At 46.7% G+C, this 288,358-nt stretch overlaps 3 protein-coding genes and 1 pseudogene across 5 annotated transcripts; all 4 read right to left on the reverse strand.

Annotated features, from left to right (window-relative positions):
- Nucleotides 1–13,794: 13,794 nt before the first annotated feature.
- On the reverse strand, nucleotides 13,795–22,391 carry SELENOS (selenoprotein S). Its single transcript, XM_059180172.1, has 5 exons — nucleotides 22,238–22,391; nucleotides 21,477–21,611; nucleotides 19,429–19,535; nucleotides 16,403–16,571; nucleotides 13,795–14,384 (listed from the first exon to the last, which is right to left on the reverse strand). The coding sequence occupies exons 1-5, from the start codon at nucleotides 22,311–22,313 to the stop codon at nucleotides 14,305–14,307; spliced, it is 567 nt and encodes a 188-aa protein (XP_059036155.1). The 5' UTR covers nucleotides 22,314–22,391; the 3' UTR covers nucleotides 13,795–14,304.
- Nucleotides 22,392–27,964: 5,573 nt separating this feature from the next.
- Nucleotides 27,965–43,112, reverse strand: SNRPA1 (small nuclear ribonucleoprotein polypeptide A'). The gene is made up of 9 exons (XM_059180171.1): nucleotides 42,938–43,112; nucleotides 40,914–41,061; nucleotides 38,992–39,070; nucleotides 34,117–34,163; nucleotides 33,310–33,412; nucleotides 32,623–32,702; nucleotides 32,151–32,226; nucleotides 31,414–31,507; nucleotides 27,965–28,404 (listed from the first exon to the last, which is right to left on the reverse strand). Exons 1-9 carry the CDS (start codon nucleotides 43,017–43,019, stop codon nucleotides 28,346–28,348), a joined length of 768 nt encoding a protein of 255 aa, XP_059036154.1. The 5' UTR covers nucleotides 43,020–43,112; the 3' UTR covers nucleotides 27,965–28,345.
- Nucleotides 43,113–50,361: 7,249 nt separating this feature from the next.
- PCSK6 (proprotein convertase subtilisin/kexin type 6) lies at nucleotides 50,362–231,182 on the reverse strand. Of its 3 annotated transcripts, XM_059180173.1 has the most exons (22): nucleotides 230,845–231,181; nucleotides 183,746–183,850; nucleotides 169,876–169,986; nucleotides 169,187–169,330; nucleotides 167,796–167,872; nucleotides 165,543–165,631; nucleotides 135,795–135,967; nucleotides 130,791–131,003; nucleotides 126,964–127,064; nucleotides 122,139–122,242; nucleotides 120,331–120,448; nucleotides 109,762–109,950; nucleotides 105,834–105,970; nucleotides 75,931–76,110; nucleotides 75,723–75,761; nucleotides 70,030–70,132; nucleotides 68,888–69,084; nucleotides 67,285–67,372; nucleotides 63,666–63,769; nucleotides 58,492–58,621; nucleotides 53,177–53,289; nucleotides 50,362–51,770 (listed from the first exon to the last, which is right to left on the reverse strand). In XM_059180173.1, exons 1-22 carry the CDS (start codon nucleotides 231,136–231,138, stop codon nucleotides 51,673–51,675), a joined length of 2,907 nt encoding a protein of 968 aa, XP_059036156.1. In that variant the 5' UTR covers nucleotides 231,139–231,181; the 3' UTR covers nucleotides 50,362–51,672. The 3 variants fall into 3 exon arrangements, with proteins under 3 accessions (XP_059036156.1, XP_059036158.1, XP_059036157.1); XM_059180175.1 differs by lacking the exon at nucleotides 169,187–169,330 and having other exon boundaries at nucleotides 230,845–231,182; XM_059180174.1 differs by lacking the exon at nucleotides 75,723–75,761 and having other exon boundaries at nucleotides 230,845–231,179.
- Nucleotides 231,183–261,714: 30,532 nt separating this feature from the next.
- Nucleotides 261,715–262,268, reverse strand: LOC131835208 (large ribosomal subunit protein uL22-like; annotated as a pseudogene).
- Nucleotides 262,269–288,358: the final 26,090 nt, after the last annotated feature.

A 288,358-nucleotide genomic window follows, 5' to 3' on the forward strand; every position in this document is an offset into this window, starting at 1 on the left:
CCCAGGACTCCAATTGTGCATATTAATATAGCTGTTTGAATTTGCTCCAAGGCTCGATGTTCATTTTTCCAAAAGGAATTTTTTTTTTCCTTCTGGGTCTTATTTTGGATTGGTTTTATGGCCCTGCCTTCAAGTCCACTATCTTGTCTTCTGCAATGTCTAATTCCATTGTTAATTCCAGTGTTAATCCCATCCCATCTGTTTTCTCAGACATTGTAGTTTTTATCTCTAGAAGTTCTATTTGAATCATATATACATATAGGTATATCTGTATCTATATATATATAGATACATATATGTAAAATCTTCTATGTCTTTACTTTTTGAATATAGAAAACACAGTTATAACTGTTCTAATGTTCTTTCTTGTTAATCCTAACATCGCTGCCAATTATGGGTCATTTTCAACTATTTTTTCCTCATTATGGGTCATGTTTCCCTGCGTCTTTGCATGCCTGGTAATCTCTGGGTTCCAGAGATTATGAAATTTGCCTCCTTGGGTCCTGAATATTTTTTTATTCCTATAAATCTTGTCCTGGGAAGCAGTTGAAAGTCTTGGAAGCAATTTGATCCTTTTGAGTCTTGCTTTTATGGTTTGTTAGGCAGGTCTAGTCCAGACTAATTATTTTCTGCCACTGAAGCAAGACTTTCCTGAATACTTTATCCAGTGTCCTCTTAATTATTACATTTTCCACTCTGGCTGGTAGGAACAAGCTTTCTGTTAATATTTGATTCTTTGCAGATTTCAAGAGTTATCTTTCTTCCTGGTACTCTGTCATTGCAAACTCCAACTGCTTGGGTCTCCCCCAACTTTCAGTTCAGTCTATTCAACTCTGGGAGTCAGCGAGGTCCCACTTGGCTCATTCTTCTTTTTTTCTTTTCAAGATTCTATTTAAAGTAATCTCTATATCCAATGTGAAGCGAACACTTACAATCCTAAGATCAAATTTGCATGCTCTACTGACTGAGCCAGCCAGGCACCTCTTGGGCTCACTTCTATGTTGTATCTTGGAAACTCTCTGAAAGCAGTCACTGGAGCAGCCATATGACCACCTTGCCTGTTCTCATTTATCTAGGATCACTGTCTTTCATTACCCGATGACTAGTATGTTGAAACTGTTATTTATTTGATTTGGTTGTTTCAGGTGGGTGGGTAAAGCAGATAATGCTATGCCACCTTGGCGGGAGATGGAAATCCAAAAAGAAAGAACTTATTATAAAGACTTGTTAACTGGGCACAAAGTTGTTAACTTGTTAACCAAAGGGTGAGGGGAAACACTATGATATCATGGAAGTGGCAGCTATGGAAGGACCTACTATTCATAGGACTGAGGGAACATTGGGAGGAGGTTAGGATTCTTAAGACTTAGAATATTAGGGGCACCTGGGTGGCTCAGTGGGTTAAGCCTCTGCCTTCAGCTCAGGTCATGATCCCAGGGTCCTGGTATAGAGCCCCACAGGAAGCCTGCTTCCTCCTATTTGTGATCTCTGTCAAATAAATAAATAAAATCTTTAAAAAAAAAAAAAAAGACTTAGAATCTCAGAGGTGGGCACCACAGAGCTGAAACTCAGACATCTGGGGACAAGACCCTGGACAGTAAGTGTTGGTCTCTCCTGTGTCACAGGGAAAACTGAATCACATGAGCTGCTGCTATAGGAAGGCACTGCCTCAGCTGGGATGAAGAAGCATGGCTGGGGTAATGCTCATAGGAAAAAGAGGCAGACAGGAGAGAAAACTCCCTTCACCTCCCCCTACCCCCTTAGCCTTGCATCCTCCCTCTAGCAGTCTCACCATCGGCAGTAACTGACAAGGAGCTTCTGGGTAAGCAGAGATGTGTTTTGCCACGTCCCGATCCACACATCACAACCACCACCCACAGAAGAATGGGACTAAAGCTAAGAGAGAATTAATAACCAGCATGACAACCAAGGGAATAGTGACTAGACCTCTCAACTAAGTGGAGAATGCCAACCTTTCTGAATACTTGTTTAGTTTCCAGAGCATGAATCAGCCCTTAATGTTAGCATACTGCACTGCAGGCATTATCAGAATATGCCATCAAATTATCCATAAGCCATGGCTGGAAAAAGCTTGGCTAGATTTACTGTAAAGATATATCATGTCCTGATTATAACTGCAAGAAGTTGGAAACAACCTAAATATCTGATAATAGGGAAATGGTTAAATTATGCTATAGACAAACAATGGGAGAGTATATGATTTTGTAATGTATATTATGTTGTGATATATTATTTTTACAGTCATGAATTTGCTCACATTTTTACCTCTTTTGTTGTTCTTCATTCCATCCTGCTTTTCCAACTTCCAACCAGGATCATTTTCCTTTATATTGAAGAACAACTCAGAATTCCCTTGGTACAGGTTTGCTGATTATAAACTTCCCAGTTTTTGTTTAAAAAATGTCTTTATTTTACCTTAATCATTGAAAAATAGTTTTCTTGGATACAGAATTCTAGGATGGCAATTATTTCCCTTCAAGTCCCTGTAGATATCATTCCAATGCCTCCTGGCCTCCAGTAATTGTTCTGATGAGAGCCAGCTATCAGTCTAACTGATCATCAATGATAAGCTCCTATAAAGATGTCTTTTTCCTATGGCTGACTTTTAAGTTCTTTCTTTGTCTTTGGTTTTCAGTAGTTTTACTACACTATGTCTAAGAGTCTTCTTCATATTGATTCTGATAGGGATTCTGTTGGGTTTTTGAGTCTGTGGATTGATGTCTTTCAACAGGTGGGGGGGGTGGTATCTACCATTATTCCTTCAAATAACACTTCTGTCGGATTTTCTCTCTCCTCTTCTACTGTGATGACAATTCCAAATATGTTAGATCTTCTCTCTATATCTACTATGTATCAACTACAATCTATACCTTGTTTTTGTATTATTCAACAATTTTATTTCTCTTTGCTTCATTCCAGATTGTTATTTTGACCTATCATTCAACTAATTCTGTCTTTAGTGTTGACTAATCAGCTATTAAGCCTGTCCATGAACTATTATTTTTGGCTACAACTTGTTTTCAACCCTAAAATTTACTTAAAAAAAAAATCCTGTGTCATTTCTTAATGTTTTTTACTTCCTTGGCAAACATTTCAATCTTGATTTTTTAAAAAATCTCCTAATACAACATACACATCTCTGTTTACAGAATATTTTATGGTTGTTATACTGGGAGTGTTAATGTCTTGGATCCCTGAGAGTCCAATGCCTGTTGTTTTTCTGGTTCTCCCTTATATGGTCTTGTCCCCTCATGTGTCTAATTATCTTTGATTGTGTGTTGGCAAGTACTTAAAAATTATGTGTGGAAATAATTTGAAGTGTAAGATGGGCTTACCCTCCTTCAGAAAAGATTGTGATTGTTTCTTTTAGGCATCTAGAACAGTTACAGTTCATGGCTACCTTCATTCTGGTGTCAGGCTGAGATTTCTCCAAGCCACCAAGATGATAGGAAGTCAGGCTGCAAACTCTGCTCAGGCCCTTAAGTCAGGGTGAGGGATTTCCAAGGTTCTCACTCTTGGCAGGCTCCAGATTCAGACAATGTTTTCTCATTTTGAGAGGCCAGAAAAGAATGCAGCTCAGCCTCTCATATATCTCTATAGGCTGCCAAATGTCCCAGGACAAAAATGAATACTAGTGCTCTTTGTACATCTTTCTGTGTTACCACACCTTATTCCCAGATGTTGGCCTAATAATTGCATGATTAAAAAAAAAAAAAAAGTTAAACCAATCTTGTATAGGTTTTTAAAAGTTTCTTTTAGAAGGAAGCCTGGCCCGAATCACCCAGTCTATCATTGCAGGAATACATTCAAGAAAAGGGAGAGGGTGCTATTTTAAGTGTCTAGTCTATTCTTTGCTTGAGAGTCACAGTAACCAATGCCAATTCTGAGGCAAGTACAATTTAATTTTTTTTTTTTTTAAACTAAAGTGGCTCTGCCACTTATTAGCAAGTCACTTTGCTTTTCTGAATCTCAGTTTCTTCATGGATCTCAAATGACAGGAATAACCTATTTCACAGGTTTAGAGCAGATGATGGAGGTGACAAAGGAAAAAAAAAACAAATATTATCATTATTATTCTGGTGTTTTCCAAATGTAATTTTTTTTTAAAGATTTTATTTATTTACTTGAGAGAGAGAGCATGAGAGGGGAGCAGGTCAGAGGGAGAAGCAGACTCCCTGCTGAGCAGGTAGCCAGATGCAGGACTCAATCCTGGGAGTCCAGGATCATGACCTGAGTCGAAGGCAGTGACTTAACCAACTAAGCCACCCAGGTGTCCTTGAAATATATTTTTCAAATAAATAAAATATTTACTAATAATAGTCAAGCTCTTGAAGTTTGTGAATGGGTTATATCTATATTTAAAATAGTTTGGGATTCTTGGTTACTTGGGTGGGATCAGTTTCTAAAAACTTATTGAGCTATATATCCACAGTGTGCGCATTTTTATGTGTATGATTTTTTTCAATAAAATGTTTAAAAACCAAAAACTTATATCTTATTTGAATGGGCAATGTATGTATATGGGATAAAATTTAAAAGATAGAAAGGGGTAAAAATACTTTTTCTTTTCATCCTGATTGTTAACCTTTCGGTTTCACTCCTGAGCAACCACCACTGTTGGTTTCTTTTGAACCGCTCCAGAGATTACACGATGCATATCAAAGCACATGTGTATGTACAGGTGTGTATACATGCATGATCCCTCTTTTTAAATTCAATATCAGCATCCTGTACATGTTGTTCTGTGACCCACTTTTTTCACTTAATATAAATCATTCTGTAGTCCTACCTACAGATTCATTTACAGTTACAACTACTTAGTATTCTATTGCATGGATATTCCATAACTTGTGTACTAATATAAGATATACCACTCTTGTACTATGTACCTCAGAATATTATCTGCACACCATTGTGTGAATATATTTTAGGACCTCTTTCTAGAAAAGGAAATGCTGATTTAAATATTGTGTCCTATTGTGTGCCTTGGTGGTTCAGTTGGTTGAGTCCAACTCCTGATTTTGGCTCAGGTTGTGATCTCATGGGTTATGAGATCGATCCCTGCCTGGGGCTCCGTGCTCAGCAGGAAGTCTGCTTGAGATTCTCTCCCTCTACCCCTCCCTCCACTTGTGTTCTCTCACTCTCTCTCTGTCTCTCTAAAATAAATAAATAAATTTTTAAAAAGATACTGTGTTTATTTAAAATTTGGATATATCCAGATTGCTTTTTGTAGAGGTTGTACTAAAATACACCCCCATCAACAGTAAATGAGACTTGAGAGTGTCTGGTACCCCATACCCTTGCCAATATATTAAGCTTCTTTAAGTTACTAAGTTTCTTTCCATTTGCCAGTTAGATAGGAATAAAAAAAGGGAAACAAAGATACCTCCTTGCATTCCTTTTATAGGGATGAGGTTGAACATCTTTTCATTTATGTTTAGAAACAATTTTAATTTTCTATGAAGCTTACCATTTGTGTTCTTAGTGCATTCTTCTATTGATCTGTTAGCCTTCTTTTTATTGGTTTGGAGTTTGCAAATATTCTTTGCTAATTTGTTCTTTCACTTTGTGGTTGTTTTAGCCACAGCATGTTTTATTCTTATGTGGCTATATTTGTTAATCTTGCCCTTAGACATAAAGATTTCATAGTCTAAAGATGCTGATTTTCACAAAATTACTTTAAAAAGAAAAATATAAACCCAATAAAAATACCAATGAATCTTTCTTCTTCCTTCCTTCATTCCTTCCTATTCTGAAGTACTGGGGGTTATAACTCTAACATATCTTTTTGCAGAGGGGAAGGGAATGGACATAATTCAACCTATCATTTGAATGCATAAATAGATGTCCACAGAACAGACTGGAGACCAAAATAAACCTGAATATATTTAGGGATTTGGTATAGTATAAAAATGAAGGGAAGATGGAATTGTATAGCAATTTTGGGGGAAAAAAGTCAGATCACATTCTTCCTTTTTATATCAAAGTAAATTCCAAATAACAACCTTTGATCAAAGGTTTAAAAGAAGTACTGGGAGAATGAGGGAATCTTAGAGTAGAAAAAGCCTTTCTAAACATGACCTAAAACCCAGAATCTACAGGGTAACTTGTAAAACTGGAAATTAAAATAGGTATGACATTATCCCTACTGTGACAGCACTTCCACTCACTTCTGGTTTCTGGGGTGAGTACAAAAGGCATATAGTTACAGCTGCCCTGTTGGGGACTCTGGGTGATCCCTGGGCATGCTCATGGGTGCTGCAAGCAACCAATGCTGAGATGAAGGCAGTGAAAGACTGAAAATCTCTGATAGGAAAGGACAAGCTATCCATCACTCTGCTGGGTGTTGTAGATTCTAAGACCAAATATGACCAGTGGCCCATATCGACTTAGACCAAGGTTGGCAGATTTCCTCTACTCATACCTCCATTCCCTGCTTCCCTGCCTGTGGTAGCATCTAATCCATCACAGCCCTGGGAGCCAGGTGATTCTCAACACACCAAACTCTAGAGAGTAACTAACTACCAGTAACTGATGAAGCCTACTGGCCCTCCTGGGCTTGACCCATTATGAATATTGCCTCCACTGAATTATTCACGAATGCAATACCCTTAACTTTCCTGTTTGTCTTTTTAAGAAAGACAGCATTCCTGGTTTGTTTTTGAAAACCACATTTGAATTTACCATAAACCTGTTCTTAGGCACATTTATGATGTCTTCTAGCATTGATTTCTCTTCTGTTGCAGTCCGATGTTTGAAATTTATCTTACGCTTTAGTGCCAGGATCAACTCTCTTCCCCCAAAATGCCTGGCATCTTTTTTCTAGTAACAAGAAGCAAACAACTTATGGTTCCTTGTTGGCCTTGGTTACTGAGAAGCTCAGAACAAAATTAAAAGCTCAATAGCAGGAACTATATATGGTCCTTTTCCTCCTTTCTTTGTCTTCATTTTATATGGCTCCTTTACTCACCTCACTGTTCACATATGCTTTACTGTAAACTACCTGAGAGCCAGAGAGCATTTGCAGCACATGGCAGAGGCCACTGTCTGGTCCCCCTACTTCTGTGCAAGGCTCCAGCTCTGTACTCTCCTTGCTGCCTCAGGTGTGGTGGTGACGATGGAGTGTTGCCAGTGACCTCTGGGCCACTAAACCCTCCCTTCTTCATCCCAAACCCTGCCCATGCTTTTGTATGCAGTCCCTGTGTTGGGCTCTTCTTGATTGCCCAGTTCGTGCAGGCCATCTCTTTCTAGCCTAGACCCTGTCTGCTACCTACAATGATTGTCCTGAGAGTGGGTGTGGGAAGCAGACCCTCAAAATGGGACTGGGGACAATGCTGTATTGTTCATATGTTTAAGGAGTGAGCAACAGGGCACTGGTAAGCCAAGGCATGTAGTGGCATCTCAGGCATTCAAGGTGTCACTGGTGACGTCACAGGAGAGGAGAGCAAAGCAATAGGAGATCCAAGGGCTGAGAAACAGTCCTGGTGGTAAAAAAAAAAAAAAAAAAAAAAAAAATGGGACTGGGAAGACAGTGAGTGCACCTGGCCTCTTCTGATGGCTCCCAAGTGTACAGTGAGGACAGGGAGAAGGACAAACAGAAGGTAGTTACTTTTGGTCAATGCCAAACCCAAATGGGAAATCAGAAAGCCCTGATGGAATTCCTGCATTGTCTGGGTGCAGGAGAGAAATGGCTGTCCAGAGCCTGACTGCAAGGGTTACAGAGTTGCCAATTAAATGCTCAGCCCTGTCTGGTCTCTCATGCTAAGGGCACTGATGGGAAAGAGTGGGACCCTGAGCTCTGTGGTGACACAGAGGAAGCTGAATACTTTGACCTCTAAATCCCTTTGCCTCAGCCCCAGCCAGCCTCCCCCGCCACAGGAATATCTTTCCATGAACACGCCTGCGCCTGCGGCAGCTGCCTCTCCTGCCAATATCCATTATAGCCTCAGCCCGCATCCCTCCCCCTCCTCGGAGTCTCCAGGCCACAGGAAGAGTTTGATCCCAACATAGCCCAGATGGAAGTTACCAGGCCTGCAATGGGAGGGCAGAGCTATATATACACTGTAACGTGTGGCATGACATCGTCTATCTGTGCTGGCTGGAGTCTGGGGAGAATCCTAGTAACGGACTCCAAAGGTGTCAGAAGGACAATGAATTATAAAAGGATCACTGGAGCCAAACATCTCAAAATGGAATCCGGGGTTTAATGTGTTGGCTGGAGCCCCAGGGAATGGTGTTCAAATCGGCTAGACTCCTTATCTCAGTCTGCGGTCAAAGTGGCCTAGAATCAGCACCCCCAGGTAGCGGCATGAATGGACTGCTGCTGATGGCTCTCAGGAGCTCATACAGGTCAGATTCTTGTGGCAAGAATGGGGTGGACAGCGGGTATGGAGGGGTAAACAAATTACACAGCACTCTCATGATTTCTATCCTAGATACTGATCAACACGGATGCCTCCTTGTGAGCACTGTTTTTAACGTGTTGATGAAGGGCTGTCCTCAGGGCCACCTCTGGAGGCCATCTTTAAGGCCACTCTATTAGCTGCTTCCACTGGCTGCCCTAACAAATCCCTGCGAACTGGGTTTTATTCTCTTATAGTTCTAAAGGGCAGAGTCCAAACTGAAGTACGGGCATGGCCAGCCTCTCTCCAGTGCCCTGAGGGGAGGATCCTTCCTTGTCTGTCTCAGTCCTGGGAGCCCCAGGCGTTCCTTGGCTTGGAGCTGTTTCACTCCAATCTCTGTCTTCACATAGTGGTCTTCTGTGTGTCTCCTCTTACATGGAGATCAGTTTTATGAGAAGTCACCTGTTGGAGCTTTAACCTCCAGTACCTCAGAATATGACTGCATTTGGAGATAAGGTCTTTAAAGACATCATTACATTAAAATGAGGGCTTAAGGTAGGCCCTAATCCAACCCCTGACTGTTTTTTTTTTTTTTTTTAAGATTTTACTTATTTATTTGATAGACAGAGATGACAAGTAGTCAGAGAAGCAGGCAGAGAGAGAGGAGGAAGCAGGTTCCCTGCTGAGCAGAGAGCCTGATGTAGGGTTCGATCCCAGGACCCTGAGACCATGACCTGAGCCGAAGGCAGAGGCTTTAACCCACTGAGCCACCCAGGCACCCCATGACTGGTCTTTTTAAGAGAGGAGATTGGGGGGGCATCTAGGGGGCTCAGTGGGTTAAAGCCTCCGCCTTCGGCTTGGGTTGTAGTCCCAGGGTTTCAGGATCGAGTCTTGCTTTGGGCTCTTTCTCTGCTTGGCGGGGAGCCTGCTTCCTCTTCTCTCTCTCTCTCTGCCTGCCTCTCCCCCTGCTTGAGATCTCAGTCTATTTATTTATTTATTTATTTATTTATTTGATGAATTAAATAAATAAATAAAAGAGGAGATTGGGACACAGACAAAATCCTTTGTGCCCACCCACAAAGAGAAGACCCTGTGAAGAGGCAAGACAGGAGGAAAGCAAGCTTCTAGACACCCTTGACTTCAAGCCTCCAGAATCCTGAGAAGAAAGTTCTCTGAAGCTACCCAGTCTATGGGGCTTTGTTGGGGCCGCCCCAGCAGCTGGTAGGCAATCACACTGGATTCGGGCCCACCCTCATTCAGTAGGGCCTTGAATTAACTCATTTTCACTTTTTTTTTTTTTTTTTTTTTAAGATTTGGGAGAGGGGGAGAGAGAGAGAGCGCACGTGCACAAGAGAGAGCATGAGTTGGGGGAGAGGCAGGAGAGGGAGAGGCCAACTGCCTGTCAAGCAGGGACCCTGATGTAGGGCTCCATCCCAGGACTCCAGGATCATGACCTGAGCCCAAGGCAGACGCTTAACTGACTGAACCACCCAGATGCCCCAGACCTCCTTTTAACTTGATCACATCTGCAAAGACCCTATTTCCAAATGAGGTCACATACACAGGCCCTGGGGGTTAGGATTTCCAAAGTATCCTTTGGGGGATGTAGTTCAACCTGTAGCGACCACCAGGAGATCAGCTGACCAGTTTAGCTGCCATGTTTTCTGCAGGGATTCCAGGTTTCAGCTCAGTTCAGCTGGTGAAAGACCCTGGCAGAGACTGGTGGGTGGGAAAATGGGGTCAGAGGACTTATTCTGGTTTCTTCTCACTGGGAAGTGACACTTGGCTCAATCTATTGCAGGCCTGTCAGGTGGCTTTCTCCACACAGGCCCTCTCTAAGGGTCCAGGTAGCTGTTCTTTTTGTGCCTCTTCAGGCCTGTGTGGTGGGGAGAGGGCATCAATGGTTCCCCAGTGTTGCTAGCTGCCCCCAGTCTTGTACCCTCCCTCACTGGTTTCCCTAAAGCCCACTACACCTTTGCGGTTAGCTCCTTTGCTGACTCCTCAACCTGTCTGAGGGAGCCATGTGTCCTGCTGGCCCCTGCAGATTACCAGGCCATTTTGCAGGCTCCTTCTGGGATTGGGGAGTGGCAGATTTATCAGAGCTGGATTCTTCCCCTTTGCGGGGCATTTCTCTTGGTTGTAAATCTTGGGGATGGTCCTCAAGGATCAAGTGAGGGCAGCCTTGACCCAGACTGGGGATTTCACAGGCTGAAAGATGGATATTACAAGATCCAAGAAGATTTACAGTATTTCCACTGCAAAGAGCCAGATTCTTTCCCTTCTCTGCATCTTGTGCGTGGTTTTGGCTACCTCCTTTGAGAAGCAGTCTTCCTCTCCCCTTTGCATTGGGCCTGAACTTAGGAATTGCCTTGGCTGATGGGATGGTAGCAAATGTGATGCAAACAGACTAGGAAAGGTTAACACACCATTCTTAGAACTGAATCAGCCCGTGAACAAGCCCAGCTGGGCTGCTGGAGATGGAGAAACACAGGCCCAGTCACCTGCTAACCAGCTGAGCACTAGCCAACCAGTGAGTAAGGTGTTTGTACAGCTGCGGTTTCTGCAATGCCACTGACATTGGTTACCTTCTTGCCTCTTCTAACCTCCTCTAACTCCAGCATTCAGTGGTCAGTAAGTGCGAAAACAAAGCACCGAGGAGTGGCCAGAAAGGTAGGAGAAAACCAGTCACGTGTGGAGTTCTAGAAGTCAAGACAACAGTATTTTTCAAGGAGTGTTCAATTATCGCAGATAATGCTTGCTGAAGGGGAGTATCAAGAATGATCCATCAGACTGAATACCACAGGGGAACCTAAGAAGAGCGTTGGTGAGGAAGAGGAACAGGAGAGGGAATACAGAACACTTTGGCAGGGAGGGAACTGCCAAAGGGAGAGGTGTAGGCAGTTGGGGAGTAAACCCCAGTGTGGGGGTGCTACGGCAGACAAAGGAGGGTGGCAGGCAGGGGCCAAGTGCTACCAGGCCAGGTAAACTGTGACCAACAGTCCCACCAGTTTGAAATCCGATGACCCAGTGAGAGCCTGGTGTGAAGCAGAGGTTAGAGCAAGAGGCAGAGGACAGGAGGCGACAACTCAAACACTGCAGAGAAGGGCACCAGAGGGAGCCGGGGCTTGGTTTATTCAATATGGCCTTGTTCTGGTCTGAAGGCAAAGCATGTGAATATTGGGTGAAGAGCTAGCAGCGATGGCAGAGGGGAAGGGAGAGGAAGGAGAGGCAGGAGAGGCAGGAGTAGAGTCCATGAGGAGGGGATAAGACCCAAATGACTTTCTCCCCATGTATAGAGGCAGGTGTGTTGGCCAAGGACAGAACTCCAGCTACCAGAGTTTCAACTTAAGATTCACATGTATTTTGCCCAAGAATCTACTAATGTTGCCCCATGATCAGGAAGGACTGGGTCACACAGTCATCACTGAACACTTGTGCCTCCCGCGTCTAGCACACCAGTTCCAAGCTGCCATCCCAGCTGTAGCCCCTCACTGAGGCATGGGCAGCGTCCTACCCAGTTCGACATGGCTCCTCCATGGCCCTCTCCGTTCTTCCCCACAGGTCTTGGGTTCTAGTCCCACTTCCTCATCCTTTCAAGAGAGCAAGACTCAGGGTGCCTGGGTGGCTCAGTGGGTTGAGCCACTGCCTTCGGCTCAGGTCATGATCTCAGGGTCCTGGGATCGAGTCCCACATCGGGTGCTCTGCTCAGCAGGGAACCTGCTTCCTCCTATCTCTCTCTCTGCCTGCCTCTATGCCTACTTGTGATCTCTGTCAAATAAATAAATAAAATCTTGAAAAAAAAAAAAAAAAAAAAAAAAGAGAGCAAGACTCACTATCCCTGGCTTCCTCTGTCTACCCTTTTGGAATGCTTTCTGCCCTAGGCTTGCAGCACACGATTTTCACCCATTAATAATTATTAATTAACAACCAAATATTCATTATTAATAATACTATCCCATATAACTGTTTCATTAGCCAGATAGCTGCCCATGCTGGTTATCCACAGCCCTTGGTCATTAGGAACACAAGAGGGAAGTCGACCATGGTGATCAAGGCTCAGAGTTCAACCATCAATTCTTCCCATGTGCTCATGACTAATTTCTAGATTTATGGAAAAAATGAGGCTTGAGGGAGATGAGTCACATCTCAGAGTATATCAAAACATGCCCTTCTATTTCTAAAATGAAATAGAAAATACATGAAGGGAAGAATTATTAAGAAGTTCCTTTGGGAGCCTACAAGGGAATCTCTCAATGTAAACAATGAATCTGGATGAAATACTTTAATCCAAGTCTGAAACTTCCCATGCTGTAAACCTTCTACGCTGGTTAAAAGCCAATCTAGTTAAAAACTGGGAACTGGGCTGTTCTAAACCTTACAAGCCTCACCCTTGTCTTTACTGACCTTCTCATCTGGAGCCCCCGCTGTCCCCACCCAAAATTAAACTCAAATGTCTTCAGACTCGAATTCTTAGTCTGGACTATTCCAACCTATTTGTAAATGCACTGTTCTTCCAGTGTCCTGTCCTGTTTCTGTTCTCCCCAACCCTCCGCAAGAGACTGTGAGTTCCGCAGGACCAGACTATATTTGTTCCTTTGTATATATCAAGAAGACCTCAGAATCCTTCACACATACCAGATACTCAACAAATGTTGACTAATTTAGACATATGAGACCACTCTAGAATACTTTTCTGGCTAATTACCACTACTATGTAGGTTAATTTTGTTCCTTCTTATGATCTCAACTTGACAGCAGGATCAGTAAACTACAGCATATAGGCCATGAACTAAGAATCTTTGGTTTTGTTTTCAACATTCCTTAAGAAAAGTGTGGAAACCCTGGGTGATGGACATTAAGGAGGGCACATGATACCATGAGCACTGGGCATTATATAAGACAGATGAATAACTTACCTCTACCTCTGGAACTAATAATACATTTTATGTTAATTAACTGGATTTAAATTTAAATAATTTTTTTTTTTTTCTAAAAAAGTACACAAACCCAACACTATTATCCTGCCCAGCCTGAAATATATACTCCTTGGCCCTGTATAGTGTACTCCAGACAGAGCCTCTAGACAAGAACATAACAAATGAGTCATGGTGTGAGGGGAATAACCAAAAGGGGCCTTAGCAATCTGGTTGGCCCTTGAGACACTTCTAGACAAGATGTTTGTTTATCCTATTAATTTAGCAACTCAGCTCCGAGACCCAACTCTATGGACAAACCCTAAGGGACCTGCCAACTCTGGGGATCATTGTAGCTGACTGTCATTCACCTCGCTCACCACAGGAGAGAAACAGTGAGTAGGGAAAAGAAGTAGCAATAGGAGGTTATGGTGGAATGATAAAAAGCTGTTTAATGTTTGGCAGACAAATTTAAGTTCATAAAGAAATTTCCTTGAATTTAATAAAGATACTAAAAATGTTTTTTGCATTTTTTTTAATATATACAGTTTCTTTTTTACAAAGTTCTGTACATAAAAATAAATATACAGAAACAACCCCATCAACTGTCTGCATCAGTAATCCTCGCTGGTGGGCTCACCATTTACAAGGAAGACATCATTCAACGCAACCTGTCACAGAGACTGTCCGACCAGCAAGGACTTCTAACGTGAAGAACCATCACTAGGTCTCTTTTATCAAGACTGTTAATCACCTAGAGGGCTTTATCTACCAACTAGCAATTACCCATGAAATCAATGACTGCAGTCACTGGCTTAACTGAAGTGTGACCGACTGTCACTACCGCTAGTGGTGACATCTATATCCTATGCTGGCTTCAACTGTTAAAGACGCAGTGTAGTTAAGAGCAGAAATAAACCCCACTTCCCTTGGCTAGTCACTGTGAAAAGTGTGTGTAAGGCAATTGAATTCAGGGTTACTGATTTATCTTGCTAATGTCAAAAGCGACACTAGCAAGATTCTTAGCCTCATCCACCAGATGACGGGCCTCTGCGTCCGGGTCTCCAAGAGCACGTTCCTCCTCCTTCACCAGACAACGGGTTGTAACCTGGGATGAGAAAAAGGAAGCAAAACAGTACTGGGAACATTCTGTATAAAACATAAAATCATGAGCCTGACACACAAAGCACTACGAAGATATGGATGCTCTTCTCACAGACCTTTTCATAAAACTTTCAGCTACCATGTGAAAAAAATACTTTATTCTGTCATTACAGCTTGAACTGACTTTCTGGTGGGAATAAAAGAAGCCATCTAGCTTCCTGGTCTTAACTCTTCAGAAACATAAAAACTTCCCAAAATATCCAATAAATTTGTTCCCAAAACCTCTCAACATCACTGGATCTAGGCATATGAAGGCTTCTGTTGCAGTGCTTCATAAAATGTGTACATTCAAATAAGGACTGTGCAAGCTACAGAAAATAAATGTAAAAAAAAATCAAAACAGAATGGAACTTTGCCCTTCTATCGGTCAGACCTAAGTCATGCATGGGCCCTCGCCCTCACTCCTAACCCTGCCCACTCATTAGCTTCCCAAAGTTAATGGGAATATTATTAACATTATTAACCTAATGTGAATGGACATTAGGTGACCAGGCTGAGTGCTCAGGCTTTTGGCCAGTGAGACCTTAACTGAGGTTTTGCTGTGGGATCTTTGGGCATTAACTCCCCATGCCTCTGTACCCTTATTGATAAAACCAAGCTAGCCAGACAGCACCTAGCTCAGGATTGCTGGAAACAACGACAGAGACCAGACACAGAAGCAAGTCACCCATTACATTTCCGACAACACCCACTCCTCTCCTAAATATCACTGTTTGCTCCAAAAAATATCTTCTGGCTGATTTTTTTTTTTAAGATTTTATTTAGTTACTTGACAGAGATCACAAGTAGGCAAAGAGACAGGCAGAGAGAGAGGAGGAAGCAGGCTCCCTGCTGAGCAGAGAGCCGGATGTGGGACTCAATCCCCAGACCCTGGAATCATTACTTGATCCCACAACCCTGAGATCATGACTGAGCCGAAACCAAAGATGGGACGCCTAACCAACTGTACCACCCAGGCATCCCGAGAGAAAGTTTTAAAACAGCATTTTCTTTTCAGACACATCACTCCTCCAGCAAGCCAGCTCTGGGTGTCTGACATAAAGGGGATAGGGCTCAGCCTTTAAGCGTGGCCCAACTTGTGTCCACGCTGCCTCAGAGCCCACGTGCCAGTCTCCCCAGGATCCCATGATGCCAGCCTCTGCAGCACCTCTACAGACAGCCCCTCCTCCCACGGGGAATAGAAGCATTCAGCCTACAACTGGTTCCTCCACAAAGCGTTCCAGCGCCTTTGCCCCTCCTCCCTCAGGCTCCATGCGGAACTGCTAGCAGATCACAAACATGACTTATTTTCATTTCTGTGTGAGTCACATCTTCCCAAAAGGATGTGAAAGACCTCAAGAATGGGATGGAGACAGGGAGCGACCGCATCACCTAGAGCGCGGGAGGTGGGAGTTGCACACAGAAGAAAGCTCTGAATGAGCATCTGTCCGTGTCTCCTTGAGAAAGTTATTTGCAAGAAACAAGCTGGCCATGGCTGGGAGGACGAAAACCACAGTGTTCTAGCCCTGTGATGCTCCTCTGTGGGGGGCGGGGGGCAAGTTATCCCTCGCCCCTCTGCTTACCTCTCCCCTGCCAGGGCCACGTGGAACAAGGGTGAGAGGCATACAACCCAGGAGCCGTGACTGACCTCCCTTTTCAATTTCTTATTCAGTGTTTACTGTTTTTTCTTTTTATTTGCTGATTGGACACTGAGGCCCAGGAGGGTACAGGCCTCCTGGAAGCAGGACCTACACTCACATCCTTGTCCTGGGACACTGGGCAACAAGGGCACTGAGCTCACCAAGCTGGTGACCGCCAGCCATTAAGGAATGCTTTGCATGGGTTTCTTTTATTTATCTTCATAATCCCAAGCTTAGGAATTAGCTTCAATTTATAGATAATAAAAGGAAGAAACAGAATCTTGTTCTTACGAGGTAAACCTACCCTGTAATTGCTCAGAATCTTTTAGTGTCTGGTACTCACCACTTCCCCGCAGCGGCTTCCTGTCAGCTTTCCGTTTTGGCAGGACTGACGAAGTAGAAGGCCCAGGACCATCTTCTTCTGGAGGCTTTCTTGCATTTCCTTTGTAACTTTTCCCTTCTTGCATGCTGTCCCACATTTCAATCTTCTGTCTCCTTTTTTGTTCTTCAAGCTGAGAAAGAATTGCACAGCTAACAGTATGAATTCATAAGCTGCTATCTTTCCCCATAGAAAACAATGATTTTGGTGACTTTTTCATTTTAAAGTCCTTTAAACCAAACCTTCACCTGCGTTTTCTTTGGTTAATAACACTGCTGTCATCTAATGGTAGGAGTTTAACTCACAGAAACTTTTTTTTAAGATTTTATTTATTTGAGAGAGAGAGAGACGGAGAGAACGTGAGTCAGGAGTGGGGAGAGGGAGAAGCAGACTCACCACTAAGCAGGGAGCCAGACCTGGGGCTTGATCCCAGGACCCTAGGATCATGACCCAAGCCAAAGGCAGAGGCGGAGGGCACACATTAACGACTAAGCCACCCAGGCACTCGTGTTTTTATAAACTAGTAAAGAAAGCAAGAAGTGTCATGGAAAAAGAATACTGTTTCAGTTCTGAAACTTGCCCACAGTAGGACATTTTTATAACACGGAAGAACTCGCACTTGGAATGGGTGAGGGTGGCTGGCAGGCCTACTCTGGTGCCGCCTGGTGGAGGTACCTAAGGAAAGCCGCTCACTCCCTCTGCTTTTGCAGACTGTGAGGCTCCAGTGTGAACAGATAGGAAAGCACTCTGAAAAGTCAAGTACTACTGTAAACAAAGGAAAATTAGTTTCAGCAGAAAACTGTGTACAATGAGCACTTGAGAAAGCTTGTCAGCACACAGGAAGCAGACTCCCCAGGCGGGAGGGAAACCCAGTGCCCTGGACCTTCGCCTCTGCTTCCTCCTCCTTGTAAAGCAGCATGCCTGCCCAATAGCCAGGCACAGGACCGCAACCTGCCTGTGCACAAACCTCTGTGCCCTATACTCCTCACTTCCCAGGGAAGCCAGACGCGAACTCCTGTTCACTCTGTTCCAGTTAACTGTGACGTCATGGGGATATGTGATGCCTTAGGAAGCACATTTCCAGAAAATTTCTCCACGGCTTTCAGGGGCTGCTGCTGCTAACCCCCAATACCTGACCTCATGCTTCCACTGTTTGCAGGGACAAGAGGCCAAGGAAGAAATCATCTCTTGGCCTGAAGGCTAGTCTACACTCCTAGCTGATATGCAGAACCCCAGCATGGAACACAGCAGATGGGTCCTGAGACAGCAGGCAGGAGAGCTGATTCAGCTGTGGGTCAGACAGACTCATTCAGTTTATTATTACTACTCTGCCTGTAAGTACAGGAGACAGAACCCCATGTGCTATAACAATCTTAAAACCAAACACAGGCTTTTGTCCCTTTCCTAATTTTAAAAAGTCTTAATAATCTTTTAAAAAGATTATTTTCAGCTACATCAGCAAACTGCATAACTGATCAAGCTATTTTACTAACACACACAAAAAACTCAGATGCTGAAGTCATCAGTTCTGACACGAAGCAGGAACTCAACCTAGTCTACAGCTCTCGGAACAAAACAGTAATAATGGCTGGAGATCAACAAAAACTAAACTAGAATGGCTCAAAAATGACATCTATGTATACCATGCTGCCATTTCAATGAAAAATTTCCACAGGTGTTTATATTATAGATAAATATTTCTAGAAAAAACCCTAAAAATCAAACATGGAATGCTTGGGCAGCAGCAGATAGAGCAACAAGGAGATCAGAGACTTAATTTCCATGGTACAGATTTTTAAAACAATGACTTTTTTTTTTACTTTGTATGATTTAAAAATTAAGTAAGTAACAGTAATGTGCTAGTTCACTCTAGGTTAGTGATTGCGTTTAAGTTGAAAGGACGCAACTGAACAGTGAAGAAGGCTGCCAAGACTGGGTGACAAAGGAGGAAGAACCTGTGGAGGAGGTGTGGTCTTGTTCTGCCCTTTCCTCCTGGGTTCCGGCCACGCTGGCAAGACCAGCCATGTACTAGATGACCATGCAGAAACCACAAGAGCCATTAGCGGTGGCAGAAAGGCACAGGACCCTGGAAACACCAGAGACACAGGCAAAACCAACAGGAAGGCCAATTTCTCTGTTGCCTTAGAGCATGCAGACACTTTCTTCTGAGATGAAGAAGGGCCACAAACATCTGGATTGAAACTTCTTAGAAAGCAGGATCTATAACCTGGTTGTTTCAGTTACACAGACTGGGACAAATCTGGTGGGTGGCCTTGCTTCTGTGAAAGGTGGCACAACCCACCGGACTGCTCAGGTCACTTCCAACAGCTGTCCTTGGCTCTTCCAAGACAGCTAACCCCCAATACCTGACCTCATGCTTCCACTGTTTGCAGGGGATCAGTAGAAAGAATCCCCTCCTACTGATCCCCAACCGAACCACATGCCTTTAAAAACATCTTTCAAAACTCCACCTTCCTGCTCCCCATCTCACTCCTGGATTGGGCCCACTGCTGACCTCCCCCCGGCTCTCCCTCAGTCCACTGAATAGCCCCACCAAGTTAGATCGTGTGAGAGATGAGGCCTGAGACAGACAATGGAGTAAGAAGTGGAATGTGTACTTTGTGTGTCCAGTGGCATGGCAAAGGGACACACAATTTTGGGTGAGAATACTGTGAAGAGACCATTGAAAAGTAAAAAGGTAAATAAAGGAACACCTTTTTTAAAGAGTATTTACTCCATAAACGGTTAAGGTATTGCACAAAGAAAGGATGCTGACCAATACTGAGCTAAGTGGAATTGATTTTGCCATAATTAGTTGTTTCCAGTACCTCCCCTAAGGGGCAGGGGTGGGGAGGACATGCAGGCAAGTGTGCGTATACACACACACGCACGCACGCACGCGCGCGCGCGCTCTCGCTCTCTCTCTCTCTCACCCACGAAGCAGCAAAATATTTCTTAAAAGCACGTACTGAATTAAAACCAGCTCGTACCTGTCTTAGTTTTTCCTTATGCTTTTCAACTTGTGCATTTAATTCTTCTTGCATTTTCAAACGAGCAGCTGCTAAAGCCTCCTGTCGTTTAACAACAACATCAGGTTCTAAAATGTCAGGAAAAATTTTGAGAAAAAAAGAAACTCTTGAGGTCCGTATTATTACAAGCATACAGAAGTACTGATGTCAAGCAGTGTAAAAACATGTACTTTACATGAAAATTCTCCTGCTGTGCATAAATTTTGCTGCTTATGGGGGCAGAAGACTGTCCTACTGCCATGGATCTTAGCCCCCCGTTAAAGGTCCAGGGCTCCAGATATCCCTATGAGAAACATGTCTTCCAGGCTCCCTCAGCAATTCCCACTCAGAGAGTCTGGCATGGCCCATGACTGAAATCTAAGTGATCTGAGGGGCACCCCGAGATTCCATTCCACAACCTGGGCTTCTATCATGCAGTCTCCAACCTGACCAGAATTGGAAAAGGTAACAAGGGAAGATAGAATTTTCTGACCACTAGCCATCGCTTATTTAGCCCAGATCCATAGCACAAAGAGGTAAAGATCTTTGGGCATTTTACGCTTGTTTCTACAGAAAAGAAGAATCCTTCCAGTTAGTATTAATGGAAATGAGCTCCCCAGTTTTATCAATGTTTTCTCTGCTTTGTTTTATATAAATACACTGTCAAGCTCTCTACCTGCTCATGTATTCAAACAACCCTGTCCAGAACCACCTCAGGGCACACGCACAGCGGTGTGGCCATTTTTAAAGAAAAATAAGTAGAACTATGTGTTCACATCAGCACTCTCCAAAAGTATAAGCAACCATCAGTACCTACACAGTGGTGGAAAAAAGAGCACTTAATTGAATCCACATAAAATGGGCCAAAGTGTTGTGGTCCAGGTAGCAACGGATGTCTGTGCTTGCGTGGTGGGAGATATGACTAGAACTTTATCTTTAAAAACAAAACAAAATCATACTTCCACTTCACAGAAATGTAAATTTTGGTAACATTTCTAACTTTCAGGTCATTCTTAGAAGAAAATCGAGTGTGGATTTTTTTTTAACCATGTTCCCTACAAAATTGTACAAGAGCACAACATAACACTTTTGACTGCACGCCTACTTTCTGCAGTGCCTCACAGAAACAAATAAGCTTCTCTAAAAATGCCCAGAGTATTGTCATCTTATAAACCTGCTTTTCAGTTGTAAGAGCAGGTCTCACCCTGCGAGCACGACACTCGTAGAGATGGCTTCACCAGGCGACCGGCGCTGTTTCCTAACACCCCTGCAACCCTCTTGAAATCCCGCATTTATGCAAGGTGTACACCTGCAATATGTAGTTTGTTGTCAGAAGTACAGCCAACAATCAAAAAGACAGAGAGAATGGCAGGACCACAGAATTTCATGGGAGGAGAGGAGAGATATGTTTGAAAGAAGGACACTCCTAAGTCTTTCTGCTAGTGACTCCTTTTGTATTACGACATTTGCTTTTCTCCCCAAACTCTAACTGTGCTGAGTCAGAAGAATGATTTGTATTTCAGTGAGCTGCCATTCTCAAAAGTGCTTGACGTTTCTTTTAGATATGTCCTCAGAAACTAGCTTCTGCCTAGCGAAAAAGGCTACTGTTTTCCAAGGGAATATGTATTCGAAACAACCAACGGTTAATCTGAAATCGGATCTGATGAGGAAGTTGTGAAAATCAAAATGTGGTGGATATAAAGAACCACGGCTGCGTTTCCTGCACTCCCAATGGTTCTAGAGATTCAACAGGCAGACCCTCAAGTCTGGAGAAGCTGTGACGTTTTCATTTCAATCCACGCTAAAAATGAAAAACCATTTAACAGGATACGCAGTGAGTGCTCTACCCACCATCAAGCAGGTTTTCCATCTCATTAAAATCCCTGAAATTAGAAAAAAAAAAATAGGAAAGAAAAGCTACCGCACATTCCCCAAAATCAATTACAGAAGCATAAAATGGCTTTCCTTTCACACAGATTAGAATCGTGAACTTCTTGCTCTTCCTAACAGACTAACTTCTAAACACTAACCCACTGCGGCCGCGGCTCGGTCCAGCTGCCTCTGTCTCAAGGCCCTCAGCCGGGTGGAAAGCTTCTGAAACACCACGTAGAGAAGGATGCAGCTGAAGACGATGTACCAGCCATAGGTGGCTAGCAGGGAGCCCACTGAAAAGAAGTAAACAGTTTTCAAGAAACCGAAGGTCATTACCACACTACTACACTTTTTTCCATAAAATTCAACGAAGACGACGTAAGTGTAGCTCCTGCCCTCAAAACCCTCCGGGTCTAGCGGAGGAAATGGCCTCCTAAGCAGGCAGTCAGAATAGAAGCGAGCACAATTCAGGGGTCACCGAGAAGGGACTCCTCAACCAAGTGGGGATTTGAGGGGCAAGTCCGGAGGCTGGAGGGCACTGCAGAGTGGGTTTTGATGGGGAAAAGGAAGTTTATCCGGCTCGGGAGGGCAGAGGCCTTTCAGACCTCAGGAACTTATAGAAAAATGCCCAGGGCCGAGCGGCTCCAGTCACCGCAACCCGGAAGGGCTTGTCGCATTAAGTAAAGGATTCGCGTAAAAAGGAGCCCGACGGCCCCGCCCAGAGCACTGTGGCTCCGGGACTGCCTCCGCGCGCGCTCCAGGCCCTCCTCCCGGACCTGCGTGCGGTGTCTCCCGGCTGCCGGCCAGGCTTCCCCCGGCCTCCCCAGGCCCGGCTCGGCGCGCAGCAGAGGACGACCCACCGAACATGGCGGCGCCCGGGGGAGCCGGCGGTACGAGCCCGTGGCCGGCGGCGACTCACCGGTGACGTGCAGGTAGCGCAACCCCTCCGTCTCCAGGGCCGGCCGCGCGGACAGCTGCTGCCCGTCCCGCTCCATGGCCGCCACTCAGCCGCGCGGCCGGGCTGCGTCAGCTGGAGCCTGCGCCTTCCGGCCCGCCCCTATATACACGTGGCGCGCTCTCGAGCCTAGCGTCCCAGAGTTCCGGCCAATGGTGGCGCCACCCCGCCCTGAGGCTCAGCCAATCACAGCGAGGGCGTGGCCAACCAGGCGGGGCCGGAAGAGTAGGCGGGGCGGTGGCAGAAGGCCTCGGGCCTGCACCGCGCGGTGTGGCAGGGTTGCGTCGTTTCTCGCCCGAGTGAAGCCGCGTGACGGGTCTCCGGGCCGACACCGGCTGGCATGTTTACGTTTGTACTGATTGCACCCCGATGTCATGAGGTTAGGGGCCGCCTGGAAGCAGAATTTGCGCCCACGTCCTTGCCCCGGGCCCACTGGGCAACACAACTAGGCCGGCAGAAACCCGGCTGATGAGGGTTGCCGCCGAGATCCGCCCCCAAGGCGTGCAGGTGAACCCTGGCAGCCTCCTCCTTCAGCTGCCCCGGTTCCATTTCGGGCTAAGGAAGTCCCGTGGACCCTCACGGTTCTTCTCCCCTCCAGAGCCAAAACCTCCCGGGAAAGAATTAAAGCAGTAGCTCCAGCACGGATCCAGTCCAACACTACTAGGTGCCGCAGGGCGGGAGGAGGTGTTCAGAAGTTTCCTCGCCCTTTTTCCTGGCCTGCAAAGCCTTCTTCCACCGCCTTCCACTCCTCTCCCGTCACTACCGCTCCCAGGCCTACTTTGACCACCCTATCTGAAATTTAGGCTTGAGTGTTTTTGGAGAAGCTTTTGAGGTGAACACGCCTAGCTGTGTCTCGAAAGGAGGGTGGAGAATCCGGAATATAGTCGTGAAAAGACAGCGAAGAGGGGGCGACGTCAAAGCTCTTCTTCGCCTTGAAAACGGGCTCTTGAAATGGGGAAATTGAGGACTCTGGATTTTGTCAGTTAAGGCTGTGAAGACAGCCATTGATTTGATGAGTTTAGGAGGGCGACATTTTATTCTCTCCTTGATATTTTCCTCTCACTTGTAAACGGTGATGAACCATCACTCTTCGTTTTGAAGTGGTTTCTCCCTCCATCTGGGATCTTGCAGGAACCTAATATGCTAGAACTGAACTATTTCTTAGAATTATGACTGCAATACTTGATTTGGGATCAGTTTTAAATATAACTTGTGGGGGTGCCTGGGGGCTCAGTGGGTTAAAGCCTCTGCCTTCTGCTCAGGTCATGATCCCAGGGTCCTGGATCGAGCCCCGCATCTGGCTCTCTGCTCTGCGGGAAGCCTGCTTCCTCCTCTCTCTCTCTGCCTACTTGTGATCTCTGTCAAATAAATAAGTAAAATCTTAAAAAAAAAAAATAAAGAAATAAATATACCTTGGGTATAAATAGTGATAAACTAGTCAGGAGATGGGAGTTGCCCAGCTTGTTTGGTTATGCTCTGGACATAAGGTACCCAATACAATAGGAGTCACTGTTCATGGAAGCAGTTGATGAGGACCTCTCTTGTCTCTCAGAGCGTTAATATCTTGCAAAGGGATTGGGCACAATTTTCTATTAATGTTTGGTAAGTTGATTTTTTTCTTACAGTAACTTAGTGATTAAAATTGCTGCTGGTGTGGGTTGGCTAAGAAGGTTTTGTTTTTTGTTTTTTGTTTTGGCAGAGATTGAGAGATCACAAGATCCAAAGGCCGAGGCTTAACCCACTGAGCCACCCAGGTGCCTTGGCGAAGGTTTTTAACACTTCCCTATTTTGACAGAGGTGTCACATTAAGATGTGAAAGCTTCAAGAATGTTGTAGTGAACATCATTTCATAGCTCACAGTGTAGCTCAGGAATTATAATATTTGGAGTAGCTATGGAGGAAGATCCTACTTTGTAGAGATCCTATCTTACTGTTGCCAGCTTTCAAACCAAAGTCAACTTGCATATCATAAAAATGCCGAAATATTGTATATGGTTAAATGGGGGAGAAGAGTTTGCCTTTTTTGCCTTGTTTACCGACCCTGCCCTGCAGCGTCTGCAGGCATGAAAATGGAATAAATTTAACATTTAATCTCTGTCATTTAAACAAAAATACTGAATAATTCCTCTTACTCAGGACATTGTGATATAAAATAGAAACCAGCACAACAGTAATGAAAATAATGCACATTTTTAAACACGAAGAATAAAGTACCTTTGCATACTATTATAAACGAGTCTCTGTTTACATATGTATTCACAGTATTATGAATAGTATATTCAACTAAAATCTAATATATTTTGAATTATGAGGTTGCAAGGATAAAGGGGTTCTGCCTCAGTTCCTAGCACAATGCTGTTCTTAAATTCCCATTAATAGAAGTTATTCTTCCTACCCTGGCTTGTGCATTACCTTTGTCACTTTAATCAGGGTGTAGCATCTCCCCTAGCTTATCTAGAACCTTAGAGTTATTTTAACATACACTTTGTTCAGTATAACTGCTCAGGGGTTATTTGCAAAAACAGGACAAAGATATCCCAACTAGTTACAGACCATGGTAGACTAAATGACTGGCAATTCATCATTGTTTCTTGCAACATATCCTCGCAATAGCCTCAGGGTGGAAGGAGTATTATTTGCCCACCCTTTGACTTTGGACTTGACCAGGTGGCTTGCCGAGGTTAATGACAAGTAGGCAGACTCAGCAGTGAGTCAGTTTTCAGAGCAGGTCTTAAGAAGTCTCTATTGTTTCCTCCTTGTGCCATGGCCCAGTTAGCTTACTTGCCCAAGGACAATGAGATATGCAAAGCTGAGCCATCCTCTAGTTAACCCACAGACCTGCAAGGAAAAGCAAAGCCAGCTAAGAGAATAAATGGTGGTTGTCACTTAAAAACCCGAGTTTTGGAGTGGTTTGTTAGGCAGCATTATTGCGCCAATAGCTAACCGATAAACTGCCTAACGTCACCTCTTCACAAAAGTATAGGGAACAAGACAGGATTAAAGGTGTTGGTAGCTAAGGGGGATTACAGAGATGGCAATCAAACAATAATGTTTCTCAAACTTGCATGACCCTTTCAATGACATTCTTGTTGATTCCTACTGTAGTATTTAAAAGATTTTGAGAGAGACAGAGAGAGCACGACCTGTGTAGGAAAACCGGTGGGGGACATTCTGCTTGATCCCAAGACCCTGGGATCATGACCTGAGCTGAAAGCAGACGTTTAACCTACTGAGCCACCCAGGAGCCCCCTACTGTGGCACTTAAATTATGTTAAATATCTACACATGTAAAATTATGTATGTATATATATAACTACATACATTTCCTAAATGTATAGTTCTTAGAACCTCAAAACCTAATTACAAATGCTGTTACAGGATTTCCTTCTTCTTCAGTGCCCTGGTTCTTGGTTACGCCACTCCGAAGAATGAAGACGTAGACCAGATGAAGAGTGCTGGACCACAAAGACAGTAAAGTGACAGTACAAAGCTCCCAAAGAGGAAAGGGCTCCCAGACGGGTGCCATCCAGGTTTCTAAGTCTAGGGGTTTTTATGGGCTTTGTTGGAGTGCTGTTTTAATCTGATTTACCCTCCCTGCACCTGTTATCCAATCAGATTCTTGTCATCTATCAGGTGGGAAAGGTTGGAGGGCCCCTTCCAGGGTGGTGTAAAATCCTTCTAAGGGTGGTTTCCTCTTGAGGGAGGGCACCATGTCCCAGAGTGCCTTTCTTCCAACTATCCTTCACCAATACTACAAAATTAGTAATATTCAAATCAGCATCTCAATGTAGTTGCACAGAAATAATTATTTTGTGTGTTGCCATGACTATGCCACCGGAAAAATTTCCTACTATAAGATGACAGAAGTTATCTTTGAGTGAATCTCATGTTCTGCAAAATTGCACATTGAAACCATAGTGCTTCAGGGAAAAACTGCAGAGACAATCCCCATTTTTCTGGTCCTGAGATTAGTGGAGCTCTAAGCAAAGGAGCCCTCACATTCATCTTGTCAATTTCTGCAAAATCCTCACTTGGGACAACCATGTAAGTACTGTAACAAGACCTCCTTTTGTCTTAGCACCCTGCAAATCATTAACCAAAGGCCACTAAACTGGTGCCAAAACAATCCTGTTTAGTATAGATCCACTCAGGCAACAGCCTGAAAGCTGGGACCGGAAGTAAGCTAGAGGTAAGGAACGTGACTGGAGGGAAATGATCCGGAGGGAAATGATCCGCAACCAGTTCGTTATTACGGAGGGTAGTGACCAGAGGCCCATTCAGAGTCCCCTTGATAGGTAGCTCATAAATGGTGGGAGCAGGGAGCCTCCTGACTAGGATGGCAACAGCTTTCCCGAATCTTAAGCATGGAGGAAAAAACTGGACTCATTTTAGCTGTCCTGTCAGAAGCAGCCGTGTCAGGTCAATGTGCACTGACAGGCTCTGTGGAAGCAGAAAAGGCAGCTTCGTGGCTTCTGTCATGAAAGACATTGTAGAAGCTAAATTCTAAGCCAGCTCAGGAAGATCTCTTAAGACCACCTTCCCACCCTGGAGGTCTTCTGGTCTGATCGCATGTATACTTAGTAACGCTCTACTCCCAGAGGGCACCTTGGTGAGGGGAACAGCAGAGCATCAATTGCAGGATTATCTTGCTTTCAAATTAAATTAAATTAACTTCTGGTGGATAAATCCATCTACGTCTATTTGGGTTAGTTCCTGGGTACCTGAGTGCCCCAGGAGATCATTAAAAAACATCAGCCTTCTGGTCTGTCAAGGTGAGGGTACAAGAAGAGCAGAGCAATGCACTCTGGTTCTGGCCAACAATAAATGGGTCATACAGGACTGTTCTAGGAGCTGAATGGCATCAGGCAGATGTTAAGGAAGTAGTGAGAGGGGAGGCTGGAAATCGTCTGGGGAGTGTCATCCTCTAAGAGATAGCACCTGAGAACCTACTGGAAATGCAGCCGCAGTTCCCATGATCTTGCTTTTGAACACGGTGCCCTGACGTTCATAGCACATTGGAGCTGGTAAGCACTGGTTTAGGGCCATACTGAGGAAATCTGCAGGCCAAGTTCTCCTGATGCCCAAGTTCCATTTCCTTTCTGAATGCTCTGCCCTCTTCTTTTCTACTGCACACAGGTTTAGCCCCACTGTTGCCCTCAGTTCTGTCTTCCCAGCTAGGCTGTCAGCTCCATGAAGGCTGAGTTCCTTCATGGCTTATGCATCTTGTGAGCACTTTACAAAAGCGAATCTGGCCGCCAGCAATCACCCACGACTGTTCAGGGGTCTACTGACAAGAGTGTTTTTCACATTTCTCACCCAATCCAACACCCGCAGATGGAAATACTGCACAGATGGAAAGACAGATGGTGAAGGCACTCACCTCCACCACCTTGTTTTTACGATTAACCTAAACTGGCCACATCAGGGTGTGAAAATGGAACAAAGCATCTAGAAGCTGTGAATAAATTGCCGTAGCCTGTTCACTGGGCCAAGACTCCCCCTGTCCCCCAACCATGTCCCAAACACTGGAATGTGCTGCCTCTCTGCCTGGATTCCAACAAGCAGAAGTTGCATTCCCCTATAATTTTTCAGATCAGTAATTAAAGCCCAGCTGCATTTAATGAAGCTGTTATCCTTTGGGTGGGGAAGAAATGCACAAGAGATTAGTCTTATTAATAACAACTGGCAGCACACAGATAATCCTGAGTTTTATTAAGAATTTAAAAATCTAAACATTTTATAGAGGCCTGGGAAGCGTACTCAGAAACACCGCCCTCTGGCATTTCCAACATCCACATGTCCATATACCTCACTGCACTGCACCTCCCCACCAAGACAGGCAACTTGGCAGCACAGTGAACGTCGCTGTGTTTTTACTATTTGTAGAAAACTGGCATTTAGATTTCAAAATTAATAATATTACAAAATTACCAGCAGCAGTCTTAAGCATTTCAACAATGCTTATGAACTCCACTTTGCTGACCCAAACAAAGCTATTATTCCAAGTTCAACAAGCAGGACTTGTCCCAAGGAGGTGTAGTATACATCCTGCAGATACTCCGGCCACATTGCTCAGGACCCATTTGTGACTGTGTCTTCTTCCATCTCCTCTTCTCCATCATCAGTGGGGCCTGAAGAGAACACAAAACCATGGGTTGTATTGATTTCAGAACATGTGCTCGCTCCCAGTGCGAGTGGACATTCTGTGATGCTACTCCGTGTTAGTTCCGGGATTAGGTACAAAAACCTCAATCACAGCACCTGCCCTCAAGGAGCTTAGCATCCAGAGACTACCTGTCTTTGGAGGTATGGGACGGGATCGTCAATTCCTAGGGAAAGGGTCACAAAGGTATTTTATAAAAGTCAAACTCATTGTCTGACATTCTAATAACCCATTTTGGTTGAGCGGATAATTCATTTTTTGTGACAATAAAAAGCTTATACTTTGTGTTTCGTTCTTAACCACGACCATAGGCAAAGAAAATGGGAACCCTCAAAAAACAGCTGGATACTACTACATGCCCATTAATGGGAATACTCAGTGACTCTGCCATCTCTAAGTCAGACAAAGTATGGCCACAACCCAAAATCCTTCGTCTCTTCATCAATTTACAGCAGATATTTGGGTCAATGTATTCGGAAAAAGGAAATGTTTTAACTCTATCAGTGTTTGGGAAAATGACTCTTGTTTAAGGTTACTGCTTCTACAGTTAGCCCCAACTTCAGATTGGTAGATACAAAACTACCAAGACAAGAATGTCAGTCAAGTTTTAGTGTATTCAGAAGTCTAGGCCCACTGAAATCTACGGAGTACCCTGTATCTCCCTTCCTCCTCCCAGGGAACCTCCAGATCATACTGAAAATCCCGAGATTTTAAGGCCCGAATAAAACATTCTGGGGGAAACAAATCAGCTCAGTAATTCTGTCATAGCACAGTAACAATAAGTCACTGTGAACTGCCTCTTCCCCACCCGTCACCACTGAGCCTTGAAAACCTTTAACAGACTTCTAATGCTCTCAGACTTAAGACTGCACCCAACACTGTCTGCAGGGCTGTATGGCCTATGGCATGCTTCCTCTGCTGGCTTCACTTCACCACATTCTCCTTGTGCCTTGAACTTCACTCCCATTGGCCTCTTTCATTTCAACTGGGCAAGGCTCCCGTTTGCCACAGGTGCTTTGCCTGTGTAGCTCCCCCTCTCCGCCCCTAGAATGTCACTCTCCCTTTGTTTACTTCAGCAATTCGCACTTGGTTTAAGACCCAAAGAGCTTTTGTTTATGTACCTTTATAAATACCATATTAGATTCATCAACACTGTATTAGAATTTAAGATCAAGTATTTTAAAAATTGTAATTCATTAAAAAATGTCTTCATTAGAGCATCTGCCTTTAGGTCAGGTCACGATCCCAGAGTCCTGGGATCAAGTCCCATATAGGGCTCCCTTGCTCAGCAGGGAGACGCTTCTCCCTCTGCCTCTGTCTCTGATGAATAAATAAATCTTTAAAAGAAAAAAAAAAAAAAAGTCTTCATTACATGTTAATGTTTATTTTGTTTAAATATATATATTTAAATATATATTATAATATATATATAATATAATATATAATATATATTTATTTCCCAAAATAAAAATATTTAGTGAGAAGCTTGGCATTATTTTCTACTTTTGCCTCTCTCTGTCATGTCTGATGAAGAATTATCAGCTGGACCCCGGTACTGGCTTCATCAGTCCACCTGCTGCCACACATCGTTTTCACTGAAGAAGATGAAGAAAAATCAGCCTCACACAGACATGCAGCCAGGAAAGGAAGGTGTATTCTAACAGTCTAACTGTGTATTTAGACAGTTGTGGGTTTTCCTGTTTGGTGCTATTCTAGAACTTGACAAAAGTGATAGTTTCTTAAGGGTTAGTTTGCAAGTCAGTGAACTTTTCATACTCTCTTACTTGAAAATCCACAGATCTACCTCGTCTTCCTTGAAGTGACAAGTTCACTTCATATTCGAGAAGATGCTTGCCTCTCAATGAAAACAACTGCTCCAGTGCATGGAGACAACCATCCAACTTAGGCACGGGTTCGTGCAGACCCCATCCCGTCACCCAAGATATCAGAAGATGTGCACTAAAAAAGGTGATATTTAATAATATTCATCTCTTTGCTTCGTGAATGACATTCTGAAGTGAAACTGGTATATTCTACTAAGAGAGTGCAGAGCAGTATAGAATGAGGACTTTAGGCCATGGCCTTGACCTGTGCTGAGTCCCAGCAGTCTTAACTGCCATTACTCCTGCACCATCAGTGCAAATGTTAATAATGGTGGAAAAAGCAAGTAACACCTTAGTGTTATTATACAAAGTTTGGACCCCACAGATGCCCACAGGCTCAAGGGCTACACAGTGAGAACCGCCGGTCTAATCAAAGTCTTACTCATTTTTAGCTTCTGTTCAAACATGATTTGCCCTAGGGAACTTTCCCTGAGCTGCCAGTCTAGGTATCATATCAAAACTTGTAATACGAATTGTTTTGAATAGTTTTTACTTAACACCTCCGGTGCCTAACATACAGTTGGCATTCAAATATTAGAACAGCCAACACTTAGCAAAATATATGCTCATGTCAGACCTTATGCTAAGTGCTACCTACGAACTCTCTTACTTATCCTCCCAAAAACCTTTTGAAGTTGGTACTCTGTATTATCTCAAATTTAAAGATGAGGAAACACACTTGAGATTAAGTGAGGATGAAGAAATTCACCTAAAATCAGAGCTGGTGAGCATAAGATCTGAGCTTCATGCTGTTTGGCTCTGAGGCTTGTGTTTCCAACCAACTAAGGTATCTAACTTAACACACACCCACCCCTCCTACCCCCCACCCCACACATGGGTGAAAGTCCAATGGTGCCCTCTAGTGTTTGGTTTCACTGCATGGCTAGGAAATAACATAAGCTTTTACATCAAAAATCCTCAGAGTCCTATGCCAGAATATGCTACATCAAGTAACTTATCTTCAAAAAGCATATAAAGGGATTTTGCAAATATTAGATGCTAATGTTCTTGGGTCATGGCATCTGAACCATTCTGGAATCACTTCAAACATAATATTAACTGGGAAGTCTGCAGACAGACCACTATGTTCTGACCTGATCTGCGTTCCCTGCCAGGTATCTGCCCGGACTGCAGCAAGCCCTTCAGCCGCTCCACTTCAGCCAGGGTAGACGCATTCGCTATAGCGTTCTGGAGGACAGAAAACAATGGAGACAGACCATTAATTGCATCTGAGGATCAAACACACAGAAAACTCTACAGACATGGGAACTCTTATGAGTTGGAATATTAAATAGTTGTGTTGAGGCAAGAATTTTACTGTCATGTTGAAATCAACCCAAAACCCAATCATAAACTGCCCAAACTGGTAAACAGATGTGGACCCACTTTCAAGACAGCAAATAATCACTGCACATTCCTGAAATTTTAGTGAATTAAAGCACTTAATTGAAACTATGTTACTGGATAATTTAGGAAGCAGTATTATGAAACTGGGCTTTCCCACTGATCATCACACAGATCTTTCAGGCAGCAAATCTTTGAAAATAAAAACTAAGATAAATACTGAGACAGCATACTAAGTAACTGCTCAAAGAAAAAAAAAATCCTGGGAAAATGAGAACTAGAGCTGCCTCTGCTTTGACTTGATCATGTAAGTAATTCAAGTCAAAGTCCAGTAACTTTACGCTAGCTCCTTCCATACGTAAAATCCAGCAGGAATCTAAGCAGAGGGGAGACTACTCTACAATGTTTAGAACTTGGTCTATTACAAATTTCATGTCCTAAACCCATGGCAACTCTCTCCAGTCCAAGAGTCCTAACAACTTATTACCTTGATTGCTTCTACATCTCCTGGAGATGGCCCACCTTTCTTCTTGTCAGTTGGCAAACCAGCACCTGGGTTGAAACTTGGGAGGGGGAGGGAAGAACGCAACTGTTAAAATCCTGACCAATGGAAGTTGCTTCTCTTTTACTTTCAAAAAAGCTTTTGAAAGTAATTCAACCAGTGTAGTATCTTATCTTTGTTAACAAACTGATACAAGAAACTCTCTCCTTCAGAAACACCACCCAGTTCTCATCTTCCTCTAGCGAAAAAGCATACAAAAGTATACAATGTTGCATTAAGACTGAAGCGGAAGGATTTGCTAACCTGGTAGAAATCTCATATGATGTGTGGACCACTGACGGTCACGAGCTATCATCACACAAATTCAATACTGTATTTAATTCTGTAGGAGGCAAAAAGCCAGACAGATAGTGTTTCTGAAGGTGAAGTAGAGTGAAGTTGGATATCCGTATCTTACGTTTTGCTTCTCCTGGCAATATCCTTTGCAAGTTGTGCACCCCGTTTGCCCTTGAACATTTTCTCTGCTTCCTGACGCTCCTACAGCAACACCACACACAGAGTTAATGGAAATAGGAATACCACATGCATTTAGATGCATTCCTCAGAAAACACGGAAGAAAACTCTCCTGAAACACTCTGGGCTGGTAAAAATACCAAAAAGCCAACTTGAAATTAAAAGGAGACAAATGGCATTGCCTTCTCTGCTGAGGCTCCCTGAAGGAAGTTCCCCATCCTAGTTTCAAGGAGAAACCCTGGAGGAACTAAGATGGTTAAAAAAAAAAAAAAAAGCCCCAGAACTAAAAAACATTCCCAGTAAGGGGAGAATCACTCTAACAATTAAAGCTGCTGAAAAATGGCTTATATTAAGCCCTCCAGCAGGGAATGTAATCTAAACAGAGTCTGCCGTCCACAGTGCTCACAGCGGGTCTGAGACCGTGCTGCCCCTGAATGCGTCCACACGAGACTGTGCTAACCCAAGTCCTGCTATAAACTCTGCTATGAAAAATGAATGATTAACATTTTCTTTCCCACGTTTTTATCACAAACCAACAGTAAAACTCATTAGGCAACTGCAAATATCCATAAAAAAAGTATAAAAGAAAACACATGAATCTACAATGATTTACAACAGAACAATACTTACTTTTAGTTTCACCTTCTGGAAATCCAGTACTCTGACTTGTGGAACTTTATAAATTACATACAGTCTGTAATGCTTCTTATTTGTTACAGGATTTCTTAGAATACTACGAGAAAAGGAATAGCATAATGCCAATCTTGTTCGTAGCCCAGCACTCAAGAGATCCATTTTAATAGACTCAAATGAGTACATAAACTAAGGAAAAGTTCACATTTTTTTTTTCACATTTCAGTGTGATTAAGTTAACAGGGACATTTTAATAGAGCATTGGACATAAAGGAAGTATTTTCACTTTTTTTTTTCTTTTTTAAGATTTATTTATTTGACAGAGAGATCACAAGTTGGCAGACAGGCAAACAGAGAAGGGGGGGGGGGAAACAGGCTCCCTGTGGAGCAGAAAGCCCGATGGAGGGCTCAATCCCAGAACGCTGAGATCACAACTTTAGCAGGAGGCAGGGGCTTAACCCTCTGAGCCACCCAGACAACCTCACTTCTTGTTTTTAAAAGGTCCTTCTTACTAACTGCTTTAAGATCAAGGCCAGTGGGTGCCTGGGTGGCTCAGTGGGTTGGGCCGCTGCCTTCGGCTCGGGTCATGATCTCGGGGTCCTGGGATCGAGTCCCACATCGGGCTCTCTGCTCGGCGGGGAGCCTGCTTCCCTCTCTCTCTCTCTGCTTGCCTCTCTCTCCATCTACTTGTGATCTCTCTCTGTCAAATAAATAAATAAAATCTTAAAAAAAAAAAAAAAAAGATCAAGGCCAGTAATGTTTAATATAAAGGACTTCACTGTGACCACCAAATCATTTTCATACCTTAGGTAAGTCAGTGATTTGAGAGATGCCAAAGGGTCCAGATCACCCTGTAAAAGAAATAGCCACATGTAAGAACATGAAAACCAAAGGCTATTTTGAGGCTTTGAAATGGCAGATCACTTTGCTAGCAAGGGCTCCTCTTATATTTTTATTTTTTTACTGCCCTAGTGCCTAGCACAGCACTAGCACAGCACAAATGTGTAAGAAATTACTACTGACCAAATTGGAAAGTAGATTTGAACTTCTTACACTTACGATCTGAAGGCATAACAGTTTGTCTCAACAGCAGAAGAGACAAAAAAAAATTATTTTATTTCCTGTAGCAACCTCCAAAGGGCTAGAATTTAAACCAGTGATTTAGAAAAGAAAGACATGTCAAAGTTTATGTAACTTCAGAGGAAGTTATTCACACAGGGAAACTCAAACTGGAACCTGCGGTGAGGGGGTTTTTTCCCCAGTACCTGTATGTACCTGGTGACATGGGCATCGTGTCATTGGGGGCAGGCACCTTTATTCAAACCTCCCTCATATTGCTTTGGATAATTATTCAAGGACAAGGAGTATAGTTAAAAAAAAAAAAAGATTCAATTATGGGACAAGGGCAGGTTAGTTTTTTAATCTTCCCACATTACCCCATAAAATATAGTACAGCAAGGAGAGCAAAAGCAAAAGCCTACAGTCAATAGCTATGACTAACGGAGATGAAAAGGCATTCTGGCAAGAACCCTAAAATAGGAGCAGGTAGGGACAAAACACCGAGAGCTGCCAAGACCTCTTGCACGGGGCCAGCATTTGCACAGGAAGCAGCAGAAGGAAAGCAGGGAGGCATGTGACAAACCAGGGTACTCCGACACGACCAGTGGTCAGTCAGTTCGATGGCAGCCGCCAGCAGATCTACACATGCCAGCCAATAAGGAGGGAAGCAAGCCTGGGATAAATCCCGAAGGCGCTAGGCAACTTGGGCCCTCACTCTTAATACTAACCACCAGTATATCAATGGTTATATATACCAAAGGATATCAATGGTATCCAGGACAAAGCCCTACAATCAGGAGAAACTGCTAGGACCAGACTGCAACTGAGCAGGACAGGGGCATGAGGGACAAGGAGAAAAGAGTACAGATAAAAGCAAGAAGGGAAAGAGCCAGGAGGTTCAGAAAAGCAGCAGCCATTTTTTTTTAAAACTTTTTCCCTACTTTTTATTTTTTTTTTTTAAAGATTTATTTATTTATTTATTTGACAGAGAGAGAGAGAGAGAGATCACAAGTAGGCAGAGAGGCAGGCAGAGAGAGAGGAAGGGAAGCAGGCTCCCTGCTGAGCAGAGAGCCCGATGCGGGACTCAATCCCAGGACCCTGAGAATATGACCTGAGCAGAAGGCAGCGGCTTAACCCACTGAGCCACCCAGGCACCCAGCAGCAGCCATTTTTAAACGCTTCACAACCAACCATTGGAGGGAGCTCTAAAGCACCTAGTGGCATATCACCACTCAAAGAAATACACAGGATGACCTAAAAAGGGACAAGGACAAACATCACATGATCTCATTTGTATGTGGAATCTAAAGAAAAAAATAAAAAGACCAACTCACAGCAATACAGAGTTCAATGGTGGTTACCAGAGGTTGGGATGGGGGAGGGGGGAGGGAAATGAGCTGCTGATCAAAGAGTACAAACTTCCAGTTATTATGAGTTAAGTTCTGGAGATTTAACGTACAACATGATGACTACAGTTAATAGTAATGTACTACCGCATATCTTACTCTGCTGAGAACAGATCTCAAGTATTCTCACCATACAAAGATGTAAGGATGTGATGTGATAGATATGTTAGTTTGGTAACAGTGATCACTTCACGATGTATACGCCTATCAAAAATCACATTGTAGGGCGCCTGGGTGGCTCAGTGGGTTGAGCCGCTGCCTTTGGCTCAGGTCATGATCTCAGGGTCCTGGGATGGAGCCCCACGTCGGGCTCTCTGCTCAGCGGGGAGCCTGCTTCCCTCTCTCTGCCTGCCTCTCTGCCTACTTGTGATCTCTGTCTGTCAAATAAATAAATAAAATCTTTAAAAAAAAAATCACATTGTATATCTTAAATACTATACTATTTTTATCACTCATACTTAAATAAAGCTGCAAAAAAAAAAGGAACAACAAATGTGTCTATGTGTGAGTGTAACTTTCGTTACACTCACACATAGACACACACAAACTGTGTAGACCAATGATGATGTCTTGACTGGTTTCTTAAAGAGAATAAATAGTATGTTGGGAGGTATGAAATGTTTAAGGGCACTATTGTTTAAGAAACTAAAGGTACTTCGTTAACTGGAAATTTTAATATGTATTTTTAATTCCCAGAATACTAAGAATAGGAATAAGTAATTCCTACACTGTTAATAAGAAAAGAATAATGACAGAGAGAGAGAGAGAATATGAACACAGTAAACGAGAGCAAAAGAAATGCCGAGTGGGTCGATCAGTAACAAGCCCCAGAAAAGAGAAAAGAAAAATTCAAATAGACCAGTAATTAAGTTCAATGTAAACAGACCAAATACTTCCTTTAAAAGAAAGACTTCACATTATATTTAACAAAACAATCTTATCATATGCTGTTTTAATCTAAAATGTATGGTACAGGAGAGCTGGAATAAATTTTGGATGGAAAAAATTATCATACAAATACTAACTAAAAGAAAGCTTGTTCTGGCATATTAGAGCAGATAAAATAAACAAGGTATAAAACAGCACTAGGAGATAAAGAGGGTCACGACGCAGTAATAAAAAGGTTAGTTCACCAGGAAGGTATTAACAATTTAAAATTTGTGTGTATCAAGTAAAGGGATTTCAAAATATATAAAACTAAAATGGACAGAAGTCCAGGGAGACTATCTAATCCACTATCATGTGAGTTTATTTTCTTAAGATTTTTACTTATTTATTTGACAGAGACACAGTGAGAGAAGGAACACAGGCAGGAGTAGTAGGAAAGGGAGAAGCAGGCTCCCCACTGAGCAGGAAGCCCGATGATGACCACAACGATGACGGCAGCGGCGGCCATGACACAGGACTTGATCCCAAGACCCCAGGATCATGACCTGAGCTGAAGGGAGCCGCTTAATGACTGAGCCACCCAGGTGCCCCTTATTTGAGATTTTTAACACACTTACTTCAGTAACTGATAGCACAAACTCACCCTTCATCTTTACAAATAATTTTAAATATAATTACAACATACACAAAAATACAAACAGCTCTGGGCACCTGGGTGGCTCAGGCCATGATCCCAGGGTCCTGGGTTTGAATCCCATGTCCAGCTCCCTGCTCATTGGGGAGACTGCTTCTCCTTCTCCACACTGTAAGTGCTCTCTTCTTGCTCTCTCTCAAATAAATAAAATCTTAAAAAAAGAAAAAAAAAACAAAACAAAACAGTCTTTATCATGCCACCGATTTCCTATGAATGTGCATTTTGGGTAGAATACCTCATATATTTTAGAAAAGACATGGCCTCAGACCACTGTTTTCTTACTTCTAGAGTCAAGTACTCCTTTCTTTGAAAACCTGAAGGAAGCTCTGGACCCAGTCCACCAGGAAAGATTCATGGAAACAGGGAAGGGAGGCAAGGTCATAGTAAACATAAAATCAAGTTATATAATACACACTTAGACATCCAATGTTTAAGTGAAAAATTTCGGTTTCAAAATTAAAATTTAGGTCTTAATTTTGTTAAAAATTACACATACAGAGCAGAAACATTAGAAGAAATAGGTTACCATAATTACACCCAAACAGAGAAAATAAAGCATGCCGCTTAGCTCACAGGAAGACCAATTCCAAGTAGATCACTGGTCTCAATGTTAAGAGTAAAAAAACAGTTCCTAGAATGTAACTAACAAAATTTAACATGCTTCATATGTAACTGAATGCTTTCTAGTAGCCAATTAAAAGAAAAAAACAAATATAACTTATTTTAGTAGTATATTATTTAACCAATTATCCAAAATATTATCATTTCATTATCAATATAGAAAAACTGATAGCTGAGGTGCCTGGGTGGCTCAGTGGGTTAAGCCTGTCTTCAGCTCAGGTCATGATCTCGGGGTCCTGAGACTGAGCCCTGCATCGGGCTCTCTGCTCAGTGGGGAGCCTGCTTCCCCTTCTCTCTGCCCGCCTCTCTGCCTACTTGTGATCTTTGTCTGTCAAATAAATAAAATCTTTTAAAAAACAACAACAACAACAAAAACTGATAGTTTACATTCTTTGGGGTACTAAGTCTTCGAAACCTGTTACATATTTTACAGTTCTTAGGACACTGAAGTTCAGAGTAGCTGCTTGTGCCTAGTGGCTACCATATTGGACACCGCAATTCTAGAAAATAACTTATGTTTACTGAAAACAACTCTTTCTGTAGTGGAAGCCTGATAGACCATCAAAAGTACTAGCAACAACAACAAAAGACTGATAAATTGGATTATGCTTAAATTAGGAACTTTTCTATCAAGACACCCTAAGACTGTCAAAAGATGAGCTACAGAGTGGAAAAGGCTATTTAACCAAAAGAGGCACGGATCTTTTTTTTTTTTTTTTAAGATTATTTATTTATTTATTTGACAGAGAACGAAATCACAAGTAGGCAGAAGAAGGCAGAGAGCCTGATGTGGGTCTCGATCCCAGGACCCTGGGATCATGACCTGAGCCAAAGGCAGAGGTTTAAACCGCTGAGCCACCTAGCTGCCCCAAGAGGCCCAGATCTTGAATTACGAAAAAACACAAAGGATGAAGAGATAATTCTCTGGATTTTCTAAATTATCCACGAGAGGCATGCAGCACCTTTAACTCCTCCCCTCAAATACATTCCGCCCGACCCCATCTGACTTACCAGTTCCACAAGACTATTGTTGGTGAGAATGAGTTCTGTCAGACAGGGTAGAGCCTGATCAAGTCCCTCACCTATACGGCTAAAGTGAAGAAAGAAAAAAAAAGACTCTTTGTAAAAGTGAAAAAGTAGATAAGTGAACAATTTTATCTAAGTCCTTGTACAGAAGATCTGAGACTCCAAAGGTGGAAGAACTTTAGAGATCTTTCTTCCAACTCCCTAACTGGGAAAGGGAAACCTAACTGGGTTAGTTAGTGGCAGAAGTCGGATGATTTTCGAACCCATGCTTCCAGAGGGCTGCCTGAGCTTTTTTCCATTACCATTTTGTCTAGTGAAAACTGAGAGAAGAAATTCCTGCGTAGAACAAATTACTTAGCTAACTTCATGACTTTCGTGCAGGTAGCGCAGAAATACAAGTGATTCTGCATTCACAGCTCAGGTGTGAATTATAAGGGAATGGTTAACTACACCATAAGGGAATGGTTAACTCATGATAAATATGCTTATTTTAAAAAAGCAAATCACGGGCGCCTGGGTGGCTCAATGGGTTAAGCCACTGCCTTCGGCTCAGGTCATGATCTCAGGGTCCTGGGATCGAGGCCCGCATCGGGCTCTCTGCTCAGCGGGAGCCTGCTTCCCTCTCTCTCTCTCTCTGCCTGCCTCTCTGTCTACTTGTGATCTCTGTCAAATAAATAAAATCTTTAAAAAAAAAAAAAAAAAGCAAATCACTGGGGTGCTCAGTCAGCTGAGCATCTGACTTCTGATTTTGGGTCAAGCTGTGATCTGTGTCCTGGGGTAGAGCCCTGAGCCAGGTTCCAAGCACAGGGAGGAGTTTGCTTACGATTCTCTCTTCCTCTGCCCTCCCCACACTTGCATCTGAGTGCACATGTGCTCTCTAAAATAAGTAAGTATATTTAAAATAAAATAAAAAGAATTAAAAAGCAAGCCACCACCTAGTACTTCTTAAAGACATTGTCTATAGACCTTCAGTAACTTTTTTTTGATAAAATTTACTCAGAGGTGATGAAAGAGGGTTAAAGAAAACCCTAAATTTCAGTAAGTAATATTCTAAAAATCAGTTGTAAAGAAAGACAAATTGCAGAGAATGTGAGGTAGAGACACTTAGTCAAAAATATAAATGTTGGGGGCACCTGGGTGGCTCGGTGGGTTAAAGCCTCTGCCTTCCACTCGGGTCATGATCCCAGAGTCCTGGGATCGAGCCCCACGTTGGGCTTTCCGCTCCTTGGGGAGCCTGCTTTCTCTTCTCTCTCTCTGCCTGCCTCTCTGACTACTTGTGATCTCTGTCTGTCAAATAGATGAATAAAACTTAAAAAAAATATATATATATATATATGTATATATATAAATGTTGGGGATGCCTGGGTGGGCTTGGTCAGTTACACATCTGACTCCTGAGTTTGGCTCAGGTTATGGTCTCAGGGTCCTGGGACAGAGCCCTGTGTGGGGCTTCATACTCAGTGGGGAGTCTGCTTGAGGAGTTTTATCCATCTCTCTTTGTCCCTCCCCTGCTCTCATGTGCAGGCACACACTCACTCTCTCTAAAATAAATAAGTAAATCTTCAAACATACATACATATGTGTATACATAAATTGTTGAACTAGATTTTTAATATGGTCCCTCTGATAATTACAATTATTGTTTCAGAAGCCAAAATATGTACAAAACAGCATGCTTATAATTTAAATATCTATTATTATGAATATATAAGTATTTCTAAACAGATGTAAAGAAGACGAGACCAGTACCAGGTTAATCTCTGGACCTATATGGGAAAAGTGCAGCTTGTCTCTCATTTTAAGATCTATGTAGGCTCAACTGGCAGTTAAGTTCTATGGCTTCTTCAGGGAACACTGTGACATTCACTCTAGCGGAAAAAAATCACTTTCCACTAACAGTCACTTACCATATTCTATTGTTGTTTACTAATAATGTTTTCAGTCTTCTTAACAAAGGAAAACCATCCAGTTTCCTGATTTCATTGTCAGAAAAGTCAATAGCATCAAACTGGTCTAAGGTAGCACCTAGATTTTCAATGACAGGAATTTTATACCCTGTAAAATGGAAAGAAAAAAAATACACAAGTATTAATATGGTTAAAAGGTACATTAAAGCCGTAATGTACTACTTCATGGTAATTTGACTCAAAGCTTCCATTTATTCACAAAGTGTTTAGGAAGCACCTACACTGTGCCAGATATTATGCAAATAATGGGTACATAAAATGAGAAACAAGAGTCACATGGCCTAGCTGCCATGAAGCCTACAGTCTAGGGAGCGGACATGAAGAGAGTCATGACAACAAGGATAAGAGCTATTGTAATGAGAACACTTATTAATAGTAATATAGGTAGCTAACGTTCCTAAGAGTACTTACAAGGTGCCTCACACTGTTCTAACCGAAGCCCCAGAAATAGTTAAATGGCATAAGAATTTACACTGTAAGCTGCTTACTGCCAGTGTCCAATTCTTGTTTATACATTGTGGACAACACTTCTTAACCTCTTTTGCATTCCCACAGACCACATTCATAGTAACAGTACCAGGATATCCTCCTGATACCATGACAGTTCCCCTTACCACACCTCCCCCAGCTCCAATGCAGAGTTCAAGGTCAACGGTTTATACAAAATAATAAACCATCCTATGAACAATTCGATACTCATGTATTTGTTAAAATGGGTCTAACTACTGTGCTAGGCGCTGGCATAAGAAAGAAATGAACACAAGCCATGGTTAGAGTACGCAATAAAAAAAAAAAAAATCGTAATTCAGAGCTGCAAAGGTTACATCAAAGTAAGTACTACACCAAAACAAGTATCCTCAACACTTGATGCACCTGGGACACTTCAAACTTAGAGATACGAAACTTAGAGAACAGTGTGCGCCAAGAGCAAAAGTGGTTAGTTACGTCTGAATGGAACTTTTCTCTAAACTTAATTTGAACCAAATAAAAGTACTGGGCTTTGTCAGCAAGAAATCCAAACTGAAATCAGAGCCCGAAGTAGTGCCGCACCTCAGCCAGTGTTGTCCCTGTGGAGCCAAATCTCAGGCCCAAATTGTATTGTCTTGCCCCCAGAGAAACTGCTCTGCACACCCTTCGTAAAGAGTCACTTTCTTTAAATACTAATTAGACAGCGGCACTCCCCATTTCTTAACAAGCCTTTCTAAGGTTCAAATGACATGAATTTGAACAGTTCAGAGCTTCCACCACCTTACACGGGGCACTCGTAGTGTAAGCCTCTCTGAAAGATTTTATTTATTTGAGAGCGCGCGCAAGCAAGGGAGAGCGGCACGCAGAGAGGAAGCAGCAGACTTCCCGCGGCGAAGGGAGACCGATTTGGAGCTCAACCTCTGGACCCGGCATCACGACCTAAGCCGAAGGCAGGCGCTTAACCTACTGAAACACTCAGGTGCTCCTAAGATGTTTCGATAAAAGGGGCATACAAGGCAACTGAAGCTAGTAAGAAAGAAATCTTGCGGAAACACGCGCGTTTGTTCTCAGACTTCATATCCTCCCTCGCAAATTAGAAGTAATGAACATGTATCCTATCTATACTCCCACAATAACAGTCCAACGTATTTCCTGAGAATCAACGAGCCGCTGAGCACTAGGACCACGACTATTAACACTGTTCCAGCTCTCAAACAGTTCAGACTGCAGAACGCCCCAAGCAAGGCCTAGTTGAGGCCCACGGGTGCGCACAGAAAGCGATTAATCAATCGGAGGGGCATGTGAGTAGGAGCGGGGTAAATGAAACCTCAGAAGGGCCTAGGGATGGGTTTGGGGCAGCAACCGCAAGACTCAGCCTCCCGCCCGGCTTGGCGCCCACAATGCAGGCCTGCTGGCCGAGTGCCGGCCCTCCGCGCACGCGGCGGGGCGCTCCCACCCGGCTGCGCGCGGAGGCCCGCCCAGTCCCCTAGACTCACCCCGGAGGTCCAGCTCGCGGTCCCGCACGGCGTTGGTGTACTGAGCCGCCTGCTCGATCAACTCTGCCGTCAGTTTCACCATCCTGCCGCCTCCCGCTGCCGGTACCACGGCCCGCCGGCTCTTCCCGCCGCCTCCCGCCCGCCAGACTTCCCGGCGTCCCTCGCGCCCCGCCGACAGGCAACACCAATCGCACGCGGCGTTTGCGCGCGCAGCTCGACGTCCAGGCCGAAGCAATCGAAGAGCCACGCCCCCGACCTCGTTCCCCTCGGAGGTTCAGGTGGTAGCCGAACTTGGGTTCTTCCTTGGGGCGTTCGTGGAGGACGGACCCTGAATCCAGGTGTTTGTGTCCGCAAGTTAAGCAAAATGTGAAGGCACCCGAGTGGAATTTTCTCCACGCAGGATGAACCTTGAGGTGGGAGGAGACGCTGTGTCTGTCCTCGCTCCACCCAGGAGGGGCGGGCATCTGTGGGATCCAGTGCAAGGCTAGGACTTCAGGTTCCCTTGCCAGCCAGGTGCTGTGGACCCGCAGGCTAGGGCAAGGTCAGTCACAGGGCTGCTTCGCTGCGATCGTCCTACCGCCTTGGACCCAGCTTCGCGCGCCGTGTTGTTTTCTGTTAGGCCTGTGATTTCCAGACATTTAAATATTTAATGGAAGCGTCGTATACAGAAAAGCGCACAAACCAGGAATTTGCAACGTGACGAATAGCTACAGGGTGAGAACACCTGCGTTGCTGCCTCCCGGTCCAGAAAATGAACAGTTTTCTGAAAGCCTCCCTTCCCAAGGCAACCAGAAATCAAACACCATAGATTAGTTGTCTTAAAAAAAAAAATTATTTATTTGAGAGAGAGAAAGCAGAGGTGGGGCGGGGGGTTTGGGGGGTAGAGGCAGAGAGAGAGGGAGAAGCCAACTCCCACAGAATAGGAAGCCCAACCAACAGGGGCTGAATCCCAGGACCCTGGAATCATGACCCCAGTGGAAGGCAGACCCTTAACCAACTGAGCCACCCAGGCTCCCCAACTTTTGCTGGTTTTGATACAAATAGAATCATGCAATGTGCTTTCCTGCCTGATTTCTTTGGCTTTGTATTACGACTGGAATCCATCCAGGTCGCATGCAGCAAGGGTTTGTTTGCTTTCGCTGCTGTGTAGAATTCCAGTGTATATCTTCCACCATAATTTAGCCATTCTGCTGTTGGTGGACATTAGGGTTGTTTCCCTTTGGGGTTATTCTGAATAATGCTGCTATGCATTTCCTTGTACATGGATCCAATGTACACATGCTTGAGCTTCTCCAGAAGTAGAACTTCTGGGACATAGGGTATGGTAATAGGTAATGCCTAACAGACCAAGAGGCTGAAATAATATACATACTCCAGCTGTGGGTAAGGGTTTCCATGCTTTCAACTTAAGCCTCATTAGTATTATCACTATAATTGTGATTCCAGGGAGCCTGGGCGGGCCAATCAGTCAAGCATGGGCTCAGATCAGGTCATGATCTCCAGGTAGAGGGATCTAGACCCTCTTTGGGCTCCACATGGAGCCTGCTTGGGATTCTCTCTCCCTCTGCTCCCCCATGTGCACATGCGCTCTCTTGTGCGCATGTGCGCGCAGCGTGCTTTGGAATGATGATAAAAAAAATATTTTTTAAAGACTTTATTTATTTATTTGACAGACAGAGGTCACAAGTAGGCAGAGAAGCAGGCAGAGAGAGAGAGGAAGGGAATCAGGCTCCCTGCTGAGCAGAGAGCCCGATGCGGGGCTCGATCCAGGGACCCTGACACCATGACCTGAGCTGAAGGCAGAGGCTTAACCCACTGAGCCACCCAGGCGCCCCATGAAAAAAATATTTTTTTTAAACTGTGGGAATTCTGGTAACTGTGTAGTGTTATTTCACTAATATTTTGATTAGCTTTTTTCTAATAAGTAATGAGGTTGAGGACATTCTCTTGTATGTTGTATATTTGGATATCTTTTGCAAAGTGCTCATTTAAGTCTCTGGTCCATTTGTTTCTTTTTTCTCCCTACTGGATTGTGTCCCTTTTTCTTATTGACTTACGGGATTGCTTTATATATTCTGGATGTGAGCACACTGTGGCTTGCCTTGGCATCATCATTATTATTATTATTATTATTTTGGTCTAAACTGCTTAAATACAAAAGAATTCACAGAGACCAGAAATACTGTACTCATAGAAGTCACCAATGCTGCAAAACACAAATTGTAATCCATTTTGTTCTGTTTAGGATAACATCCTATTCCCCAAATCACCAAGTTATAATCTGGGCTGCAATTCAAATCAAAAGGCTACGAGAGGGGCCTCCTCACTCATTTTACAATGGCAACAAGCTTTTTAGATGGTCTAATTCTAGAGGAGCCATCAGAGGAAGAATTAAGCTCAGGAAGCCCTACCCATTGACTGTCTTTTGTGGGGGTGTGGATTTCACTGTAGTCATGTAGGTCTGGGACAGGAAAAGTTTTTCTGCTTATTAGCCTTTCCACTGTCGGTAGTATTGTTTGATGACTAGAAGTTTCTAATTTTTATGTAATTCAATTCATCTTTTCCTTTCTGGTTAGAGGGTTGTGCCCCCAGATACTTTGTTGTTGTCATCTACTGGCAGCTTAATTGTTTTTCCTTTCACACATAGCTCTACAGTCCCCCTGGAATTGATTCTTTTTGAACTTTTTATTGAATTATGATATACTCACAACAGAACGCAACCCAGGCACACCCAAATAACTGGCATCCGGATCTAGAAGCTCCCTTCTTGTCCTTTCAGTCACATGCTTGCCCCAGTGGTAACCTCTTATATAGGTTAGTTTTGCTTACTTTTATATTTATGCAAATAAAATTATACCTTATGTGTCTCTTGCTTAACATTGTATTTGTGTGTAGATGTAGTTAACCAACGATCCTTGTTATATAGTATTTCATTATGTGAATATTCCAGTTTATTCATTCTGCTGTTGATGAACATTTGGGTAATTTCCAGTTTGAGGGGCGCCTGGGTGGCTCAGGGGGTTAAGCCTCTGCCTTTAGCTCAGGTCATGATCCCGGGGTCCTGGGATCAAGCCCTGCATTGGGCTCTCTGCTCAGCAGGGAGCCTGCTTCCCTTCCTCTCTCTCTGCCTGCCTCTCTCCCTACTTGTGATCTCTGTCTGTCAAATAAATAAATAAAGTCTTTTAAAAAAATCTAAAGAAGCATCAAAAGCTAAAAAAAAAAAAAAAAAAAAAAAAAACCCATGTCCTGATTATTAGTTTCTGCTACACTGAGATATAGTTGAAATACAATTTCAACAATTTCTAGTTGAAATATAATTAATACTAGCATTGTATCCAGCAGTCTTGCTAAATTCACTTATTAATTCTAATAGTTCATAACCATTCTTTTGGGTTTTCTACGTACATAACCGTGCCATTTGAGAATAATGACAATTAGATTTCTTTCTTTCCAATTCTTTTTTTTTTTTTTTAAGATTTTATTTATTTGACAGAGAGATCACTAGGAGGCAGAGAGGCAAGTAGAGAGAGAGATGGGGAAGCAGGTTCCCGCTGAGCAGAGAGCCCGATGCGGGGCTCAATCCCAGGACAGCTGAAGACAGGCTTTAACCACCTGAGCCGACCAAGGAACCCCTCTTTCTTTCCAATTCTTATACTAGTTCTTTATTTTTTGCCTTGTTTCACTGGCTGGGATCTTCAGCATGATGTCGTGGACAGTGCTAAAAGCAGACATCCTTTAGTAGGTGGGGGCGGGGGTTGGGATGGGGAAAACCCTAATCAAGTGATCAGTGTTGATTTATTCCACACCAATAATGGAATAAGTCAAAATCATTATTCACTTACTAGAATGCGATTAGAAGGACACAGCATCACTTCTGAGAGATTCCTGTCCAAGATGCATGACCTGAATGGAAATGGGAGAAAACCTCAGATAAATACAAACTGAGGGACAGCCTACAAATAACGGGCCTGTAGTCTTTAAAAGGTTCAAGGGCATGAAAGTCAGGGAACTGATGAATTGTTGTAGATTGAAGGAGATTGAAAAGACATAATGACTAAATGCAAAGAGTGACCTAAAGAGGATCCTTTTGCTAAGGGCATTTATGGGGACAATTCACAAAACTTGAATCCAGTCAGAGGATTAGATGGTAATACATCAGTATGAACTTCCAGATCCTGATGGCTGTGTAGAAAGTCCTTGTTGATAGGAAAAGGCTCTAAAGTATTTTGGAGGTAATAGGGTATCATATCAATAATTTACTCTCAAATTGTTCAGAAAAACATTTCTCTGTACTCCACTTGCAACTTTTCTATAATTTTACTTTGAGATTGTCTCAAAATAAAAAAGTGAAATCAAATTAATCCAGAACACTTAATTCCAGAGAGGACCGCCAGGTGGAGTCCTTAGGCCAGAGAGCTAATTTTACTTGGCCCTTCCTTTTCTGGATAAAAAGGAGTTTCTTTACTTCGAAAAAGGAAAATTGCGTGGATTTCCATTGCTTCAGGACGTGAACAGAGACATAAACTCTAGGTGATTTTATTTATTGTACGACATCCCTATGAAGGTGAGATTACCTTTTTAAAATTTCTTTTGGGTAAGGTTTCTCAACCTCAGCACTGTTGACATTTCTGGGGCTAGATAATTCTTTATTGTGGGGCTGTCCTGTGCACTGCAGGATGTTTAACAGTGTCCTTGGCTTCTGCTCACAAGATGTCAGTACATACCTCCCGTTATGACAACCATAAATGTTTCCAGACATTGACAAATACCCCCTAGGAGACAGAAATCACCAATAGGTTGAGAACCACTGTTTTTGGCAACAGCATGGTCTCTGCTCTGAGCACTTTGGTTCCTCTTGGTTAAAAGGGAGCCTAAAAGGTATCTGATCACTTCTAGTGTGGATGATACATTGTGCGGGTGGGGGGAGGGGGAACTTTGGGTGCTGGGAACTGAGCCCCAAGACCCTGGGTTCTGGTAGGTACTTGGTGCTGAAGTCCTCTTCTGTGCACAGACAAACCACAGAGCCTGGCCTTGGGCAACCAGCCAGGAAGGATAAGTCCAGGGTTGAAGGAAAGAAAGCAGAAGAAGAGACTGGGGTAGGACTCCTACCCCACAGACTCCTTTCCCAGAGTAGCCAGAACCCAGATGCCTCCCAGCATAATGGGCAGAACGTTAAGATGCTGGAGAATGGCCTTGGTTTCCATTATCCCTGTTTGTTTTCATTAACATGTCCTTTCTGCTTCACTTCTCCACCTCCTTCCCTTTCCATCCTTGGATCTGGACCTCCACCCCTCACCTGCTCTGAGGGGCCCCATTATACCTTAAACATTGAAGCATACAGCCCTCTTTAGCCATGTGATGGTGATTCAAATGCAGTGGAGGGCAGTCTCTCCAAATTCAAGTGCACTCTAGGCTGCCTCCATTTACACCACATTGCCTGATTCTTTAAAGTTCAATTCCTCCCCTTTCCATTATAGGTATATCTTCTGTAAAAAGTGCAGCTTGCCCCAACCCTTTCAAGAGTTACAAAGTATCATGTCTGCAGTGGCCTGGGAGGGGTGGAGATGAGCCCATGGGGACCATTGTGAGGTGCCAAAGAATTTGGGGACAAGGTCAGAAAACTATCATCTCCTGGAAATACAGCCAGGTTAAAACAAATGCATCATGGCTGGATTTGGCCAGCTGTAAAATTAATTCCCCCTCCTACAAAAAGCCAGCCTCCCTCCCTAGAGACGGGAAGGGAGGCACCTCGCCAGCGTGTGGCCCAAAGCAAGTCACTTTACCTCTATGAGCCTCAGTCCACGAAACAACAGATTTAGGGGAGATGATCTATGACTTTATCACATAAAACAAAATTCACTAATATGTCCCGTCCCCGCTGAGTCCAAGTATCCTTAAAGTTGGGCCATGTGTGAACAGGCATTTTCTGTGGTAGGTCTTTTTTAACAAGGTGGTGTTTTGTCCTGAGGACTCTGTGAACAGCTTCTCAGACTGCCACTATCCTCAGCAGCCCTAGGACCGGCTGGCCCAGCCACTACTAGGAGGGGACATGAGCTCTGAGGCTGCCTGGTTGGCTTCTCCTACTTAGTGTCCCTTGGGAATAAAAGGAAGTTATTCCTGATTTGGTCCCAAACATGTTCGACCCTAGCTCTCAGCAGGGGGAAAAAGCTCCAGGGGGCTAAAATAGTACCTTGCACCAGAAGTACTTAGCAATTGCTGGTTTTGATTCAATGCCTGTCACATGGGGGAAGTTGAACCCTTACCAATGTTCTGCCCTAGTCCTGGTTACTGTCTCCCGAACACACTCGCTCATTACTTTGTTGCCTCGCACTGACAACTCTGGTTGATTCATGCTCATCGTGGGCAGCTGTTGGGTTCTGTGGCTACCCCCGCCTTCTGAGAGCTACCCGGTGTTCCCCTCCTCTGGCTGGAAAGCTCCCTGCAGCCGTGTCCTGCTAGATCAGCTGTTCCTGTGGCCACAGCAGATGGGCCTGGATGAACACTTAAGCGAAGCAGGAGAATCGGGGCCAAGAAGCAGATTCAGAAAGCTTGCCTAGAAAACTTGATTTGTACCAGTTTTGCTTGGGAGATGTTGGTGGTCTTGTCATTTGTCCTATCATCTGGAGAGGCGAGGAGGACAGGCTACAGTTAATGCGTTCCAGGGGTCCCAAGGCCTAGCAGCACCATTCCTGAAACTCTGAGTCAACCCTGGATTTTTTTTTTAAATTATTATTTAATAGAGAGAGAGCACAAGCAGGGGGAATGGGAGAGGGAGAAGCAAGCTCCCTGCTGAGCAGGGAGCCCGATGTGGGACTCAATCCCAGGACGTTGGGATCATGACCTGAGCTGAAGGCAGATGCTTAACCGACTGAGCCGTCCAGGTGTCCCCAACCCTGGATCCCTAAAACAGGGCCCCTCACCCACTTTTGTTTTTCCATAAGTCAGTTCTAGTTGGTGTATTCCCTTTATGTGTAGCCATAAAGGCTGCAAATAGACACCAAAAATTTGTGGGATTCCCAGTAAGTACAAGCTTCTGAGCTCAAAGGGAGGCCATGGTAAAAATCCCATGTAGCGCAAAACCCGCGGGTACAGGGATTTCGGTCACTGTGCAAAAGACAAGCTGTGACCTAATTAAGTCCCACTTGACAGCTATAGATGAAGAAGCACGTGGTCCAGGCTGCGGAGGGCGCCCCCTTGACAGGCGGTGGGCATGGCTAAGTTCAGCCCCTAGAACCCAACCAGGGTTCTGTGGCCGGAAGAAGGTCATTTACCAAAGGACACCCTGGGCCTGGAATTTGCTCAAGCCGGAAGACTTTCTGCTTAGTGACATCAAAGAGGTCCCAGACCATAAATAAAGCAGTTTCACAAATCAGTCAACCCCCACGTTTCATTCTTGTGCTTGGAAAGAAATACGGACTTCGTGGTCATGGGATGTTAACTCTTTTATTAATTTAAGGTTAACACTGTATTTGCTTTGTGGATTTCTCTTTTGAAGTTGTGGATTCAATAAACAACAGCTGGGTTCCCCCAGCTCCTAGGGGACAAGGCAAATGCATTACAGTCCAAGAGGGGAGCAGGACCAAATGGAGAACGAGCTTGAAAAAATTTAAGGCAAATGTCACTCCCATATTAAAGGGAATTGATCAAGCAGATATGCATTTCAATGAAAATATATGAAATATTTGTCAAAATAATTAACTCGGTAAAAATTAGAACATGTAGCTTATAAAATGCCTACACAGGTTTGGCAGAAATAAATCCAACCGTGTCATTAGGCTCATAGTACACACAGACACAGGAGCGACCGCCTTCAGAACAAGTCTCCCGGCAAGCAGAGGCCAAGTGTATTTCAAAAAAGCAATTCCACGAAATGGGCAGTGATAAGATTAACGACTCATGGGCTGGGTTTCCATTTTGGTAAGAGGAATTGCGTGAGTCACTGGGGCTCCTTGTGGCTGGCCCCCAGGATGCCTCCCGGGAACCGTCCTCAGGAGGCTCTGTGTCAGGGAGAGGTGATCACTCGGAGTACGAGACTCCTGGAGACATGACAGGACGTGGTGACGAGGGGCACTCGGCTCACCTATAGGACAGTGCGGTGGAGAGAGGAAGGGTCTTCCCATCCAGATTTGGAATAGGACATTCGCGGCAGTTCCAGAAGTAGCTGACTATGGAGAAACAGATGCTCCATCCCCAGTGGTCATGTATTTCACGGCCCCGTGTCTATTCTATTTACAGTCTGACCGGACTGTCCCCAGACAGCTTTGTGGCAGGTGGGGGAGCAGGCACGTGCTCGGCTGGGCACCTCGCACAGGGAGACAGGCCCAGGGCCTGGCAGGCGAGATTCACTGAGGCTGCAGGGAGCACGGGGAGAAGAGTGATGGGTGAAGCCAAGCATCTTGCCTTTCTGCTTTGGTCTTGAAGTTTCAGTAAACTTATGGTCCCAGAAGCCGCTCCAAAGCTGGAGCTGTGGGTTTCCAGAATTCCTGCTGTTCCCGCTTGGGGTTTGCCAGAAGAACGGAGCCAGCAAGCAGAGTTGGAGAGGCACACCTCCTGGAGGCCCACCGCCCATGGGGGCCGGGTGCTCAGAGATGCTGCAGAAGGACCTTGCTCCTAGGGAGATAAAGCTGTTGGACGCGGGGCACCCCTGCAACAGGCCTGGGCTGACAGTGTGGAGAAAAGGCGGATGGACGGATGGACAAGAGAGGCCCCGCCCTCTGCGGTCGGCTGGGGTGCCCCTACCCAGCCAGGAGGCACGTGCGGCAGCAGAACTGAATGAACAGCTTCCGTTCGCAGAGCCGGTTGGACTTCACCATCTCACAGAACGTCTCATCGGCTGGGGTCCCACCAGGAAAGAGAAAGGGGGGACATGTCAGACTTCAGGGCCTGTTAAAATGGTTCCAACCATCCCCTTTCCCTGGCTCCATGATGGGCTGGGAGGGGACGGGGGTCACAGAGGAAGTGGGGGCAGCAGCCAGAGTGGTCCTCGCTGTCTTCCCGTGACATGTGTAGCCTGAATATGGCAGAGGGGGCACCTAGCTCACAGGGGTTCATGCGGGTATAGACAAATGGGGGGCTCGAGATTGCAAGGAAGGTGGATAGGGCTGCACCAGCTGGGCCTCAGGGTTCCTGTGCCTCTGTCTTTCCAGATTAAGTGCAGTGGTGGGAAGTTTAGTAGGAAGACTCTGGGGGTGGGATGGGGGTGGGGTAGGAGGACAGGCCTGGAAGGGACAGGCAGGGAAGCTCTCCCGTGTCCTGGGAGCACTCCAAACCAAATGAGATAGGAAGGAGAGAGCTGTCAAGGCTAATGGAAAGGAGAAGGGGAAGAGGGCGGGAAGCCAGCCCATTCCAGCTGGCTGCTCACTTTTGGAGTTGCCTGGTCACTGACAGGACCTGGAAGACCCTCCTATGACCACCTCACTTTCTCGGGTTGGAACTATAACCTGAATGGGTATCATCCTAAAGAGGGAGCTTCCTAGCCTTTGAAAGCCTACAATTCTGCAAACCAAAGAAATGACCAAACACCAAGGCAAGGAGGCCACATTGAGATCTGCAGGACATTCTGGGTCTGTGCTCAGCCAGGGCGGGGCCAGGGATGGCTCCATGGGACTGCTAGGTTCCTCTCTTGTAAGCCAGTTCATAGCGCCCAAAGCTGGCCCTCACTGTTCCTCCCGGTGACCAGCTGAGCATGGAATCTTCTCTGCCACACCACGTCTCCAGGCCAGAGTCCTCTGCCTGGAATCCCCAAACTGGACTCCGGGCTCCCCCAGAGTTTATGTCTTCATGGCCCTCCCTGGTCTCCAGGGGACCTCGAGAACCAGGGATCTCCCACAGCTCAGACGCAGGGCTTCCCTGTGGGATGTGCGGGCCTTGACACTGGGCTCTGAGGCTGAGACCCTCTGGGCCCCCTGGCTTGGAGCCCCGAGATCAGGCCTCTCCTAAGAGAACTCACCACACTCAGGCCACCGGGGCTCACCACACGAGAGTGGGAACGGTACAAGCACAAAATCAGTTTTAAGAGTTACCCAACAAACAGAGCAGCAGTAGCCTGTGGCCAGGATGCCTCATTGATCAATGACAGAGGCGTAAAGGGATGGGAGAATGAGAGGGGTCCCTGATGGTCACCCAAAGGGATGGCCCGCCCACCCTTCAGAAGGGCTGCGCCTGCATCTCCTTTTCCTTTCTCTTTTGGCCACAAGCCACGAGCTGGGCTCCCCCAAGGGCAACCCCGTGGGTGCTCACCGTTGCTGCATGTGTGGTTGGTGATGCACGTGCTGCCCAGCAGTGTGAAGCCTGTCTTACACCTGCTGCAGTTCCTGCTGGAGCCTTCGCAGCTCAGGCAGCTCTCATCACACCTGCAGGAGGAAACAGGTTCATTCTGCTGCGCGGGAAGGGGCCCAGGCGCTGCACGCACCCCTCCCGGAGTCCCCCTACCCTCTTGCCTGCCCTGCAACTGTGACGGCCTGAAACCCCAGACAAGCGTCTGCACATTCCTCCACCCACCTGATTGCACTATCGCCCTGAGGACGGGTGAAGACGGTCATGGCCAGTGGGCAGAAGCCTGCTGGGGGCTGATGGGCCCAGGCCCCAGTGGCTCACAGATTCCCTGTGGCTCACCTGGACACTTTCTTGGACACTGTGGCACCTGCCCCACAGCTGGCTCCTCAAGCAACATTAGCACACGCACCCCTGGGAGCTGCCCAGCTCTGAGCTATAGTGTTGGCACTCCAGGACGGGGATGTGGCAAACCCAATCCCAGAGCAGGCCTGGGGGACTGCTGCAGACCAGGAGGCTGAGCGGTCTTCATGGCGGGTGGGCAGGGTGTGGGTCTTGCAGTTCTTGCCCGAGATGGGACCCGGGGTTCTTTCTACTGCAGAGTACCTTGACCCCGTGAGCGGGGTGGCACACAGTAGCTCGCAGGCCATATCCAGCAGTTGTACTGGAACAGTCATTTGCTCATCTATAGATCACTGTGGCTGCTTCTGTGGGGTTAGAACTGAATAGCTGGGAAGGAGAGACCACAGGGCCTGTCAAGCCCGAACTACCCACCACCCGGCCCTCTAAAATAAGGAGAAAGAGCTCGCCATCCCCGCCCCAGGGCCACACCCACTGCCTTTTCTGAGTCCAGCTCCTGGTGCCCGGGTCTCACCAGGCTCCAGTCGCCCTCCTTCTCAGCGGATTCCCACCGCAAGTGGAACCGCCCTGGGCGGGGCATGCGGCGTTCAGGCGGAGTGGGCGGGGCATGTGGAGCGGGAGCCCAGCTCCAAGGACTCTGGCCTCTGCCCCGTGTGGGCAGTTCTTTGCTGAGGACTCATGCCACCTGCCCCGTCAACAGCTAGACGCCATCAACAACCTGGGGGCGGTTGATGGCCTCTCCCCGAAGCGGCCTTCCGCTGGACAACCAGGGGTGTAGGGCGGGGCCTGCTGCGTGGGACCCTGTTTCTATGCACTTGGGGAAGCCGCTAGGGTCTGGCCCCGGTCGTGCGCACCTTGGGGGTGGCTCAGCCACACACCCCGACACCACAGCCCAAGGGATGACTTCCCCCGGGGATCCCTGCTTCTTTTAGTTCTAGTCCTAAGGGCCCCCAACCAGCCCCTTAGGACCAAAACTAGGGCCTCTCCTCACTGCTCAGCGAGAGGTCAGTGGTCTCAAAGGCTTGGGGTCAGCACTCTGAGGCGGTGGCTGAGGGCTGCTTCAACGGAACAGTGAGTGGGGCAGGCTAAGGTAGAGAACCACCTGCCAGCCCCCAGTGGGAATGCAGGTACATCCCTCTTCTAGGACTGTGTAACAGACTCGGACAAACCCGGCAGCTTAACACAACACCATTCAGCACCTCCCAGTCCCGGGGCAGAGAATCCTGGGCAGGTTCTGAGCAGCTCCCTGCTTGGGGTCTCACAAGGCCCAGGTCAAGGAGTGGGCTAGACTGGGCTTGGCTGTAGAGGCCCCAGCTCAGGGGAAGAATCCAGCATCATGCTGTTCCCAGGGAAGGATGATGTCCCTCCAGGGACCACTCAATGTCCCCCTCAACCAACGGCCTTGGGGGCGCCTGGGTGGCTCAGTGGGTTAAGCCTCTGCCTTTGGCTCAGGTCATGATCTCAGGGTCCTGGGATCGAGCCCCACATTTGGCTCTCTGCTCAGTGGGGAGCCTGCTCCCTGCCCCCACGCCTGCCTCTCTGCCTACTTGTGATTTCTCTCTCTGTCAAAATAAATAAATAAATAAATAAGGTCTTAAAAAAACAAAACCAAAACCAAAGGCCTTGAGGCCCCTGCTTCTCTGAAAGACCCTCTTGGCCTCCTTTCTGCCCCACAGGCAGTCCTCTTAGGCAGGGTAACTTCCAAGCGCCTCTGACTCTGTCACTTTCTATGGTACCTACTTCCCCCATAGACACCACGGCAACTTTGTCTCGTGAGACTCCGGAAGTGGGCCTGCGCACTCTATCCCTCTTCCCTTCCTCCCCGCAACAATGCAGGGGCCACGTCCTCTTCTCTCCTTTCGCCTTTAGGCTGTACCCAGTGAGCGTCAGACATCGAGTCTTGTCGCGCTTCAGTCTGAGCACAGAACAAAGCAGAAGGCAGGCATGGTCTCTGCCCCGCTGGTCACCCAGGAGGGGTGGAGGGAGCAGAGGACAGTGGGGAGGCCTGGGGGCATGATAGGCCAGCTACCCCTCAGGCAGGCACCCCAGCGAATTGCTGTCTTTGGAGAGGTCCTTGCTTGCACTTCTGGGTCCTCTTACTACGCCTTGGGGGTGTCCAGCCCCTCCTCTGAGATCATCATGGACTGTTCTCCACTTTGTGCCTCGCTTCGTGGGTCTTCTTGGCCTCTTGGCTGCCAAGCCAGCAGGCCTGAGTCCTGGCCTGGCTTTCCCACAGAGTAGCCAGGGCCCACCAGCCGGGGCTAGGCCCGGCACCTCGCAGCACCCTGGGGCCTGCAGGAGGCCAAATCCTAAAAGTTGCTGGCGCCTGAGTGGGGAGACGCCCTGCATCACCCAGCAGACCAAGACTGCTCTTCCTTCAGGAGGAATCCAAGCAGAAGGGGTGTTTGGAGCCACGGCACTCTGAAGACGGACGATTCCTGAAAGGCCGGCATTTCACCCCCTCAGCACCTTGTGTGGGGCTTCCCCTGGGGGTGTATATCCAAGATCTGCTGTATGAGGCCCAACACTGGACTCTCTTCTGGGGCTGAAAGCTTTCCCTCCTGTGGAGGTGAGCACCCAGATGCTGCTGTCTTCTGATGTCAAGGAGGGGCTCAGGGTGGGGGGCTCCCTAATTCTTGCCTCCTGGGCTGGGGAGGCCATAGTTTCTGGGTGCCCCGTGGGGTGTGGGTGGCCACAGTCATGGGGATGCCCAGCATCCTGTGGGATCCTGGGCGTCTGACAAATGGAAGTGATTATCACTATTTAATTCCACATTCTCCCTGGGCTGCCATACTTAGTGTAATTATCGTTGAACCAGCGGGCTGGTTAAAATGAAAGGTTTACTTCAGACACCCATGCTGAGGATGCTACGCAGGACTCAGCAAGGATGGGTGAAGGTGGCAAGATTCCTATTTCAAACCAGCTCAAACGAGCGGGCTGACCCCTATCTAGATACATAACCCCTCGGGAACTTCTACTGGGAGTCCAAAAAGCACAAGGACTTTGTAGTCTCTCATTGGGTGACTGTAGGTTCTTTTGTTTATTTGCTTTTTTTTGTTTTGTTTTTGGTTTTTTAAAAAGATTTTATTCACTTATTTGACAGAGAGAGAGAAAGGACAAGCAGGGGGAGCAGCATGCAGAGGCAGAAGGAGAAGCAGACTTCCTGCCTAGCAGAGAAGACAATTCAGGGCTCAATCCCAGGATTCCAGGACCCTGACCTGATCCAAAGGCAGATGCTTAACTGACTGAGCTACCCAGGTGCCCTGCTTGTTTTTGTTTTAAGAAAATACATTAGAACCCAGAGCAGTTCTCAAACACAGCCCGGGGAGCCAATTCCATTGTGGGTTCCCAGCTGTGAGCTGAAAGACAGGGCAAGGTCTCCTCAGACAAGCTGTACGATGTTTCTCCAGGGCTCCCTAGTTTTGAGTTTATTTCAGAAGGAAAGCCCCTGCCCCACCCCCACCGTCATTATCATCAAGGCCACCTTGCAACATCTCATTATTGCTCTCACCCTGAACAAGACAGGCTGCCCTGACTGTCTGGGGATCTAGGTTATAACGTCCTGAGGAAAAGGCAATAGCTATTCAGCAAGACAAGAGGACACCCAAGAAATGGCTTCTTCTTCCACTGCTCATGTCCAGTGAGAAAGGTAAGGAACACTACAGGGCTAGAAGCCATCAAACAAGAACGGTGCACTACACAGACACACGTGAAAAGGAGAGGGAGTTATAATCTACATTCACTGACTGCGTAGGGAATGGCTTTAGAATGAGGACATGGTCTGGACCTAAATTTTCTCTATCTAATGTAAAATGAAAAAAAAAATCCACAAACGAAGCCCAACCCATGGTTTCCTTAATTACCACCAGTGTGAATGCATCTGGGGCTGTAGCACAGGAGGAGCTCCCGTGGGGGTTGCCAAGGCGGCATGAGTATTGGCAGACAGGCACCTTGTTACTCTGCCTCGTGCCCTGACCCAGCAACAGAGCTCCAGGCACTCAAAATTCATTAAATGAACAAAGGAATGAAAGCCACCAATAAACTTGTGACCTTAGCAATCACCAACTACAGGGGTCCCTCCACTCTAAATGGGTTCCGGTATCCCTGCCGTACCTACAGCTCCCTCTGCAGTGATGTGATGTGGCACCCTCCCCCAGCCCCAGGGAAGCTCCCTTTGCTGGCACAGGGAACCACCATTCCCCGGCAATCTTTTTTTTATGTTTATTCTTTTAAAGATTTATTTATTTATTTTTAAAGATTTATTTATTTCTTTGTCAGAGACTGAAAGAGAGAGCACACAAGCAGGGGGAGAGGCAGGCAGAGGCAGAGAGAGAAGCAGGTCCCTGCTGAGCAGGAGCCTGATGTGGAACTCGTTCCCAGGACTCTGGGATCATGACCTGAGCCAAAGGCAGATGCCTAACTGACTGAGCCACCCAGGAGCCCCTACATTTATTTATTTATTTGAGAGAAGAGAAAGGGCAGGGGGAGGGGCAAAGGGAGAGGGAGAGAGAGACTCTCAAGCAGACTCTTTGCTGAGTGTGGAGCCCAATGGGGGTGCTTGATCTCACAAACTTGAGATCATGACCTGAGTCAAAATCTAGAGTGGGGTGGGGACGCCTGGGTGGCTGAGTTGGTTAAACAGCTGCCTTTGGTTCAGGTCATGATCCCAGCGTCCTGGGATTGAGTCCCACATCAGGCTCCTTGCTCGGCAGGGAGCCTGCTTCTCCCTCTGCCTCTGCCTGCCACTCTGTCTGCCTGTGCTCGCTCGCGCTCCCTCTCTCTCTCTGATAAATAAATAAAATCTTTAAAAAAAAAAAAAAATCTAGAGTGGGGTGCTTAAGCAACTGAGCCACCCAGGAGCCCCACTCATTCCCCAGCAATCCTGGTCTGAGCCAGGAAGACCATCTGAAAGGACTGCGTACCTTCGGCACACTTTATGGGGCAAGCCCAGCATCTCCTCTGGGTAGAAGCCTTCGCCACAGGCTGGCACACATTTCCAGTCTTGGAAGTGGAAGTTTGCCGCACAGTGAATACATTCTTCTCTGCTGGGCCCTGGTAGGGGTACGGGACAGAAGCAGATGTCAGGGACGGCCTGCCCATGACCATGTTCCAGGCCTAGCACGGTGCCCTGGGGACCTGGGGAATGGTCCAGATGGCCCACGTCCACCACCGCAGCTAGGGTTCCCAGCTGCTCACTTTCTGCCTACCCCAGGCCATCCTCGCCCACATCCCCATTTCACAGGGAGGGACGTGGAGGCATGAGCTAGCTCAGCATAATTCCCACCGTCTGGGCCATATCTGATGGCCCTGACTCCAAACGTTTCCTTGCCAAGAGCCCTTGGTCTTGCTTCTTTTTGCTGGTGGCAGCCCTGTATAATTTGGAGCACTTAAAGTGTGTCTGTACCAAACAGAGACCTACTGCAAGTGTGGAATCCATATGCTGGATTCCAAATGCTTCGCATAACAACGGCATGAAAAAGTGCTGATTTTTTATGTTCATTATTTGTTGAAATGATAATATCTTAGGGACACTGGGTTAAATAAGATACGCTATTAGCCTTACTTCTGCCTGTTTTTCTAGAAAATGTAACACCGTATCAGTGGCTTACATTGGTGGCTCGCCTATTTCTCTGGGACGGATGACCGTGTGGAAGTGGGAAAAGTGAAGGAAGAGATTTTGGTGGGATGGTGTAGACAGGCAGTCGGTGTGGACAACCAGGCCATTTTTGACCACAGAGAGCAAACAACTAAGGGCTTACAGAGTAGGGAGTGGCAACCCCAAGAGACCAAAGCTCAGAAGGATGGACCAAGAGTCCAGAGGGAGAACCTGCAGCTCAACCCAAGCAGACTCATCAGCCTGTGGCAGATGTTGGTCCAGAATGAAGAAATTGCTATCTGTCTATCTGTCTGTCAGTCACTCATTTAACAACCAGTAAGCTCTGGAGTTTACTCTGTGCCAAATGTGGCTGAGGAGCCCCTGATGGGGTGTCAGAGGCAGTGAGGTGGTCCCTGGCTGATAGCTTAGGGGGTTGAACATGAGGAAGAAGTAATCTTAGATGCTTCTGGTGATCATAGTCCCTTGTTAAACTTCCTCCTCTAATTCCACTGTGTTCTTTGGTCGAGGCCTGGCAGCTAAGGCAGTGACCTCTGGCTCTCTTCCTGGAGTTGTTCCTGGACTTAGAAGGGCCCTCTTAGCTGTGTCAAGAGAAGACCCCCATAGAGACAGGGGTCTGCTGCATGGTCCCACTGGCCCCAAGTTTCAGTGCTCTGGCAGCTGGTTTCATCGCTTAGAACCACAGCTTTCCGCCTGGAAGGGAATTCTGAGCTCATCCAGCATTGAGAGCGGGATGCAGAAGCAGGAGCCTTTGGTGGGGGAGGGGGGGTTCCATAATGAACACCACCCACCCACCCACAGTGTCCACATGGGATATCCTCCTTCCTTCACCACAATGCCCTGCAGACGTGTAGGGTTTCTGTCCAGTTACATTATGTCATTCTAGATGGAAGACTGCTCCTGTACTCTGCCTCCGCACCCCCGCCATCACTTATCTTTAGGGAGCATCTGGCATTGGCCATTTGGCCCTTGGAAGCCCAGCGCCTCAGGAGATGCGCGGTCCCTATGGCTGTCCCTGCTGGGGCCTCCCCCGCTGAACACTGTTACCCACATTCTCTTATCTTAGTCATTAGGCTCCTTGATGCCTAAGGAGCTTCTGTGGTGGGAGAGAACACTCGTTTGTGTTTGTGTAGTTGTCCTTGACCAACAGGGTTTGGGGCACCAACCCCCCGTGATGTCAGAAATCTGCATATAACTTTGGATTCCCCCAAAACTTAACTACTAAGTGCCTACTATTGGCCAGAAGCCTTTCTGATAACATAAACAATTACCACATATTGTGTACATTATACATATTATATACCGCATTCTTAGAATAAATTTAGCTACACAAGGAAAATGTTACTAAGAAAATCATAAGGAGGGGCGCCTGGGTGGCTCAGTGGGTTAAGCCTCTGCCTTCAGCTCTTCAGCTCAGGTCGTGATCTCAGGGTCCTGGAATCGAGCCCCACATCGGGCTCTCTGCTCAGCGGGGGGCCTGCTTCCCCCCCCTCCCCCTCTCTGCCTGCCTCTCTGCCTAGTTGTGATATCTCTCTGTCAAATAAATAAATAAAATCCTTTAAAAAAAAAAAAAGGAAGAGAAAATATATTTACTCTACTGTATGTATTGAAAAAAAAATCAGTGTCTACGTGGACCCATGCAGGTCAAACCCACATTGTTCAAGGGTCAATTGTATTTATTTATTTATTTTTAAAGATTTATTTATTTGAGAGAGAGAGAGAGCCTGAAAGGGGAGAAGGTCAGAAGGAGAAGGAGACTCCCCATGGAGCTGGGAGCCTGACACGGGACTCGATCCCGGGACTCTGGGATCGTGACCTGAGCCGAAGGCAGTCGCCCAACCAACTGAGCCACCCAGGTGCCCCACAGGTCAATTGTATTTAGATAAAAGTTCAATTTACTAAACTTCAAAGGGAATGAAGCACACTCAGAGGGGGAAGAGGAAGTAGTTCTGGCGATGGATGGTGGACAGGAACGATGTGAATGTACTTAATATCATGGAAGCATACACTTAAAAACAGTTAAGATGGCAAACTTGATAAGGATAGTTTGCCGCAATGATAAAAAAGCTGATTAAACACCAATTTTCAGGACTGACCATTTTCACAATTACCACAATCTATGAACTTTAGAACCCAAAGTCTCTTAAGGATTCTATGCAGTCACAAGTCTCTGCAGGTTTCAGACACTTGAAAAGCACCCCCAGATCCTCACCCTAAGATGGGGTTTGCTTACTCGGGACCCAATATATCATTTGTGCGGTCTACTACAAAGTGAACACGTGGGGTCCTTGTTCCAAATGCAGGTAAAATGTGCCATTAAGGGTATAACATATAACATGCTTTCCTTGCTTCTGCGATCTCTCTCTCCAGCTGTCATGGAGCTGGGATCTACTATTTCATGTCCTTCTCACTTGGGCTTGAGGAAGGGATGCCCATGAGTGGCGGCCGACCCTCACACGGACCTGAGGCACCACCGCTCAACTTGTCATGCATATGCTTTACCAGCTGCGCAGTCCTGACCAATGGGCCATGTCCCAACTGGGAACAAGCTGAGCCAGGCACCTCCCTGTCCCCTGGGTCCTCTACAGCAACCCACAGCTGGCAGGCAACCCTAAGGAGTCACATCCTCTGTACCAGGACTCTCAGTATTTGCACCAGGAATAGGCAAGAGGCTTGTTCAAATGCCCTGGGGCACTGCCAGCCCCGGGGGGAGACAGATGCCACCATGTCCCACCCTGCACTTGTCCCTGACCACAACCCTCCCCATGATCATGCTTAGGCCTCTGTATCAGGGACGGGCAACAGCGATCACTGAGTTGGGGCAGGGAGGGGAAGGCTAGGTGGGCCAGGGGCCTCCAGGAGGAGGGGAGCTGACAGCTGAGAACAGCAACTTCCAGACACAGACTCCCATTTGACAGGGGGCAAAGAAACCTCTAGACCACTCAGAGTAGAGAAGCAGGTCCTCTTCCGAGCAGCTGCCAGGGATTGGATGCATGCATCTTAGGAGCTTAGAAAGAAGCCAGGCAGGCAGGCACATGCAGGTAGAGAGACACCCCCCTCCCACCACCAGACAGCCTTAGCCCTGCACGCCATTGAATTCAATGCCTGAAGGGACAGAGAAGTCATCCTGTTGAGATGAGAGAGACTATGAGCATCTCTACAAAGCTGTTTGCCAACAGGCAGTCTGGGGACGCGGAGAAAGAAAAGTAAATCGAATTATTGAAATCAAAAGCGGTGTAAAGGCACATTTCTGAATTGTATGGATTACGGGTGACTATGAAATTTCAATAAGTGACATCGGCAATGCTCCTTAATCAACCTGGACTAAACGAGGAGACAAAGAAAACAAAGAATAAACATGAGAGCAAAAAAATAAGAGAGCAAATGGGTAGGAAAAAAAGCTGAACTGCGGGGGTCAGGTGGGGGGTGGAGGATACTTCCACATGCCGAGCTCCCGCTGCTGTGGGGTTGTCCCCGGAGGACACATCCCCTGTAGGCTTTGGGGTGCTGGCCTTGATCATAGCCCAGCTTCTTGTGGCATGTCCACACCTGGAGAGCACAGCTGATGCCCACATGGAGCTCCCGTGGCTGCTGGGGGGTGCGGTGCGGGGTGGGAAGTGGGGGCTGTGCCGCTCCTGCTAAGGGCTGGGTTGGGAGGAGAAGACTTAACCTGAAGTGTATCCGAGCCCACAAACTCATAATGCACTTCAACATCTAGTGCAAATAACTCTGCAACAGAAAACCCCATAAAACGAACCCATTCTCGGCTTTTCTGCATAAAAACAGTGCCTGGGAGACATCTGTGCTATCATCTTTGTGGGGAATTATAATACACATAAAGTTGTTTATAGAAGCCTTTTCCTCTTTGAATAAAATGTTCAAAATAAGAGAAGCTAGGTACCAGGAAGGCAGGCTGTGTTTTGAGAAGGCTTCCTTCACTTTCTGCCCCCTCTTCTCTGAAGCTAAATTTATAGCCTTGCCTTTCTGAGGGGAGGCCCGGGCCCCAGGCAAAGAGCAGTTCCTGAGGACTTAGCATCCCTCCCCGGTCCCCAGAGCATGCACAGCCTGGCTGGGCTTCTCATGCCGGGAGATCCAGGCTGGCTCACTCAAACTGAGGTCTAACAGGTTTTCTTTATTTTGAATTTTTAAAATAGCAAAGGAAAGGAACAGAACATCAAATTTCCCATAGTAACCATTTCTAAGGGTATGGTTCAGTGGCATGAAATACCGTCCCCACCATCCATCTCCAGAACTCTTTCAACTCCTCCAACTGAAACTCTGTACCCATTAAATACTAATTTCCCCCTCTTCTCCCAACCCCATCCTCTGCAAGGGCCCCTGTGATTGAATGTTGCAATACCCAGTGAAGCCCAGGGAGTCTTAGGGTTTTCCTAGCTTCAAGACAGTTCGCCCAGAGTCAGTGACCCATGCTCCAACCATCTGGCATAGCAAAATCGAGGCCCCTGCAGGCTGTGAACTCACCCACACAGGTCTGGCAGGTGTGATGGCATTCCCCACATCTGATTAGCTCAGAATCAAAGTAGGTGCCCGGTTCACAGTCTGGAATGCAGCTGCCCCGTGCAAAGCTGTTGAAAGAAAAAAAAAAAAAAAGGTGTGTTTTCATATCCCTCCCGAAATTTTTTTAAGATTTTATTTCTTTATTTGACAGATAGAGAGATCACAGGTAGGCAGAGGCAGGCAGGCAGAGAGAAAGGGAGAAGCAGGCTTCCGGCTGAGCAGGGAGCCCAATGTGATGCGGAGCTGGAGTCCAGGACCCTGAGATCATGACCTGGGCCAAAGGTAGCTGCTTAACCATCTGAGCCACCCAGGCTCCCCCCCCTTCCAAAATTCTAATGAAATTACAATCTCTCAATCACCTTTCATGAGAGGAAAGGAAAGTTGCTAAAGCATGGATCTTTGTGCAGCTTGAGGTTCCAAGCTAATGAAAGCAGGGAAAGAGTGGTCCGAAGCCAGCCGGAGGTCCCCCAGGAAGGGATGCCCCAGACCTGCCCCGCCCCCCCGCCGGAAGCCCCAGGCTTCTTCCCCAAATCCCTGGGGCTGAGTCCCTGGGCTCTCTCTTGGTCTGTGATGGCTCATGAACCAAACTGGAAGCCAAACCTGGAGAGGAGAAAATGAGCTTGTGTGGGCCCCCCCTGGTGGCGGGCTGACTCAGTCTGGCCGGTCCCAGCCCGCCGTGGCAAAGTGTAAGTGCTGATGATGTGTACCTTTGGGTGGTGGTGGCCAGATGGGTTTTGAGAGCCCGACCTACGCCTGCCTCTGCCTTGCTTGAAACCTTCGGTGCCTCGTGAGGATCTGGACATAAAATCCACTCCTGGGACTGGACAGGCCCCACCTGATACGGTTCTTGCCTCTCTGTCTCACCTCGTCATGCAGCCAAGTGTGTGGATTCTGGAATCGTCTCTCGAGCTGGACTGCCCACTCTGGGACCCTGCCCTGGCCACTTCCTAGCTCTGCCACCACGACCCGGGGTAAGCCAGCATCGCCTGTCCCCTCACCTGTCTCTTCTCCTATGCACTGGGACAAGCTTGGCTTAAATTAGATGAACCAAGGCTCGCAAGACGGCTGTCTGGCACACGGTAGTATGTCTGCTATGGGGATTTCCTCACTTCGCAAGATTCCACTGTGTTGGATGTGCACACTATAAGCTGTGTGCCACCAGGCACAGGGGACAAGGGCTCTGGCATGTTGGCGAGATTCAGAGAATCCTATGTTTCGTGGGGAGAAGCCAAGGGGTCCGGAAGCCTCCCTGCATTCACGGCGGGTGCCCACTCCGGGACTCCAGGGCGCCCGAGACTGGCAGTTAAATCAAGTGCTTAGTAACTGATGTCTCCCCTCGAACGCTTCCTGCATTTATCCCTTAAAGAGATGGATGGCCGCGAATCAGCAGCTCGGTGGCTCTCACTGCTTTAACGGGACAGCGATGATTTGAAGCCACAGCTTAAAAGGATATTGGGCAATAAAAGGAAGCTTTCTGTGGATTATGGCTGACGATGTTTTCCGAGTTTGCGTGCCCCTCTGAATGCTTGTCACACCAGGAACCGCTGCTTCCATCCATGTGGTTCCTCCTTAGCAGGGACTTTCTGTCCATGACCCTATTCCTCACCTGAGCAGCTGACCTCCTCTTTCCCTGGGAGTCCTCCAGTGCTCCCAAGTCAGGAAGCAAGTTCTAAGGAATTGGACCCACAGAGCCTCCCCCGCAGTCCCCAACTGCTGACACCTGCCTGGGTGTCAGCCCAGCCCAGCCCAGGAGGGAGATGATTAGCATAGCTCCCAGTTCCAGGCCCCCCAGCTGTGGCCACCAGCTCAACGCCACCGCTCCCTTTGGGGACCTCCTTCCTTGACCACTTCATCCTTCCACTGTTAATCCTGCCTCGTCCGCCTAACACGTTTACAGGACCACAGGTATGATGTGTGACTCTGGGGGTCCTGCTTCCCTTTCCTCTCCCCAGACTCCTGGGAGCTTAGGCCGTGGACTCTCTTCTCTCCCGATCTTCCTCTCCCTGATCTGGAAGAGTAAGGGCAGGCTAAGGGAAACCTCATGAAGGCAGCACTTCCTGGGCGAACTCCCCAGTAAGTAAAATGGGAGCAGTATTATCAATATCCTAGGGGCGTCTGGGTGGATCAGTTAAGCATCTGCCTTGGGCTCAGGTCCTGATCTCAGGGTCTTGGGATGGTGAAGCCCACATCACGCCCCTCGCTGAGTGGGGAGCCTGCTTCTCCCTCTGCTCCTCCCACTGCTTATGCTCTATCTCTCTCTCTCTCAAACAAATAAGTAAAATCTTAAAAAAAAATACTACCCACATCCTAGGTTGCCGTGAAGATTTAAATGAGGCATTATTGGTGACAGCACCCGGAACAAGGGCTTGTACAATTTCTCTTATCAGTTCCTACTCCAGAAACATTCAGCTCTACTGGGGAATCCCAGTCCTGGCAACACCCTCCTCACCTGGGAGCCTGTTAGAAATGCCAAGCCCAGGCCTCTCCTGGGAGCTGCGAGGTCAGAATCTGCATTTTAACAGGAGCTCCCGTGATTCCTTGGCCATACTGCAGGGGGGGAAAGCACCGATCCCCCCTCCATGCTTCCCTTTCTTCCATAACGTGCAGACCCTGGTTCTTCTAGTCCCTGGACTATGGGAGTGTTTTACAGCACAGTTTCCAACAGAATGTTTCCTAAGCTAGACAGTAACTGGGAGGAACAGGTAATGTATATTTGGTTGCATTCAGTGCAATGTGGTTGCATTCAATGGGCTAAACAAACATTTCAATAGATTCCAATAAAAATCATTAACTCAGCAAAATGTTTTTACAGCAGATGTGTGCTGAGCTCAGTGGGAGAGGGAAAACCAGGAATCTTAAAAAAGCATCCTCTGGAGGCAAGCTCCCAGAGCAGGAAGCAGATACCAGAGCTGGGAAAAAAAAGAGAAGAGAGAGAAAGAGAAAAGGCAGAGAATGGAGAGGAGGGAGGGTGGGCTTTGCAATGCCCCCCAAGCCCTTGCCCAGACTGGGAGAGAGGCATGGGAGTGGATACCCTTACTGGTGCCTAAAGATGGGAGCTCCTTACCTTTCCAGCAGCCAGCCCACTTTATATGGTAGGGGTGCCCTCACCAGCTCCCCAGGTACTGCATAAAAGGTAGAGATTTTACCTTTCCCCTAACTTTTTATTTTATTATTTTATTTTATTTATTTTTTAAAGATTTCTATTTATTTATTTGGAGAGAGAGAGAGTGAGCACAAGGAGCCAGAGGGTCAGAGGCAGAGGGAGAAGCAGGCTTCCTGCTGAGCAGGGAGTCCCATGCGGGGCTCCCTCCCAGGACCCCGGGATGGTGACCTGAACCGGAAGGCAGATGCTTAACCGACAGAGCCACCCTGACGCCCCCTAACTTTCTGTTCTTAAACATCAGTCTCCAAGTGGAACTCTGGTTCCTACAGACTCAGAATCTTTACCCTCAAGGGCTTTGGGCCTCTGCTTTTATCTTTTAGGAAAAAGTTGCCCAAACTTGGTAAGCCAGTGACAGAAACAAACAACAAAAAAGCATACACACTCTGTTTCTGACACTCGGGTCTGAAGGGACGGGCTTACCTGAATCCTTCTTTACACAAAGTACATTTTTCTGGTTCATCAACGCACTTTTTACAGCTTGGGTGGCATTTCAGGCAATTCTTCTGACCTGGAGAAAAAGAAGATGAGCCGAAGAGAAGAAGCAGAGACGTGAATCAATCCTGGACAAAGAAGACTCTGGCATTTCAAAGCAGGCTTGGTAGAACAGCGTGTCCCCTGTGTCAGCCCCCAGGAGCAGTGATGGAGTGATCAAACAGCCAGAGGCCATGTCCAGACCGCAGGCCCCCGTGTGGGATCACAGGTCTCTCTCCTCTCCCTTCTGGAGTAAATTAAAGCTCTTGCAGGACCTCCAGGCTTTGGAGGAGGGTGGGGGGTGTGGGGGTATGGAGGGGGTGGGGGGGTGTGCAAAATGACAGAGTTGGAGCCTAAAGAGGCCTCAGAGCTGCCCTCTGGTGCCTTCATAGGGGACCTTATCAAAAACTTGGTAGTTACAAAGACTAAGACATACATCTAGGACACCCAGCACACCTCCTGGGGAAATGCTGGGTCAAGGCAAACCCCAGGAGCCCCCGCCTGTTCTGATCTGGTCCTTTCCTCCGGCGCCTCATCATCGCCACCTGGCGTCTGGGCCTGGAAGCTCAGGGTTGCTTGCTACACGTCTGTGCCTCCTCCTGGGGCCCCAAGGGGGGCATTACACACATGCAGCAGGTGCTCAGGGAAGACACCGGGTCAACGAGGGTGGCTCATTCTTGCCTTGGGAGCAGGGTGGGGATGGAGGAAAACGGGTCTGGCTGGCAGCCCAGGGCAGGTGTTTGCAAAGGCTGTGAAATGCATCTTGCGAGAGAATAGCTTTTTCCTTTAAAGGGATTCTGGTTCTTGAATGGCTTTACGTCTATAAAGATTTCCTGGCTCCTTCTCCAGAGGTAGAACCGTCATGCCATCACAAACCGGGTCAATGATCCCTCCCACATAGCAAGGGCCTCTGTGGGAAGGTTTTGACCTACACAAATCGACAACATCAAAACGGTAGCTTCTTTGAACTTGAGAACTATTCTCCGTCTGTTTAACCCAGACCTTGTCTTTTGCCTCTTCTGGGGTGACGTGCATTGGTGAAACCCTGGCATGGGAACATGGGAACCTGGGCCCCAGGGCCCCGCCCATCCACCCACCTTCCTGGGCCTGGTGGAATGGCAGGACACCTGGTTTCGTGGTTCTGAGTTCAAGTCCCACCTGTGCCGTTACTAGTTGTGGGCCTGGTGGCTCCTCTCAGCTTTGTTCCCCCATCTGCAAGACCAGGAAAGCATCACCCCCTCTTAGGGGTGTGGCCACTGCCTGTAAGATGGGCTGCAAAGACTAACCCACCTCTTCTGAGCCCAATTAACGCTGGCCAGGAGGCTCCTCTTTGTTTTTAAAGGACTGAAAACCTTCTGCCCGTACTCGAATCCTGATTTCAACTCAGCAGCTCTTCCTAGCCAGGGCTTTTTCCCAATGTCAACTACCAGATCCATAAGCTGGTGCCAGATTCCCTGGGGAAATTCTCCCAGGAGAGGGGATCCCAGCCTAGGGTGGGGGGCTCAGCAGGGGAGGAGATTCATCATTCCTGTGCACACAGACATGCACTTACTTTCATCAGCATAAAATCCAGCAGGACAGAATGTCACACAGGTGTTCATCTCCTGATGGTGATAGAACCCGCGGCGGCAGGACAGGCACTGGGTTGGGCTCCTGCCCGAACAGGTCTCACACCCCTTGTAGCACCGGCGACAGCGTCTTGCTGTTGTGTCCCCAAAGTAGCCCAGAGGGCACACGCTCACGCACTTCCTGTGGGAACAGAAGCCACAGAGGACATTTCCCACCTGACCCCACCACCGCCCTGCAAGTCTGCGGCCTGCTGGGTCCTGCTAAGGCAGAGCGCCTAGCTGGAGAGGAAATTCTAGCTGTTCCTCCATCCCCCAAGTCAGCAAAACTCGGAGGGAAACAAAGGCCCTAGGGTGAAGGTTAAACCCTGAATGCCCATGGACTTGGTGAGCCCAGCAGAGAGGTTCCTAAGTACGCAGGAGAGGGTCCTGGACTTGGATCAGAACCTAGGAAGGCTTGCCTTTCAGTCTCCCCAGAAGAGATGTTCAGTGGCACCTGGGCGATGGCATTTAACTTTTGCAATTTTAAGCTCTGGTGCTACCTCACCACCCTCCCTTGGGGAGCTAGTCTCACGGGCAGTGAGCAAAGACAGCAAGCAGGCTCACTGCCTTTGCCCGGCTCAGGGTGAGTGTGTCTGCATCTGGGAGCTCGAGGAGCCCATGCGGGTCACGTCCATAGCCTTGCAAGGCCAGTGACTGGACCCTTGGGGGGTGGGAGCTCCCCAGACCTGGCCCATGGTGCTTTTTGAACAGTACTGGCTTCTAAAATGACATTTGTCTCTAGTTCCCAAGCAGTGAGCCTTGGTCCACCCACTCTGACCCATTTCTGTTTAACAAAATGGCTAGAAGATGGTTTATGAGCACAGATACCTTAAGGCCACACACCCTGTAATTTCTCTGTCATGGGCATGAATTACTTGTGTGATGAGGACAAGAAGTTACTAAAACTTATACAATTCCAAAGTGGTCAATCTCCGTGGGATTTCCTTTTTTGGGGGAGACGGTATGACATGATGTCTTAAGGAGGGTACCAGACTGTGGGGGGACTAAGAGCACAGCCGGAAACAGGTCACCTTGGTAGCCCTCTGAGGGGCTCCAGGACATGCGGTCAGAAGCCCCAGCCCTTTACCTGCTGGTCTTCGCACTCCCCAAGCTGAAGTGGACACAGTTCAAGCACTGGTCTGCTTTGGGGCCGTCACAGCCCTTGTCCCCACACTCCGGATGGCACAGACCTTAAAGAAACAAGCATTGTCATTCACCCAGAGAGATCCCTTGTCAACCCAATGCAGTCCCCTAAGAGCCTGTGTCAGGGCATCACAGCCTAGGAGGGGCGGGAGAAGCTTCCCGAGAGAGTGGTGGGGCTACCAGGGCTAGAAAGACTGCCCACCCCAAGGCAATGGGGCTACGACTGAGAGCTGAGCCTGGCCCTGGGCTCCAGCGTCCGAGGGTCTGATGACTCCAAGGGCAGTCTGAGGAAGAGGGAGACGCATCTGGGGCCCCAGATGCACGAGCCGAGCAGGGTGTGATGGCAAGAGAGAGGCTGAGGACACCGTTCTTTAGGGCACTCCCCTGCAACGGCGGTCATGGTCCTGGGGCCGGCCATCTCTCCTGATTCCCACGGTGGAGGACAAAGCAACACAGGATGGGGTGCCAAGGGCATGAGGGAAGCTGCCACCAGGCAGTGATGATGAGAAGGGAATTAAGCAAGAAGGGTGAAGAGGATTCCCTGCGTGCGTTGGTGGGAACAGGATGGATCTGTGAGCTTAGTGCCATGGGGTGCGGCTGTCCCTCAGTGGGCACGGGATGGGCCCTTTTCTGCAAACCTTTGCCGCTTCCCTCCCTCTTGGCCTCTGCGGTGGGCCACCCTGTCTTCCCCCACGTGCCCTGCAATCCCCGCATTCTGACCCTGGGGCCTGCGATGGAGAGCCATGCGGGGAGCTCTGTGGCCCTCCAGCAAGCCTGGAGGGAGGAAATGTCAAGTGCCCTCAGAACCGGGTGGGGCAGGTCCACAGGTGTCCTGTTCACCCGGCCTGAAGAACGTGACCACAGCATGCAAAGAACAGCACTGTGGTGGGACCCTCCGCCTACCTTACCCCTGACCCCCCGTCCGCCGGCTCTGGGCAATGGCTCCAGAAACTCTCCTCATGTGGGGAAGGACCCAGCAGGGTATTACGAAGGCTTTTGAGTCTTTAGAAGAAAAAAAGCCTTCTGTAAGGTTTGAGTTGTTGGAAGGGGTGGGGAGCGAGTTCAGAAGCAAAGAAGAGGTGATTTGCTGGCCACCAGCGTTTTCATGGGGATGCAGGCAGAGACAAAAGTCCCCATTCTCTGCCGCCCACAATGGGTCTTTGCTGAGGTGCACAAAGCCCTCTTCATTCGTCCTTAAAGGGCCTGCAGACCTTCCTAGTGTTAGACCCGGTTTATTTTGCTTCCCTCCCCGAAGGTTTACTGTTGTTGATATTTCCAAAGTTTTCATTGTGGGTCCCACTGTGAACCCCTTTCAAGGCTGCGTTCGTGCTGGGCTGGGCTGGGGAGGGCTCTGCAGTCGGTGCCCCCAGTCTGAGTTCAAGCACTCGGCCTGCCGTGCCTGAAGCTTATCACGGAGCCTACCCTCACCCACCCACCCCTCCTTCCCCAGCTCCAGACTGCTGGGCTTCTTGTGCAGTCAATTCTCCTTTGATTTGATTCCTGCCCACCTTCTTCCAGGTCATTCATGGGGGAGAGCCTCAGAGAGCCTTGCTTCCTGCTGCCTTGTTTTCTATGACTCCCAGCGCTGAGTACACAGAGGAACTGGAATCCTGCACTCTGCCCTTCGCACCTAGCCCCTCCTGCAGTGGTCCCGAGGATACGACCTTTAGGACCCCAGTGATTTCTCCCCGAGAAATCCAAGGGAACCAGCAGGTCTGTCTTGCTTGATAAAGTAAACAATGTCTTCAGTCTTAAGGACATTGGCAGGGGACAGGAAGGAGAAAGAATGATTTTCCCATTCTATCCTGGCATGGGAGACAGGAGCCTCGGGAGGTGGGACTGGATTAGGGTTGTTTATTGCTATATTCCCAGCACCTAGAAAGGTGTGTGGCATAGGGCAGGTATCCAATCGATATCACCTGAGTGGCTAAAGGGTGAGAGAATGGATAACAGAAGAATAGGTGGAGGGGTGCCTGGGTGGCTCAGTGGATTGGGCCTCTGCCTTCAGCTCAGGTCATGGTCTCAGGGTCCTGGAATTGAGCCCCGCATTGGGCTCTCTGCTCAGCGGGGAGCCTGCTTCCCCCTCTCTCTGCCTGCCTCTCTGCCTACTTGTGATCTCTGTCAAATAAATTTAAAAAAAAAGAAAGAAATATGGGTGGAAATTGGGAAACATCCACAAACAGAATGTTCTAGAATGTCTCAAGAGAGGGACAGCCTTGGGGAAGGCCTGGTTCATGGTATGTGGACTGGACTTCACCCTCTTCCTCCCTCCCGTGGCCCTCTGTGGTGGAGAGGTTGGTTCATAACCCGAAGGAGCCCCATGCAAGGCTGGGATCCATCCAACAGTGAAGGCAACAAAACCCGACCCGGGGGACTAGCTGACCAGTGGTGGGCAGCCCCTGGTGAATAGCTTGGTAAGACACTGCCCAGGGCAGATTGCTTAGATGAGTGTCCATAAACTCCCTCTACTCCGGCTGTCTACTTGAGTTGTCTCAAAGAGCCCAATATCAAGATTCGCCTCTCGATGAAGTGTTCTTGGACTCAGTCATCTTGGCTGTCTTCTCCCACTCACTCCATCACTCTTAAGATGGCGCGTGTTTTTTTCAGAATGCTGGAGCACGTTCCCTGGGTGAGCATATATTCCCTAGGCTCCAGACAATGAGGGGAACGTGATTCACGCACTGACTACCCTCGGTCGCCCGGCTACATGGTGTTACGGGTGTTCCGATGACACAGGCTTATTTGGAATCTCTACCTTAAATCTTTTGGGGAGAAAATCCAGAAGTCAAAAAGCCCCACCAGCAAATGTTACAAAGCCGCCTGGAGTTCTAGAAGGCCCTTCTCATCAAGTGGTGCTTAGACCAGTATCCAGGAACAGGAGGACTTGCTAGATATCCCGATCTGTCCCCTTGCCCTTCGTGTCATCCAGGAAAAGTGTGCTAGGACCTCGCTGGCAAACCACCGGTCATGAGGTGGAGGAAAGGGGCAGGGGGTGGCCGACTGCAGACAGGAGGTGCGGACGAGACTAACAGACCCCTTTCACTGCAGGTCTAGCCTGCCCTCCTGACAGTTTGTGACCCTGGCCTTGGCTCTGCTAGGTAAGCACAGATGGGCCCCAAGACTGTGACTCCACACAGTGCTGCACTGGCCATGCCATGCGTCCTGATTATCAGCTCCCCGTGCCCGCTGAGCTGCCCTGGAATGTGTCCAGACAGAGGCTTCGGGAGCTCCTGGCTCCCGTCAGCACTGCGTGGCTGACTACACTCTCCCAAGCCATCTTCAGCCCACATGCCCCCCCTCCAGAAACTGAGGCTTCCCTTCCTTCCCACGACCTTCTGTCCTTCCCTCAAGGCCACTCTCCTGGAGCAGCCTAAGCCCATCCCTGTGGCCCACCACCATCCTGGCTTCCCTGGCTATGCGGAATCACCTGGCACAGCCTCCAAGATCCCCCAGACCTGCTGAAGCCGCCTCTGGGGTGGCCCCCCTCACTGGCACACCTGGTGCTCTCCGGCGGCCTCCAGCTCATGTCCCAGCAGGCAGGCCACCACCACAGGCTCCCCATCTTCAGGACGCAGCCACTCACGTTTCCCTGGCACCTTACCCGGCCATGCGGCTACTGCCCTGCCTTCCCCGGTGACCCTCCAGCCTCTCCATCTCCCAGCCCTACCCCCTCCATTGGATTTCCATACCTTCATTGACTTCAGGAATCCCAGACTCCACCACTACTGTGGATTTCCACTTGCCATGGCCCCGGGGAAAAACACTATGGCCACCTCCTCATCCCCCTTCCCAGGAACAATGTTGACTGAAAATATGACCATGGCCGTCAGCATCGGGGCCAGCCTTTGCCAGGGTGATTCTCCTGCCAGCTCCGACCAGGCCACCAGACACCCGTCACAGGAGTCGGGGAGGCTGGACTCTGTCTCTGCCTCTTGTTCACCTCCTGCCCTTCATCTCTTGTCCCTGGGAGCACTGGCCCCCCATCTTTGGCCCTCAGTGCAGGGCTGTCCAGGACCCTCTGTTGCCGTCTCCCGGGACCACTGCTCCTTTGGACCTCCCTACCCCTTCCCAATGCATGGGCCCTCGGTGGGGGGATGGGGGGTGGTAGTGGCTTCCACCAGGGTGTGCTCCTCATGCCCATGCACCTCTGTCTGCAGCCAGTTCTCCGAATCCCTGAGAACCTTCTCCCCCCAGGTGAGCACCCCTGCAAACTCCTGCTTCAACCCACCTTACCTCCGCTAAAACTGCAGAAAGCTCATCATAATCATGGGGCCACTTCAAAATCACCCTCTCTTTCTCTGAGCTTCTGCACTGGGGCCTATCAGTGACTCAGCTTCTTCCACAAGAGCCACGGATGGGCAGCCCCATCGCACAAGCCCTTGACGGAGGTATCTAACATGGCTGCTCCCCCCCCCCCCCCATTCTTCTCCCCCTCCTCCTCTTCTCTCTCACTGACCCCCACACCACAGCATTCCCCTGATCTTACCTCTCTCTTGCTCCTTCCCTGTCTCTGGCTCTTCCGGCTGTGACTGGCCTGCCTGTCTCACTTGCCCCAAGACTGTAGGGACCTTCCCTGAGAGTCCGGAGCACATCCTATTCCCACGGAGATGCCCCCTCTATCTATCCAGGCTGGGTTTGAGGAACACTAAGTCACTTGCGGCGCAGGGAACCCTATTTTGTGAGATTCCAGGATAGTGTAAGGTTAGTCAGTAGCAGATTTTAAGAAAAAAAAAAAAAAATCAGACCTTTATTAATAATTACTGATTCTTGCCACCACTTATAAATCACAGGGGGAAACAGCAGGTTAGCCATACATAATTCAATGCTCCATTTTAAAGGAACGGCAGAAGAAATTTAAAATTGAATCAACCGTAATTTATGCTTGATATGTATCAGTGGAATTCTCTGTTTTGTTACTTTTCTTTTTTCAGAAGCTATTAGATAACTCAAAACATCAATATCCTTAGATATCGCCCGTCATTTATCAAGCAGCTGGAGTATTTAGCTAAGGGAAATATGCCCAACCAGAAATACTTGGTTTCTCACAAATCACCGTGGGATGGCTCAGAGGGAAAGGTAAACTGACATGCTAATCACGACTGTGCCCAGCCCAGTGGCTCCAGAAGTCTGAAGCCATTCTCCAGGCTCCTGTCTCTGTGCAGGGGGCCGGACATCCAGAGCCAAGCCCCCCCACCCCCGACAATGGTATGGCTGGAGAAGGGGGATTCACGTAAGGCATCTCTATTTCCTGTGAGATGCTTAACCCCTTCTTGGTGACATTGGTATCTACTGACATAAGGTCCTGAGACCTTCTCCTGGGCCATCATCCCAGCCCTCAAGGGCAGTCAAGACTTGCACTGCTAGCTTCTTTCCTGGCTATGTTCATTCAACCCAACCCTCTCGGGTCTAGTAAGACCTGCATCCTTCCCACCTTCTGGCTATAGGGACAGAAAGTGGACGGACTTGAGAGGGTCAGGAGGCTGAGACATGAGACAAGAGATTTTGAGGATGAGATGGAGCCTCAGGAAGAGGCCCACTAGCCAGGGGGCAAGTCCCAGTTCTGGTTGGGCATATAGAACCTTCTGTTTCCCAGCCTGAGAAGGTTGGAGAATACTTACTGATTTGAAGCATACTTACTGGTCTGTAAAATATTAGGAGAGCCGTGGGTGGAAGGAGCTGTGTGAGTGCAAATTACCATCATTATTACAACTTGCAGGAAAGAAGGAAGACCCACCGTCACAATCCCCACCTTTTGCCAGGAACGGTCCCACACTTTAAGAGCCACAGTGGAAAACCAAAAGTCAGAGGCTGGCCTGGCCATCTCCTCTGGCTACAAGTTCATTACCTGTGTAGTCCTCTTCGTCCTCAGGAACCTCAGTCTGGGGTGGAGACAGAGCAGCCTTGGGGGGCTCCAGCACAGGGGCCGAGAGCTCCAGCATCCGAGAGCGTGACTGATGGGAGCTGAAGGTGTTGTATGGGTGCTCGGCGGTGCCATACAAGATGAGGCTCCATTCCTTCAATTTCCCTGAAAGGCACCAAGCCCAGAGTCACTGGCCAGCCTGAAACCTCCCCCAGAGAGCTCTTGAGGGGCCTGGCCCAAGTGCAAGGTATGAGGCTCCCACTACAAGGTTCCGCACCCACCATCTTCCTTCCTAGTCACCCGAGGATCAGGGATGCACCATGACTGCCCAGGCTGTGTTCTCTGTCCCCAGGTCTCACTGTACCTCCCTCGACTGGTCTCCCCCCATCCCCAGAGAGCAGATCTGGGGCCTGGCCCTGAGCCTTGCCCCATCTGCTTCAAACAGGACAGCTGGGTTACACCAAGGAGTCCTGCTATTAGGAGCCCTCACCATGGACCGTGGGAAGATTGGTCTTGGACTCCTTCCTGTGTAGCCCGGCCAGATGGGCAGGGAAGGGGGGTGCGGTGACAGTGGTAGTGCAAACCCGAAGGTCCGAAGAGGCCGAGTGTAGGGAGGACATCCTCAAAAATGGCAGGATGAATGGCACGGATGCCAGACTATGTGGGGGGAGGTGAGAGGCACGGGAAGGACAGGGTACCCGGAGCATGTATGAGGCAGGGTAGGGAGATGGGGCAGGGGCAGCAGGGACCCCACCCCGCCATCCACCTCCACTTGGGAATGATGGCCTGTGCTGCTAGATCTTCCCAGGGGTAAAGAGAAGTGTAAAACCTCGGCTGCAGTCTGCAAGTGAAATCTGGGCTGTTAAAAAGCAGGTCAGAAGCCAAGTTAGATGGGTGTGGGGGGCCGGCCCAGGTGCAGGCCGGAGGTCTGGCCTTCCCAGCTTCACCCTTGTGTCCCTGAACAGTCAGAGCAGTGAGACCACATGGAGGAGATCACTGCTGTCCCTCCTGTGCAAATGAGGGGCTGCGGTCCACTGCGACCAGCATGGACCCACCATGGCTCCAGCCCAACAAAGCCATCCAGCTGTGGAGCCCCTCCAGGAAACCCTCGTGACCGGCCATGGGTACCGAAGCTGGGGACAATGGCTTTGCCAGTTCCATGTCTGCGTCAGACAGAGACAAATCTCAGACTTTCCTCTTTATTTTCTATCTCTGGGGCTCTTGGCCATCAGAATGCTTTAGGTGAGAGAAACGAGCACTGATTCTTTGCTGTTGATTTGCATTTTTATCGTCACTTCTGCTCCTATCACTTCCCTTCTTGGCTCTGAATGGCGGGCCATCTGCCTTAGATATCTGGCTATATGCTATCTTTTTTTTTTTTTTTTAAAGATTTTATTTATTTGTTTGACAGAGATCACAAGTAGGCAGAGAGAGAGGGGAAGCAGGCCCCCTGCTGAGCAGAAAACGCGATACGGGGCTCGATCCCAGGACCCTGAGATCATGACCTGAGCCAAAGGCAGAGGCTTAATCCACTGAGCCACCCAGGTGCCCCTATATGCTATCTTTGCAACATGGGCAGATCTGCTGGTATGACTTGGATCTTTTGTTTGAATTCCAGGAATATCTTACTCTCCTGAAATCCTAGAACAGGTGGCTCCTGCTTGCCCACATACTCCAGAAGCCTATGGGCTGTGATCCATCCTGTCCAAGGTGCAAGTGGAGGCCAGAGGCAGAAGGGGCCTGCACATACCAGGCCACATTTCCCCATGCTGTTCTAAGTGGTGTGTGATGCTGATTGGGTTATACCATGTGGCACACAGCCACACCCTAGCCAACCAAGGTCCCAGGCCCCGAAGCCTGCAGCCCTCAAGCTGTCCCAAGTTAGGCCCTGCATCCATGTGGGCCTCTCCCGGCCTGAATGTGTTTAATCTGCAAACACATTCCTAAGCTACTTCCTAGGACACCGACTTCCAAAGGGCCTGGTTCTTCTAGACGCTCCCTGGCCCTTTCCCTAACGCATTCCTATTACAAGCCACAGGCTAGGAGAAGTACTTGGTGTGGGTGTGGGTGCGAACACAGTCCCTGGTTGTGAATTATTATCCGTTCTCAACCTCCGGAGACCAGACAGGAGCCAGATTTCCAAACCGCCCAGGAGCTGGGCACGTTAACTGCAGGGCAAGGAACTGATGAAAAGGAGGGGGGGGAGGCGTGAGAACCACAAGATAGGGAGCAAGGCTCTGTAAGCTGTCATTGGAGTCGAGATGTTTCCACCCTCTAGCGTGGCTCCAGAAACACTTACCAAGGGGTGTTGCCACTAAAATTAGATTCGCATTTTCAGATATAGCTTTGGTAGGACAAACAAGAGAGGCCACTCTGAGCTCAGGATCAGCACGCACCCAGCACAGGGAGGGAGAGTGGAAGGAATTCCAAGAAACCAAGACAGTAGACCTTAAAAGTTCTCATCACAAGGGGAAAAAAATTTTTTTTTTTATGTTTGTGTGTGTGTGTGCATGCCTATCTAAGACGATGGATATTAACTATATTTATTGTTTCTCTAAGTGTGTAACTGATGAGGGAACAGAAGGCTGGCTGAGGACAAAGCAAAAGGCTGATACCTGGCAACCTCCCCAATCCCCAGTCCTGGGTGGGACATATGTGACATTCTTTTTTTTTTTAAAGATTTTATTTATTTATTTGAGAGACAGAGATCACAAGTAGGCAGAGAGGCAGGCAGAGAGAGAAAGAGGAGGAAGCAGGTTCCCTGCTGAGCAGAGAACTCGATTCGGGGCTCGATCCCAGGACCCTGGGATCATGACCTGAGCCGAAGGAGAGGCTTTAACCCACTGAGCCTCCCAGGCACCCCCATATGTGACATTCTTTAGGAATCTCCCAACTATCTTAATGTTAATACCTTGCTAGAGGGAAAAATCTTGACAATGATAAGGTCTCAAGGCCTCCCGTATCTTATAGATCTCTTTAGGAAAGTTCTATTGAAACCTCCCCTTTTCCTTACCTCTCCTAACCCCATTGTACATAACCTGCCACCCCTCACAACCGCGGGGTAGCAGCTGTCTCTACCCACGGGTGCTGTCCCTGTGCTTTAATAAACCACTGTTTTGCACCAAAGATGTCTCAAGAATTCTTTCTTGGTCATTAGCAACGGACTCCACCCCACTAAACCTCACCTATATTCTAAAACTTCATCATATCTATTGTGCAGTATAGGTAAGTGAAGTCCTTACTCTGTCTGCGAATCAACTTGGACCCTGCTGGGTATTAGTGACATCTCAATAAATTGAAAGGATAAGACAAAAAAAGAATTTTAAGAAACCAGCAGTAGACACTGCCTTGGTGGGAAGGCTAGGGTTCAGGAACAGAAAAGAGACTTCATTTTTTATTGTAGTCCCTTGGGAACTATTTGATTTTTTTTTTTTTTTTTTTTTTAGAGCTTCAGCGTATATAATTTAAGAAGAAATTTAGTTTAATGGAAAAAAAATGGTTGTATAGTCAAAGAAAAAAACATTTTAAAAAACTGTGGTACTCAGGGCTTTTGGTTTATGTTTCTGAATAAGTAATAAATACAAATAGCTCAAACTCCAAATGTATGAAAGGGAATACAGCAGAGCCTGCTTCTAGCCCCATCCTCGGGCCACTGTCTCTCTTACCACAGGTGACCCTGTTACTCATTTCTTTTGTATCTATCCTTCCAGAGCATTTTACTCTTTTTTTTTTTTTAAGATTTTATTTTTTATTTGATAGAGAAACATTGAGAGAGGGAACACAAGCAGGGGGAGTGGGAGAGTGAGAAGCAGGCTTCCTGCCGAGCAGGGAAAAGGGAGCTTGATGCGGGGCTCGATCCCTGGACCCTGGGATCATGACCTGAGCTGAAGGCAGACGCTTAATGACTGAGTGACCCAGGCGCCCCATTATTCTTTTTTTTTTTTCGTTTAATATTTTATTTATTTATTTGTCAGAGAGGGGGTGGAATGCACACAAGCAGGGGGAGTGGCAGGCAGAGGGAGAAGCAGGCTTCTTGCTGCGCAAGGAACATCCCCCCCCCATACTCCCACCCATGCTGGACTCAATCCCAGGACTCTGGGATCATGACTTAGGCCAAAGGCAGACATTTAAGCAACTGAGCCAAGCAAGTATGAGCATATGTTCTGACCTGTCCCCCTTTTTAACACACCTTATAGAACCTTCCGCACCTTGCTTTTTCCGTTCACAATGCATCTTGGTGACCTTCCCATCACTGAAGCAGAGAGATGCTGAGTCATTTACTTGAGGGTCCCCAGGTGATGGGCATTTAGGTTGTTTCCAGGTTGCAATTACAAAGTGCCATAACCTTGGTCACATGAAGAGGGATCCAGGGAGAAAAAAAGAAGTCCCCATGGGTGACCAGGTCCCAGTGCTGGTTCCCTCCATGCTCACCATCCCCAGAGTCTGCTTTCACTTTGGGGAGATGACTCATATGGGTACAGAAAACCACAGAAAAGTAGAAGGAGGGCCCTCAACAGCATTGCCTTCTGAGGCAGGAGGATTTAAAAATATTGGCCTGCTTTGGTCAAAGCATTTAACCAGAACCTATTATTTGCTATTCAAGACACTCGACATGCCTGTTCAAGTTTACCCTGACAAACACCCAACCAGTACCACTAATTCCTTAATTTCCAGGAGGGGGCGTCTTCAAAGACATCCAAATCCAAATCCTTTGGTTTTTCTTTTTCCATCAGATTCCTGAGACTGTAAAAGAAAGAATGACAAATCCACCTGCTTAACCACTTGGGGCGGGCACTGCCAGGACTCTGTCTCCAGATGTCACCAGCAAAGGCCCGGGCAACAATAATTGTGGGAGAGGCGGACGGTAATCCTGGTTAATGCCAATAAATGGCTTTATCATCATTCACTATCTTCAGTGCAGCGTTTCCCCTCAAAGAATTGAATTGGTAACGAACAAACAGGATTATTCCGACTATTCAAAGGAAGAACCAGCATTAAGGGAGCCTAGGGTCGAAGTTGCCAATAGGAAAGCACCAGCCATCACAAAGCTTTTCTCTGCCCGGTGTTTTGAATCCAGCCTTAGAAATCCTCCAGAGGGGAATTTACAACTGGAGACAAAAGAGGGTAGAAGTGGGGCCAAGGTTTTGTGAGGTTAGGACTCTGAGCTAATACTTCTCAATTCTTGAGTTTTCTTTGGCCATAAGAAGTTATGAACAATAAAGAATTTATTAATCCTCCCTCCCACCCCTAACACTGAAAACATGCAGGGAGCAATTCTTTAGTCAAAACATAGTAAAGAAAGAAAGGTCTAAAGAAAAAAAAAATCAAGAAATACTTTTCAGTCTCCTCCCCCTCCCCCAGTAAAAGGGTTTTTTTCCTTATAAGAGCCAGGGAACCTGACTTAGAAAGTTTACAAAGTTTAATGAACAGGCTTTGGTGGAAGGAATAAAAAAGGCTCACCTCCCTCTGTTTTTAAAAATATACAAAAACACTTTAAAGGGGGATTTTATGGTATGTGGATTAAATTTCACTATATTTCAATAAAGCTATTATATAAAATACTGTGTGTGTATATGTATATATCCACACACATATGTGTGTATTATACACACATGGAGAGAAACCCCAACATCTACTCAATAAATTAAACACATAATTAAAAATTCACTTTAGGTCCACATTATGGCAACTAAGAGGAAAATAAAGGAAAATAAAGGGAATATAGGAAATGGCCTGGAAAGGTCAAGGAAGAGTGAACACATGTGGGGGGGATCCCCCCACCTGTGTGTGCTCACCCTTAGAGCCTGAAGTAAGACAGGGGAGATGGGAGAATCTTCCCTACGATCTTGTAAAAACCATTAAAGAGGATATTTTCAGTACCAGGAAAAGGACCTAAGAATCCAAGCTCCAGCATTCATTTAGGTGAAAGGTAGAAACAAATCTACACTTGGTGAAGAAAAATCGTTGTCCTGCATGGTAATGCACAAAATAGCATCTTCCTTAATGGCACCAATGAGGTGAGATAGGAAATGCTCAAATACCACTTTTTTTTTTTTTAACATTTTTTATCCTTTTCAAAGTCATGAATGAACAGTTTGCCAAGTCAAGGAATGCTACACAGTTGAGGCCAAGACAGAAGTCCTTTATGTCATCTTTTCACACTTTGAGCTTGATCAAATAAATGTTCATGTGCTATGTCCTAGTTTCTCAATATTAGACACTATCCAATGACAACCTCCCTAGGACATGGTCACATCCCCTCCCATATCCCCAACACTCTGTTAACACCATTTCTTACTCGGTATTTAGTGTCTTCTCCCCCAATCCACTCCAATTTCATGTTGTGGGAGATTTCCTCAGGTCTTCTACACTATCTGTTGACTTTCTAATTTTTGCCTCATGTTTGTAATCTTCAAGGCATTGATCTGGTTCTCCCAATGCTCCTTTCCCAAAATGCAGAAACCTGTTCTTGTTTTATAGATGAGATATTTCCTCTTACTCTTCCTGAGGACACCTATGAGATAACACAATCTGTATATTGGTCTGTGCCCAAATCTTGGCACAGAGCTCCTGAGACCCTATCATTTCCTAATTGAGAAGGACAGTAGGAGTGTCTCTTGTTATAATATTTGTCTTTGACCCTGTCCCTGACTCAGGACTCCTAAAACCTTGTACATTCCTAAGCATTGTTTGTTCTATGGAGATGACTCTGGTTGGGCTTCTGGTCATCAAAAAGACCAAGCTATGATTAGAAGCATGGGGTTTTTAGCCCTGTCTCTCACTTCTCTAGAGAGGGGCTAAAAATAAAGTCAGTAATTGACCATGCCTACATGAGAAAGCCTCCTTAAAATTCTAATAGTATGTGGTTTGGGCAAACAAATCCACACCAGGAGGGGGATGCACCCCAAATGTGCAGGGATGGAAGCTCCTGCTCTCAGGCACCCCCAGTCCTCACCCTCCCTATGTATCTCTTCATCTATGGATCTGTACCCTTTATCATTTCCTTTAATAAACTGGTTGAGTGTAAATAAGTGCTTCCCTGAGATTTGTGACTGACTCCCAAGAGGAGTTCTTTAGAACAAAGATCTATGACTGGTGGGTCAAAAGCAATGGTGATAACCTGAACTTCATAATGGCATCTGAAGGGTATGTGAGTGTGTAGGTGTGGTGGGCAGTCTCGTGGGACTGAGCCCTTAAGCTGTGGGACTGGATGCTATCTCTGGGTAGATGGTGGCAGAATTGAGTTAAATTGTAGGACGCCCAATGGGTGTGACCAAGAATTGCTTGTTGTGGGTCAAAACCACACACTTGGCGACTAAAAGTGTTAGAGGCGAAATGTTCTATATGAATAGTAAAGGAGATACACAGGAGGAAAACACAGTAAGGAATAACTGGAGTTTTCCCTACTCAGGGGAGGCATAACTAAATTTTTCTATTTTATATGACCAATTATAGTTTTTCTAAAGTTTTCTTTTGCCAACTGACTTATTCTTTCCCCTCCTAGTTTCTTCTCTAATGCTGGATAATTTCCTCAAATGTCTGGTGGTCCTCGTGGGGGTCTTTTCATATTCAGTAGTAAGGTACTCAAAAGCTGACTGGGAGCTCTGTGTGCTGGAATATGGAAACGTACTTTTTTTTGTTCATTCATTTTGTATATGGCAAACCTGCTGGCTTGTACAATATGAGAAAAGAAATGTTATCATAATATGTAAGGCAGCTCAGAGATAAACATGGCTTACATAGTAAATGTAAACACTTCCCATCAGCCAGAACAATGGAGGTCAGAGGAAAATATATTATCTTTACAGTGCTAAAATCATATGTGTGTGTGTGTGTGTGTGTGTGTGTGTGTGTGTGTCTATACAGAGAGAAAGAGAGAGAGAGAGCATGAGAGGGAAGAAGTTCAGAGGGAGAAGCAGACTTCCCGTGGAGCTGGGAGCCCGATGCAGGACTCGATCCCAGGACTCTGGGATCATGACCTGAGCTGAAGGCAGTCGCCTAATCAACTGAGCCACCCAGGTGTCCAAAATCGGATATATATTTTCAAAGATTTTATTTATTATTTTGAGAGAGGGAGAGGGAGCGAGAGTGAAGAGAACACAAGTTGGGGGAGGGGCACAGGGAGATGGAGAAGCAGACTCCCCACTGAGCAAGGAGCCAGATGTGGGGCTCAATCCTGGGACTCCGGGATCATGACCTGAGCCAAAGGCAGACACTTAACCAACTGAGCTACCCAGGACTCCAGAAATCTGACATTTAAAAAATACTGCCAATGCTGGAGTGCCTGGGTTGAGCCTCTGACTCGATTTCGGCTCAGGTCATGGTCTCAAGGTCATGAGACTGAGTCTCTTGGGTAGGGTTCCACACTCAGCATGGAGTCTGCTTGAGATTCCCTTTCTCCTTTCTCTCTCCCCCTCCACCAGTCTCTCTCCCTCCCAAATATATAAATAAATAAAATCTTAAACACACACACACACACACACACATTAAAAAAACACTGCTAATCCAGAATTCCATATCCAGTGAAAATACCATTCGAGATTGGGTGGAGTCATGGAAACCTCACAAGGATTGCCTCAAAACAGAGTCAAACTCAAAGGGTCAACAAATGAACAAATACATTTTTAAAAACAAACAAATCAAACTGGTTGAAATAAAGACATTCTGAAATAAACCCAGCCTGGGCCAACTCATAGCCAGCATGACAACATGATAAGAAATGAAAAAGGATATTCTTCAGGTAGAAGGAAAATGATACCAGATAAAAAACTGGATCTGCAGAAAAGAATAAAAAGCACCAGAAATGGAAATATGCAGATACACAAAAAAGAGTGGGTTTCCTTCTCTTACTTTCTTTAAAAGACAAAGACTGCTTAAAGCAAAAATATCACTATAAAATGGAGTTGGTGATATATGCAGAAGTAAAATATATGATACAATCATAGCACCAAGTCAGGAGTTGGGGGGGACAGAAAGATATTGTCCTTTAGGCTCTTACATTTGTGAAGTGTGAAGCCATGTGATGATAATTCTAAGTAAACTGTAATGTATTAAGGATGCATATTGTAATCCTTAGAGTAACCACATGAATATGGCTGAAAGTTCAATAAAGGAAGTAAAATATAATATTCAAAATTATTTAATCCCCCTCCTCCAAAAAAGGGGCAGGAAACAAGAAACTTTTTTTTTTTTTTTTTTTTTTTTTTTTTAAGGATTGGAAGGGAGAGAGAGGGAGACAGAATCTTAGGCTGACTTTATGCCCTGCACAGAGTCCAACAGGGGGCTCGATCTCATGACCCCGAGATCACAACCTGAGCTGAAACCAAGGGTCAGACACTAAACTGACTGAGCCACCCAGGTTCTCCAAAGAGAAGCCTTTTTAAATATTGTCAGATTTTGCTTAACATTGAACTTGGAATTTTCATAGGTTCTTGACTGAGACAGGCTGAAAATTCTCCATAACGTGCTGTGGGGATTTGGCATAAAGGATACACAGGCTTCATTCAACTACTGGGCACTGTTTCCCTTTTTTCTGCTGTGGGGAAGAGTTTATGGAATATTGATGTTATTTCTTCCATGTGAATGTTTAGTGGAATTTGCCAATTCATCTATCCAGCCTTGAGTTTCCTTTTAAATTATAGAAACAATTTCTGAGGATAATTTTAATCTTTATTTGTGTGTGTGTCAATTTTACCAAGTTGTAATTTTTTTTTCTTGGAATTGCCTATTTCCCTTCAAATTTCTTTTTCTTTCTTCCTCTCTTTTTTTGGTCACAAAGTTATTTATCATGCCTTCTCCCAGTAACTTTAATGTATACAGGATTTATAATAACGTTCTTCGTTTTCATTCCTATAATGATATATTCTCAGTTTTTTGCCTTGACTGGTCTTCCTAGAGGTTTATCAATTTTATTTGTTTCTTCAAAGAACCAATGTATTGGTTTTCTTGATTCTCTCTTCCATATCTTTGCTTTCTATTTTATTAATTTCTGCTCTTAACAACATTTCCTTCTTTCTGCTTTCTTTGCATTGATGCTATTGGTCTTTCTCTACCATCTTAAGTTGGATGCTTAGCACATTAATTTCCAGGCTTTCCTCCTTCCTAATACATGCAGTTAGGGCCATAAATTGATGAGGGAACAGAAGGCTGGCTGAGGACAAAGCACAACCAGACACCATGCAACCTCCCCCCACCCTCCACTCCTGGGTTGGGGGGTGGTGGACACGTGTGACATCCTTCCAGGAAATTCCCAACTATCTTTTTTTTTTTTTTTTTTTTGACAGACAGAGATCACAAGTAGGCAGAGAGGCAGGCAGAGAGAGAGAGGCAGGAAAGCAGGCTCTCTGCTGAGCAGAGAGCCTGATGCGGGGGCTCGATCCCAGGACCCTGGGATCATGACCTGAGTGGAAAGCAGAAGCTTTAACCCATGGAGCCACCAGGCACCCCAATTCCCAACTATCTTAATGTTAATACCTTGTTAGAGGGAAAAACAACCTGAATGTGACAATGGCAAGGGCTCTAGGTATCCTGCCAGTCTTCTTTAACATATGAAAATCCTTTTGAAAGCTCCCTTTCCTTCATTTCCCCCAACTCCCAAGTATAGAATCAACCACCCCTCAATTCCCCCTCCCCTGACTCCCTCCATCCCTGCCCTGGCAGCAGCTCTTTCCGCCCAGGGATCCTGTCCCTTGTGCCTTCATAAAACCACTATTTTGCATCAAAGATATCTCAAGAATTCTTGCTTGGTCGTTGGCTCCGGACCTCAACCCACCAAACCTCACCTATATTCCCAAAACCACATTAAATTTCTCCATCTCCATTACTCCACACTGGCATCCCACTTGTTTGCACATGTGCTATTTTTATCATCATGTAGTTTTACATATTTTCTCATTTAAATTATGGTCTTTTCCCTTGGACACATGAGTTATTTAGAAATGATTTTCAATTTCCCAGTGTATGGGCTTTTCCTAGCTATCTTTTTATTTTGATTTTTAACTTAAGTGTAACCTTCGAGGATGACGTTTATATACTCCCATAGGCTGAAGCTTGCCAAAGAGCCCACTGTGTGGCCGATTTTCAAAAATATTTCATTTAACGCTCAAAAACAAATTGCACTCTTTGGATGGTGGGTACACTGCTCTAACAGGCCCTTTAGACTTGACTTGTCAGTTGCAACATCAAATATATTTGGGGCATATTAAATCTCCTACCTTGTTTGTGGGTTTGGTTTTTTCTCTTTGTAGATTTTTTAAAAAAATATTTTATTTATTTATTTGACAGACAGAGATCACAAGTAGGCAGAGAGGCAGACAGAGAGGAGGAAGCAGGCTCCTGGCTCTATCCCAGGACTCTAAGATCATGACCTGAGCCAAAGGCAGAGGCTTAACCTTCTGAGCCACCCAGGCACCCTTCTCTTTGTAGTTTCAACAATTTTCTGCTTTGTATATTATGAGGCCATGTCAGAATTGAACCAAATCTTCTGTCAAGGTGTAGTAATACTCTTCCGTTCTAAGGATGAGCCTGCTGTCCTGACATTTCACCAGCTTTCTTTGGGTTCGTATTTGTTTGGTATGTCTCTCCCCATCTGCTTTAGTTTTTAACGTTCCTGGGTTTTGTGTGTGTGTGTGTTTTCTGTTTCAGATAGCATTCCTTAGAGTTCTAGGGGTCAGTCCCAGCAGGACGCAGACAGCATAATTAAACTGGGATAATCCAAGGGCACTTTGATAAAGAGGCTGTTTATAGAGGTGTGAGCAGAGCACCACAAAGCAACAACTTGGAGGAGTGGGGTTCATTAGGGCTAGCAACAGAAGGTGTGTTAAGCCCTTCTGTGCACTATGTTCTCCTGGCGAATGGAGGGCAGGGCTGTGACCCTGACGGATGCTGGTTCCTGGGGGCAGCTGGAGGGAAACAAAACAAAACAAAACCCCACAAATAAATATCTCCTTTCTCTTGTGGCGTTTTCCCTTGGCTGAACTAAACAGTAAGCCACAGGCAAAGAGTCTGTGATGAGGCCGGCCTCCTATAACGGGATGGAGGGGAGAAGAATGGAGAATGGGGCCGGTGGGCAGTGGGCGGGAGAAACATACATTTGCTGATACTCAGCAAATACGTTTTTAAAAAGTCTACTATGACAATTTTTGTCTTCTCAACTGAAGCCAATGTACTATCTACCTTGAGTGTAACTACGGAGTTGGACTTGTTTTGCGTGTTCTGTCGCTAGTTTCTTTTTCTTTTCCTCCTCCCCCCCCCCTAACTTTCTGTGCCTCTGAGGTCCCAGCTTTATGCAGGTGCTATAAAACTCTCTGCGTGGGCTCCCCAGATCCAGCAAATACCCCAAGACACAAGCCACCATCATCACTCCATTGATCTGTCTACATTTCAATCAGCATTTAAAATTCTCTTCTGTGGACAGGCAAGACCCCTGGTCTTCCTATGGTTTGAGGCAGGATTCTAGAACATCTTTTAATATTCCAATTCTGTCTTTGATTTGGGATAATCTGTTAGTGGTTTAGAAAATATATTTACCTTACACTAAAGTAAAAAAAAACATTATAGAGAAAATCAAATCCTAAAAAACTAGGAATGAAAAAAAATGATCCAAACTCTGGAGGAAAACTTTCAGATTATCTATAAAAAAATTAAAGGTCAACTAGCATACCAGAAAAAATATTTATAGGAACTATGACACACCCTGTGTTATCACACTGCATTTTTACCTGGAGTAATTCTCAACCTACTAATGACAGGACTGAGACCTCTTGGGACAAAAACAGAAATGGCAATTTTCCAAAGAAAAACACATTTTTCCACAAACGTTTGGAAAAGGTACTCATCCTCATTAGTAATTAACACAATGCAAATTAAGGAAAAATATCCTTGGTTTTCTCTGGAGCTGGCCAGTGAGTGTGCTTGGTGAGATTGTAAATTGGTTCAATTATTTTGAAAAGCAAATCAGTGATATGCATCAAAAAGTAGATATATGCTTTCATCTTTTATCTGTCCCAGTGATTTACTTCTGGTGAATGATCCCCAGGAAATAATTTTAAATTTAGGAGAAAGCTTTCTGCACTAAGCTATTTATAATAGCAAAAAAAAAAAAAAAAAAAAAAAAAAAGAAAAAGGAAAGGAAAACAGACTACATGTCCAACAATAGATGCACGGTTTAAATACATTATGGCATTCCAGTGAAGTTTTATTAAAAAAAATATATAAAATGCTGCTTATATAAAACGCTGCTTATAAAGGATATGTAATAACATTAAAAAGTGCTTGATACGCAAGTAATAAAAAGAAATACAAAGTTATGAAGGCAGTATGGTTAGAACTCTGTAAAATGTCAGGAAAAAAAAAAAAGACCAAATAGTATTACAGATATATTTTTGAACATGATATGTTTCTGAAAAAAAAGTCAAATGTTCAAAAATTAAAGGCACTTAAACATTTGATGGTGGATCTGTTTGCCAGAACACTGACCAGCGCAGTTAGCATGAACCTCGAGGTCCATCTTTGTACCTAACAGCTAACACCTTCTGAAGGAACCTCAGAAAGGGGTTTCAGGAGAGCTCTTTCCCTTCTCCACATCATTTACTTTTCATTTTCTTTTCTTTTCTTTTTTTTTTTTAAAGATTTTATTTATTTGACAGAGAGAAATCACAAGCAGATGGAGAGACAGGCAGAGAGACAGAGAGGGAAGCAGGCTCCCTGCTGAGCAGAGAGCCCGATGCGGGACTCGATCCCAGGACCCTGAGATCATGACCTGAGCCGAAGGCAGCGGCTTAACCCACTGAGCCACCCAGGTGCCCCTACTTTTCATTTTCAACTGCATTTAGAATTTTATCTGCAACAGTAAGATAGTAATGAAAAGCCTTCTCTTTTTGTTATATTCACCATCGGGGGACACAGAACCAAGTCGAGCATGCGAGGATTCACAACCATGCACCGCAGTGTGGGGTCGGACCCTCACCAGCTAAGTGGGAATCCACCCTTCTTTTTTTCTTGAACTAAGAGACCCGGGGAATTGTATTACTCTTTGTGGTCCCTTGGACAAGTAGAAGGGAGGTGAAAAGACCTACTGAAATACTTGAATCCTTGAATTAATACTTGAATATTAAATACTTGAATATTCAAGTATTCTTGAATATGAATTCAAGTATTCTTGAATACTTGAATATCAAAGCAAATGGGGTTAGAAGTCTGGGGCGCCTGGGTGGCTCAGTGAGTTAAGCCTCTGCCTTCAGCTCAAGGCATGATCTCAGGGTCCTGGGATTGAGCCCCGCATCGCATCCATCGCATCGGGCTCTCTGCTCAGCAGGGAGTCTGCTCCCCCCCTGTCTCTGTCTGCCTCTCTGCCTACTTGTGAGATCTCTCTGTCAAGTAAATAAATAAAATATTTTTTAAAAGGAGGGAAGGTTAGAAGTGAGACTTTTGGATAGCCGTGCGTGCGCTGACCATTTGGAAACCTTACTGAGCTCTCGGCTTCTATTTCAAGAGAAGCAGGAGTGGTACTCTTGAATGGCACTTTCCAGAAACGAGAGAGTTCAGTAACAAACCTGAAAGCTGACACAGGAGGCTCATGATTTCAATCTGACTTCCTTTCTAGCCGCCAGTACAAGATAGACTGAGCCGCTGATCACAGATTGCCAAATTTCAACTCATCCTGCAAACGGAGATGAGCTCAAAACAGATGTCAGTTAAAGAGAAGTCTGTAAAATAACAATAAAATGAGAAAAGCTTTGCTCTTAGGAAAAAAAGAAATGCATGCAACAGCTAACTAACTGAAAGGAAATCAGAAAACCAGGGAGCTTTTTATGATTTAAAAAAAAAAAAAAAAAAAGGAAAAGAACAGTCACACAAGAGAGACTAATTTCTTCCACTTTTAACCGATTATTAAATGTTTTACTGAGTGTGCACAGCCGAAAACAGAGTTGATTAAAATTATATGAGCTCTTGATTTAAACAAGGTTCATGGATGCACGCACATTCAGTCACTCAAATCCTCCTCGACTGTGGGCCGGGGAAGAGACAAAAAGCCTTAGCATTGAATCCCCAAAGGTAAACTCTGTCTGCTGACAGTGGAGTCGCACTGCACCAGTTCGAAACATGATGCTTTTGATCGTCTCTTTCTCTCCAACATTTCCTACAGATTATTAAAACTCATGTTCGGTCGGCAACCTGAGCGTGTGCCCAGGCTCCCTAGAAAATGGGCGTCCGGGGCCAAGCCTACAGGCCAAGGGCTGAGACTTTATTGGGAGGTGTGACCCGGAGCAACAGGAGTGAGGAGAAGGGGGAAGGTGGGTTAGGGCTGGGGAACAGACACTAAGCTGGCCCAGCTTCTCAACCAAACAGCAGGGCGCTTGGTGAGGGGACATCTTCCAAAGAGCTTTGGGGGACTGTTGGGGAAGGGCAGGAACTTATCTCCTGGCTCTCACTGGGCAAACCTCTTGTGCGCTTCTGGTGTGTCCCCTGCCCCACTCTAGGCAGCTGGATGCTGGGGAGCCCAGACGCCAAGCCTCCTCTGGAAGTGGAAGGAAAAGCCACAGCATCCCCAAGTCCTACTGGGAAGGACCTGACTTCCTAGGGCCACTGCAGCTTCCACCTGTGGGAACAACTGTGCTCTGGGCCAGCCATCACCTGGGGGCGCTGAGGAGATAAGCTGGGGGCCAGACCTCTCTACTGGGCAAGAGGTGAGGCCCAAGGGAAGAGGGGCTAAGCCATTCTGGAGAAGTACCTAACAGGTCAAGTGTTACGTTTACAGAGCAAAATGCAATCATTACACGTGCTTGGAGGTAGAAGGCATGAACAAGCATGAACAATATTTGAAAAGAACATTTCCCCTACGCTGTCCTCCCATTCAAGGGAGCATAGAACCTTTGTAAGATACAAGATAACAGTAAAAGGGAGACTCGCAGAACTGGGTACACGAGACACACAGATAGGTTCCAAGATGGCTTGCCACCGAGAAATATGTGTTGGTGCTTTTAATATTTTAGGCACTATGGCCGGACACTGATCAAAACCTTTTTTTTTAAAAATAAAGATTTTATTTATTTGTCAGAGAAAGAGAGAGCACGTGCACAGCAGGGGGAGCAGCAGGCAGAGGGAGAAGCAGGCTCCCTGCTGAGCAAGGAGCGGGATGCAGGACTCGATCCCAGGACTCTGAAATCATGACCTGAGTCGAAGGCAGACGGAGCCACCCAGGCATCCCTGATCAAAATCTTTTTAAAAAATCCTCTGGAAGTATTTTTCTCATATAAAATACTCCTACATTTGAATATCATCCAAGCTCAAGAAGTACTAATTCTATAGCATTCCTAAGTACTGTAATTCCCATCACACATGTGCAGTAATGGAGGTGGAGAGAAGTTGTGTGACCAAGCCAGCAAGTGTCCTTGTTGGAACGCGGACTACAGCTGCCAGACACCCTCCTCTGGGCTGACCCCACACAGGTCCCAACACCTGAATCCTGTGCCCTGACCTCAGTTTACATTACAGCCTGGTCTTCCTCCTGTCACCCACCAGGTCACGGGCAAGTCAACTGGACTGTGGGTTTGGGCTTGACCTTCACAACTTGTCTGTGCCCCTATAGCATACTCTGCAGGTTTTGGCAAAAGCACTGAACTTCTTTGATCTCACCCTGGCTTCAACTTTCACATTTGTGCTAAGGAGAGAAGCAAAGATGGGATTCACAGAAGCCAGCAGGTGAAGTTGGGTGTAACTGGGCTGGGCTCCAAAGAAAGCCAAGATGTGTGAGAATTTCTTAAATGGCTCTGGCCCCAGGGAACACACACAAAGGCCACTGAAAAGCCAGTCAGTTTGTGGGGTAAGATCTCTTCACAGCAGCTTCAAAAGCAAGCTGTTGGTTAGCAAGCTTTGGTTTCTTTTGTTGGGGGGAAAAAAAACATTGCTTAAAAAAAAAAAAAAATTGCTTAAGAAGAAGAAAGAATAGGAATGTACCTGCTGAGTTCAAGGCTTGAAAAGAGTTTTCCATTCAGGCCTATGACTGGATGGTGATCCCACTTACCCTCAGCACAGCAGCCCAGGATTTTGCTGTTTCCAGATTCCTGGGTTCTCCAGAAAAGCAGAGCCAGTTTCATTTTCCTCAAAGGCACTGAGACTGGTCTCTGCCAGTGACCTCTGGGCTGGAACTTCCCCAGGGGGGCAAATGGACCACTTCCTAAAGTCTGTGGTTAGAACCCATGCCTATGGGGTTGCCCAAGCCGATGGGGGTGGGGAGGGGAAGCTGAGTTTCCATGACAACCCTCTGTATGCCAGGTTGGGCTAGAAATGTTCACTGCCATCACAACATGCTATGAGAGAATTATTATTACTCACAAGATTCCCCCCTACCAGTAGCTGGTGGATCCAGTATCAGGTCCAAGGCCGTATTGCTTCAACATTCATGTTCTTTTCAGCAAATCACACTGTGATCCCGAGTGCAGAATACCATGGACATTTGTTTTGCAGTCTCTGGAACTTCTGCTTGTTGGCTTGCTACCGCGATATCTACCCTCCCATGTTCTAATTTATGTTTTCTTCGAATATTACAAAGACTGCAAATCTTTTGTTCACTGGTCATTTATATTTTTTCTTTATGAACTGTCTCTTTAGGCTCTTTCCTCATTTTTCTACTGGGGTGCTCTGCACATTTCTTAGTGATTTTGTAAGCACTCTTCATATATAAAAGCTATGATAGTATAAAGCTTTGTTTGCTATCATCTAACTATGGGAGTTGAGATGCTAGAGATAAAGAAGGTATCTGCCTCTGCATTGCAATTTTTTGTTTTAATACCAAATATTTTTTTTTAACTCCCTGTCTTGGAAAAGAGACTTTTTAGCATATTGAGAATTCAAATGATAACTGTTTACTGACTGCAACATTTAGGCAGAGAAATAGTTTGATCTGTTAAATAAGCAGTTAAACCAATGGCAATTAGACCTTTACCCTTCTGAGTGGGTCTTGAGAAGAAATAAACCAATGAAATGAGAGCCCCTGATTGTGATGTCTAGTCCTGAGGGAGGGACCAAGGCTCTACTCAGAGATGGGTTGGCTCTGTTGGGAAAACGAGGAGATTGGGATCGGGGGACAGAGAACATTATAAGGCCTGAGCCTTGGTCACACATGGAATACATCTCCCTTAAAGAATACCCATCCCAAAAGATAGTCCATTTTCTACATGATTTCCAATAAGCTGTGGTGTGCTAGAACCAGTTTGCTTGGTGTATTGACTGTTAACATTTTCAGGAACTTCATGAACTGATGGATAAATACAGCCTTTATTAAAAATTAAATGATATAAACTTATACTTCACAAATTATATAGAAAACAAAGGTAACAGATACTCCAAAAATCATCACTTCTTAATCATTTTACTGGATTCTGTCATTATCCATGCTTTGTGGGTTACCTTCATTTACTCCATCCATACAGTAGAAATACTATCTACACTTGGCTATTGTGTATCTCTGATGTAGCACTGGTGGCTTGAAATCAGCCCTGGTGGGAGCGTTTACACGTGGAAATCAATAAATGCTACAAACAGGGCTTGATCTACTGTTGATCTTCTAGATTTAAGAAAGTGATGAAGGAGGAAATATGCATAATGCAGATTAAACTTAAAAGTGCATTTTATCTGTAGCCAGCCATTACCTTGGCAACGGCTTTAAAAAATTGAGGCAATATTCTTCCAGTGTTTGAAAACTATCACCCAGTTCAGCAGTGAGGTCTTCTACGTCACTGACAAACATGTTCCAACTTATGCTTATGCCAAAAGACAGCTGTTCATCAACTGCCACCACAGACTGGCTATAGATACAAGAGCTTGGCAAAAATCAATGAATGCATTCTCTCAGCTTCAATGGGCTAGGTGTAATTTACAATGTGAAGAGTGTTATTATTTGGGAACTGCAGGCTATGCATACTCTGTATCAGCAAAATTTACACCACTGCACACACACATGCATATATACATACCCACACACTTACATAGATACATACTTGCCCCCCGGAGTGCTCATTGTTACCACGCACATAGGGCAATGTCGGTAAAGGGCACCGAACAACACCCAAATAAACCTCTTAATTACAAGGCAATTTCTAAATAGGCTAGAGCACACAGCAGGAAACTATGGCTATGGACCCACCAGCTGATTTCGTACAATGATGTTGAAACATAGCAAATGCGTTCATTTACATATTTCCTATGGTGGTTTTCATATTACTATTATTTTTAAAAAGATTTTGTTTATTTATTTGACAGAGAGAGACACAGCAAGAGAGGGAACACAAGCAGGGGGAGTGGGAGAGGGAGAAGCAGGCTTCCCATTGAGCAGGAAGCCCAATGCGGAACTTGATCCCAAGACCCTCGGATCATGACCTGAGCCAAAGGCAGACAATGACTGAGCCACCCAAGTGCCTCCTGGTTTTCGTATTATAATGGGAAAGCTGAGCACTTGTCACAGAGACCAGAAAACCTAAAATTATTTACTATTTGGCCCTTTACAGAAAAAGTTAGCAACTGTCAGGCTTGAGTGAAGTGAAAGAGACCATCTGTGGATGACTCGAGTTCAACCAAAATATTTTATAAATATTTTTCTAATTTTAATTTTAGGGTTGGTTGGTTGGTTTTTTTTTTTTTTTTTTTTTTTTTTTGCCAAGCAGAAGTTTCTAATTTTATGTGTATAAATATACTGAAATCATGCTCTCCTCTCCAAATGGTTAGCCGATTGTGAGAGCTTTTATTCAGCCCCTCATTCTTTTTGCCACCAATTTGAAATGTTATACTTAGTGTTTCTCAATGGGTCTACTTGTGGACTCTCTTTTCTGTTCCCCCTGACTCTTCCGTCTATACCAGCACTAGGGTCATACTGTTTTTATTATTTTATTTTATTTTTTTAAAGATTTTATTTATTTATTTGACACAGACAGAGATCACCAGTAGGCAGAGAGGCAGGCAGAATGGGAGAAGCAGACTCCCTGTCTGACATGGGGCTCAGGGCTCAATCCCAGGACCCTGAGACCATGACCTGAGCTGAAACCAAGAGTCAGATGCTTAACCGACTGAGCCACATGGGTGCCCTGCGAGTCAGAAGCTACATGTGGATTTCGGACTGCACCGTAGCTTGGCACCCCAAACCCCTGTGATGTTCCAGGGTCAACTCTATGTTTGAATACCTGCATCTAATTTGGGGGAAGTTCTCTTCTTATTCTCTGTGCTCGTTCTTCCAGATGAGTTTTATAGTCATTCAGTTAAGTTCCTCCCACTCCCTTAATTTCATGGTGATATTGATCGAGATTATCTTTACATGGTAGACTTGTGGGGCACTTGGGTGGCTCCATAGGTGAAGCAGCTGCCTTTGGCTCAGGTCATGATCTCAGGGTCCTGGGATTGAGCCCTGTGTTGGGCTCTCAGCTCAGCGGGCAGTTAGCTTCTCCCTCTCCATCTCTGCTCTCTGTCTCTCTCTCTCTCTCATTCTCTTGCTCTTGTTCTATCTCAAGTAACTAAATAAAATCTTTAAAAATAATAAATGGTAGACTTGTGAAAAACGACTATCTCAATGATATTGAAGTCTGAAACACAGTCAGAGGAAAACCCTTTAAAAATCAATAACCATCTATTCTAAGTGCCTATTGTGTTTCAAGTGCTCTGGTGGGTCAAAAAAATAAATAAATAAAGGGCTGTGCCCACAACCATGCTCACTCAACTCTCAGTCCAGGTGAAGCAGCCTCTCGGGAGAAACACTTTCTAGAAGTCATGACCATAGCACACAGCAGATGCTCCTGGTACAAGGCACCTGTTAGACTCCAATATTTGATCTGATCTTTATCTTATAATTAGGACACTTAAAATAAAAAAAAACAACCGAAAATATCCTAACGCCCAGATAGAGGAAAACCACTGGCCACAGGGCTAAAAAGAGAAACATCAACTAAAGGCTGCCCGCGGTCACCGAGTCCAGGCTCTGCCCTTGCGGCTGCCTGAGCTTGGTCAAGGTCACTGGTGTAGCTTGGCACTAGCTTCCTCTCCCACAAAATGAGGATCAAAATGCTCACAATAAGATTGCCACGAGGAGTCATGTTAAGAATAAAATAGCCAGCACTTGACCCAGACTTCTAAATTTAACCCTTCCAACAGCCTTATGCGGAACAGGGACCGGGATTCAGAGAATGGCAATGACCTATCTGGGGCCATGGCTGGCAAGTGGCAGAATATGGACTTGAGGAACAGGCTGGCTCCAGAGTCGAACCTCTGCAGTATACGGGTTCTTTAAAAACATGCAAATACAGGGGTGCCTGGGTGGCTCAGGGGGTTAAGCCTCTGCCTTCGGCTCAAGTCATGATCCCAGCCAGGGTCCTGGGATCGAACCCCGCACCGGGCTCTCTGCTCAGCGGGGAGCCTGCTTCCCCCTCTCTCTCTGCCTGCCTCTCTGCCTACTTGTGATCTCTGTCTAATAAATAAAAAACAAAACAACAACAACAAAAAATAAAACAAGCAAATACACCACACACACTCATACATATAGAAGTACCCACCCACACCCCACACACAATACATACATTTATGCACACATACGTATCCATCTGCATGTACACATACATATACACACGATACCCACACCAATCCCTGTACACACACACACACAGTTTGAATGCCCTGCCTTATTCCTAGATGGATTTCAGGGTAAAGGAAATCCAAATCTAGTCCAAAGAAGCTAACTCTCCCATGGCGTGCTGAACTTCTGTTCCTCACATACATATGGGGGAATTAAGGTGTATTTGCTCCTAGGCAACTTTATCCTTGTTATCTTATTTAACTGTGCAAGCTGAATCTCTAGGATAGTCTTTCATGCTTGATCTCTGGGGAAGAAATGTTCCCCCAAGGTGTATTTTTTCCCCCAGTTTCATGATGGAAATTTTCAAATAAAGCCACATGCTCTTACTGACTGATCAAGAGTCACATGCTCTTACTGACTGAGCTAGCTGGGCGTCACTTCCCTGAAGTATTTTAAAGCAAATCCTAGGGATGCCTGGGTGACTCAGTCGGTTAAGCGTCTGCCTTCGGTGTCCAGGGATGGAGTCCCGCATGGGGCTTTCTGCTCAGTGGGCAGTCTGCTTCTCCCTCTCCCTCTGCCCTCTGCTCCTTTTCTCTTTCTTTCTCACTCTCACTCTCAAATAAATAAATAAAATCTTTAAAAAAAATTAAAGCAGGGCGCCTGGGTGGCTCAGGGGGTTAAAGCCGCTGCCTTCGGCTCAGGTCATGGTCTCAGGGTCCTGGGATCAAGTCCCGCATCGGGCTCTCTGCTCAGCAGGGAGCCTGCTTCCCCCCCACCCCGCCCAGCCTGCCTCTCCATCTACTTGTAATCTTTCTCTGTCAAATAAATAAATAAAATCTTTACAAAAAAAATTAAAGCAAATCCTAGATCGCCCTAATACTTCACTGGTAAATACTATCATATGTATCACTAGTGATAAGAATTTTCTTTTTCATCAACCTTAATTCCTTATCATCATCTACGGCTACAAGTTGCTCTGATTTTATACTGACTTTTAGCCATGAGATCAAATGACACTAGTACCTGATGGGCAATACAGAAGCATTATCATCCCTTTCCCCTCTTTGATACCTTTCATGGCTCCCCTAGATCAGTGGGAATCCGGAAATGCTGGTGGAACCAAGAAAAACCTGGCCCATGTGGGTTGCCGCTCTTTTGGAATCAAAGGCAAGACTGGTGGCGGGGGAGGGGCAGAGAAATTTCAATCACAGAAAAAAAGTGAATTTCTCTGCATTCAAGAGAAATCACATAGAAGTTTTAAACGTGCCATCAATTGTCTGAGACAGTCTATTTATGACTCTGTGAATACCAACTTCATGAAACTGAAACTCATCAGAGCCATGGGCTAAGATACATGGTGTCAATTACAGAAAGAGGATTGGAAAGCATATCTGATGATATTTTCCATTTCGAGTCGATGCCTCACAGCTCCCCTCATCAGGGAAGAGAGTGGGAGGTAGGTGCTGGAGCTCTTCAGGTGGTTGTGAAGGAAGCGTGCGTCCCGGACATCCCTGGAGAAGCTCTCCACGCAGGGCACGGAGCTGAGCCCTCAGGGATAAGTGGGGTGCAGAGAAGAAGAACGAAGAAGCATGCTTCCACCTGCACCTGGCCAGTGGAACTGGCCTGTGGTCCGCATGCAGTATAAGTAAGTGGATGCTGAATGAACGAGAGAAGGACCATGCAAAGACACCCCTGGTGCCGCTCAAAGCCAAAGTCACTGAGCAGGGCAGGACCCACAGCGTCACGTGCATCGGGGTCACAAGCCCCAGGTCACAAGGAGGTCCTGGGGGCTTCCCTGTGCCCCAGGGGGCTATGCAGGATTCCCACCTGGGCAGGAGGCCTGGCCTGAGTGTGCTTTGCCTTGTGCCCCACGTGTGACCACCAGTGTGGGCTCTGAGGTAAGGAGGGCAGGGTGGCAGGGGGCTATCCTAAGATACCTGGCCTGGGTTGTTTCCTTCTACACAAATCCTTAGCCAAGCCTGTCCATCCTCATCTTATAGGAGAGAAGGCGCAGCAGCAAGACCAGGTATCATTACGGACTGAAGGCTTGTATTCCCCCAAATTCATGTATATATATATATATATATATATATATATATATATATTTTTTTTTTAGATTTTATCTACTTATTTTGTTAAGATTTTATTTATTTGAGAGGAGGGAGAGAGAAATGGAGAGCAGAGAGTGAGAAGGAGAAGCAGATTCCCCACTGAGCAGAGTCTGATGTGGGACTTGATCCCAGACCCTGGAATCATGACCCGAGCTGAAGGCAGATGCTTAACGCAGCTCCCGCTTCCCTCTTCCACCCCACTTCACATGTTGAAACCTGCCTCCAGTGGGATGGCATTAGGTGGTGGGGCCTCAGGAAGGAGGGTGAAGCCCTCATAAATGGGGTCAGTGTCTTACTAAAGTGACCCTAGAAAGTTAGTTGGCTGAGCTTCAGCCATGCAAGGAGACAAGGCTAAGGTGACCACCAGCGATGGGGAAGACTGCCCTCCTGGGAACCCGCCCCCACTGGCACCCGGATCTTAGACTCACCAGCCTCCAGAACGGTGAGAAATGAATTTATCCTATTGAGCACTACCTAGTCACCAGCACTTGGGTACAGCAGCCTGAGTGGATGAATACATGAGAGATCTGGAAGGAACAGAGGCAGGAGGATCCGACAGATCCAGACCAGCAGCAGGGGACTGAGGCACACGGTTTCCCCGGGGACTGAAACTGACACATTTCCCAGAGGATTGAAACTTCCTGTGTTCAGAAATGCCCAGAATTAAAATGTTGAGCACTCTAGATGGGCACCTTCTGAAATGCAGCCGTACTCCTCCAGAAGATGTTCCACAAGATGGGATCTTTGCTCTGGTCCCACTGTCCCCGGATCCCTGGCCCAGGCCTCACAGGCCCTGGGTGGCCAACTGGGGTGGTCTGCGAAGCGCTCGCTAGCCCACCCTAGACACGGAGCTCCTTGTGGAGCTCACCCTCCTAGCCCCGGGCCCACGCCTGCTTCCCACTGAGGGGCAAGGTCCCAGGGTGCCCACATCCAGCACTTAGCAAAGTTCAATAAAGGTGTGCTGAAAGCACTAATGAATGAAAATCCACTTGTAAACTCAATGCAGCTGTGAATCAGGACGTGCGCACTCCTTTCCACTCCTTGCCTGTCCCCTGGAGGAGAGTGATCCTGGGAGCAGACACACCCTTCCCTTGGCCCCGGAACTGAAGAGGAACGGGAATGACTAATCTGCTACCTGGTTTTTGAAGAATAGCTTTAAAACGAACGCCATAAATCGGGTTCAATCGGACAGAGGGAGAGGACTGCTTGAGCTAGCATACTCGGGAGACTCAATTACTTAATAAGCGCTTGTCTTAACTGAGGTTTTACAGTACTATTCCAGAGCCTGCACTAGTTGGTTCACTGGTTTAAGCAATTAAATGAGTTGCAGAGATTTGAAGGATATTGAAATGAACCACAAAGGAAGCACCCTTTGCCCCCGAAACAGCATCACAGCAACAGTGTAAAGAAAAGAGAACAGCACTGCTCTCTCTGGCCAGCCTGTCTTTGTATTTGCTGCATTATTCTTGGCGCTGAGGTTGGCAGCCACCCTGACTCAACAACCAGGGAGGGAAAGACATGTGCTTCGGGATGGCTCATGCCCTGGGCCCCGATGACAGTGAAAGGCAGTTCTCAGGCCTGCTTTTCTGCTGGACCCCAGAATGCTGGAGTCAGTAGGAAACCTTGCCCAAATGATGTTGCCTTCTTGGCTGAGGACCCCAAAAGACACCAGGTCAGTCTTGACCTGAACATGTCATCCATCGCTGGACATATCCCTGCTTTGAAAGGCAGACTGGTTGAAAGCTCATTCTTCCTCTTTTTTTTTTTTTTTCCCCTCTCCCTCCCTCCACCCTAGAGAGATGCTGCTGGAACCAAGACCAAGCGCCTCTTGCAGAGGGAGGAGCACTAATGCCTGGGTGTGCTGAACAGGTAGCCCAGAGGGAGGCACCCATCCTGCTCCTGCACAGAAAGAAGGGCTTGGAGTAAGCAGCAATGGTGAGGCTGCTTGCCAGCACTTGTTTCTGGAAAGGCCAGCTCAGGAGTGGCACCTCCCTAAGGGGTAAATCTTGTGCAAATGAACCGCTTGCAGGAACAGCTGCAGGAATGTGCAGACTGTGTGACAGTGTGTCCCTGTCCCCCAAATTCAAATAAGCCATGGAAGGCCAGAGCTAGAAGATTTGTCACAGGTAACCCCCCCGCCACCCCCCCCCAAACTGAGCTCCTGATCTCTCCAGCGTCCCCAACCCCTCAATGTCGCACATCTGGGAAACTGTGAAGTCCGTTCTTGCACTGCACAGAACAAAACTTCTGGAGTCCTCGATGGCCCCTCTTTTCTCTCAGAGCCCACATGGGACCTGTCAGCATATCCTCTCAACACGACTTTTAGAATCTGACTGTTTCGAATATCTCTACTGCTCCCACCCTGGTCTGAGTCACTTTTTCTCCTATTGTGACGATGACCTCTCTTCTAGTCTCCCTGCCTCCTTGCCTCTGCCCCCCTCCCACCACACTTGAGGGTAGTCTGACCCAGCTATCAGAGAGATCCTAGGAACAAAAGTTCAGATCATCTCTCTCCTCTGCTTAAAATCCCCCAGTGGCTTCACCTCAATCCTTGTGATGGCCTACAAAGCCTGGTGCCATCTGGTCTGGCAAGACCTGGGGTACCACTCAACACACCCCGTCAGTGCCCACATGCTGATCCAGCCACCCACGGGCAGGGCTGGCACAGGGACGTCTGGGATCTCCTGGGTGCCTGTGATCTCGCCACCTACCCAACCCCTGCAGGAGGAGGAGGACAAGGGTAATCTCGGGCCAGCAAGACCCCCTCCAGGATGTAGACGAGCCACACGGGTCACAGCTGCAGAGAGACAGGCACATCCTCTCTTAGATTTCAGAGAGCACCTCGCTCTGCTCTGTTTCCCAGCCGAGGACACGAAGGCCCAGAGCGTGACCCTGACTTGCAAAGTTCTTAGAAGTGTAAAGAAATACCTACCAGAATCACAGCTGTGTGCCTGCTCCTTGCCACTACAGACACGGGCCTCAGACAGACAGACTGTGCTGATGAATATACAGCCCCACAGATGCCCGGGTCCGTGTCAGTGCGGCTGCCAGCTTCTGCCGTGCTGACCTCCCGGGCATGAGGCAGCGCTGATGGACGCTGGACGTCCGCCTAGTGCCCACGGCAGGGAATGCTTGAGGACGCAGGTGGTAGGAGACATGGGTCCTTAACTTTTTAGGCCAGGGCACTTTGGGGCTTTTAAAAGGAATACGGGAGCTTCTACTTTAAAATATGTTTCAAGTGATTTAAAATTTTGCTTTTTTGTCTTTTTAGACTTTGTTACCATAATGTCTTATTAAGATGGTCATTTATTATCCTAAAGGCAAAAGAATGATTTTGAGGAGCAAGGGCAGGGAAACCTTATAGATGACTTGATCATTTAAAGTTGATTTTATTTTTATTTTTTTTGTTTTGTTTTAAAGATTTTATTTATTATTTATTTGACAAAAAGATCACCAGTAGGCAGAGAGGCAGGCAGAGAGAGAGAGAGACAAAGAAGCAGGCTCCCTTGAGCAGAAAACCCAATGCGGGGCTCTATCCCAGGAACCTGAGATCAGGTCCTGAGCCGAAGGCAGCGGCTTAACCCACTGAGCCACCCAGGTCAGGTGCCCCTAAAGTCAATTTTCTACATAAGGCAAGTCAATGCTCTTTTCTTCTCCCTGGTTAAAAACAAAACAAAACAAAACAAAACAAAACAAAACAAAACAAAACAAAACAAAACAAAACCCCAAAACGGTGCTTCATGAAAAATTCAGAAAAGGAGCAGGGCAGGGGAAGTTTTGAGGGTGATCAAGAAGCAGGCGCCTGGGGACAAAAGAAAAATGAAAGCGAAGCTCTGGGAAAGGTCTCCACAGATAAGTGCCTGCGAGGAACATATCTCCACCCTTCTCAAATGAGTCTGAATCCGACAGAGAGAGATATGAAGACGTCAGGGACTGCTATCGGTGACCATAGAAGAAGACGTAATGATTATACTAATTTCCTCTCCTGGTGTAGCCCCATCACCTCCATCAGTGCCTGGCCCAAAGTAGGAATTCAATAAAGATCACTTCAAGGTATGGTTATGAACCAAAAAGAGAGTGATGAAAGGCTGCCTTCCCAGAGTCAGGGGGAAATCTGAAAGCAAAATTAAGAAAACCCTTCTGTTTACAACAGCATCAGAAATAACAAAATACTTAGGAACAAGTGTCACCCAGGAAGTACTAGATGTGTGGACTGAAAACCACAAAACAATGTTGAAAGAAATGAAAGAGATCAAAATAAAGGAAAAGACATTTGTATCCATGGATTGGAAAACTCAATATCGTTCACATGGCAATATTCCCCAAATTGAACTAGAGTCAGTGAAATCTCTATCACAATTTCAACTAATTCTCCGTCCCCCCCTGAAATTGACAAGAGGACCCTGTGATTTGTATGGAATTGCAAGGGACCCAGAATGGCCAAAACAATCCCAAAACAGACGAGCAAAGCTGGAGAACTCATAGTTCCCCATTTTGAAACTTGCTACCAAAACTATGATAATCAAAGCAGAGTGGTATTGCCCTAGGCACAGGTGAACAGACCAGTGGAAGAGACCCAAGATTCCAAAAATAAACTCCATACATCTATGGCCAATCAATTTTCAATAAGTATACCAAAGTCATCCAGTGGAGGATGGAACAGCTTTTTAAATGGTGCTAAGACAACTGGATAGTCATACACAAAAAAATGAATTTGCACCTTCAGCTTGCACTACATGGAAAATTAATTCAAGGGGCACGCCGGGGTGGCTCAGTTGGTTGAGCGACTGCTTTGGTTCAGATCATGATCCTGGAGTCCCAGGATCTAGTCCCGCATTGGGCTCTCTGCTCAGCAGGGAGTCTGCTTCTCCCTCTGACCTTCTCCCTTCTCATGTTCTCTCTCTCTCACATAAGTAAGAATCTTTAAAAAAAAAAAAAAAGAAATTGTTAGAAAATTAATTCAAAATGGATCAAAGTCCTAAATGTAAGAGTTAAAACTATAAAACTCTTTGAAGAATACAGACTTCAATCTTGACCTTAGATCAGGCGATAGTTTCTTAAATATGAGACTAAAAGCACAAGCTATACAGAAAAAAATAAACTGAATCTCATCAAAATTGAAAACTTGGGGATGCACCAAAGGGCGCAACCAAGAAAGTGAAAGAATGACCCACAGAATGGGAGGGAAAATTTGCAAATCTGGTATCTGGTCAGGATCTAGTATCCAAAATATTGAAAGAACTCTTACAACCCACAAATAAAAGATAAACAATCTGGTTTTTAAAACAGGCAAAAGACCTGAATAGACATTTCTCCAAAGAAGATGTAAAAATGTCCAATAAGTCTACAAAAAGATGCTTAGCATTATTAGTTATTAGGGAAATTAGTACAAATCAAAACCACAATGAGATATACTTCACACTCACTAGGATGGTTATAATGAGAAGAAAATGAAAATAATAAAACAAATGTTGATGATGATGGAGAGAAACTAAGATCTGCATATTGTGCTGGTAGGAAGGCAAATGCTACAGCCACCGTGGAGAACAGTTTGACGGTCCTTCAACCAGTCCGACATAGCACTGATATACAACCCAGCCATTCCCTTCCTAAGTACACAATCAAGAGAGCTGAACATATACGCCCACATAAAAACTTACCTGAGGATGTTCAAGGCAGTGTGATTCACAACCGCCATTTAGTAGAAACAACTCAACTGTCCATCAACTCATCAAATGATAAACCAAGTGTTATATATAAAATCATATGCATATACTTAAATCGCATTTCGCTGGGGAAGGGAATGGAGTATGGATACATACAGATGAGTCTTGAAACCATTATGTTAACGGGAAGATCCAGTGGCGATAGGTGACATACTGTGTGATTCCGTTTACGGGAATGTCCGGAAGAGGCAAATCCATAGAGACAGAAAGTTGATTTGGGGTTGCTGGGGGCTGGGAGAATGGGGAGTATCTGATTCATGGATATAGGGCGCCCCTTTGGAGTGATGACAAAGTTCTGGATTTAGGTAAGTGGTGACTATTGCCCAACTCTGTGCATGTTCTGAAGACCATTTAGTTACATGCTTTAAAAACCATTTCCATGGTGAATTATACCTCCATAAAAGAAATTACCAGAGGTGCTGCAGTTAAATAAAAGTCTGGAGTTAACAAAAGGGCTGAGATACAAAGTGGTGTGTGGAATTCCCGAGAGCCACTGACCTTGCTTCTCCGGGTTGCGGACCTGGGACGGCATGTCTTGGATTTCCAAGGTCCATTCCCCCTCGGCCTTCTCTCCCCAGCAGTGCACGGTCATGAACTCCCAGTTGGTGAACCCTTCGTTGGAATGATCCAGCAATCTGCAATCAGAGACGCGGGGTGAGAACACAAGAGGGTCAGGAAAGGAGTGGTGCGTAGGGGGCCGGGCCCGAGGGGGACTGTCTTCTGGCTTGGAATTAGTCCTTAGGTGATGGGTACGATCTCACTGAACAGCATCTCAAGGGGAGCAGCTTTGAGAATGGAAGGAAAAGACGCCTGGCTCTCAGCTGGGAAGAAGGCAGGGTAAAAGCTGGGGATGCTTTCAAACCTTTGACTGATGACCCCACCCTGGCCAACAGCTTCACCCCCATCATCCTGCTGGGTCCCCCAAATATTCTGAGAGGCAGGCAGGCTGGCAGGACTCACGGGGGCCCAACAGGGACCAGCCAGCGATGGTCTCCCTCCTGCCATCCATCCCCATTATAGACAGAGGGATCCCACGGGTCGTGATGAGTGGCAGGTCCAACAGCCATAACCAGTTGAGCTGGGACTCACTCAAGGGCATTCTGACCCCTGTCCTTGTTCTCTCCAGCATCAAGAAGTGTTTCAGAGGTTACCAAAGAAGACCCTCCAACCTCCCCACCCCAATGCCAGCAGTGATCCTCCAGAGCCCATCTCCCAAGGCCTGGGTACACAAAGACCGAGGCCAGACCACATGCCCCAGGAGCATCACAAAGCAAGCCTTTCTAAGATGCCAGTCTGTGGAACAAATGGAACCTTCACACCAGTCCCAGGGCCAGCTCTCGCATGCTCTTCTCCAGAAGAGACGAAGAGGGGAAAATATGCAACTCTCCAGGGCTTAAGGGTGTTTCAACAGGTGCATTGGGCGAGATGACCTAATGGGACTGGCTGCTTTCCAGTGTGTGCAGGAGGCACCCCTGCATGCAGTGGGGGGAGGTGCAGGAGCTCCCTCCCCTCCGCCAGTCTCCCCCTCCCAGGTTCTGAGGAGCCTCCAAAGCCCATGGCCTTTCCAGACTGTGATTTCAGCCCAGATCCATTTTTCTCTCGTTTGACTTGAGCAGGAAACAGGAAGCAACTCATGGGCTCCCTCTTTCTTCTAATATCCCCCGAACAGTCTCGGGTTCTTCTCCCTTCCTCTTCCTACCCCTTCTAACTTTGTTATCTCTCTTTTGGGACGGGTCTTAACCTGAGAGCTCCTTATTGCCCGTCAGAAGTTCAAATGCACGTTTTGTGTGATGCAAGACTGGATTCCTGATTTGGGTGTTCTCTGAACATCCAGCGAATGCATAAACGTGCTTATCGTGAGAACATTCCCTGCGTGGAGGAGAGGGAAGGGGAGGGGGCACATCCTGTCCTTTCTGGTAAGGAACTGCAAAGGTCAAGGCTAATTTTTCGCACATGATGCCAAGCCGAACAGAACACACTTGGGACAGGACAAAGATAAACGGTCCTTTAAGGGCTGAAAGACTTAACTGAAAGTTCACTTAACTCCATGTCAAAAAAAAAAAAAAAAAAAAATCTGGTGATCTGAAAAAGCTGCCCAATGGAGCACGATTTGAAAGAAAGGAGCAAGTAACAGATCCCCAGACACGCACGCTTGATAGAATCACAAAATCTGTGCCGTGGAAAAACAACACATTCCCAAGATGGAGAGGATTGCCAAGTGGCCGCAAGGCAGGTTTCAAGGGCTCGATGGTAGAGGAACAGCAAACGGGTCGTCGTGAACCCAACGAACCTGGCAGGACCAGCTCTCTTTCATCTCAGGGGCTCGCGCTGGACCTGAGCAGGATGGGGCTTAGAAGGGAAGGAAAAAACAGAGAGCGGGGAAAGCCAGTGGGAAGATGCTGGGGTGCCGGAAAGTTCTTCCAGCTCAGGTAGTCGGACGCAGGAAGGACAGGATGGGAACCCAGCCGCCAGGCCAGGCGTTTTCACCTGCAGCATCATATCCAGTTCCTGTAGCCATCTGGACTGCGACAGGAGTCAAGTGACATTTCCGGAAGTGAGGAGTAAAGAGAGGAGAAGCGCTAGCTCCTGGGCACCCCGCCAGGAAGTGAAGGAGCGGGAGCAGCAGCTCCTTGGAGTCTCTTGGCTCCAAAGCCCATCTGGGTGTCGGTCCTTGCAAGTCACGGCTGCCCTGCTGGCCTACGACCGGTCACCCCAACTTCCAAGCCTCATGGTGGCTCTCGGTCCACCCAGGTCACCCTCTGGTGCTCGTACCTGGCTCCTGTCTCGAATTCAGGGCTCACCCCCTTGGAGGCCTCCTGGTGTGTCCAGCCTGCAGCAAACGGGGCTCGGGGTGGGGGGGACCTTGCGGGAAGCCAGAGAAGCGGGAGCTTGTGCGTGGCCTAGAGTGCCTGAAGCCGCCCTGCCCACCTACCCATCTGCCCAGCTCCAGTCTGGTGTCCACACAGGGAACGAACGCCCACCACAGAGGACTTCCGATCTTGCAAGGAATGTAAGAAGTCCGGACTTTTAGATGGAATCTCTCAAAGTTCCAGAACAACAACTGCAACTCAGGCTGTAAAAGAGCTTAACAGCATGGTGGGCCAGCTGGTACCCTCAGACTGCTCGCAGCCTTGTCACCTCCGGGCCAAGGCAAAGGGTGATCCCAGCCTTTGGAGACAGATGCCCCCTGTGGCTCTTGTGCTACGAGGCTGGCACCTGACCTGGTAGGGAGGGCCTGAGCCGGATGGCCGAGCCCTGCAAACCCACGAAGCCAGGATCTGGTCCCAGGGCTGGTTGCAGGGCACCAACCACAAATGCCTGCCGCCTGCTCTCCTTCAGACAAAGGCCGGCATCTGCCTGTCCCTGCAACAGGCCAGTCTCTCGGTCTTCAGCCACATAGGGGTGGGGTGGATGGGGGTAAGAGAAAAGCAACTCCTGCCTGGTCCTGAACAGAGCCCTTCACGAGACCCTCTTTTCTGAACCCTACAGCCTGACTCTGGTTGCTACCCGAGGCAAGTAACCCAAGTGAGGCAAGCGGGCCCAGTGTGGGCAAGCAGGGAGTAGGGCTACAGCCCAGGGGATGGGGAGAGGCAGTCGTAGGGGGTCTCCTGGTGGTGGTGGGGGAACATAGTCTGGTTGTCAGCTATTTTTCAAGAGAAATGCTGGTTTGTCCTGAATCCTTTGTCTTTCCTCTGCTTCTTAGCCAAGGGAGGCCCCAAAGAAGTCCCAATCTCTCTCCCCCTCCCCCAAGCTCCCCCAAATCCCTTCAGGCCATTCACCTGCCAGCGACACAGATGCATCAAATCACTTGTCCTTGTTTCTGACCTTGTGGAAGAAATGGCTCCATGGCTTTCCATGATGTGAAACTCCAGAATTTGGAGCCCGTTTCTGGGGCCTTCAGCTAAACAGGGACCCTCTCAGGCCCACGCATGAGAATCCTGCCCCGAGCAGCCTCCGAGGCCCCCACGCGAGCCGCATCGCCCACAGAGCAGAGCCTTCTGCCCACACGAGTTCAACAGCGCTACGTACAACCGGACGGCCGTGCAGGAGCTTTGGGAGGAAGGCAATCCTCCTCTGATACACGTGCTCACTTCAGATGCCCAATGAATAGGAGAACAGTGACCTTCAGCGCACTTCCAAGGGCAATTAAGTCATAGCCAGAGTTTCATAAATCTCTCCATTAAACGAAGCAGTCACACACCCTCGTCACCCCAACCTGGAAACAAAAGCTCTCCAGGATGGTTCTAAAGACCAGGTTTCCGGTTAGTAGGGGGCACATGCGAACGTCTCCAAGAGAAAGCTGCTGGCAGTACCAACCTGCCCAGGTGCCCCGCAGGGATGCTGTGACCTCCGGCTGGATGGGCCCTCCTGATAAGCCCCAGCACCCCTGCCCCAGCCCCGCTAGGCCAGCCTGGCCTTTAGTTACCTCTTGGCCAATAGTTGAGACTTGGTTCCCGAGGGAGAAATGAGGTGGATCTGGAGGTCTCCCCGGCGTGGGTGGGAAATAGAGATGCGAGCCACCACGTGCTCCAGGTAGCTCACGCGCTGGTCTGAGTGGTCGGCACAGGCAGTGGTCAGGGTGGTGGTCCGCAGAGTCTGCACCACGGGGATGCTCCTGGGAGATGAGGGAGGGGCTCAGGACTTGAAACCAGAGGCTCCAACTCTCAGCAGGAGGGCAGTGCATTGAGGCCCCCCGAGGTACCCCCAGGGACAGCTCCAACCCCTCCTGGATGCTCCCCTTGGAGCTATTCTGCCAGCCAGAAGACGTTCGCTCTTCTGGAACTTGCTTAGAGATTTAAAGAATGGTTTCACATTCAAACTCAGTTAACATACCCAGTGATCAGCCTCCTCAGTGCCCAGGAGCTGGCTTCTAAGTAAGCCTATGATCAGCTCATTGCCTCAACTGCTGGGGTCAGAAAGGCTTTCAAACCCTACCACTTTGTTTCAAAGACTGGTCTTGATAATACAGGTCACGATGCCGAATGATAACAGCAAACATTCCCTAAGCAGACGGCATACCGGGCGCTAGACAGGGCACTCATCTGAGAATTTACAAGGATTAATCCATTACATCCAGAAAGAGGTCACACACAGCTACTGAGAAGCAGAGCTGGGATATGAGGCTTCAAGCTCACTGCCTCCGCCTTTGTGCCACACTGTCTCTCAAGGATGCTGGTGTGGGTCCATAGTTGTGTTCAAGATACCGAGGAAGAGGAGATCAACAAGGTACCCGGGGTCAGAGCCGGGCTTTTGTGCTGAATGCGCGCGCCAAGGCTGTAATGGCTGGCCCAGAGTCACGGCAGAAGGACAGGAGCTGGTCCACTCCCTACCTGGGAGTACTGGGGACCCGATTCCCCAGTCATGCGTGGATAGTGTTGTCCCCTCCCTCTACTGTCCTCTGATGGGAACGGATGACAATTCTCTTAATAAAGTCAAGGCAGTTTATACCATATGGGATGAAATCTGAAAATAAGGATCGAGTCCCAATCATTCCCAAGTTAGTTCCACCAAAATCTTCTAATACTCCCCGGAGAAGGCAGATACAAAGCCTGCACCAGCATCCAGGCTGGGCACTTCCCATCGAGTCTGGGCCATCGTGGCTTGCCCCCGCCATTAGTAAACTGGGGAAAGATCTCCTGCCTCCCAGCAGCACATTAATAATTCCCCACTGCTCAGCCAGCGCTTGGTTTATCATGGGGAGTGCTTTGCTCATTTTGCCCCGACTTTCTGCTCAGGAGGGGAGGCTCGAAGCGTGGGCTCGGCATCTCTCAGGAATTACATCGCTTGGCTCTCCCGGGCCTGAGTCATAAAAAACAATCAAAACAGCTATAAACAGTGATGTAATTCCCTCGGAGACTCTGTAAATATTTGAAAACACGATTTGCCTGCATCATAAATTGATTTCGAGATGCTGACTTCTTTCACCACCTTCTTCCAAATGTTCCTGTCTGTGTTTACAGGTCAGTGGGCCCCCCACTGTGGCAGATGCAAAACCTCTCCTGGGCCCAAGAGGAAGATCAAGTGAAAGCAGAAACAAACACTATCACCAAGTTCTAAAAACCTGCCCCATCTGCTCTCACACCTTTGGCCATTGGGGAGGAATAATCACTCCTACCTAGAAATAGACCTGAAATGGACCTAGAAATAGACCTGAAATCCCTGAATCCTTAATCCTAAGGATAAGGCAGAAGATTCCAGAGAATGGGAACCAGGTACGAGAAACTGCAACCCCACCCCACCCTCACCTGGCCCTCTCCCTGTGGCTTGGCCATCCTGTTGACATCGAGAGGAAAATAAATAAATAAACAAAAGCATCTCAAGGAGTATTAAATACTCTGTGACATTATTAAAAGCTTCTTGCATTTGCCTGAGGGACTCTAGCTTCTAGGCCACCCCTGAGGTCAGAAAGCTTGGTTGATCTAATACACAGAGTCTGTCTGCCTCGCAGCTGCCCAGGGTGCGGCTGGCTGGGTGTGAGGGGGCCCACGGGTCCCTTTGGGTGTTAAAACCCAGCCCGGTTAGATTTTCAAACCTAAGCCATTACCCCCAGCTGGGGGGTGGGGAGGGGTGGGGGGGAGGCTAGGAGTCCCTTCCTCCAGGGAACAAGTCTAATTATAACAATTAGTTCTTAGGAAATCTCAGTTACAGGCCACCAGACCCCCCTCATTTGTACGAGTTCTAGGGTAGGGAGGGGAGCCCAGAACAGCCACCCAAGGACCGTGAGTTGTTCCCCTCCTTACATGCAGTTAGCCTTCCCCACATTTTATTTCTGCTCCCGCTGGAGCAAATAGCCTAACATTCCAAATCAGGAGCTTTTACATTTCCTTTAAAAAGAAATAGGTGAGGGATGGGGGGAGACTTGAAAATGTTTCAGGATATTCGAGCTGAAAGTTTTCTGTATTTCAGACAGAAACCCCAAGGAGAAGGGGGAAAGTCCCAAAACTGAGGCTGTATCGTATGGTGACTAACATAATATAATTTTAAAAAGGAGGCGGAGGAGGAGGAGAAATAGAAGGAGAGGAAGAGGAAGAGGAGGAAGGAGAAGAAGAAGAGGGGAAGGAGAAGAAAGAAGAAAGAATAAGGGAAGCCAGATATCAAGTCATCACTTCATAAGGATTAACTCTTAGGCTAAAGGTGAAACCATCAATGGGGTGGGGAGTGGGTAAGAAAAGAGAAGCTTCTCCCCATCCTACAGTTATTTCAAAGATAACTGTATCTTTGGGCGCCTCAGCGGCTCAGTCGTTAAGCGTCTGCCTTCCACTCAGGTCATGATCCCAGGGTCCTGGGATGGAGCCCCACAGCGGGCTCCACGCTCAGTGGGAAGCGTGCTTCTCCCTCTCCCACTGCCCCTGCTTGTGTTCTCTCTCTCGCCGTGTCTCTGTCAAATAAATAAAATCTTAAAAAAGAAAAAAAAAAATAACACAGAAAATGCAAGTTGACCGCAAAGCCGGTTTATTTTTTAGTTTGAACAACGCGCAGGGATTAAAAATGTAATGAAAATGTAACTAAAAATGTTGCACGGTGATTAAATTCTGTAATTGTTGTCTGTGTACCCAAGGCCATCCTCTTAGGACTGCAGAGGAGTCCAAGGGGTTAAAAAAGTCCCACAAGACCTACCTCCAGACCCAGTGATATTTAAACTATGGAGACTGCCCTACTTTGAACCAGTCTCTGAGGACAGACTTGTCACTTCCTGTTGAACCACATTTCAGATTTAATTACTGATACTCCAGATGTTCCTCTTTCATCCTGAAGTCTCTTAAACAGCTCCCTTCTCCTGAGGGGGTGGAGGGTTCCCAACGACAGGCAGCCTTGACAGTGACTTCTAGTAACTCCTGACTGAAGCTCCTTCTCCTCCTGCCTCTCCCCAATGTGTAACAGCATCTGGTGTCTTGTAAATGTGTAGAAAAAAGATCCCAATCTACTCCAGTCAGTGCCCTCGCCAAATCACAGAGCATCAGAGTGAAATCCAGAGCCAAAGATAAACATTTTCAAGGACGGGTTTTCCCTGCTCTCTGAAAGTAGATTGTTCCTATGAAACCTTCCTCCAGCTGAGACCAAAGGCATAAAGCAAAGAAGCAATTACCATTCATTTATTCATTTACATGGGGGAAAAAAAAAAACGTGGGAGCATTCCCAGACCCCAAAAGTCACCTCTCTTTGGCTTTTCTGATACCTTAGGACACATCTGGCTAATGGAGGCACAAAATAAATCGAGATAAAGCACAGACGCTCACAGACACTGTTCAAAGTTCTGGCGGCTTGATGCTGAGATGCTGGGTGTAGTTCCTAGGGATGGAGTTGGGGCAGGGGGGTTCTCACTTCTCAGGGCACGTGCTGCCTTTATCACACAGGACTTGCTGCAAAACCCATGCTAAATGCTATTTTTGCTTTCTGTCCCTTTTTTGGGTAAAAGCAGAAATCTTCTTCCAATTTCTTCAAGATCCTAAGGCTTTTTGTAAAAGCCAAGTGGTATAAGGTGAACTTTCAGAAGTGGGGGATACTTGCAAAGCCAAGTGGCCAGGGAAAGCAAGGAGGGTGGGAGGTCTGGCGCTTACTGGAGCTTACCCTCCATTGTTGCACTTGTCTTTTTGCCCTGCCTGCCTGGGAACCCAGGACAAGCCGATATTGCCACTCCCAGCTTGAAGACTTCTCTCCAGCTCAGCTACAAGGGCAGATCTGGGCTCTGGCACAGAGCATTTTCAGGGTAATGCCTCCCTCCCAGGTGGCAGGGCTGGGGGAGAGCCGCCCAGGTCCTCATTAGACAATTCTGAGATCAAGTCGAGTGGGACACCCACCAGAATTGGAAGGAAGGGGCTCCTTTCCCCCTGCTGTAATTGGTATCTGTGTTGGGGAGATAAGGCTGCTGCAGAGTTCAGGAGGATTACAGTGGAAAGAACGAGGAGGTCAACCAGGAGACCCTTTTGCAGACCTCCTAAAGGGTAGTGAGTAGCGTGGAGAGTGGTTAATTGGGACAGACTTGTCAAATTAAGCTGTACAAGAGCAGCTCGGTCTGTTGGACAACAGAGTCATCTGAATGGGGACAGTAAGAAGCTTCAGAGTCACTTCTTAGATCTATGTTCTAGGATGAACGTTCTCACCAGAACGGTCATAGTGTCTGAGGGTAGATACTGTATACTTCTGACTCATATTCGCTGACATTTAGGGTTTTCCTGAGATGAAATTCCTTTTGATCATGAAACCACAGCACATCATATAGGCTGGAAGTAAGATTTAAAAAGAAAAAGCAGCTAACCCAGTACATCAATCTAGACATGCTGTCCGTGATTATGTTGTAAGGTGTTTTAACACAGGGTTTCAATTTATTTTTGAGCATTTATTTTTCCTTTGTGTGAAACCAGGGGCTAAATGAGCTGACTCTAAACATCCCTTCCAGCCCGAAGATGCGATCTGATGGGGAGTGAAAAAGAGTACGACACACAGTCAGTTCTCATTATTCGCGATTCCGTATTCGCAAGTTCACCTAGATCAATACTGTGGTGCTTTTGTGGTCACTTGTGGGTATGCGCAGAATGGCAAACTATTTGAGTTGCCCCATAGACACGCTCCCAGGTGAGGCCAAACAAGGGGATACTCTGCCTTCCGATTTTAGCTCTCATACTGGGAACAAGTGTCCTTCCAATGATCTTTTTTTTTTTTTTTTTTAAGATTATATTTATTTATTTGACAGAGAGAGAGATCACAGTAGGCAGAGAGTCAGGCAGAGAGAGAGGGGGAAGCAGGCTCTCTGCTCAGCAGGAATACTAACGCAGATGTGGGGCTCAATCCCAAGACCCTGAGACCATGACCTGACCTGAAGGCAGCGGCTTAATCCACTGAGCCACCCAGGCGCCCCCCAATGATCTATTTTTAATGGCACGTTTTTCAGCCGAGGAGCTGTCTGGTTTCCTAAGTGCTGGAAGGCTGAGCTGCACCTTCTAGAATAAACATGTCTGCTGGATATGCTTTGTTCACACCTGAGTTATAGCGCTATTGGCCTTACAGGCAATGTTAATCAGTAACATATATGAAATAAAATGCTTTTAAACAGAAACATGCATAAAGCAAAGTTACGTATGGATCAGTGGATGAAAATGCTATGACCAGAGGCTCGCAGGAACCTCACCCTGGATGTCCCCAGCAGCGATGGTTCTGCGTCTGTGGTCACTTCACAGAACATCACTACTGGCCCTAATAAGAACTGGCTGGATTAGTTGAATTCAAATGGGAATTTTTGAAGTAAGTTGCATTTGGGGGAAAAACGTTTGCGGCAATAAATAAGCTGGGCAGGGCAAGGGGCGGTGGGAAAACAGGTAGGTTACTAAGATTTTCCAGTGTCTCCAGGAGTGGCAGGAGGCAGGACAAATACCAAGACCCAGGTATGGTCACCCCCTGCGCCGCAGGGCAGGACAGCGGAGCTCGAGTTTTCTTAGGACGTCCAGCCACGCCCTACGTAAGAATGACAGATGAAGAAGCTAGAAGCAAGGGCCTCCCTTCTATGGTATCTAGGGGTGTGGGGGAAACCTGCTCAGTTCAGATAGAACCCAAAGCTAAGAGGGGATTTGGCTTTTTTTTTTTTTTTAAAAGATTTTATTTATTTATTTAACAGAGAGAGAGAGAGAGATCACAAGTAGGCAGAGAGGCAGGTGGGGGGCGGGGGGGGGCGAGAAGCAGGCTCCCTTCTGAGCAGAGAGCCCAATGTGGGGCTCAATCCCAGGACCCTGAGATCATGACCAGAGCTGAAGGCAGAGGCTTAACCCACTGAGCCACCCAGGTGGCCCCTGGCTTTTAGCTTTTTCAAACAATCTTAAACCGGGCTGTGTGCGGTGCGGCTGTTGTGGGTCCCGACCACACAGGTACTCCCCATGGGGACATAGGAGCTATGTGGCCTTACTCGCCTACCTAGCTAGCTAAACTGCTGCAGACACCTCGGTCTGGCCTCTGGGGTGCTGGCATCTGGTCAGGGCTAGAGGAACCTCCAAGCAGCCAGAGTCACAGTGATTTCCTGCCCTCAGGGCCAGTGTGCCCAGCCTGCTGGGGATGCAGAGAGAAGAAAAGGAAGGCATCTCTTGGACAATGGGCATGTCACTCCACTTGGTTCGGTCCTGCCTGAGTTCCCATGATGTGTCCCTTCCCAGGGGAGGCAAGGTAGGCTCTGGGGACAGGCAGCCTGAGGCAGGAGCTCAGCCCCACCGCCACTCAGCCCCAGGCTACTCCTAGCCTCCTTCGTGCCTCAGTTTCTTCAACGAAAACTAGGGGGAAAATCGTGCCCAAACTCTACAGCCCTGATGGGCGCTCTGAATGCATGAGTACACGGACAGTGCTGAAAACAATGTCTGGCCCATAGTAAGCACCTGATAATCCTTATCCATTTAGAAGTCGAAAGTGACCCCTGCACGGGGTCTGGTTCAATGAAATTCATGTGGTTAATCCACAGTTAATTCTGGAACATCTCTAAGTATATGGTCTGGCCTACAGATGATTCTTAATATTCAAAACCTTCAGGATCGAAGTGTATTTTTGGGTTGTGTGAGTTCTTTCAAGGAAAGACCAACCACACGAAACTGTAAACTGTCTGGACAGTGACCTCCCCGAACCTAGGAAAACTAAGGAGCACAGGACAAGGTCTTATTGCTCAGAGAGACTCTGTCGTTGTTATCTTTCCAGCATGGAGTAGAGAGTCAGGGGTGTCAGAAAATGTTTCATGGGAGCCTGGATTTTTTTTTTTTTTTTTTTTAATACACAAGGGAACTGCTGGCTGGAAACATCCTAAGGATCAAAGGAAATATTTAATAGCTGCCCCCCGCCACCTTTTTTTCCTTTTTCTCATTCATAGGAAAGATACTGACCTTCATTTTTCTTTCTCACTTTTAGAAAGGTTCTAAAAGTATCAATTTTATTCTACTCTGACACACAGACATAAATAATTTTGCGCAGGCAACAGAAAAGTTCTAAGTAGACTGAAATCCATTTGTGCCCAAGACAAGGAGCTCTCCTACACGGGCTGGAATGTTACAACGTATTCTCTGGTGCAAGAGCGCTTGCCAAGTCTCCCTGATTTCCTCCGTGCTGTTGCCTTAAGATTTAGCATTCACGGACAGCTTCCACCATGGGAAAGGGAGAACTGTGGGTATGGGAGAGCTGAGCCAGACTCCATGGCCTCTGTTTTGGGGTCAGGGGGTGACAAGCTGGGAAGAGATGACTCAGCAAGATCTGACTGCACCTTGGAGCAGGGGGCCTGGGCCCTCTCAGTCCTCACCACCCCCACCCCTGCGGTCCACTCTCTCCCCGCCTCTCTAGGAAGGCTCCCTGACCTTCTCCATGCTCCGAGGGACTTCTAGTTCTCTCTCAGGAGGAGGATCTAGACAGAGACAGGCTGATCCGCAAACCCTACAGTCCTCAGAGGCACAGTGTCCAGACTAGTCCTCGGGGTCTCTAGGTGGCTTTTCTTTAAATTAAAGAGATCAGTCACCTGATCTCTTGACGGGGCTCCTGACGGGGCCTGTGTCTTCTCCTGCCTGTGTCTGCAGGGGCAGCCCAACTTGCCTCCACTGTGGTCTTTCTTGTGCTGTTGGCCTTTTTGCCCCTTTTGGGCTGAGTGTGACTCGGGGCAGATGTGGCATCAGACAGGGCAGACAAGAGGAGGAACACCAAAAGGGGCCTGGATAGTCACTTGGGGCCCAGTACGAGCCACACTCGTGTCCAAGCACAGGCTGGGGGCAGCAGGTGGGCTCTGCGGGGAGGGTGGCCCATGGATTCCTGAGCCGTGACCTAGCTCAGGAGTGGAAGGCCAGATCGGGGCAGAAGGCCAGGAGAGCACGGAGAGGCCACTGCTCTTCGTTTCTGCCCTGGGATGTGACCACCAATACCCAGGTCCTCTGACTCTGTGGGACATTACTGTAGAAATGGCAGACGTGGCCACAACCTCCTCGAGGATGGCCATCCTTGATGCTCTGTGAACACCGTTCCCTGACCTTCATCACACCAGGGTGGCCCTTCCCTTCTCCCCAAGAGGAAAGAGGTAAACATGCCACTTACATTACACACAGACACACACAGGATGGCCAGATAAAGAGGCTGGCCCTCTCTCTCAATCTCCCCCGTCTCCCTCTCTTTCTCTATCTGGAGCCCTTGTGCCCTTGGGAACAAGAGTGTGCAGTGAAGCGTGCACTAGGGATAGCCGGTTGGCTGAATATTCTAGAAAGAGCCTCAAACCGCTAAATGTAAAGATAATTTTTCTTCTGAAACAGAAGTCTGATTCTTCCCTTCTGTTGGAATTTGCAGAGTTCTTTCTTCCCTCAAAGGATAGGAACAATGTCATACTGTATGTTACGGCCAGTTGCCTCAGCTGTCTAGACTCTGTGTGCTTTCACTTAAAAAACAAAATAAAATAAAAATAAAAACAACCCTTCGCCACCTAGGCACCACGCTACCATCTTAAAACTATTTCTGGCAGGAGAAGAATGCTTCATTCAGGAGCCGCCCTGATGCGGAGACCAGTGGGAGGGAGGTGGGCCTGGACGTGGTGGCCTCGGGGGGCAGGACCTGGCTCCCAGGAGCCCAACATCATCTTACCCGGAGTCTGATTCTCCATGTGCCAGGCATTTTCTGACAAGCAAACAAGAAAGCAAAAGCCTTCTTGATCTCAGAGAACTTCCCTCTTTCTTCTGAACTGACAGGCTAAGGCTCCTCGGAGAAGATGATGCTTGAAACTGTGAAGACTGAGATCTGGTGCCCGTCTACAGCCAGGCCCGTCAGGCCTGGGAGGGCTCACCCAGCAGTCAGCCTTCACAATTAGCAGCAGATGCAAATGGAGTTTTTCAGAAATACCTTTCTGGGGAACTCACACAACAAACACTTCCTGAATTCCTACCATGGGCCAGGCTTCAGCCACAAACATTTTTCTCAACATTTTATGGCAAAAAGGACATATTATAAGAGGTAGGTGCTTTCAAAGAAGAAGGAGTGTCAGAGGAAGGGAGCATCATTTGCTGATAAAGCAAGGGTCACTCTTAATCACACCCACATTTCTTTTTCCAAATGCATATTTTCCAAAAGTAATAAATAGTTACAGCTAGGGGGAAAAAAAAAGCATTCCATTCTTTATCAGATACTGAGGCCTAGAGAAACACCATTCTCTTTCTTAAAAAGTACAGCAGCCATGGCAGAACTTGGAAGAATGATCTGATTTCCTCTCCTAATGGAGTAGGGCTCTTGCTATCTGATTTACTTTGCAGCTGTTTTTATTCGTTTGTTTTTTAAGAAAAATTTCAATGGACGAATGTATCTGATTTAGAACGACTCACTACCAAGGGCGATACTGGGAGTGTCCCAACTGTGGAAAAAGGAGAAGCAGGGGTCCTATAGCACACTGCTCAAGGCTTGTTACAAAAATCCCGTTGCTTAAACCTCTAGAAGGTTATTAAAGTCCAGGTTCAAGTGACACAGAGGAAAAGCGCTGTGCACTTTGGCTCATAAACTCCCTTCGGCCTCGGGGGAGGGGTAGATGCTGCCCCTCCTGTTCACGGCTGATGGAGTCCCACTGTGGGCTCCTGGGACAGGTGGGGCTGGGCTGGAGCAGGGCTCCCACCAAACAGAGAGGACACAAATCACTGCTGCCCATGTCACCCCAGTGGGCAGGCCTGATCGCCAGTCTGGGCAGCTATGCTAAATATTCTGGATAAGAATTTCCAGTACGAGGAACCATGGGGTGTCCAACTCCCTCCTACGGGGCAATTTCTAAAACTTACAGCAAAAGGCCTTGAAAGAGTCACAGTTTAAGGAGTGATTCTCTTCCAGCCCCAGAATCCGTAAGACAAAACACGGACACATCTATACACACAACTCTATACACACACACCGTCCCCGCCCATGTGTGCCCGCTGATGTGCACAGGAATGCGAGTGTGAACACCTCCCCCCACAGTACCTCACCGCACAGTGGGGTCCACACTGAGATTCCTGAAAAGCCACGTGGTGCCTGAGCTGAGCCTCACCTGGGTCTCTTGTCTGTGGTGGCGACACACATGTGCTGGGCAGGCACTGCGGTCCACTTCTTCGCCTCCGTGACGAGGGCTTCTGCATCCACCAGGCCGAATCCATAGAGATGGCTGACTGAAAAGACAGAGGCTTCAGAACCCCCTGTCCCACCCCCTTGAGAATGGAGCAAGACCCGGCTCTCACACTCTGCTTGGCTCCCACGCAGGGCCCCAGATCCATGATGGCCACGGTCCTGGAACAGACCACTAGCACCACTCCTGGAGGGCAGAAACGTGGGCCATCTCCCTGCAGCCCTTCTGAGGGCTGCTCCAAGATCCCAGCTGCTTTAGCCTCCCCCTGACCTGGACTCCTTCAGGTCAGCAGTGTGGGCCAGGAAACGTGGCCCATTTTAGTGCAGAGCTGGGAAAGAACTGTCAAGAGTGAGCCTAGCATTTTCTATTTGCAAGGCAGGGATGGGTTTCTCCCAACTGTAGGGACTTGTCAGCATGTGAGCTCCTTGAATCATAAACCAGACCAGAGAAACAAAAACCAGAAACCCTTTGGTTCATGTGGCCACCATGTGTAATAAACCAGAAAGCAAGGCTGGGTTGTTTTTTGTTTTTCTATTTTTTAAACTATTTTCTTGGCTTGCTCAATTCCCAGGGCATTCTGGGAAAGTGGCATTGCTCAGAACTCAGACTGTGAATGCTTATGAGTTGGCGCGATCCAGTGTTTATTGGCCATGGTAGGAGAGTTTCAAGGTTTAATTTAAGAGGCAGGGTCAAGAATGAGATACAATCTATTTTCCTATTTAATTAGGCCAACATTGAAATGTAGGTCAGGCCTTATTACAGCACACCACTACTACTACCATTCTTGCAAGACAAAAATGCATTAGGTCTGATCAAGCTTTCTTATTAAAAGGAATGTCCCTTGGAATTCACAGTGACAACATTGTCCTGTATTTTACAGACAGTAGTATCAGGCACAGTGTTTAAATAGTTGGGCCTGAGCTTCAGAAAAGAAAAAGAAGTCCTCCCTAATATACCCAGGCCGACTGTAAATCTTCTTCAAGTATCTCTGGTAAGAAGCCAGACAGACAAAGCCAGTGGCACAGTCCTATAATTATCTGCTTGAGAGGCTCCAAATATCTGGGTTACAAGCCCTGACCGTGGGTTGATTTCATGGAACCTCAGTCTGTACCAGGCTGGGTTGGGGAAAGAAGCCTTGCTGTCCTGTGAGTTACTTCTATAACACAGACAGAAATTTTGTGGTTAGAAAGTAACTTACATAACTATCTCAGTATTCTCACTGTACAAATAAGGTAACTGAGGGCCCATCTCCAAATCCTAGAGCTACTCAGGACTAAGAATGTAAGATGCCTTTAGGTGGCACACAAACTATATTAATAGTCACGGATTTGTTTGGATGTATATTAAAAAAAATAAAAATATAATCAAACCCGTGACCAACTGGATATAATGCAGTTTCCCTTTAAAATATATTTATGTAAAAAAATGCAAGTCAAGGTAAAGAGAACTATTACATCAATACTTGGTACAGGTGGTCTCTGGATGGCAAAAGTCATGATGTTTGGGAAAGCCTGAATTCTACGGCTCTTAGGCTTTTTTCTTAATGTCAGTGTGAGGTTACTTTTCTGAAATCTCAAGCTACTATTTCTGACTCTTGTTATTCTTTGAGGATTTGGGGATTATTTTTGAGAAGTCCCTGGCTCCCCTTTAATAGGGATTCCAACTGGTCACCAGGGGCCCTCCAGGACAGGCCAATCAGTCCCTGCCCAGCCCACTGGGAGTGGCCATCGCACCTTTATGACCGGCACCATTGACTTTCCAATCGTTGGCTTTCAGATGTGCTGGCCTGGATGTCTTCACCAGCAGGTGCTGGACGTCCCTCCAGGTTAACTGATTACTGCAACGACACAACAGAAGACCAACCCGTATGGGTCAAAATGACGGCTGTCCAGGCCCATGGGTGGTGGTGTGTCAGGAGCCAGCCCCAAGTCGGGACTTGAGGGAGCCCCACAGGCTCCATTCCTCAGAGAGGGTTTATTTCAGAACCTCTTTGTAAAGAATGGTTTCCAGGGATTAAACCCTAAGCTAAAAATGGTGCAGTGGGTGACCTAAAATCCATGGCGTTCAAAACCCAGCCCCGCTGCCAAGATGTACCTGTGTGTCCAAGGGTTACTGAAGAAACTGTGGCAGGGACAGTGGGACATCCTGGGGTTTCCAAGTCCCAGGGGCTATTCTGCCATCGGGACAAGCAAATGCTATCGTGCGGGAAAGCACGCTCCAGCCTTCGTCTGGCCAGACCCCCGCCCCCTGCCCCCGGTGTGGCCCCAACTGCCCCCCATTGTAGTTCAAGATTTTCATTAACTCTAGATTTTAATACATTGGCTTTGGTGCAGAGTGGAAATGTTTCATTGAAAGAACACAGGCGCACTAATAAAAATGCACAGATCAGAGTTTTTGGAGTCTAAGATACATTGTCCCGCCCCTTCCCCCCCAAAACCAGGTTCCTTCTTCTAATGATACTCTATCATAACCCCCTCTGTCCACAGCATCAAGACCGGGTCACAGGCAGAGGCTGGAAGTACCCTCGGTGTAGCCTGCACCACACCCACAGTGGGTACAACTGTCTTTCCAGGCACCCAGTCTTTCTGTTTAAAAATATACGTAACAGAAAATTTACCAGCTTCCTCATATTTCTGTGCTCCAGGCAGAGCCCATAGTCCCTGCATGGGTGCAACATCCATCACAAACCACCTGTTTCCAGAACTTTCTCTTCTTCCCCAAGTGGAACCCTTTCCCCATTAGACTCTACTTTCCTCTTTCTTCCTGCCTCTTGGCTGCCAACCTTCTGTTTTCTGTCTCTATGAATGTGACAACTCTGGGAACCTCATATAAATGGGACCACAGGGTATGCATCCTTTTGGAACTGGCTTGTTTCACTTGGCACGACGTTCTCCGGGTCCACTCACGTATGTAGCAGGTGTCAGAATTCCCTTCCTTTTTAAGGCTGAAGCTTGTGTGGCCCCCACTGTATGTACACATTCATTTACTGATGGGTACTTATGGTATCTCCTCCTTTTGGCTATTGTGAGTAACGCTGCTGTGAACACGCGTGTCTGAGGAGCTCTTCAAGTCCCTGCTTTCAGCTCTCTTGGGTTCTACCCACAAGTAGAATTATAGGATCATAATTTGTTTAAGCTGCTGAGGAACTCCCACCCTGCATCCCACGGTGGCTGCACCATGCCCTGGCCCCACCTCTTTGCCTGTTGACCACTGGGACCTCACTGTGGTTTGAGTCTTGGGGCACACATGCATTCCTCCCTTGGGGTTCACTCTCCAGGTGCTAGCCCCAGTCTTCTCTGATTTCTCCAGCATATTCTTGCTGCTGTGCTAGTGACCTCACTGGCTTCCTGGCCACCCCCCGTCTCCGCATTGTGTCCATCAGACGTTTCCAGGACTTTGCCTGGCTTTCCTCCCCTGCCTTACTGCCCCTCCTGAGGGCCCATGGCCAATCTCATTGTTCAGGGGGGATTCTGAGGCCCCACATGACCCAAGGCCTCACCCTCTCCCATACAGACACAGGCTTTAGAGCTCAACCTGAGTGAATAGGGCTGTTCCTTATTTCCTGTGTGAGCCTGCAAATTGCTGGGGCGCCTATCGAGGATGGCTCCAGCAGAAGGCACCAGGAAGCATGGGGCAGAATGGGTACAGAAAAGGAGAATGTTACAAACCATTTCATTAGGAGGACATCCATTCTATTCTGCACTCTGGTAATAAAATCAGAAATGTAGTTATACGAGAAACACAGCTAAGAAACAGAACTGGAAATGTTTTTTCAATGAAGATGAGACTGATGGGGAAGTCCCAAGATGGCCACAAACCAGGACAACCTCTGCACAATTCTTACCCATGAGGGTCTTTATTTTTGTTACATGCTGTCCATAGGCTCTCCCTGACCCCTGAGACCTCGTCCACCCAGGACGATCTGGTTTTGCCTGATCACTTCAGTCCAACTGAACAGAGTCTGGAGGCCACACTGGGCACAGGAGTGGCAGGCCTTCTCCCCGGACACCTGCGCTATCCCAGTCTCCAACCTCCTCATCTCGGGCACGCAGGATCCCTTGTTAGAACCTGTCCCTTCCTTGACCAGTCCTGCAGGTTTAAATGCTCTGAGCTGACGCTGCTTCAGATTAGCCACCTGCAAATTCCTGAGGAGGAGCTGGAAGGGAGAGGAAGACAACTTCCAGAGTTTTCATGTGTCCACAGGCCAAGTTTAATGGGACAAGCTGGCATGAAATGAAGTTTGTTTTCTATTTAGTTTGGATGACCAAAACGCCTTACAAGCTTCCAGTAAGGAATGGAAGGAAATATTCAACAACGAATCGCTAAGTATGTGAATACCGCTTTCCACACAAGTAATTACTCAGATTTTTAAAAATTTTCTAGTTTTTAAAAAAGATTTTATTTATTTATTTGACAGAGAGAGATCACAAGTAGGCAGAGAGGCAGGCAAAGAGAGAGGAAGAAGCACGCTCCCCGCTGAGCAGAGAGCCCGATGCGGGGCTCGATCCCAGGACCCCGAGATCATGACCTGAGCCAAAGGCAGAGGCTCAACACACGGAGCCACCCAGGTGTCCCTCAGATTTTTTTTTTTTTTTTTTTTTTTTTTTCTTAAAGAGCGACGGAACACAGAAGCCAACATTTTGGCCTAAAAAGTAAAACTATTGAGCTATTCCTTTGTGAAACTGATAGCATTTGAGTTGTAAGTTCTTTTGCCTTGGACAAACCAACATGCAAACATCCGTAACTGCAAGGATCTAAGCAAACCAAATATGATTTTTTGAATCATTTAAAACCTCATTGGTGGGGTGCCTGGGTGGCTCAGTTGGTTAAGCCATGCCCTCACCTCAGGTCATGATCCTGGAGTTTTGGGATGGAGTCCCACATCAGGCTCCCTGGTCTGCTGCTTCCTCTGACCCTCTCTCCCTCTCATGCTATCTCTCATCTTCTCTCTTTCTGAAATAAATAAAAATTAAAAACAAAACAAAACAAAAAAACCAACCTCATTGGCGACTACTGACTACTTCAAATGGTGGAGTTGTGCTGAGCCAGTTTTGACGTCTACTCTAAATTTGTTTTTGACACCACAGTTGCCTGTGTGGTATTTCTTATTTATTTATTTATTTAAAAAGATTTCACTTATTTATTTGTGTGAGAGAGAGAGAAAGCACAAGCAGGCAGAGGCAGAGACAGAGAAGCAGGCTCCCTGCAGAGTAAGGAGCCTGATGCGGGACTCCATCCCAGGACCCTGGTTTCATGACCTGAGCTGAAGGCAGCAGCTTAACTGACTGAGCCACCCAGGCATCTTGGTTGCCTGTGTAGTAAACTCTCTTTTCTTCCTGACCCATCCTGATACTAACAACTCCGGAGTCTTTATTTGGCTTGCGACAGATAAAACATCACCACTGTCTTGTCAGTTTCTCTTTATAAAGAGCACCCAGATCGGCCGGAAGTGGGATTCTGGCACATGACACAGCATGGGAGGTAGGCTTGGGGTTCTGGTCTTACGTAGGGCAGGAGACAGTGAGCTTCAGGAAGGAAAAAGAAGGGAAGGGGTCTCTTCACATCTATTAAGGGTAGCCTTAAAAAGGAAGGAAATCCTGACCCTTGCTACAGGATGGACAAACCTTGAGGACACAGTGTTATGTGAGCCAGTCACAAAAAAGCAAACCCTGTGGGGTTCCACCTACATGAGGCGCTTAGAGCAGGCCAAGAGACAAGAGGTGGACCAGTGACTGCCAGGACCTCGTGGAAGGGTTGCGGGGAGATTTATGAGCTGAATTGCGTCCTCCTGAATTCATAGATTGAAGCCCTCGCCCCTAGTCCTTCAGAATGAGACAGGGTCTGTGAGGAGGTAATCAAGGTCGAATGGGATCATTGGGGGGCCTCACCCACTGGGACCAGTGTCCTTACAAAAGAATCTAGACACAGACATGGAGGGAGCGAAGACCATGTGAGGACACAGGAGGAAGGTGGCCATCTACAAGCCAAGGAGAGAGGCCCCAGAGGACGCCAATCTCACTGACACCTTGATCTTAGACTTCTGGCCTCCAAAACGGTCAGATCATTCATTCCTATTGTTCAAACCACCCAGTCTGTAATATTTTGTCATGGCAAACCTAGCTGACCACTCCGGGAGCTGCTGCTTACTGGGTACAGGATTTCAGTTTGGGATGATGGAAATGTTCCGCAGACGGGCGGTGGGGATGGCTACGCAAGGTGAATGTGCTTGAGGAAATGAACATTTAGAAAATAATTAAAATGGGAGGGCACCTGGGTGGCTCAGTCGGTGAAGCACTTGCCTCGGCTCAGGTTGTGATCTCAGGGTCCTGGGATGGAGCCCCAGGTTGGGCTCCCAGCTCAGCAGGAAGTCTGCTTCCCCCTTTCCCTCTGCCGCTCTCCCCCGTCTTCCTCCTCCCACCCCTGCTCCTGTGCACTCTCTCTCTCTCTCTCTTTTCCAAAAAATGGTTAAAATAGTCACCTTTAGGTTATGTGCATTTTGCCATTAATAAAAACTTACAGAAAACAAAGGAGAAGAAGGGGAGGCAACTGGGAACTTACTTTGCTTCCAAAGCCAAGGCGATGATGCCTGCTACCATGGGGGCTGAAACCGAGGTCCCGGTGTGGCCATCTGTGCAGCGCTGCCGCAGATCCGTGGTGACCTGCGTGACAGGGTGGTAAGAGGCGGAGTCGGCTCTCAGAAGATGTCAGAGGTGAGTAGGCTGCTGAGGATGCTGCACCTGATTAGGTGTGGCCCCTGGTCCCAGGGACGGAAAAGGCACCACGCAGATGTAATCCCGCAATTGAGGTTTCTGTCTGCTTCTCCCTGCTAGTCTGCTTTGCTCTCATACATAGAACAGGGACTGTGCCCAACCCCACCCCAGGTAGTGAGCTCATCACCGGGTGGGGACGGGGAGATAAGGCAGAAGGCAGACGGGCAGTAGGAATTCATACCACCTCACTCCGCAGACCTGCGTGCTGAGACACAAAGGTAAGAGAAGGAAATGAAGAGGGGCCCTCCATGGCAGAGTCCCCCAGTGAGACCACCTGCCATAGTCCACGTTCACGACCTCCAACTCACCCCTGACATCAAGAGCAGCTGGAAACACAGGCGGCGTTAAGGAGGATGCCCAGGGGGCCCAGAGACCATCCCCGCCTTTCCCCAGAAGATCAGTCCCAGAAGGTCACAGATCATTCTCTACCAGCACAGGTAGCTGACAGGGTCCCAAAGCGCGCAGCAGATGAACCTGGAGTGTTTGTGACCTTCACAGGGCCTGCTATGTGGGACAAGGAAGCTGGCCATTCTTCTTGGGAAGGCAAAGCTGGCTGCAAACCAAGGATGCTCAGCACACCTTCCTCGGAGGCACTGACACCAAACCGAGCTGGGTGGCCTAATTGATTTGGGACCTCGTTAGTGCCCAGCCTGATCTGTCCCTTCTCTTTGAAGGGACGCGGAGAAGCAGCACCGTGGAATCACCATGCGTGGGTTCAGCTGTGCCACGCCTACTGTGCTAGATGGGATTCTGGCTGTCAAGCTACTCCCGTGCACCCTGCAGGGGCACAAACGTCATTAACCAGCAGACCTTAAATCAGCAAGAACATCCTGGATTGTCCAGCGGGCCCGATACCATCGCCAGCCCCTGAGGAAGTGGAAGGAGGCAGAAAAGCGTGTCAGAGAGCCGAGGCAGAAGAGGGACCCAAACCATCTCCGGTGGCTTTGAAGAGGGAGAGAGGAGCATGTCAGCCAAAGAATGCCGGCGGCCTGGAGGTGCTGAGAACAGCCTTGCGCAGACAGCCCGCAAGGAAACCGGAGCTCAGTCCTATAACCACAAGGAACTAAGTCTGCCAACAACCTGAATGAGCGCAGAATAAATTCTCCAGTAGTGCCTCTAGAAAGGAACACTGCCTGGCCGGAACATGGATTTCAGCCTCAGGAGGCTCAGAATGGAGAGACACAGGCCTCCCGCTTGCCCTGCTGACCAACTCTGAAATAGTAACTCTGTACTCTTTGAAGCTGCTATGTTTGGGATAATTTGTTACGAGAGCAAGAGGAAACAGATCCCCCCAGCAAAAGCAAGTCTCCAGGAGCCAATCTGCATGACCCCGGGGAAAGAATTCACAATCCAGACCCTCTTCCCGATGGAGCGTCTTCCTCGATGGCATCCCGGCTGGGCTAACAAACATCCGGAGACAGGATCCAGCCTGTCTCAAGCACACCCAGGAAGACTGGACAGAAGCTGTGGGGAAGACCAGCCTCCTCCGCCCCCAGAAGGCATCCTGATGTTAGGAAGGGCTGCTGAGGGCAGGGAAGTCTGGACAAGGATGCAACCTCTGACCCCAGGATCCTCCCCTGCAAATCGGCATAGTATGCGACCTTCCCAAGGTTTCTGGTGAAGGTCCCAGCGGGTGCCTGAAACATACTTACATTCAGTAAATGGTTGCCAGAGAGGGAAACTGAGGCTATCTGGAGAGGAGGCCACGCTGCCAAGAGCAGGGGAGGTCCGTGGCTGGCTCTCCAGCCTCTGAGAGAGGGCTGCTGAGGAGAGCGCAGAGGGGCCTCCGTACGAGGAGGGAATGGCTCAGCCAAGGTGGGAAGTCCCCGCTTCCTGAGACCAAACGCCACACAGGCAACTCTGCTCGAGTTCAGTGAACGGAAGAAGGAGCCAGAGAATGAATGAGTGAGGAGTAATGCTAGGCTTACTCCTTTTATTAGAAGTCATGTGTCAGCTCCTGGCAATCCCTCCCTCCCTCCAGGCGAACACAGGCTCCACAGTCACCCGACAGAGAGGAACAGAGAGTACGGGGTGGGACAGAGCCTTGCTTTCTAGCTGACACCTACCTGAACCGCACCGATGACAAGCTGCCAACCACCCAGAGAAGTCTATCCCCTTGTAGGTTCACTTGGAGGACTCAGGGTAAAAACTGGACTCTAACCGAAAACAACAACCATAACAGCAACCAAAAACAAACAAACAAAACCCAACAAAAATGCCATGCATACTCTCAGAGAAGCAGCCCAGCCCAGGAAGTACAACTAAGTGATTTTCTCTTTTATCTTCCTCTTAAGTACACCTTTCTGACTGTATGTTATTGCTCAGAGAAGAGATTTTTTTTAAAAAAGAAAGAAAGAAAAAAGAATTAAGGCATTTTGTACCCAAGGTGTGCACACACACAGTGTGATTAATTAAGCAAATAAAAGTTGCAAGCCCTGCTCCCAGGGATGGGAGACGCAGCCGTCCCAGCACAAAGCCTTTGGTACAAAGTGTTCAATGACACAACCTTTGCCTCCTAATGCCTCCAGCCAGCAGGCATGTTTAATGAGACTCCAGCAAGCCCGTGTTTCAATGAGCTAGATTCCTAAATGAACAGGACACCGTTCAGAATCTCAGCCGCCTGTTCCAGGGGCACGTGCTTCAGTAGAAAAGGAAAATAAATGAATACCTTCCTTAACTAGCCCGGGCCACGGCCAGGCTGGTGGCCCAGCCGCCGTGCAGCTGACCTTTCAGCCGGTATGGGGCAAAGCAGGTAACAGGGAGCCCGGTCTGCTCCCGCCGAAAAAAATGCGAAACATAAATTTGCAAATGATTTCTAGAGATGTGGCTCAGCGGCAGGAGAAATAAAAAGACGCCCCATGAGCTTGCTTTAAAATTAAACCATGTCTGGCCAGCTCCATGGTCTCATTTTTTAAACGTCTCAAAACCAACTTTATGACTGTGCATTTGAATTCTGCATGAATTTCGGCTCAAGATCCTCCCCCTCTTTGCTTTCCTTAACGTAGGAAAGTCTGTGGGGAAGGGAGAAAGCACACATTCCACCCATATGCTGAAAGTAAACAGTCCCCTTTTTTAAGAGAAAAATCACACTGGTGTTCATTGAAGGGAATGGAACAGACGGAAACCACGGCTCTGTCCAAAGTGTGTGGGGAAAGTCCTTTTGTCGGGAGAAAGAAGTGCGGGGAAGGAGACTTGGCTTTCTAAAAGACTTCAGTATAAAACCAAGACTTTCTCTCACTGCATCTGGCACGTTGAAACTGAACCAGTCAGTTGGATCCTAAGCGATGTGACCACAGAAATTTAGAGAGCTAAAAGGAGGCATGGCGCTGAAAAGGCACCCCATTCTTAAAAGCTATTTTTGAATCCTGAAAGCCAAGAGAGGCTTTTAATTGGTGTTTTGTACCAAAATTAGAAAGGCAGGGTCTGCGGTGGCAGCCAAGGGGCTGGGGTTTCCCTCAAGGCACAACCCGTTCCCCAATGGGTGAGGTCGGTACTCGGGGACCCGGCACAGACGGGCCTCGAGCCGGCTTCTCTTTTTGGGAGGAGGGAAAGCAGCTTGCCCCCAGAGGGCCGAAAGCATGCGTCTAGGCTGTCCACCTTGCCAGGAGAACTCACGATTTTCCGCTCGTAGAACGCGCCGCTGCTGTAGGTAGTGGCGAGCGTGGACGCGCACTCCTCCAGGTACCACGGCTTGTACCCGTTCTCAGTGGTGCTGCTCACAGAGACGGTATAGATGCTGTTGGTGTAGCCGTCACAGGAGCAGTGGTCCCCTTCTCTCCCGCCATTCCCGGACGCCCACACGAAGATGGAGCCCAGGCCTTGCCGACCCTACAGGGGAAGGAGGAGAACAGGGCGTCGGCCCCGGGCAGCCAGAACCTGGCGGGCTGGATCTCCCGCCTGCCCAGAGTCCTTCCTTCTGAATGTCCCTCCCAAGGGTCTGAGAAGGATGTGTTCAGACCGTATGGAGGCCACGTGGTTCTTTGGGCTCTCCCACCTCTGGCGACAGCCTTCCAACAGCAGAATCCCAGGCTCTCCCACCTCTGGCGACAGCCTTCCAACAGCAGAATCCCAGGATCACACTGAGGACATGGCCCGGAAAGCCCTCTCTGCTCTTTAGGGGAAAATCAAGCTCCTCCCTTGCCCCCGCCAAAAGAGCTGTTCTAACTCCGGATCCATGTCTGGTTTCCGTCATTATGACCTCTTGTCACAAAGAGTGAGCAGTACCACAGGAATTACTGAGATGAAAGTTGATGGCTGAATTTACAACATTAATTTTTTGAGATCGTAAGAGCTAGTCCTGTTGGGAATGAAAGAGCTGGTCCTATGGGGCAGAGGGTGGATGTTCCTGAAAACCCAATGGAAGAAGCACATGTCTTAGAAAACAAGCTGGTTTTTGCAAAGTGGGGGTGGCACCGTGAATTCTGGGTGAAGACTGGACAGGTGAAAAAGGTCATGACACCCCAAGGTGTCGGCCACGGGTACTGTTAAAGCAGTCAGGTGTGGTGCCTGGGTGGCTCTGTTGTTTGAAAGCCTGCCTTTGGCTCAGGTCATGATCCTGGGGTCCTGGGATCAAGCCCCATGTCGGGTAACCTGCTCAGCAGGGAGTCTGCTTCTCCCTCTGCCCGCCCCCTGCTCATGCTCTCCCTCTCTCTCCATTAAATAAATAAACAAGTTATTAAAAAAATAAAGCGGTCAGATGGTCAACACCAATCAAAGCCAGAGGCTTCACTGTTTTCATTTTTCCGAACATACACATGAAAGCAAGTATTTGAAAGACAGTGGCAGTCAGGGTCAGTTCCTGTGGCTCTGTTTCATCCCACACCCACAGAATCAGTGACTTTTGACTCAACCGTGCTCGCCCCAGTCCCAAACACTAGTTAACGATGAACCACCCCCAGGGGGAACTGACCCATTCTGTCTGAGTGGCTAGACCTGTTGGTGATGCCCAGCCAGCCCCAGAGAGCAGCGCCAACACCTATCACCATGAAACCCAACCCACAGGGCTGGTGACTTTGGTATCCTTGCCAAGGACCCTCCTTTCCAAACACGTGGGAGAAAAATGATACTCATGCTCAAGAACTGGCCAACTTAAAGAAAACTTGCAACAAAATTCTGCAGTCTCCATGGAGTCTGACAGAAGCCTCGCTGTTGACTTGGATAGCATTACACTCACCCAGGGTTCGAGTCCACCCCAGGCTCTGCAGACCCACATGCTTGGAAAGCCCCATGACTCTCCGCTTTGTAGCCCAACTGGACGACAGTCTCTTGCTCTTTTGTGAGCATTTGTCATGACTCTGACCTTTCCTCCAGTTTCTAACCTGAGGCTCTCGAAAGAACCCACGGGAGGTCCCTCGCGTTCACCCAGTCCTGCTGCTCAAGGCTGCTTCACTCTCTCGGCTTTGCACGTCTCCCAGGTGGACCTGTCCGCATGGCCAAGAGCTCCACAGAAAGGTTACTGACATTTAGCCAAAAAAGGTCAACCTTCTGGAAGAAAGGCACCAAGTACTGTGGAAATGTGGTGTGTCTGTGCATGTAATTACCTATAGGGAGAGATTAATTGGAAGCTAGTTCAAAGAAACTAAAATCAAAATGGCAAGGTATTTAACCCATCAGAGCCCATCTTTCGTCCATGAGAACCATCTCTAAGATGCTCCCTACCCCATTCCAAATTATTTATGAAAGTCTGTCATTTTGCAAAGTGGAGGCTACAACCTTATTATTCTGGCAGCACAGAAAATGCCCCCAGACAGCACTCCTCATACATGAGTGTGCACACAGGTCACTGGGGGTCTTGCTATACGACAGACTCAGACTCGATAGGTCTGGGGGAGGGTGCCTGAGATTCTGCATTTCTATTGCACTTCCAGGTGATGCCTGCATGGCTGCTTCTAGAACCCACTCTGAGGAACAAGAGTCCACAATGCCAAAGGTCCCCATCTTCCACCTTACACTGCACAGTTACTCCTAGACCAATCCATTTTCTAAGGTGTCAAGGCATCAAGCCCCTCTCTTCCTCCTTCGAAGTTTCCTGAGGAGGATGTAAGACCGAGGTGGAGAAAGCACCCAGATCTGAGGAGTGAAGACAGGTTTTAGCTGTCTCTGAGGATTGTATTTTCACTTCCGAGCTCTTGGAAGCCAAGGGACAGAAGCTATAGGGCAACAGTTCACCCTAGCTGTGAACTGGTGTTTCTGTTCAGGGAAAGTCACAACCTCAACCCAATCCAAACCTATTTCAGTACCTCCCCTGGGAAGTGAAGGGTTCAGCTGTGAACTCCAAAGCACTGTGCCCGAGGACTTGCAAATGGCCAGAGTCTGGACAAGGACAGTGTTCCTAGCCTCAGAGGTGTGTTGCCTTTCCCCTTTGGGATGACCAGCCATGTGAGTGGTAAGGCTTCCTGAGGACCGACATCAGGCACATCTCTACATGAAATGGTGGTCTCCAAAGTCTCCTACCATCAAACCCCATCATGTACCAGAGATGAAGTCAGACATGACAGAAAAGACTGTAGCTGATTAACGGGGCATTGAGGAAGAAAAACAGAAGGGGGGGCGGGGGATATGGTCTGGTTTAAGATCATCAACTTTCAGGAGGATTTTCAGTGACAACTTCAGACAGCTATGATTTAAGGCTCCCTATACGATATATTTTACTTCAGAATGACTGGGGGTGGAAATGGAATGGCTGCAGTATTTCAAGAAACTGTGACAAGAATGACGGGGAGGCACATGGTGCCCTCTGAAACTTCTTCACTCCCCTGACAGCCCAATAACGCCGATGCTCTTCAGAATCTGGAATGCAAAGAGCCCTTCTCTGCAGCTCCGGACTTTCCAAAGTCCTGCATGGGTTCAGTTGACACAAAGCTAAGTGAAGTTGAAATACCCAGCAATCATTTGAAAACAATCATGGACTTCTCTCGGAAATGGGGGACCTTGTCCTGAGACCTCAGATCTTTCAAAATCACCTCACAGAATGACACATGTTTCTGATTAACACCGTTCCGAGCAGTATCTTCCCCACAGAAAATGCGATCTTTAATGGACAGCTTAAATTAAAGCTTAACTTTTAGGATGCCCTCCTTGTCATCGAGAGTGAGATCCATGTGATCTAGTGGGTGGTAGGAGCCAAGCACAGGGAAGATAAGATAGTTTTACTTGGCAGTCCCTTGTAGGCAGCAGCTGACTTGGTCACGCCTAAACCTTCCAGCATCCCTGGGCCAGCACCTGGCACAGCCCAAGGCCTCAGCAGCCTGACAGAAAGCAGGCTTTGCATTTTCTTAGAGTCACAGGGGACAAAGGAAGCTGGGTGGAGTCCCAAGCATGACCATGAGGTCAAATGCAAGGTTGGGGACATGCAAAGAGATAAAAACTCAGACCCCATAAAAAGGTCCTAGAAAATGACCAAACTCAATAATCCAGAAAAGCAATCAAGTCCTATTTTTTAGAAGAAAGAAAAAAGTGGAGAGAGTTAAAAAAAAAAAAAAATTGCTCTTTTTTGGGTAGGACTAGGGGATGGGCATGGGGAGACAAAGAAAGGCTGCTTTTAATAGGATCCTCTGATAATATTTGATTTGTTCATTAATCACATTTTAACTATGGTGTAAGGGTTATAATAAAATGAAGACTTTTTTAAAAAACGTTCTGAAGTATAATTAATAAAAGGAAACTGAATCCCCCCAACCTCCCATTTGCAGCCCTACTTTCCTGCCTCCCATAAGAGAAGTCGGAAGTATGAACGCTGGCCCGGGGCATGCTTGGACTTCCTGCCCAGCCCCCACCAGCATCACCAGGCCATACCTTGTACTCCGGGTTGGGCCTTGTTGGGCCACCCAGGGCCACCCGGACACTGACCGCAGCTCCATCTATCTGTTCCAAGAAGCTGTCCTCGCCCGGAAATCTGCCTCACCAGCTGGCTTGTAAGAACTGGGTCATCTCCAGGTCCCTCTCACCCTCCCCCTGCATGTTTGACTCCCAAGGATCCAGGACTAATGATCACAGAGTGACTGTGGGTGGGCCTCCTGGCCCGGGGAGAAGCAGCCTGCCAGCCTCCTCTGCTTTCCCTCGGCTGGTCGGCAGAGAAGCTGCACTAGAAAGTTTGCTCTGTTGGGTCCCTGCTGAGGCTCTACCCAAGACATCCTGAACATGTTAAACTGTGTGCTGGCAGGGAGGTCAACAAGGCTAAGACTTCCGGTTTGGTGGCAGGGACGGCGGTGGGGGGTGGGGGTGTGAGGCCCAGGACATCCCTCCCACCTACACAAGGAATAGGCCAGGTAGTTAGACCAGGACACCTACTGCCCACCTGCCTACACCTCTCAGCTGGGGTGAGTTGGGGGCTGTCAGGCTTCAACCAGAGTCCTAGGCCTGGTGGGTGACCAGCAGGCACCTGCTGGAATGTCACTCCATGACAAGGTGAAGTCCTTCTGCTCTGGCTGGTAGACAGTCACTCCCCTGAGCCCCGAAATGACTTCTCCCTCACCCTGGTCACGGCACAGCAGGGCCTTCCTGGCCCCATTTTGGGGGACTCTGGCCTGTGTCACTCTAATTTAAAAAAATTTTTTTTTTTAATTTAAACTATTCTCCCCCACCCTGGCCAGATCCCCCGTAGCCCTAGATGACTCCCACCTTTTTAATGCCGTACTCGAAGGCCTGCTTAGCCAGCCGGCCAGGCCCGTCCACCGTCTTCCCATCGTCGTCCGGCCCCCAGCTGGCGCTGTAAATGTCGATGTAGTTGGGTCTGATCCCCAGTGACTTGGCCTCAACGACATCGGTCACGTCGCCGTCCAGCATGCGGATGCCTGAAAGCACACAACGAGGGCCCGTACATCCCTGCTCTGCACTTTTCAGGGCCGCACAGACCGTGACCTCAGGGCACAGGGGACCCCGCAACTGCTGGGGCCCGGCCAGAGAGTCCTCCCCCCATGCCCCACCCAGCTCTGGAATCTTCCAGCTGCATTCTGGAAAACCTCTCTCCCCATCCTGTGCTGGTCCGTGTGAAGGAATTCAAATGCCATCTGGCCCATGCTGCAGTTTCCCCAGCACGGGACAGCAGCGCAGGAAACAGAACTGTTTGGAAAAGATAGGATTTAAACCGTTTCTTTGGTAGCACGCTGTCACTCTGGTACTTAAAAGAGGAACATAATAGAAGGACGATGGTGATTATTTCTATAATAGAACTCTGGAGTCATTTTCAACTTTCCCTGCTGTCAACAGTTCATTTCTCTTTCTTTTTCTTTCTTTCTTTCTTTTTTTTTTTTAAATTACTCCCATCTCTGATTTGTAACTAGGAGCTTTTCACCTGGAAGACGGAGAGGCACACCCTAGGGCTTCTTATATTGCAGTGTGTGTTCAGGCTTTGTGTTTCCCAGAGGGGCCTTTAGGTGGTGGGGGTACCCCTTCCTCAAGAGCACCCCAGAGAGAGAGGGAGGGAGCCACGAGCCTCTCCCAGTGCCTGCGTCCTCGGCTGGGGGTAGTGTCCCCACCCACCCCGTGTCCAGCCTTTGTCTCCATTCCTGATCACAGTCTATATCTAGCAGGTGTCGTGTTCCGAGGCCCCACCCAGAGAGCGGTCCCAGTGATGCTGGTGCATGATGGGGAAACAGCGGTAATGACAGGCAACCAGCACCTCCTGCCTGGACAGTAGCAGATACATAAAATCGGACCTCTCGGAGGGAGACTTAGAAAACTGGGGCTACCCGACCCCGGATCAGCACGCTGGGTGACTCTGCTCGGTCCCCACACCCACCTGGCCTCAGAGGCCTCCAGAAGCCCCTCTCCCACCAGGCCCTGCCCCATGTGTGTGTGGTGGTCGTGCCAATGAATTTGAAAAATCTCGAGCTATTTAAGACATAACAGAAAAGAGGACTTTTTCTGATTATAAGCATCACATATTGCTCTCTGCAGAAAGTTTGGAAAATAGAGAAATCACTAGTGATAATATTTTGCTTATTTTCTTCCAGTACTTTTCTTTGGCCCCAACATGCACTTTCTCTCCAAGTTCTTTTTTTTTTTTTTTTTTTTTTTTTTTTTACCACAGAACTTCATACACAACATTTCCCTGCACCATTTAAGACTCTTCTAAGACGCGATTGTAAATGGTTGCAGCTTCCCCTCCCGCACACCCTGGCCCGGGCAGCGCTTCCTCTGAGGTTCGCCTCACGAAGCAGAGGCCCCTTGCTCCCCAGCCTGGACTGGATCTGTTCATGCCACGTCCTAGCACCTGCATCCACATACTGGCGGGCACACCAAAAATAGAATCTCTGAATACAACTGATTTTAAAAGAACCGTGACTTTTCCCCAGAATGAAGAGAGACGGTACAGGGCTCAGGCAGGAAGAACCATGGGACGGAGACTCTTTGAGGGGATTGTCCTCCCCAGGGGCTCAGGGACAGATGTTTTATGTCAATTAAATCATCCTGTCCCACCCCTTTATACTGTTAACTGTGGAGACGCTCTGCTGTCACTCTTGATGGATGGTTGAGAGGCAGAGATCCCCCAGACATAAATTCCAAATGATACCCAATCTCTCAGCCAGTAACACACGGATTTTAGACCAACAACTGAAAGTAGTTTATGATTTGTCAGGGCGAGAGACTTCCTACCGACAGAGCACGTGAAGATGACTGAAATGTAGTAAATTCTTCTACCCTATCGATTCATGCTGCCCAGATTTGAGAGTTCAGGTTGCCCTGAGGTGTTCTCCTTAACATCTGCCCGGTTGTGAGCGGAGAGAGAAAAGGTCAGGCGGGGTCCCTGGGAGGCTAACTAGGACAGTTGAGAGGGAAGGTGCGCCATCTTGGCCCTCCACGTGGGTGGGGCACTACAAGCCAACTGGAAACGCCTGCCCTGAAAGTTTGGAAATCATACTCAAAATCCGTGTCAGAGAAATTTATAGCAAAACAACAGTAGCAACTGAGGACTGGAGTTCAATGATAGTGCTGAAAGCCATTCAGGAGCGTCCACCCAACAGACACGGTGGTGAGAGAGGGGGTGGTGCCTGGAATCGTTGGAAGAGCCATCATTTGTTGGCTAGAAGGTCTTAAAAATGAGAAGTAGAAAGAAACTTTAACTCCAACCCTGTCTGTTCTATTTTCCGGCTTCCAATCTATTTCCTTTCCTCTCTTTACTACCTGTGATGGGCTGAATGTTTGTCTCAATTCCCAGATTCACATGTTTAAGCCTCAACCCCCAGTGCAATGAAGGCAGGACTTTTAGGAGGTCACTAGGTTTAGATAAGTCCTGAGGGTGCCCCCCCCCCACCCCACGGTGATGGGGCGGGGTGGTACCCTCAGGACTTCTCTTTCTGTTATTAGAAAGAGTCATCAGAGAGCTCACTTCTTCTGTCTCTTTCCACCGGGTGAGGACACAGAGAGGGTAGTCATCTTCCAGTACTTTTCTTTGGCTCCAGCATACACTTTCTCTCTGAGCTCTTTTTCTTACCACAGAACTTCATGCAGAACATTTCCCTGCACCATTTAAGACTCTTCTAAGACGCGATTGTAAATGGTTGCAGCCTCCCCTCCCGCGCACCCTGGCCAGGCAGCACTTCCCCTCACAGTCTACCTCATGTCAACCAGGCCTCCATTTCCTGATGAACGTTATAGTACCTACAGAGGTGCCGGAAAAACTAAAAAAGTTGATTCGGGTCAAGTGACTGACAGTAAGCCCCCAATGTGCATGTTAGTGGCTAGTGTGAACCCACTGAGCCTCAGTTTCCCCATATGTAAAAATGGGAGTAAAGACACTGAATTCCGGGATTGTTAACAAAAATGAATTACTTTTTACCTTTATTTTCTTTTTCTTTTTTTCTTTTTTTAAGATTTTATTTATTTATTTGACAAAGAGAGAGAGATCACAAGTAGGCAGAGAGGCAGGCAGAGAGAGAGATGGGGAAGCAGGCTCCCCACTGAGCAGAGAGCCTGTTGGGGGGCTCGATCCCAGGACCCTGAGACCATGACCTGAGCCAAAGGCAGAAGCTTAACCCACTGAGCCACCCAGGCTCTCCTTTACCTTTATTTTAAAAACATACTTTTTGATAGGTATGAAGGATCATATGTAACCACGTGTTAGTGATAAAGCCTAAAAAAATGAATGACTGACACCCATGAACCCTCCATCCATTCACTGCAAATATAAACATGACCCACTGGGGGTTCTACCCACACAGAGAAAATGGCTCAGGATTTGGGATGATTCGTCTCACTGCCTTTAAAAAAACTGGTGTGTTAATACAACTGTATGCTTGCTTAAACTATACATCGCTAAGTTTGGTTTGTACTGGAAATGGATCCTCTGTTGGCTATACACATTAGAAATATCTTCTCCCGGTTGATGCCTTGTCTTTTCATTTTGCTGATGGTGCCTTTTGGTAGACAGAGATCCTTAATTTCAACCGAGTAAGAACAACTTCCCTTTGAAGACCAAGGGAGTTATAATGGGGGCCAAATTTGTCTGAGTTCGCTGAGTTCGCTGACATATCTTACGGGGGTCCTTTTTCCCTTTCAAAGGTGGGGTTGTCCCATCAGTTCAGCGCATCTCCTCTTTTCGGATTTCTGGGTGGACAAGAGGAATCAGGGTGATGTGAAATGTTCTCCCTCTCCAGTCACTGGTCTGTGAGCCCAGGGCTTCCGTCTGTGTCAGAGACACGAGGCCCAGGTGCTTGCTCAGCCATCAGCCCAAAGATAGGGGCCATAACCAGTAAGGGACATTGGTCATGGGGTGTGGCAAAGCTGAGGGCTCGGTCAAGATTAAGAGAGCTTGTAGCAGGGGCTAAGGGAATAGGGGTCACAGAGTCCTGGGGTGGGAATACTCAGCTCTAACCTTGGACCAGGATCTCAAACTCTCTGAGCCCTTGTCTTCCACGACATTTACCTGGCTGAGGAGTTACGAGGATTCAATCTGTTGAGGTGTTGTTGGAGAAATGGTGGTCTTGTTCTACGTATCCTTATATCCCACAGTGGGCTTGCTGGGGCAGGAGAAGGCCCAATCAGCCACACAAGCAACCAAAGTCAGTTCTGATGTTCTAGGGCCGAAATGTAACCTGTTACTCTAGACTTCTCCGTGCAAATTATAGGTGTGGGAAGGCCTACTTTAAAAAAAAAAAAAATTCAGTATAATTAGCACGTATAGTACTCTATTTGCTTCTGGTGTACAATACAGGCATTTAGCAATTCTATGCTGCTCAATGATCGTGCGTACTTTTGAACAAGAACGAGATGCCGGGAGACATCAAAAATATGTAAACACAGACAACTAGGATAATTTCTCAACACCTCTCATGATGCTTTTCATCTCAGAAGAAGAGTAACTCTTGTGTGAGGAAGAAAGCATCACATATTTAGATTTTAGTGAAGCATCTATTTTCCCCCAACACTGACAAGTTGCCAACAAAGAAAAGGTAAATATTTTCAGTGGAAACCTGCTATTCCAATATTAGCCTTAAATGTGAATGGTTCTCTGGAAACGCCAAATTGAAGAAAACAGTCATTATTTCTCTGATGAAAAAAGAAAGGCCCATTTAACCACAAATGGTCAGGTACCAAACGAAAAAAATGGGGCCAGTCATTTGTTTGGCAAATGAGCTCTGGGTGGTTGGTGGGTTCACAGTGGCAGGACAGATGCCTGCCTGACTGTCCACTCTGAGGACCCACCTGTCTGTGGGAGGAGCACAGAGGAGAAGGACAATGGTGCTCTTCAGGATCCAACTAGTTTGTGTCTGGGTGAACAGCTCAGAGTGCTCTGGGGGCTCAAACCCCCAGGAGACAGCTCTGGTGAGCACAGAAGCTGCATCTAGCAGCGAACCTCACAGGCTTGCCTCCCTTTAAACAACACAGGCGTTCCTATAAAACTCCCTGAACCCAATCAATATTTCACATGCTCTGGAGAACTTGCTGAAATGAACAATTTTACAAGTTCTCTTGGTCAAGTGTCAACAACCAGCAGCCCTTTTATCAGAGTGATCCGTCCTGCCTACCCCTTCTCCTCCCTCCCCATTAATTTAGAGTGCAACTTTCCAAACTACAGGCCTGTGGACGTGCCCTGGAGACACCGCATTGACCCTGAACTTTCTGAGGAAGCTCCACGTTAAAAGACATGGCAAGGTCAGTGTGACTGGATTTGGAGATAAGGTCTTTAAAGAGGTATTTGCGGGAAAACAAGGCCATCTGTGTGGGCCGAAATCCAAGATGACTGGTATCCTTATAAGAAGGGGAAATTCAGACACAGACAACACACAGACGGAGTGATGATCATGTGAGGACACAGCGAGAAGCAGCTATCTGCAAGCCAAGGAGGCAGGCAAGGAAACCCAACCTGCCAACACTTTGATCTTGGACTTCTAGCCTCCAGAATTGAGAGGAAGTAAATTTCTGTTGGTGAGCTAAAAAAAAAAAAAAAAAAAAAAAAAAGTGGGGGAGAAGCAAGGAGAAGAACACACACGTGCGCACACACACACACACACACTCACATTCACACACACACACACACACCCCTTCAATACAAGAAGTCAGTTATCAGTCCTGGTTGTTGACCTCTGGAGGAAGGCAGGCAAGCAGGACATTTTGTTTATTGAAAAGCAATGTATTTTGCCTTCAGCAAATGAATGGCAGCAAGTAACATTAGATTGTAGCTTCCTGAGTGTGACAAACAGGCCTCCCCAGCACATTTTGCTCATCGATCCTGAGTTTATTTTAGTAAATCCACAGAGAATTGGTTTTGTTTTGTTTTGTTTTTGTTTTTGTTTAAGCTGGTTTCGTGTGTTTGTTTTTTGGTTTTGTTTTGTTTTGTTTCGTTTAATTTTTTTCCACTAAGACTATAGTACATTCTGTTCTACCAGCAGCCATTCTGGGCCAAGTGAGGTTTCAACAGTTGTTTAGAAATGTTATAAATCTTGGGACACCTGGGTGGCTCAGTTGGTTAAGCCACTGCCTTCGGCTCGGCTCAGGTCATGATCCTAGGGTCCTGGGATCGAGTCCCGCATCGGGCTCCTTGCTCAGTGGGGAGCCTGCTTCTCTCTCTGCCTCTGCCTGCTTGTGTTCTCCCACACTCACTCTCTCTCTGACAAATAAATAAATAAATAAAATCTTAAAAAAAAAAAAAAAAAGAAGTGTTACAAATCTGAAAGGTTTCTGTCAACCCCACTCATTGCCTAAGACTGTGATGGGACTCTCCAATCTCTAAATGTGGCCACATATGACAGCCTTGTTCTAGGAACCCCTAGGAGCTATGGTCTGCTAAGTTGTTAAGGCACATCTACGTTTGCAATTGTGACATGAAATCCTTAGGGACCATTGGTCGATGACCAAGCCAAGTCTCTCTTGGTCTCTTGCTCTGTTCTTGATTTTCAGATGGAGCCAGGCCATCTCCTTCCAGAGTGGAAATGCAGCTGTATAGCACTAGTATACCAGCAAACTCCTGGGCAGGTCCTAGTAAGGACCCAGGGTCAGTGAGATGAGGCCCATGGCAGCAAGGGTATGGCATTCACCATGTCTTTTATTTTCTGTGATTTTGATGCTCTGTCCTCTCAAGGCCTTGTTGATTCTGGAGGGACTGCTCACCTTCCCACCCCAGGGCTGGCCAGTTCCTCAAAACAGTAAAGAACACTCCCAGGAGGCATGTCTTCCATGTACAAACCAATCAGTCTGGAGCCCACACCTCCAACCTCCTTCTTTATGGATCTCTTGGCACTCTGGACCACCTCCACCTGCCCTAATCACCCCATAACCAGGAACCAGACAACTAAGGACGGCCACTCAGTCCCAGAGCCCACTGGAGTTATTCAAACGAGCCAATCCTAACTCTGCTTATTCTGCCATGCCCCCTCCTTCTGGCAGAAACCACTGGAAAGGCTTCAGCCCACAACTTGCCTTGCTCCGTCTGCCTCCTGACCAACCCTTGTGCTCACCCTCCTGGGCTTAGAGTGCTCTCTCCTCTTTCGAACTGTGAGTCACAGGCTCTGCTCCATGGCTACTCTCTCCTGACCTGCTGACCTCACCAGGCCTAAATACTAATGAAAGCTATAGCTTAAAACAGGTCCCTCTCCCATCATCAGCTTCTGGTGATTTTTCGAAGAATGGTAAAAACTAGAAGAGCTTCAGTCACTCTCTTGAGATTTGAGATCTAGACGGGCTCTCTTGGTCTCCAGCCCAGGCAACAGGGTCCAGAGAATAACAGTGGATCACCGGGGGGGGGGGGGGGGGGGGGGATGCAAAGAGATTCAGGGACAGCTGGCTGCCTAGGACACTGGACACGACACCATGCGTCTGAGCCAGATGGGGCACCCATATATCCCCTCTGCATGTGGGGACAGGAAGGGACCCTGCCAGGATGTGCATCTGCAATAGAGTATGGGAGGACATGCCCCACACTGGCCTCTGAAGATGGTAAAAATAAGATATTCACACTGCCACAAACAAAGGCCATCTGCAGCTTGCCTGTCACTTAGACTTGAATGCGCCCTTTCCCTGTCTGTCTCTCTTTCTCGCAGACCCCGGGAAGGAGCTACTCCTCATTCAGCCTTTGTGAGGGCAATCTCAGGGAGTCAGAGGGTGCACCCCAGGACATTCAAGAACCAGCTTTATCTGCCCTCTGGGGTGGCTGCAGGAGGGTGGCTTGGGAGGGCGTGGCCGCCTAGGAGACACAGGTTTTGTCCATTTCCTCCTTCCTGTGGCTCCTGAGCCTAGGGATGCTTAGACCCAGCAGGTAGGGGTCTTTGATGACAATATGGGGGTGAGGAGTTGGGGGGGGATCCCCAGCTCCCTGAGAGCACAGCTCCTAATCACTAGCTGCCCACATTCACTAAACCCCCCATACCTCCCCAGCGCCTTGTAAATCCTCCTGCAGTTGAACATGTACTTGGAGCCTTTGAAGATTAATCTGTAGCTTAAACTGTCCTCTTAAAAGGCTCACAAGACTAAACAGCTTAATGGAAACCCTAATGAGACTGAGAATTCTGTGACTCTGAATTAACATAATTAACTAATTTATGAGCCTGGATTAATTTAGCCGTTATGTACTTAACATTTTCATGTTTGCGAAAGGAAAAACATGATTCAGTTCCCCAATCAAAATATGGAACAAAAACACCCACGGAAATTTGGCTGTTGCTTTTTCACTTTTCCTTCCCAGAACCAGAGTAAACACAGGCTAAAAAGATGCAGGGACTTGTGGAGGCCTGAGCAGGGGAGCGGTTCTGTTTCTGAGTATCTGCTGGGTGGGGAGTCCTCCTAGCCTCCAGGCCCACGGGAAGCAGAAGGGGTGAAGAGGGACAGAGCCAGGGTTACCCAGAACAAGACAGAGGGAAACAAGGCATAGGGCTGATATACTTTTTTTTTTTTTTAAGTGATGAGCCCTGGGTGTCGTAGCAACTGATGAATCATTGAACAAACACTACCTCAGAAATTAATGATGTATTCTATGTTGGCTAATTGAATTTAAATTTAAAAAAAAAAAAAAAAGAAAGAAAATAGAGAGTATAGAAAGGTGTACCGTAAAGCTCTGTCAGGTTGTTTTCCTCTTTGTTCACTGGTTTGGGTTTTGGTTTTTTTTTTTTTTTTTTTTTGTAATGCAAGTGCCTGATTAAGCTTTTGCTTAAGGCATCCATTTCAAAGAGGCATCCACTTCAAAGACTATCTATCTCGAATAAACAAATTGACAGCCACAGTAGATAAAGGGCCAGCCCACCCCTACACACACACACACACACACACACACACACACACACACACTAATGCTTTGTTTTAGAGATCTTGGTTGATTTTGGTAAGGGACCATTTGGGCCACTTGCCTTTTCTCTCCCCAGCCCTTTAAATTCCCACTCTTGTTATTTTCAATTACCAATGGAGTGGGTCCATGAAACCCTAGGTCCCCACCCTCAACCCCAAATAAAACAAAGCCCCAGTGCTCATACACACTACCTGGGCACGGTATCCTCTCTCTCTGTACCTATGACCTTGCTCTGTGACACCCCCTCCCAAGCTGTGTCATTTCCAGGTGGTCAGTGATAAACCTCTGTTTTTCAGTTTCCTGATGCCTGTTGCTAAACATTGTCTTGCAATCCTAAGAAGAACCCCAGGGGTCAGTCCAGTTTTAACACTGGCTTGGAAAGGGGAGAAGTCTGCGCAAAGCTCACCTGGGGCACACAGCAAAAGACAGCTTCACTAGCAGTGGGCTGGGCTGGGCATACAACAAAAGGCTAAGTGAGAAAAGGCTGGGAATGATGACCACTATCCTTTGTCTGTGTCCTCCTGTGTTATTGCCATTATCAGATGAAGGTTGAAAAGCCTTGGCTAAGAAAGAGAAACAAGGCCAGAATTATGTTTGGAAGGAATATGAATTTGGTCAAGGAAAAGAATACACACGTACACCATGGAAACTTCCTTTTTGCTTCTGTTTCTTCTCACAGGGCCTGGTGGCATCTGACTTCATCTGATCCCAGCTAGGTCCCGGCATTAGAGAGACACCACCACAAAGGGAAAAGCCAGGCTTCAAGTCAGCAGGCCCGAGTTCACATCTGGGCTCTGCCTCCTTGTAGGGGTGTGAGCCTAGACGTGGCAGGTGACTTCTGATTATCGCTTTCCCAGGGTAGGAAATGGCTGTAGTAATTCCAACTCAGGATCGTTCTGCGCAACCGGCGAGAGCTATTACTGTCATCACAAGAAAAACACTAAGGAGACTGGGCCATGACGGGAAAACTGAGAGCTCCATCTCCCTCTCCTCAGGGTCCAAAGCCTCAGAAATAACGTGATAAAGGGAAGAAAAAAAAAAATCAGGAACAGTCCTGGAAAACAAGATCCTCGGAAGATGAGATCTTTCGAGGAATGGTGGACAGACAGCAAACAGATAGGATCAGCCAGCAGGAAAAATTCCAGAAGCGCCTGACATCCCTAGGCCTGGTGTTGTCAGGGTGGGAGGAGCAAGCATGGGTGGGAGGAGCTAAGGAAGGAGGAGGTTAGCTGGCTCCTCCTCCAGGCTGAGAGGAGGAAGCAGCTGCAGGCTTTATGCAAACACTTAACATAGTCTAGAGGGCCCTGTTGCTAGAGAGGGAGGCCAGTGCCTCCCTTGGGCAGAGGGAATCCATGTACCACCGTGCCAGAAGTGACATTATCCAGCAGCAGGTCCCTCTACCTCCCACATCACAGACAGACTGCTGCCATCAGGCCTGACAACCGCCACAACCAAACAAGGATCTGTGAGCACAAAACACGAGTGGACCGCCAATCAGCAATTAGGAGGAAAACCAAAGTCAAGAAAGAGAACCACCAAATTAAAAAGCTAAACACAATGACAACAGCAAGACAAACCCAAGGGGATACCATTAATGCAGCAAATGTGAAGAAAACTTCAAAGGAAGTATTGCTAATATCCCTCACATTTGTAAGAAAATATTGCATCTTTAAAAAAAAAAGGCAACTGGAAGCACTTCTCCCCATTCTTTCTGCTAAGAAAAGCCAAAAGCCTGGACACTGTGCAAGAAATAAACATAAGATTCCGAAAGGTAGAAGAAGGCAGACTATCTCAGGATCTTGTGAGCTAGAGAACTACATGCTGGTGAGTTCCCTGAGATTCTTTTTTGTCTCCCATATCCCAGATTTGGAAACAGAGATGCTGGCAACCTAGAAGTACCAATGGGAGCAGACCAAAAAGTCCCCCAAAGCCTGTTTCCTCTAGCCAAAGCATGAACAAAGGGAGACCCAGCAAGACAGAAACTTTTTGCACAATCACCACTCTAGCCAAAGGGCACAGACAACCCTGTGGCATGACCCCCACTCACACAGCAAAGACCAAGTGGGGAGCCTCAACTTTCACCCCTGCCAGGCTATAATGAACTCTAACACCCCTTCTAGGTGAACAAAAGCACGGCTTTTCCCCTGCCAACCTAAAAAGAGGCTTACCCCATGGTGTCAGTGAAGGTCCTGTGGGGAAGCTTGGTCTTCCACACTACCTGGCAGTGAGAAGGCATCGCTCTCCCTCCCAGGGGGTCGTATCAGGAGGCCCTGTGATAAGTCAGGGTTTTCATCACCAGCCAGAGTAAGATGACCCCCCAACTAGAGGCCACATGAGGAGCTGGACCTCCCACCCTGCTCAGCACTGATAAGAAGCCCTCCTACTCTCAGATGCCAATAGTGAGTGACTGAGCAGACCTGAGTGTCTGTCTATACCTGGCAACAATGAAGCAGTGAAGCTTCCCCCCACCCCCCACCCCAAGCAGTGTTTGAGACAGCCATCTGAAACAGAAGGTTTAAATAAGATCCAGTGTGTTATAGTATAATAGAAATATGTACAGGTTTCAACTTAGAGTCACACATCATAAAAAGAATTAGCAAGACCTCAAATGGAATGATACAAGACACTAAACAGATGCCAATACGGAGGTAAAAAGGGGCATCAGATTTTTTGGTAAAGATTTCAAAGCAGTGATGGTACAAATGTTTCTCTGAGCAATTGCAAATAGGCTTGCAACAAATGAGAAAATATAAAACCTCAACAAAGAAAGTCTCAGCCAAGAAATAAACATATCCATATGAAGCAAGTAGAAATTTTAGATCTGAAAATACAATAATCAAAATAAACTAAGTGAATGAATTTCACAACAGAATGCACTGGACAGAAGAAAGAAAAGAGTGAACTGGAAGACAGAATAATTGAAATTGCCCAGTCTGATGACAGAGAGAAAACAGACTAAAAAATAAAAGAAAATATTAACAGTGGCAAAACTCAATAAAAATGAATGGAGTCTGAGAGACTTCTGGAACTATAACAAAAGATCTAAGGTTCATGTCCCTGGAGTCCCAGAAGGAGAGGAGAAAGACAGCATCGCTGAAAAAGTACTAGAAGATCTAATGGCTAAATTCTATCCAAATCTGGCAAGACACAACTACAATAGGCCTTCCTTCTTTCGAGTTTTCTAAATTCTGTTAAATGATTTGAGCAAAAATTACAATACCATCTGATGTGGTTCTGAATGTATGTAGAGATATATTGAAGACAATTACAAACAGGACAGGGTAATAGGATATAAGAGAGGTAAGGCTTCCATACCTCACTCAAGCGGGTAAAATGCTGTGATGTGTATATATAATGTAATACCAAGAGAAATCACTAAAAAAAGTTATGTAAGAAGATACACTTTAAAAGGCCATAGACAGGGGCGCCTGGATGGTTCAGTTGGTTGAGCATTCAACTCTTGATTTTGGCTCAGGTTATGATCTCAGGGTTGTGAGACTGAGCCCCATCTTGGGCTCCTTGGGATTCTCTCTCTCTCCCTCTCTCCCTCTACCCCTCCCTACCCTTATTGCTCTCTCTCTCAAAAAAAGAAAAGGCTATAGATAAACAAAATAGATTCTAAAAAGTATTAAAATAACCTATAGGAAGGCAAAAAAAAAAAAAAAAGAAACTAAAAACAGAGAGAACAAACAAAAACAAAAGCTAAAATAGTAAACTTCAATCCCAACACATTAATAATTACATTCAGTGTAAATGATCTAAATATGGCAATTATTAGAAGGCAGAGATCGGCAGCGTGGATTAAAAAACATGGCCCAAATATATGCCGTCTACAAGAAAGTCGTTTCAAATATAATGATACAGGCAGGATGAGAGTAAAGGGTAAAAAAAAAATCACTAATACAAAAACTTAATCAAATGAAAACAGATGTAGCTATATTAATATGAGACAGACTACAGAGCAAAGGAAATTATCATAGATAGAAAGAGGTATTTTATAATGATTAAAGGGCCAATTCACCAAAAACATATAGCAACCTTTTTTTTTTTTTTTAAAGATTGCATTTATTCATCTGACAGAGAGAGAGCACAAGTAGGCAGGGAAGCAGGCAGAAGGAGAGGGAGAAGGAGGCTCCCCACCAAGCAGAGAGCCCTATCCAGGCTCAACCCAAGGACCCCAGGATTATGACTTGAGCCCAAGGCAGACATTTAACCAGCTAAGCCACCTATACCCCTCCAAGAGTTAGTAATCTAAATGTGTAAGACCCAAACAACAGAGCTGCAAAATATATGAACAAAAACTGGTAGAACTTAAAGGAGAAATATACAAATTCACAATTATAGTTGAATACTTCAATACTCCTCTCTCAGCAATTAATAGAACAACTAGACAGATAACCAGTATATGGAAGTATATGGAAGAACTCACAACTCAACAAATGTTCTCATCAATATTTTTATTTTTATTATTTTATATTATTATATTTAATAATCAATATGATTATATATTATACTATACATACTAAATAATGAATTATATTAATATATTTATATTATTTTTATTTTTATAATTTATATTTTTTTTTTTATTTATTATTTTATTTGGGAGGAGAGAGTCAGCATGAGTGGGGTGGGGGAGTGGCAGAGGGAGGAGAGGGAGAAGCAGGCTCCTGGTTGAGCAAGAAGCCTGATGCCAGGCTCGATCCCAGGACCCTGGGATCATGACCTGAGCTAAAGACAGATACTCAACAGACTGAGGTACCCAGGTGCTCTGTCATCAACATTTTTAGAACACTCCACCCAACAACAGGAGAATAAATACTCTTTTCTACTGCCAACAGAACTTATACCAAAATAGATTAGATCCTGTGTCATAAAACAAACCTCAACAAATTTAATAGAACTGAACTGACATTGAATGTGTTCTCCAGCCATAATGCAATCAAACTAGTAATCCATAACAGAAAGATAACAGAAAAATCTCCAAACACTTAGAAAGAAAACAAAATACTTCTAAATAATCTATTGGTCCAAGAAGGAGTCTCAAGGAAAAAAAAATACACAATACTTAACAAAACTGAAAAGACAACATATGGGAGACACAGCTAAACTACTGTGAGAGGGAAATTTATAGCACTATTGTTTATGCGAGAAAAGAGGAAAAGTCTCAAATCAATAACCTAAGCATCCACTTCAAGATCCTGGAAAAAGAAAAGCTAAGCAATCCCAAAACAAGGGGAAGGAAGGAAATAATATAGATAAGAGCAGAAGACAATGACATTGAAAATGAAAAACACTGGCAAAAATAATGTAAGAAAGAACTGGTTTATGAAAGATCAACAAAACTGATAAACTTCTAGTAAGCATGACAAAGGAAAGAAAGAGAAGACACCAATTACCAATATCAGGAATGAAACAGAGACTATGACCACGGACTCTACAAACATCAGAAGTATATATAAGGTAATATTACAAACAACTCCACACGCATGAATTTGACAAGTTAGACAAAATGGACCACTTCCTCAAAAAATACCAACTGCTACAACTCACCCACTATGAAATGGATAATTTGAAGAGACCTAATACTTTTCAAGAAATTGAATTCGTAATTTAAAAAAATTTTCCCCCAAAGATCTCAAGGTCTATATGATTTCACTGGAGGATTCGACTAAAAGTTTAAAGAATTAACATCAATTCTACCCAATCACTTTCAGAACATAACAAGATGAGGGATTACTTTCCATTTTACTTACTGAAGCTAGTATTACCCTGATATAAAAACTAAAAGACAATATAGGAGGGGCACCCCAGGTAACTCAGTCATTAGGCATCTGTCTGTGGCTCAGGTCATGATCCTGGGGTCCTGGGCTAGAGCTCCGCATCAGGCTCCCTGTGCAGTGGGAAGCTTGCTTCTCCCTCTCCCCCTGCTTGTGTTCCCTCTCTTGCTGTGTCAATCTCCGTCAAATAAATAAATGAAACCTTTAAAAATTAAAATAAAATGAAATAAAATAAAATAAAAGCCAGTATAGGAAAAAAGAAAGAAAGAAAATAACAGACCAAAACCCCTCATGAATATAATATATACACAAAAATCCTCAACAAAATAATGGCAGAGATTTTGATAATATATAAAAAGAAAACACCATCACAGAGTGGGGTTTATTCCACAGATTCTAGGCTGGATCAATATTCAAAAATCAACCAACCTAACCTTCCATATTAACAAGCTAAAGAAGAAAACTCACATAATCATATCACTCACTGAGGAAAAAAGCAGTGACAAAATTCAATATCCATTCATTTTTTAAAAATCCTCCAAAAACTATAAATAGAAGGGAACACTGTCAACTTCCTAAAGAGCATCTACAAAACTCTGTAGGTTAATATTATATAATATTATACATAATGGTGGGAGTCTTAATGCTTTCCCTTGAAGATCAGCAACAAGATAAGGATGTCTACTCTTGGCTGTAAGTTCCAGCAGTAAGTCAAGAAAAGATCAAACGCATGTAGATCAGAAAGAAGAAATAAAACTACCCCTATCTGCAGATGACATTATCTAGTATAAATTGCAAGGAATCTCTCATAGAACAAATTAGCAAGTTCAGAAAAATTGCAGGATACAAGATCAACATACAAAAAACAATTACATTTCTATATATTAATGATGAACACATGAACCTCAAACTTGAAAATTCAATGCTCATTATCCTTGGTTAAAATACAATGAATCTCTTAGGTGTACATCTAAACAAACATGTATAGGCCTTGTATAGTGCAAGTTACACAATGCTGGTAAAGAAACTAAAGATTTAAATGAATGGAGAGATACAGTGGAGGAGCTAAAAGAATCCACAAAGTAAAGATCTCAATTATCCCAACTGATACAGAGGTTTAACACAATCTCTACCAAAAGCCCAGCAAGACTTTTCTGTAGTTATTGACAAGATAAAGATAAAACTTGTATGGAGAGGCAAAAGAACTAGATAGGACAGCTAAAATTATTTTGAAAAAAGAAAAAGTGGGAGTAATCAGTTTACCCTGTTTCACAACTGATATATTGCTACAGTAATCAAGACTATGCTACAGCGGCAGAGGGACAGAGAACCCAGAAATAAACTCCCACAAATATGCCTGTCTGATTTTTGACAAAAGTGCCAAAGAAGCGGAATGGAAGAAAGATGTGCATTTTAACAAATGGTGCTGGAAAAACTGGACATCCATAGGCAAACAAACCAAAAAAACCTTGACCTAAGTCTCACACCTTACACAGAAGCAACCCAAGATCTCACAAGATGGAATTTAAAATACAAAATTTAAACCCATAAAAAAACTTTTAGAAAAAAAACAAAAGATCTTCAGAATTGAAGACAAGGCAAAAGAGTTCTTAGACTGATACCAAAAACCTTGATCCATAAAAGGAAAAATTTATTAAAGGATTTCATCAAAATTAAAACTTCTACTCTGCAAAAGACCCTGTTAAAGACAATGAAGACACAAGCTACAGAATGGAAGAAAATATTCACAAACAACATAATCACCAAAGGACTAGTAGGTAGGATATATTAAAAACCCTCAACACTGAACAGTTAAAAAAATCAAACATTACAATTAGAAAATGAACAAAAGATATGAAGAGACATTTCACTAAAGAGAATATATAGATGGCAAATAAATACAAGAAAAGATTTCCAACATTACTAGCCTTGGGGAAATGCAAATTAATATCACTACATACTCATTAGAATGGCTATAATTAAAAAGTGATGTTACCAATTACTGGCAAGCATGCAAAGAAAGTGGATCATTCATTTATTGCTGGTGGAAATGTAAAACAGCACAGTTTCTTTTGAAAGCAATCTGCTAGTTTCTTTTTTTTTTTTTTAAAGATTTTATTTATTCATTTGAGAAAGAGAAAGAGAGAGAGCACAGCAGGTAGAAGGGCAGAGGGAGAAAGAGAAGCTGCCTCCCTGTTGAGCAGGGAGCCAGAGGCGGGGCTTGATCCCAGGACCCTGGGATCATGACCTGAGCAGAAGGCAGAGGCTTTAACCCACTGAGCCACCCAGGTGCCCCAAAGCGAAATGTTTAACTGTTAATTATAATATGGAGTCAGGCAAGAAAAAGAAAAAACAAACTCACAGTGAGAACTGAAGGTTTCTGGAAGATAGAAATGAGTTATTTGAAAAGGAACAAAAATTAATATCAGCATTGGACCCCTCATCAGAGGGACCATGTTTTTAAAATTCTGAGTGAAAATGATTTTGAACCTAAAATCTCAACACAGCCAAATTTGTTGGGAGAAAATAAGGCCCTCAGGAACTAGGAAAAGTTACTGCCTATACATCCATCCACCTGAAGAGGAAACTCAAAAATATCTTTTAGAAGAATGAATGATTTAATTAAAAAAAGACAACCTTGTAAATAAAGAAAGACATAGAATCAAAGAAACAATGGTGACCAAAGAAAATGGTCCATCTTTTTGGTTCATCCAACATAACTATTATTGCTTAATGTAAAACTGTTCATAACAATATGGAGTGAAAATCCTGGATGGCCCTAATTTTGGGAGGTTATGAAGGAGAAGAGAAGGCGGCAGAAGGAAGGGGAACTCTGATAAGGTTCTTTTTTTGCTCAGGAGAAGGGGATAGTTACTGAGTAATAATGCTGAACGGTGTTGGAAAATATAAATTCAGGTATGTGTGCCTCAGGGGATTAGAAAGACAGAACTGGAATGTAAAGATCTCAAGCCATTAGAATGAAAGAAAAAAAGGAGACAGAAGAAACTACATCTGTCTAGCAAAGGGCAGGGAAGTCAAAGAAACAAAGAAAAAAAACAGTAAAAAAAAATAGGGAAACTAAGTCAATTAAGAGAAAGCAAAATAGGGTCACAGAGATTAACCTAAATAAATCTGAAATCAGAACAGGTGTTAACAACTCAAATTCCCTCTCTGAAGCAATTCTTGAACGGTTCAAGAAAAATAAGTAAATAAAGCCAGAGACAGGCTGCTTACAAAATTAAGGCTCGAAATACAGGATTAAAAAAATATATGAGGAAAATGATGATAAAAAGAACAACAAAAGGCAAAAAGAGAATGAAAGAGAGGATTTTTGATTAAAGAAAGATTCCTTACACCAACAAGAGATGATAACTTCTGCGCCCCTTGAAACATGGCTAGGAAATTTATACACCAAAGCTTGAGGGAAATCAACAAAGCCATAATCATTATGGAGACCAATATTCCTTCTCAGAAATAGATGAGGCAGAGCGAACCCAAGACTCCCAAACTTTTGAAAGAGCTTGGTCAGGCCCACAGGTAAGGCACACGGATGCCTACAGGCACAGGGAAGGCAGGACAAATGGCTGAAGGAGACACGTAGATCAAACCAGGCAGTAGCAGGGACAGATGAAGGGCTCTTTGAAGGCACAGCCACTGTGCAGCCCCAGCTAGCTGTTGCCATGAAGGACTGAGGCCCCAGCATGGCAGGAGCTCCTGATTTTTCAAGAGAAACTTGTATTTTCATAGGAAATCCCTTGATTTATAACTGTTTGCGTAAAAGTTTTAAAAAAAACCATTTGTGTGGGTCACACAAAACCATCTGTAGCAACCTCTGATCTAATTTATAACAATTTTTGTACTCAATAGCATAGAATAAAAATACTCTTCAAAAACCCATTGGGATATTTACAAAAACTGAACATGAATTAGACCACAAAGACATACTCAACATAAATCCCAAAAGGCAGAAATTATAAAGAACACAGCCTCTGATCCCAATGCAAGGAAGTTAAAAATTAGCAACAAAACGAGTGCCAAAAAATCTACCCAGTTGGAAAAAAAATTTAACTTCCTTATAAATAACTCTTGAGTTAATGAGAGAAATCAAAGCTCAAATAAAAACTATTCAGAAATGAGTAACAATAAGAACACTATATAATTAAGCCAGAGATAGGTAACAGGAGGAAAGCATATAGAACATTTATTTACTTATTAGAGCCCGTCAAAGCCTGAATATAAAGAACTAAGCCTTCCTTTCAGGGAGCTAGGAAAAAACAACAATAATAAAAATTAAAATGCCAAAAGAATTAATAAAGGAAAGTAGAATTCATGAATTAGAAAACAACAGAATTCAAATAATAATAATAAAAAAGGATCAAAATCTTGTTCTCAGAAAAAAATCCTATTTCATAAAATAGCAAATTTTTCATTTGCTATTTCATAAAATAGCAAATAAATATTAGGAATAATTATAAGTATAAATGTGAAGGATATATCTTTTTAATTATAAGAATACAAAACTAAATTAATAGGCTATATATTTGAAAATCTGGAGAAATGAATATTTTGTAGGAAAATTTAACTACCAAAATTTCCTCAAGGAGAAATAGAAAACCTGAATAGACTTAGCCCATTAAAGAGTCATCCTGTCTGGTCAAATTGATTTATCAGCCCTACCCACATTAAGAAAGCAGGCAATGGCCACAGTATACGAACCATTTCAGAGCCTGGTAAAAGATGGAAAACTTTATAATTCATTCTACAAAACCAGCATAATTCTGATACCCAAACTGGAGATGGACATCACAAAATGCAGCAACTGTAGTTCAAACTAGCTGACAAAGATTCAAAAACCATACATAACATATTAACAATTGAACACAGCAAACAGTTTTAAAAGAACAATACTCATAATCAAATAGAATTTATTCTAAGGATGGAAGAATGAAATTTCCACTGTTAGGAAATCTATAATTTACTACATTAAACAGATTAAATAGTAAACTTGAAAAACAATATAATTGTCTCAATAGATGCTTTTTAAAAAGCCTTTAATAAAATACAATAGATCCATTCATCCCCCATCAAACCTCTTAGAAATCTAGGAATATAAAAATTTCCTTAATTTAGTAAAAAGTAATTACAGAAAACCTACGGAAGACATCTACAAATGGTAGATTTGTGACATCTACAAATACTAGGAACATACAGCAGGAAATAAAACAACAAAACCTATAAATCACCACTATTTAATACTCATCAGGAGTCCCTATACATTGAAATAAGACAGGAAAAAGAAATGAGAATTATCAGTGAGATAAAAACCACCATTACATTTACAGAGAGCTTTTATATGCATCAGTCCAGAAAATTAAGGTGGACAGATACAAAAACCCAACACACAAAAATCGAGTTTCCCTCTATATCCATTTCAATAATAACCAATCGGAAATACAATTTTAAAAACTGACCTAGATATAAACCTAACAAGAAATGCATAAGATTGATATGAAGACAGTGAGAGCTCTTTCAAATGGTGTCAAAGAAGACCTGAATAAAGAGAAACATACCATGTTCCTGCGTGGGAAGACTCAATATTGTAAAGATGTCAATTCTCCCCCAATTAATCTATAATTTCCATGCAATCCCCATCAAAATCCCAACAGGATTTTTTATGGAACTTGACAAGCAGATTCTAGTTCATCTGAAAGAGAAAATGTGCAAGAATAGCCAAGAAATTTTTGAAAAAGAACCATTTAGAGGAAATTTGTCCTTTATGTTATAAAAAAAATCCTCTTAAACTATAATAACTAATAGTGAAGTCTTGTTTAGGGATTGAAAACAAATAAGCTAATGAAACTAATGAAACAATGGAGGATAAAGGTGGTGTGTGCCGATCAGTAAACATTACCTGCAGGGAAAAATAAAGCTAAATGTCTCCTTCACACCATACACAGAAATAAATTCCATATAGATTAAAAAGCTAAATGCAAACGATAAAACCATGAAAGCTTTAAGATGAACTAGTCTTCTAAAGCTATGTTTTTAGAAGAAATACAGGACAATCGATTTATTATCTTGGATAATAAAGTAAGATCCCAAATCCAAGAGTCACAGAAATGATTGACTAATCTAACAACATAAAAAAATTTTAAACATGGAGCACTGGGTGTCGTGCATAAACAATGAATCTTGGAACACTGAAAAAATAAACTTAAATTTAAAAAATTTAAACAGCTTTTTACTGAAATATTACACATAGAGAAAAGGCACAAATCATCCATGTATAGCTCTATAAACTTAATAAAAAAATTTAAAATTTCTCTGAAATTAAAGAGACTTCCAGTTAACATCAAGCACCCACTCTCCTCTCTGGAAACAATAAAGGTGACACATGGCTCTGTGATTCCCTAGGGTGTGTAATTTCTCCATAAATTAGGCAGTGCACCTGAGGACCTTATGACCAGGGGACGGGGGGCCAAGGGGTTGTGAGGAGGGTTTGTTTCTTTGCCACACTGCATTGTTCTCACAGCAAAAGTGAAAAGTCTATTATTTTAGAGACAGTGAGGTCTGATCAAGAACTATACTGTTCTTTCTAAGAACAGGCATTTTGGGACACCTAGGTGGCTCAGTCAGTGTCTGACTTTGGCTTAGGTCATGATCTCAAGGGTCCCAGGAGCCAGCCCCGCAGCAGGTTTCCCATCAGTGGGGAGTCTGCTTCTCCCTCTCCCTCTGCAACAACCCCCCCCCCCACCGTGTTTGTGCTCTCTTTCTCTCTCTCTCAAATAAATAAACTTTTTTTTTTCTTTTGTTAAGAAGAGGCATGTTTTGTGACATGGTTTGTTGGAGGAGAAAAAGTAAGTGACAGTCAGCTCTGCCCCATCCCCACTGTTGGGAGCATAACATGAACTCATGCTAATTCACTGGTGAGAGGAGAGGAGTTCTTAAAGCTACTAGACTGGTGGAAGAGAAAGATCTGGGTCCACCCAAGTCCTCTGTGCCTGTAGCCTTGTTCCCTCTCCTCTCCTCCCTACCCCTCACCCCCCATCTTTTAGCACCTTACTGGTCTAGAGAGAAAGCCTTCATCTCCTCTCCAGTCAGTCATTAATAATAACCAGAAAGTGATTAGCATGACATCTATGCAACAATGCTACAGGAAACAAGGAAAGCTGGGGCATAACGAGTACAAGAGAATGATGAAAACATAAACATTTCTGCATAATTGAATGAAAACATAATTTCTCTCTGAAGCAAGAGATCAAAGATACACAAATATTCAATGAAGAGATGACGAGGCAACAGGAAGAGGCCCCAAGTGTGTTCATCCTCAGTACAGAAATAGAAGGAAAACATTAAACAATTTTAGAAATGAAAGCCTTACTAGGGTTTTCTCTAGGAAAAAGAGACACGGGTGAAACTGCCAAAGACATGGAGGACAGGCTTGAGAAAAGCTGAAAACAAACAAACAAACAAACAAATAAATAAATAAAATGGGAAAGAAATAAAAAGCTAAATATGATTAGAAAGTAATACAGAAGTCAGGAATTAGACATCCAATATATGTGTGAGTGGTACACATGACGACTAGAGCTGCATATACAGAACCCAAAATGCTCAAAACAGTAACAGAAGAAAATCTGTCTGAAATTACAAAAAATAATAATAACCAGATCTTTTCAAGTGTATTGAATCCCAAGAAGAGCTGCTATTGAATAATCCTCATGCACAGTTGGCCCAGCAAAGCTACTGGACCTCATGTTTAAAGGAAGAATTCTATACAAGCCAAGAAGTTAAGTTACCCACAAAGGGGGGAAAAAAAAATCAGTTGACCCCAAGCTAAGTCCAAGCAACAGTGAATCCAGGGGACAAACAAGGTGATGTTTGCTAAGTTTTGTAAGGATGTAACAGATAACACAGATCTAATTCAAGTCTAAAGGTAACCTTTGAACATTCTCAAAGATGAAAGAACTAGGAAAATACAGCACCTGCTAGCCTTTCCTGAAGAAAATTCCTCAGTGATGAAATCCAGGGAACTAAGAGATAAATCAAAGTAAATAACTCAGGAATAGAAAAGCTGTACTGCAGACGATGGTGGTGAACCAAGACCAAGTTAAGTGTGAGATTATCATGATAGATGATTACCACTGAACCCTGACAATGTAATGGCAATGACAAAAGTCTGAAGTCAAGGTGTGAGGGTGAAAAGTGCTAATTATCTAATGATCCACTATGGGAAACATGTAATTAAAAAAAAAAGTAACCCTAGACTCTAAAAGATTTTCATAATCTTGGGTTTGTCTTTTTTTTTTTTTTTTAAATAATCTTAGAGGAGTATTTGAGAAAATATTTCACCATAGTGAAATATTTATGTGACGCCCAGCAATTCCCTCATTTCAAGTTGTTTGTTTTTCTTCTGTTGAATTCACATAAGTCAAATTAAACATTAAAAAAGTAACATTGGCCTCTGAATGATTTTCACAATCTTGGGATTTGTTTTGTTTTTAATAACCTTAAAGGGCTATTTGAGAAAATATTTCATTACAATGAACTATTTATGTTATGTTCAGCAATGTCTTCATTTCAAGTTTCCTTTTCTTCTGTTACATTCACATAAATCAAATATGAAGTTTAAACATAAAATTAAATCTGGAGTTCAGCAGTAATTCAGTTTGATTTAATTTCTCATGTTAAGTTGCATACAATTAATCTTAATATATTTTACTAAAAACAAGCACAGTATGATCAAATGTCAATGAAATAATAGCCACCCACCCTCCCACCCACCCTCCCATCCATCCATCCGTCTGTATTTATGGTTTAAAGATTCCTGTTAAAGAGTAGACATAAAGAGCTGGGGCCAGAGCCAGGTTGGTTTGACCTTGGGGCAAATTACTTAACCTCTCTGGCTCTCATCACTAAAAGGGGGTAAGAACAGCATCTATAACAAGTGTTTTATGGAGCTTATAAAAGAATACATATACAGACCTTAGATCAGTGCCTATTATCTGGCAAACATTCAGTAAATACTGAAAATAAGAATTCATTTTCACCAGGATCTAGATATTTTAACCTTCTTCTCCATATTCCTCCATCCTTTGATAAATCATTACATGTATTTCTAAGCTATCTGACTTACTAGTAATGTTCCAGCAAGAATATTACTTTAAAGATATTATTAGGGGGTGCCTGGGTGGCTCAGTGGGTTAAAGCCTCTGCCTTCAGCTCAGGTCATGATCCCAGGATACTGGGATCGAACCCCACATCGGGCTCTCTGCTCAACAGGGAGCCTGCGTCCTCCTCTCTCTCTGCCTGCCTCTCTGCCTACTTGTGATCTCCGTCTGTCAAATAAATAAATAAAATCTTTTTAAAAAAAGGTATTATTAGGACAGTTCTACTAATTCTTTCATTTGATTTAATTATTTTAATGTGCTAGAACATATAAGAAATGGACAATTTTACAAAGCAAGTGGGTAGAAAAAAATTACTCCATTTATATAAATATGTAATCAAATTTTTAGGAGCCCTATCTGTGGTGACTTTAAACCATATCCACAAATTCTTCGACACTCTTCCATTCAAAAGGTGCAGCCTAATTTCTCTCCCCTTGAGTGTTTGTTAGACTTAATGATCCATTTGCCTGAAGTAATGGTACATGACTTCTAAGACTAGGTCATACACACGGCTGTTTCTTCCTTCTCTCTCTTGAATCACCTTAAATGAAAGAAGTGAGCTACCAATAAGGGCACCTGGGTGGCTCAGCTGGTTAAGTGGCTGCCTTTGCCTAAGGTCATGATCCTAGGGTCATGGGACTGAGCCCCACATTGGGCTCCCTGCTGGATGGGCAGCCTGCTGGATGGGCACCCTGCTTCTCCCCACTGCTTGTCCTCTCTCTCTCTTTCTCAAATAAATAAATAAAATCTTAAAAAAAAAAAAAAAAAGGAAGCTGGCTATCATGTTATGGTGATGCTCTAAGAACCCTACAGGGGGAATCAAGGAAGAAGGACTCCTGCCACCAGCCAGCAAGGAATGGAGGCCTCCAGCCAATAACCAAATAAGTGACCCATCTTGGAAATAGATCCTCCAGCCCCAGTCATGCGTTCAGACTACAGTCACAGCCAATAGCTTAACTGCAAACTTATGAGTGACCTTGAGCCATGATTCCTGCTAGGTAGCACATTTGTTGGTTAAGCAGCTACATTTTGCAGTAACTGTCATGCAGCAGTAGTACCAAAATCATCATCTATTTGGTAAAGAAACATAAACCACAAGTTATAGTTCTAATAACAGCAGAGTAGATTCCATCACGCTGACTCTAAAAAATAATAATGATAAATTCTCAACAAAAGATGTATTAAATAGAAACATGACTTTATAAGGGCATTCGAAAGCCCACAGAAGAAGGCAGAGGCAGGCAGTGGAGTCAGGTCTTGAAAGAAGGGAGCCATATTTAGTATGACGCAAGTCTAAATCACTTTTCTTCTATGGGAACTACCCAGTTCTCTTGGTATATAGAGAGGCTAGAACTTAAGGAGGAAAAATGCAATCTAATTCTCGTGAGATGTCATAGGATGGAGTTTAGGACAGCTAGAGCAGCTGGAAATTGAGATAAATCTCAGAAAGGAGAGAGCCACAGAACAGGACATATAAACTCCCCTCAAATGGTTGGCTGATCCCTGAACGAAACACTTTTGGGCAAGACTCTCAGAAGTTCGGGCGCCTGGGTGGCTCAGTGGGTTAAGCGGCTGCCTTCGGCTCAGGTTACGATCTCAGGGTCCTGGGATGGAGTCCCGCATCGGGCTCTCTGCTCTCTCTCTCTGCCTACTTGTAATCTCTCTCTGTCAAATAAATAAATAAAATCTTTAAAAAAAAAGACTCTCAGAAGTTCAAGAGGAAAAGACCAGCTGGAGGCTGAATGAGCTGAGTGGATATTTCAGACGCTGCCCACTGCAGGAGAGTCAATTTGGACTTTGATTCTTGTCAAGTTAGAGGTCTTGGTAAACATTTCAATCTTTCCTCTGAGATGCCAAAAGATGTCTAAAAGGAAAGACCATGTGGTTGGGATAAAGAATCTTCTCTAAGGCTAAGGGCAAATCAGAAAGAGATCAATCATAAAAAATGAAGAGTCAAACCTCCACATGTTCAAAATGAACTGACTGCTGGAATGAAACTCAACAGCATTCAAAGATCACAGAATCCACAGTCTCTACAATGTAGTACAACAACGTTTAGGGTACAGCAAAAATTTGCTAGCCATGTGCAAAGAAACAAGAGTATATGACCCATTGTAAAAAGAAGAAGCAAGCATTACAAGCACTCAGAAATAACCGAGATACTGGAATTAGTACAAGTCTTTAAAGTAACTCTTACAAATATGTTACAGAATCGATAACAAAAGATAGAAATAATGGGTGAAGAGAAGAACCTCAGGAAAGATGTGGGAACAATAATAAATCATATTATTTATTATTTATTAACAATAATAAATCAATAATAAATAATAAATTATTATTTATTAACAATAATAAATCAATAATAAATAATAAATCACAGGACAGAAAGGCATGAGATCTGAAAGCAAAAAAAAAAAAAAAAGGGAATTCATTGGATGGAATTAACAACAGGTTGGACACCACAAAAGAAAGTATTAATGGGCCTGAAGACAGTGCAGTAGAAATCATATAATTTGAAACACAGAGAGGGGAAAAAGGACTTAAAAAGATGAACACAGCCTCAATAACCTGTAAGGTATATCAAGGAATCTAACAACTATAACTGGTACCCAAAGAGAGGAGAGGGAAAATAGGGTTGAAAAAAAATGAGATAATGACAGAAATTTTTCCACATTTGACTTAAACCAAAAAATAAGAATAAGCCCCTAGGAAAACAAGCAAACCTCAAGCCAGATAAGCATGAAGAAAATTACACCCAAGTATATCATACTCACCGGCAAAGCACAGGTGGAAAAAAGAAATCACACTATGTAAACGGGGAACAACAATGCAGATTAAAAATGACTCATCATCAAAAACAATGGACACCAAAGGACAATGGAAGAACATTTTTAAAGTGTTGAAAGAAAAACATGTCCCATTAGAATTGTGTTCAGCAAAATTTCTTTCAAAAATGAGGTTGAAATAAAGACACTTTCAGATAAATGTTTAGATAAATTGTCATCAGTACACCTGCACTTCAAAAAACATGAAAAGAAATTCTCAGGCTAAAGAAACATGGAAACCACATAGAAATCCAAAGCTAGAAAGTGAGGATGGGCACCGGGAATGGTAAATATGTAGGTAAATATATCCTTTTCCATTAGGATTTTAAAGTCAACTGTTTAATGAAGAAGAACAATGCCTATGGGTTTATAACATATGTAGTAAAATTAAAAAAACAACAGCACAAAGCATGGGAATGAGTGTCCATTGGAATAATCTGGTTCAGGTTCATGTCTAATATATGAAATAGTCTGAGTGCTTCCAGATAGATTGGAGTAAGTTGGGAGATACACTTTAATCTCTTGAGCAAAAGCTAAAAGAAATAAATAAAAATAAATAAAAGGGTACGCTCACGGTCAGTTCCATGGGCATCTCCTGTGTGTTAGCTCACTCAGAGAGGGAGGCTATGTTAGGGGTGCCTGAGGGTTGCCCTGTCCAGGGCTGGGCTTGGAAGAAGGGGTGTCTGCCTGTGTGGCAGGGCTGGAGCAGTATACAAGCAATTTTGGAGACCCAGCTATCACAGGTCCCCTGGGTCAATGCCAGCCTCCAACCCCACACTTGGCATCTCCATGGCCAGCCCCACCCTATCTGTAACCGTATGTGGCATGCTTCCATGCTAACTGTCCTATTTTCCCCTAAGCACCTTTCCTGTTCCCAGTCAAATTCTCTTGTACTGAGCTTGTGCCTCAGCCTCACGCTTCTGCCCCCACTGAGTGCTTGCCGAGCCATGACCCCCCATCTGCCTGTCATTTCAGTACTTGGTCTTATACTATCTTTCATGTTTGCATGGTTCATCCCAAAGACATGTGAAGCTTCTAGAAGGTCGCAGATTGTATCTTTCTTATCCTTATTCTTCTTCCCCTCATTGGCTAGCACAGTATTATACGTAAAGATATGAAATACATTAATTAAAAAATATTCCTCTTCCCAAGTCCTGTGGTCAAAGAAGTGATCTCTTCCGAATTCGGGAAACTGGGGTAACATTTCCACATGGAGTACAGAGTGAGAACCAACCACACTCATGGGCACTTTCTCTGGAGGTTCTCTACCTCCTTAACTGCTCTGGTTGCTCATCGCAGCCCACAGAGTGGGTGTCACCTACCTGCCTGACTCCAGAAAACCCTCTCAACCAGGACTTCTCAGACTGACACTGGCTGTCACACCCTCTCGGGATTTTGATATAATGCAGATCCTGACTCAGTAGGTCTGGGACTCTACGATTTTCTGTACTTCTAATGGCTCCCTGAAAATGTCAGTGCTCCCAGTCCAGGGTCTTTGGGGTGCAGGGCTCAGACAATCCCAAAGGTGGGTTGCCTTGAGCCCTAACTCAAGGCAACACAAATCACTTTTATTCTGTCTCTGAATTTCAGCAGGAGGGATGGAGTTGCTCAGAGTCCCTTGCACTTATCCCTCAGCCAATGGTTTCCACACACAACGCATCTCACTTCATGGTCACAACAGACCAGGGGAGTCAGTTGAGTTATTGCTATTCTGAACCGAGGCTCAGAGAGGTTACATGGATTGTCCAAGAACACATAGCAAGCGGGTGGTGGAACTGGGATTGGTGCCCACGTCAGGCTGGTCCTACAGTTTATGGCGAGACTTCTAAGGGGCATGTATCCATCGGAACCTCCAGCATGATCCAGGGAACCCATGGCCCAACCTCTCCATAGTAGACCAGAGAGGCTACAATCACTCCAGCAAAGCAAAAAGCAGCAGGGAAGGCGGTGTCTTGGGAAGGCCCATTGAGCATGAGCATCTCCAAACTGAGAGTCCCCAGCGAGAACAGGGGCACCCCAAAGCCAGCTGGCTGCTCAAGGACCATTCATGCCCAAGGCACGCACCTGCTCAGCTCCCAGTTCAGTGAAATGCCCCTAATTGCTACTTCGGAGTACCTGCGGATTGCCAGTTGGGGCTGTCAAACTGCCAGGCTCAGGCGGGGAAGACGATATGGGACTCTGCTCTAAATCCCCCTCCCAGCAAGGGAAGCCTGACTCCTAGACAGAGAAGATAACCAGGAGAGGCAGAAACACCTGGGGTCAGGCATTGTTACTTACAGGGACTTGGAAGACCTGGTCCCCCACCGGCCGTGGCGAACAAGCTGAGGGGGAGCAGAGTGGGCACGGAGCCAAAGGGAGAGGCAGGAAGAGGCTCTGGGGTGATGGGAAGGAAGGCTGCAAGCCAAGGCCTAAATTGGGAGGACAACCTGTGACCAGGGGACACTATGACAAAGGTCCCCTGGCTAAAGCTGAGGGGCAGGGGCAGGAGAAGTGGGCCAGCATACTGGAGCAAGGACTTTCATTGTGGGAGTGACAGGGACCCCCCGCAGGGCTGTGAGCAGGAGGGAACCAGCATGGCCTTTTCTGAGGGGTGGTCTGGTTGACACTGGTGAGTCAGACTAGCAGGGCCGAGAAAGAAAGGGGGTGCCTTCCCGATGGCTTTTCGGGCAACACAGTGAGCAGTTCCTCAGCGGTGAGGCCCCAGTCATGGGGTGCTGGCCGCCTGCCACCAGGCTGCAGACTGGGGGGAAGGGGGGGCATAGGTCTGACACAGCAGACCTGCTGGTTGAGGCCAGCAGAGGTGAAGCTGTTGCCCCTGGTGGGACACCCCTGCTGCGGGCCCCGTAGCTCCCCAGCTGCGTGCCCCTGGACCTTACCTCCAATTTTGGCATTGTACGCTATGCCCACGATGCAGTAAGAGTTGTTGGCTGAAGCAGCGACCTCCCCCGCACAGCGAGTACCATGTCTGAAGCAAAGCAGAAAACGAAGTTAGGGCTCCGCCCGGCAATCGGGAGCACGTCCCGGGCATTGCTCAGATCTCCTGCAAGAGGAGTGTCACTTAGCCTCTGTCCTGCCCCCCCAACCCCCCACCCTTCCCTTGCAAGCTGCTCCCCCGGGAGGGAGCCTCAAGCCCAGCTTTGCCCAACCACCCAGGGCAGTCTTGCCCCTGCACAGGGCGAGCACTTCCCCTAATCCCAGGACGAAGTGCGGGGCTTCTGCTCCCCGCACCCAGGGTCCGGGGCTTTCCTCCTCCAGAACTATGCCTTCAGGTCACCCACAGTACATTGTCTAGCACATTGCACGTGCAGCGTAGACATCCATGGGGCTGACAGGATGGAAGGGAGAACGAATGGGTGTCCTATGCCCCTGCCACCCCCATGCTCACCTTGGGACAGCCCTCCCTTCCCCTCCCCTCCACGGCCACTTAAGCAGGAGCCGAGGAAGAACGCTTGAAATTGGAACACTCAACAGCGGCGGGGAGATTGCGAAGAAATTACCAGAAAAACAAATTGCTTTCCTCAGTAATGACCCCATTTTCCAACGTGCTTCATAGAGGCAATTCCTCTGCAGAGAGGCCAAAATATGGGCAAGTTTCAACAGCCCATCTCTGTGAGAGTCCATGGGGATTAGAATCATTGATTTAAATTTAAAACCACCTTTAAAAATAGTCCCGGGTCTGCGTGCTCGCCTTCTGGAAGGGAGTCATCCGTCCTTCTGCGGATCTCATGCCACCCCCCGGGGCCAGGGCTGTCCCCAGTGTCACGGAGCTCCATGTCTCACCCAGACTCAGGCCTGCCCTTCACAGGTCACTGTGTCCTGTCTGGATCATTCCTCCCAGGCACCCTGCACCCAAGGTGTGCTCGTGGCTGAGCAGGAAGGGCACCTCCGGACATGACCTTGGGACACATGACCTTAGGACACGAGGCAGGAAAGCAGCCCTCAGGGCTGGGGCCTCTGCTAGCTCCAGGGACTCTGAGCTCTGTGGTGTTGAACACATCAGCCTAGCTGAGCCCCCCTGCACAGCACGGCATGGGTACCCGTGTTTGAACCTCACCATGGACTCTACAGAAAAGCAAAATACTATATGGGAGGGAGAAGGCACCTTGGCAAGCGTTGTGTCAGCTGGGAGACCAAAGAAAGGTCTTTTGTTCTTTTCCACGAAATATTTCTGGAGGAATGGTACAAGCTCAGGGCATGGAGCAAGCCAGCAGAGAAAAGACAGGCAGGACACAGTGAATGAAGTCCCAGGGCCAGGTCTGTGAAGCTGGACTTGACTTCCCCCACAACAGGGCTGTCACTTCACAGCACACAAGTCATCTAATCTCTCTAGACCAGCTGTCTTCGTTTGCAAAATGATGAAAACAGCTACCTAGACGGCACCCACCACGGTTTCTTCCCCTGTCTGTTCAGCCCGCCCACAACCCAGGGAGGCAGGGAGCATCGTCTCCACGGGAAAGTCTCTTAAGACTGAGATGAAGCCTCACCACCAGGGATGGTAAAGCTTGGACTTGAACCCAGATCTATCCAACATCACTCAGGGCCCTTCCACCTCTCCCATAAGGTCATGGACAAAGACAAAAAAGCTCAGGCATATGACTTCTGTGCTCCACTAGGCCAAACCGCTGTCTTTTTTTTTTTTTTTTTTTTTTTTTTTTGTATTAAAAGAGTTTATTCATTTGAGAGAGAGAAAGAGAGCATGCACATGAGTGAGGGGAGAGGCAGACTCCCCACTGAGCAGGGAGCCCGATGCGGGGCTTGATCCCAGGACCCTGAAATCATGACCTGAGTTGAAGGCAGAGGCTTAACTGTCTGAGCCACCCAGGTGCCCCCAAACTGCTGTCATAACACAACTGGTCATGAAGACAAGGTTGGAAACAGAAACAATGTTGGTCAAACATCTGTTTCTAGCTGACCAGCAGAGCTGACACCCCAAGAAGAGGCGAACTCCACATAGGCTGTCTTGTGCCTGAAGGGCTGTTCTGGCACTGGCTTCTGGCTCCGGGCTAAGCCCCAGACACCGGCCAGGCAGCCCCATCACCCTTCCGGAATCCCTATGGGGGGCCAGTTCAATAGTGATTCTGCAGGGAGAGGGACAGGGAAGCAAGATAGGAGGAGACAGAGTGACATACTTATTTTCATTGCTGGCATCATAACGTGGAGACGGGTCATAATCATTTCCGTTGACATCATAGCTGGCGTAGGAATCCTAAGAAAGGAAATCTCAGTGACCGAAGAGAAATGGCACAGCGTGCTTGAAATAATTTTTATGCTTCTATTAGAAAGTAGAGAAAAACATACACTTGGTACTCTTGTCCTAGAACTATCATCTTGCGTACGTTTTTATTGCAGTAAAAGACACCCCCCGAAAATGTGCCCTCCTAACCATTTGAAAGTATCAAGTTCAATGGCATTAAGTACATTCAAATGGTCACTCACCTGTCACTCCCCTGCACCCCCAGACCTCTTCACCTTGCAAAACTGACACTCTGAACCCATTTTCCTCTCTCCACTCCCCCGGCTCCTGGCAATCCTCATTCTGCTTTCTGTCCCCAAGAATTGGACTGCTCTAGGTGCCTCTTCTAAGTCCAATCATACAGAATTTGTTTTTTGTTTTTTTTTTCCCCGTGATTGGCATCTTCCATTTAATGTCCTCAAGGCGCACCCGTGTTGCAGTATGTGTCAGACTGTCCATCACCTTATGTGTCTAATGTTCGTGTCTCTGTTTAGACACTCATGGTTACAGTACTCGTATCATTTCACACCCTCCTTTTAAATAAAACACTTCAGAAAAGCTCTCATGGATTGTTGACTGCAAAACTGCCACTTTTAAGGGCTGCGTGATTGTCTCTCCAACAGATAGGGCATGGGTGAACTTAACCTTTGTTACACACGCAGGTTCGTTAGAATACATTAGAATATTGAATGCCTCCTTCCTATGTGCTCCGTGCCAGGCTCGCTCCTTTACACGTACAAAGACGTTCAGTCCTCGCAATGACCGGATGAGGTGCCATTTCCCAGATGGTGACACTGAGGCCCAGAAGTGAAGAAACTTGCCCGAGGTCTCGGAGCTAGTGAACTGCAGAGCCCGAACAGAACCCCAGGCAGTTGGGTCCAGAGCCCAGGCTTGACCTGTGTCATGTTTCACGCCGCTTGCGTTAGTCCGATGACCATCTCCACACCCGTTTCTGAATTCTTTAGGACCCATTCTCGGGAATACATGTGACTCCTCAAACATCTGGACCGATCCTTCTGGGCAACCCCCGGCTCGAGGATGACAGAAAGAAGTGTGTTTCGCCAACACCCCCCCTTCCCCACAACATGGTTTTCTGTTTTGTTTAATATAATGGGGTGGGGAGGGGAGAAATGGCACCTTATGGGTTTTATTTATTTATTTATTTATTTATTAAAAATCATTTTATTTGTATTTTATTTATTTATTTGCCTTATGGTTTTTAAAATGTGTATTTATGGAATGACTAGCATGGTTGAGTATCTTTGCACATTCCTAGGCTTGACTTACATAGTTTGGAGCCAGGTCAGGGTGGTTCCGCTCTATGCCATCATCGAGGATGGTGACCACCACGTTCTTCCCAGTGTAGCCCTTCTTCCACGCTGCCTGGACATTCATTTCTGATCGGCAGCGGCTGTTCTTGTCACCACAGTGCTGTAGGCACAGAAGACACAAAGCCCAGCCCCAGCACGGACTCCTTGCAGCCATAGCATGGCATAAGATGGGCACATCGTACGGTGCAAACCCAGCAGGGGCGTTCTTATACGTGCAAGTGAATGAGAAGGAAACACTTCCCCGTGCCCTACAGAGCAGACAACCTCTTTCTCCCACCCATTCCCAGGAAGAGTGAATGCGAAGTGCTCCCCGAGCTTTTCCTACACCTGGCAATCTATCATTTTCCTAGGGTATTATCTCCTTTTGTGGGCTCTCACTTTTCACTGCTTAATTAGTCCTGAGCTTGCAAGAATTCACTGCCCTGCTCAAAGACTCCACACCCCCCACCCTGGAGAGGTTTTGCATCATTCTTAAAACTTTCACAAGAACATCTGTGCAGCACTGAAGCAGGGATTTCACAATGATAGGAAATGCGTCTGTTTGGAGTTGCCGTGAGGATTTAGCTTTGCTGGGGGAAATGAACCCATCCCAGCAACATGGCAGTACAAATGCCCAGGGGGCAGTGAGGCCCACACCCCACTCACCATGTACCACATGTTGGACCAAATGGGGTCGTTGAAATAGAGGGCCTGCGGGTCGCTTCGCACCTGTCTCTTCACTCTGCGTTTAACTTCTTGTTGTTGGAGCCATTTCACCTGGCAGGGAGAAATGCAGTTACTATTTATTTTAAAGAGGATCTCATGATTGTCTGTAGCCTCTCCATCAGTGCTACAAGTGTGAAGACTGTAAAAAGGGGAGAATTGATCAAACAGTTATTGGAAGTTGGAAGCAAGACATTCTACAGAGAAGACAGGAATCAGTAAATTACAGTAATCCATACATTGGAATTTTTAGTCGCCTCTGGAAACACGATACAAATAAGCACAGAGAAAAATCTAGCAAGAGATATGGCAAGATATTAAGAGCTGTAATTCTTTGGTGGTGACATTATTGCTAATTTAAAATTTCTAAATTAGGGTCCTCTGGGTGCCTCAGTTGTTAAAGCATCTGCCTTTGGCTCGGGGTCACGATCCCAGAGTCCTGGGATCGAGCCCCACATTGGGCTCTTTGCTCAACAGGAGGCCTGCTTCTCCCTCTCCCACTCCCCCTGCTTATGTTCCTGCTCTCTCTCTCTCTCTGTCAAATAAATAAATAAATAAAATCTTTATAAATAAATAAAATTTCTAAATTATCTTCAGGGTTTTTATGAATTTTCAGTTGGCATGATCTGCCTTCACAACCAAGAAAAAGAGTTTGCGAGGGAATATCCGTGATACTTTGGAGCAGGAATCCAGGAGGCCTAGCTGCCTAGACTCAAAACACAGTCCCACTCTCACCAGCTGTATGACTGAGAGCAGTTCAGTAACCTCCCTGGCCTCAGTTTGCTTGTCTGTACAATGGGCACCATCATGGGTTGTCCTGAGGGGGCACTTGCGTATGAAGGAGTGTATAGAAAGCACTCACTTCAGCGTGTGTGTGTGTGTGTGTGTGTGTGTGTGTGTGTGAGAGAGAGAGAGAGAGAGAGAGAGAGAGAGAGAGTGTTTCGAGGTTGAAGATGTTTGTTTTGTTTTATTTGTACTTTTAAAAGATCACGGGGGAAAGAATTCCCACGCCTTGAAGCAAAGCATTTTCTTGCTACTGTGGTCCCACTTGATTCAGTAATGGCTCCCTCTGGGGCTCAGTCTGGAACTGGGGTGGGGATATGCAGGACGACGGCACTGGGGCTCTGCTCTCAGGAGTCTGTGCTTTAGGTGGGGGTCTCCCACCAAGCCGCCCAGAGTGTGATGCAGGCTCTGAAGGAGCAGACAGGTAGGGAAAGTGAGGTGAGGAGGAGAAGGATTGGAAGAGGGGAACTTCAAGGGTTGGAGCGGTGGGGGCCCGGGGGGACGCCAGGCAAGGCTGGTGACCTCAGGCTCAGACCCAAGGCTGGCACAGCCACCAGAGGAGCCACCCAAGGCAACTCTGGAAGGGAATTAGAGGCCGCCAAAGGCAGAGGGGCAGAATGTCTTCCTTCAGACCTCTCTTGGCCTCCGTTTCCCCACACTGTCCTGAGGAAGGAAAGCAGGACAGCCCCATATACCGCCTCACATTTAAGGGCGGGGATTGATCTGAAAAGGCAATATGGATCAACAGGAAAAAGTGCTTAGGAAGAAGTATCACAGCCTGTCCCTCTACCAACGCGCTTTGTTCCTAAAACACCAGGAGACACCCAGGTTCCTTAGAAACACCACAAACAGTTCAACAACAGTTTGGGGCTAGACACTAAAACGAACCTCGGCTCCAAGTCCTAGATAATTTATAATTGCCGTGAATAGATACTTCCATGGAAAATAACACTATACAGTGAGATATTTTGTTCACAATACCCTCTGATGGCATTTTGTAACTTCCCCATAAATCACTGTCTGAACCAGAAAGATTTACTCAGTACACAACACTTAAGACAATATTTCCTAATCTGCTAAACACCCTAATTACAAAACAGAGCATTGCGTGTACAACTAATGGCTACAAGCTCCCCAGGGACGTTCCCAATCCATCTTGTCCTACTGACTCACCACCCACCTTACTAACATCCAGCACCTTCCGTCGCTTGTGGACATCCAGTTATAGAGGAGAAGGAGGTGAACTCTCTTCTTCCAAGCTTGAGTGGGTCACCAGGGAGATGACATGGGAAAGCATGTTGCCAGAAGTCACAAAATAGTCCCCTGGCGGTATGAAAGGGTGAGCACCCTGGCCCCAAACCCAAGGCTAACACACAGTTCTGAGGGTGGGCTGTCCTGGCACGGGTCCACGGCACAGATTCTCAGTTGCAGAGACGGGAGGGAGGCAGCCACCAGCCAAGGAATGCGTGGAGCCACTGAAAGCTGGAAGAGGCAAGGAAAGATTCTCAGCTGCAGCCCCATGGATACCTTGATTCCAGCTTGGTTCTAGCTTGATTCTAGCTTGGTCTCAGGGGCAGCTCTCTCCCCCTCAACAGGTCACTATAAGTCTTTGACAACCGGTGAGCACTGGCAGGTCAATGGAACCAAATATAACAAATTATCCAGATGGAATCACAGGTGTCCTCACTGTCTCAGGCTGATTGGGCCAGTGGCCCCTGGGTCTGGGCTTCCTTGCCATTGTCTCTCTCTGGGCTCCAGACATTGCCTTGTTTCTCAGCCAAGTGCAGGGAAATATAAGGGGATCCCTGACGTGTGTGATTATCTTTCTGAGAAAAAGCAACCTAGGATCCTTTGTGGGGTTTCAAGTATTTTTCATAATACTTCTCTGGAAGTTCACCCAGACTGCCCTTTTACATGGAAGATTCACTCATGGTCTATCTGGATTTCCCAGCTTCCCAAGGAGGCATTCAGACTTTCTCCGGGTGAAAAATGCAGGGGAAGAGACCGTGGTACACACGGTCTACTTTTCAAGGCCGCAGAACTCAGAAAATCAGTCTTGAACTCAAGCAAGTCTGCAAAGGAGTGGGCCTGGAGCAGAATAAAACACATTTAGTGCCTCAGGATGCCTGGTGAGGGTAGAGCCCTTATGAAGACAATGGATCGTGCATGCATCAAGCTTTCAGATCACTGCATTGAAGGAAAGGGGAATACAGCACACAGGAAAGTTCCTGCTCATTCTACTTCACTCCCCACAGGCTTCTTCTTCTTCTTCTTCTTTTTTTTTTAAAGATTTTATTCATTTATTTGTTTTTGAGAGAGGGAGGGAGGGCAGAGGGAGAGGGAGACAGAGAATCTCAAGTCAAGCAGACTTCACGCTGAGTGCGGAGCCCAGCATGGGACTCGATCCCACAACCCTGAGATCATGACCCAAGCTGAGATCAAAGGGTCAGATGCTCAAGCAACTAAGCCCCCAGACCCCCTCCGTATGTTTATAGGAGGTTGATGGTGGCCTCCCAAAAGGTACGTGCACCCAGAAGTAATTAAGTTAAGGATCTCCAGACGAGATTACCTGGGTGATTTATTTGAGTGTGCCCTAAATTCCAGTGACATGTGTCCCCATACAAGAAGGCAGGAGGACAGCCCTTGGGAAGACAGAGACAGATGCAGAGACGGGAGGGAGGCAGCCACCAGCCAAGGAATGCGTGGAGCCACTGAAAGCTGGAAGAGGCAAGGAAAGATTCTCAGCTGCAGCCCCATGGATACCTTGATTCCAGGCTTCTGGACTTCAGGACGGTGACATCAGAAATATCCGTCATTTCAAGCCACCCAGTGTGTGGGCATTTGTTACAGCTGCCCTCAGACGGTAATACAGGTTTCAACAGTGGCTTTAATCAGGGCTGAGCTTTGTCAACGTTTGAGAATCCCTGAGGCTGTCCTGCTGAAGGAGGGTCTGGGATTCCAGCTCGCCTGTCCTCACCTCTCCCACTGGAGACCTCCCCTCTCCCACTGGAGATGAGAATGTACAGGACCCCAGAGGAGGGGCTGCGGTGGCTTGAGGCAGTTCTGGGAGGGGCCCTGGGCTGGGTAGAGAGGCTGGAGGCAGTGGCTCTTGGGGCCAGCTCTGGCTGGAACCACTTCCTGCACAGACCTGTAGCTCTCGCCCACTCCCTCTGTCCCCCTCAGTGGGTTAACGCCTCTGCCAGGTCATAGGGCACCACACACCTTTCCCTTGGAACCTCACTCTATGCCCAGGCCACTCCGCCCGGTCTTCCATCTCCAGCAGGCTGGGCTGTGCCACGAGGCTCTGTGCCTCCGGCCTGGTGGGTCCCCTAACCCCCTACCCACCCTCTACTTATATTCATCTTTGAGCCTCACACATGCTGGAAACCTTTTCTGATGTCCAGACTGGCCACTCAGGGGGTCCCCCTCAGAGCTCCTAGGCTCCCGTGCATGTCTCTTTACCACTGCCCTCACTCCCCAGTGTGCCCATTAGCCCTTCTTTCCTCCCACAAGAAGGATAACTGAAGTCACCCTGGTTTCCCCAGCTCTCAGCAAACACCTGTCCTGTGACAGGTCCTTGCTGAGCAAAGCTCTGCTGGACCACAAACATCCGCTTTCTTATGGAAAAGGCAAGATGAAACGGACACAGAATGAATACAAACTTTGGAGACTCTGCCAGAAGTGGGGGTCCATCTGATCGCCCTCTGCTCCCCACTGGCCTGGGGGTAGGGCCTGGGTTTTGCCCACCACTGTATTTCAGTATACCCAGCACTGTGTGGAACACAGAAAGAGCTCACTAAATGCTTCTTGAACACAGGAGTGAAGTTAAATGAATACATTTCTGATTACAAATATAACAACGAGTAGACTTTTAAAAAACACATTTCAGGGGTGCCTGGGTGGCTCAGTGGGTTAAAGCCTCTGCCTTCAGCTCAGGCCATAATCTCAGGTCCTGGGATCGAGCCCCACATTGGGCTCTCTGCTCAGCAGGAAGCCTGCTTCCTCTCTCTCTCTCTGCCTACTTGTGATCTCTGTCAAATAAATAAATAAAATCTTTAAAAATAATAATAATAAATAAATAGAAAACACAATTCAGAGGAGAAAGTGCAACTGAGTCTTAATGACCACCCCATGACCTTGACTGATTTTTTTCTGTGGAAGATCAGCCATAAGTGATTTGGGGCAAGAACAACGTTTGCCAAATGCCACATCTGGCCCAAACACAAGTCACCTCTCTTAGCACACCAGTATCAGCCTGCAAAAAACATCCTGATTTCTTCCCAAGTCCTATTTTGAAGGTAGAACTTCACGCTGACCCTCTTCCTTTTATGTTTTTCTTGGTATGTTTCTTGCTGAACATACAGCATATTGATCATAGAAAGTTATTTACTCTGGGGAAGAGAATTCTAGGCATGCAGACGGCTTCATCATCTTCTCCAGTTTATGTGAAAAGCAATGCTTTCTTCTGCCAGGCATGCCAACCCCCCATCCTTCTTCTTGAAGTCAAATTAAAATTAGGCCCCTGGTGAATGCCATTCTGTAGATAAGGTAAAATGCAAAGAAGGGTGTAAAGAGGTAACATCAATGAGCAGGATCCCAGTAGATGGCCTGCAGGTGTCACGGGTCATCGATGCTACTGAACTATGAAACTATCCAAGCGGCATTCTGGCAGGTGTGCCTTGGGCAACCCTGGTCATGTTTTCTTCCCTGTGGGCCACAGACCTGTTGCCGGACCAGAAGCTGGGCATAGCACAGCAGTCATGGGCTCAACAAGTGACAAAGGGCTTGTTTTGTAGCTTTCTCCCATAAGCCAATGACCCCCATGAGAGCATGAAAGCCCAGTTCCATTCCACCCAAAGCTTCCATGTGCTCATGTCCTGCTGCAAAGCCCTCATGGCTCATGGGGGCCCCACTATGGCTTCAGAAGCCTCAGGAAGTTGGCAGGAGCTAGAAAGTCCTAGAAGGAGGCTCCAGAGTCTTTGCCCTGATATGGAGCTAAGACAACAAAGACCATTCACAGAGACCCTTGTCCCCACATCTTCTCAGGTCCCCACTACCTCCAGGAGGAAGAGCACACATTTGAATCAAGCTGCTCAACTGCCTTGACATGCCCCCGGGATGCTCCGTTCACTGAGAGTTAATTCTCTGTGGGTTCAACGTTCCATGCACGGTTGTATCCAGAGCGTGAGAGACAGCTCCTGCCAGCTCTCTTTTTTCTTTCTCCCTTAGCATCATCAAAGAGAAGGGCAACTTCTTCTGTAATTGCTGAAGGACAGGGAATTGCCTCTGCTGTTTGCTTGTGAGTAAGCCAGCCCTGACTGCCAACCAGGAAATAGCTGTGGAGGAAGTCAGGGGCCAGACCCCCGAGGGCCCAAGTGCCACCAAATCCTAAGACCTCCTCCAGGAGAGGATAAGCTCACCAGAAGGAATGTAGACGATAACCCTCCGTCTCACTCCACCTGTGGGAGGCTTGGCAGCCTGCCTGGGCTTCAGCTTCCAAGCTGTGAAGTCAGGGGGTAAGATCAGCCCATTTCCCAATGCAGGTTGGACCGACTTTCAATCAGGAAGCCAACCCATTGGGTGGGGAATTGAAAGAAAGAAAAATAATACTCCCCAACCAGTGCAAATCATCTTACAGCTTGCAAGATGGCCTGTCTTAGGACAGGCAATGGTTAATGCACACATGAAATGAGCCAGGGGGCTAGGCGGGGGCCTTCTTCCTCTGGTCTAAGGTCCCTCAAGAATGGAAGAATAGGCAAAAGTCCCAGGAAGCCCCCAGAAACTATAGGCAAAGTGGTGTGGACATGAGCACATGATTTCTGCCCCCACCCCCTTCTGGAGAGAGAGAGAGAGAGAGAGAGAGAGAGAGAATCTAGAAATTTCATCAGGTTTTCAAATGGACCTGTAATTCCAAAATGGGTATGAACCACTGAATTCAGCTAGACTCACGGAATAGAAAGTGGATCAGGCCTTTTCATGTGAGGAATGGAGAAGTGCAGTCACACTTATGTTCCTGGGGGGTGGCAGGGAGAGGAACCAGGCCTGCAAGCAAGCAATGACTGGACAGCCTCATTACAGCCTGTCCCGGTGAGATACCCGAGCCCCCCTCAGAGTATCACTTGGGGCAGAGTGGGGAGGGATGCTAGGCTGGTCTGGCTGTGGCTTATCTGAAGACCCAGGAACCAAAGTAGTAGATGAGGGAGAAGAGAAGGAAGATGATCCAACAAAATAAAGGGTATCTTGACTCAGCACAGAACCCCACCTCCTCTCCCTTCCCACATCACAGAGGCCAACTGGGCCCTAGCCCCAAATCCGCTTGCTCGCCACAACAGAGCTGAAACGACGTGTAGGGTATCTCCAACCCTTGCCATCCAAGCTGAACCACATGGACACAGCTGTTTCACGAGGGAGAGAGAGGACACTACTCATTCTGCCCATTTTGGAGACGGGAAAATATAAGAGTACTTTGGGAAACTGACTCGCCTCATTCTCTTGTTAGTTAGTTCTTACTCTGCTGGAAGGGAAGAGCAGGTAGCCCTCAGTATCACTTGTCTCTGCTCACGGACAACAGGTCAGGTGGCCAGAGCCTAGTGCCCCTCTCCTCCCCACCCCCCAGTGTTCACTAAGTCGATACCAGTGACCACATCCAGCGTCCGGCTGGACCGTCACTACTGTCATCACTGTAGGCTTTAGCCATACAAGATACAGTGTGATTCATTCTTCCAGGCCCTTTTTCAGGTTTTTGACATCATGTTATGAAGGCAGGCCATGATTCACTTCTGATGTTTTTACGTAAAAAGACGGGAATAAGCAAATGATAACAGATACAACTGGATTATGTGAACCTACTCTGTGCGACTGAGTTATGTTTCAATGAACGTTGACTAAGTGTCTGTCTACTATTTCCTGGGTATTCTGCTAGATTCACAAACAACTGAGATGTGGCCTTGGCCCTCGAGAACGTTATGGTCTGCTGGCAAGAGATGGGCTCACGTGCTTCTCTCTGTAAACTCCTCCACCTCAGGCCAGATTACCTTCCCATCATCTCTCCTAAGGGTCTGGAAAACTGCGCACTCTCCCCAGCCTCGTGCTCCTGGCGCCCCGGGGAACCATCTGCAGCTCCCGCCAACCCGGCTCTGTCGCATACCAGATCCCAGACGCACTAAACCACTCATCACTCCCACCAAACACTGCCATGTGCTCCTGTGTGCTCCCACCTGGGCCTGCGACCTTGGCACAACTTCCAGAATGGCCAGGAAACAGATGTTTATGGGAGCAAAAGGGAGGAGGCCGTGGTCAAGTAAATCTAATAGCTGCAGAGCAGGACAGGTTTCTTTCCTGTTCTTGTGTGTACTGGGAGCTGCCTCGGAGAGGGGGACGACACAATTTCTCCTACATCCATGGGACCACTAAGCCCTTCGAGATGGCACACTGCCCATGACCACCGGCAGCTTGGAAGGAATGCCAGACTTGGAGCCCCCACCTAGACCCTCTCTGGCCCCACCCCTGCGACGCTCAAGGGTCAGACTGGGATCAGAGTGGTGAGATAAATAGACACAACCCCTCCACTCCTGGAACCCAGTGAGGAAATCTCACAAGTCAAGAATATAAACATATAATGGTAGGGAGGGCAAGTCAAGTCTGAGGGCGCTGAGCTGACTTCTGGTGGCCGGCACATAGGAGCTGAGGTGAGAGAGGAAGAGACATAGGGAAGAAAGGCAGTCTGGAGGGAGAAAGAGCCAATGCCATGTGAGGAGGGCTAGAAAGGCCAGTGTGGCTGACGTCTGGTGGAGGAAGAAGGATCTGGGACCAACCTCTCAAGGGCCAGTGGCAGCGTCCCATATGGGTCACGGGATCTCTTAGGAGGGTGGCGTGCAGACTGGTGAGAGGCAAGGAAGCCCATGGCGGGCCAGTGAGGAGGGCAGGGCAGGGCAGTGGTCCAGGTGAGAGAGGGCAGGGGTGCATGGGGCAACGTGGGTCAAGGGCAGCACGGAGTTGTACTGGAGGTGGGACACATGTGATGCGAGGGAGGCTGCTGTCTTTCTGAGACAGAGGCGGGGTCAGAGGTGGTCAGCCAGGCTGGGGAACGCACGGACTTTGAGATGTCTGTGAGGCATCTAGGCAGAAGCATCAAACGTGCTAATGAAATAATAAAGCTCTATCTTTTAAAGTATTTTTTTAAATGACCGTTTTTACCAATTCAGAGTAGCCATTCCACTCGACCCAGCTGGGTTATCAGGAAAATTATGAAGACAGCTGCAGTTTTCTCCTGCCCCCAGATGGACAAATCCAGGGGACCCTGGGAGGCGGCCCTCTCCTGCCCCCAACCCCCAGCCATGAGTTCATTGACCCTGAGAGCAACTTGGTCACTTACTGTCTGCGTGCTTGAATGTGCCAGGAACTTTTTGTTTGCACTTCGAATGGTTCTAGCACACCAGATAAAATTCCATCTGTGGTTAATGGAAAGATCTGCTTAAACGTTGCATCACTGCTGGAAAGAAACCTGAGCTTTGATTAAACTCTGGGGGCAAAGTTCCATCCTACAAAACAGAATGCCTACTCTGGCCCTGGAAACCGTTTCCAACTTCAGAGCTTCAAGCACTGACACAGGCCTCCAACTGAAGTCTCCCACAACCCCCAGAAAGAGGCATGGAGGGCCTGCTTGATAACATCTTTATCCTTCCCTTTCCGTCATCAGTCTGGCTGAGAACGGAAAGGAAGGGAAAGGCTGAACCACCGTCATCACACTAAAATGTAAGGGTTGGAAGAGGCAGCCAGCCACACCAAACTATAAGCCAGCTTGGAACAAAATCAGAACGAGTAATTTAAAAAAAATTTGTGAGCCCTAGCAGCCATTGGCCGATGCCTCTGTAACATCTACCCTTCTCCAGACTTTTGGCAAAAGAACAAGTTGAAAACAAATGCTTTCAGTTTGCTTAAATGACAGCCCCTGGAAAAACCCACGGACTGATACTGCACACGGACAACAGTCGGGCTCTTCTCCCAAGGAGATCCACAAAGCGCTTGGAGCCAAATGGCCCTTTTCAAGGGAGGTTAGAAAAAAAACATCAAGCAAAGGTAATTAAGAACGTAAAGAAAATAGAATATGACAGCACCATTCTGGGACAGGATCTGCGCAAAAATTAAAAAAAAAAAAAAAAGATGCTTAGTGAGTGTGTGCATCTGCACACGGGCACACGTGCATGAGCAGCGGGACAGAGTCTCCAGTATTGCCTCCCCCGCTCGTGTTTTGTTTTGTTCAATATTAACAAATGTACGCTCCATCCACTCTTTCATGAGGTAGGGATGGATTGTAAATTCTATCCCTTATCAAAGCACTTTTTCTACAATAGGGACTGGAGCTAATTATAGTAAAATACCATCTGCATTCGATTGCACCGTACTCGAAGCTCTGTAACATTCATTTCCAGTTTGGTCATTCAGACCCAATGGCGACTTCGCATTCCAGTGTCTCTGAATAACATTAACTCATCTCGTCCTTTCCTTAAAAATACTAATCACAGCCTCTCCAAATGCCTAGGTGTCGCAGAAATGTCTCGCTGAGGTAGGAAAGCGTTCTGGAGGGCTGCGAGAAAAATCGACATGAAGCACTTGTGTGAAACGGGTAATTTGGCCCCGATATTTCATCAGAAGGACAAGACCGAGTAAGTATTAGTTAGTCCGACTGACGGCTAATTGATCTGGTTTGTATTCAACTAGACTGACTTTAAACGGGGGTATTTCGCTTGCGATTCTGAATTCATAATTGGTTCAGATGTCTCTCTCTGCTTTCCTGCGGCTACAAATTTAATTAGCACTGCGAGAAGGCAGCAGCCAATCACACGCAAGTCACAGGCGGGTCCCCACTCTGCAGACTGTTTACCTTTTCTCTCTTTCTTCTAGAGTGGCACGAAGCTTTGAGAGCAGCCCCGCCAGGAGCTTAGTAAGGTCTTGTATAAAAATGACTTGTATTTGGGAAAACTTAACAGCCACAGCCTTTGCTAAGGGAAAGTCTATCCTTCTCCTCCCTTCAAGGACACAGCGGATCGCTGGGAATGGTTTGCCCTCCGTCCCAAACAGAATGGAATACTCTGGGACCGCCTCAAAGGAACAAGCCAGGCACCTTAGATACTGCCTCCAACCCTCTGCTGCCTGATTCCCATGCCCTGCTCCGCGGCGGGCTTGCCCAGGGCAGAGGCCAGCTGGGTGGGCATCTCTGCCTCCCCTGGGGCCCAGGGCCTGGTATCCAGCATGGGCACAATTAATACTTGGGGAAGGAAAGGAAGTGCAGTCAAGTTGAATACCTTTAAATGTTTTTTGTTTTTTCGATTTTCTTATTTATTTGCTAGAGAGGAAGAGGGAGAAACAGACTCCCTGCTGAGTAGAGAGCCCGACATAGGCTCAACCTGAGCCGAAAGAAGATGCTTAACCCACTGAGCCACCCAGGTGCCCCTGAGTTTTTGTTTTTTTTTGCTTTTTTTCCCTTAAAGATTTATTTATTTATTTATTTAGAGAGAAAGTGAGTGAGCGTGGAGGGGGAGGGGCAGAGGGAGAGAGAGAATCTCAAGCAGACTCTACGCTGAGTGTGGAGCCCTGCAAGGGACTCGATCTCACGACCCTCAAGAATTGGACACTTAACTCACTGAGCCACGTCGGTGCTCCAGATACCTTTAAAAGATTTAAAATTCAGTCGCTTAAAAAAAAACAACAGGTCCTGTTTCAACTCTGCTGTGGTTCTAACCATGGAGGAACAGCTTAATTCTCAGAACACCCTGTGGGAAAGGGGCCAAGAAATGCACTGCCCCATTGTCTTCTCGTTGCATCCTTCCATGGGGGGGACAGGGGCACCCCCCTTCAGATGGCTTGCCCTTCGTTGTAACTATCTGTGCAGTCACGACTTAACAACTCTGAAGACCTGGGATGAAGAACAAGCATGTCATCCTCAGAAGACGGAGCGCATTGCTTGCGTGGACGTGAAACTGTGGAGGGTCTGCCAGCAGCTCCCTTCCCAGCTCAGAAGTTTCTTGATGCTTTGACAGAGGCTGCTGCTGTGAATCTCAGCACTACCCCCACCCCCCACCGCCACCTCGCAACTGCCAAGAATCCATGTTTCTTTGGTGACCAAGCACACAGTACCCTTCCACTCAGTTTTACACCAGCGGAAGCATTGGGTCTGCTCAGCCTTCTCCGGTTGCCCCATTCTGTCAGAGTCAGCAACTACGATCTGGCTCTGCTTCCCAGAGGGAAAAAATTATACCAGCCCCTTTGAAAAACATTCCTTCCAGTTCCATGGTGTGAACGCACGTAGGTATAATCATAGCCCCCTAGGACCAGGTGAGCTGAGGTACATAAAAATGCTCCAGCACACAGTAATCCCTCAATAAACATCAGACTCTTTTCCCAGCTAGGAAGAAGTAAGGGGATTAGCATAATGCTTTGTATCTATTTCCTTCTATCTATCCATCTATCCATTCATCCACCTGCCTATAAAATCAATTCAGAAATATATACAAGACACGCCTGCCTGTCACAGCCCAGTTACACGAACGAGCTCCACGAGGACCACCTTCTCACGTGCTCGAAATCAGATCACCACAAAGTGACACTCTGGAGAAGGGTGTTTCAGGTGCTGTGCTCAGGGATAAACCGTCTCTCCAGCTGCCCACCCCCAGCCCTCAGCTCAGCCACTACAAAAGGAGCCCACGACCGTCCACGAGGGTAGCCTGGGACGACACCAAGAACTCATTTCTCCATGGAAACTTTATTACAAATATTCTGTGGGAAAAAAGAAATAGTATCATGTGTCGGCTTGGAAGCCCAAAGTAACATTTAGCAGCACATTGCTTTTCAGAGATGGTGATTTCCATGTTTGAAAACTATGATGTACCAATGGCCTCATTTCTTTGTTGGGGCTGCTACTACTTCTCTTGCGAACTTCACCTTCCCTCCTAGCACTCATCACCCTAGGACAGATCACATATTTTTCTACTTCCTGCTTCATTTTCTGTCAGCCTGATCACCTGCTCCAAAGGCACCAACTAGGGCCACAGCCTGACCCGTGGCTGTTTATCCCAATGTCACCTGCTGAATGAAAGGAAGTCCTCCAAAGCTAACTCGACCATCTTGAATTTTTTTTTTAATTTTTTTTAAGATTTTATTTATTTATTTGACAGAGAGAGATCACAAGTAGGCAGAGAGGCAGGCAGAGAGAGAGAGGAGGAAGCAGGCTCCCTGCTGAGCAGAGAGCCCGATGTGGGACTCGATCCCAGGACCCTGAGATCATGACCTGAGCAGAAGGCAGCGGCTTAACCCACTGAGCCACCCAGGCGCCCCCATCTTGAATTTTTAAGCTTCCATTTCCAGAGGATCTGATCTGCTGGCTGGCACTTGTGGAACACTAGTATCAACCCTATGCAGAGAGGACATACTGTACTTAATGACCCAATAAACATGGATTCTATGAAAACAAATTGTTAGCCTCTTTGAAAATTATATTTGCTCTAATCTCAAAGATCACACACGTTTTTTAGGGGAAAACAGTTATATTTACTGCCCGAGTTTTTAAATTCATGGTAACCATTAAGACACAGGCTATGACAACCACAAAAACATCCATCGGCCCAATCTCTAATTTCATTAATAAAATACTAGGTTCGGTTGCCTAGTCTTTGTGCTCTGCTGGGTCATATTCATATACTTATCTCCTCTGATTACTCTGTGTTTTGTTGATTTTTTTAAAGATTTAAAATATCAATAGATCTATACCCATTTGATTGTTGCCTTGAACTGAAGTCCAGAGTCGAAATCTCCGGTTGGACAAGAAGCCAGATCTTTCAAGCATTCAGACAGTCTAATGTGTTGCTGCACATCTGTCTTGCTTTATTCAAAGCAGATAAGAGAAACTAACGACTATGTAGCATCACGTTAAAAATCAAGACTTAGTTATTTTTAGAACCATAGACCCAAACAAAAAGCAAACAACATTCCAGGCCTTAGGAAAGGGTCCTGTCCGGGGAGCCAAGATCTGTACCTGGGGGTCCATTCTGAGGAAGGTATGAGGGCCTCTGCTACTCAAGGTCGATCTTTTAAAGGTTTTGCTGTGAAAAAAATGGTAGTAATCTTCCAGGTTTCCAATCTGCAAAACAAGAAGCAGGATATTATCAGTTAATAGTCTTTTTAAAAATTTTTTTAATGTTTTTAAAAGCTTTTAATTATTTATTTAAAAGAGAGCACATGAGCAGGGTGTGGGGTAGCAGGGGAGGGAGAAGCAGCCTCCTTGCTGAGCAGAAAGCTGATGCAGAGCTCAACCCCAGGTCCCTGAGATCATGACCTGAGCCAATGGTAGACACTTAATCAGCTGAGCCACTCAGGTGCCCCTAATTAATACAGTCTTATAACCAGCTTCAAAAATCCTCCATCCCACAAAAATCTTCCCCTTCTCTGGGTGACTCATTCTGCTCCCAAAGAAAACATATGCTCCATTATGTTTCCCCACTCATCTCTTTGGCCTATACTCAGTGTTTACAAACACAAAGGTGGATTTAGATAACCCCTTTTGGGATAAACAATGCAGGGCAGTATTTCCAATGAAGTACACACTTTTCCAAGTCCTATGGTGAGTTCATAGCGTTTAAAATGTGTACTTTCTTGGCCAAGGTTTGTAGACAAGAATTAATGTTCATTTAGGGTCAAGCATCCCTGAAGTAGCTAAGTTAGTGTCAAGTCAAGCCTGCACCAAAATACTCATTTATAAACAAACTCCGTCCTCCCCACCCCACGGGTAAACTGAAATATCTAAGAATGAACGGTTGCTCCCAAGCGCAACGGGAGCCAAAGGAAACACGCGGGTCCATCTGCATGGGGATTGTGAAAAGGTCAGATGAGAACATCCAAACCCCCAGGGTGTCCCAATTTTCTGCCAGGGGTGGTTTGCCGAGACAGATTCCAGCTTGAGGGCTGGACAGAACCAAGAGAAGCAATGGATGTGGCCTTCAGGACAGCCGGGCCCTCGTGCCTCAGTGACCCTTGAGTCTCAGGACATTGTTCTTGGAAGACCTGTTCTTTTTTGGGCTTACCCTTGTTGTTGGAACTAGCCTGTTGGTCACCGTCCTTGAAAGCAGAGCTTTTTAAACGAGGCTGGACGGAACATTACACAGACTTCCGAGTTGCCTTTCTCAGCCTAAGCCATCCTAGTTTCTTTTCCAGATTCTGGTCAAAGGGCAAATTTCGGGCAATTTGTACTCTAGAGTGGCACATACGTGGTGCTTCTGAGATGAACCTGGTTCAAACCTGTCCTCCCCCAACCTTCACCAGCACTGGCCATGTGAGCTTGGGTAAAGGCATTCGTCCCCCTTGAATCTTGACTCCTGCTGTGTAAAATGGGGATGAAACAGCCTAACCACTGGAGTTTAGAATCACTAAAGTCTGCGCATCTCACAAGCACCCTTGGCTATACCCGCCCCACTCAAGCCACTGTGTCTGCTGCAACCTGATCCCATGAGGGTTGACCAGCCCGGGGAGAGACCCGGAGGGATGTGGATGCTCTGAGTGGCCATTTCCACATCTTTCCACAAGGCCAGAGTCCTCCAGCACTTCCGCCCTCATTTCCAGCCCTCCCGGGCAGCCTGGCTCCCTCTTGTTCCCAAGTGGCAGAAGATAGCCCTTTGTCCTTGAAATAAAAATCCTCTTTTTACACTTAAGTTTGCTCCCATGTGTTCCTGTCACTTACGACTATGGAACATGGAACACTATGACTGTCGTGAGGATTAAATAGGTTATCATCTCCATTGTACCTAGAACCTGGTGGGTCTCAACCAGCGCTGGCTGGTATGGGGAGCTGGGTGGGAATCTCTGGCTGGCTCTTCTCCATGGCAACTGGAGACTGGGACCAGCCAAATCTGCATCTGCATTCCAACTTGAACCCCTCCTGCGGAATGACCTGGGCATAAGACCCTCTCAGGGTCTTAGTTTCCTCGTGAAAACAGTAACTACTGCCTTGAAGGGTTGTTCTAAGACTTCAATGACATAAATCTAGAAAGTGCTAGCAGACTGCCCAGCAGGTAGCAAGTGTTCAGTAAATGGTTTTCCCGCAATGCACGTTCTCATTTCGTTTTCTACCTCGAGGCATTTTTTTTCGGTGATCATAAACATCATGATTTTGGCCCTGTTTGGCACAAAAGCACTTCTATTTCTCCTACAGATAATTCACCTCACTCACTTCTTCAACCAAGTTAATTGCCATATATGTCCAAGGCTCCTCCTCATGCACGCCAGAGCTGTGATTTAGAACCAGAAGCAATAATGGAGTCTTACCTTCGAGCTGTATTTAATCAGCCTGTTTGCTTCTAAGCTGCCTCCATCCCTGGGAAATGTTTCACAACTTCTGGTCTTTTAACTCCAGGCATTCAAGTCAATTCCCATTCAGGGAAGTGGAGAAACTCAGGGGTGAATCAAATTTGCTGGCAAAGGGATGGATGGCTTGCAGAGCTGCTGACCCTAAGCAAAGCCCTCTCGGGGCAGCACCTGGCCTTCGGGCAACGGGGCCAGACCAGAGGCAGCCAACTCCGAGGCTAGCCAGCTCCCTGCCTCTGAGCCACTGTGACCACCCTTAGCAACGGCTCCAAGGGTCTGAGCTAACGGGAGCCGTTCTGCTTGAGCAATCCTTTGGAAGGAGAGATGCTCCCCCCATATTACTGACCAGCCCAAGTGGCAGCAGTGACCAAGGCCACATCTGTTTGAAAACTTATGTCCAGCCCAACATGGGGGCTGAGGGTCTGGGAAGGACCACTCCCAATGCAGAGAAAAAGGGGATGCCAGCCAAGGCTGTCCTCCTGCCCCTACAAAGCTAGCCGCAGAAGAAAGTGGACTGTGTTTCAGAAAAAGAAAAAAAAAAAGGCAAGTGGGTCAGGACATTGGGTGCTCATAAATCTGAAAGCAGCTGAGGGGTCCCTCTCTGATTCTGGGTGCCTCTGTCCACCCTCTGGGTCCTTACAGAGCATGGTTGAGGGAGTGGGGAACAGCCATATTCCTTCCTCACAACCAAAGACTCAAGGTCAGATAGTGTAATTCAAGGCCGTGTGGGACAGTAAGTGTCACCTGTTACTGGGATTATCATGAGGGGAGGAAGAAGAGCCCAGATCCTCAGAAGGGAATCTTGACACCGTGAGAGCCTTCACTCCCTAGGGCGCGTGCCCTGTCTGCAGACCAGATTAACGCGATGCCCCCAAGGTAGGGCTACAAGTGTCCTCCCAAAGCCTGTAGAGATGCTGTGGTTAATAAAATACCAATTCATTCGGAGTACAGAGCGGAAGCCCATGGGCCAAATCTGGTCTACCTTCTATTTATCTTATTTTGGGGGGGCAGTAAAATACACATTCCGTTGACCACGTTTTAACAATTTTTAAGCATGCAGGCAGCTGAGTGCTGCTGAGTACGTCCACAGGGGGTGTGGCCACCATCACCATCGGTCTCCAGAACTTTCTCATCTTCCCAGACTGAACCGGCACCCATGTCACTAACTCTTAATTCCCGCTCCCCGCCATTCTAATTTCTAATAGCTTGAGACAGCTCGTACGAGTAGAGCCGTCTGAGCTTTTGTGACCGGCTTATTTCCCTAAATGTGATATGCTCAAGGCTCATGACAAGGCTCATGACATTTGTCATTCTTTTATTTTATTTTATTTTATTTTAATTTTATTTTATTTTTATTTTATTTATTTGACAGAGAGACAGAAAAAGAGGGAACAAAAGAAGGGGGTTGCAAGAGGGAAAAGCAGGCTTCTTGATGAGCAGGGAGCCCGATGCGGGGCTTGATCCCAGGAACCTGGGATCATGACTGGAGCCGAAGGCAGATGCTTAATGACTAAGCCACCCAGGTGTCCCCTTTTTCCTTTTTAAGGCTGACTAATATTCCCTTGTCTGGGTGCACCACATTCTGCATATCCGTTTCATCCATTAATGGGCACATGGATTGCTTCCTCCCTTCGGCTATCATGAATAATGCTGCTATGAATATCGGCATGCAAAGATGTGTTCGTGACCCTGCTTTCAATACTTTGGGCCATATATACGCCTTGTGTTTTTAATCAGTCAAACTTCACTGGAGCACAGCCACACCCATTCACTGACCCACTGCCCGTGACCACTATCATATTAAGATGGCAGAATTGTGGAGTAGCTACCGAGACCCTCTGGCCCCCAGGCATAAAACATTTCACACGGAGACTTTACAGAAAAAGTCTGCCAACCTATGATCTAGAGCATTTGCTGCTGGGCATATTTTGGGAGTCCAGTAAAGGCTCTGATGATGAGCATGGCTTCTCCATAGGTGGGGGACCACCTGGCCACATGCTGAGGGGCTCTGCTTAGACACACAGGCACAGCTGCTGTCCCCCTACCAGCAGCACCTCATTTGGTCACTGAGCTGACCTTTCTCCAGGTACCCTCCTTGTCTGATGACCCAGGAGGTCTCTCTCATCTGTCTGACTCACGTTCTACTGCCCTCTGCCATGGCCCTCCCCTGGCATAGGGCAGGGGTCAGGAATATGAGGTTTTCATCTCAGGCAGAAGGTCAGAAAGGATCAAGGGGTGACACAGCAGGAGATGGGTGCACCTGACTGCCCAGCGAAAGTCATCTCGGCTTGGCTGATGCAGCATTTACCGTATAGCTGTTTCTTCCTCCCTCCTCCTCCCCATCCCATCGAAGTCCTTCTCTGGTCCTCAGCTCCCCTGCCACAGCAGGGTTGACCCCAAGGCTGCCCCTCCCAACTCGGAGAGTTGCTCCTTAAGATTTCTGGGTGCCTACAGGAGCTAAGAGGACAGGATGGCTGGGAAGCCCCCATTTTCCCAACCAAGCACGAATCAGGCCTGACCCTGCTGAGCTGCCGGAATCAGATGAGATCGGGCACATTCAGGATGGGGGGGTTGTGGACTGGAAAGCCCCCCCTCTCGAGCAGGGTCACTGGGGACATGGTCACCGGCCTGGTTCAACATGAAGGACACCTGATTGTTCTGTGGCCCTGACCTACAGATAAGGGTATGGGAAAGAACCACGGGCACGGCTCCATTTTACAGATGGAAAAACAGGCCCAGGGAATGAAGCCCAATCATTATCCTCAATAACCAGCAATTTCCCCTCGCAGCCCATAGATCGGTAAGTGAACAGATCTGAAACCAAATGACCTCAAGATACACAAACTGGGGTTTAGAACAATTACAACACTTCCGATACACCTTCAAGGGTCAAAATGGCAAAAGCGAGAATCCTAAGAATGAACAGAAAAATAGGGGCAGCATAGACTTTTTTTTTTTTAAATTTTATTTATTTATTGGACAGAGAGAGAGATCACAAGTAGGCAGAGAGGCAGGTAGAGAGAGAGGGGGAAGCAGGATCCCTGCTGAGCAGAGAGCCCGATGTGGGGCTCGATCCCAGGACCCTGAGATCATGACCTGAGCCGAAGGCAGAAGCTTTAACCCACTGAGCCACCCAGGTGCCCCAGCACAAACTTTTTTTAATCCAAGGTAATCTCCTCAGTGAGGGAATATCCTTATTTTGATTTGATTTCTGCACTGGGAGTCTGTAGCTCATCTTCTCGTCTTGGCAGGCCTGGCCATCCCACGCTGCCAAGCCGTGCTATGGCCCAGGGCAGTGTTTATGCCAGAACTTCCACGCTCCCGTGATCACCGCTAACGTGCTCTGTGATCAAATCCTGAGCCAGGATGGAAGCAGGCTGCCTTGATGAACACGGAGTGCAGGGGCTCCCAAGGAATATCACTGTTTGAGGGCCCTGGCAGACCCCCCTTCGTTCCCCAACTTGAGAACGGAAGAGAAACTCTTCCCCCAGCATCCTAGGCTCAGCTCTGAGCCCTTCCAGACCCTCAACCGGCTCTCCATCAATGAAGATGATCTCTAGTCGACAAGGGGTCTTTTCTATTTTCCAAGGCATAACATAAAATTTCCATAAGTGCCTTTTCTCTTCCTTGTCCGTGTATTTTCACGATGCCTTAATTAGAGCCAGTCCCTGAGTGCCCCATCCAAGAAAATGATAGTCTGCTGAATATGGAACGCTCATGTCTCTTTACTCAACAGTGATATGTAATTATACACATTAGTTGATAAAATTGGTAACATCATTAAAACATCATTAAAAACCCTGCTAAATGTTCTGGGCCAGAACACTGCAAGAAATGAGATCAAAGAACCCACAGCGACAAGAGTGGAGCATGGTGTGCTCACTTCGGCAGCTCATATACTAAAAAAAAAGAGTGGAGCATGGTTTCTCCTAGCAGGGTACTCCATTAGACTTAAAAAATAAATCTAGATAATGTATGCATACGGTACAAAATATGGACAACACAAAGGTGCAGAGAGTTCGCAGGGAACGGCAAGTCTCCCTCCTTCTCCTGCCTCCCAGCCACTGGGGGTCCCCGACTTTTACCGGGTGTCCCCCGGCTCACAGCAGGAGCTGCTGACCCTGCTGAGCGCTCCCTGCGTCCCAGGCAGGAAGCTCACAGTTTCGATGCATTCCCCTGTTTGATTCTCACAACAGCCCTATGCCGTAGATGCTGTAATTATCCTCACCTTGCATTTGGGGAAACTGAGGCACCACGTGGTTAAGGAAGACCGCATCTTTGAAAGTAGCACCGTCAGAACTGAGCTCAGAGTTCACACTCACAACCATCACCCCTTTGCCTCTTGACACATTTCCGGCAGCAGTGGCCATGGGGGACCCACTTGCCTTGGTTCTCATTCCTAGCAGCAGGTTTGTTCACACAGGGCCAAACAATTCAACCAGCGTCCACTGTCCTTCATTTCAAGGACATGGAATTTCAAAGACATTTCAAGGAATATTATATTCCAGGCATGTATCCATCCTGTTACGCCCATACGTGAGTGTAAGTGTGCATACATACATGTGGATATGTGTGCTTATGTATTTCTACAGGCATTTTTAAAAAGATTTTATTTATTTATTTGACAGAGATCACAAGTAGGCAGAGAGGCAGGCAGAGAGAGAGGGAAGCAGGCTCCCTGCTGAGCAGAGAGCCCGAAGTGGGGCTCGATCCCAGGGCCCTGGTATCGTGACCTGAGCTGAAGGCAGAGGCTTTAACCGACTGAACCACCCCAGTGCTCCTCTATGAGCATTTATATATTTGAATGTGAGTCCATGTATATATGTATTCAAATATGTGCACACATATGCATGTACATGTATGTGAATATGAGTGTGTACATACGTATGTATCCAGGTGTGTGTGTGTGTGTGTGTACGTATATGGATGTAGGAGTGTGTATGCTTGTGTATGGGTATACAATTGTGTGGGTGTGTGTATGTAAGATTCCCCAGTAAACGGCTCTGAAACACAACAATGAAAGTCTTCGGTTTTCCCACAGCCCTTACAGCCACGTGGACTTCCGAGCCCACTGCTAACTGCCCTAATTCAGAAGTCCTGGGTCTGGGTCTGTGGCCACCACCTTGGTCAGAATCAGCTGACAGCCTGAGCACAGCAGCCGAGGCCCAGCCCCCTGCCTGTCCCCATCTCCCCACCAGATGAAGTTTCCAGTTCTCGGGGTTCCATCTGCCGCTGCACACAGCAGGAGCTGTGTGAGACACGGGGAGACACGGGGATGTAGCCAAGGACTACAAGGACACGTCCAAGGACTGTGTCAAACCCTTTTCCAGAAGGCCTCGCCTCCCTTGCCCGGCCAATCCCCACCGGCCTTCCAGACTCGGCGGAGCGCCGGCTCCTCTGCAAAGCCGGTCCCACCCACATGGGTCCCGAGCACCTGCGCTCTATAGTCTGAGTGCTTGGGGGCCCAGGCCCAGATCCTGGCCATCTTCATCTCCTTGCTCCTGGCAGGGTGTGAGGAGGGCAGCCCCAGTGATGTGCGGGTCCCAGATGACTCGATGAGAGCAGCCACCCTGGGCTCAGGGTCTTCTGTCCCACCCCACCCCGGCTGCCACCTCCTTCCAGATCTGCTCCTCCTCCCGAGGAGTCCCTTATCTTGCTGAATGGCATCATTTCCTCCATGTGTGTCCAGGACCACCGAGCCCTCTGCAGGTAACCTGTTGAAAGGTTCTCAAGCCTGGCTGAACGCCATTGCCCTACTTGGGCCATGTACATACGTTACCCATTGCCCTAGGTCCCTGGCGTCTGACTCTCTTCCTCCCCATTACACTGCCATTCCCAGCCCAGTTCTGCCTCCTCTCAGTGGAGGAAGCCTCGGTCCTTCACGGGGCAAATAAAGATCTCCACCCCTGGGCCACGCTGCCTCTCTGGCCACAGGCTGGGCCCTGCTGGCATCACCTCTGTCCTGCTGTAAGGGACTCTGCTGTCACCTGCTGTTTCACACCTCTGAGCTGGCTTCTCCCAGCCCCTTCACACTCTTCACACATCAGAGGATGTTTTCAACCATCCTCTGAGCTATTGCTGCCTCCAGGAAGCCCTCCTAGGCCTCCCAGGCTCAGGCCTTCCCTGGTTGCAGAAGGTTGTCCACCTTCCCTCCATCCCTCCCCTGTAAGCTCTCAAAGGCAGTTTTGTCTATAAAACCTCAGAACGCTGGCAATGTCAGGAGGGTGGCAGGAACTAAAAAAATGTTCGGTGAAATTAACAGACTTCAAGTGACACTGGAAGGACACACACATCTTCCCCTTTCCCCCTACATACAGTTGTCCACCGTGGCCCTGGGGCCAACTAAGATCCCATGCCTCCCAGCCATGAGACTGCTGTCTTGTCATTAGGGCTCTCTCTAGCCCCCCTCCCAGGACAGTCCTGAGGCTGTGAGTCAGGCAGACCATCTACCAGCTGTGTGACCTGGGCCGGGCCTCCTCTAAGCTCCCACAGGTACAGGCAGAGAGGGGCGGGCCATGCAGGACTCTGCACTCCATCCAAGTGGCCTGCCCCCTTCATTCATGGCGAGCTAACTGGCCTCAGAGAGGAAGCCTCTCGAGGACTACAGGTGTGATGAGGGTAAACATCTTGCAAAGCCAAACAAGGAAGGGGCAGAAGCCAAGTGTCATGGGGGAGAGGCCTGGGTTGGGGATGTTTACAGGAAGAGCTTCTCGTGTCCTGTTTTCTTTTCTTTCCCCTGTAAATCTGAGTGTATCTAGCTTCAAATCACCGCTTAGAGAGGGCAGGTGTGAGGTCCGAGGGATCTGCAGTCGCCGGCAGCGAGGAGAGGCACGCTGCCTTCTTGAAGAGAAGAACAACCTATGACCGTCATTCTTTGCAGCTCCTAAGGCATGCTGTAGAGCCCCATCTAATATATTACATTTGATCTGCAGCAAGTCACTGAAGAGCACGCCAAATCCACCCCAAATGACATCGGATTATTCCGAAGCTCCACCCGCCCACTCGGCCCTCCAGTGAACGTGACCTCAGACGCAGGTGCAGTTCCCTAAGTCCTCAAGTCAGCAAGCTGGGCTGGGGGGTGGGGGGTTGGCTAAGTGCGTGCTTTGGTCAGTGCACAAAAATGCCACCCCACCTCCCCAGGCTCCCACGGTTAAATCCGCCTCTCGGGAACAGCTGATAAGCCACCACGAGATGTCACAATTCAAGGTCTCAGAAATGAATGGGCTGCAGAGGAGATTTCTGACTTTGCAAAAAGGACAAAAAAAAAACAAAAAAAAGCAAAACAACAACAAAAAAACCTCTTCACTTTATCACTCCCAAAGCCTGCCCTTGGCTGGAAACAGATGTTCCAAGCCCCGTCCTCTTGCCACTGCCACGTGCCGGCTTCTGGCGCTGCTGGGCTTCCCGGCCAGAATCTTCTGGGGGAGCCTTTGGCTTTGGGGAGAAGGGTCTATGTTTCAAAGACACAGGCGTCAGAGTTCAGTTATATAATATTACTGATCTCCCTTGGTCTACTTAAGGAAAAGGTAACTAATGAGAGCCTATAAAAACCTACACATGAAATTAACTCTGCCTTGCTCTGGTGACTCCTACCTGAGGAAAGTTATAAATATAGATGGCCACTGAGCCTATGTTTAGCCCTGAGTTACCTGGTATTTATAATTAAGGAAGTCCGGAGAGGGAGAATGAACATTTTGTTGTTATTTTTTAAGCATTAAAACAAAACAAAACAAAACAAAAAAAAGCCTGCTTCCCATTTCAGTCACATAATACACATAGCGACATTTTGTTACTGCAATAATTACAATTCTGACCCAAGTTAAGATTGTTGCACAATTTCCCAGTCACCTAAAATTGCTTTCTTCAACACACATGCACGCAGATCCTGCAATTAAGCCGCTCAACTTCCTACAAATTCCTGAAAAATCATTAATTTTTACTTAGCAACCTTCATTTATTCTCTTCCCTAAAGTTGCCAAATGAAACAGTCTGGCCTCCTATGAGAAAGTCAGATTTATACACCTCAACCTCTACCTGTAGCATCCACAAAGAGCCATCTGAAAAACTCTGCAATCTTGACTCTGAAGATCTTCTTTTTAAACCATTTCCTAGTTAAAGGTTTCTTTACAGCTGTCTGGAATTAGTCATTTTACCAGATTTCTGAGCCCAACCCTCCTTTTGTATTTATTTTTTGCTTCATTTTGACTGAAAAATAGAAAGTCAGATTCCTGCTCCTAAAAAAAATTCAATCCTAAAGCCATGAGGGGCACAGTATAGCTTCGGGTGCGTGTGGGGAAGGCATGGAGAGAGACTTGGGGTGGCCCAGAGCGAGGGTTGGAGGAGGAGGGAAGGTGTCCACGCTGGGAGGGGGCAGCCCAGGCTGGGTGTCAGAGCCCAAGTTGGAGAGAAGCACATCTACACGGTGAGATGTAGGCAGAACACATGTGTCCTGGTTACCCACCAGGAGAAGGATCAAATACAGTTAACACACTGGGGCAATGAGAGCATTTTCTCACTCTTGGAGAAGAAAACTGGAAAGAACTCCATGGTGTGGGATTGGAATTGAATAGCCATGTGAATTTAGTTTTCAAGCTAGATAGACAGACAGACAGACACATGCCCATCTCTCCTTGCTGGACAGGCCTGGAGCAGCAAACAGCCCCCAACAGCAGTGAACACACCCAGAGCCCGGGTCTTGGCTTCTAAATACCATTTTGTCCTAAAAGGAACTGGGGCTTTATGGAGAAACAGCAGACTCAAGAGTCAGGGCAAGGAAAGTGCTAGAAGAATCTCTAGTACCATGTTTTGGCAAGAGAACGAGAAACAGGTCAAAGAACTCTGGAGATGTATCCCCAGTATGCAGGAGCCAAACTTGAAAGGTATCCACAGGCCAAACCAGGGACGAGCTGAGAATCAAAATAAATAATCGCTCTGGTAGGTTACAGCCCAAGAATAAAATAGGAAACCATGAGTCCGTACAGATTCACTGAACAACAAAACCCAAGCTTTATACGAATTGGCTATTTTTACATAGTCTCAAAGTACCTCTCCGCAAAATATTTACTGATCTATAAAGGGGAAAAGAGAAACCTGACAGGCGGACAAAGCCCCTTAACCGGGTGATCAGCAAGCACGCCACCAGCAACGAGGCAAACTGAAATGGGGGCCGTGGGGTCGGACACGGTGGACCAAAGTGCAGAACCCAGACGTCACCATGAGCCAACAGCAGACAAATCCCCAATGGAGGGAACTTCCGCGATATAACTGGCCTGACCCTGGCAAGTGTCAAGGTCACAAAAGTCAAGAGAACGTTGAGGAACCCTTCTAGACCCTGAGACAATTAGGAACAGTGCTGCGTGAAGCCATCCTGGAGCCTGAGGCCAAGGAAAAGTCAGTAATGCTGAGCCCAGCTTTCTTTAAATTTTTGACTTTTTGCTCACTGCAGATTTTATTAATTTCAAGTTTTAAAACATTGCATTAAAATGTTATTTACCTTGACTACTGAATTTTCTTCTGGCATCCATCCCTTAGGCTTTGTGCCGCAGGTGAGTACCTGCCCCCTCCTTACCCTGGGCCTGACCCCACGATAGAGCCCTGACAGCTGTGTGTAACCCATGACTCCAAACGGGACCCTTTCCTTTGAAGATCACTGTTGGGCAGTTGGCAATAGTGATGGAGGCATGAGGTACCATCCACAAGCTCCTGGCTTCCACGGTGTCACAGCTCTGTAGAGACCAACCCTGTTTGTGAAGAGGGATGAGGGGTGACGTGGTCAGCTCAGTGATGTACTCTCCAGTGGGGGTGTAGACTACACTCCCCGCTCTTTCTGAGAACTTGTGATTAAGGGATCTTTTAAAAAGAATATTTTAATCGCAATATAAGGAAACTAGAACACCCCCCCACACACCTGCTCCCAAATAAAGCCTAAAGAACTTAGAGTCTAGAATTGAAGATAAAAGCTGAGTGACTTCAACAACCGTCTCTTCGGTGAGCTGGTCCTTGGAACCAGGCCTTCCTCCCTCCCATGAGAGGAGAACCCATCCGGCCCACAACTAGTTTGCAAAAGAGACAAGAGGCCATTGGGGTTTATTTCCGGGGAAGATGACCACTGGGGTTGGGAGGCTGCTTGAGGCCTGGCTCTGCCCCCCTGGGCTGCCCTCTACGTGTCCGGGGCCCAGCTCCTCACCCCAGCCGCCAAGGTTGCTCTCCACCACCTGTGTGGCAATCTGATAGTGAGGACAGGCTCGTGCCATGTGTCCTTGCAGCCTGCTAACTGCTCTGTGACGTGTTTGGTCTCCAGTTGGGAGAGGTACTCTCCATGCCCACAGGACCCAGGCAGGGACCCCATGACAGGGAGGAGGTAGGTAGGTGGAAACTCAGGGGACCCAGTTCTGCCAGATCTCCTGAATACTTCTAGAGAAGCTAATACTCGAATTCTACAAGAGCTCTCCCAAGTTTTTAATATCGAAAATTAATTTCAAAACGTTAACACCACTGGGCAGCCTTACAGGCTGCAGGGATCCCGTGGTCCCTGCAATAGAGAGACCCAGACCTCTGGCCCAGACTTCCCTCACTCTAGGAGGCCTGCTGCTTACTTTTGTGTTTCTGAGTATGTGAGACATAAGGGCATGGCCTTACTGTCAGAAAGTCTCACCTAGAAAATGCACCAGGGTCATGCTCAGATTTGCTCTTAGCAAAAAGCATTGTGGCTTGTGAATGGAGCAAAGGATGCCTGTGACCTTCAGCACCAACGGTCATGACCAGCACACCTGGCACTGCTTACACCAAAGACCCAAAAGCAAAGTGACACTAAGCACCCAAGAAAACCAGCTGGAGTACCTCTGGGCATCTCCAGAAAGAGAGGCCAGCACTGGGCTGTCATTTGGGGCTGCTTAACTGAGGAAGGTCAGAAGGCTACATGGGGGGTGGGGGAGGTCGGGGGTGGGGGGTAGGTGGAGAGAAAGGATTTTTGTCCTTATGAAAAATACGTTTAAAATTCAAACTTTAATATCTAAAACACTCTCACTGGAGAGAAGTTATCCTCAGGGAAATTAAAAAGGATTTTAGAGAAATTAATCTTCAAATTTTTCCCTTTAAAAATAAATAGCTCCTATACCCCAAAGAAGTACAAGCAAGGACTTGAATAGATATTGGTACACCCTTGTGTGTGTCAGCACTGTTCCCCGTTGTCAGGAGGAGGAAGCAGTCCAAGTGTCCATCAATGGATAAATGTGGTCTGTGCAGACAATGGAGTATTATTCAGCCTCAGAAAGCAAGAAGTTTTGACTCCTGTAACAGTATGTGTGAACCTTCAGGACATCATGCTCGGGGAAACAAGCCTGTCACCAAAGAACAAATAGCATATGATTGCACTTTGATGAGGCACCTAGGGTGGTCAAGTTCATAAAGGTGGAAAGAAGAACGGTGGTTGCCAGCAGCTAAGAGAGGAGGAATGGGGAGCTGGTGTTCAGTGGACAGAGTTTCGGTTCAGGAGGACGAGAAAGTTCCGGACACGGACAGTAGTGTGGACTACAAGAATGTGTTGAACGACACCAAACTCTACACGTAAAAATGGTAAGATGGCAAATTTTATTATGACTCTTTCACCGCAGTAAAATTAGATCTCTTCCACACTCTCTCCCCACCGCTCCTAAAAGTGACTCCTCTCCTGTGTCACGTGGGGTCCTGGGGACCTCAGCCCCAGTGACAGAGGCATCTGGAGGCGCACGAAGGAGAGCGTGCAGCCAGCCCCAAGGGCCGGAGAACAGACAGAAGAGGACAGCAAGGCTGCCCAGCTGTAATCACTAACTACTCTGGGCTCCAAGCAGCTCAACCCCCTTCCGTGTCTCTCTCTAGTATGTGATTTCCCTTCCAGGGGAAAAGGATACCGGGGAGGAGATAACGATGCTCTTGGAGACAGGCCAAGTTCACCTGACCCCATCACCCCAGCTTCCTTTTCTCCAGATGTCCATCCCCGGGGATGGCCTTGAAAGTTTGCTGACAGGGCGCCTGGGTGGCTCAGTGGGTGAAAGCCTCTGCCTTGGCCTCAGGTCATGATTCCAGGGTCCTGGGATTGAGCCCTGCATCGGGCTCTCTGCTCAGCAGGAGGCCTGCTTCCTTCTCTCTGTCTGTCTGCCTCTCTGCCTACTTGTGATCTCTGTCAAATAAATAAATAAAATCTTTAAAAAAAAAAAAAAAAAAAAAGGAAGTCTGCTGACCAGACAGCCCCCTACCAACCCCTGAGGCTGACCTCTTGGGGGGCTTGCCCTCCCGAGACAGGCAACTGACGTTACATGAAGGTACGGAAAACTCTCGTCCGACCGCATTAGTGCTTGAGCTCAGTGATGCCAATTAAAAACAGACGTACGGGGAAACATGCTCTGTCATTTGGCTTCTGTGACTCAACCCCAAGCCAGTGATTAAAAACGAAGAAGCTCCTGATGAGGCAGGCAGCTGTCATAACGTCATCAAAACCCAGCTTGAGGGCCACCCTTTCCCAGCTGCAAAGCACACCCTGGTTTGTAAACTCTAAACAGGGCTCGGTGCCATCCCTTTCAGGATTCGCCTTCTCACGGGGGCATGGTGGGACTTTTTGTGCAAGCCACCGTGCTAAGGACTCACGGGACCCAGATGGCTGCCCGTCTCTGGTCCCTCGTGGGCTCCCAGCGTCTCCTCTCTCAAGGGAGGGGTTGCATCCGCTTTTCTCTCCCTTTCATGCTAACATTAGGATTTATGGAATGTTTGGCAGTAAAAAAAAATTTTGATAGAACTTCTGCATTCAAAGTAAAACTCCAGCCGCGCTAATTCAGAGGTGAGGGAGGAGTCATTGCAGGAAGGAGCGGAGGAGAACACACCGCCAGGCCGCCCTCTCACCTCCGAACACGATTCACTGGGACAGTGTCTTGTGAACAAGGGACGGACAAATACCCACGCACCCCTGGTGGCCAGCTCCTCAGCAGGACCCTGCTGGGTATTTACTCCTAGTGATGCCTACTCACCCCTTCATTCTCAGCAAGTGTCTGACCGCCTTCCCGCACCAGGCACCATTCTAGATATGGGGCGGGATCCAAGAGGGCTTACCTACCCTGCAGGACCTGCCTCCAGGAGAGAGGCCCAGAGGAGGGAGTCCCGTAGGGCAAGGGGAGGGAGACCCAAAGGAAGCCCTTCTGTCCAGCTAGTGTTCGAATGGTAAACGGAGTAATGACCTGCGCAAACCCATCCCAAGATAGAAACCCACACCTGCCTTCTGAGAGGCTGGTGTCCTGCTGGTGGAGCATTTTCTACCCGGCTTTCGAGCAAAGATGGGGCCAGGTAGAGAGAGGAGGCACACACTGGGAAAGGACGGCAGGCCAAGCTGGGAGAGGCAAAGGGACTTCAGTCATCCCCTTGCATGGACTACAGGGGACACTCTGATGGGACTCCAAGTTGCCCTCTGGGGCCTCATAGTCAGGCAGCCCAGATCTGAATGGCAGCTCCTCTGTTTGATTGAAAAGAGGCTCTGGGCAAGGCCCTTAATTCCTCTGCCCCTTTCATTCCCTTTCCCTGCAACGGGTATTAACGGTCCCACCTCCACGATTGTCAGGAAGGTAAACGGGGCTGGCACGTGGCGAGAAGTCACGCAGGTCACTCTTTTCACATCATCTCTTAAAGAAAAGAACGTAAAGTGCATCTCACCTGCCCCAAAGCCACCTGCAAAGTCAATTCAGGAACAAATCCCATTTGCCCTTTGATTCTAATTAAAAAAAAAAAAAAAAAAAAAGTGGACTTTTTTTTTTTTTAATCAGTGGTTCCCATGGGGAAAATAAGGTCACCTAGACAGAAGCCAAAAGGTCAGCATGAATGGTACCACCGTGCTGGCCAGGCCTGTGCCCGCAGAGCATGTGGGAACAGGAGCTGTGTTGTGGACCCCCAGGGACGGGTACACCGGAGGGGAGGGCCCTTAAGCATCCTGGAGAGTGATATTCTCCCACATCTGCCAGTCTAGGGTTTTTCCGTTCTCTGAACTCACTTTTCTCTCTCTCCCCTTTCCCTCCTCTCAACGGTTACAAAATACAGCTGCCAATAAATGATTGATTCCAGGCTGACACATTTTGTAGGTTCTAGACGTTTGAGTCTATAAAACGAATTCCATGTCTTATGTCATCACTCAGGTCTGCAAAGATAAATTCACTTCAAGTGGGAGACGTGCTCATTAGGCACCGTGAGATTCTGTCTGATTTATGGTCACCGCTTACTAACGCTGAGAACTGGTACTTCTAACGCGTACCGTCACCTACAGATACTCTGATGACACAGCCTCTTGATGGGGGAGGCTGGATCCACCTATTTTGGGGGGCGACTCGCAACCCCATGGCTGCACACCTGCTCTCAGAGGGCTTAGTTGTTGTTCGTCATGAGCTGGGTGATCAGTGAGGACCTGACAGGGCTGGGCCGCTGTCCACTCCCTCCTTGGGAATGACCCCCCCCCCCCAAATCCCACTTCCCTGCCCCTACCCTCACTGAACACTCTTTCTCCCAGATATTGCTGGGACCTTGAGCCAGGGTGGGGCAGAGGGAATGTGTGTCATGAAACCCAACAGGACACCAGCAGTCTGCGGTCACTTTCCCCTTCGCCCTGCCTGTGGCCCTGTAGGGGCAAGGGGCCAGCTCTTCCTGTTTTTCAAGAGAAGCTAGAAATGCCAACTCCTATCTGAAATCTCCCAAGGTTTGAATGTTGAGAGCTATCCCAACTTTCCAGAATCATTCTAGTTGGGGGGCTGGCTCTACTTGTTCCTGGATCACCACATGGCCTGGCTTCTCAGGGGCAGTGGGGGTGGGGGTGGTGGTGGGAGGCCTCAACGTGGCCCTCAGCAAGGCTCCCAGCTAGTGCTGGCTCACCTGTCTAGGAACCATCGTCATTTTGTGACCTGTTCCCCCTCAGAGTCTCTGCTCGGCCAAAAATAGACTCCAGCATCCCGCAGTGTGTTTCATGGCACCAAAGGTTCCAGAGTTCTCTGCAGATGGCCTCCTTTTGAAGACTTCGTTCAGTTCTGTGTCTCTCCAGTGACAAGTGCAGACAAAACTTTGTCAAACCATTGCTCAGATTTCTCAGTGATGGGTCGAATTACTCGGCGCCCTGCCTTTCTAAGCTCTTTCTTGAGCAAACCCAGGCTAAGTTTAGCTGCTTCTCGTGTATCTCTGTCAGCATCTACATAATTCCTACATATCAGCCTCACTTGGAAAAGCACAAACTGCCTTCCATTCTATGTGATTACCCCAACAAGCCCAAGCAATCTTTCCCTGGGAATTCTTTTATGCACCTAGCTATTTACTACCGGCAGTTCTGGGCTGTAGTTCCGCATGCTACATATTCAAACTGAATAGTTGTTCATGTGGTTTCTCCTAGTCATGGTGAAAGGCTTTGGGATAGAAGAAAAGATCCAGGGGAAAAAACCCTAAAACCCAACTTGTTTGACAGGTTGTCTTGACCCCAAATCAAAGAAACAATCACCACCTTGTTCCCAGCATCCAGAGATCCCAGAGCTTAATTGGCCTGCAAGTCATACAAGTATGCTGGGCGGGAGGTGGCCCCCCAGGCTGGCTAGGTGCTCACACAGCACCTGCAGCATCCAGCTGGATGACTCTTCTGCATGTCCAATGTAATAGCCTGACTTCCCTCACTCCCACTACATGTGAGTCCCAAGTGCAGATACCAACTGCTACACACTCATCCTACACACTCAAATCCTCTCCAAGTCACCTCTTCCACCCACCACCTCCAAAGAGCCTCACCCAGCCCCACTACTAGCTCCTCCCACTGAACCTATAAGAATTGTTATTATTTCTTAAAAATTTTGAACGGAATGAAAAAATTATTTGCAAATCACAAATCTGAAAAGGGGTTAATATCCACAATATACAAAGAACTCCTACAACTACAACTACAGCAATTTGAAAATGGGCAAAAGATTTGAATAGACATTTCCCCCAAAGATGAGATACAAATGGTCAATAAGCCTGTAAGAAATATGTTCAATGTTACTAAACACTAGAGAAATGGGAATCAAAGCCACGGTAAGGTACCATATCATATACCTTAGGATTGCTACTATCCGAAAAACCAGGACGCAAGTGTTGGCAAGGATGCGGAGAAATCAGAACCCTGTGTGCTGCTGACGGGAATATAAAATGGTACAGCAACGTGATTCCAAAGACCTGGAAGCAGGAGCTCAAAGAGATCTATGCACACCCATGTTCACAGCAGCTTTAGTCACAACAGCCAAAAGGTCGAAGCAGCAACTTTTCATCGACACATGAATCAACAGCCAAAATGTGATATATACATTCAACGGAATGCTATTTCACCTTAAAAAAGAAGGAAATTCTGACACCTGCTACAACATGGATGAACTCTGAGGACATGATGCTAAGTGAAGTGAGCCAGTCATAAAAGACAAATTCCTTACTACCATTATCAAGGAGCTCACCCTCTTCCTTTTACACAATTTTGCCACCAACACATGACGAACGCCCAGGTAAATGACCTACCTTCCAAACACCCTGGCCTCAATTTTCCTGACTAGGCCTATCCTCTCTCTGTCCCCTCCATGCCAGCAACTGGGAGCATGGCCCCAGCCGGGCCCCCAGACTCCAGTTTTCCCCCTCACCATAATTCTCCCCTCCTACTGATCATGACCTTGAGCACTCTGGATTCTTGGCCCATCCTGCCCTACCTGGTCCTGGGCCTTTGGAACAGCTATTACCACCATGTTCTCTTTAGAACCCCAGATTGCTCGTCCCTCACCTTTGGTTACCCTTGCTTTTCCAGTCCCCGGGCATGGCTGGGGACATCCTTCTCACTCATGCCAGGGTCACCCAGCTCTAGGCTTCTCCTATCTTCACCCCTCAGACAACTGTTTTCCAGCCTCTTTTCTAAAGAGCAGCTTTTCCCAGGGTCTCTTGTCCTTGCCGCAGTCACCTCCCTTCCCTCTGGCCCTCTCCCCAGAGGCTACACCACGCCTTTTTCTCACGAGCATTTCTGTTATTCCCTCCGCCTAGGCCCTCCTCCTACCCACTCATTCTTCCAGGGACAGTCGAAATGCCTGCTCCTCCTTAAGGAGCGCTCAGACTCCAGAGGCCGTAAGGCACAGAGGTATCCCTAAGCAACAGAGATTCACGCAGACAAAAAGTCAACGGTGGTGGACAGGATCTGAACAGCTCTATCCAGAGGTGCGTGCTCTGGCAGACTTAGAACTCTGCACCCAACATCAGAGGACAATACTATTCTCCAGACACACAGGACATTTTTAAAAACTGACAGGTCTAAATAACTGATTTCTTCAAAGTATCAAAGAACTGGTTTCCAGGCATAAGTCTCTGATCATGGTGTGATTAAGTGTGACATCGATAATATAAAGAGGAATGTAAAAATCCCACACATTTGGAAATTAACACACACATGTATGTATAACTCATGGGTCAAAAAAAGCATCATATTGGAAATTTAAAAATACTCAAAATGTAATGGGTGACACTATATATGACAACTCAGAGCATTAATGACCATGACACCAGAAGGGGAGAGTCAACCTTAGGTGTTCATATTCTAGAAACAGACATGCTGAGCGTTCACGAAATTGTCTAACAAAAAGTTAAAAAAAAAAAACTAGAGAAGAAAAAATATAACAAAGTTAGGAGAACTCTAGAAAACAGAAAGTAAGTTTATAATAACAAGATTAAACAAAGCCAAAGTAGTTCTTTAAAAATCTAGCGAGATAAGCAGGCCCAGAGCAACACTGATTTAAAAAATGAGAAGGCACAAAGAATATTAAAAATAAAAACAGATACAACTACAGATAAAGCAGAAAATTAAAAAATAATAAGGAAGCACTATCAATGATGTTCAGCTAACAAATTTGAAAACTTAGACGACATGAACAGATCCTTGGAAAATATAACTTATGAAAACTAACTAAAGAAGAAATGCTTATAGGGCTAGTCAGACTTTCCATTAAAGACACTGAAGCACTAGTTAAACAGCTTTTCTCTTTCCCACAAAACAGGCCTAGACAGTTTTACAGGTAAACTCTACCAAAATATCAAGGTGTCGATAATTCCAGTCTAGCGGAAACTCTTCCAGAGAATAGACATAGTAAAATCTAGTGAGGCCAGATTATCCTTAATATTAAACAAGACAAGGACAGTATAAGAAAAGATTATAATTCCATTTTACCCATAAACATAAAAGCAAAACTACTAACTGGAATATGAGAAAACCAACTTCAGCAGTGAGTAAAGAAGATAACGCACAATGACCAAGTTGAGTTTATTCCAGAAATGCAAGGGTATTTTCACACTAGAAAATCAGTAAATGTAATTAACTGCATTAACAAATTAGAAATATAGGAAATTTTTTTAAATAAATATTTTATTTATTTATTTGATAGAGAGAGAGAGACAACGAGAGAGGGAACACAAGCTGGGGAGTGGGAGAGGACCCAGGACCCCAGGATCACGACCTGAGCCGAAGGCGGACACCTAACAAATGAGCCACCCAGGCACCCCTAGGAAAAGTTTTTGATAAAATTAAAAGCCCATATAATGAGAAACTCTTAGCAAGTAGAAAGAGAAGGTAACTTCCTTAACCTGCTAAAGAGTTATCTATAAAAAACAAATAGCAAGTATTAATCTTAATAGAGAAATAGTAAAAGCTTTCCCTGTAAAATCAAGAACGTTATCTATAAGCAATGCTTTTATTGCTCATTATACTGAAAGTCCAGCCAGCACCACCAGTAATAAATAAGTAATTAGCTTAAATATTGCTCAGGAAGAAATAAAGCTAACATTATTCATTGGTGAAATGACTACATAGGAAATCATAATATCTATAGACAAATTATTAGAAAAAATAAGGGCATTTATAATAGGGTGGCTGGATATAAGGCCAATATTAAAAAAAATCCATTGCATTTCTATACACTAGCAACAACTGTTGGAAAGCTTAATTACCTATACATTTGAGAAAAGATATGTAAGTTCTACACATAGCAAATTATTAAACTTTACCAACAGCTATTTAAGGAGACTTAAATAAATATACCGTATTTGTGGATATGAAGACCTCATATCATAAAGATATAATAGATGGTATCAAATAGATTTATATATTAAATAACATTTTAGTCAAATTTCTGACAGAGTTTTTGTCTGGTTTGTGGAAGTTGTCAAACTGACTCAAAGTTAATATGGAAGAAAAAAGGGCCAAGATATCAAGCCTTATTATAAAGCTATGTACTGAAGTTTGTGAGGCATTGCGTCAGAGACAGAAAAATTAACCCATGGAACAGAAAAGAGAGATAAAACCTATGCAAACACAGAACTTGATTTATGATGGAACATCAATGGTGAAAGGAAGGACTTACCACCTGATGATGCTAGGAAATTCCTGTGGGGGAAAAATTTAAGTTCTTACTTTTCATCAAACACAAAAACAAATCTGAGCTAGATTAAGTGCTTAAGTGTGATAAAACTAAAACTTTCAGAAGAACATATGGAAGTGGGCCAGAGAACTCTATTTGCCCCTCAAAATCTACTTTTCAACTTCCTCCACCTGGCTCTCTGCCCCAGGAACATGGATTACATCCATGGGTTCCTCTGCCCTCTGGCTGTGGGTTGGGTTTGGTAATGAACTACCCTGGGAAGAGATCAAAGGAAGGGCAGAGGAGAGTGAAGGTGCCCTATTTACTGCCCTGGCCCTCCATACAGGGTTACTTCAGGCTAGTTCTATCTCTTCCTGAAGGCCACCGCTCTTCTTAGGGCACCTTGCCAATACAGTCTCTCCTTCTCTCTTTATTCTTTTGGGGCCACGGGATGGAAAAAACTCTGCTATTAATAGTCCCCTGTAGCTTCTTGGAACAATGCCCATATCTTTGAAAAAGGCTAATCTACTTAGTAACCCACCTCAAAGTACCCTAATTTGAATGTCTCCTACCTTTCCTGTGGAGACCCTGACGGAGAAAGTCATTGTTACTAGAAGTGGTCTTAAGATAGATCCCTCAAAACTGAACTCTCGGATTGGATTGTGCATATATTCCGATAGCACTGGGATTACCACCTTGCTGAAGGCAGGGGTGTGTATGTGTGAATAAAGATAATCCACAGCATTCAGATTATATGCAAAACCAGAGCATTCTTGATTACACATAATGATACATGGGAATGAAATTTAGAAGGAGGGTGAGGCACTGGGAAAATGGGGTGTGGCAACAGCAACTTGCTAAAGTTGTAAGGTCAGGTAGACTCTGCAACATGGCCCTACAGAGCATATATAGGGGGAAAAGAGAAATAAGCTAAAAACAATCAATTAAGAACACACTCAGAGAACCAGAGAGCCCCCATGACAGACCCTAGAGTATGATTTTAAGGTTCCAGGGTCAAAAAGCTGTTGAAATGCTCAATAGTCCTAGGTCTCTTACAGTTCGGAGGATGAGGAAGAGGGCCCCTCAGATGCAGGCAGACACGGGCTACAGCAGAGAACTCTGATATCTTTTGCCTGCATAAATAACCATCTTGCCACATGTGCGGGACAAGACCTCTGTGACAAAGCCTTCCAACAGCTGCTCCTGGACCCCTGCCTTTTTCCCTCATAACCTAGCCCACATCCCTCACTGTCCAGGCCCATAAAATGAGTAGGATCCTAGAGGTCCAGCATCCGCTTTTGGAAGAAGAGGGCTAGTGTGCCCTGCAGGAGCCTGGAATAGGAATCAGAGTAAATTTGAAGAAGGTGCAAGGAAGGGGGACAGAATGTAATAGCCCAGATCTGGACAAATTTGAGGACCTAGGTGCTTTCCCCACCATGAGAGTATTTCATGTGTAACTCAAATATCTAGGAGGTGTTTGCCATCTATAAGACTGGCTAGCTGATATCAACAGGTGATAAGGTGAACCTGCTGGAACTTTCTGATCCCTGTGGAACAGTGGCTCTCCAAGCTCTAGCAAGCACTGAATGCACCAGAGGGCTGGTTAAACCCCCATTTCTGGACTCACCCCCAGAGTTTCTAAGGAAGTAGGCATGTCGTAGGGCCCAAGAACTGGCATCTCTGACATGGTCCTAAATAATGCTGCCACTGGTGGTGAGGTGGGAATCAGGAGAAGGGGAATGTTGGAGGGCTGTGTTATGTGAAACCTGCTAAGCTACCCCTACCAACTGTCCCTTCACCAAGAAGTTAAGAAGATTCCTGGGCAAGGCACAGCAGCCTCCCCAAAGAGCTCTGTGGAGGCTGTCCTTTCTGTCCTCTGGATAACCAAGTGATGTTCCAATGGCCCTGGGTTCCTTTCCTACTGTTGGATCCTAAGAGGTAGAGGCCAGTGGTGGGTACACCCACAAAGGCAAGGAGGGTGGGATGTGATGATGAGTAAAACTGATATACCAAGAGAGGAAATAAGATGAAAATATCTAAAAGGCTCCATTATAATCAGAGAAGATAGGTAAGTTGGGTGGGGGGAGGACAAATGCAAACAGAAAACATGGTAGATATTACTCTAACAATACCAACAATTACTTTAACTATGAATGGTCTAAATATACCAATTCAAAGAGAATGGAAGAAGAGGTGGCAAAAACAATAGCTTTTGTGTTGCAAAGAGCACTATCAAGAAAGTGAGAAGACAATCCACAGAATGGGAGAAAATACTTGCAAATCACATATTTGAAAAGGGACTTGCATTTAGAATATATAATAATAAAAGACAAACCAATTATAAGTGGGCAAAGGACCTGAACAGACAGTTCTCTAAAGAGGAAATACAAAAGACCAATAAGCACATGAAAAGATGCTCAACGTTAGCCATCAGGGAAATGCAAACCCAAACCACAATGAACACTAAGATGGTACAATAAAAAAGACAAGGGTTCATGAGGATGTGAAGAAGCTGAACCTCTTGTATACTGCTGATTAGACTGTCAGAGGGTGGAGCCACTTTGTAAAACAGCCTGGCAGTTTCTAATAGGCCAAACACTAAGTTATCATAAGACTCAGCAATTCTGCTCTCAGATATAATCCCAGTGGAGAAAAACATACACCCACACAAAAATTTATGCATGAATGCTCACAGCAGCATAATTCATAATGGCCAAAAAAGTGGAAACAACCTCAATGTGCACTGACTGATACACAAAGCATCCATATACTGGTACAGTCATACTGTGGAATACAATTCGGAAATAAAAACAATGAAGTTATAAAATGAATGAGCCCTGAAAACACACTAAGTGGGGGAAGCCAGTCTTCTTTCAGAAGCCAGACCACCTACTGTATGATTCCTTTATATGGAATGTCCAGAATAGGCAAATCTATAGAGATAAAAAGTAGATTAGCAGTTGTCTGTGGCTGGGGGTGTGGGGCAGAATGGCAATGATGAAATGGGTACAGAGTTTCTTTCCATGGTGATGAAATGCTCTAAAAGTGATTACGATGATGGTTGCACAACTCTGCAAATATACTAAAAGCCATTGGATTGTATATTTTAAATAGTAAATCATATGGCATATGAATTACAACTTAAGAATATTATAAAAAAGAGAAAAGATTGATAATACAAATACATAAACATTCACTCAATTTAATCAGAACACACCTGCACAAATTTTTTTTAAACATTCACAAACCGAAAAATGCTATTTCTTACACTTGTAAGAGACAAAGGTTTGGTATCCACAATATATAAACCCAGTCATCCCAATTCTAGGCAAGTACCCGAGTCTGGTATAGGTGCCACCATGTACAAGATTATTCTTAGCAACAATGTTCTTAATAAAAATGGCAAACATTCACTGCCAGGAGAATGGACAGATACTCTGTGATTTCTTGGCCAATGACCATTGTACAGTAGTGAAAATAAATGAACCACACAGTAGTGAAAATAAATGAACAGAACATGATGTTAAGGGAGGGGGAAAAAGACAAGTCCTAGACCCACGCACCCTCAGACATTATTTTTGTAGAGCTCCAAAACAAAACTGAGCAATGCATGGTCTAAGCATTTCTATGCCTGCGATACACACACCATTTGGAAAGCGGTTACCCTGTGGAGCTGGACAGGTGGTGCCAGGGTGGTACTAAATTAAATAAGGAGGCCATTAGACTGAGGTGACTCTGATTCCTTAGCAGCCTACAGAAGCAAACCAAAACCTAAGCCTGTAAATGCCTGAAGGCTTAGAAATCAAAACCCAAAGACAGCCAATCACAAGCAGCCAACAAGGGTTTCCAAATGAGTAATAACTTCTGCTATAGCCAATCAAATCATTTCCTTGCTTTGCTTGGGCACCTTCTTCTCTCTCATCCTATCAATAGGGCACTCCCAACCATTTCCAGTTTGGTGATGCTCGACTCAAACAGATTTTTGCCCAAATGAATTCTTAAAATTTTTAATATGCCTCAGTTAATCTTTTAGCAGTGCTAAGAGAGAAGAGAAATATATAGGTAATATTGACGACTGTCTAAGTTTCTGGACTGGGTAGTGGCTTCACAAGTGCTATTACTATGCTTTTTATAACTAACACATATGGGAGCTATTTTCTGTGTATCAAATAACATGTTTTAAAGATAATGAAGTAGGAATACCTGTGCTCTGGTTCTGCTATGTCTAATCTGAGGAACTCGCTTAACCTCTACATGCCTGCCTCAGTTTCCTTATCTGCCCCCGGGAGGCAGGGAGAGGCTCCTACGTTGTGGGGTGGCTATAAGGAGCAAATGAGAATTTCTGGCCCAGTAAGAGTTTACCATCCTTGTCATGGTCAATACCATCATCCTCACCGTCATCAACCGTTACTGTCATTAACCGTTACCGTCATCATGACCCTCGCCATCCTCATCACCATTATTATCCTCATCGTTCTTCTCACCCTCTGCCTCACCACTTTCCTTTGGAAAGCAGAAGTGATCCCCCACTTCCCAGTCCTCCAGTATCCCTGGTACCCCAGCTAGATAATTCACCACATTCTTCTGGTATATGGTTATTGGTACAGGCATCTCCTTTGCTAGGGAGCAAGCGATGGGACCAGCTGGCGTGTCCTGGTCCCCTCTGCAATCCCCACAGCAGCAGCTAGGTTAGGGCCTGCCCCTGACTGAACTGCTGCTTCATCTGAGCCACATTAAGAGGTAATTTCTCTCTAGTGGTAGCACAAGGCTCTCTCCTCCCCCCTCCTTCCTGATCATCCATAAGATAGCAGGAGCAGCCGGGCTAAAGTGGGTTAAAGCCTCTGCCTTTGGCTCGGGTCATGATCCCAGGGTCCTGGGATCTAGCCCCACATCAGGCTCTCTGCTTGGTGGGGAACCTGCTTCCCCCTCTCTCTCTGTCTGCCTCTCTGCCAACTTGTGATCTCTCTCTCTCTGTCAAATAAATAAATAAATAATTTTTAAAAAATAGCAGGAGCGGGCTACAGCCATTGTGATGCGTCTCTGGCTGATCTACCCCTGCTTTCAACCATTTCTCGGTGGCCCATCCCTTCCAGAGAGATTGTAGAATCTAAAATCCTGATTTCTGAGACTCCCTTGCAGCTAGCAGGGCCACGGACATCGTTCTGCCCCATGATGTGTCAGCGTAAGTCCCTGGGGAAGGTGACTCTTCCTGAACAAAAAGGGAAAGGCCTTTGCCCTTTGACCTTTTGCCCCCAACCCTGTCTGGAACTTGGACATGAGTCCTGAAGGTGACCCAACAGCCATGCTACAGCCACAAAGGTAGAGACCCCCTGCTGAGTGTGGTGGAGTAGAAGGAAGACACTACCAGGACAGCACCAACCCTGGAGGGCCCATTTCCAGACCTGCTGTGTGAAAGGACGGACCCTGGCCACTACCTTCTGGAACTGCACTGAACGCATTCCTTGTGACCAGCTGTTAGTGCCCTGAAATTGGTGGCACAAGGTGTGTTATTCCCCAGCAGCTTGCAAACTATCTGCTCTCAGAATTTATAGATTATGCTCAATCAGTTTACAGCAATTTGAGCATTCCAAATTTTAGCCATCCTGTCAGAAGATGAGTTGTGACCCCACCCACTCCAGGGCTCTCCAAGTACCCAGCATTCCACAGACTTCCTGAAATCCAATACGGAACGAACCCAGGCAAAATGTAGGGGAGAGGTGCTGAAGGAGTTTCTCGGAAGGGAGGGGTAGCCACCTGCCCTTCGGGCCCTGGGCTGATGGTCCTGGCATGGCTGGTGTGGGGCTGGAGTGTCTGCCATGGAAGGAGGCTGCTTCACGTCAGCCCTGAAAACCACTGACCCCCTCAGTTACACAGAGGCTTAAGTCTACACTGTGACCCAGCAGCCAGATGAGAACACCATTCGGGTAATGATCATTACAGACATACTTTACAGAATGAATATTATGACTTGACATGCAGAAACATTAGGTGACTCACCAACCATTGACCATCTGTAGGCAAAAGTGTTGGAATTAGAACCCCCCTCTTCTAATTCCTGAGTCTGTATTTTTGCCACTGGCCCTGTCCGCAAGAGCTACCAGATCAAAATAGTCCTATGAAATGAAAAACACGCGTGTCTTTATGCACCACAGGGAAATTTGGCCATTATGGGGGGCTGGGGAACAAGAGAAGAAAAAACAACCCATCTCCTGCCTCCTTGTTCCCAGAGTCCCATTATGCCTCTGGTTCATTTAATTAGGAGAATCAGTGTTCTGTGCAATCCCTCCTGAGTGATTCCCAGACTACGAAAAGTTTGGAAAAATGTGTAAAAAATCCAGCATCTCCAGGCACCCAGTGCTCCTTTGGGAATGAACATGGACATGTGTCAGCTGTAATTAATGGGCGCACACACACACCGGGGAGAGCTACTCCTCTTTGGCCACGTTCAAGCAATAGACTATTCCTTCATAAGCTCTATGTGGCTCCCAAATGCCCACGTAGGCTAACTGACATGGAAAGTTGCATTTAATCCGAAGTCTTATTTTATTTATCCCCAGGAGAGCATCATTAATTAATTCCAAGCAAGAGGGCTCTCTTTTGCATGAGTGGTGGTGGGGACAAGCCCAGCTGAGCAAGCCAGGAGCTGAGGAGGGCACCTTCCCTGTGCTTTGGGCTGCAGCCTGGGATATCCTGGCTTTGTAAACTATGGCTCATTGCCTCTTTCTTTTTTAAAGATTTTATTCACTTATTCGAGAGAGAGAGAGGTCACAAGCAGGGAGGAGGGGTAGAGGGAGAGGCAGACTCCCCACTGAGCAGGGAGCCCCATGTAGGACTCAATCCCAGGACCCCAGGATCATGACCTGAGCCGAAGGCAGACGCTTAACCGACTGAGCCAGCTGCCCCTCATTGGCTTTTCCTTAGCCTGGCTTAACTTCTGCCCTTCCCATCCTAAACTTTTTGCATCAGAGAATCTTCTCCCCACCAAAGAAATGAAAGGTTAAAAGCATCCAATTTGCAATGTTCTCCAGGTCACCTTTTACTAGCTCTGAATCCTAATCTGCCTCCAATGCCTGACATTGAAAGGACATGTTATTTCCCCTCCCTTTTGGTATTAATAATCACCACGATGATATTATTAGCATTAATATGCACTGAGTGTCTGCTTCGGTGGCTGGCGTTGTTCCAAGCGTTTGATTGTTGGAGGTGTTGATAACTTTCACTTTTTCGGTAGAAACTGCTGAGGCAGAAAGGTTGAGTTACTAGCACTTTCTTTCATGCCTTAATGTGTTAGATTTTCATCTTAGAGGGTAGTTCCATTGCTTTGCCTTTTGAGTGTGTGTTTTTAAACTCCTGGCTTTCAGATATCCGCATTCATTCATCAATTCATTCATTTGAAAGTGCCTGTTTGATTTCGGGCTGTCTAATATATGCGGACACTTACTCTGTGTCTTGTCCCATTAATGTGTTATCACGGGAATCAAAAATCTCCTGTTTTATATGCAGGAAATAAGGCGCAGGCAAATTGTGGCTATTTACATATGTTATCATATTTGATACATTTTATTTTGCCAACTCCTCTTAACGCATATTAAGCATTTAATTAGTTTTATTTCCTTTACAACAGTGACATTTTATTTATTTGTCTCTATAATGTAATTAGTGCAATCTCTGTCTTTGTTTTCCCCTTGAGTCAGTTTAACACTTTCTCCTTTTCATTATGAAATATTTTTATGTTTCCTTCCAAGTCCTCTTTTCACCAAGTCCTTCTTTTAATTCACTTTCCCGTACCATGTGCTCGAAGACGATTTTATTTCAGAAAAATGTCACATATTCCTCTTGGTATGAAACTCTCTTCTCGTTTTACCATTGTTCCCTACTTTAGCTTAACGTCCTTTCATTTCTATTATGCGCTATGTGTTCCAAGTTTTATATCCCTCTGGCATTCATTTTAATAGAATTAGGCGAATCTATAAATAAAAGCAGCTTCTTAGAATAATGCTTTCATTCTTCTCCTCTCTCCCTACCCCCACTCCTCACACGTGCCCTAAATTTACCAGCAGGACCAGGAGCTTCCTCTCCCAGAGATTCTCCTGTAAGAGAACCTGATGGCTGTTGTCTCTGTTGCACCTGGTCTGGGACAAGTCCCCGGGGAGCACAGGGGCTAGGGGCCAGTTTAGGACACCCACCCATGAGGACTCTGTACAAACGGCTGCTAACTCCCACTATTGCGTTCGACAACACGAGGGAGGCTGAAAATTCTACATAAAGTCAATAATTCAAATCTCGGAACTAGAAAAACACTGCAGAGCAAGACGAGAAGATAATTAGCAGGCAAGCAACCCAGACGACCATGGGCCGTGCCAGGGGTATCTGCTGCGGGCTTATCTTTCCTCTGCAGGAAGGTCCTTAAACTGCAGGACTCTGCTCATTTACATTTACTGGGATGCTTCTCCCCAGGGCTGAATCTTTCTGTCCCTGGAAAACACAAGCTAGGGGCTCAAGGAGCCACAGTCATCTTTGCAGATGCCAGTGTGACCAGAAAACACCTTACAAAGGCTATGCTGCCCCCCCCCAACCAGTCAGATTCCATGGGGCTTTCTTTAATGACCTCATTTGCCCCACTAAATCTCTAGGCTTTGAATCCTCATCTCCAAACACAGATGTATAAATATGTTTCCAAGGACAGTAGATTTCTCCCAAATCCATCGTATATCCCCACCACTACACTCGGAACCTTTTTCTCCCAATATTTTCTTAGGCAATTTTTCAAGCATACAGCAGAGAAGAAAGAATTTTGTATGGCAAACACCCACATACCCACTACCTTGTTTCTACCACTAACATAATTACTACAATTACTCTATCACATTTCTCTTTATCTTTCTATCCATGCCTCTCTCTCTCCATCTGCCCGTCCATCTTACTTCTGGTGCGTTCCAAAGTAAACTGCTGTATCAGTACACTTCTCTCCTAAAGACTTTAACATACACATTACGGAGGGTTCAGTATTTGCTTATGGCTTTTCCCCTTTGAAGTAAAACTGACATATGAAATGAACAAATGCTCATTGCACATTTGTTGAGTTTTGCTAAATGTTTATATTTATGGAACCCAAAGCCCTAGCAAGATAATACAATGTAGCCAGCACCCCAGAAAGCTTGCCCATGCATGTTCCCAGACCATATCTACCCCTATAGATTAGTTTATTCCACTATAGATGGAGTTTGCCTGTTCTAGAACTTCCTGTACATGGGATCAGATAGCTCTTTGGGGCATGGTTTCTTTTACTCCATATTATGTCAATGAGCTCGTCTGCTCTTCTTTCTTGCTAAGTAAAGAGGGCGCATTACATGAATATGTCACATTTCTTTATCCACGCTCCTTACTGATGCACCTAAAAAACTTAAAAATCATGATAAACAAGCTGAACATTCCAGGGCATCTCATAATCCTCTGGGGGAAAAAAAAAAGGCCAACAGACACACAGCACCTTGAGTTATGGAGAAACTTCAGACGGGGGATAAGCAGACTGGGGACATGCTTGGGTCAGTGGAAGTACCTGCTGGTTTGATTCTCTGACCAAAGCACCCTGACCCACCAGGAAAGCCACAGCACTGACTCCTCCTGGCCACAGGAAGGCCTGGCCTTGGCAGTCAACACACTGTCCCCTGCTATGGATAGAGGATGCAGAAATCAAAACTGGGCTCGACACTAAGGAACCTCCCCACAAAAGACCTCAGGACAAGGACACACCATTTGAAATGGACTTGTCAGGTTTGGCCAGATGGCTGCTCCCCCACCCCCACCCAGCAGAACCCATTGTCCCTATGATTGTTGAGCATCACTTTTGTGCCCAGGGCCCAGGCAGAAACCCCGGTCTGCCTTAAGACTTACAATTCAATTCCTGTAGCCTGACCATACGATTCAAATAAAATTTAGACACTAAGCAGAGACAAGTGGTAGCAACTGCACACACAGGTTCCCCTAGGCTTGGGGGGTGGGTTGGGGGGGCAGAAAGAGCACTTGGTGACAGCACCTGGTCACTAAAAGCTCCCCCGAGGAGGTCAGTGTGCAGGAGGCTGAGTGGTTGTCAGCAGGGAGTTGAATACAGGTGGGCCCAGCCACCAGAACAGACCAAGTGCAAAGCGCTGTAAGTGACTAACTTCAGGAAAGGAACCAAGGGCTGGAAAGTAAAACCAACTTTTGGTAACGCACATGAATTGGCTTGAAGACAGACTTTTCTGTAGCTGTATGCAGCCACTGAACTTTTGACATGAGAAGAGAACATAACTATATCCAGAGCTCTTCGTGAGTGACTATTCAAAGGGAAAAGTAGAAAGATTCTCCTAGTTAGGTTTTGGAAGGTACCTATTTAGAATAGTGATGCTATTAAAACGAGGCTCACTGTTATATGGGCAGCCCCCCAATATGAGCCTGATAAAGATGGCTAGAGGCTTCTAGAGTTCATGGATCCACAGCTACCTTTGGGGGTTGTTTGGATTTGAAGACTGTTTAGTGGAAGAAGGAAATCAATTTGGTTTCACAATGTAACTGGTGTGGCTAGATCTCAGAGGAAGGGAGAAAACCATATTCCTTATAAAAGTAAATCCCACCCACGCTCACGCCCCACACCCCCAGCCCCACAAAAAATAATCCTAGAAAGGACGAACGAGTTCATTTTCTATAAGAACATGAAACCCTGCAGGACCCAAAAAGCATTCATTCCCACAAATGGGCTTTTGCCTCCTACGCTAAAAAAGAAACGCTTGCGAGGGTCTCCAACCGGCAAAGTCGTGGTCCATAAACTTGCTTAAGCCACTGAAACAATTCCTGCTTCTTGTTCGTGGCTAATAGTGTCATATTCCTGCAAATGAGAAATTAAGAGACATGTGTTTTAAAGACTGCTAATGCGCTCGGTCGTGAACGGTTACTTGGATCACCCGAGAGAAATAAGGTTTCTTTACTTTGTGCAAAAATTAGCTTTATCAGGGGGAACACAAATAAGGGTTTTTTGTTTGTTTGTTTGTTTGTTCAAGTTTAAGAAAACAGCAGAAGATCAAGATGTGTGTTAGACTGAGGGCAACCGTGGGCAGAAGCGGACGTATCCCCCCCCCTCCCCCGCTCAAGTCCGTCCTCAGACAGACACACCTAAATAAACGGCAACTGGAACAAGGAGGCACACATCCAGGTACGTGAGGCCTAACAGGGAGAAACCGCACACTTCTGCTGTGACCCTCCTAGAGGACACGTGGCAAAAGCTAAAACTGGCGCCGAGGCACCCAGCACTAGGGGCGAAGCCAGCCCGACACACCTCGGCAGCCCGCGACCTTGCACGGGGCCAGGCTTGGAGCCAACACCCTATAAACAGCCTGGATAAGAGGTGGCCGATGAATTCCTCTACCCTCTGAAGACATCAGGATGCTCGCTGAGCTCTTGCAATGCCCCCAATTTCCCCCTCTCTCTTTATCCTTACCGTGCTGGCTATTGTCCCTTCTCTGCGTCGCCCTGTGCCCTTCCAACAAGCCCACCCGGACAGCCCACCCAGACCGCTTCCCGAGCGGCTGCCCAGTGGGCGGAGCCAGACGGAGCCGACCTCTGCTAGTCTGTTTTCTCCCTTGGCGCCTTTGGTTCAAGGTGAGGAGCGGCTCCCCCACTGCTGCTGGTCTCCAGGGGCCTCCACACCTTTTGTTGGTTCCCTGGTCCCCATTCACACCTGGATAACTTAGCTCCCCATTGAATGTCTATACCTAAGTCAACAAGGTGAGCTGTTTTCCCACAGGATGCAAATGGGATGGCCTCCGTTAGGATCCACCTGTAATGCTTCTTGTTTCTATGTAAAAAACAAACAAACAAACAAACAAACAACCCGGGTGTCCTGTGGGGTGTGGCTCAAAGCCTTCCCTGAAGGTCCCAGGTGAAAAGCAGCTCTCCTCAATTGTCCTAAAGCACCTGGCTCCTGTCTCTTCATTAATTTCACTGTCCCTCACTAATGTGCCTGTCTGTTGTAGGTCAGGACCCCGTCCGAACAAATTATCATCACGGAATTCTACCGAGTGACGAGCCCAAAGCCTTGTCAAACAAATGAAACTTCAGGTTCTACTTCAGAAAACAAGTGAGTAAAACCCCCCTCTGAACAGTGTTTGAAGAGTAGTGACAGATGGGAAAAGTAGGTGCAATGTATTTACAAACAAGAGACTAATACTCACACTACAGGGACAGCACTTACAAATCATTAAGATAAAAGAAAAATAACCCAATTGAAAAATGGGCAAAGAATGTAAATAAGCAATTCAGAGGAGAATTAAAATGACTAATAACTTTATGAAAAGGCACTTTAACAGGAATTGGAAGAAAAGCGAATTAAAACCACCACGAGATCTCATTTTCACCTGGAGGACCTGGCAAATACTACAATTGATCATCTCCACCCAAGATGGGTGAGGAACCCTTCATGCCCTGCTGGGGGCAGGGTTGGTTGGTACCGCCCCCCTAGAGAGGCACCTGCCAATGTCTAATACCACAACACGTGCATATGGACGTTGTTCAGCAGTTCCCCAATCTCCGGAGCCAGACCATCTTGGCTCAAATCCTGACTCTGACACTTCCATCCTGTGCAACCATGAATGAGTTACCTGACCTCTCTGTGCCTTAGTTTCTTCATCTCTAAGATAGCGATAATAACAGCACCTATTTGGAGGCTTTCTAAGAAGATTAAATGAGTCAATACCGGGAAAATACTTGGAAAATTACCTGGCACATAACAAGAGCCAGATAGGTGTCTGTGATCATTACTTATTGTTATAACTATTATTTGGTTTTGTTATTATATACCATACAGAAATTCTCATATGTGGGCACAGAAAGGCATGAGTAAGGGTGGTCACTACAATGCTATTTATAATACCAAAAAACCCCCCAAACAAACAAACAAAAAAACTGGAGGCAAATCAATGAACATTAATGGTTAATGATGCAACAAAATGTCACACCGGTAAAATAGCTTAAAATTATTTTAAAATAGCGGAGTAGGTCTCCATGTACTAGAGTGAAAAGCTTTCCAGGATATATGGTTAGAACTAAGAAAATCTAGGTGCAGAAAAACACGTTTAGCATGACCCCATGAATATAAAACAATAAAGCCTTCACATACATGTGTGTTTCTGAAACAGACACTCCTATGCAAAAGTGTGGTGGCATCTGGGGGAGGAAGGGAATTGGAAATGGGTGGCGGGGAATAAGATTTTGGATTTCTGCTCTTCATACATCTGCACTGTTTGACTCTTTTATGATTCCCACATGACTTTATAAAATAAGAAAAAAAAATGCCCAATAAAATCCTTGTGAGTTGAACAAATGGTACCAAGTCCTGGACCCTCCCCAAGGCCAGTGAGGCGGGATGGGGAGACGCGGGGGAAATGGGACAGGCCACAGCACCCAAGGGTGCCAGACATGTCAGCAGGGGACAAGGCGGAGGCAGTACTCCTCCCTCCTCCCTGCTCACATTCCAGACCAGACTCCCCAGTGAGCTGCAAAGAATCCACTGACCTTAAATGTCAGGGGAAAGATGAAATATGTGAGGACCAGCCATTAAACGATGTGCTGAGCAGCCATTAAAAAAGACATCATCGAGGGGCGCCTGGGTGGCTCAGCTGGTTAAGTGTCTGACTTTGGCTCAGGTCATGATCCTAGGGTCCTGGGATCAAGCCCGGAGTCTGGCTCCCTGGCTCAGCGCTGAGTCTGCTTCTTCCTCTGCCCCTCAGCCCTGGTCATGCTCTCTCTCTCTCTCAAATAAATAAAATCTTTAAAAAAAATACCACAGAGTAAGTAGTTCTAGGCTTGGGACGTGCAAGGCACCCAACTGTACACTCCTGTTTACAGAATATGTTCACAGGTGTATGCGTGTATACACACACATACACACATAGTTGCACACTTCTATACACATACACGTGTGCACATGCATGGTCACACACATGCACACATGCAGTTTAAAAACAAAAGTAATGAAAGGACATAGTCCGAAACATTAACGGTGGTTATCATGGGGGGGGGAGGATTATAAACAATTTGGGGGGGCCTTTTTCTTTTTCATGCTTTCCAAATATTCTATGTAGGTAGATTCCCCTTATATACTAGCAAGAAAATATAAGGAATGTCACAATTTTATAACTGGGCTGTGCCACCCTCTGCATATCCTTGGGCCCTCACTAAGCCCCTTCTCCCCTTGTGGGATTCCAGCTTTCTAATCGGAGGTCTGGGGTGGCATCTGGGGGAGGAAGGGAATTGGAGATGGGTGGCGGGGAATAAGATTTTGGATTTCTGCTCTTCATACATCTGCACTGTTTGACTCTTTGGGGGAGGGTGGGCAGGCTTGGGGGAGGGTGTCCAAGGACAGCTCCCTGCCTTTGAGACTCCCGGACACCAAAGTCAAGAAGGCTGTGGACAGCCTTCCCTCCTGCAGAGATAAACCTTTGAAGTGAAGCCCCGGGCCAGAGACCCGATGAGAAGGGAGGGTCCTTCCAGATGGGACTGGGGCAGACACCTCCCCAGGGTGCCCCTCCTGGCTCAGCCCTCCATCTCACTGGGCTTATGAGCCGGACAGCCCCACCTCAAGCTCCAGCGCCTGCACTGGTGCCGCTGGCTCTCTGCAGGTTTTCCTAACATGGACAGGGACACTGACTGTGAGTAAGGCCTGCAGTCAAAGTGGTCCAAGTTGAAAGCCTTGTTCTGAAATTTACTAGAGCTGCAGTAAGTCACTCAAGCAGCTCAGAGCTTCCGTGGGCTCATGTGGATCACTCCCCAGGCAATGGGCTGATGATCAGAGCGCCGCTTCCTCATCGGTAGGGTCCACGATGTGGGGGCTGGCCAGGGGTAGTCGCGTTGCAGGTACTGGAAGACAGTGACTCAGTTATACCCCTTCTAATGAAACACAGTCACCAGGTGTATCTGGAGGTGGTGTGGGGGGCAGTGAGTGGGACAAGGGCAGAGATGAACAAAGATGAGGACCACGAGATGCTCCCAGGCCATGTCTGTGCATGCAGTGGGTGGCAGAGGTCCAGCTGAGACCCTCCACAGAGGCTAGAACACTGTGCTTGGGTCTGTGAGGCAGCAGACAGGTCAGGAAACACGACTCCAACTAATTCTGAAGAACAACGTTTTCCAGGTGAACCATACAGGGAGTGGGCACCCAGGTTAGAACAACCCCAACAAACAGCAGGTGCAAAAGAAAGAACAAAGTATAGGAAACATTTCCAGAATGGCGAAGGAGTGGCTGGAACACTTGGCAAAAGGGAAGGGTCCTGGGTTGAGGCCAGAGTGGACAGGGCATGGCCTGTGGATGTGCCCCAGTTCCCAGCTTGGGGGACAGAGAATGAGGAAAAAGGCGAGCCTTCTCCTAGCCAGGGGGAAAACTGAGGGCCCTTCCCTGACAGGAGGGCTAACCCTGCCTGACCCTCTCCAGATTGTGCCTTGGAGAGCCTGGTGTGACCCCCCATATCCCCCACAATGGGCAAGAAGGAGGTTCTGGTTGAATGAACACAGTAGATCATCACCAGAGATCATCTCTGAACACAGTAGATCATCTCTGAGTGGTGTGGACCCAAGTTTCTGAAACAAAGAGAACGCCTGGGAATCAAGGGCCCTTCCAGACGCCCCCCTACCCCCACCACCGTGGGTCACAGATTTATCCATCCCTGTGGCAAATGCTGTCCTGCTCGTCACCCAGTGCTGCAGGATCCTGGTCCAGTTGGGCTGCTTCTTCCCACAGAGTGGTCAGAGTTGCCCAACAAGGACTCTGTAAGTGACTGGTGACAGCAGTTCAGAGGCCCCAAGCAAGGGTAGGAAGCTGAAGCTGCAAACAGGTCAAATGCCCTCGTGGGGTGCCACCTGTCGGGCCAGAGGCTGCTGGGCCCTGCAGAGGGCATGGCTGGTTTGCACCCAAGCAACCAAAGGGGAGACAATGAGACTGTTTCTTCCTCTCAGCAGTGGTACCATCTTGACACTAAGGGCATTGATGGGCTGGTTACCATGGGAACCTGAGCTGCCGAGCCCATCCCAGGGAGCCTGAGGCTCCCTTCCAACAGCTGATGGCTATTCAGGCCTGTTCTTTACCCCGGGACAGAGGGCCTTGTGCCTACCGGCAGGTCTTCCAAACCCACCAACAGCAGAGGCACAAGGACCTCGGGGAGATCTGGGATTTGATGAGATGGCAGGATCCATCAGGTCTGAGGCAGCCGTGGTGGGTTCTGGGCCACTGCTGAGCCTGACTCCCCGTGTCGCTGACCTGACCGAGAAGCAAACTAGAGCATCACATGGAGAGGGTCGTCCCTAGGCATGAACACAAGTACAAACCCAGGAGAAGCCTGTCTGCTGGGTGACCCCAAAAAGAAAGGGATTAAAATTTAAAAAGCGTGTGTGGTGATGGCTCAGCCAGCCAGAGTGGGGACGTGGGAGGCGACCTTGCTCCTTCCCCAGTGCTCACCACCTCCGCCACGTCTCTTATCTCTGAGGGGCCAGCACCAGTGAGAGCACAGAGCAAATTCTGAGTAGATGAGTGTGTGTCCTCTGGTTGTCCTGGAGTGACCCCTCCACCATCAGAGAAATGGCAGGACTGGAACTGATCTTTGAGAGCAGCCTAGAGGCCTGATGGTGGATTGACTCCGCCGGGAAGCCCAGAGCCCAGGGGCAGAAAGAGATAAACCAGCAGGCAATGTCAGGGCGACAGGCTGGGGCAATCGGGCGGGGTGTTGATGGCCGGCCAGGACAGGGGGCTAGCCATGGGGTGGGAAAGGCATCCTAGGTAGAAAGAACCTGAATGAAGCAGGAGCACGAAGTGGTTCGGTGGAGTTGCAGCTGGGGGCAGGGCAGAAAGAGGCCCTGCAGCAGGACAGCCCGGGGAGAGACGCCAGAGGCCCCAGCCTATGCTGGGCAACCTCAGCAAGAAGGCAGGGGGCCCTGACAGCCGTCCAGGGGACCCAGGAGACAGGCGAGTACAGTCCAGACGAGAGGTATGGAGGAGGAGGGGAGGGGAGGTGGGGGTGGGGGAGGCTGAGGTGACTTCAGGGCCTGGAGCACAGGCACCAGGTTAGATGGTCCTTTGAGCAGACAGAGACCGCACGGCAAGGACAAGGTACTGCAGCCAGGGGCGACCAGTCCAGTTGCTCACATGCAGAGTCTGAGTCAGGAAGGGTAGCATCCATCCTCAAAGGACTGGAGGGATTAGGGCATTTTCTTCTTTTCCTCCAAAATGGAGAGGTGTAAGTTTCATTTTCTTTTTAAAAGTTTTTTATTTATGTGAAAGAGAGAGAGACAGCGAGAAAGCATGAGTGGGGGGAGGGCTTAAGGAAGAGCGGGGAGAGAGAAGCAGAGTCCCCCACTGAGCGGGGAGCCCGATGCGAGACTCGATCCCAGGACCCCAGGATCATGACCTGAACTGAAAGCAGATGCTTAACTGCTGAGCCACCCAGCTGCCTGGAGAGATGTTACGAGGAGACGGCACCAGTAAAACTGTTCTAGATAGAACAATGAAGACGGGCAGGGGTGGGTGGGGTGTGTGTCTGTGTGTGTGTGTGTGTGTGTGTGTGAGTCAGGTGGAAAGAAGGAGAAACTGGCCAGTGGGGTCCACACAGGTTCTTTCTCAATGGCAGCAGACTGCTGAAAGGCTTTCTGGCATGGTGGCTCACGCTTACCTGAGAAACAGGGATGAGGGCCATCTGCCAAAGGTAAGGACAGTGGAAGGCGGGTCAGAGGGGGTGGGTTCGCGCCCTTGCCTGTCAGTCACTGGTTTGGGATGGGCCCAAGTCAGAACCTAAACAGACCTGAGCTCTCCTTGTGGTTCAACAGGCCCAGTGACCCCTCTCTGCAGGGTTGGGGCAACGCTCCACGAGCAAGAACACCTAACACAAGAAATGCTGGCTTGGGGACAAGCACGTGCCAGGACTTCTGGCCAAGGCCAAGCCACAGTCCAAGAGCCAGAAGGGGGGGAGGGAGAGAGAGAGAGAGAGAAAAGAGAGAGAGAAAGAGGCAGTCATGATAACTATGACTGAGAAGCTGTCCACGTGCCAAGTCCCAGGAGAAGGAGGGGGAGACATGTCAGCTACCTGCCCTGGACTGTGGAAGATCAGAGGAACTACACCTCAGGGGCAAAATCTACACGGAGGCTCCGAGACCAAAAAAAAAAAAAAAAAGCAGGATGTTCCCCAGGGTGCGAAGGGTCCTCTGTGGCCCTTTTGCCACCCAAAGCCCAAGGCGAGGCAGAGGCCTCGGTCAGGTTCTTCTCAGATGGGGCTCTCTCCCCTAACCCACAGCTCTGTCTCTCACATGAATCCTTCTTTGGCTTCTGCCTGGAGAAACCCAAACTCCTCCAGTGGACCAGTGAGCTGGGCCACCCCCTCTGGCCTGGCTCTGAGTCTTCTCCTTGCCACCTGGCTCCACGAACAGTTACTCAGCTTCCAGAACCCCAGCCCCGGTGGCTTATGAGAGCAGGCCCCTCACCTAAAGCCCAGTCCACTTAAAACTGTCATCATCTGAAGAAAGATGTCCAATGCCAGTGTGGGAGAGCACCAGCTTCCCAGTCCCAATCTCGTCTGTACTGCCCCACCTCCCACCCAGAACCTCTCCCTCTCTACTCCCACACCAGCCAGGCACAGGGAGTACATGCAAGGCAACCTCAGACCTTAAATCAAAACCAGATAACTACGTCACAGGTGACTGCTATTCTGGGCCTCCCCTCGTCCACCTCGAGCTCCTGACCTTTGGGTCAGAAAATTCCTGTCCTGGGGCACCTGAGCCTTCGGCTCAGGTCATGATCTCCGGGTCCTGGGATCGAGTCCCGCATCGGGCTCTCTGCTCAGCGGGGAGCCTGCTTCCCTCTCTCACTCTCTGCCTGCCTCTCTGCCTACTTGTGATCTCTCTCTGTCAAATAAATAAATAAAATCTTTAAAAAAAAAAAAAGAAAAGAAAATTCCTGCCCCATGATTTTCACATCTGGCTTCTGCTTGGTTCTTGTTTTGTTGTTTTTTAATCGTAAGAACAAGCTGTCTGCGGCATGACAACGTTCCTCTGCTGATGAGTGAATTACTCAGGCCCACCTGAAATTCTGGGCCAGGTATGTCCCACTCGGTAGCTATTTTAAGCAGAACTATTTAAGGCAAGTTCAAAATCATTTCAGGCTCTGAGATCTTTCAGGGGCCCTGGCAGCCAGCCTGCCTTTTTATGTTCAGACTCAGAACCAACAAATTAGCTCAACACCCCGGGCAAAGCAAAAATGCAAGGGAAGGACGGTGTCGCGGCGCCACTTTTGAGATAAACATCACTTCCGAAAGCTACAGATGCTGAGATGCCGTGACTTGGTTTGTGAGGTAGTCTTGTTGGACAAGAAGTAGACAGCTTGTGTCTTCTTGGAGTCATCAGTGTCAAAGGCTGTGACGTGCGCAGGTTGCAGTGAGGGTCACGTGCGCCCCAAGATGCTTTGCAGGAGAAAGAAGCCTGGTGGGCCACCACGGTTCCAGGGCTCTGGGTCCGGCTCTGTCCAAACCGCCCTGTGATCCGAGCCAGGCCTTTTGGTTCTCTAGGTCATGAATTGCTTTACAAGCGGAAGGCCCCAGCTTGGGAGGTCTAAAGCAGGGGCTTCTGAGCCAGGCCCATAGGCACCTGTGCGCCCACACACAGGCTTTACACAATCCAGGAATGCCATGATGGGTAATATGATGTGCATTTTTCTTTTCTTCCCCTTGCACGTGTCATGTGTACCGACATATACAAGTACATATGTGTATGTATATATATGTATGTGCATACACACATGCATATCTGCATACATATGTATATATCACTATATAGTATACAGTGATATGTACATATCACTTTCAGATAGAAAGAAAAGCACCAAATGTTTAGACACAATTATGTATATAATTTGTATGTTACATACACAGATGTAAGTACTCATATATGTATATTAAGACTTAAAATGCTGCAGATCAAGTTTCTTCCTTCCTTTCCCGGTTCCCTCCCCGGCCCTCCCTTCTTAGAGGCTACCACTAACCTGAATTTGATGTGGATGCTTCCTACATGCATAAGCATTCATAAATAATACAGAATTACTTAGTCGGTTATTTATTTATTTTTTAAATTCAACTTTATTTTTTCAGTGTTCCAAGGTTCATTGTTTATGCACCACACCCAGTGCTCCATGCAATACATGCCCTCCTTAATACCACCACCTGGCTCATCCAACCCTCCAAGCCCCCTCTAAAACCCTCAGTTTGTTTCTCAGAGTCCAGAGTCTCTCATGGTTCGTTTCCCCCTCCGATTTCCCCCAACTCTCTTCTCCTCTCCATCTCCCCATGTCCTCCATGTTATTCCTTATGCTCCACAAGTAAGTGAAACCATATGATAATTGACTCTCTCTGCTTGACCTATTTCACTTAACATAATTTCCTCTAGTCCCGTCCATGTTGATGCAAAAGTTGGGTATTCATTCTTTCTGATGGCTGTGTAATATTCCATCATACCTATGGACCATATCTTCTTTGTCCATTCGTCTGTTGAAGGGCATTTTGGTTCTTTCCACAGTCTGGCAACTGTGCTCATGGCTGCTATGAACACTGGGGTACAGATGGCCCTTCTTTTCACACATCTGTATCTTTGTGGTAAATACCCAGTAGTGCAATTGCAGAGTCATAGGGGAGCTCTATTTTTAGTTCCTTAAGGAATCTCCACACTGTTTTCCAAAGTGGCTGCACCAACTTGCATTCTCACCACTTACTGCGTTTTGTAGTTTCCATAAATACCCCATGCCATCATTTTTGCGATTTATCTATGTAGACACGTATCTGGTATACGCCTTTCTGATTACTGCACCGCGTTCCATCGTGGGACTGTTTTGATTTCGTTCTCCATTCTTCTACTGACGGATATTCAGACTGTGTTTCCCTTCATTTAAAAAGTGCCTCTGGGACAGCACTCTGCAGGGCTCCTTGCGTCCTCGCGCGAGCTCGTCTCTCTAGCAGAAGCCCAGAGGTGGACCCGCCGATGGAATTCTACCTCACTGCCAGGTGCCCCCTGTGCTCCGAGGCGGTTCTCCCGATATCCGCTTCCACCAGCAGCACCCAGAAGCTCCATGGGCTCCATTTCCTCGCCAGCGCTAGATACAAACACCTCTCTGCATCTGCCAATCCGATGGCATGAAGCAGTCTCCCTCCTTACTGCCCCATGTCATGTTGTTCCCATCCCTCCGGGGAGGCTGAGTGGCTTTTCTCGAGTTTACTGGCCACTTGACTTCCCTCTCCCCATTTCTGCTCCCCACCCCACCCCACCCCACCAAGAGGCTACTACTAACCTGAACTTGAGGTGGGTGCTTCAGACAGGGCATTGAACTCCCTATGCATATATTTCTCCATTTTTCTACCTGGCGTTTCTCTTTTACTTATTGATTTGATTGCTTTTTTATTTATTTGAGAGAGAGAGCACAAGCCAGGGTGGGGGTGCTATAGAGGGGCAGAGGGAGAGGGAGAAGCAGACTCCCACCTGATCAGGGAGCCTGATGTGGAACTGACCCCGATTCGGGACTCAATCCCAGGACCCTGGGATCATGACCTGAGCAGATGCTCAGTTAAGGCAGATAGCTTTTTAAATAATCTATGCACTAACTTGTGTGTCATAAGCCATAAATAATTTTTCTAGTCTATTACATGCTTTTATCCTATTATGATGTGTTATACAGAACTCTTCATGGCTCAATCTCTTCCTTTATTTGTTCTTTCTGTGTTTGGTTTAAGAAATCCTTTCCTGCCCCAAAGCCATAAAGGTATTCCACTCTAGTTATTTCTAGCTGGCATTTACTGTTGGGTAGTGTGAGGTGAGGTCAGGATCTGATTATTTTCCCGATTCAATTCTCTCGGTGCCATTGACTGAAATGCCTACCCTTCCCCATCCATCTGTAACAGTTCTGTTCGCACATACAAGCTCCCACACCTGCCTGGGTTTGAGTTGATTCATCACTATTGCAAGGAACCATCCCCAGGGCCAACGTCCAACTGTCACGATCACCCCAGCTTCATGGGAAGTTTTGTTCTCTGGCAGAATACACTCCCCTCCTTTTCTTCCTTTCTCAGAGTTGTCACAGGGATTCCAGGAACTTACTCTTCCATGTGAATTTTAAGATACATTTGTGTCATTTCATATCCCATAGAAAACCCTGTTGGCACGTCAACTAAATTACACTGAACTTAGAGATGAAGGGGGGGGCATGTGATAATCAGTCCTCCTGTCCATGAACATAGCTTATCCCTCCATTATTCAGACCACTTCTTCAATACATCGTTCAAATATTTTAAAATCTTCTGGTAAGTTTCATTTTTTTAAAAAACGTATTCCTAGATTTCTAACGGCTTTTATGCTAGAGTGTATTATCATTTCTTTTCTCTTCTCGAATGCTGCTCCTAGATAGGTTGCTACTGTTACCAAGCATCCTGCTCAGTTCTCTGACTACTTATAATAGTCTCTAGGTTCTCCCGGATTATCTACATAGTTATGCCACCTATCAGTAAACGACATTTGACTCTTCCAAACTTTCCTTCCTTCCTTTCTTTTCCATTGTGGTACATTACCTAGGACCTCAACTATCATGATGAATAAAGAAGTAAAAAAGAGGTTCGTTTGTCTGGTTCCTGATGCACATTTTTCAAAGGAGAAGATCCAGAGGCACGATCAATCTGAAAGGCTTCCATGTTCAAGAAAGGTGAATAACTTTCACCTGAATAACCGTCTCAATTACCTTTGCACCATGTAAAATAACACGGCATCGGGTTATTAGTTGCACGAGAGGGGGTAACACATTCGAGTCAGAAGTTAGAACTTCGCAAAGGCCCAGGAGAAAAGCAGGGCTGTGAGTCAGGGCAGGTACCGGGCATAACACTAATTGCCCATTAAGGGTTTGGGGAAAGAGTCACACAAAGGACACTTAGACCAGAGAATGTAGCTGGAGACAAAGAGCAAAGAGCATAATTGTTAGAGTCGACATGCTCTGTGTAGACACAAACAGCTTCCATGCCTTGCTTCCCCTCAGTTTGCTTATCCATAAATCAAAGCTAATAATATCTACATCTTATTTATGAGTCACAAATTCTCCTGGCTGAAAAAGGCAAATAAGGTTTTTAAAGAGTTCTTATTGAGGAAGTAGAGGGTGGAATGCTCCAGGCCTTTTCCACATTAGTAGTTCACTTGGGGGAGGGAGGGAGAAAAGCTGGTTTGGGAATAAAGAGTATTAGGTGCTCCTTGAGTAATCTCTCTCTCTATCTCTCTCTCTCTCTCCCTCTCTCACACACACACACACACACACACACACACACGCGCGCGCGCTAACGTCTTGGAGACAGCCCAGATCCCGAACCAACAAATCCCCTCCGTTTGCAAAGGTCTTCATAGTGGCATCCCCACCCCAGCCCCCCGCCTCCCAGGCTGAGTTGACCAGGCTGTGTGCGGTCCACCCTGCAGCTGCCCTGGACAGAGCTGGTGAGACGTGGAGAGACTCCCCCAGAATGTCCCAGATCGGGGCAGGTACACACCTGAGGGAACCTCCCCCATAGGCAAAATGAGAACAGCCGACTTTGCGTATGAAATTCAACTCAGACAGAAGTTGTTTAAAAGCCCTGGCATTTCTGATGCTGGTGGACAGGAACGGCGAGGGGGAATCTATTGCGTGTGTGGCTCTTGTGGAAACGTCTGGGAGGCCCTTTGTAATTTACCGTGCAGCTGAAGAGTCACTTTTAGCTGAAGACAAATTACCAGGCCACCTGGGCTGAGCAGTGAGGTATAGCAGGAGCCGGCAGGGGGGCGGGAGGAGGGCTTAGCCAAGAATGGGGATGGAAGCCTGAGGACCACTTTCCTCAGTCTGGAACATCACCCAGGGAGATTTCGGAACAGCGGGGAGAAACGAAGCCAGTGCTGCCCAAAGGCAAAAACTCCAATCACAGGACGTTTGCAGACATCTGAGCAGTGCATACAGACGGACAGATCTAGCTACACAAAAGACAGGACAGCATTCTCCCAGACACACTCGGACTGACCACGTGAAGTACAGAGCAAACAGCAGAAATCTACTTTTCCAAAAGGCCACACATCTCACATTAGCAGCATCTGTTGAGACTTAGGATGCAGAAGAAATGTCATTTACATTAGGGTCACACCACACTTTGCTGGCTTCTGTCACGGATAATGATGAAACTAAATTTAACACTGCCTGGCATTACAGCTTGAGTTATGAGCTGGTGCTTCCCTGTCGTTTCACTGGATCCTCTAAGCGTATAGTATGTAGGAGACTGGTTAACTGCGCTGAAAGGTCCCCTGGCGGGACAGCACGCTTCAGTCCCCTGCAGCCCCTCCACCAGCCCTAAACCAGCCCCTTGCCCCACGGTCACTCTGCAGGGTTGGGGAAGGAGAAAGGGATCTGCCTCAAGGGTCCTTTGGAGTTATGCCACCCGCCTGCCCAGGGCTTGTCCTCTCTTGCTAACCCAGTCATAGCGACAGTCCAGGTCATGGGAGGACTCTGGGCTCACTGACCAGGGTCAACCCCTGGCCTGGGGTTTTGCTGGATCTTTCCCAAAACTGTGGCGGGTACACACTGACACTGCCCCTACAGATGAAGAAGATGGAGAAGTGACTTGCCTAAGGTCATACAGCTAGTTTGTAGAGAGCTAGCCTTGGAACAGCCACAGAAGCCTAAAAACAAAGCAAATTCCAGGAGCCTGAAGGGGTTTTCAACGCAGGAGCTCCTGCCTCCAGCCCCCTGTGAGGTTGCAGAATCCTAAGCCTCTGGCAAAGGACGGATGCTTCCAGATTCCAGCACCTAGCCGCCCTCCCTTCCCTCCGTGATCCGCGGACACCAAGAAGCCCACGACCCCAAGACTCTGGGCCATGCGCCTGTCACCGCCGAGTCGCGGCGGGACGCCCTGGCGCGCGCTCAGAGTCTGGAGCCCCGCGCAGCCCGTCGAGACCCGCGGGCCGGGCGCAGCGGAGCCGGGGCTCCGAGGCCAAGAAGAGCTTGGTGGGCACTGAGGACAGCGCCCGCGGGCAGAGCGCGGCGCCCGAGAACGGCTCCTTCTCCCGCCGCGCCGGGCAGGTGCCCGCGCCGGGCCGCGGGGCCCTCGGAACTGCCCCTCCGGGCGCGCCAGGCCTGCGCGGGCGCCCCCGCAACCTCCGCGGGCCACCCGGTGGGCCCAGCCGAGCGTACCGGGCGCCGCGTCCCCCCTGGCGACTCCACGCAGGGCGCCCCAGCCGCCCCCCGACCGCGCGCGACCGCGAGCCGGAAGGAGGCGCCCCCTCGCGCCGTGCCCACCCGCGGCCGGGAAAGTTTTGGGCGCTCGGGGCCGGCCGCACTCACCTGGCCCAAGTTGAGGTAGCCGTGCTCCGCGGCCACGCGGTCCGCCTCGGCCGGGCCGCCCAGCACTTGCACTGCCCAGTGGTTGGTGTAGACGGGGCGCGGCGGCGGCGGCGCGGAGCAGGCGGCGGGCAGCGCGAGCAGCAGCAGCCAGCGCCAGGGGCGCGGCGCGAGCGACCGGAGCCCGGGCCCGCCGGCGCCCCCCGCGTCCGCGTCCGCGTCCTCGGCGGTGGCGGCGGCGGCGGCGGCCCGGGGCGGCGGCCGGGGCCCGGGCGCAGGCGGCGCGCGTGGAGGCATGGCAGCGGCAGGCTCGCGCGGCGCCCGAGCGGCGAGTGCGCCGGGGGGTGGGGTGCCGCCTTTTAAAGCCGCTCCGCGGCGGGGAAGCGCCGCCGCCGCCGCTGCGGGCGGGAGCGAGGGAGGAGGAGGCGGCCGCGGCGCGTTCCCGCCCGCGCGGCCGGGTGGCGCCCCTGGGCCCGCGCTCGTGCGGCCCGCGCCGGGACGGGCGCAAGCCGCGGGCTGGGCGGCGCGGGAGGCCCGGAACGCCCCCCACCGGGGAACTTCTCGAGGACTTTTGGGGCTCTTGGGACAGACAGACCCGGGCGGCCCCGAGCGGCGGCCTTGGCCCTGCGCGTTCTACCGGGAGCCCCGAGGGCCGCCGGGGCAGCTCAGGTGAGTCCAGACTGGTGGGCCGAGGCCCCAGCGCCCTCCCACCCGTCGGGCATCCTGGAGGCCTCATTCTCCAGGTCGAGTTTCGTCTCCTCAAAGGGTGTCTTTGCTCATCCCGCGGTGAGATGGTGAGCTTGCAAGGGCTTTGGGTTCTAAGAGAAAGAAACCGCGCGGAAAGGGAGAGTCATGGCCCGGTCCAGGAGGAGGCCTGACTGAACAGGCACTTTAACTGGGGCGAGACCGCTGGCAGATGAACCGGCTTCAGTGAGTGCGCCGGAGAAACCCACGGATGCAGCCCCGAGGCTCCAGACCACCTTGGGAGGCAGGGGGTACAGGTGAATCCCCAAGCTGTCCACTTCGTTCTGCGTGATCTCGGGCACATTGCTGTCCTTGTTGACAGCGGAGCTCCACCTGGAAATGGGGATGACAATAGGATCTACCCTGGGCTGTTTTGAGGATGACATGAGCTCTTGCCATGCCATAAGCTGCCCATAAACGTTTGTGTTTATGAGCTCACGGCCCACCACATGGTACGTGTTCACTTGTGCAGACTCTTAAAAGCTCCCACGGAGCTGGGACCAGTCAGTGGGAAAGTGAGTTGAATCATCCTTGCCCCTGCTGCCGGGGGCAGCCTAGAAGGCACTAGCTAATTATTTGGTGCACCCTGGAGAATAACAGAAATGTTCACACCATGAAGGAGCAAACGGTGAGAGGCGAGCACCCCTTCAGGATCTCTTCTCCCATTACTTTTAGGAATGGTCAGTCCTAACTGACCTCATGGGGAAAGCAAGCCTTTACCCCGATTAATTCAGGAGAGGAAACAAAACATGGGCCCAGGAGGCCTTGAGGTGGGAAGGCAAAACCACTGATCTGATATTAGTGTCTAGAAGAAATTCCATACAGAGCTCACAGGACACACAGATCTTGGGCAAGGAGGGGTTGGGAGGCAGCAGGATCCCTGGAGGTGGCTTCCCCAGGTCCTTTCTAGCCTCCCTCTCAAGAGCCCTTGGGTTTCGTAACCCAAATGATTCATCCTTTCTGCAGGCGTGAGTCACCCCGAATGGAGGTGGGAGAACGGGAGGTGTGGTGGGAGGCCCAACAGGGACAAGCCAAATCCTTATTCACAAGGGCTCCTACCAGGGGCCCCTCTTGGAATCTGGGGATTGATTTCCCACACGTTTTCCTCTTTTCTGCCCTAGATGCAATTTCTCTCACCTTCCTTCACCTGGCCAAGTGGGGTCAGCTCCCTGGGCAGACACTTGAGGCCTGCCCCACACTGCAGAATGCAAGCCCCTTGCATCCGTAGACACATGCCCGCCCCTAACCACTGAAGAAACAGCAGGCCCTGGGGTAAATGAGGCTGCCCTGGAAGAGATCACATCACCCCTATCCAGCAGACACATAGCCAGAACCCTCAGACTGTCTCTTCCTGAGACCACCCTACCTGACCACAGAGAAGGGACGCTGGACTGAGTCAGGGGGCTAGATTAGAAGCCTCACTCTGGGAGCACCTGGGTGGCTCAGTGGGTTAAAGCCTCTGCTGGTCCCGAGCCCCGCATCAGGCTCTCTGCTCCGCAGGGAGTCTGCTTTCCCCTCTCTTCTCTGCCTGCCTCTCTGCCTATTTGTGATCTGTCTGTCAAATAAATAAATAAAATATTAAAAAAAAAAAAGAAGAAGAAGAAGAAGCCTCACTCTGTAACTTACCAGCAACACATCTGGGCAATCCCTGTCACCTTTCTGGCCCCTGTCACCTGGGCTGTGTCTTGGCTCTGTCCCATATCCTGTGTTGTACTTCCTCAAGTATGTGACCGTCTTCAAAATAATGGTACACTGCACATAATCTTAGCTATTATGAAGCAACTTGTCCTTCCCAAGAGGCTCCCCCCAAGACAGCAGTGATTTTGACAGGCAGAGATAGGGGTTTTTCCATAATAATTCGGTAGATTAAGGGATTCAGCCCACTGAACCGAGGAGCCTAACATGCATCTGAATTTTGATTTGGTGGGAATCTGAATTTATTTTATTAACCGATCTGGTCCTTTCAGGCTAAACTTTGCATTTATTGTGGAAGTGCCCAGGCAACTGTCTTGGCTTCAGTGTTATAGGAAGACCAGCTTCCCAAAATGAACATCCTAAATCAAATCATCCCTTGTGGGTTTCCTATTGATTTACACGGTGACAGGATTAGCTCAGTCACAGAAGTACCAGCCCTTGCATTGTGATAGGATCCGTAATAAAAATGGCTGGTTTTCCTGCTGGGAGGGGGATTTCCTCCTCACTTAACACTCCTGCTCTCCAGAGGAGTTGACCCTTGAGAGTCCCACAGCTTGGGGGAGGGGCCAGAGTTCCTGGAGGTGAGAGGCTGATCCCCTCAGGTCAGAAGTCCTGGAGAGGGCAAGGCATGGACCAGAAAGGTGATTGGAATTTGGTCATATTTCAGAAGGTTTTTTAAAGATTATTTTATTTGTTTATTTGAGAGAGAGAGCATGAGCAGGGAGTGGGGAGAGGGACAGGAAGAGGGAAAAGCAGACTCCCCACTGAGCAGGGAGCCTGACTCAGGGCTGGATCCCAGGAGCTGGAGATCATGACCGGGGCTGAAGGCAGACTGAGCCACTCAGGCACCCCCCCCCCCCATTTGAGAAGTTTTAGAAAATGCTAATACAGAGATGTGGTATTTATACTAGAATCTTCCTCAATCAGAAAAGAGGAGGGAGGGGGTCATCACTAGGAAGATCTTGTTGAATTCTGTGTTCCTGGACCCACACTTGACGCCTTCAGAGCAAGTACAGAATTACACGGCTGGGCCAAGGAACGCCCCATACTGCCAGGACCATTGGGCAGCTCAAGGCATCACACAGCCTCCTGGAGTGCGCTGAAACAGAAATTCGATGCAAAAGCTGCATCTGTTTAAGCCACAAATGCTTTACTGAGAAATTGCATTTTGGAGCTGTGCTTGGTCAGTGGGCCAGGTGGGGGCGGGGGGGGGTCTCCCTTGAAGAACGTCAGCTGGACACCACCTTCAGGATATTGGAGAAGAGCCTGCACTCAAAGCTTAGCCTCATTGCAAGTCATGGGCCACCTCAGGCACGTTGCTCCAGTATCTTCTGCTGGAAACAGCAGTCATGGTGCCGTCCTGGGGCCAGGCCCTGGGAGGCCCGCAGGAGCTGATGCATACAGAGCTCCTGGCCCAGCCTCAACAGCTGTGACAGTGGTGACTACACTGCTGCTGGCCACCAGGAGTCCCAGAGTGAGCGGGATGAAGAAACTGTTCCCCGGTCCTGAGTTTCTAGAAACCCAGGGTGCCCCCCTGATTGCACTTTCTTCTGTTCACTTCCTCTTTTCTCTCCTTTTCATCCATCCCAGATCCCACCTGCAGCTGCTCCCTCTGAGTGGTGGGTCAGAGGTCTTCCCCTTCTTCCTTCTCCGTGCTCTGCCTCCCATTCTGTGTTAATGCCCATAGATCTAGTCTCAGTCTGGGCTCTGATTCATGTTGGACTCTACTCCTCTCATTGGGTTGGGGGGCGGGGAAGGGAGGGGTGTGGTTGTTTGACCATCCAAGGTGGGGAAGGGAATGGAGCAGCGCAAAGCCCACTCCACTCCCACCCATTCTTTGCCTCTCTAGTTAGACTTTCTCTTTATATCTAGATCCTCATTGTCTTAAGAAAGGGCCTTGTAAAAACTGCTTCTCCTGCAAAACAATTATCTCACAATTATGTATCTTAGTGTTCCTTTCATAAACTCCCACGTGGAAATTTAGTGTCAAACAAGGAATTTAGGAGCAAAAAAGCAGAAACTCCCTGACAAGCTCTTCTCCAACTACTAAGGAGAACTTTACAATTTATCTGGTTTCCCTTTTTGCCATGGCTTCCAGGAGGCCCAGAGCCACGTGTGATAGTAAATTACAATTGTTTATTTCCTCCTCTGTGCAGCAGTTAGAATATCTTTGGTTTTAAGTGCTAGAATACCCAAGTAAAAGGAGCATGGACAGTAAAGGTGGAATTTGGTGATCAGTGGAACCTATGTTGTTAATTTAGCAGCTCAGTGATGTCAGGGCTCAAGATAGCTTTTCTGGGGGTGCCCAGGTATCTCAGTGGGTTAAGTGTCTGCCTTCAGCTCAGGTCATGATCTGGGATCCTGGGATGCAGCCCTGCATCGGGCTCCCCACTCAGTGGGGAACATGCTTGTCCCTCTCCAACTCCCCCTGCTTGTGTTTGCACATGCACATGCGCTGTCTGTTAAATAAATAAATACACTCTTTAATTTAAAAAAAAAAAAAAAAAAAGGACAGCTTTTCTGTATTTTTCCTGGCTTTCTCCTCCTGTGCCTAAATCACTCCCCCAGACTGGAACACTATTCTCTCAAGATAGCATCCAAGGAAGGAAGGGCAGGACATCTGGCTCATTTCTCCTCTGGCCTTACTGGTCAGAACTGGGTCACAAGCCTACCCCAAGGGCCAAGTCATTATTGACCACATGAATGGCTTACCCAGGTTGGTTTGTAGGGGTCTCAGTTTTTTCTCCTGTGGAAACATTACTGCCTGGAGTGAGCAACACCAGAGATCTGTTTGCAAGAGGCTGCACTAGGAAGGTAGGTGGGCACCCGGCGGGTTTTACCATCTCCTTCTCTGCTTCTATTACATCACCTTCCTATAGATCCTGCTGGCACAGGGCGGACCACAAATGAATATTTATTGAGAGGAGAGAGAGAGAAGGAAGGAAGTGGGGGCTGCCCCAAAGCCAGCCCCCCACCCTTGTGCCAAGTTCAGCCTCAGGACCACACTGCCCTTTACCCAAGTCTGGCACACCAGCAGCAGGCTATACATCTTACTTGTCTGTGAAGACGTCACTCCGACTGCAGGCTGAGTTTCAGGTTCATTGCCTAAGTACTCTTTCCGGGTGAGAATAAATTAGAAGTTGGCTCCCTTCGTAGTCACGGCAAATGAAGCGAGGCAGAAGATGAGGTGGGAGTCAGCGGTTTGCAGTCACAGGCCAGGGAGAAGAAGAGCTAGACACGAGTCCTTTCTCAACACAAATCATTTTGGGAACTGAGGTGTAGAAATAGAAAGTGGGGAGAGTGCCTCCCAGGGGACATAAACGCAGTAGCCTGGCTGGAGAGGGCGGCAGAACTGACTGTGGGGATTCTTCCTGGGACGTCCCCCTCCCTGGAGGGTAGATGCCACCCTCCAGCTTCTCTCTTCCTCCAAGGAAACAAAGGCCAGGAGGCACAAAGCTGGGTTACTTTTCTGCCCTCCTGCCCCTCTCCAAAGCCACGCCTCCCCTGTTGCCTGGTCCTCAGGGCATCCCTCCCTCTGTGCGATCTTGTTCTGCTGGTTGCCCACACTCCTGACCTGTTCCTCCTTTCCTCTCCCCAGATCTTTCCCTCAGCAGCGTATTTACTGGAGCTCCTCACCCTGCAAAGGCACCATCGCCATCTTGCCCCACCATGGCATCTCTCTTCCCCTCCCCCTTCCTTCTCAGGTGAGGTCCTGGAAAACGTCACTTTGGTCTTCTTCACTTGAGTGTCACCGTGGACCCAGCTCCCTCCTGACTCAGCAGCTGCACCCGCAGGGGCAATCAACCAACCAAGAGCAGCTGGGGAAAAAAATAAAACCTGCCAGGGTCTCCCCAGACATTCCTCATTGCACACCTCTACAGTGATGCTGAAAACCCCCACCCCCCATTCTCAATGGCTGTTTCTACCTCATTTTTGCATTTCCCACCTGTCCTCGCCCTCCTCTCTTGCTTCCTTTTCCTTCTTAACTCTTTCCAAGGAGACACTTCCCACCCCACCCCACTGCACACCAGCCCTGTGGCTCTGTCTCGCCCCCCCCCACCCCACCCTCGCTGTAGGTGGGCATGCCCTGCTCCTGGGGAGCACCTCTACTCCCGTCTTGCCTGACCCCACCCCATCTCACCAGATGGGACACCCCTGCACCAACTGCTGAATTATCTCTGTACACTTCTCTTGGCCAAGGTTCTCCCTCTGAATTATCTCTATTTCATGACAAACATGCTATTATTTCAGCCATCTTTAAAAAAACTTTTTCAAAAAATAAAAAAACCTTGGGAAAAAAATGGAAGCCACCCTTCAATTTCCCGTCTTTCCTTCATAGCAAAACAAAATGCTCAGAACAGTTGCCTTCATCTGCTGTCTCAGCTCCTGTAACTCCCTGTCACAAACTCACTTCAATCAGGTCACAACCCCCACACACTGTCATGGTCACCAACACCTGGAGCTGCTAAATCCAGGGACCGTTTTGAGTCCTTGTCCTAGGAGCCCCTCCAGCAGCATTTGGCAGGTAGAACTCCTCTTGTCCCTCAAGCATTCCTCCTGCGGCCCCCAGGACACACCCCTCCCCAGCTCAGTGGCTGTCCCTCCCAGTCCCCAAGAACTTTTCCTTCTTAGCCTTCAGGGCCCCAACCCCAGTTCTCCGGCTTCTCTCTCCTCGACTCTCACTCCCCTGGCGATGTTCACCATTCCCGTTCCCGTAACCGAGGGTACCTGTTAACATGCTGATGGTTCCCATCACGTGTCCCTGGCTTGGACCTCGTTCCTGAGCTCCAGAGAGCCTACGACTTCTCCACTAGGGTAGCTAAAGCACATCACCAAAACTGAACTCCTGATCTTCCCCGCCCCATCCCATGCCCACTTTTCCCCCATCGCAGTGAAGGGCCGCTCCAAAGCCTGTGGGCCTCCATGACCCCTCCACTCACGCTCCCTCCTGGGCTGTCTGTGAATCTGGTGGTTTCTACATTGACAGTCCGAGGCAAGTCTGACGGCTTGTCACCACTCCCACCACTACCACTCTCGTCCCTCACCTGGAGGAACACAGTAGCCTCCTAAAATGCCCTCCTATTCTGCCCTTGCTCCTTGAAACTCATGTCAACACGTGAAAGGATCACATCAAAACCAACGTCATAAAGCCGGCTTCTTGAATCAGAGTTCTCCCAAGGCCTCTAGTCTTACGAAGAGCAAAATCAAAGTCCTTATGAAGCCCCCAAGCTCTCCTACAGTCTCCCCCCACCACGCCCTGTGGGGTCTTCAGATCCCAAAAGAGCACAGAACTAGGAGGTTCAGACTTCCTGACGGAAGTGATTTTTAAGCTGAGCTTGAAGAAATAAACAGTAACTACCCAGAGGAGTGGACCATCAGTCAGGTCTAAGTGGGAAACTAGAAACCACACCAATTACTCGCAGGAAGAAAATTGGTGACACCAGCGAGAGAGAAGCTGAGATTAGCTCAGTCTCCCCCATCCCTAGCTGGGTTACCCGGATGTTACCCGTCTCCCTGCAGGGCACCTGACAGTGGGACTGGTGTGTGCAAAGGCCTTGAGGCTGGAGGAAAGTGTTGTGGTGGAAAACCTGGCGAGGCAGAGGGGATGGAATAAGAGAGGACAGGAAGGACAGCCAGAGGCTAGGCTGTAACCGTTCATCAACCCCAGCAAGAACTTGGACTTAGGGGCACCTGGATGGCTCAGTTGGTTAAGCATCTGCCTTCGGCTCAGGTCATGATCCTAGAGTTCCGGGATCAAGTCCTGCATCAGGCTCCCTGCTCAGTGAGGAGTCTGCTTCTCCCTCTGACACTGCCCCTTCTCATGTTCTCTCTCTCTTTCAAACAAATTTTTTAAAATCTTGAAAAAAAAAAAAAGAAAGACTTGGACTTGATCCAAGAAGAGTAGAAGGCACAGAGGAATGCTCCCACTGCTCCAACCAGCCTCTCCTCAGAGGTTCTCAAACTTCTATCTGTCTGCAGCCTTTCTCTGTCTTCAGAGGGCCACATCTTGGCTCCTGCATCTTTATCTGTTGACTCAATACCTTCATGTCTCAGGCCTCTTAAACCCGGAGCGACCTACATCAGCCTCCTTACCTCCAACCTGCCCAGACACTGCCCTCAAAGGTCCCCTGTGGCATTTGCAGATGAGCCTTTCCCTCAGTGACCCTCAGTGGTTTCCTCCTGATTCTGACATCTCGTCCCGTTCCTTCCTCCCCATCCGCACAGCCCCCAGCCCTGCCGTGGTCCTCTGCCGAGGCACGCACCCGGGATATCACTGATCACTTCCCGCTTGGTGAATCTGGCTCCAGCCTGTGGTTCCCCCAACCCACTGACTGGAGGCTTAGTTCCCTTCGACCAGTTCAAGTCTTCGCCACCAACAGGGTGGAGCCCAAAGTCAGGGACACAGCCCTCACGCCTTCGCCAGCCAGTGTTATGTTTCTTGCTCTTCCTGCCCTGCGATGGGGCCAAATGCTGTTCCCAGCTAACTAGCCATTCAGGCCCGGGCGGCTTGGCTTTCACCACTTCCTCCCTGGGCATGCCTTTCTTGACTGTCCACACACTCGTGCTCACAGGCCTACCCCACAAGTCCCCTCCTCTGTGAAGCTTTCCTTAACCGAAAGTACCCCTCCCACGCGCCAGCCCTCCCTGTCTTTGTCCCCAGGCAGAATTGCTCACTCTAGCTGTATTGCCTTATGCTGTGTGGCCCAACCATGATGACTGGTCACGGGCTCTCTCATGCCCAGATCAGGGCCTGGCTGGGTGTTGGGCCTCGGTAGCTGCTTTTCATCTCTTTGGGCTCCTTGGGCCTCGGTTTCCTTGCTGGTAAGTTGATTCTTTAGCCCTGGTGGTCTTGTTTCTACCCTTGTTTAAGTAAGATGGGACCTTGGATCTAGTATTTTCCTCTTCCAGAACCTTGGGGAAGGGATTGGCTGGTCTGATGTGGGTAAACACTGTAGTGATGGGAATCCAATAGGTTTAAAAATAAAATTAATTAGAGTCCTGGATTTTTTTTTTCTACAAATGTGATAGCCAGCTATAATCTCAATGTCACCCTTTCCAGGTTATCTTTCTCTCAGTATTAGGTGACAGTCATTTTCCTGAAAGAGTCAAGACCAGAAGACTCAGTTGCAGATATCCAAGAGCCAGCAGTGGACCCAGGGCCATGGGCACGAGAGTTGGGTCTCAGTTAATGCCGGACAGGCCTGTGACTAGGGCAGACTTCAGGCTGGCAGAGCTGGGACCACAGGGGAGCAAAAGGGCTTTTATGGCAAGTCAATGAGAGAAACAAAACAGGGTCTGTGTAGACGAGAGAAGTCTGGTGACCACAAGGCCCCATGGAGCAAGACACAAAGGCATTCACGTGTCTTTCTACACCCTGCTTTGATTTTCTGCGGATTTTAGTGTAACTTCCTCTGGAACTGCCTGGGACGGGTCTCAGCAGCTCGGCCTCTGAGGCACAGTGGGGCAGCAGCTGGGAGGGATGTGGGCTCTGGGCTGAGCATGGGATCCAGCCTGGCCCTCGAAGGCTGTGCCACTTCCAATCGCCCGGGCCTCAGTTTCCTTTGCTGTTCATGATAGCCAAAGCGGTACCTCCTTGCGGAGAGCGAGTGAGGTGATCCGTGCAAGATAAGGGCAGACCTTGCCTCTCGCAAGCTGGCAGCCAACCTCCCCAAGATGTGTGTCCTCGGTTTGGCAGACACTGGCAAGGGCTGCGGTGACAGCAGAAGCGTGGGGCGGTCAGGCACCGTGCCGAGTTACATTTAGATGTTACTAAAACCTAAATGGTCCCTGGGATCCTGCTTGGATCTCCGTGGTGGATTTAGGGCTTCCAAAATCCCCTTGAGGCTTTTTACATCCTCCTCACTATTTATAGTCTAAGTTCTCCCAAATCACCAACCCAGCCCAAATCCTTCCCGCTCTGTTTTCTCTCCACTCAAGCTCGCTGGCAGCCGCGGCATCCGTGGCCCCAACAAGCCCCTCACTCTGTTCCCTCGAGGAGGGAGACATGGGATTCCCCTGCCCTCTGCAGCCTCGGCCACCCTGACAGCTCAGGGGAGCCTGCCGTCCCCCTGATTCCTCCCGCGGAGGTGAACCCCAGCAGCAAAACCAGCCTCTGCCACTAGGTATCGTCATTGTTAGAAGGTGGGACATTTGGTGACCCAAGGATGCTCTGTGGCTCCGATGACTTGGTATACAGCTCTTCTTCCTCTGGATTAGAGCCAAGTCCCTCAGTCTCACTTTCTCTCTGCCTCCTCATAAGCCCTTTCTCCCTCCATCCTGTAAACTTGATCTTGCGCTAGAAACCAGTAAAATGGAGCTGTGGGCTTCCTCCTGAGCACGTAGGCAATGTGGGTCCCAGGGGGTCACCGCCCTGAAGAGGGAAACCTAATTCATTCCTCACCCTTGGGAACCTTTTCACTCACAGCCAAACGGTGCCTCTCAAAGCTCATGGAGGATTCGAGGCACAAAACAGGCACCGCGACAGGAGGCCATGCTCAGGTTCTGTCCCACAGAATAGGAGGGGAAGGGTCCGAATGGAGCAGGGGTGCCCACGTGGGATTATGAGAGACACCCTCACTACGGTTCGAGCAGAGATTCTTGAACTGACCCTCTCAGTTTTATTTCCAGCTCTGCCACTTCCTAGCTGTGTGACCTTGGATGAATCGGTTACCCTCTCTGGGCCTCAGTTTTTCCAACCGAGCATTAAGACAGGTATAACATTCATGTTCGCCTAGAATGAGTCAGTGTAGATAAAGAACTCTGACTCGGGTCTGGCCCGTCATGGAAGAGCTATGATTTTAAGACCAGAGGTGTGGTGACAACCGATTGCTCCTTGTAAATGTAGATGTTGCTAGAAGGGTCTGTGTGTGTGCACAGCTATGTCAGCAAATATGTGTTCTGGGCTGGCCGGCCCCACGTGGCTAGCCTGGCATCTCCACCAGAAGGCAGGCTCCACACGGGCCCTAGCCAGAACACACAGCCCTGACAGCGTTGGCTCCCTCCTGATGCCTGTCTGATAAGAAAGAAGGGGAGAGGTGAGGAAGAGGGGAGAGGGGAGTGGCCGAGGGAGAGAAAAACACTCACATTTATCTACCGAACCTCGGTAAAACTTGTGTGTACATCTGTGTCTCATTTGTTTTTAAAACCACCCGGTGAGGTGGTGATCCTTTCTCTCTTTCTACAGATAAAAAAGGGAGGACTCAGAGCGAAGACTCAGAGGCCTTGCCTAAGGCCTTTCACCCCCTGAGGTTAAGTGACCTTATAAATGTTCTCCTCCGGATGGAGCGGGTGGTTGTGAAGGCAGGAGACAAAAGACAGAGAGAGGAAGCTGCGTTGTAGCTCCGAGGTCCCTGTCTCTTCCTGCCAAAGAGCAAGGGAAATCCTTGGATGCTGATCAAGGCACAAGAAACCCTGAGGGAAAGGGAAGCTGGTCTACCCATGGGTCAGTTGAAACAGAGGGCAGACGTGGGGGAGTCACTGGCCATCGGTGACCCTCTGTGGCATCCCCATCCCGGGGCTGTGCTCCAGGGGCACAAGGAGTCCCTCTGGACCGCTCCCCCGGGGATCAGGGAGGCTGCACTGTCGCCCCCTAGAGGAGACAGAAGGTGGAAGACGCGGTGCCTGAACTGCCCAGCCCACTGAAGCCCCTAAGGGAGGCCAGAGCCCCTGATGCGGGAACAATTGGGATGGCTGCTCACTCAGGAGCTGCCTTGATTGTTTGTGTCACTCTTCAGACCTCCCTGTCATGGGGAACTAGAAAAAGTGAGTCCCTTGGGTAGTGGCAAGACCGCCCCTTTGGAATAAAAAGAAAAGTGATACACTAATACCCTCTTCCAGAAGCAGGGATGTGGCCACATCAGGGGCATGCATTGTCTAAGAGTCTGGGGTTAAACGTCTCCATAGAATGGTTGAGGGATTCGCTGGTGAGGTTGACAGATAAATACTAGATGCCCAGTCATATTTGAATTTCGGATAAACAATTAAAAAAAATTTTGCCATAGAAGTATATCCCAACCATAGTGTGGGATATATTTATACTAATGATTTGTTATTTATCTAAAATTCAAACTTACCTGACTGTCCTGTAGTTTTATTTGCTACATCTGGGGATTGAATTCTCAAGTTGGAATTGGGGCAAGTTATCACTAATATTTTGAAAAGAAGTGCCAAGCTAAGGCTTTGATTTAAAAATTCAGATACCTTCTGATGGGGCCGGAGTCAGGGTGGCCTGAACCATTAGAAGTGCCTCACTTTCATCCTTTTGATACCTCCCTGCTGAGGGAGAAGTCATTCTGTCTGTCCAGGGCCTAGAAATTTCTTCCTGTCCCCAGTGTCTGTTTAGAAGTCAAGCCAACTCCTGCCAGTAGCATTTGGGTATTGAATTATACCTTCTTAAAAAAAAAAAAAAAAAAAAAAAAAGGAACAGAAAAGAAAAAGAAAAAGTCTTCACTTCAGGGGGGTATTCAGATGCCCATGAGCTCTGCCATCAAATATGAATATTCTCTTAAAAATAAAAATTATGGTGCACTTAAGAAGGAGCATGTTATATCAGCACTGGTGATAAGACAATTTATTACTGTCTACAAAAAGAAGGCTCAACTGACGTGGTAGAAGCTGGCTCAGCGGGCTGTAAATTATGAGCCATTCTCTCAGTGGCAGAAATAAGGCCCCTTGTCAGTCACTGCACTCTTCCCTTGACAGGCCAGCAGGCCTCAGGAAACGGGCAGTCAGAATTATATGCCCATTACCCATGAGAGCTGCCTCACTCTGCTTCTCCGGGCTCAGCGCCGCCATCCCCCCAACACACCCGCGCGAGCCCTTGTGTGGTCTCCCCTCATGTCTTTAGGACACCTGTCCCTTTGGACATGAAAAAAATAACAAGTGTGTGTGCTCCTCTAGCAGGCAGAAAGAAAGCAAGAGTAAGCAGAGTTCGGTGGAAAAGGAGCAGGATGCCAGACCGGAGGCCTGAGCAGAACTCCCGCCTTGAGGGGACACTCTGTTGGCCTCTCTGAGCTGGGCCTTTCTGGGCTGGAAGATGGAGTGGGGTGGAAAGAGTAAGGTGATAGGTGGCTCAGCTTCCACACATGGTGTGCTGGGGTGCTGCCTGGGAGGTGGTCTGCCTCCCAAACTGGGAGGGGCTTGCAAAGGGCTGGGGGTGGGAGGACCTGTGGGGGAAGTTGGGGAGATAATTCCTTTACCCTCCAAGAAGGGGACTCACGGGGACTCCCACAGCTAGGTGCCCAGATCCAGAATTACATGTAATCAGAGCTACCTTCCACTCCCATGGACCCATCCCTGCTTCTGATGAAGCTGGTGGGTGCCGTGCACCCACCCCTCCTATGCACATACCACCTTCCAAAAGCAATCTGTACCATGAACCCCCTACTGGGAGGGCAGCATTTTAGGTACCACTCAGAAGGAGGGTATCCTTGGGAGCTCACTGCCTGAGACGTAACTGGACACACATGCACACCATGAATGAATACAATGGATAATTGCTAGGCAATAGACGTGGTTACATGTGTCTATTGCATATGAGAATAGGGTTACATGTTTTCATAGAATGGCTGAGGGATCAGTTGGCAGGTGGCCAGGTAAATAAATACTAGGCTCCCAATGAAGTTTCAATTTCAGATAAGCAATGAACATTTTTTTTTTTAAGATTTTATTGATTTATTTGAGACAGAGAGTGAGCGAGAGAGAACATGAATGGGGTGGAGGGCAGAGGGAGAAGGAGAAGTAGACTCTCCGATGAGCAGGGAGACTGACATGCGGCTCCATCTCAAGACCCTGGGATCATGACCTGAGCTGAAGGCAGACACTTAATCTTAACCTACTAAGCCACGCAGGTGCCCCCCCCCCCAATTTTTTGAGTATATATCCTATTCAATCTGTGGGATATACTTATACTGGTACAGTGATTTATTTCTTTAAAATTCAAAACTTACCTGACTATCCTGTACTTTTCTTTGCTAAACCCGGGAACCCTGGATAGGGGTCAGATACTCCGACTGGAATTAGGGAGGGTCGTGTATCGCTCACATTTTAAAGCTAAGGTTTTGACTTTAAAACTCAGAACACGTTCTGATGGGGCTAGGAAGCAAGGCGACCCAAACCCTGAAGGTGTCTTGCTGAGCTCAGATGTGGCCCATTAGGCAATTAGACAGATTAAAATAAAACAAAAATAAATAAGAACAAAGAAAGAGACGGAAGGGAAGGGAGCTCACAACTAGGTGGGACATCGGAGACCATCCTAATAACCTCAGGGGCCTTAGGGTCCATGGGGAAAGTGGTGACTCAGAATGTGCACAGCTTAGGGAAGGTTTTGTTTTGTTTTTTTGTTTTTTTTTAAGATTTTATTTGTTTATTTAACAGACAGAGATCACAGGTAGACAGAGAGGCAGGCAGAGAGAGAGAGAGAGAGAAGCAGGCTCCCTGCTGAGCAGAGAGCCCGAAGCGGGACTCGATCCCAGGACCCTGAAATCATGACCTGAGCCAAAGGCAGCGGCTTAACCCACTGAGCCACCCAGGAGCCCACAGCTTAGTGAAGTTTTGAGAGCTGGTATATCTGGAAGGGCTTGGGTGACCTGAGGAAGAACTCCTTTGCCTTCGCATCTTGGCCTCAGCGGGCTCCTTGGTGAGGAAGGGCAGAGCTAAGAAGTGTCCATTCTCCAAACCCTGGGGAGACCCAGGCCAGGAGCACCAAACACCAGCACCATTTGCTATGCTTATCCCTCACCCTCCTTTCTGCACCCCACTCTGCTCTCCCTGTCAACCCCTCAGCAAAATGGACAGTTGTCCAACTCACAAGCCCTTGTCCCAAACAGTTCTTAGTTCTTCTTGTCATTTCCCTTAACGTCTTCTCTGTCCTCCTTGATTTTCAAGGATGTTTTTGCTTTTATGCTTATTGCTTTTATTCCCCTCCCCCCTCAACCTGCCCCAGAAGGGGTTCTGATGGTCAGCAAGATCCTTGTCATTTCTATATAAGCCAAGGTGGATTTGCAATCCATCGCCCTTTCTGACCTGTAAGGTAGAACCTTTGCGTGAACTTTATTTGGATGGAGCTGGTAAGGACACTGGGGGCTCTGCAGTGCCCGTATGCTTTGCTTAGCAGGAGATCCACTTGGCGTGGGAGAACAGATTTGTTAGGGCAGCTCAGACCAGGCAGGAGGCCACGGGAGCATCCATTGCCCTTTGCGATGAGGAGTCCAGCATGGCAGAGAAAACGTCACCTCCACTGTCTTCTAGCTTCAAATGTTAGGTTGTTGAGGTAAAGGGAAAAAGGGTAGGGTTATGGTCAATTTTTCTTTATCTTTTTCTGTTCTAGACTATTAACTGTAGTTCAGTACTAAACAGCCCTTTTAAGGGTCTATAGAATAATGACAATGTTCAAGCCATCAACGTCAAGATTGCAAGCCCTCCCGGGGCTGTCTGAGTCACAGGTTAAGTAGAACCCATGATAAAGTATCTTATTGAACTGGTTTCTAATTACCTGCAAATTGGACGTTCATATCTGCCATACACAGTCATGTGTCAACCACACGGTTGGAATTGTCTGCGCTTTGTCAGCTTAAAAGAGGGTTGGCTGCACCTGCCATCACTGGACCCAGAATTCATTCTATTCTTGATTATTCTGTGCTTCTGCCCAGAGAAAAATAATGGATCAAGGCAGAGAAGCAGGTAACGGGCCATCCCCAAATGAGCACGTTCAAAGGCAAAGAGCCATCAAAATGTCACAAACTTTTGCTACTAGCCTGTCATTTGAGTGCTTTTCCAGCCAAGGGCATTTTCAATGACATTCTCCCCTCTCTGAGCTCCATCAGGCAAGGGGAGACTCCCAGATAGCCATCACTGGGGACACAGACCAGATTCTGACACGGTGGATTATTCCTAGCACCTCAGGAGTAGTTGGGATGGGTCATGGGTGTCCATGCACCTTTTAGATAAAGCATTAATAGTCTACCCTGGCCCCAGTAATTCTCTTACATAGTTGGGATTCTGCTTTTACCTTCTTTGTGTGCTTTGCATAAACACAATGTGGCTTCTTTACATGATGCTCAAAGCACAATAACCTCCTTGCAAATACACTCCACTTGGGGCTTTTCTTATAGATGCCAGGCAAAATATCCAGCCCCCAGTTCCAAAGGAAAGAATAGCCAAGTGGTCATGAAAACCAAGAAAAATGCAATCATGGTATAATTCCAAGGATAAGTAGCGAAAACAATGATACTGGAAAGGGCCAGAAGGAATTAGTAGTAAGATGGCCTGCATTTGTGGCCAGGTGAGAACTTTTCCAGGTGTAATATGTAAGTGATCTTCATAATAATTCTTCCATCATCTTGAAACACCAGATTTGATTGAAGGCCAAAGCATTCACTGATAGTGAGAATCAGGGGTCCCCCCGTTGGCCCACACCATCCTTATGCAATTGCCTATCGAGGTAGTAGGTGTGATCACAGGGAATTAGATCACTCTGGGGGGCTTATGCCTACATGTTTGCAGTTTTGGAGTTAATGGGACATTGAGTCCATAGATCTGCGCTGTTGGACACAGTCCACGGGAGGTTTTGCTTGGCATGTAAGAAGTCATACAAAAGAAGAACTTCTTCCCACAACTAAAAGGGAGGGAAACCTGGAGAATAGGAGGCCATTTCCACCCGTCAAGTGGAAGGTCAACTAGCCAACTCAACAGAGGGTCTGTCTGTTGGGACTCAGAGGTGGTTACATGATTATGGAAACAGAAGGAAAAACAGTTTCTGAGACTCTTAAACTAAAGGGGGCTTTCTTACATGATTCTCTCATTAGACCAGCCCGCAAAGGGCTCTCATTGTGACCAGAGGCCAATGTAGAAATCTGTCAGAATGGTGGGTCCTAGGAAGCAGTTGGTTATATCATGGTAAGTCATAGTAATGGACTTCCACTTACACTGAGACTTTTTTAGTTCTTCTGAATCACATTGGATATTAAAAAACAACTTGGCAAGGGGCGCCTGGATGGCTCAGTGGGTTAAAGCCTCTGCTTTCGGCTCAGGTCATGATCCCAGGGTCCTGGGATCGAGCCCCACATTGGGCTCTCTGCTTGGCAGGGAGCCTGCTTCCTCCTCTCTCTGTGCCTGCCTCTCTGCCTACTTGTGATCTTTGTCTGTCAAATAAATAAATAAATCTTAAAAAAAAAAAAAAAAACTTGGCAATTTTGACTGGTAACTCAGACACTTCACTTTTCAAGTAATCCCCTGGTACATGTGTTTGCACACACACGGCCATCACAGAAATACCTCATGCTCGCTGTAAGTTTGTCCTTAATTTGGGGGTAGGAAATACTAATGATGAAGAAGAGACTGTCCCTTCTACCAACAGCAAAGCCACCATCCTAGAGCCTGATGACAAGTAGATGACGGATAGCGAAGATGCTACCGAAGGTCTAAGAAATTGTGTTTCACTATCAACACATTTCAGAAGATGGAGGTATTCATAATTCAAAATTTATTTTATTCATGTAAAGCATTTTAAAATGTTTTATTGAATATGCACGGTAGAAGAGGACATGGGATGAAAATTGAAAATCACCCACTCCATTTCCATTTCCTTTTACTATCTATATAGTCCCAAAGGCCACCACCATGAGCCATTCCTGCATTTGGCTTTTCTAATGGTTAGCATCCTAATTCCAAATGGCATACTTATACCTCTTTCTTGATATTCAACTTAGGCACTAGCTATGGACTCCTTGCTAAGAAACATGAGGCTTTAGTTGACTTATACTACCTTCTCCCTAAATTTTAACAATTATTATTTTTAGTTTTTCTCTTGGTCATCTTTGTAAGTTTCAATCTCCCACCTAAATCCCATTTCTTGTTCTATTATTTTCAGACATTATATTAATTTCTTTCCCTACTACCATGACAACTTTTACCTCACTAGATTTGATCATTTTTTATACTATTTTATGAACATAATTAGCTTTTTCAAGTTTTGTTCACAGGATGGTTTTAAAAACCTAAACACAATAAACCCTATTCATGTCATTATGACTTTGTAAATATTGTTCATTCAAAGCCAATCAGTATGGTAGGATTTTATTTCCTTCTCTGTGGGTCCAGTGTTATTAACTATAGGTTCCATGAAGGGTCAGTTGCTAAACTCATGTCACATTTTTGTTTCCTTCATATTTAGACAAACATGAGGTTCTGACATAACTTTTTGGGTTTTGGGGGGCATTTTTATTTGCCTTAATTTTTGTTTGTTAAGAAAAGAAACATGACTTTACTAGATCTTCATGATTTTTAAACCTCTTAATCATACTATTTCTTGAAGCCTTTTGCTGAACTATATCCTGCAGTAACAGAAAAAGGAATTTGGACATACATTTTCTGAGTACTATAAATCTAAAACTCTATATTTGCTTGCATGCATAACAGTTTTCTGGATATTGAATATTGGGTTTTAAATTATAGTTCCCAGAATTTTTTATTCTACTATACAAAGTTTCTGATAAGATAGATGTCTGAGGCCAGTATTATTTTTGCTTTTTTAAAAAAAATTTTTTTAAAGATTTTATTTATTTATCAGAGGGGGGGGGGGAGAGAGCGAGCACAGGCAGACAGAATGGCAGGCAGAGGCAGAGGGAGAAGCAGGCTCCCTGCTGAGCAAGGAGCCTGATGTGGGACTCGATCCCAGGACGCCTGGATCATGACCTGAGCCGAAGGCAGCAGCTTAACCAACTGAGCCACCCAGGCGTCCCTATTTTTGTTTTTTTGAGGGTGACTTTTTCTTTTCTTCTGAAAGTTCTAGGAGTTTCTCCTGGTGTTTCATGTTCTGAAATCTCTTCAGTCTGAATCAAGGCATAATTCTTTTATTCTTCACCTACTTGGAACTTGGAGTGTCTTTTAGTCTGGAAATAACTATCTTCAGTTTGCGGAAGCTTTCTTCTATCATGTCTTTATTCTTTTTATGTCTTTATTCTTTTAATTTTAATAAAAGCTATACATTTACATGATTAAAAAAATTAAATAGTTCTACAAGTCTTAAAATGAAGCTAACAGTTTCCTTTCTATTCCCCTGGAAGCCACTACTTTCAATGCTTTTAGCTTTCTGGTATTTGCTTCTATATTTCTAAATAGCACACTTAAACTGCTATTTATTGATTTGTTTGTTTTAAAAATATTTACTTCAGGCAATGGACAATAAGGGTTTAACTCTCTTCCTTCACTTCCATACCCTTAAGTATATATTTTTTCCTTCCTATTCTTCTGAAAGAATGATGTCATAATTCTTGGACAAATTAATATTTATAATTTGTATTTTTATGGCTGTAACCCTATAGTACATTAAAATTTTCTTTCCCTTCTTTTGCATTCTTTGGTTTTCATTTCAATGTTTTCTTTTGTTCGCTTAGTTTTTAATGTACCTGTCACAAATCCATCCTCAAACTCTTCAACAGAGAGAAAATCTCCTTTCTTTCAGGAAGAAAACATAAGCAATTGAAAAAAATTTGAGATATTGCATGTCTGAAAATGTCTGATAGTCATTCTATCCTAACAGCATGTTCAGAGTTTGACTAGGGCTATAGAATTCTAAGTTAGAAATTATTTTTAGTAAGAATTTTGAAGGTTGTCCTCCATTATCATTTAGCTTTTAGCATTGCTATTGAGAAGTCTAATGCAGAACTAATACTAAGCCTTTTGTATGTGACCTATTCTTTCCCTTTCAGAACTTTAGTACCTTCTCTTTGTTCTTGAAACTTTCCACTGATGTGTTTTGTGTGACTCTGTTTTCACTTATTGTGCTGGGCACTTGGTGAACCACTCGGTCAAGAAATTCATGTCTTTTGTGTCCAGGGAATTTTCTTGAATTGTTTCTTTGGTAAATTGCTCCCCTCTCATATTCTCTCTTCTCTATTTTTTTTTAAAGATTTTATTTATTCATTTGACAGAGATCACAAGTAGGCAGAGAGACAGGCGGGGGGGGGGGAGCAGGCTCCCCACTGAGCAGAGAGCCCGATGTGGGGCTCGATTTCAGGACCCTGAGAGCATGACCTGAGCCAAAGGCAGAGGCTTAACCCACTGAGCCACCCAGGCACCCCACTCTTCTCTATTTTGAAAGTCATATTATTTAAGCTCTTCTACTTCCCGTCTAGTCTGATTTATTTTTTTAACTTCTATTTTCCATTTCTTTGTTGTAATTGTTCTAATTATTGGGAGGTTTCCCCAGCCTTCTTTGTACGCTCTATTAACGTCTTCATTTCAGCTTTTTAATTTTTAAATTCCAAATCATTTTTGTTTTCTAAATATTCATTTATACAGCCACATTCCTTTATCAGCGTTACTGAAGCACAATAATATGTAATTGTCCACATTTAAAGTGTACATTGTGATTAATTTTGACAAATCGATATACCCATGAAACCATCACCGCAATCAATAGAATAACCATACTCATCACTTTGAAAAAGGTTGTCATGCCTTTTTGTAACCCTTTCCTACCTGCCCTTTGCACCGGCTCTTCCCATCCTCCGATAACCACTATTCTGCTCTCTGTCACTGTCGTTTAGTTTCCATCTTCTAGGACTTCATATACGTGGAATCATGCAGAATGTACTCTTTTCTGGTTTGGATCTTTTTAGTTAGCATTATGACTTTGAGATTCACGCATGTTCTATGTTTCCATAGATCATTCTTAATTTCTCTGTGTGTTCTATTGTATACTGCTTATGCTCCAATTTGTTTATCCATTTTCCTGTTGATAGATATTGGTTCGTTTCTACTTTGAGGTTAGTACAGATAAAGCTGCCATGACCATTCATGTACTAGACTTGATGTGGACATATGCTTTCATTTCTCTTGGGTAAATATCTAAGAGTAGAATGGCTATACCATATGGTAGGTGAGGGTGTTTAACTTTTTCAGGAATTGCCAGTATTCGTAATCTATTACTGTGTAACCAATTACCCCCAAAACATTCAGGTTTAAAACAGCACAATGTATTATCTCAGAATGTTTGTGGGTCAGGAATGCAAGCATAGTTTAGCTGAGTGTAGCCAAGGTGTTAGCTAGCACTGAGGTTTCATCTAAAGATTCATTGAGCTTTGATCAGCTTTCAAACTCACTCATATGGTTGTTGGAAGGATTTAGTTTCTTAAGGATGGCTGGATTTAGGATCTCAATTCTTTGTTGGCTGGAGACCTCCTTTAGTTCCTTGCCCAATAGGCCTCTTTGATATGATGACTTGCCAGAGAGGAGAGAGTCTGTTAACAAAATGGAACTCACCATCTTTTATAACCTAGTCCTGGAAGTGACACCCCTTCCATGCTACTGTATTACATTGGGTAAGAGAGGGAATTACACAAAGCCAGACAGCTAGGAAGTGGGGATCATTTGGAGTCCTGTCAAAATCATGCCAAACAGATTTTAAAAGTGGTTGTATCATTTTACACTCCTGAAAGAAGCATATGAGGTTTCTAGTTACTCCAATGTTCATAGCAGCAATGGCCACAGTTGCCAAACTGTGGAAAGAACCAAGATGCCTTTCAAAGGACGAATGGATAAGGAGGATGTGGTTCATATACACTATGGAGTATTATGCCTCCATCAGAAAGGATGAATACCCAACTTTTGTAGCAACATGGACGGAACTGGAAGAGATTATGCTGAGTGAAAAAGTCAAGCAGGGAGAGTCAATTATCATAGGGTTTCACTTACTTGTGGAGCATAAGGAATAACACGGAGGACATGGGGAGATGGAGAGGTGAAGGGAGTTGGGGGAAATCAGAGGGGGAGACGAAGCATGAGAGACTGCGGACTCTGAGAAACAAACTGAGGGTTTTGAAGGGGAGGGGAGCGGGGGATTAGGTGAGCCTGGTGGTGGGTATTAAGGAGGGTTCGTATTGCATGGGGCACTGGGTGTGGTGTGTAAACAATGAATTCTGGAACACTGAAAAGAAATACAATAAAATAAAATGAAAAAAAAATTCTAGTTACTCCTTCCTCACCAATATTTTGAATCATCAGACTTTCTAATTTTAACTATTCTAAAAGGTGTATATTGGTATCTAATAGGGATTTTAACATACCTTTCGCTACTGAACATCTTTTCTATTTGCTTATTTTCTATCATATATATATGTATTTCCTTTATACATATATCTATTTATATATATGTATTTCATATCTATACATACATACACATATATATGTATATATATATTTCCTTTTTTCTGGTGAAATGTCTTCTTAAATTTTTTGACCCATTTAAATAATATTGTTTGTTTATTATCACATTTTGAGACTGCTTTATGTGTTCTGGATACAAGTCTTTATCAGATACGGACTTCCAAATATTTTCTCCAAGTCTGTGGTTTATCTGTTTGTTCCCTTAACATCTTTCAAAGAGAAAGAAGAAGTTTCCAGCTTTAATGCAATAAAACTGGTCAGTTTTTTCTTACATGGATTGTGCTTTTGATACCTTATCTGAGAAATCTTTACATGACTCAATTTCACAAAAATTTTTTCCTATGTTTTCTTTATCTAGCTTTGTAGTTTTAGGTTTTTACATTAGGTCTATGATCAAATGTAGGCCAATGATCAAGGTTCTTTTCTTTTCTTTCTTTCTTTTTTTTTTTGCATATGTATATTTAATTGTCCAATGACACTTGTTGAAAAGATATCCTTTTGGGGCACCTGGGTGGCTCAGTGGGTTAAAGCTTCTGCTTTTGGCTCAGGTCATGATCCCAGGGTCTTAGAATGGAGCCCTGCATCCGGCTCTCTGCTCAGCGAGGGAGAGCATGATTTTGACAAGACTCCAAATGATCCCCACTTCCTCTCTCTCTCTCTCTGCCTGCTTCTCTGCCTACTTGTGATCTTTGTCTGTCAAATGAATGAATAAAATCTTGGAAAAAAAAAAAGAAAAGATATACTTTTCCCCTTGAATTATCTTGGCAATCTTTTCAAAAATCAATTGCCCCTGTATGTGTGAGTCTATATCTGGACTCTGGACTCTTCTCTATTGATCTGTCTTTATACCAACACTACACTACTTGATCACTGTAGATGTATCATGAGTCTTAAAATCAGGTAGTGTTCTTCTGTTCAAAGATGTTTTGGTTCTTCTGGGTCCTCTTCATTTCTATATACATTTTAGAAATACCTCATCAATATATACAAAACAATCTTCTGAGATTTATGTTGTGATTGTGTTAAATCTATGTATCAATTTTGGAGAGATTTTCATCTTACTAATATTGAATCTTCTGATCCAAGGACAAGGCATATCTCTCCACTTGTTTCAATCTTCCTTAATTTCTCTCAGCATTATTTTCTTGTCTTCAGTATAAAGGTTTTTCCCAGCTTTTCTCAAACTTATTACTAAATAGTTTATATTCTTGATGCTGTTTTAAATGGTATTGTTTTTGGATTTTCTATTTCTAATTATTCATTGCTAGTATATGAAAACACATTTAATTTTTTTGTATGTTGATCTTATATCCTACAATTTTGTATAATTACTTCTTGGTTCTAGTAGCTTTTTTGTAGACTCATGAATATTTTTTGTAGATTTGTGTAGACTCATGCAGATGATTACGTCCACAAAGGAAGACAGTACCCCCTCACCTCAACTCCCAATCTGGATACCTTTTATCTTTTTCTTGCCTTATTAAATGAGCTAGAACTTCCAGGGCAGGGTCGACTAGAAGTAGTAAAGGCAGACATACTGAATTGCTCCTAGCCTTAGAGGGAAAGCATCTGGGTTTTTTTTTTTAATTTAAAAGATTATTTTATTAGAAGCACAAAGTAATAATCATCAAAGAAACTTTGTGGGGAGCCTGAGTGGCTCAGTTGGTTAAGCATCTGACTTGATTTCAGCTCAGATCATGATGTCAGGGTCGTGAGATAGAGCCACACATCTACCTCCAGGTTGGGTGTGAAGCCTGCTTAAGATTCTCTCCCTTAAAAAAAAAAAAAAAAAAAAAAAAGATTCTCTCCCTTTCCTCTGTTCCCTTCCCCCACTTGTACATTCTCTCTCTCTCTCTAAAAAAAAAGTACAGCAAAGCAAAGCAACTTTATGAGGATGAGTCAAAGTCTTCTAACAAAACACAACATACTGAAACAATACTGTGCCTGCTTTCCTTTTTTTTTTCAATCGACTTTAGTTTTCAGGGCAATGTTAGGTTTACAGCAAAAATGAGTAGAAAGTACACAGTTCACCTATACCTCCTATGCCAACACATATATAGCCTTGTCCATAATCAACACCCTGCACCATAATGGCACATTTGTTACTGCCTTTTTTACTGTCCCCATTGTTTTGTTTTTTTTTTCCCAGAATGTTGTATATTTGGAATCATATGGTAAGTACCTTCTTCAGATTGGCTTCTTTCACTTAGTAATATGTATTTAAGTTTCCTCTATGTCTTTTTCAGCCCTTTGTTCTTCTCTTCAAAGATGTTTTTGGGTATTTTGGGTCCTCTTCATTTCTACATAAATCTTAGAAATAGCTCATCAATATCTACAAAACAATCTTTTGGGATTTTACTTCAGGATCCATTGGTTGCTCCCATGTCTTGAATTATGAATAAAGCTGTTATAGATCCATGTACAAGTTCTGTGTGGACATAATTTTTCAACTCATTTGAGTAAATAAATACCAAGGAGTGCAATTGCTAGATTATATGATAAGTACATGTTTAATTTTGTAAGAAACTCCCAAAATGTCTTCCAAAGTGGCTGTACTATTTTGCATTTTCACCAGGAGTAAATGAGAGTTCTTATTACCTCACATCTTTGCCAGAATTTGATGTTGTCAATGTTTTGAATTTGGATGCTAATAGGTTTGTTGTTTTAAGCACTGAGATTTAAGTATTGAGATTTCACCATTAAGTTTGAAGTTAGCTATAGATTTTTCATAGATGCCCTTTATGAGATTGAGGAAATTCTCTTCTATTTCTAGTTTATTGAGAGTTTTTATGAGGAATGGATGTTGGATTCTGTTACATCCTTTTTTTTTTTTTTTTTTGCATAAATTGAGATGGTCATGTGATTTCTCTTTTTAGTTTGCTAATGTGATGAATTACACTGATTGATTTTCAAATGTTAAACATTGCATTCCTGGGATAAACACTATTTGGCAATGATGCAGTACTTCAAATTTTTTGTTAGACTGAGTTAGCTGAATTTTTTTTTTTTTAATTAAAACTTTATCTTTTCGGTGTTGTTAAGTATTTTTGCATCAGTTTTCATAAAGGATATTTGTCCAGGGGCACCTGGGTGGCTCAGTAGGTTAAAACCTCTGCCTTCAGCTCAGGTCATGGTCTTGGGGTCCCAGGATCGAGCCCCGTATCGGGCTCTCTACTTGGCAGGGAGCCTGCTTCCCCGTCTCTCTCTGCCTGCCTCTCTGGCTACTTGTGATCTCTCTCTCTCTGTCAAATAAATAAATAAAATCTTTTTTAAAAAAGGATATTTGTTTGTATTTTTATTTTCTTGTAACATCTTTGCCTGGTTTTGGTATCAGGGTGGTGCTGGTCTCATAAAAAAATTGGAAAATGTTTACTCCTCTTCAATTTTCTGGGAAAGTTTGTGTAGAACTGGTATTATTTCTTCCTTAAATGCGTGGCAGAATATACAAGTAAAGCCATCTGGGCCTGCAGTCATCTTTTTGGGAAAGTTTCTACTTACAAATGAAATTTCTTTAATAGGTCTATTCATATTCAGATTATGTATTTATGAGTCAGATGATCTGCTTCAGAGTCAGATTATTTCTTTTAAAATTTTGTATTGTGATAAAATATTCATAACGTACACTTTACCATTTTAAACATTTAAGAGTATAATTAAATGGTATTAAGCACATTCACAATGTTCTCTAACCACCATCACAATCTATGTCTATCTATGCATCTGTCTTTTTTATCATTCCAAACAGAAACTCTATACCTATTAAACAGTAAATCAACCTTCCCCCATCCCCCTGCTCTTGCCAGTCCCTGGTAATCTTTATTCTTCTCTATGAATTTGCCTATTCCAGGTACCTCATGCAAGTGGAATTATACAATATTTGCCCTTTTATATTTGGCTTACTCATTTAGCATAAAATACTCAAAGTTCATCCACATTGTAGCATGTATCAGAATTTTACTGCTTATTACAGCGATTTATTTCTCTTTGACAGGATTTTGATGGCTTATGTTTTGCAAAGGATTTGTCTCCTTCATTTAAATTTTTGAATTGATTAACATAAAGTTGTTAATAAGGTTTCTTAATTTTCTTTTAATATCTGTAAAGTCTATAGTGATGTCACCTCTCTCATTCTTAATATTGGGAATTCTTCTCCCCATTTTTTTCTCCTGATACCCTTGGCAAGAGATTCTCTGTTTCACTGACTCTATAAAAACCAACCAACCAAACAAACAAACAAAACAAAACTTTTGCTTTCGTTGATTTTTTTTTGTTTTTCTATTCTCTATTTTGATTTAATTAAACTCTTACCTTTATTGTTTCTTTTCTTCTGCTTTGAGTTCAATTTGTTCTTCTTTCTCTTACTTCTTATGGTATAAACAGAAATAATTTATTTGAGACTTTTTCTCTAATGCAAGCAATTGGTACTAAAAATTTCCCTATACATATTGCTTTCATTGCATCTCATAAACGTTGATGGGTTGCATTTTCATTTTGATTCAGTTCTCTTTGGATTTCTTCTTTGATATGGGTTATTTTTAAAGGCATTATTTAATTCCCAATATCTGGGTATATTCCAGCCATCTTTGCATTACTGACTTTTTATTTAATTCCAATGTAGTCAGAGAACATACTTTGTTTGACTTAAACCTAGAGATTTTTTTATTATCAAGAATATAGCCTATATTAGCAAACTTTTGCAATGCAAAATAATGTGTATTCTTTCGTTAGGTGCAATTAGATCATGCTGGCTAAATGTTTTGTGCAAGTCTTTTATATCTTTGCTGATTTCCCATTCTGCAAATTATGGAGAGTAAGATGCTGAAATATCTAACTATACTTTGGATTTGTCCAGTACTTCTTACAGTTCTATCCACTCTTGTTTTATATATTTTGAAGCTCTGTTGTGATGTACATTAAGATTTCTCTTTAAGATTTTCTCTTTATTTCTGATTTTAATGTTTATGTTTGTTTTGTATACTCTTCATAACTTGCCTCCTTTATTATTATGAAATTATCCTCTTTATCTCTGATAATATTTTTTGCTCTTAAATTTAATTTATCTGATAGCCACTCCTGATTTCTTTGGATTGGCATTAGAATAATATGCCTTTTGTCTGTTTTTCACCTTTTATGCCTTCTTCCAACTTTTATTTTTAACTCATTCCTGTCTGTACTTTAATGGGTTTCTTATAGGAAGAATATGATTTCTTTGTGGTTTTTTAAATCCATTTTGACTGTCTCTGCCTTTTGATTGGGGGTGTTTATGCCATTTACATTTAGTATGATTATTGATAAAACATATCAAAACCCAAACAGGGTTTCAATATATCATCTTGTTATTTGTTTTCTATTTGTTTCATCTTTCCTTTGTTCTTATTTTCTTCCTCTTTTTGGATTGAGTATTTTTTTAAAAGATTTTGTTTATTCATTTGATAGAGATCACAAGCAGTCAGAGAGGCAGACAGAGAGAGAGGGGGAAGCAGGCTCTGCTTCAGCAGAGAGCCTGCGGACTGAGTATTTTTAATATTTAATTTTATCTCCTTTCTTGGCTTATTAGCTATAACTCTTTGTTTTCTTATTTTAGTGATTGCTGAAGGGTTTATTGTATACATCTTTAATGTACCATTGTTTAACTTAAAGTCATATTATTCCCTTTTATGGATAGCATAAGAAATTTATAATAGTATAATTCCATTCTCCCTCTCCTGAACTTTGTGCCATTGTTCTCCTACCTGATATATATATTATAAACTTTATCAACTATAGTTACCATTTCCATATTTAAAAATTAAATAATACTTTTAAAACCAAAAATAAGTCAAATTTATTCACATATGTATCATTTATGATGCTCTTTCTTTCTTCTCTTTTTTAAGATTTTATTTATTTGACAGACAGAGAACACAAGTAGGCAGAGAGGCAGGCAGAGGGACAGGGGGGAAGCAGGCTCCCTCCCGAGCAGAGAGCCGAATGTGGGCCCAATCCCAGGACCCTGGGATCATAACCTGAGCCAAAAGCAGAGGCTTAACCCACTGAGCTATCTAGGTACCCCAATGCTCTTTATTTCTTTGTGCAAGTTTAGTTTCACAATTAGGACCATGCTCTTTCTCTATCTATGACTTAAAACTCTTATAGTGTGTCTGTTGGTGATAAATTATTTCTGCTTTAAGATATCCAAAAAGTCCTCACTTTGCTTTTGTCTTTGAAGTATATTTTCATTAAGTATAGGATTCTAGTTTGACAGTTTTTTTTTCTTTCAGTACTTAAATATGTTGCTCTACTGTCCTCTGACTTGCTTTGCTTCCAAAAAGAGGTTGCTAACACTTTCATCGAAATGCAATGTATTTTTTTTTTTCTGGATGCTCCTAAGATTTTCTCTTTATTTCTGATTTTAAGCAATTTGATTATGATGTGACTTTGTGTGGTTTTCTTTATGTTTCTGGGATTTAGTGACTTCCTTAGACCTGTGTACTTAAAATTTTCTTTTTTCTTTTAAGATTTTATTTATTTGACAGAGACACAGTGAGAGAGGGAACACAAACAGAGGAAGTGGGAGAGGGAGAAGTGGGCTTCCTGCCGAGCAGGGAGCCAGATGTAAGACTCGATCTCAGGACCCTGGGATCATGGCCTGAGCCAAAGGCAGACATTTAATGACTGAGCCACCCAGGCACCCCTGGATTTATAATTTTCATCAAGTTTGAGAAATTAGGGCCATTATTTCTTAAAATATTTTTTCTGTCTCTTACTCCCACTTCACCCTGCTCTCAACACCTTCTCAAGTAAGGATTATATGTATAATAATTGTTCCATGGTTCACTGATGCTACATTCAGGGTTTTATTTATTTATTCATTTGGATCATTTTTTGTTATGTTCTCAAGCTCTTCTTCTTTTTCAGTGTCTAATATGCGGCATTTTTCATCTTTTGAATTTTGACTTTTTTTTAATGTCTCCGATATCACTACATAGCATGTTACATCTTTCCTCTACCTCCGTAAACATAATGGAATATGTCTACAATAACTGTCGTCTACTTTTATCATCATGGTCATTTCTGGGTTTGTGTATGTTGATTTTTCTCTTCATTATGGGTTATATTTTCTTGCATGTTTGATAAGTTTTTAGATGATTCCAGACATTGTGAATTTTATCTTATTAGGTAATGAATGTTGTCCTACTTATATAAATATTCTTAAACTTTGTTCTTCTGTGCAGTTAAGTTACTTGGGAACAGTTTGATATTTTTGAGGTTTTAAAATATATTTTGCTAGGCCCCACCAGAGCAAACTTTGCCCCACTACTAAGGCCAATACCTTTTTGAGTACTCTACCCAATTTCCCATGAATCATGAGATTTTCTACTCTGGCTGGTGATGGTATGAACTATTCCCAGCCCTGAGTAAGTTTCAGAGTTACTTTTTCTGTCCTTTTGGGGTAGTTCTTTTCTAGCCTCATGTCATTTCCTCACATGCATCCACTTATCAGTACTCACGTGAAGATCTCTGGGGGTCTTTAAAGATCTCCAAGCTCTCTACCTCTTGCAGTTCTCTCTTCTTCAATATCTGCCCAGTGAACTCAAGCTGCTTTGACCTTGCCAGGCTTGCAGCCCAGTCTCTCCAACTCAGAGAGGCCACCAGGCCCAACCTGAGTTCCTCCTCCCTGTGCAAACTCTCTCCAGGCAGTACTCTGGGCTGACCTGAAGGCTCACTTCTTTTGTTGCCCCTCTCTCAGTTATCATTCTCAATGTTGTCTGATGTTTAATGTCTGAAGGTCAGTTTCATATTTTTTTTTTCATATTTTCAATTGCTTCAAGAGGGTGGACAAATAATGTTCCTATTACACAATCATCAGCCGAAACAGACATACAATAATCTTGCTTGATGGATAAATTTATTTCTGAGATTTCAGTTATTTTTTTAAGTTTTCTTCTGCTTGTTGCATTTTTTTCTTTTTCAGGTTTCATTTTTCTTTCTGTTTCTGCTTGTCTTCTTTCCTGCTATAGGCTTTCCTCACGTGTTGAGTAATCCTTGCTTGCTTGCAATAATATTTTGCACATGTGAGGGAGGCCCTAAGAATCTGACCTACTGGGCTTGCCAAATACTGGGATTCACAGTGGGTGACCTGGTTGAGCTATTTTATTGGGGAAGCCCCAGTTGTCAATATCTGGAGATCTTATCTCTTTTCCTGCTCTGAGTCCCCCAAGGGGGAAAAAAATCTTCATTCTCCTAAATTTTTAAAACATTTTTATTTACATTTATTCTGTGCAGAATTTACTCCCAGGCCATAAGTTTTCATTTCTTCAGTTTCTTCTGGGATATCTTTTTCTTCTGTACAACCTCCTCTTCTGGTATAGGAACAATCTGCTCTTTTTCAGTAAGGATCATCTCAGTATGGCAGGGGGAGCTCATGTATGGGTTAATCTGACTGTGAGCCCTGTAAATTCTACACCGCATCTTGGGGGCTTTCTTCACCTGAATGTGCTCAATGACCAGAGAATCGACATCTAAATCCTTAAGTTCAGCATTACTCTATGCATTTTTAAGCATGTGCAGTAAAAATTCAGCACTCTTTTTGGGCCACCGACCCTGTGTCCAGCCTCACTGTTTGGCTTGGACACACCTACCATCTCTACCATTGTAGTGATGGAATGGCACACACTGTTTCTGCAAAGTGACATCTTTCAGATACTTGGTGGCTTTTCAGATATGCATACCCTTTATGCCTGGGCAGTTTCACATGTGTTCTTAAAGTGAACACAAACATTTGAACCTCTTTATTTGCATGATTTTGTAGGGTTTTCTGGGTCAAGCAAATAGCGAACCATTTTCAGAGGTCACCCCAGGCCACTGAGATGAAGAGCTCTCCTGCATTTTTTGTATCTAGGTTACCAGTGTTTTTGGAGCAGAGGCAAGTAAGGGAACTGAGAAGTCTCAGCCTTTGGTATGTAGACTCTGTCCTAACCTCTCCTTTTTAGTTTTGGAACTTTACCTTCTTGGTGGCTGGTGTTCCTGAGTCTAGAGTTTCCATGATTTAGCTTCTCATAGTAGTAGGCTCTGACCTGCTGAGAAGAGCAGCAGGTAATTTGATGGTAATTTAATGATGGTAACAGGGTGAGGGAGGGGATCCTGGGAAGTCTGTCTACTTCTTGTATAGATTTTCAGCCATTCTTGCTCTTTGAACCTCTCTCAATCCCTTCATTGAGAGTTAACTTAATGCTTACAACTCCTGAACCCTCTTCAGTTTCTGGATTTTCCCAGAGCTATTGTAGGTTCCACATTTCTCTGGTCTATTAACATTTACCACTATCCCACTGCCCCCCAGCGTCTGATTATGTGGAGGGAAAAATCACCTCTAAATTTCTCTGAGGATACTAACTAGATTTGTCAAGGTGTCTCTGGTTCCTGGGTTGTCATTTTTTTCTAGGGAGCCAGATATTCCTTTCAGTCTTCTTGGTCTTTTTCTTTCAAATGGCCAGCTTTCCCATGGGCCTAGTTATCCTTGGTCTTCTGTTCATATTTTAGGATGAAGGACATTCTGTTTTCCCTCCCTTCTCCTATGGTCCTCTGCCCTGTTTCTTATATTCCACATATAAGTGAAACCATGATAATTGTCTTTCTCTAATTGACTTATTTCCCTCAGTATAATACCCTCCAGTTCCAACCACGTTGATGTAAATGGTAAATATTCATCCTTTCAGATGACTAATATTCCACCGTATGTATATAATATACACCATATATACCATAGGATATACCATGTCTTCTTCATCCATTCATCTGTCGATGGGCATCCCAGCCCTTTCCACACTTTGGCTACTGTGGACATTACTGCTATGAACATTGGGGTGCAGGTGCCCCTTGGGGTCATTACATTTGTGTCTTTTGGATAAATACTTAGTAATGCAATTGCTGCGTCATAGGGTAGCTCTATTTTTCACGTCTTGAGAAATCTCCATACTGTTTTCCAGAGTGGCTGCACCAGCTTGCATTCTCATTCTCACCACAGTGTCAGAGGGCTCCCCTTTCTACACATCCTTGCCAACATTTGTTGTTTCCTGTCTTGTTAATTTTAGCCATTTTGACTGATATAAGGTAGTATCTCATTGTGATTTTGATTTGTAGTTCCCTGATACCAAGGGATGTGGAGAATTTTTTCATGTGTCTGTTAACAGGCCATACTCTTGAGTTAAGGAAAGGCCTGAGTAGAGGCAACCTATGTGGAGAGGGCCTTGCAAATCAGTAGACTTTGCTTCAGAGTTCACAAATAGCATTTTGGTGCTCTTGGGACCATCTCTGGATATTAGAATAGGAAGCATCAATACCTATGTTAAGCACCATGGATCTCCTTGGCCAAATGTCTTTAGGAAGAGCCTTCTGCTTGGTTTGTCAGTTTGCCTAGGGATAAACATCTGATTATCAGTGTCTCCCTGTGAAATGGGGAGGGGCCTGGGGAAGGGACTGATTGACACAACTGTTTTGTTAACAAACCTTTCATTAAACATCCTCTTTGATTTCTTTTTTCACTTTCAGCTGTGATCATACAGCCTCTCCATATTCTGTTGGGAGCGTTAGCCACCGTATGAGCCTACCACCATGTCGCTGTGCACTCATACTTGGCTCTGTCCTATTGGTTATCTGTGCCCTCTGCTCTCTATCTCCCTGTATCCATTTTAATGTCTTGTGTACCTATAACCCCTTCTTTAACCCCCCCCTTCCTGTTTTGGGAGATTATTGCATTTCGTATCTCTTTATTGGGATATGGAAGAAAAAGGAAAAATCCATGTGTAAAATCCACCATGTTAAATCAGAAGTCTGTTTTCCCCTAGTTTTATGAGCCCTTAAGCTTCCACAGAATAAACACATAATTGGTTTTCCTTAACCCAGGAAAACATCTAAGTTGGAGTAAATGAACCTTCCAAATTCTTGAGCCAACCAGTGCAATGTTTCTGTGATGCACAGACTTTATGTCTACCAAATTTATGGGGGTAGCGTAGTCACCCGGGATGGATCTGAAGCCAGATATACTGTAACAAGATCTCTGACTCCCAAGGATTACAAAATGCCAAATTATGACAATGTAGACCCCATAAAGAAACTGAAGCTGCATCTTGGAGTCTGAGTTAGAGCCTGAGCATACTGGTCCTTGGGTGATCCTATCTCACAAATAATACATTATTTGAGGCCCTGTCCTGGAGGGGGATTGCTGCAATATCTATGTAAGGGGCCTGTTGTTCAGGTGTCTGTAGCTCCAACTCATCATCCTGGTGCTGTGGTTTCACTGACACCAGAGTCCCCATGGGTGATGTATCGTACATCAGGGGAATGTTCCCTGGAGAAAATGAAAGATCTGCAAGAAAACTCTTAATAATTACTGGGGGAAAAATTGCTACCATGCTGCATATAAAAAGTCACTCTCTCCCCCACAAGTAGAAGAGAATATAGATACTCACTTTGCTTTTCCCAGATCATCTCCGGCACTCATACAATATGTTTAGATGTAAGTAAGGGTAATTCTTCAATCCACCCTCCAATTAAAAAAAAAAAATCTGTATTCCCTGAATGTCTCTGAACCTCCACAGATTTAAAGATGGATAAGCATTAAAATGTCACAATCTCCTGGACTTGGTGCTTTTAAATTTCCTGTTTCACAACTCCTGAGATGTAATTTCAAGTGCAAAAATATCTGTCAGGGAGGATATTAAACAACGCCACACCTTCAGCTGTTCTGTCTTCAGCTATTTACAGATATGTTTCAAAAACATACCATTTAAATATGAACAGCAACTTCCTGTTAAACTTTGGATGTAGAAACCAGCAAGAAATATGGCCCCCGGTGGTGAGGGAGGAAAAAATAGTTTCTGTATACAAAGCCTTAACATAATAAACAAGCAGAAGAACTTCCTGATAAATAGCGCCAAGCAAACATTCATATCCTTGCCTCCGCTGTATTCAAAATATTTTTACTAGACCAAGTGCAAAGTATTATTATCATTAATATTAAGTTTATCCTTTTTGGAACTGATCCAGGCTCCAGTTCTACCAGAAGGTCTGGTAGGAGCCAAGGGTATGGACGTTTTTCATGGCAGTTACTTTGGTTTTAATTCTCTTCATATAAATGTTGCAGAGCTATGGATGGATATTAACATTACTGTGCTTGATGAAATCCACGCCCATCAGCCTCCGGGGCCCTGCAGCAGCCACCCCACAAAATCATCAAAACGGAAATTCCCAGGCAGTAAACAGACAGATCCAGCGACAGTCTCTGAAGGCAGCGCCAGGAAGCTGGGCAAGGACAGTCGCAAAGACATCTGGGTCCCTACAGGTTCCTTCTAGCCACCTGGGAACCCAACGAGGCCAGGAACATAAACACTGAGGATCCAGGACCTTACAGAAACCACTCATTTGTGTTCTCTTCATTCGCCAAAGCAAAATGCAAACCTGGTTGTTCTCATTATTTAAACCAAAAATGAAACACTTTTTAATTGATATGTTACATAGATGCAGACAAGTATACACATCTGATGAACGTTCATAAACTGAATCTAGCCGTGTAAACAGCCCCCAGACTGAAACACAGAACATGAGCAGCCCGCAAGGAGGCTCGTGTTTTTCTCATTTCCCGTTACAGTCACCACCTATCTCTGCTCCAAGGGTGACCACTCCCTGGGCATCCTTTTTTACATATATTCCCAAACGGGAACTGGAATTTCAGAAATTAGTCGAAGGAATTGAGGACACAAAACCCACACATGACAAAGAATGATGTCCCCAAGAATCTTTTTCAGCATTCCTCTGGGATAGGTGAAGGCTTTGTGTTGGGGGAAGGAGAAAAGCAAGGGGAGATGAGGGAAGAGATGTGGGAGAGGCAGAATCCCAGAGGATGTCAAGTCCCTGCTGGTCAGATGGGCTGGCAGGCTGAGAGGACACCAGGATGAGGTGGCAGCCTCTGAGTTTCATGTCTCAATCTACCACTGACCACCTGGTTCAGCAAGAAGCTGGACAGCAAATGTATCTTGCTTGGACGCCACCATACCACCCCGATGAGCTCTGACTATGGCCCATTGCCCTTGCCAACCCCAAACTGCACCTCCCTGGGAAAGCCACAGCCCTGACCTTGGGAAGCTTAGAGTCAAGCTGGGAAGCAGGCAATGGGGTCAACATCACCCAGTGCAGGGTGAGGCATTTGTGATAGGCAGGCACAAAGCTCACTGCAAGGGCTTGTTTGTTTATGTATTACTGTAACTATTGAACACATGTTTCCCGAGTGAACCAACATATGAATGAATGAATGAACAGAATACCTCCCATCTTGCCTGAACTGGGAGCATGCCTGTTAGCCAGTTGGCTTAACCTGCAAAAGAATGACAAATTGGAGGACCAGAAAGCCTGAGTAGCCCTCTCATGGGGCCAGCTGAACTGTAGACAGTGCTCAAGGAGGAGCTCTTGTGAAGGTGAGGCTCCTGGACCTACCAGGGACTCCAGCTACCAGAGGATCCAATTAATGCTGGCTCGTGTAATAAAGACGTTTTGTTAATTCATACACACACACACAAAACAAAAATTCGGGAGGTAGGTAGTTCCCAGGTGTGCTCACTTCCCCACGATGTACTGAAAGCTTTTCTTCTATCCTCCTATTCTGTCCCCTCAGCTCTTGGTGCCCCAGTAAAGACACGATGTTCTTCGTGTCATCAAATGCTTCTCAGCTTTTATTAAGGAAGGAAAAAGCAAAAGATTCCCTATTTTTCATTGCTAAATATGATCCCCTGACCTACAGGGTGGCTGGGAAGGGGAGGATCTGGTCACTGTCAGAAGCCACTCTCCCCAGATCTTTGGGGCACAGACATGACTAGATTCTGTCGGCACATCCGAGAGCTTCCAAGAGCTAGTGTGGCCCATTTGGTGAAGAACACAGGAGTCTGAGGGCCAGGACTATTGTGTGTCCTTGAGCAGGTCACCTGAGATTTTGACCTCCTCTTTGTTCCAAGGGCACAGCTGGACAGTGGAACTGGTAAATTCTTCCCAGTCTTGAAATTCAAGGCTCCATATTTCTGTTCCCTCTTCTCAGATGATATGCCCCAGTGGAATGGTGTTTGCTTGTTCCACGATGACAAGCTTGTGAAGAAAATCTTTCTAAAAACATAGCTCATGTATTGCAGGTGGCATTGCTGCATATTCTGGAAATTATGTTAGTTGTCTATAGCACACAAAGAAGAGCAACATAGTACAAAGATCGTTGTACTATGGGTTGAATTGTGTCCCTGAAAAAGATATGTTGAAGTCCTAACCCCCAGGGCCTGTGAATGTGACCTTATATGTAGTTAGGGTCTTTGCAGATGTGACCAAGTTAGGATGAGGACATACTGAATTGGGGGGGGGGAACCCTAATCCAACATGACTGGTGACCTTCTAAGAAGAGGAGGAGACAGGGACACTCAGGAAGAAGGCCAGGTGACAGTGGAGACAGAGATTCAAGCACTGCAGCTGTGAGTCAGTGAACATCTGGAGCCACCAGAAGCTGGAAGAAGGAAGGATGGATTCTCCCCAGAGCCTTAGAGGCAACGGGCCCTGCTGACAGGGACTTTGGACTTTGGACTTCAGACTTCTACCCTCCTGGACTGTGAGACAGCAAATTTCTATTGTTTTAAGCCACCCAGTTTGTGGTCTTTGTTAGAGCAGCCCTCAGAAACTAACACAGATAATACTATTTAAATATCGAGGCCTTAGTAGGACACCGGGGCGTGGTCTGTATCCCTCTGCATATTCCAGGAAACAGGTAGGACAACAATGCGATGAAATTTGTCTTTACCCCAGGCCAATGTCACCAGCAACCCTCAGGGAGAAGTAGTAAGGTGGAGGAGTTAAAAGCCTGGGCTCCAGAGCCTGAATTCAAACCTTTCTCTGTCCTATACTAGCTGTGTTACCTTGGGCAAGTCACTTCACTTCTCTGTGCCGCAGGAGCCTTGTCTATAGATAAAGGAAATAAATTTGGGTCTAACGAGGGGTAAATGAGTTAACATGTGTAAAATGTCTAGAACAATACCTGGTGCACAATGAGTGCTTGCTGAGAACAAAAGTTGTCAAGTCATAGATGTTTTGCCCGTCCCCTTGTTTACAGCTTAGCTACAGTGGGTCACTTAATGGACTCCTTTAAAGCAAAAATGGGTAGATAAAGCTAGAAAGATTAAGCCAGTATCTGGAGTTATAGCAAGTTCAAAAGTCAAAGCTAGATAAGAAAAGCCAAGAGCAAAGTGTGTAGAGAGTCAGGACCAGGACTTACAATGCCAGGGGATGGGCTGGAACTCAGATGTTGGAGGACAAGACAGGTATCTGCACGTCCTGGCAAGCAAGACCTGGAGGTGGGAAGAGGGGGAGCCCAGCATCCAGCTCCCTGGCAGAGGGTAAAATACAGGGCCCTTGACTGCCTGGCTATTCTTGGTGGAGGTGGAGGGCTTAAGGAAATCCCAAACAAGGGATAGTTGGGGCTGCTGCCTACGAGGTGCCTGTGCAGAACCCAGCACCATGAACTTCCATCAAGCTGGGAAGTGGGTACTGTTTGGGTAGGATCACTTGGCTATGGGTTACTAGGGATGTGAGTGTCTGACAATGGTGGCTGACCCCTCCTGCTGGTTCCATCAGACATGCCATGGGCTACTAGGGTTCCACCTGCTGTCCCGCTTCCATGCTCAGTTAGACAAGGCCCAGGGCCACCCAGTTGCACACTAGTCATAGCCCAGGAGAGAGCAGCCATGGGTCTGAGGAATAGCCAGTTTGCTCTTCTTAGGGCATCTGAAGCTGTCCCCAGCCTTACTTTCCTGCCCTGAACGAGCGAGAAAGAGAAGGCAAATGTACCTTTGGCCAAAAAGTGTAAATTTGAGAAGTAAAGCAAACAACATCTAATTTGTCAAGATACACACAGCCTCGTGGTGGTTACTGTAAGACAAACCGGCCCAGAAAAATCCCTAGCAGCCTTTCACAGGTCGTGGAAACAAATCTGTGTGTAAACACCTTTGGAAACAAATGGCAAAAGATAAAAACAAAATAGAGCACAAAACTGTTCAGAGGCCATGGGGCAGCCAACCCCCTCCAGGGGACTCTGGACCAATAGCTGTCCGTGACACGGTTCTGGAGTTCTTGGCTTTGTTTCTGTTCTTAAAAACTTGTTTATTCACCATTTCTTCACCACCATGACTCTTGGTAATATGTTTTATCTTTATTTCCTCATTTGTCATCTTCGATCTCCTCTGATTCTGCACTATTAAGAAATAAGCATTTCATTCATTTCCGCTAATCCCACCTCCCCCAAATCATGAATTTTAGTTTTTATTTTTGTGACACTGACACCTCTAAACATAGTGTTGACCATATATTGCTTTCCCATCCACTGTAGACAGTGCTGAGTGTTCCCCATCTCCCCTCTCCTGCCTCCCTCTCTCCCTCCATCCATTGGGTTCTCCTTCTACAATATCAAAGATTTACAATATTCTCTTTGACAACCGTAATTAAGTTTTCTTTTCTTTGTTAAGTTTTATCTATGTGTCAGAACAAGTAAATGACATTTGCATTTTTATAACCCTGTAAGTGCTATTCCTAGCAGACAAGTTGTTTCCTTCTCAATGGACCTGATGGCTTTTCCAGACCACACAAAGGAGAATGATTTGAACATCAAGATCAAATGGATTCTTTTTCTTATGTGCATTCATGTTGCTCAAGATTGTGCCACATTTTTAGTTCGTTCATTATTAAACAGTCCCTTTTGTAAACAACTTTATGGTTTTTTCCTAAATATTCTAATTGATTTTCTTTTTTCTTATTGACAAAGAATACCTGCTTCCCAATTCTCAAGCTTTTCAATCCTGCCATCTGCGTTGTTTATTCGTCCATGGGCACAGCTCCAAAATTGTCGTTCTTTATTCCAATCTGTACTGCCAGGGCTGGAGGTCTATGAGCTATATTTCCCAGAAGGTTTTATTAGTAAAAGGCACTAGAGGCTGCTGGGTGAGAGAAAGCATTTCCCCTGCTCTGTTCTGGTGGTAGCAACCGTATGTGACCGCAATCTGTGGATTGGTGGTAGGTATGGCAATAGTGGAGGAGCTGTGGGTTCTGTGCTCTGCAGCAGCAGCCAGAGGGCTAGCTCCTGGCTTCCAGCTGAGTGGCAGTAGTACTCACAAGCTCTAGATGACCCCACTTTCCATTCCAGGCCTATGCCTACTGATCTCTGGGAAGTAGGGACTGAATTATCTCCCCAAAATTTATGTTAAAGCTCTAACCTCCAATATGACTCTATTAGGAGATAGGGTCTTTAAAAAGATAATTAAGGATAAATGAGATCATAAGAATGGAGGCCTTATTGTATGATCGTTGTTCCTGTAGGAAAAGGAAGAGACACCAGAAATCTCTCTCTCTCTCTACACAAATGCATAAGGAAAATTCTTTGTGAGGACTCAGTGAGAAGCTGGCTCTCTGTAAGCCAGGAAGAGGGTTCTCACCAGAAGCCAAACATGCCAACACCTTGATCTTGGACTTCTAGCCTCAAAAACCGTGAGAAAATACTGGCTAAGCCACCGATTCTGGGGCATTTCTTTTATGTAGACCAAGCAAATTAATACATTGAATAATAGCAATTTCCAATTTTTATTCCTCTGCCTTTCAATGTTTTCTTTTCTCTTTACTTTTTGAAGATTCTATTGACATTTCTTCAAGCTCATTAATTTTCTCCTTGGCCATGTGCAGTCTATTGATGAGCCCATCAAAGGCATTCTTCATTTCTGTTATGGTCTTTTGATTTCTAGCATTTCTTTTGGATTCTTTCGTAGAGTTCTCATCCCTTTGCTTACAGTACCAATATGTGCTTGCATGGTGTCCATGTCTTCCATTGGAAGCTTTAGCATATTAATCATAGTAGTTTTGAAGTCCTCATCTGATAATCCCAGAATATTTGCCATATCTGAGTCTTGTTTTGATGCTTGCTCAGCCTCTTTAAATTCTATTTTTTGTCTTTTAGTATGCCTTGTAATTTTCTGTTGCAAGCTAGACATGATATATTGGATAGAAGGAACTGAGATGAGTAGGCTTCTACTGTGAGATTTTATATTTACCTGGCTAGAAGTTAGGTTGTGTTTATTGTTTGCTGTAGCTGTAGGAGTCTGAGGCTAAAATTTCTTCTGGTGTCCGTGTTTTTATGTCTCTTGCAATTTTGGGGTTTCCCTGGAGACTTCTTAAATAAAGTCTGAGATGTGCAATTCCTTCAACTGTATTCCTTGGTTATTATCCAGGAGCCCTGCTGATGTGATGGTAAGGTGTAGAAGAGGGGAAGCATCCCATAATCTTATGGTCAAGTTTCAGTCTTTTAGTAAGCCTATGCCCAGTGGCTGTGACCTTCTCAAGTGCCCCTCAGTCGCCCTACCCTCCCCAACTTAGGTGAAACAGAAAGGCTGAAGGGACTGGAATTGGGTATTTTTCTCCTCCCATATTGGTTAAGCTCTAATATAAGTTGGTTAGGCTCTAGTAAAATAGTTTCTCTTGAGGACAGGCCTTGTTAAGAACAGAATGCACTGGGAATATCTCAGGACGTTTTCTTTCCCAATTGTCCTGCTGGAGACATAAGGGAATTTTTCTCTCATCTTCACCATGAGAACCCATAAAGAACTTTAGAGGTAAGATTCATAAAAGCATGGGAGTCTCCCTAAGACCAGGACTCCTAAAGTTTTAAAATCTCAATTTCATTCACACAGAGTCTCCAGCAATTTATCTGTGACAAGTTTAGGTTTTTCTAGCTGGGTACTGGTTCCATGGAGGTTTTCACTCCTGGCCTTCTGCTGCAATAAAATGTGATGCCCTGTATCTGCCTGTCTGTCTCTCCAGGATTTGGGGGCAGTGGTTTGCCTGTGACCTCAATATTCCAATGGCTCTAAGAAGAGTTGTTGATTTTTCAGTTTAGCTTTTTTCTTGCTGTGAAGATGGAAGTGAGGACTTCCAAGCTCCTTATGTGCTGGACTGGAAACCCTAGGTTGCTTTCAATACTTTTTAGAGCAATTCCCTGATTACAAACCCTACTCTGTTGGAAATATCTAGAGGAGTTTTTATTTTCTTGACTGGACACTGACCCACATGCTTTCCTACTACACTGACTCTTCCTGCCTGGAGACGTCCATGTCAGAACCTCCTGGGATAATGTTCAAATCCAGACCCCATGTTTCCAAGTCCTGCTGCATCCTTGTCACCTGGGGACTTCCCTTCCTGGGCTATTCCTTGTCATCTGGGGTAGACCTCCTGTTTCTTGGATCCTGTGTCTTCCATCTTTGTTTCTATCTTTGTTTTGTTGGAGTACTTCCTCAAGAAACTCTATAAGAAAATGTTGCAGATTTTGACTGCTTAGTCACCTGAACAATTTGTTTGTTAGTCCTAATATTTAAAAAAAAATTGTTTTGCTGGGTACAGAATTTAATGTTCAAAATACTTTCCCTCAAACCTTTGAAGGCCTTGCTCCATTGTCTTCTAGAACCCTCTCTCCCTCAGGAGGTCTGATTTTTCATTCTTTACAAACAGTCTATCTTTATTTTTTTCCTCCCTGGATCTTGTAGCATCTTTTTATTCTTAGTATTCTCAAATTTCTTAGTAGAGACTGTGTCTGAATGTGGACATTTTATTATTGATACAGAATTTCACTTGATAGGTCTTTTCAGTCTGAAGACTTCGACACCTTGGCTTTGGGAAAGTATCTCCTGTTACATCTCAGATCATTTCTTTTTCCTCAGTGTCCTCTGCTTGCTCCGAACTCCAACTGTCACAGTCAAATGCTGGCCATCTTTGACTGATTTACTACTCCTTTTTTTCTTCCTCTCCTTCATGTTTTCAGTTCCTTTCTTATTTTTGTCCTATAATCTGGGAAGCTTCCCAATTTTATTCAAAGTTTTATTTAAATACTCATACTCTTAATTTCTAAGATTTCTTCTTTATTATGTAATTATTATTTTTTTCACAGTGTCCAGTTTTTGTTTTACAGATTCAATAACTTCTCATATCTCTCTGAGGATATTAGAATTTTTAGGAATTATCTTCTGATCCCTGAGTTATTTATTTTTCCTATGGGGTTGGTTGTTTTGCTTGCTAATGTTCATATTTCCCTTTCACGCTGCTGTCTTCTTATGTGTCTGGTGATCCTTGATCTTTCTTTCATATTTGGGAGTGAAGCTCCAGGCTGATTGTTCTGGGTGCCTGATAGTTGTAGCTGGTCTGTACCCCATGAGGACTCTTCCTTGCCTGGGGCAAGTGACTGGGAGCTTTGTATAAGTAGATAGGGCTTGTTGACTAGAAGCTTTGCTCTGGAATGAGCAGTTGCTTAGATGGCTAGTAAGTGCTAAATGAGGAAGGCCTTATTCTAGACCAGTTCTCCATCGTGGCTGGACCTGGTAAATTTTTTAAAAATCCTAATGCCCAGTCCATATGCAGAATCCATTAAATCAGAATCTCTGGTGGGGGAGGGTGGCAGGGACAGAGCCCAGGCATCAGCATTTTTTAAAGTTTCCCAGGATTCCAATAGACAGCTAAGGTTGAGAAGCTCTACTCTGATCAGTGGCTCTCAACAGTCTCCTGGAGGGTTGTTAAAATAGGAATGGATGGGCCTCAATGTGAAGAGTTTCCAATTCAAAAGTTCTGGGTTGGGCCTGAGAATCTGCATTTCTAATTATTTCCCAGGTGCTGCTGCTGCTGCTGCTGGAGGAATGCATTTTGAGAAGCACCGCTTTAGAGCTAATCAGCCCACACTGGAAACCTAGTTCTTGGGAAGTTTGTTCAATTTGTCTAAAAAAGAGCCTGCTTTTCGCCTGAGGTCATGATTGCTCTGTGCTTTGAGGGGGCGGGGAAGCTGATTGACTTAGCAGCTTCATAAACAGATTTCCCATTATTAGTCCTGCCCTTTCCAGCACTTCTCTCCCCCACCCCCCCCCCCCAAGCCTGTCAGCTCACAGTCTGTGCCCCTCTGGGGCTCAGGGAGGGATGGGGCCTACCCACCCCCAGCCTCTATCTGACAACATTCTGGGCTGAGGGCTCTGCTTTTCTTCCTCCTCTGTCCAGTCCATACCCATCCATTGGCTTTCCAGCACGCGTAATCATATGTTCAAATCTTCTGGCCTCTAATGACCCTGCATCCAGGCCAGCCTGCATGGAAGACTGCTTGTCCTGAACTGCTGAGCCCCCTGTGCATACTGGATGCTTCCCTGCTGCCCCAGACGAGGCTGCTTTCAGGCAGGGCTGTCGCTGGAGCCTGTAGGCAGCTGACTTCCCGTGTCCAGACCCCGTGCTTCCAGGACAGGCTATAAGGCAATGTCTTCGAGCACTGTGAGATAGTGCCATTTTCTCCCTTTAGAAATGAGGACCATGAGATGCCACACAGCTGGTAGCCCTGGACTCCCAAGCAGGTCTGTACGGCCCTTGACACCTGTGGTCTTAGAAGGACACTTCTCCCACAGGAAGTGGCCCCAGGACGCAGGTGGTGCCCCAGCTGGCCCAAGGGGGAACTGCAACTTAGCCATGGCGCCCCTTCTCCCCGTTCACAAAAAGGTACTTGTTTTAAAAGGTGTGTTTAAAAAAAGAACATCTCTTTTGGAAATTGAAGTGAATTGAAGTTCATTTTATTCTGAGAGTTTACCTGTAGCTCTTGAGCGAAACTAAAGAGAATTTAAATTAGTTAAGCTTTGGAGAAGATCTCAGGAGCCTCTAGGATATGCATAATTGTCTGGGGATCTCACAAAACGAGGTTAGAAATCTCTGGCCAAAGCTGGAGAAAGATAATTCCCTGTCTTCCCTTCTTCTGTCTTCCACCTGAGGTCTTCCTCAGGCTCCTTGCGGGGAGAGCAGACCTCAGCCAGGGGGCTTGATTCAAGACCCCAGTGTTCCTTCCCCTTCCTCTGGACAAGGGAAGCCATTGGCTTTCCTGCCCATCTGTACAAAGAGCTACAGTGCTGTTTTCATCCCAACCCTCCACTGAGGAATGCGGGTTCTGAAGAAACTCATTGCCTTGCACCGCCTCCCCCTTATAGGGGCAATCGGGGGCTAGATCGACAGTTTTCAAAGCTGAGTCGAGGTAAAGTTGTGTTTTCAAGGAGAATGTTTGAAAGTCTGCAGTTATGACCAAATGCCACACAGGGACAGGAACACCCAGCACAGTCCCAACTCCCAAGGGCCCCCAGGGGCTCCATGCCCACCCACTCAAGGTCACGTCTCACCCATTCTCCTCGTGGGGAAGCCTCCAAGGTTCTCCAGCTGCGGGGCCAAGATCACACCACCAACCCTGTGGGATTCATTGGCCATCTGAGCTCTTAATCCTCTTTGCTGAGCTCCCTATGAGCCTCTGGAAGAAAACTGCCATGTTGCACACAAATCCCCACATGAAATGAGGAGGGCAAGCAAGGAGAGTGGCTTAGAAGGGCACTGTAGGTGTCATGATGGCATTTCCATAACCAATGGGGCTCATGAGCACAGAGGCCCACACCACACTCAGGCACACCCAGATTTAAGAGGGCGCAGTGGGGTGTGCCCCGTCTGTCCACATCTGCCCAGCACCTGAGATATGCCAGGACTGAAGATTATTCTACTCTTGGGAGAGCCTGGGGCGTGCCCCCAGAACCTCACCAAAGAACGCCCTAGAACCCACTGAATCCCTTAATGTTCCTGGAAGCGGGAGAGGCAGCTGTGCACAAGAGAATGAAAAAGAGGAATGGATGGGGGATGGGGGAGAAGATGGAGGGCAGGGGCACAAGCAGAGCAAAGAAAAAGTGGAGGGAAGCGGTTGACATCTCACACTACTCAACAAAGAGGGAGGCCAGAGCCGCTGGAGCCAAACAACCACTGGGGACAGAGCGGCAGTCACTTAAATATTTAAAGCAGACGCCCTGTGAGTGGTGGAGGCTGTTCTCTGTTAATATTTAACTCAGGCTGGGCAGTCTCTGGGAAAACAACTGTTTACAGCGGAGATGAACAAACATCCCAGATTGCTTAAAACTGCCAGGAGACTTCAGGGGACGAGCAGCTGCCAGGGTTTCTAGATCATAGCAACTCTAGATGTTGGGCCCGCTCCACCTTGAGGCCACAGGGGCGGGGAGGCCCATGGCCCTCCCTGGGGTGCGGTGAAAACCATAAACACACATCATGGGGTTGGCTGCCCAGCTCCAGAATCGTGGTTTGCAGGAAACCCAGCCCTGCAGCTGGGCCTGGGAGGTGGCTCCAGGCTAGCTGGCCAGCCCCTCGCTTGGGCCACTGAGCCCCGAAGCCCCTGGCTAGGTTGCGTCTCTGGCCCCAGGCACTGTCCCAGAAGGCCGCCTCTCAGACACCACATGACAGCCGGGGCAGGTGCTCCCAAGTACAGAGGCTCTCACTTGTGGGAAGAATCAGTGGCTTGCTTAAAAGTCCCCGCAGCTCACACTAGAGACTTCAGGGACACCAGGTCAGACTGTTTCCCACAGATGACAGCCAGCCTATTATCAGGGAGCATAGGGCAGGGGTCTTTTTCATGGGCCAGGCCTCCAGGAACCTGACTAGCTCTGTGTGGTCTGGATAAATCAGGCCAGGAGTGAAGGATAATCCACTTACCTCAAACTTTATTCCCTCTGGGTTTATTTTCCCCACTATTTGGTCATTCCCAACATCCTCCCACTTGGACCCCAAGGAATGCCGCCATCTTGAATGCTGATGATGGTCTCCAACGCATCGTGGCGGACACCAGGTCTAACTGAATGAAGCACACTCCCTGTTTCACCATCCAGGGCATGGACTGTGAAGTTGCCCAACCATAAACCCACAACCCTGGGCACCTCCTGGCGTGTCACTGCCCATCCTGCCCAAACCACAGTTGGCCTTGACCCATGGACAACTCTCCAAACGGTTGTTTACACACCTGGCCATTTATTATAAAGAGTGAAATAGAGACCAGTGTCTCACTCTGGCAAATCTTCTAGAGAACTGGGGCCCTGCACGTTAATCCTTGTACAAATAACTTTTAGTTTATTAGAGCCAAGGTTTAGGTAGATACCTGGCCCTGGGTTTCACAGCACAAATATATTTTTATACTCTGAGAACAAAGTGGCATGAGGCTGTCTAAGATATTGGAAGCAGCTTTTCGGGGTTCACAGCCTACTCCTAAAAACTAGAAAACTGTTGGAACACTGGATAAAACAAAATGACACTAATGTAGTCAGTAATTATACTCTCTCGGTGAAAGAGAGGCCCGCAGAGTCTAGAAACATCTAGAGCCACCGGGTGGTCACTTGATCATTCTCATGGCTGATTTTTATTTTATGGTGGTCCAGCACCAGGATGGCGTTCCCACTTTTGAGGAATCAACCCTTTTGGCAGGTGGTGAGGGGGCAAGACCCTGTTTCTTTCTGTAGAAACCTAAAAGGCTAGAAATGTGCTCCTCTCTCCCTCACCCCCTGGAAGGGCAGCCAGACTCAGCATTTGCCCCAGCATTGTCCTTAGCCACAGGGAGCAGGAGCGTGCTTGGCAGCAATACATGTCCTGGAGATGGGCTTGGACAAGCGGCTTGGTCACCCAGCACCTATGGGCTCCTGACCATTTTACCAAAGTGATTTTCCAGCCATTTGGTGTCCTTTACATCAATGCATCTCCCAATGACTACCCAAAACTCTTGCGCAGCCAGGATCCCCTATCAGCACGGCCTCGGTTCAGCCCTCTATTGCTGTCAAAAGAGGAGCCCTCATGTCCAGGCAGCTACTTACTCGAAACCACCAGGGGCCTCCTGGATATAATGCTCACCTTCTCATCTCTTTGCCTGTGGGAGACAGAATGTTCCTGTCACCTCCTCCCACCCCCGCCCACCTGGACCTTCTGATGGACCCACTTGTGACAAACACGGCACAAATTCTGATTGATCGGAATTTGACAGCGTGTTCCTGCAAGTTGGGTAACACTCCTGTTTGTCTGTCACAGGCGGTTGAAATGGGGATGGCAAGCCTGGAAGAGCTATAGCTAATTTCTGTTTTAGCCCCTGTATGCAAAGGGCTTTTCTGAAGGCGTAGTCGGGTCTAGAGGGCCAGGCAGCGCCGCTCCCAGAGCAAATAGTCCTCCTGCTTTGTTGAGTGACTAAAGATACACATGGTTACACAGGGTGACTCGGTCCCCAGCCAACTCGAGGCCACCATTGGCTGAGAGAAAGCCCCCATTGCCAGGTGGAATCAAGGCTTAAAATAAAAACCAAGTTCAGGTGTTGAAAAATAGCAAAAGTGGAAATTTGTAGGCTCCTGAGATTGGGAGCAAGATTTATCTGGCTGGGGTTGTGAGGAGTCATTCGGTGGGGCTCCCACGCTGGAAAACCTCCTGTCATTTGCCTAGGTCAATGGACATCTCCCTCATTTTGATTCTCGTCTTTCATCGTGCTCACCAGAAGCACCTACTGTGCACTGGCCCAGCTGTGAGGCGCCCCTACCCCGCCGCCATCGGGGAGGAATGGGCACAGGTGTGGCGACAGGTATGGGAGGGAGTGTGGCTGGATGGCCACCCCCCGTAGCTGGTGTTTCGACTCCAGGCTACCAGGCTCCGCAGAGGAGAAGGGGGAACCCCAAACAGTGGGAAATGTGTTTGTGGGGACTGAGTTTGAAAGGGCTGGTGGGTGTGTTGGAACACACGGGAGCCCCTTCCATCCTGCACAAGCCACTCCAAGGTCTCTTGAGGCTGTCCTGGACACGATCCTGTCCCTCCCATCCGCTGGCTACCCTCAGCCTGGAGAGCCAGTGGATGCCACACTCTAGACTGGGCCGCAGGTTCCTGTTCCCTCTACACCGCTCCTTACCTTTGAGACCCTCAACATCCAGGGATTATCAAGGCATGTCCTTTTATTTGCATGTGTCTGTGCATGACACAGTATTTTTTTTGTTGGTTATCTTTACTAGATTATTTTTTAAGAGATTTTATTTATTTATTTGAGAAAGAACAGAGAGAAAGAGAGAGCAAGAGCACGGGAGGAGGGGCAGAATCAGAGGGAGAAACAGACTCCCTGCTGAGCAGAGAGCCCAGCACAGGGACTTCATCCCAGGACCCTGAGATCATGACCTGAGTGGTAGACGGACGTTTAACCGATTGAGCCACCCGGGCACCCTCTTTATTAGATTTTTTTATTGTAGTAAAATATACCTAACATAAATATTACCAATTTAACTATTTTGTAAGTGTACAGTTCAGTGGCCTTAAGAACATTCTTGCTGGTGTGCCACTATCACCACCATATGTCTCCAGAACTTTCTCATCTTCCCCAGCCGAACCTCTGTCCCCATGAGACACTGTCTCCCCATTCCCTCCTCCCCCAGCCCTTGGCCACCACCCCCACCCCCACTTTCTGTTTCTATGAGTCCACCTCATGTAAATGAGATCACACACGTGTTCTTTCGTGACTGGCTTAGGTCACTCAGCATAATGTTCCCAAAACTCATCCGTGTCGTAGCAAGTGTCAGAATTTCCCTCCTTGTTCGGGCTGAAGCATATCCCACTGTAGAGCCAGTCCACATTTTGGTCATCCGCTCCTCGGTTGACCCACAACATTGTTTTGAATTTTTAGTTTACGTAAGACAAGTTACTCCGTGGGCCTTTGGTTTCTTTCATGGAGTCTCTTGTCCTTAAGATTAATTCTGATCCTATGTGCACATCTAGGCTCTTGCTTCTAATGGGCCCGGGGCCTAGAATCCCAGGTGTGCCTCTACGGCTGACTCACCCCTTCCCCCATGACAGATGCCAGGGGATGCTGGCCCCTCCCCGCCATAGTCCATCCTGCCAAAAACATCTGTGTACGGGTCCAGTCTATCATTATCCTTTTTTCCATGTTTCTATTTTTCTTTCTGCTTCTTTTTATGACTTCTTATTTCTGCTTTATATTATTAATTCCCTCCCTTGGCTGAGAATATGTATTATACTTATTTAAAATTGTGGATCTGCCCGAAAATTCTGTTCCCTGGGGTGATGGCAGTTGGGGCACAGTCTTCATATGACAGACACCATACCTCTTGGACTTCACTTTGCCTTTGGCCTCTGGGTTCCTGTTCTTCTTTGGGGGACAGGTAATGGAGAGGAGTTGCCACCCAGACCCTGATCTGGGTGTTTGTGTCTCCCCTGGCCAACCCTGGAGCGGCTGGCAAGGAGGAGGGATGAGCCCCAAGAGCACAGATTTACTGCCAAGCACCCTTAATTGCTGTTGCTCCAGCAGAGTTTTTTTTAACTCCTTGATGTCATTGGCCCCAGGAGGAGGTGGGCTTTTCTGATCCCAGGGAGCAGAGCAGGAGGTGAGGAATGTCTGAGGAAGGCTCACCTGAGAGCCCCCGGCTGTCTTCAGGTCCTCACCCAGCAACACTGGGGCCAGTCCTGACCGGACCTTCCCTTGTACAAAGCTACTGGACTGGGCTGCTGGTCTCACTGGTCTCCATCTCAGAGGAACCACCCCCACCTACTCCATCCCCCCAACCCCGCCTGCGCAAGTCAAAATGGGGCAGGGACTCAACTAGAACTTCTGGGCTCTCCCTCAGCCCCCTCCCCTGTTGCCCTCTTCCCTGGTGTTTATGCCTGTCCCCTCAGCATCCCCCCCGCCCCGCAACAGTTCCCATCAGTCTCGGGTCTCTTCAGGGCTTCTCAGCTTTGTCTTCCCTCCTTTTCCTGAGGTGTCTCCAAGGCTGATGTTCGTGGTGGGAGAGGGGCAAGGGCAGCACCTGCTTGGTCTCCATCTTGTCTGGACCCAGAAGCCTATTTCCATGCCTGTCCCTCCCCAGAGTCCAGCTGGATTCCAAGCTGTGGCAAAGGCACATAAATGTGGTTGGATGAATGAAATGAAGCATCAGGTGGACCCCGTTTGAGCCCTCACTCAGCACTTCTTTGAGGACCTCCCATCAACTCCTCCTTCCCCGACCCCTGGCTCGGCCCCTCTCCTGAGAACACGTTCCCCACCCCCACCATTCCTGACTCACCTGGCCAGACAGAGGATGACAGGATCTGGATAAAGTCACTTAATGTAAATCCAGTTAAAGGCAGACCACATCCCACAATCGATAGTGAAGAAAAGGCTTGACTGGAAACTTCTTTATTTTATTTTCTTAAAAGATTTTATTTGTTTGAGAGAAAGAGAGAGAAAGCACGAGCAGGGGGAAGGGGCAGAAGGAAAGGGAGAACCAAACTCCCCGCTGAGCAGAGAGCCAGACTCAGGGCTTGATCCCGGGACCCCAAGATCATGAGTTGAGCTGAAGGCAGTCGCTTAACCAACTGAGCCATCCATACGCCCTGGAACCTTCTTTAAAAAGGAAACAATTGGGGCGCCTGGGTGGCTCAGTGGGTTAAGCCGCTGCCTTCGGCTCAGGTCATGATCTCAGGGTCCTGGGATCGAGTCCCGCATCGGGCTCTCTGCTCAGCAGGGAGCCTGCTTCCTCCTCTCTCTCTCTCTCTGCCTGCCTCTCTGCCTACTTGTTATCTCTCTCTGTCAAATAAATAAATTAAATCTTTAAAAAAAAAAAAAAGGAAACAATTGTGAACATTCCTAAAGACTCGTAAGTGAAAACTTGATTTTGTCCTATATTTAAAAAAATTACCTGATAGGCAACCATGAGCTACTTTTTAGAATGAAAAATGAGGGAATCTATTGTTAATTTTGAGGGCATAGTTTTGCAAGCTTGAATAGCATTAATAGCAAATACTTCAGTGGCGTTTACTACATCCGGGCATTCTTCTAAACTATGGATGTAGGGAGATAGATGACAGATCAGTCCCTCTACAGTATGTGTGCATAAGTATTTACATGCATGTATACTACCCATATTTATTCATTTAATGGAAAGAATAATCAAAAGAGACAAATACCATTACTATCCCCACTTTACAGATGAGAACACTGAGGTGCAGAGAGGGTAAGTGACTTACTAGCACACACAGCCTGTGGTGGGAGGATGTAGTCCCAGCATGTCTGCACCTGGATCCCCCCACCATCCTTAACTTCCTGTCTAATTTCTGCAACAGGCTCGTGAAGAGAGTCAGCCTTGCAAAACCTCAAGAGTCTCACCCGTTTCCCCTTGCACCTCTTTGAACACAGTGTCCTTGAAACTGTTCCCTTTGGAAGTGCTTGTGCAGCTGCCCGTCGCTTTGTCCATCTTCTCCTCATTGATGAGGGCCAGCCTGCCTCTCGGATTTCAGTCTGAATGGTTCTGTGTGTGACTTGAGCGCCCTGCAGACTTTGCACTTCTGCTCTTGGGGGGGTTCCACTGTGAGCTGCGGTGTACTCTCCCAAGCCGGATAGACACTCCGGAATCATCCGGAGCCAGACCTGGGTCTACCCCGGGCAGGGTGAGGCTGGGAGCGCTGCTGTTGACTCACTGGCAGAGGGAGCCCGCTTTGCGTCTGCTCCCATCTGGGCCCCGGGGACGCAGGGGTGGACAGAACAGACACGACACCCTGTTTTCATGGAGTGGACATTCTGTGACACTCGAACAGGGCAGGCAAGCATAAACAGGACACTTAAGGGAAATATACAGAGAGAGATACATGACTGGGGAGAAATGAAGCAGGAAAAGAGGATAGGAAGTGCCTCCTGGGAAAACTGCAACTTAAATAGGGTTGGTGGGCAGGTGGGTGCTGGGTAGGGGCTCTCTAAGATTATGAAGAGAGCCTGAGAGGGACGGCAAGGTGGTAAGGTAGGGGACAGCCAGGAGGCCATCAAGGGTGGGTGGAGGGTGCACAAGGCAGGCAGAGTGGGGGATGTGATCTCACGGAGGGGATCAGAGCCAGGTCACATTGGCTCACATGATTATAGGGACTTTGGCTCTGTCTCTGCATGAGCCAGGGAGACGCAGGAGACTTGGAACAGCAGTGGGACAGGTCAGCCGCTGTGTGAAAGAGCAGGATGGCGTGGGCCCATGGGTTAGCATGGATGGTAGTGCCCCCTGCCCTGCCCCCCACCTCCCCCTTACCCTGACCCAATGCCGCTGGCACGCAGGGGGCTAAGAGCCCAGCTGCCTTCTAGAGAGAATGGAGGAGTGAATTGAAGATGACAGGTGTACACAACTCCTTGAAGAATTTTCTAGAAAAGGGAGAAAGATAGTAGTAACTGAAGGGAAGTGAGTCAGGGAGGACTTTTTGTTGTTGTTTTTTCATCCTTGGTCTTTAAGACATGAGCAAAGAGAAATAACCACAGGTGTCCAGCTGGTGAACGAGATCCAGGAGGGAGTTCAAAATTGCTGGGGCTGGAGGGGGAGGCCCCCTGGAAGGATGTCCTCCAGTAGCCAAGAAGAAGTGGGATCCTGGGCCAAAAAGAGCTGTTGTTCTCCACCCACAGGGTAGACAGAAAAAGAGGTAGAGCCTATGGGCCCCACCTTGGGAGTGGAGGGTTTGGGCCCAGCGCTGGGGTCCCTTAGCTCTCGTCCAGCCCTGTCTTCTCCGCTGTGCTGCCTGCCCGCCACCGACACTTCCTCGACCTGCCTACAACTGGATAGCAAGGCACTGCCTGGGGACTCACAGCAAATCTCTGCTGAGCTGAATCGAGGGTGACGTGGCAAGTAGTGCCCACATCGGGGTCGCCCCTGCAGGGAGACAGGGACCTGGTGACTTCCCAACATGGCAGAGGTGACAGAAGGGGTGGTAGGTCCTGTCACGGTGGCGCTGTGGCCTTGCACGACTCTAGCAGGCACCCCAGTGGAACAGTATCTTCAATGGTAGGCAGGAGCCCAGGCCCACCTGTCAAGCCAGCTGCTCCAGTCCCTGGATCCCAGAGGTGCTGTCTCCTGCTGTTCTTCCCTGCTCTGGATGCTAGTTGGGATCAATCTGCTCCCTGCCTTTCTAAAAGGTGCTTGCCATTCTTGCAAATCTGCAAGGACGGGGTCTGGATGAAAATCTGCAGGCTTGCTTTGTCCCGGCCCCTTGTTGCCCCCTGGGACATTCTAGCGGGGGTGCGATGTGGGGGGGCATTCTCATCCCATTCTGGAGTCATCCCCAGGGCTCCCCTTTCATGCCGACCCTACCTGCGTCCCCAAAACAGCACCATACCCCTCCAACTGTCTCTCCATTCCCACCCACCAGACAAGCCCTACTCGAGGCAGGGGTGGGGGGACTTCCGAGGGGCTGCCTTCAGTGACACTCAAATGAGAGAGGGCTTTACTTCCTATTGTTCCTGTCTTCCCATGTGTTTTCTTTGCATTTATATGATGTTTTCTCTAATTTTGGCTTCAGCATTAGTGGAATGCTTCCGTTCCTATTTCAACTTTTTAAAGAGAAGCTCAAATTCGAATACAAATGAGGAATGTAGCTAAAAATGGGAGATGTGAAGAGTAACTTTTTTTTTTTAAGTCAGTGCAAATATTTTTGGAATTTAATTTTCCTTAGGGGGGGGAGAAAAAAAACGACTTGCAGACAGAGAGTCTGCACCCTGTGTTTGAGCACCCCTGGCCGGTGATAGATGACTCCACAAACCTGTGCTTCCCTCCCAGCAAAATGAGAACAATGGCCCCTCTTCCTCTTGCCAAGCCTCCTCTGCTTCTCCGTCTTCTTCACATCCTCTCTTCCCCTCCCTGTCATCTTTGGTGATTGTGGGCAATAAGATGACAGCTTACAGGAAACACTTAGTACCCTTAGACAATGACAGTCTATGAGGCAAGAGACATTGCCACTTAATTACAAAGCATATTTCAGCATAAGCATTCGGAAAGCGATGCACACAGGTGGGAAATGCCATCCACTCCGAGCGAGCAGAGACACAGGGGAGAACGTGTATGAAAAGGGGACCAGCAAGCTATAGTGGAAATCTGTATGTTCAGCCTTCGGGGCTGCTGTTCATGCTCCATTACTCCAGAGATGTTAAAATGGTGACAGAGATAAAAATTCTCCTTCTGGGTCATTCGGGCCAACCCTAAGATGGTCGATCCACGTGGCCAAAAGCCTTCTCTCCATTCATAACCAGTGTTTTCTGGTCACCCCAGAGAAGTCTCCCAAAAGGTCTGGGGCTGGGGTGAGGGCATTCAGCTTTTCATGAGTTGGGTCAAGGGTAATAGTGCATTAAGCAGGTTCTTAGCCCAGGATCATTTGATTTTACTTGGTGGAAATCATGGAAACCCTAGTGGTCAGCCATAGGTTACTGGCCAAAGAAAATATATGTCAATAAATTTGTGACTGTGTAGCCTTCCAAAGTGAATGCTGGCATGGGAAGCCATTAATAATACATTTGGGGAAAACACTAGCTAAAAAAGCTTATCTTTGGTGATAACGTCAGAATAAAGGATACCTGCCTCTTGGGAGGGTGTGGGGGTTATTGACAAGCAAGGGGCCCTGGGAGGCCTCTGGCTGCTGGGAATGTTCTCTATCTTGATTGGGTGCTGGGTCCATAGGTGTCTACACTTACCAAAATCATTAAGCTGCATGGTTGAGATTAGAGCACGTCACTGTGCAAATGTTATACCTCAATGAAAAAAAATGTAGCAAACTAAATGTTCTGCAAAAATTGTATGTATAGTATGAATATTTTTAAAAGTTAATGCGGCAGATTGGATTTTCCCAAAATGGCAATAGCAATATTCCTGCATGCTCTTCCAGAACCCCATCTGGAGTTAGAGTCTATATCCTCTGCCCTTGAACCTGGCAGGTCTTTGTGACTGGTCCCATTACTAGTATGTGCTGGAAGTGATGCCAGGTAGCTACTCAGGCTGGGTCAGAAAAGCCGTTCTCACCTGGCTCTCTCCATCTCTCAGAATACATGCCCTTGCAACACAGCCATCATGTTGAGAGGAAGTTCAGGGCACTTGGAAGAGGCCAACTGCAACTTCTGGCCATGTGAGGGAATGAAGGAGCCTTCTGCAACTTTCCAGCCCCCAAGCTTCCAGTCTTCCAGAGGAGGAGGCCCTAGACATCAGCAAGCAAAGATGTGCCATCCCCACTGTGCCTGGTCCAAATACCTTTCCCAACCCACAGAATCATAAACGGTTGTTTTATACCATTAAATTTGGGAAATAATTTGTTACATGGCTGTTCTAGTCTGTTCAAGCTGCTATAACCAAATACCACAAACTGGGTAGCTGATAAACAACAGGTATTTCTTACATTTCTGGAGTCTGGGAATTCCAAGGTCAAGGTGCTAGCAGATTCAGTGTCTGGTGAGGACATCCTGGTTCCTTCACTGATGGTGACTTCTCACTGTGTCCTTACACAGTGGAAGGGATGAGGGAGGTCCCCATAGTCTCTTTTGTCAGGACACAACTCCCATTTACGACTTAATCACCCCCCAAAGACCCGGCTTCTCAATCCTATCACCCTGGGGATTTGGTCTCAACCTAGGAATTCGAGCAGACACAAGCATTCAGACCAGAGCCATCATGACTAGAAACGGTTGGTCGGGTGTCTGTGCGTATCCTTGGAGGACATTGCGGATTATCTGAATAGAGGGATGGGAGCTGCTCTGCAATTATTGCTTTTCTCATTTTCTAGCGTTTCTGTAGATAAGGTGGCATCATTCATGTTATGAAAAGCAAACTTGAAATAGTATGGATGAATTTCTCAAGTGGAAACAGGACTTGTTTTCAAGACTGTTATGCGAGGTCAGCCAGCACTCTACTGCCCTTCTGGCATGGGGGCAAGTCGGGTTGCCAAGGGTAGAATGCGCTCCGGCAGAAATGAAGCAGCCGCCGCCGCAGCAGGAGAGCCTCCCGCACCTGTGTTTGCGGGTGGGCGCTCAGCTTGCAAGGGAACGAATGGTGCGCATGTGCGATTGTGGAGGTGAGCGGGGCTCCTGCTGGGCCAATGACGTATTCCTGGCTAACCACTTCCTCTCCCAACACCTTCCAAAAATCAAGCTAATTCGGGAGATGTGCTTCAAATGCTGCACCTAAGAACAATATTCAAATATGCATATCGGCGCCCACATTTTGAATGGCCGGCATGTATATTGCAAGACGATGAGACAAACCGACTTTGATACACACATTCAGTGGGCTCCGCACGTCCCTGGCCACAGAGCAAGAACGTCAAGGTCAGGTCTGCCTTGCAGTGTCTGGCGAAACAAGGGGGACAGAGACACCCTCACCCTTTTCCTCCCCCTACACCAAGGTGGTGGTGTGCACCTTCCCATTCCCCTCCCCCACCTCCCATTTCCTAAATCTCCTTAAAGCGTCCTCTTTCTTCAGTGTTTAAGGTTCAAAATAGCTCCCCATTCGAAGTGGTTTTCACTGAGGAAGACAGCTTGGCTTAGGATTCAGATTTCAGTAGAAACAGGGGAGTTAAAGCTTTCTTTTCTCTCCCCCCTTCTTTACCCATCATTATTTATTTACCAGGACAGTCTGAAAACCCTGAACCAGTCAGGGTGGGTTTTGTTCTTGATCTACACACCCGATGAAACCCGGAGTCTAGGGGCTCGTCCTCCTATTGGTTTCTACCTGAGGCTCCACAAGTTTGTCTCAGGGAATGATGAGGGGTCGGGGGAAGGCAGCGAGGGCTCAAGGGGAAAGCTAACCCGAATGCCCCCCTTTGGCTGCAGGCAAGTCATAGCCAGCCTGCTGTTCACAAGAGCACCGACCGGGTGGGGGAGGATGGTAGAAGGGCCGCCCTTCATGTCTCCCGGCAGAGGGCAGGGACGTGGCAGGGGACTGTCTGAGCCTGTCTTGCGGCTCATCCAGGCAGGGGCCACGTCAGGAACACCCTGGGGCAGGAGCACAGGGCTGCTGAGGCACCAGGGCATCAGAAGCCCTGCAGAGGACCAGGGGAACTGGAGCTCAGTGGGGGCCCAGGGCTAGCTCAGAGGCTGGGGATCCAGATCCAAGTAGGCCTGGATCTGCATTGGTGGTGGTGCTCTGGGGCAGAAACTAGAAAACCAGAATATGCCAAAATAGGGCTGGCCTGCTGGACGAGGGGACGGGGAGAAGGGCTAGGGGAATAACCGGAGGTGTTTGCTGGCTGGGGTCAGCCC

Source organism: Mustela lutreola, chromosome 7, assembly GCF_030435805.1.
Source record: "Mustela lutreola isolate mMusLut2 chromosome 7, mMusLut2.pri, whole genome shotgun sequence".
NCBI lineage: Eukaryota > Metazoa > Chordata > Mammalia > Carnivora > Mustelidae > Mustela > Mustela lutreola.

Excerpts from the sequence above, each read along its gene's own strand:
- SELENOS (XM_059180172.1), bottom strand. The coding sequence starts at position 22,313 with ATGGAGCGGGACGGGCAGCAGCTGTCCGCGCGGCCGGCCCTGGAGACG. Across the intron at positions 21,612-22,237 it reads GCGCTACCTGCACGTCACCG|TGGGCTCCCTGCTAGCCACC; the intron begins GTGAGTCGCCGC and ends ACTTCTTTTCAG. Across the intron at positions 14,385-16,402 it reads GAAGCCGCTGCGGGGAAGTG|GTTACAACCCGTTGTCTGGT; the intron begins GTGAGTACCAGA and ends TTCTCATCCCAG.
- SNRPA1 (XM_059180171.1), bottom strand. The coding sequence starts at position 43,019 with ATGGTGAAACTGACGGCAGAGTTGATCGAGCAGGCGGCTCAGTACACC. Across the intron at positions 39,071-40,913 it reads GTAAACAACAATAGAATATG|CCGTATAGGTGAGGGACTTG; the intron begins GTAAGTGACTGT and ends TCTTCACTTTAG. Across the intron at positions 32,227-32,622 it reads ATTGCCAGGAGAAGCAAAAC|TTTCAACCCAGGTGCTGGTT; the intron begins GTAAGATACGGA and ends CCCCCTCCCAAG.
- PCSK6 (XM_059180173.1), bottom strand. The coding sequence starts at position 231,138 with ATGCCTCCACGCGCGCCGCCTGCGCCCGGGCCCCGGCCGCCGCCCCGG. Across the intron at positions 122,243-126,963 it reads GCCTTGGCTTTGGAAGCAAA|TAATCAGTTAACCTGGAGGG; the intron begins GTAAGTTCCCAG and ends GTGTCGTTGCAG. Across the intron at positions 75,762-75,930 it reads GGACGAAGAGGACTACACAG|CTCCTTCCACCCACGGCTCT; the intron begins GTAATGAACTTG and ends GCACTCACACAG.